Genomic DNA, 249,001 nt, shown 5'->3' with positions numbered 1-249,001 from the left:
TTTCTCCATTACCAAAGCTTTTTCGTCACTCATTTGAAGACTCGCTTTCAACTCTTTTACGTCTTTACTGACCAATTCTAGTATGCCCAATTTGTCATTTATCGACTTCAACAGGTCGCTTTCTACACTTACCATACCCAGTGGTGAAAAGCATATATCATCTGTATCAGTCGATGAGTCGCGTTTCCTTTTGGGGATCGGCCCTCCACGCTTGTCTTCAGTCATGTTTGGGTGTTGCGTGTTGTTGTAATATTTGTCTATATATTTCTCTAGCCTTATGATCTGTTTTGTGTTATTATCTAGATTGAATTATATTAACTGCGAATATATGAAATGCTAATATTTAGTCTAACTTACTGATTTTGAATATTATGTTTTTATCTTGAGGTGTTTTGTACCGCCTTCTATTCAATACGCCATCTTCCATCTTCTTTAATTCAGTTCTTTGTTGAAGCACCTTTGGCAGCGATTACAGCCTTGAGTCTTCTTGGGTATGACGCTACAAGCTTGGCACACCTTTATTTGGGGAGTTTCTCCCATTCTTCTCTGCAGATCCTCAAGCTCTGTCAGGTTGGATGGGGAGCGTCGCTGCACAGCTATTTTCAGGTCTCTCCAGAGATGTTCGTTCGGGTTCAAGTCCAGGCTCTGGCTGGGCCACTCAAGGACATTTAGAGACTTGTCCCGAATCACTCCTGTGTTGTCTTGGCTGTGTGCTTAGGGTCATTGTCCTGTTGGAAGGTGAACCTTTGCCCCAGTCTGAGGTCCTGAGCAGGTTTTCATCAAGGATCTCTATGCACTTTGCTCCGTTCATCTTTCCCTCGATCTTGATTAGTCTCCCAGTCCCTGCCACTGAAAAACATTCTCACAGCATGATGCTGCCACCACCATGCTTCACCGTAGGGATGGTGCCAGGTTTCCTCCAGACGTGACGCTTGGCATTAATTCCAAAGAGTTCAATCTTGGTTTTATCAGACCAGAGAATCTTGTTTCTCATGGTCTGAGAGTCCTTTAGGTGTCTTGGCAAACTTCAAGCGGGCTGTCATGTGCCTTTTACTGAGTAGTGGCTTCCGTCTGGCCACTCTACCATAAAGGCCTGATTGGTGGAGTGCTGCAGAGATGGTTGTCCTCCTGGAAGGTTCTCCCAGCTCCACAGAGGAACTCTGGAGCTCTGTCAGAGTGACCATCGTGTTCTTGGTCATCTCCCTGACCAAGGCCCTTTTTCCCCGATTGCTCGGTTTGGCCCGGGCGGCCAGCTCTAGGAAGGTGGTTCAAACTTCTTCCATTTAAGAATGATAGAGGCCACTGTGTTCTTGGGGACCTTCAATGCTGCAGAAATGTTTTGGTACCCTTCCCCAGATCTGTGCCTCGACACAATCCTGTCTTGGAGCTCTACGGACAATTCCTTCGACCTCATGGCTTGGTCTTTGCTCTGACATGCACTGTCAACTGTGGGACCTTATATAGACAGGTGTGTGCCTTTCCAAATCATGTCCAATCAATTGAATTTACCACAGGTGGACTCCAATCAAGTTGTAGAAACATCTCAAGGATGATGAATGGAAACAGGATGCACCTGAGCTCAATTTCGAGTCTCATAGCAAAGGGTCTGAATACGTAGGTAAATAAGGTATTTCTGTTTTGTATTTTTAGTAAATTTGCAAACATTTCTAGAAACCTGTTTTCACTTTGTCATTATGGGGTATTGTGTGTAGATTGATGAGGGAACATTTTTATTTAATCAATTTTAGAATTAGGCTGTAACGTAACAAAATGTGGGAAAAGGTCAAGGGGTCTGAATACTTTCCGAATGCACTGTATCTGAAAATGTTCATACTTGCTCCTACAACCTTAGACATAAATTACTGCAATTAAAGATAATCCATAGGATTTACAGTGCCTTCAGAAAGTATTCAAACCCCTTGACTTTTTCCACATTTTGTTGTGTTACAGCCTGAATTTAAAATGTATTGAATTGAGATGTTGTGTCACTGGCCTACACACCATACCCTATAATGTCAAAGTGTAAATATGTTTTTAGAAATGTTTACCAATTAATAAAAAATGAAAAGCTGCAATGTCTTGAGTCAATAAGTATTCAACCCCTGCATTATGGCAAGCCTAATTAAGTTCAGGAGTAAAAATGTGCTTAACAAGTCACATAATACGTTGCATGGACTCACTCTGTGTGCAATAATAGTTTTTGACATGATTTTTGAATGGTTACCTCGTCTCTGTACCCCACACATAGAATTATCTGTAAGGTCCCTCAGTCGAGCAGTGAATTTCAAACACAGATTCAACCACAAAGACCAGGGATGTTTTCCAATGCCTCGCAAAGAAGGCTATCTATTGGTAGATGGGTACAAATTTAAAAACGCAGACATTGAATATCCCTTTGAGCATGGTGAAGTTATTCATTACACTTTGGATGGTGTATCAATACACCCAGTCACTACAAAGATACAAGCGTCCTTCCTAACTCAGTTGCCGGAGAGGAAGGCAACCGCTCAGGGATTTCACCATGAGGCCAATGCTGACATTAAAACAGTTACAGAGTTGAATGGCTGTGATAGGAGAAAACTGAGGATGGACAAACAACATTGTAGTTAATCCACAATGCTAACCTAATTGACAGAGTGAAAAGAAGGAAACCTGTACAGAATAAAAATTTCAGAAAACATGCATCCTGTTTGCAACAAGCGACTACAGTAATACTGCAAAAAATGTGTCAAAGCATTTCACTTTTTCTCCTGAATACAAATTGTTATGTTTGGGGCAAATCCAATACAACATATTACTGAGTACCACTTCATATTTTCAAGCATAGTGGTGGCTGCATCATGTTTTGCGTATGCTTGTAATCATTAAGGACTGGGGAGTTTTTCAGGATAAAAAATTAATGGAATGGTGCTAAGCACAGGAACAATTCTAGAGGAAAACCTGGTTCAGTCTGCTTTCTACTAGACATTGGGAGATGAATTCACCTTTCAGCAGGACAATAACCTAAAGCACAAGGCCAGACCTACACTGGAGTTGCTTACTAAGAAGACAGTGAAATAACACTTTTACAGCCTCAAAGGAGAAGATGATCCAACTTTCAGTCCTTTAGGTAGTTGTTTAGCTTTCTAGCACATTCACACATTTGTTTGTAAACAATTAACTGTCAACTGAGTAGTAGCTAGCAAGTAACAAGATATGCCAAATAACAGTCTAAAAACCACTTGAAGGTAAATAAATCCGATCTGACCATTCAGACACAAGTCACATGGCCAGGGATCAGATTTGTATCTGACTTCTTTCTGTCTTTCATTTTCAATACATTTGCAAAAAATGTCAAAAACATGTTTTCACTTTGTCATTATGGGGTATTGTGTGTAGATGGGTGAGAAAAAAAATATATTCAATCCATTTAGAATTCAGGCTGTAACACAACAAAATGTGGAATCAGTCAAGGGGTATGAATACTTTCTGAAGGAACTGTACTACACTCCTGCCAGAATGCATGTAATGCACCCAGAAATGTAATATCTCTGTTGGAGATGCAAAAGAACTAAAAGGGTCCCTATTACATATGCTGTGGTCCTGTGACAAACTGACACCATTTTGGGATAATGTCTGTGCTATCATATCGTTGTGTCTAGGAATTTATATCCATCCATCTCCACCATTATATCTGTTGCGAAATGTAAATATTGGTGACCAATATCAAAGAAAGTTTTGTAACCTAAGTCTAATTGTACTACATGTTTTCCTCAGGCGATACTCCTTCCCCATTCCATTAATTGTTCAGAGTGTCGGTTCAGATTTGAGGCTCTCCACTCACTGTCAGAGGCCACAGTGCATCGGTCTGGAGTGCAATTGTATCACAAGTGATGAGGTCAGGGGCTGGGCTCTCCTAAATATCCTCCTGAAAGCCTGCTGTTTATGTCCTAGACTAGTCTGAAAACATCACTAGCTATCAAATCCTTGCTTCCTCCATCCTTGTTTCTTCAGTTCCTCTCAAAGCACATTGAAGGAGAGGATCTAAGGTCCCTCCCTCGGACCTCCTTCTCCAATGAGCTCTGAGTGGAATTACGAAAACAAGGACAGAGGAAGCAAGGATTTGGCAGAATTTAACATTATCAGATACAACGAATGACATGATTGGTGTCTTTGTCCATTCATACAGTGGGGAAAAAAAGTATTTAGTCAGCCACCAATTGTGCAAGTTCTTCCACTTAAAAAGATGAGAGAGGCCTGTAATTTTCATCATAGGTACACGTCAACTATGACAGACAAATTGAGAATTTTTTTTCCAGAAAGTCACATTGTAGGATTTGTTATGAATTTATTTGCAAATTATGGTGGAAAATAAGTATTTGGTCACCTACAAACAAGCAAGATTTCTGGCTCTCACAGACCTGTAACTTCTTCTTTAAGAGGCTCCTCTGTCCTCCACTCGTTACCTGTATTAATGGCACCTGTTTGAACTTGTTATCAGTATAAAAGACACCTGTCCACAACCTCAAACAGTCACACTCCAAACTCCACTATGGCCAAGACCAAAGAGCTGTCAAAGGACACCAGAAACAAAATTGTAGACCTTCACCAGGCTGGAAAGACTGAATATGCAATAGGTAAGCAGCTTGGTTTGAAGAAATCAACTGTGGGAGCAATTATTAGGAAATGGAAGACATACAAGACCACTAATAACCTCCCTCGATCTGGGGCTCCATGCAACATCTCACCCCGTGTGGTCAAAATGATCACAAGAACGGTGAGCAAAAATCCCAGAACCACACAGGGGGACCTAGTGAATGACCTGCAGAGAGCTGGGACCAAAGTAACAAAGCCTACCATCAGTAACACACTACGCCGCCAGGGACTCAAATCCTGCAGTGCAAGACGTGTCCCCCTGCTTAAGCCAGTACATGTCCAGGCCCGTCTGAAGTTTGCTAGAGTGCATTTGGATGATCCAGAAGAGGATTGGGAGAATGTCATATGGTCAGATGAAACCAAAATATAACTTTTTGGTAAAAACTCAACTCGTCGTGTTTGGAGGACAAAGAATGTTGGGTTGCATCCAAAGAACACCATACCTACTGTGAAGCATGGGGGTGGAAACATGATGCTTTGGGGCTGTTTTTCTGCAAAGGGACCAGGACGACTGATCCGTGTAAAGGAAAGAATGAATGGGGCCATGTATCGTGAGATTTTGAGTGAAAACCTCCTTCCATCAGCAAGGGCATTGAAGATGAAACGTGGCTGGGTCTTTCAGCATGACAATGATCCCAAACACACCGCCCGGGCAACGAAGGAGTGGCTTCGTAAGAAGCATTTCAAGGTCCTGGAGTGGCCTAGCCAGTCTCCAGATCTCAACCCCATAGAAAATCTTTGGAGGGAGTTGAAAGTCCGTGTTGCCCAGCGACAGCCCAAAAACATCACTGCTCTAGAGGAGATCTGCATGGAGGAATGGGCCAAAATACCAGCAACAGTGTGTGAAAACCTTGTGAAGACTTACAGAAAACGTTTGACCTGTGTCATTGCCAACAAAGGGTATATAACAAAGTATTGAGAAACTTTTGTTATTGACCAAATACTTATTTTCCACCATAATTTGCAAATAAATTCATAAAAAATCCTACAATGTGATTTTCTGGAAAAAAAAATCTAATTTTGTCTGTCATAGTTGACGTGTACCTATGATGAAAATTACAGGCCTCTCATATTTTTAAGTGGGAGAACTTGCACAATTGGTGGCTGACTAAATACTTTTTTCCCCCACTGTATATGGACAAATTAATTATATCAAAGACAACAATCACGTGACACCATCCATTCCTATGTGAAGACTCAATAGCGCAGTGAAACCAAATTAAGTCGGTTAAGATGGCGTCTCATGGGGTCATAAAATGTGCAGTTTGAGCTATTCCAGGAAGTGACGTTGCAGGCCTTGAACTTCCGTGGCTTCAATGAGAGGGGGCAATCATTCTCCCCTGGATACCCCTAGGCCTTTTCTCGTTTGGGCAAAAGTCTGTCCTCTCTCCTCCATCCTCTCTCTTTCGTGAAACTGATAAGTGGTTGAGGAGAGTGTCAATTCATTAGTAGGCAAATGGAAGACGGTCTTCCCCTCCTCGACAGCCTCCTTTTGGCGAGGAAGCACAATGTTATCCTACCGCGAAAGAGTTTTGATATCTGCCACACACCCCTTTGAATCAGCTGTTGTATTATCGGAGGAGAATAGCATGCACTTTTGAAAAATTGATATGCTACTTCTCATTTATCTATAAAATGTTTTACTGTTGTTGGATTTTGGAACCGGTTATACACACCAATGATGTGGTTCAAAGCCGGGCAGGACCGGCTTTGGGATTTATCATACCAAAATAACCCACAGACATGGACCTTAATGAAAATCTTAATAGACTTTGCCACCCCAAAGTAGACAAATATGTGAAATTTGGCCCTCTAGCCATGGACTATATGGGCCATTCTAGAGTGGCATCTACTGTCTGAACGTTCCATTTCAGTGGCTGGCAGTTCTCTTGTTTGTTGGCAAGGTCTGTGCTCATAAAGGAGTTATATGGTGTCCTGACACTGGCAGCAACTGAGACAACCTCAAGGTCTCTGCTGGTTTGCAAACCTGCAGTAATAACAGAAGTGCCATGTAAGTACTCTTCATTGTATTGTCATTTCTTACCAGCATCAATATATTTTCTGTATACAACAGCCAAATACAACAGGAAGGAACATGGATAGAATTTAAATAAGGCCCAGTAAGAGTTACGGAAGGTAGTCAATGTGATCATATTTCAGACACCTTGTCTGATATTCTCTCTCTCTCTCTCTCTCTCTCTCTCTCTCTCTCTCTCTCTCTCTCTCTCTCTCTCTCTCTCTCTCTCTCTCTCTCTCTCTCTCTCTCTCTCTCTCTCTCTCTCTCTCTCTCTCTCTCTCTCTCTCTCTCTCTCTCTCTCTCTCTCTCTCTCTCTCTCTCTCTCTCTCTCTCTCTCTCTCTCTCTCTCTCTCTCTCTCTCTCTCTCTCTCTCTCTCTCTCTCTCTCTCTCTCTCTCTCTCTCTCTCTCTCTCTCTCTCTCTCTCTCTCTCTCTCTCTCTCTCTCTCTCTCTCTCTCTCTCTCTCTCTCTCTCTCTCTCTCTCTCTCTCTCTCTCTCTCTCGTGAAATACATAATAAAAATGAACAGTAAACATTACACTCGAAAGTTCCAAAGGAATAGTGACATTTCAAATGTCATTTTTATGTCTATATACACTGTTGTAACAATGTGCAAATAGTTAAAGTACAAAAGGGAAAATAAATAAACATAAATATGGGTTGTATTTACAATGGTGTTTTTCTTGTGGCAACAGGTCACAAATCTTGCTGCTGTGATTTCACACTGTGGTATTTCACCCAATAGATATGTGAATTGTTCAAATATTGGATTTGTTTTCAAATTCTTTGTGGGTCTGTGTAATCTGAGGGAATTAAGTGTCTCTAATATGGTCATACATTTGGCAGGAGGTTAGGAAGTGCAGCTCAGTTTCCACTTCATTTTGTGGGCAGTGTCTGCCTACCGTGGCCTTTCTCAATAGCAAGGCTATGCTCACTGAGTCTGTACATAGTCAAAGCCTTCCTTAATTTTGGGTCAGTCACAGTGGTCAGGTATTCTGCCACTGTGTACTCTCTGTTTAGGACCAAATAGCATTCTAGTTTGCTCTGTTTTTTTTTGTTAATTCTTTCCAATGTGTCAAGGAATTATCTTTTTGTTTTCTCATGATTTGGTTGGGTCTGATTGTGTTGCTGTCCTGAGGCTCTGTGGGGTCTGTTTGTGTTTGTGAACAGAGCCCCAGGACCAGCTTGCTTAGGGGACTCTTCTCCAGGTTAATCTCTCTCTCAGCTCTCTCTCTCTCTGTTACGTCTACTCCCGCTATCCCGCTTCGGCGCTCGATGTCACCAGTCTACTAACCACCGGTCCTGGCAACCCATCTTTACACACACCTGGCAACCATCATTACGTACATTACCTACACATGCATTATTCACAAAGACCACCACACTCCACAATAAGTACTCAATGGACTAGAGGGGACTATTGACCCTGCATACTGACAAGGTGCGTGTGTATGTGTGTGTGTGTTTGACGTGTGTGTGTTTTCTGCCTCCATGCATGCATGCCTATACGGGTGAAGGGTGGAACCATGAATATACATTACGACTGCTAGCAGAGGAACTAAGGGTTTTATGGATGGACAGGGAGACTGAGCAATTCATGTACCCAGTCCTCGTGTCAGGAACCCATGGTAAATCAAAGGTCTGAAGGCCAGCATGCCACTGCATCTTCCACAGGGAGACTGGATCTGCGTCCCAAATGGCACCCTGTTCCCTATATAGTGCACTACATAGCGAATCAGGTGCCATTTGGGACACAGACTGGATATTTATGATCTGTAAATCAACAATAGGCCTACACCAGGGTTCTTCAATTCCGGTCCTGGAGGGCCGAAACACCTCTGTTTTTCATCCTCTCCTTCTAATCAGGGGCTAATTCAGACCTGGGACACCAGGTGAGTGCAATTAACTACCAGGTAGAAATAAAAAACAGAAGTGTTTCGGCCCTCCAGGACCGGAATTGAAGAACCCTGGCCTACACCAATTACTGAATATCTATGAGATCATACTCCCCCCACCACCCACATGTTCATGCCTAAATCTTCCAACATCGAGATGACAGACAGGACTTGTTTGATTAGATGGAGTCTGTGGGCTGTTTGCTCTATCTTTTTATGGTCTCTTTGGCAGAGAACTCACATTTGGAGAAAATTAGGATATATGTAAAAACAATTTAGAGGGCATTTTCACTGAATCTCTACTCATCTTAAGTCTGCCTCTTTTTCACCTAATCAAATTATCTTCTAAGATCCCCCCCCCCAAAAAAAAAGATTGCCCCATTTAAGATGTAATTTAAGGCCCCATATACTGAGGCAAAGGTTAAGGCCAAAGTTGTAAAAACTAATGATCTTGGTCCCTTCACCTTGAGGTCAGTCTAGTTAGCCCGTTAGGATCGTAAATGGAAAACATGGCTGCATTTTCAGCCAATGGATATAGATAGGAAGCTCAATGACAGGTCCTCGGTTGTGAGTGTTTGTTTGTTCTCTGTGGACTGTTATCTCCTAATGAACACGAACAGGTTCCCAATTAGACCTCTCTCGACACCTCAGTGAGTCATAAGCTGTGTCCAAAATGGCACCCTATACACTGAGTGTACAAAACATTAGGAACACCTTTTGCCCCCAGAACATGGACTCTACAAGTTGTCGAAAGCGTTCCACAGGGATACTGGCCCATGTTGACTCCAATGCTTCCCCCAGTTGTGTCAAGTTGACTGGATGTCCTTTGGGTTGTGGACCATTCTTGAGACACACGAAAAACTGTTGGCGTTCTTGACACACTCAAACCGGTGCGCCTGGCAACTACTACCATACCCTGTTCAAAGGCACTTCAATCTTTTGTCTTGCCCATTCACCCTCTGAATGGGCAAGACATGTCTCTATTGTCTCAAGGCTTAAAAATCCTTCTTTAACCTGTCTCCTCCCCTTCATCTACACTGATTGAAGTGGATTTAACAGGTGAGATCAATAAGGGATCATACCTTTCACCTGGATTCACCTGGTCATGGAAAGAGCAGGTGTTCCTAATGTTTTGTACACTCAGTGTATAGGCCACTACATTTGACCAGGGCCCATATTTAGGGAATAAGGTGCCATTTGGTACGCAGCCATACACTCTCCACGAGCATGCACCTTCAAATGTGAAGATGACATTTAATTGGCCCCTTGATATAAAACGTATTATTTTCTGAGGGTGGCGATGACTTGCTAATGACTGGATGGTGAGACTTGTCTCTGTCAAGAGGCCCCAGTGAGACATGATGATGGAGAATGAACGGTAGCCTAATGGCCTAATGAGAGGAGAGCTTTGACGTGACTGGTCACAAATAACATAATGGTGAGATAATAGATATTACAGGTAAAATAGGTCAATATTTTAGGTAAAAGACCTGAAGTAATCAAACCACCAGTAGTTTATAATCATATTTATTTGAGGTCATATTTTTTATGATACATGACTGATAATAACAATAGTCCAATTTAAGATGGTTCCAGAAATATTTTCTGCATGTTTTTCAGTTCATCCAAGCAGTCATTTCTGAAGTGCATCACATATTCTAGGTCTACATGCTTACATTTTAGGAAGATGTCTGCATTTAAAACTCATTAGCTGCTTGATTCCTGTAGATATGCTGTTGCTTGAAGAACATTAGAGACATCTACTGGCCATCAGTTGAATAATGTGAATGGATGGATAAGGTTTGTTTCAGCTTGGGTCTATAACATTTTATGACCTTAGAATTATTAATTAAATAGGCACTGTGCAAAAATCCATACAACACATACAAAAGTAAACTACTTGACACAGCTGAGAAAAACAGTGGCCCAGTGTTATTCTGATGAAGGTTGGCGCATTCATAGTATTGTTAGGTTCATGTTTCAGAGGGGTTATCTTACATAGATCTCTTACAGTCTCAAATCTATAATACAGATTAGATTCTTCTTTGATAATAGATAAGAAATGGGAGGAGCAGAAATAGATAGACTATATACTTTTAAAAAACTTTATTTAGGGAAACTCCAATAGTAGCAGACATTTTACCCCACTTCATTCCCTCTCTGTCTGCACATAATGAGGATTTCAAGTCTTGTCCCAGTTCCATCTGTGACAGCTCCATCAATCTGAAGGGCAGAGATATGGCTGAACTAAGTACCGTCACTCTCCCCTCCACTTGTTGAGGAGACAGGAGATGTGTCCTAAACTGCACCCTATTCCTATGTAGTGCACTTATTTTGACCAGAGCCTATAAGGATCTATATAAGGAATAGGGTGCCATTTGGGACGTAATCGGGTGGAGTTTGTAGGTAATGAACCTTTATGATCCAGTTCATCAGTATGCTGAAGTGAACATTTATTCTGAGGGCCCCGGGCCCCAATCTGAGGGCCTCACTGTCTGGATCAGGATTGGGATGTGTGAGTGAGTGTGTGTGTGCGTGCATGCGATATAGGCTACTGGGCTGATTTACTGAGAGTAGCCCTGCCTTGCCCCACTCAAAGACATTACATTAGCATCGATCCTCCACTCCATCCCACATTAAAATAAAGCAGATTAAGAAAGTAGTAGGCTATAAGGCTAACCTGCCTATTGCCTAATGTATGATTATTTTTGTGATTAAAATAGAATGTCTGGCTTTTAATTTAATTTAATATTCTGAATATTAATTATACGAATTAAAGGTATATTATGATTAATTAATTGGGTCTTGCATTTGAGAGACTAGAACTCGCTCATAGACGTAAAGATTCCTGAAAGAAATACATTAATATCCAATGGCCACATAATTAATGAACACGTGATGCTGCTGAATAAACTACTCATCCCACAATGCTACACAGCTGTGGAGTTATTTTTTCCAACCACGTCGTACACCTACCCGCGGACAAAGTATTTTGATTGGTGTGGCTGCCTCCGGACGGTTGTTGGTAGGAAGGAAGTAGCCTACAGATTCTGACCGCACTCTCAGCTCAATACCGCCGTAGAAATGTGATGGATTAGAAAAATATGTGCCTCGGTTGTCAATATGTTCCCCGGCGTTTTCTATGCGCTCCTGGCGGGGTTTCTCGGGGCTGTCGCATCTTCATCTGCAAAGCTGTCACTTGGAGCCGATTACCTAAAAGGTGTATGTGAAACGGGGCTACGAACATGGGGAGAGCAGCGGAAATTTAGACAACCGGACGAAACTACCGCTTGTGACTGGGTGAGGAATCGCTGCAGTTTAAGTGCCTGAATTATTAACGCGATGGGATTCGGGTGGCTTTGAATAATGTAGATGTCAATGTGTTAGCAAAGCTAACGAGAAGGGAAGTTGTAGTTTTCCAGTGATGAGTTTAGGGGTCCTGATTCCAGCTCTTTCGCTCAGCATCATCAGCATCTCTCTCTGCTGGACAGGCGCATGTTGTGTCGTACACGCGTGATTGAACGACATTGCATTTCGTGCACTAGGTCGCAGTGTTACATCATATATTTTTGTGTTAAAGGAAGATATTTTCTTATATGTAGCCTATCATTTTATTCTAGCGGACGAATGTGATTATGGTTTAACATATGGGCAATTTTCCATTTAATGTTAATACCGTATTGTTAATTAGGCTGCTTGAAATGACCTTCATGACGTTGGGCACGTGGTGACATGATTTTACGGTTGAGTTATCAGCCATATTATTTATTTATATATCGTTAGGTAAATGCATGTTATATATATATCTATCAAGACAAATAACTAAAATAGACCCCAAATCCCAGCTCAACTATTTGCAGCTCAACTATTTGATGTCTCAAGTCCAAAATAACGTTGTTTTCATTCATATTGTTTGTGTGTGTGTTTGTTTCAGCTACACATCCCCCTGAGGCTGCTTTGTGGGGGGCTGCTCTTCACCTGTAATGCTGTGATGTGGACGTTCCTCGCTAAGGCGCTCAGGTACTCTTCCTCCTCCACCCGAACTACTGTGACCACCACAGCTTCCAACTTCGTATCTTCCGTAAGTACATATTTCCCTGTGGAAAATACACTTAAAATTGCTTAGAAATTATGTATAGGCTTAATAGCCTATAAGGGTAACACAGATTTTCCTTTTTAAGTGTTGTCAACAATACAGAGAAGTAAGTGTAATGACTGGTGCACTAAATTGAAATACCTGTATTGTGCCACAGGCCTTTTTGGGGCAACTTATCTTCGGGGAGACCCAGATTGCGTTGTGGTGGGTGGGAATCTCCCTCACATTCTCTGGCCTCCTGGTGCTTCAGAGGGCGGCCCCCCATGACAGAGCCAGGAAGGACAAATGACAACCTGTCGGAAGGCACAACTCATTAACTGATATAGAAAGAAACCAGTAATGTAACCTATAGCCTACTATCTGTGACAAACAATAGCATTTCTCGGGTGAATGGCTGTCGTGGCAAATTTGGAAGGTAAAGCACTGTCAAAACATACCTATGTAAGGAGAATACAGTGATTTATGGTTTGTAACACTTTGACATCATCAGCAATGTGTGCATGACATCGATACTTCACCATGCATACACTCAGCCTCAGATCACAAAAGCTTTATTTTGCTCACATATCCTAAGATGACACGCACTGTAAACTTCCACGCCAACATTGATCATTGCATGTTCAAGGTGATGTGTGAACCAAAGTGATAAGTCACACAAATGCTGCTACTGCTGGACATAAGCAAATACAGCAAACACAGATATTCTCATAGCTTATTACAGTATCATACATGATGTGGCTCAGAGAATACACTTCATGGCCTTGATAGGAACTTCTCCTCGGTTGTATCATGTTTATAGCCTCATATCTTGAGGGCTTGACCCTCACACAGAGTTTTGACATGTTTTGTGGATTCTGAGGTGGATTGGCCTTGCCTGCCTTTATAGCAAATGTCTAACAGAAAGTTCCTAACAAGGTCTAAACCCAAATAAGTCAAACCAAAGTACACAAATATGTTGATCCTGCCTGGTACCCACTGTAACCACAGCAAGTCTCTGTCAATGCAGTGTGAAGTCAAACTGCTAAGTGGCCCAAAAAAATCATACTGACCTTCTCAGCTGCCTGTAAAGTGATACGGTTTAGTTCACTCCAAAATCAAAATTTGTCAGACATTTTCAAACCTCAAAAGTGGTGTAATGTCGAGATGAGACAAACTCCAATGAATGGAAAGGATAGGCACTGTCTAACTTCAAAATGTTTAGACTGTGCCTGTCTTTCCAATTAATTTTGATTTGAGGCACAGAGCTGGATCGACACAGCAGACGGCCTGGACTTCATGACATTAGCCCACGTCTGACCTCAACTTTTAATTTTGGAGTGAACTATCGCTTAGTCCCTTTGGCTGAAGACATTAATTTGACTTAATGGGGTGCCCAAACAACAGTTACTCAAATGTCTGGCCTTTTAATTGAGTGCCACCAGCTTTTTGTTTTTCCAGCTGTAGGCATGTATCATTGAGGGATAAAAATGTACAACCAGTTTGAGGTTAACCTCGGGAGAAGGGAACCATCCAGTAGCACAGTCCCTCCCTCTGCATCTTCCAAGACTTCCAAAAGGTCAAATGTTGCTGTGGGGTTTCTAACCCAACTACTGAAAGTAGTGTTATATTTCTAGCATGTTTGTCCTCCAACAGTGTACTTCCCAGATATTCCTTAACACTGTGATGTGCTATTGTGGAAATGGGCTTTGTGCGTAATACTGACAACAAACGTTACTGTAGACTGGAGTTTGACTTTACAACTTTACTATATGATCACACTTTGCTGTTGTTTTTTTATACATATCATATGCATGCAACAACTAATAGTAGCTACCGGTATTCTGACTGTAGCTATTAGACGATGATATGTCTGGATAATTGAAGAAGAACGCACACTATGAAATCAGCTCTCCTTCCAGTTGCAGTACATTACAGACTGCAGGTGTTGTATGTAATGTAATCTACTTTCCTGGCAATGTGACTATCAATGCTATTGAATTAGGACGGGAGACATTGGTGCTGACATTTCTCCTGTGTTCTCCAGTCAGTCTTACCTGTGAAGCCAATGTCACTGAGGGCAAGAGGAATCAATGCATTAGAATAGTGGTTTCATGAAACTTTTCTTTTATCGTCAGCCCCAGAATGGGACCCATTTGTTTTAACCATTAAACTGTAGATATGGATATTATAAACTGTAGAGATAAGTTTGGGAGGTGCATATGACTGACCTGATAAACTCTGTGTTCCAGATTAGTGCAGCACTGGGTCCCTACAAGAGGGATAAAGAAATGCAATGTATTATAAATAAACATGCATTATTAAGAGTCGTTGAAATGGTTACTTGGACAATCCACCTCCCCATCCTTTGAATATGTTGCTTGGCTCTTAGTAAATTGTGTATGATAAGGGAGGACTTCTCAGAAAATGGCTGTTAGCCAATAGAATTAGATTGTCACACAGACACAGCAGCAGTATGTGCAAAATGTTAGTCATAATTTATTGGACAACAGGGGCAGAGAGAAACAGGTGTTTGGGCATACCTCAATCTCATGAACCACATCTAGTCTAACATAACCTATTTTAAACTAACGTTTGTAAATGTAAAATGTTTTCAATTTGATGGTACACAATGTTGAATAAACCTCTCATCTAGGAAAGTGAACTGTTGTTATTTGTTCATAAATTATTCATTATTCTAAATGACTCATCTAAAATTAAACTACCATCAATGGAAAGATATTCACATACAGGCAGCATTTATAAGATTTCAGTCCAGTAAATTTCTCAGATTAGCTAATAAATTGACTCCGACAAAGGCCAGTGTGCCAGCATACCAAGTAAGGCATACAATAAATTGAAACTGTACAGAGAAAATAGGCCTATGAAAACATAAAGGTCATTCAGGATGCAACACTACACTCCCTATTCCACAGGGACAGTATAGTCTCTACCTGGATACAGTCTTAAAAAGGGATAGTTCACTCAAACTCTCACTTTACCTACTAAAATACATTGCGTGAACAATCCCTTTAATAAGACAAAATGTTGACAGACGGACAACCATTTTTGAAAAAACAATACATTTATTGTAAATAATTTCCATATGAAAGTAATGCATTCATATAAACATTTGAAAGAGATGCACATTGTGAATCATCTATTTACAGCAAGAGTGTGTGTGTGTGTGTTTAAAAAGTGTGTAAATAGAGAGACATATGAGAGAATACCATTCCCTTTGTCAGAGCAGCATAGGAAAGATTTGACAACTTTCCAGCATATCCTTTCTGTGTTAACGAGTAGGACTAGGTCTTAGTGCTTCTGATCAGATTGATAGTAATTAAACAGGTAGACTGAGCAGAATGACGTTGCCACCAGCAGCACCACAGATATTGCGATGAGTGAGATGCCAGACTTCGCTCTCACAGTCAAACACAGTATCTGTGCATGGGTTCGCAACAGTATGGAGTTTAGCCTCTCTCTTCAACGATCTTAGTTGCAGAAATCGACCCACTATGCTGTTTACTTTGTGCATCTATGTCATATAGCTGAGTCTACCTTTAATGTAATGAAAGGGGCTGGGGTGACATGAGCTTTAAGCCAGCCTCTTTCTAAAGGAACCTCATAACCCATTACTTCTGATGTCTCTCCTCAAAGTGACTCAGATTCAGGAACTTCACACTCCAGTACACAGATCTACAAATAATTAATACATGCCTGTGAGGCATTTTGATATTGTACATGATCAGCTGATAAATTAGTTAAAAGGTAAACTGGAATGAGCTGCAAAAGGAATCACCTTTTAAATAAAAAATTAAGAATCTGTCTTGTTGGAAAGCATTCAGTCTGATAAGATAGTCAACTTTAGTCATAGTATTTGATGAGATATGTGATAGTCACTATATAGAGATAATAAGGGTCCATCAGTTCAAGCAGGAGATGGCAGTATTGAGATGTAGGTAGTTTAGAGTGTCCCGCAAAAAAAAAGAAAAGAGACAGTAGTAGATTTGATTGAAGCGTCTTAAACTTTAGTCACCCATTCATTAAAAAAATCAACTGCTTAGAAAAGGTGACTGTCACGATACAAGTCACTAAAAGCAGCATGACACTCATTCAATTTTATTTGATTCTTTATAATATAGCATACAAATCTATAAATGTGGTCCATACACACTTCAAATGGCATCCATGCCTTGCCAATGCACTCCGCATTCTCAATTTAATGAGCAAACTATTTAGTTTGATGAATACATAACCATTGTGTTCATACAGCATGGGTCGGAAACCAGAGAATATGGCAGCAAAAATATTCTACATGAATTAGGCTGTCTCTCAAATGGCACTCTATTCCCTACACAGTACACTACTTTTGACTACAGCCCGTGGGCCTGGTCAAAAGTAGTGCACTATATAGGGAACAGAGCGCCATTTGGGATGCAAGCCATAGTCGTTCTGTTCATTACCAACAGCCCATATTCTGTCTACAGTAAGGCTTGTGAATACACAATTGATTGTGTTATCATTTTCTCACAGACAAAAAGGCATTTTCACTGAAGTATCTGCTTTGAATGAGGCTTGATTGTTTGCAATCGATGCCTAATTGCCCTGAAGCAATCTACACTGTCTCTTAGACTGCTATGTATCTAGGAGACCAGTCTGTGTCTAAGTTTGAACTAGCTAGCATTGTCCACAATGGTGACTTTAAAAAAAGTATACTTCCAGGCAGTATGGTCTTTCAGGCTTCAATGCACATGTTCCACTGGCCTAAATTTCATCACCAGTGTTTGCTCCACAAAGTTTCGCTGTGCCAGATTCATAAACACAATGTCAAGCCGATAGCCTGGTTTTTTGACATGATATTTACAAATTCCATTTAGTGAACACAGGGAATTACCCTTAGGTGCATGCTTCTGTAAAAAAGTAGAAAATATGTACACTACCAGTCGAATCATGTAGTAAACAAAAAAGTGTTAAACAAATTGAGATTCTTCAAATAGCCACCCTTTGCCTTGATGACAGCTTTGCACACTCTTGGCATTCTCTCAACCAGCTTCACCTGGAATGCTTTTCCAACAGTCTTGAAGGAGTTCCCACATATGCTGAGCACTTGTTGGCTTCTTTTCCTTCACTCTGCGGTCTGACTCATCCCAAACCATCTCAATTGGTTTGAGGTCAGGGGATTGTGGAGGCCAGGCCATCTGATGAAGCTCTCCATCACTCTCCTTCTTGGTAAAATCGTCCTTACACAGCCTGGAGGTGTGTTGGATCATTGTCCTGTTGAAAAACAAATGATAGTCCCACTAAGCCCAAACCAGATGGGATGGCGTATTGCTGTATAATGCTGTGGTAGCCATGCTGGTTAAGTGTGCCTTGAATTCTAAATAAATCACAGACAGTGTCACCACCGGTCTAATGTCCATTGCTCTTGTTTCTTGGCCCAAGCAGGTCTCTTCTTATTATTGGTGTCCTTTAGTGGTGGTTTCTTAGCAGCAATTCGACCATGAAGGCCTGATTCACACAGTCCCCTCTGAACAGTTGATGTTGAGATGTGTCTGTTACTTGAACTCTGTGAAGCATTTATTTGGGCTGCAATTTCTGAGGCTGGTAACTCTAATGAACTTATCCTCTGCAGCAGAGGTAACTCTGAGTCTTCCATTCCTGTGGTAGTCCTCATGAGAGCCAGTTTCATCATAGCGCTTGATGGTTTTTGCAACTGCACTTGAAGAAAATTTAAAAAGTATTGACTGAACTTCTTAAAGTGATGATGGACTGTCGTTTTTCTTTGCTTATTTGAGCTGTTCTTGCCATAATACCAAATTGGGCTATCTTCTGTATACCCCCCACCTTGTCACAACACAACTGATTGGCTCAAACGCATTAGGAAGGAAAGAAATTCCACAAATTAACTTTTAAGAAGGCACACCTGTTAATTGAAATGCATTCCAGGTGACTACCTCATTAAGCGGGTTGAGAGAATGCCAATAGTGTGCAAAGCTGTCATAAAGGCAAAGGGTGGCTATTTGAAGAATCTCAAAATAGAAAATATATTTTGATTTGTTTAACACTTTTTTGGTTACTACATGATTCCATATGTGTTATTTCATAGTTTTGATGTCTTCACTATTATTCTACAATGTAGAAAATAGTAAAAATAAAGAAAAATCCTGGAATGAGTAGTTGTGTCCAAACTTATGACTGGTACTGTACATTTGATTGACCAGTTTTCTAGTTATTGGGTGACCAATTGAAAATCTCAGAGGGCATTATGTTAATTTTTCTATAGAAACAGTTGTCACATACACCAGCCAGTAAGACATCATGCCACACAGTGGAACAACAGAACCATCCACCACTGCCACCAGCCAGTTCCACAGTTGGACTTTCAATCCATTGTTGTTCCCAATCTCATCTTCATCCTGTCATGACTTTTGGAGGGGACCCGTCCTGCACATAGACATGACTGACAGCCAGTGAGAGGAAGCAAATACCCTATTCAACTTAAACTTAAGGTTACAGAGTTACAAAAATCCCAACTGCCGTTGTCCATGATGTACTGTCCTATAAGGCAAAGAATCTGCAGCTTGCAGCAAATGATTTGGCTGTTCTAAACCACAAACGTAATGCCTTGTGGGCCGTTAGTACTCCAACAGTGTGGCACTGGCACCAAAGCTATAGCTTACATCATTTAGGCTACATTATAGATAGGCAGAGGTACTGCAACATTGGAAGACAAAATCTGCCTATCGGAACTGATTGGCTTTTCAGTGGACGAAAACAATATGAATTCAGCTCATGCGTTTGCTTTGTTTAGGCCTAGTCCTCAAACAGGAAATGACCAAATACAGGAAATACTTTGGGTTTATGATCATTTCCATTTCTATCCCAAAGGCAAAGCCCAGTTTTTAGCCAGCTCAGATACAGGCTCTGGCCAGGTTACATCAGTAAGTGCTTTCTTCAATGGTAAACATGAGAAAGAAAAGCAGAGAGGCATTTTACAGTTGATGGTTTTGTAGGGCTTGGCAGTGATTGTGAACAGAAGGGAACATAGCTTATATTTCATGCAGATATCCAAATCAGCACCTGGCAAAGAAATAAACTAAAAGATGTGACAAGCATTAAAAACAAGCAGATAAAGATGTTTTCACAAAGAAGAAAAATTACCAAAAACAGAAAAGGAGAAGTGTCAGAAGAGTTCATGCTCAGTGAAGTCAGGCGGCGGGAAGACTATCGCCTGTACGCATCATCAGTCCGCACCCTGAAAGAGGCTGGTAGCATGGGTGCTGGAGCATGGCTTCCCACCTCAGACAACGTACTGGTAATAGTCTGCCTTCCCGTGGTCAGGTGTTGCAAAGGGACTTAGCCAGGCTATAGAGAACGGATGGCCAAATACCACCCTCATGTTCATCCACTTTGTCCTTTTAGCCCATCTTCTCTCCTCCTTTTTCAACTGCTCTATGCCCTGTAGATAAGATCCAACAACAGGCAAAACATCAGCAGGGGCAATAATGATATGTCTCAACATACAGTGGCTTGTGAAAGTATTCACCCCCCTTGGCATTTTTCCTATTTTGTTGCCTTACATCCTGGAATTAAAATGGATTTTGGGGGGATTTGTATCTTTTGATTTACACAACATGCCTTATACTTTGAAGATGCAAAATAATTTTTTTTGTGAAACAAACAAGACATAAGACTAAAAAACTTGAGCGTGCATAAGTATTCACCAATACTTTGTAGAGCCACCTTTTGCAGCAATTACAGCTGCAAGTCTCTTGGGATATGTCTCTATAAACTTGGCACATCTAGCCACTGGGATTTTTGCCCATTCTTCAAGGCAAAACTACTCCAGCTCCTTCAAGTTGGTTGTGTTCCGCTGGTGTACAGCAATCTTTAAGTTGTACCACAGATTCTCAATTGGATTGAGGTCTGGGCTTTGACTAGGCCATTCCAAGACATTTAAGTGTTTCCCCTTAAACCACTCAAGTGTTGCTTTAGCAGTATGCTTAGGGTCATTGTCTTGCTGGAAGGTGAACCTCCGTCCCAGTCTTAAATCTCTGGAAGACTGAAATAGGTTTCCCTCAAGAATTTCCCTGTATTTAGCGCCATCCATCATTCCTTCAATTCTGACCAGTTTCCCAGTCCCTGCCGATGAAAAACATCCTCACAGCATGATGCTGCCACCACCATCCTTCACTGTGGGGATGGTGTTCTCGGGGTGATGAGAGGTGTTGGGTTTGCGCCAGACATAACGTTTTCCTTGATGACCAAAAAGCTAAATTTTAGTCTCATCTGACCAGAGGACCTTCTTCCATATGTTTGGGGAGTCTCCCACATGGCTTTTAGCGAACACCAAACGTGTTTGCTTATTTTTTTCTTTAAGCAATGGCTTTTTTCTGGCCACTCTTCCGTAAAGCCCAGCTCTGTGGAGTGTACGGCTTAAAGTGGTACTATGGACAGATACTCCAATCTCCGCTGTGGAGCTTTGCAGCTCCTTCAGGGTTATCTTTGGTCTCTTTGTTGCCTCTCTGATTAATGCCCTCCTTGCCTGGTCCGTGAGTTTTGGTGGGCGGCGCTCTCTTGGCAGGTTTGTTGTGGTGCCATATTCTTTCAATTTTTTAATAATGGATTTAATGGTGCTCCGTGCGATGTTCAAAGTTTCGGATAATTTTTTATAACCCAACCCTGATCTGTTCTTCTCCACAACTTTGTCCCTGACCTGTTTGGAGAGCTCCTTGGTCTTTATGGTGCCGCTTGCTTGGTGGTGCCCCTTGCTTAGTGGTGTTGCAGACTCTGGGGCCTTTCAGAACAGGTGTATATATACACTGAGATCATGTGACACTTAGATTGCACACAGGTGGACTTTATTTAATTAATGATGTGACTTCTGAAGGTAATTGGTTGCACCAGATCTTATTTAGGGGCTTCATAGCAAAGGGGGTGAATACATATGCACGCACCACTTTTCTGTTATTTATTTTTTAGAATTTTTTGAAACTTCACCAATTTGGACTATTTTGTGTATGTCCATTACATGAAATCCAAATAAAAATCAATTTCAATTACAGGTTGTAATACAACAAAATAGGAAAAACGCCAAGGGAGATAAATACTTTTGCAAGGTACTGTAATCCTGGCTACTTACTGTATATATCTTGGGGACAGTTCTACTAAGACCCTGAATAAAGCTACTGGCAATATTAATCTAAGCACTAAGCAGCAGGGTTGGGGTCAATTCCATTTAAATTCAGGAAGTAAACTGAAATTCTAATTCCAGTTTACTTCCTGAATTGAAATTGACCCCAACCCTGCTAAACAGCGATAGTTAAGAAGGTAAAGAGGAGCATTGAGTGAGGGAGTGAATGGGAGCAAAGGGATGCTGGTGGCGTGTTCAGTTCTCTTACCGTCTCATCGTTACAGATGGAATGGACCTGGGTCCCAAACATCACCAAGGTGAAAATGAGGAAGAGGAGTGCCTCAAAGCAGAGGAGGATGAGGAGGATGACGGTGGCTGGAGGAGAGAATGTACTGCACTCTTGGGAGGGCAGAGGGAGGGAGGAGTAGAGAAGGGAGAGAAAGAGGTTTAAACTGGAGAGCATTGATTGTCTGGAAGCTGAGTACAGGTGTGCTAGATTCCGTCTCATCAGATAAGTATTATCTTAGGCACCAGTTGAAATATTGTATGTATCAGGTAAATTGACCAATTAAGTCATGCTCTAACAAAGAGAGCCAATCAAAGTATGTGAAAGGAGAACAATCAGGCTACTGGAGAGGAAGACAACATGACACTTGAAGAAGTGGAAATAAATAGTTACAAATGGAAACCACAACACCAAATCCATTAAATGTGTTTCTCTGTTGCCGACTTACCACGCAAAGTTAAAAACAGTATGGTGGATTTGGCATAGCATGCTAATACATAGCAGGAACAGCATGGTACTCACTTGTCCAGTCTGACTCAAAGCAGAAGATAAAATGAAAGGCAACCATGACCAGGGCATGGAGGGATATCAGTGCAATGTACATCTGAAGGGAGACAAAGAATACACCTCATCAGGTAACATCGTAGTAACATTACATTAGTTAACCGTGCAGTACTCTTATTTTTAAAATACAACTCTTATTTTGTCAAGATTTTGAATAATGTGATGTATTGGTGAATGTGGGCGAGAGTTTACAGGTTTGTTGCAGGAGATGGATAGTTGAATTAGTCAGCGTTAACTGTAAGGTATGAATGCTGAGACAGTAGCAACATCTCATGTGAGTGAGTGAATGATGGCTTGTAGTGAATGTACGTTTGAGTAATAGAAGCATGTCTGAGTCGCTCGAGACTAAACACTCACTGTGAAAAGGACAAAGAATTTCTGGTTCTTCTCTCCTACGCAGTTGTTTACCCATGGGCAATGGTGGTCCATCTTCTTGATACAGCGTTTACACACACTGCGAGGAGCACGCACACGAGTAGATGACATGAAAGCAGCGTATAGCCACATACAGAAGAGGCCTGGAAATATGGGCCAAACCGTGACCTACACAAGCTGCTCCTTCTGGGTGTATGAAGACCAGCCATAATGCATAGTTAACTATCAGTGAATTCAAACACACACACCAACGCAGCGGAGAGAGAGTGGAGAGAGACTCCACTCCTAGCCACCTCTAGCTGCACGGTACACACTGTCTACGTTCCAAATGGCACTCTATTCCCTATATAGTGCTCTACTGTTGACCAGAGCCCTAAGGGCCCTGGCCAAAAGAGGTGTACTATATAGGGAACAGGGTTCAATTTGGGACAAACACCATGTTGACATTGATGGAGGTGAGAGATGGGAATAACCTGCTGAGCTGGACTGTACTCTCCATCACACAGGGGAGTCACAGAGGAGGTATATTATCTGAGGGAGAGGGTAGCAGACTGACAACTCAACTAGGCCCTGACACATCATCATCAATCATCTGCCCTATGGAGCTGCAAAGGCTGCAATATGCTTAAATAGAGGTGCTCTGATACCATGACATTCTCTGAAGATGTGTGAAGTGTTATAGTATAAATATTATGACACCATCCTGTATGTCACATCAATTGACATTATTTTGATCAAATATAAATACCAAGTGTTGTTATCTACTTTTTCCTAATTCCTACTTCAACTAATCCCCTTTGTTTTTAGCCATTTCCGTCCCTTGAAACTAGGTTCAAAGCGCTTCAAATTCCAGGGAACTCCTTCTTAGCCATCTAGTAAGTACCAGTAGGTATAAGTAATGCAGCAGGGCTGAGGCTAAACAACATTGGCAGGAAAGAACATTTGAAGCAAACAAGTGTAATGGGACAGAGCTCTCTAGACTAGACTGCAGCAGTACCTGTACTGTACCTGCAGTGGTGAGCTCTGTCGGGCTTGATACTGCAGCACTTGGGACATTTGTAGACCACCTGACCGGGCTTTAGCTGCAGGCTCTCGATAAACTCCTTGGTCGCGTTCCCTTTAGGCACCGCACCCTGGGAGAGAGGCACGGGTTAGGACAGGGGCATTAATTAATATCTGAAACCTGTCTGAAAACAATACACAAAGTTTTGAAGGAGTTCTCTACAAGCTGTTTTTCTAGTGAAGGCTGAAAGCTCTGCATTTGACAGTTTCGCCTGAGAGTCCACTCACCGACTCACTGGGTGCGTCTCAATAATATCTCCTGAAGTGTGCACTCGCTCACTACTGCCCACAAATCTAAAAGCATTGGATAGGTGGAGGCATGGGCTAGTGGGAATGTCCACCATATTTTTTAATTACAGTCATTTCCTTTCAAATCAGTGAAGGGAAGTGAACAAGTGAACACTTTTGGGGGAAGGAGAGATAATTGGAACAAAGCTACAGAATCACTGTCACAGACAGACAGTATACAGACAGAGACAGCCAGACTAACCGGGTCTGTGCACATGGCCCGGGCGTGTGAGGCCAGGGCGAGGAAGGCGAGGACACTGAACAGTGCACCGTTGATTAGACTATAGAGCAGGTTCTTGGCGGGCAGCAGCACGACGAAGAGCACCACGAACTCGGCATAGAACACCAGGCACCAGGTGATGACGCCGCATACGATGCCGCAGCAGTCGCGGATGAACCACATGGCGTCGGAGCGAGGGCAGGTTGGGGGAGGGGCGCAGTGCTCAGGCTGCAGGTAGCCGGCTTGCCTCTCGATGTCCCTGCAACGGTGCGCCGGGCTCTTCTTCATTCTAGAACGGCCGCAGCTCTCGCCGCATGCTGCTGGGAGAGAAGGGTTTGGACGGTTAGGGATAGGCTACAGATACAGGTGTGTCAATTAAGTGATGTCTGATGTGCCAATGTTGCATTGCATTTTCTGTGTTGTTGTAATGAGCTGTTGTTGTAGTGTAAATATATGGAGGAAGCCTTGTGAGAAACTACAGGTGTATACATAATTGAGAAGGAAGTGAGGTGTCAATGTTTCATTGTCTGTATAGACAGTATTGTTGGAATGTGGTCTCTTTTCTGTTATTTGTTGGAACGTGGTGTTGTAGACTGAAACAAATGTTTTACTGAAAAGGCTAGACACCTAGTTTATGTGTTGTCTTTTAATCTAAACTTATCTGAACTGTGGTGACGTATCAACTTTGACATACAAATCAATCGTCTGTGCAAACAGACAATAACGGACAAAGGGAGTGAGAGAAGAGACAGTGGGTGAGAGTTTATGAAGTTCCTGTTAGTCTGTTTAAGTATTCTAAAGCAAGTAAAGCAACAGTGTATTCTAAAGTCTTTAAATTCAATTATCCTGGTCAAAATGTCTCTGCGGTCAGTTTTGGCCCACATTCAGTAGAACCAGAATGTCAGGGTAATAAAAATAGCCTATATGTCCAAAAGTATTAAGAAAGAACATTACAAGTTCAAAACAGCTGAGTATTCCTAAAATAAACACACTGCCTTTTGAAATGTATTTATCAATCAAATGTATTCTATAAAGCTCTTTTTACATCAGCAGTTGTCACAAAGTGCTTATACAGATACCAGCCTAGAACCCCAAAGTGCAAGCAATGTAGATGTAGAAGCACAGTGGCTAGGAAAAACTCCCCCCTCTGAAATCTGGCCTATAAGAGGTCAGAATTTCATCCATCCATGTGGCCAATTCACTGGTATTTTCTGTGTAATCTCACTTTTATGATTAGCCATACTAGCTTAATTGAGCTTTAGCCAAATCGTCTTACGGGGAACCCTGATGCATCTGACATATTCCTGCCAAAACCTTTTTTATATAATGTTTGTAAAAGCCCACTATTCGAACATCCCTAACAGCAGCACTGATATAGGCCAGTGTGTAGACAATCAACCTGTGATAAACACATTACTACACACAAATGCACTAGACTACACAGTGCACCCCCTCATCCCCTGGCTGTCTCCCACATACACTACAGTAGCCTGGTTAGTGCCTAGCCCCAGACTCTGGACAGTCTGCCTACACACAACAGGCTTAGTGCCCTCCTGCTGGTTAGTGGGTGAGAAGTTCAGCCTGGCCATGGCTATCACTTTCCCCACTCAGCCCAGGCATTACGATCTGCTGCTGATAGTGCTATGCTAACACATCCAGGCCAGACTAACAGCATCTAGCTAATTCACCAGGTCAGTGTGTCACTCTCTCCCTCTCACACACACCACTACAACACTCCCATCCCGCAAGTTGTGCGTAGCTAATAGTCAGAATGCAAGGATCCCTCTATGGATTTGATAAGCACAGCTGTGGAATGGTTGTGTTAGCCTAGTTAATTATAAAATCCTGATGCATATAATTTGTTTTGTCAAACAGGCAACAATTAAAAGGCCTTTGCTGTCGTCCATAACATGGATTATTCAGTTTGAGGCATTTCAGGTAAAACTTGCTTTAGGCAGAGGAAGTGGAATGCTAATAACGTGTAGGGGCCCTTCTATGTCATTTCAGCAAGCCATGGCACTCACCATCTCAGATTGTTCTGAAATCATTTCTGTAGTTAGAAACAGATAAGATTATCATTCCTGCAACATTATTTTGTTGAAATATAATTTAATCTCTGAGAAATTAAGATAATTGATTGCACCCAAATTGGCCATTTTAATTTATAGGGTTCATATAATATTCAATAAATATAGTACCAGACCTCCGATTTGGACCAAACTTTTTCTAACAATGAGTAAGACAAGAGGAATCCAAAGAAATTGTCAAAAGCCACCCACAGACCCCCCACGGCAATCCCACCACCAACAATGAGGTACCATTGACATTAGGGTTGGGCGATGTCTGGAATGACACATCGTCCCATCGACCTGTCCAAACATCGTTGATATACGATTGTATCACAGATAGAACGAGTTAAAAATATATATATTTTATTGTATCATCCCCCAAAGAAATCTGTGGCAGGGGGAGCGAGGCATTGTGTTGCCTAGCAACGCAGTAAACGACCTATAACGCAGCCTGTGTTGTGCACAAACCACAGATTATACTCTAATCATTACATTTTTCATTTACATTTTAGTAATTTAGCAGACGCTCTTATCCAGAGCGATTTACAGGAGCAATTAGGGTTAAGTGCCTTGCTCAAGGGCACATCGACAGATTTTTCACCTAGTCGGCACGGGGATTAGAACCAGCGACCTTTCGGTTACTGGCACAACGCTCTTAGACTACAATGTGGAAATCATCTTACCAATATTGTATTTTCTTGTGTGCAAATAAATAAATAAATAAATAAATATAAACCAATCATATGGTGATATTTGGTACCGATAACTTTGAATGGTGATTTGGAACCAAACGTTGTAGACCTACAGTGTGATACGAGACCCTTTCAATGATGGTGATGTTGGATAATTTCAACTAAGATCGAGTGCACATGTTCACGGTAGAAGATATCAGTGGTCAGTCTTCTTGCGAGAGCTAAGCAAACAGTCACACTCAGTGCGCAACAGCGGGCCAGCGCAGAACTCACATCCTACCTACTCTAACATGTAATCGGAGCATAGTGACCCACTGGCATTAGTGGAGAGGGAATGAGGGTCGCTTTCCGCTCTGGGCCAACGTCGCCCTCAAATACATCTGCATCCGTGCAAAACGCGTTCTGTCTGAACGTGTTTTCAATATGCCTACAGCAGGCAATACCGTTACCCCACTCCGCAGTCTATTAAAGACAGAAAAGGTGAACATGCTTGTGTTCCTGGCCAGAAACCTTTAGGTAGGTTAATATATAATGAAAAGAAAAATAGTCCGAATGGTTCTTCTATGCACTTTTAATTTGTTTAATTTTCAAAGCCTGTATTCACAGATGCGTCTTATTCTAAATAAATGTAGCCCAGGCTAGAATATTCTCGTGTGCCTTAAACTTATTTGCACTGTTATTTATTTCGTTAATTTCGTACTTATTCTGTTTACTTTATTTATTTTGTAATTTGTAGCCTTTCCAAATGTGGGTTCTTCTTTTTATTGGCAACAATTATTTTTTGTTCCTTCTTATCGAACGCGCTGATGTGGGAGTTTATATAATCCCTATTGCGCAATTCAAGGATATGAAAACACTTCTACAGTAATATAAATATCTGTGTACTGTACATTTTATTGACAGTAGCCTAGTGTAGGCCTATATTATTGTCTGTTTGGTTTGCAATGATTTTCTGGCAGATCACAATGTGTTTTTCCTAAAGCTTTGGTCAGGTGGATGTCAGAAACGTATAAGGTTTGTTTAAACTTCCCATTCAATTATTCTATCTTGCAATTGTTGGTTCTCTCTCTCATTATTACCATATCATGTTTTTATTAAGGCTATTGACAAACATAACTTTCTGAGATAGAACTCTGTTACTGGCCTCCTAGATTCATTGAAAGTTGATCATGAAAGATATGCTTAGACAAACAAGTCACGTTCAAATAAAATGTGGATTGGGGCAACAAGGGAAATTAAGCTTTTAAAACAAGCCAGAAAACAGATTGTCCGCTGCAAAAGGACCATGATCATCCGACATTGGAGCGGTGAGCGAGAGAAATGTTATCTGACATTTTGCGCTGCTTTTAGCACTCTCCGCTCCATCTACATTGTAGGCCTACTCTTGCATTATGTTAATAGTAGGAGAAGTCTACCTACATATTTATTGAAAAAGGCTACGCCAAACAGGAAGAGGTAGGTCATTTGTCGTGTCGCCCGGCTGTGAGCTGCACTGTTATGCGCTGCCCAACTCAAGCAGTGTCAGTCAGGTTCAAATAGGTTAAACTATCTTCTGTAAAAAATATAAATATATAAAAACTATCGTCTGTCACATCAAGATGTTGTTGCCATTGACGATGTCTGTCAAACATAATTGATAGCCGATTATATCGTAATATCGCCCAACCCTAATTGACATGCATTGGATCTTTGCCACAAATGCTAAAAAGTTAGCATTTGAAACAGTGGACAGGTAATAAAAACAAAAAAAATGGGTTGCTGTCATACCATGTCCATAAACTGCTTACAGGGTAAGGAACCTATATGTCATTTTGTAATGGGGGGGGGGTTCTTAAAAAACTAAAAAACACCTAACAGCAGAACCAGCACCATCTAGTGGTCAGAACATGGGAATATCAGGATGTAGGATGGGACATAAACCTAACAACTTCAATGACTAATCTCCCTGAACAGGAGAAAAAACACATCACCAAATTCACTGAGGATACATTACATAGGATGAAGAAACACCTCTCAGAGCCGCAGCTCCATGCTACTTGTCAGACATAGAAAACTGATACTATATACTTGTTGTTGGGGTGGGATTGGCGTGGGGTGTGGGGGTTCCTCATGTCTAACTCATTGTTCTAAAAAAGTTTGGTCCAAATCTGCTGTTAGGTACTATACTTATTGAATATTATATTAATCCTATAAATTAAAAAATGGCCAATCTGGGTGCAATCAATTAGCTTAATTTCTCAGAGATCAAATTATATTACAACAAAATAATGTTGCAGGAATGCTAATCTTACCCGTTTCTAACAACAAAAACTATTTCAGAACAATCAGAGATGGTGGGTGTCGAAATCCTATTTATTGTGCTTTTTGAGGTGGAATGACCCGTAGGTGAATCAATGTTGAGAGATGACTGGGGGTGTCACTCCCATAGAGTGAACAAAGCTAACAGTATCTCTTGTACTACATCATAACTACTGTTTCATCGAAACCAAATAAGTCAGGGACCTCATAGAAACGTTGTCCTATAAACATCTCTTGCTGCTGCTGCTTAACTCCAGTGACACAATCTGTTACCAAGGTCGATGCTACATAATGAATTCACTATAGCTACTATGGCATTTGTACACATAAGCAAAAGCACTGTCAAGAAAAACAATGCGAGGCAAGCGTCGATTAGCTATTATCTGCTAAATCAATGCTCTTTTGTGGTTGACTAGAAGGGAGTGTATAAACTCCTCCTTCACTGAATGACATGCTGCTGTTAACCTGAATGAACTGATTGACTTTAGTATCGTCTTTGTCTTACAGCAGAAACTATTTTTACAAAATTGCCATTCTATTCTGCCGTTCTCAAGACAGCAATAGTTGACAACAGTCACACATTTAGCCTAAGTCTCACAATTCAACTGAGACTCCAGTATTAATAAACATTATGACATATAACGTCTAATAGATATGACACTAACGACTTCAATGGATCAATGAAACATTACAAAAGACTGGGGTGTGAGCACTATACTGTATGAGCGCTATACCGCTGAATGGGGCATCAGTTTAATACATTATTTATGGGGATGCAGGACGCCCTGCTGCTTGGATGCCTCCAACAGTCATTAATAAGACTGAGGAATGGCAGACCCAGAGGAAGAGAGCACAGGAGAATGGGAGTGAAAGATGGGAGTGGAGGAGAGATGTGGCTCAATAGGATGAAATAGCAGTTAATTAACAAGGCTGATGTAATTTACGTTTATAACCTCAGCTGGAATGCCTATGGTCTTATCTAATAGTCTAGATTTAATGTGGTAAGCTTTTGCTATGTTGATCACAATGATCAGTCTTGTCCTTAGTCAGTTTAATTGTTAAAATGTTGTATTTTGATTAAGCATAAACAGCAAATGGTTGTATCAAGAACCTTGTATAAAGGATTCAGTATGGAATTCCCACAGCAGAAAAGTACCCTGGCTCACTAGAAATCCTAAAGATCATCAATAGCTACTTTTCTGCAGCTTAAGAGATGCAACCCTAGCCCAAAGGCCGGCAGATGGCAATATTGATCTGGTATTGATGGTACTGCAACCCTATCTATTCGTTTTGAGATTTCCTAACAAGAAATTCCACTGGCTGTAATAGTAAAATGACCAAAATGGAATAACATTTGTAAATTGACCTATGTCAAGTCACAATCATTGTTATTGAGCTAGAATAGCAAAGTAACATGGTTCATTAGCTAGCTATACTAATGAAAATAATCTAGATTCTGTCAGATTTAGAATCTAATGCTAGCTAGCTAGGTAGTAGGCAGGCACCAGGCTACTATACTCTAGTGTATGTGGGAGACAGCCACGGGATGGGGGAGGGCACTGTGTAGTCTACGCTAGTGCATTTATGTGTATAGTTAGCTAGGTAGCTCCAAGGATTAGCATGGTTTCACATATTTGGTGGATTGGTTTAGCTAGTTAGCTAATTTGGTTAACTAGATATGTAACGTTAGAAACAACCATGATGATTTGAACTCACCCCTTTCCTGGTCGAGGAGTCCTCTTTTTTAATGTCTGGCACGCTAACGTTAGCTAGGTAACGTTACACCATTCACAACAGCTAGTCGTAGATTATTGTAGATAATTAGCTAGATCACGTTAGATAATTAGTTATGCTTGCTAGCGTGGGGTTAGTTAGCAGTACACCCCTTGATGTGTCTCACGATTCACGCTTGACGTGTTGAGTACATCGTTAAACTACAAAACCACTTGGTTTCGATGTTTCCGGTTATTCATATGGAAATGACAATACGTGCAGACCTACTGGTTGGGTGCGTGCCCTTTTCCCTCTATACTTAATCTAGAAAGCTCTTTGACAAGCAAGGAACAAATTGAGGAAAAACCAGGAAGTGCCCTGCCTTCCATGCGCAAGATTTATGTGCGCTCAAGGGTTGGCGTTCCAAACACCTGAGGTTGCCCTATAGTTATCAGTATCTTTGTTGCCTCTGCATGCAGATCTAGGAACATATTTCCCTACCAATTCCCTAAAAACCGACCTAGGATATCAGTGTAGCTAATAGTTTAAAGGCCGACAGATGGCGATATGAGTCGTTTCATCTTACCGTCCAAAGCAAATGCATGCAGCTGGCTATATAGTGTATACATATCCCCCAGTGGACTGGCTTATACATCAAACATTCTCCATTCAGGCTGCAAATGCATCGATTTCCTCCTTAACTCGATTTAATGGCGAGAAGGCAGGAAAAAAACGTCGAAAATATGCATACTTTCTTTATGAAACACCTTTTCCACCACCATGCTAATGCTACTTCCTGATGATGTGCCCTGCATTCAGACATGGTAAACAACAGACTGCTGTAACCTGATTGGCTGAATGCAATACACAACATCCATGGGTGTATTCATTGTAGAAACCGTTTACGTTTAAGAACCAAACAGACGCAAACTGAAAGAAATGGGGCTGGACATACCTGAATTTGTCCAATAGAAACTCTTGTTTGCGTTTTCCATTTGAAGTAAACCTTTTGCAACAGAATCAGCTTAATGATTACACCCCAGGACTAGCATTCCTAGGCATTAGCCGCTCTAGCATGGTTGTGGAAAGGGGTGTTTTATAAAGAAAGTACCATATTTTCCCTGCCTTCTCGCCATTAAATCGAGTTGAGGAGGAAATCGACGCCTTTGCAGCCTGAATGGAGAATGTTTTATGTATGAACCAGTCCATGGGGGATAGGAGTGTATAGCTAGCTGCATGAATTCCATTTGGACGGTAAGAAATGAAACTACTCAATATCGCCATCTGCCGGCCTTTGGGCTATGTAGCTAAATTAATTTAAACTCCTACCGCACTATAAAGTAGTCCTTTGCAAAATCTCCTTCGCTCACCTTTGAGAAATAGCAATTGCTATTTTGTTGATAAAAATATGTCCAAATTAAAACATAGCAGTAGTCGAAGAAAAATCTACCTTCAAATTGTCTGAGTTTCAATGCGTAAGAAGCTAAATAATTTACATAATGTTATATGAAGGCTATAAAGTAAAAATTCTAACTGTCCAAAAATGTGTGCAGTAGAATTGAATGGTAGATGATTTGTAAACTGATCCAGCAACAATTTAGATAGGTTCAGCCACTGAGGTATAATGAGAAGCAGCTTCTTCTTCTTCTTCTTCTTCTTCAGTGGGGTTTATCAGCAGTTGGCATCCAACATTATGGTGCATTATCGCCACCTACCGTACTGGAATGTGGGCCAGAGACAGGGAGAAACTAAATCCTACCTGCCAACCCCGTTTCTCTTAAAAAAGATAACAACATATTTTACACTATATCTAATGACGTTCTGCTCAATATACTCTTTAAACTAATTTCCTGTATCCCCTTCTCCCTCATACTAAATCTCATCCTCTCTCTTTCCCTCTGATACTGCCCACACTGTAGCAATACAAGCTCCACAGTCTCTATTTCCTGACAATACTCCTACTTTCCCGATGGATGCTTTCCTATCACGTTTAATGTCTTATTCAACTGGCTGTGTCCCACCCTTAATCTTGTAAAAATAGCCTCCTCTCTTCTGTCCCTTCCTGCCGTCCTCCCCTCCCCGACTTTCCTCTGTACCTGAAATAAATGCCTTCCCTTATTATTTATATTCCACTGCTCCTGCCATCTCTGCACCATCACTGTATATATCAGTATTTTTGCCTCTGCCTTGCTCATTGACACTTCAACATCCACATCCCCACTACTAAGTGCTTGTTTAGCCTGTTCATTTACTGCCTCGTTCCCCTCCACCCCCACATGGGCTGGGACCCAAGTAAATCGTATCTGAATATCCATCTGTTTAATCCTGCCATGGGTTTGTAGCACCTCATTAAGCAGGTCGTGTCTGCTTCGTGAGCTAAAGGACTGGAGACTCATTAACACTGCACTTGAGTCAGAGCAAATAACTATTCTGTCTGGCTTAACTTCCTCCACCCACTGCAAGGCCAACAGTATGGCCATCAGCTCCGCCGTATATACAGCCAGATGATCTGTAATACGTTTCCTGACTTCCACCCCACACTCCTGCACTACAAATGCTAACCCAGTACATAATAAGAAGCTGATATATACATTTTTGTATCTATGCCTTTTTGCCGCTCTTTGATGACGTGGATAGCGGAAAAACACACGTGGTATTTCAGTGTTGATGCATCATGGCTACTGTATAAGTCAGTGAGGCTGAAAAGGTGTATATTTTGCATGGTTTTTTGTTGATTGGTGAGTTCATTGTTGCTTCTGGTCGAGGACAGTATTATTCTAATATGAGGGACTTTGGAGGTAGTGTTATAACAAGTAATCTATGATGAATCACCCTCTTCATGTCCCCTCCTAGCTCTGCCAATGCCACACCAGAGTTTGAGGATCTGGGTGGTGATGAGCTGGGCATGGAGTTGAGCAACACCCTGTACACAAAGTGTTCAACAACAGATACAGTGTGGACCTGAAATGCCTTTGCATCAGCCCTGGGGAACACTGCTGGGTGCTCTATGTGGACGTGCTGATGAGTGACTGACACGGCAACGGGGCCTCAAAGTAGAGGTCTTCACAGGTCCAAAAAGTTGGACCCATTCCGAAATGGATCCGTGCTTTTCCACCCGAGAACATAAATCCGAATGGACCCGAGAACAGTAAGTCACATTTTGAAAAGGCCCGTGGAAAAAATAGACCCAAACAGACCTGTGCCAGTTCAGATCTGAGAGACCGTTCAGATCTGAGAGTAGAAAGAGAGAGAGAAAGAAACCTCAGACGGGTTGCTGCAGCGCCATCAATAAACAAGCGATATTGGCAAAATGATCCACAGTTACATGACCTTTAAACTGCTCCTGAGTGGCGCAGCGGTCTAAGGCACTGCATCTCAGTGCTTGAGGCGTCACTACAGACTCCCTGGTTCAATTCCAGGCTGTATCACAACCGGCTGTGATTGGGAGTCCCATAGGGCGGTGCACAATTGGCCTAGCGTCGTCCGGGTTTGGCCGGTGTAGGCCGTCATTATAAATAAGAATGTGTTCATAACTGACTTGCCTAGTTAAATAAAGGTAAAATAAAAATTACAAATTACAAAAAAAATACGTTGTGTTTCGATGTGCAGCATATTAACAACTTTATAGCCTATTGTTTTATTGGTTTTTACTTTCCTAAAAAAATAATTGTCCACCTCAGGGTTCAGATGTTAGAGATTTGAGCGCTAAATGCATTAGGGCATTGCATGCATGCATATAAGCCTATAGGCCTAGGCGTCTACTGTATGATATTGATTTAAAAAAAAGGAATATAAAGGAAGAGAAGTTTAGGCCTAGCCCTAGAGAGGCGGATGGAAAGATAGAGATATGCCGGCGCCATGTTCCCGACATGCATTCTTTATCCTTGTCAGATAGGCTACTACTGTTATACAGATGTAGGCCTACAGAAGGAGGCAAATTCGTTAATTTTCTATCCGAATATTTTTAAACTAAAGATAAGCATTATGTTGTTAGATTAAAAGAGTAACTCTGGTAGGCCTAAAACATTGTTCTTCGCCTCAAGCTCAACTGTCGAAGTCAGTTGGAGCTCCGGTGCGCTCTGCCTTCATAGGCCTGCAGTAGCTAAGCCATACCACACCAAACCTTCACAAAAGTTTCTTAACTTTATTAGGGTAATATCAAAAATAAGTCAAGTCATTGCTCATTGTTTAAGGGGGAAATACAAACAGGTTATTATATTGCGACATTAAATTACGTTTTGCATCTCGCCCTCTGGTTTGACCTTTTCATGGTTTGAGTGCGAGTAGCCCTATAGCAGGCCTACCGGTAATTATATTACACGATATATACAAAAGTATGAGGACACCCCTTCAAATGAGTGGATTCGGCTATTTCAGCCACACATAAATACAATGCTCCAAAAAATAAAGGGAACACTAAAATAACACATCCTAGATCTGAATGAATGAAATAATCTTATTAAATACTTTTTTCTTTACATAGTTGAATGTGCTGACAACAAAATCACGCAAAAATTATCAATGGAAATCAAATGTATTAACCCATGGAGGTCTGGATTTGGAGTCACCCTCAAAATTAAAGTGGAAAACCATACTACAGGCTGATCCAACTTTGATGTAATGTCCTTAAAACAAGTCAAAATGAGGCTCAGTAGTGTGTGTGGCCTCCACGTGCCTGTATGACCTCCCTACAACGCCTGGGCATGCTCCTGATAAGGTGGCGGATGGTCTCCTGAGGGATCTCCTCCCAGACCTGGACTAAAGCATCCGCCAACTCCTGGACAGTCTGTGGTGCAACGTGGCGTTGGTGGATGGAGCGAGACATGATGTCCCAGATGTGCTCAATTGGATTCAGGTCTGGGGAACGGGCGGGCCAGTCCATAGCATCAATGCCTTCCTCTTGCAGGAACTGCTGACACACTCCAGCCACATGAGGTCTAGCATTGTCTTGCATTAGGAGGAACCCAGGGCCAACCACACCAGCATATGGTCTCACAAGGGGTCTGAGGATCTCATCTCGGTACCTAATGGCAGTCAGGCTACCACTGGCGAGCACATGGAGGGCTGTGCGGCCCCCCAAAGAAATGCCACCCCGCACCATGACTGACCCACCGCCAAACTGGTCATGCTGGAGGATGTTGCAGGCAGCAGAACGTTCTCCACGGCGTCTCCAGACTCTGTCACGTCTGTCACATGTGCTCGGTGTGAATCTGCTTTCATCTGTGAAGAGCACAAGGCGCCAGTGGCGAATTTGCCAATCTTGGTGTTCTTTGGCAAATGCCAAACGTCCTGCACAGTGTTGGGCTGTAAGCACAACCCCCACCTGTGGACGTCGGGCCCTCATACCACCCTCATGGAGTCTGTTTCTGACCGTTTGAGCAGACACATGCACATTTGTGGCCTGCTGGAGGTCATTTTGCAGGGCTCTGGCAGTGCTCCTCCTGCTCCTCCTTGCACAAAGGCGGAGGTAGCAGTCCTGCTGCTGGGTTGTTGCCCTCCTACGGCCTCCTCCACGTCTCCTGATGTACTGGCCTGTCCCCTGGTAGCGCCCATGCTCTGGACACTACGCTGACAGACACAGCAAACCTTCTTGCCACAGCTCGCATTGATGTGCCATCCTGGATGAACTGCACTACCTGAGCCACTTGTGTGGGTTGTAGACTCCGTCTCATGCTACCACTAGAGTGAAAGCACCGCCAGCATTCAAAAGTGACCAAAACATCAGCCAGGAAGCATAGGAACTGAGAAGTGGTCTGTGGTCACCACCTGCAAAACCAGTCCTTTATTGGGGGTGTCTTGCTAATTGCCTATAATTTCCACCTGTTGTCTATTCCATTTGCACAACAGCATGTGACATTTATTGTCAATCAGTGTTGCTTCCTAAGTGGACAGTTTGATTTCACAGAAGTGTGATTGACTTGGAGTTACATTGTGTTGTTTAAGTGTTCCCTTTATTTTTTTGAGCAGTGTACTTTGTTGAGAGAAAATGTACTTGCTACGATTGTGATATGTTGTTTTCTTTCCTAGCTATCTTAAGATGTGTGCACTATTTGTAAGTAGCTCTGGATAAGTAGCATCTGCTAAATTACTCAAATGTAAAATGTTTACACTAATACACTCCTATTTCAACATCCTGAACACTTCATAATGATCAATGTTGCCTTGTTTGCCAAACTGTCAGTAGATTAGACTGTTATAATCTTATATCTGTCATGAGCACTCTCTCTCCCTGGTAGCAACATTAATTGCATTCAATTATCTTCCACTCTGCTCACCTCCCTCTCTCTACTCAGCCTAACTAGCTCCACCTGCCCTGCTCTGCTCTTGTTACCTGGCCAGCTGCACTGCATTTCCCACTCACCATCCTCACCTTGCCTCACTCTGTTCTAATTACTCTGCCAGCTGAACTGCATTTCCCCACTACCTCTCCCAGTATATCAAGCCCTGGTTTTCAGCCAAGCCCTGTCAGATCGTCTTCAAACCCGGACCAGTAACCTGCCTGTCTGCGCTCTGACTCCTGTTTGTGATACCGATCCTTTCTTGACTGCCTCCTTGTTCTACTGCCCCGTCTATCCCAACCTGCCTTCTGGACCTCGACTACTCTCCGATCTTCAGCCCCTCCGGTCTCCGACCACCAGATGAGCGTGCCCAGACGTTTCACCACCCTCAGCCCGATACGCCGCTCCATCACTGGGGAACACACACTAAGCACTTGGACTGGACACCCCCGGACATTTGGTGACCCCGGAGCACAGGTACCCACAGGAGGACCCTGAAAGACCCCTGACACCCCTGGGACTCCTCTTCCCGCCTGTAACCTTGAATAAAGAACTCTGAATTTGAACTTGCGCTCTTGGGTCCTCTTCTGTTCGTGACAGAACGATCTGACCATCATGGACCCAGCGCACTCCCCTGACCACGATGGAGGAAGAGCCAGAGAGGACTGCCCTACAGCGACTGGAACGCTCTGAGGGGAGACATAAATCGGATGGCTGGCGACATCGCTTCCCTTCTCCAGCTATTCAACCAGCAGCAACAACAGTTCCAACTGCAGCAACAACAGCTAGCCCAAGCCCTGCAACTACTCTCAAGCCCGGCTACTCCACCTGCACCCCCCTGGTCCTTTTGTTCCTGTACCACCGATACTCCTTCATCCCTCCGCTGGAGGTCCCAATGCTGCAGGCCCCGGCAGTGCTGCCACCAGATCCCCACGCTCCTGAACCAAGGATTGGGAACCCGGAGCGTTTTGATGGCAACCAGAAGCAAGTAAGACCATTCTTGAGCAGCTGCCGAATCCAGTTTGCACTACAGCCCAGGACTTTCTCAACAGAGGGAGCCAAGGTGGGGTATGTCATCACACATCTCACCGGTCGAGGCTCGGTTGTGGGGAACAGCGGATTCGACCGGCAAACCCCAGCCTGTGCCTCCTTCAGTGCCTTTGAGGAGGGAGATGTTAAGGTCTTTGACCTAGGCTCGCCAACAGCCGAGCGTCACAAGCTCTGCTCACCATCCGTCAGGGCAATCGGACAGTGGCAGACTTCTCCATTGACTTTCGTACCCTGGCCAGTCAAAGCTCGTTTAACCCAGAGGCACTGGTGCAAGCCTTCCTCCATAGCCTGGCGGACTATATCAAGGACAGAGCTTGTTTCCCATGACCCGCCCTCAACGCTTGATGCCGCCATTGACCTTGCCGTTCGCATTGACCGCCGTATACAGACCCGGAGGAGGGAGAAGGGCCGTCTCAGTCAACCTGCCATCCGTGCTCGGTCGATACCGCTTCTGTCCAGCCCCTGCCTGTCAAGTCCCATAGCCAACTCAATCAGCCTGAGCCCATGGAGTTGGCCGTGCCTCTCTGACTCCCGAGGAGCGTCGGCGCCGTCTAGCTCCAACCTTTGCCTCTACTGTGGTGGCGAGAATCACCGTGTCGCTACTTGTCCGGCAAAAGCCGCAGCTCACCAGGTGTAGGGGAGATCCGGGTGAGCTCAACAAGCCTTCAGTCTCCCTCCATCCGAAAGACCCTGCTTCATCTCCGCCTTCAGCTTTCTGACAAGACTCATACATTGGCCGCCCCTTGTGGATTCCGGAGCGAAGCAAACATCATGGACCCTGAGCTTGCACAGCAACTGGCGTGAACCATCATCAACTGACACAACCCATTCCTGCACGAGCCCTGGATGGGCATCATCTTGGCACTGTCACTCATATCTCCGCCCCTGTGACAATCCTGCTGTCAGGAAACCACCAGGAGTCCATCCAGTTTCACCTCCTACACTCACCTGGCCAACCACTCATTCTTGGATACCCGTGGCTCCGTCAGCACAACCCCACATCGACTGGGAGACAGGAACAGTCCGTGAGTGGGAAGGAGTTGTCACCAGACCTGTTTAGGGGGCCACCCTGCCCGTTCACCGGGAAGGATCTGCAGCTACCTCCGACATATCCAATGTTCCGGCCTGTTACCACAGCCTGAAAGAGGTGTTCAACAAATCAAGGCGACATCTCTACCCCCACACAGACCCTATGACTGCGCGATTGATCTCCTGCCTGGCACAGCACCTCCCAAGGGTCGTCTGTATTCACTGTCAGCCCCGGAAAGAAAGGCCATGGAGGACTACATTAATGACTCTCTTGCCTCCGGGATAATTGGACCGTCGTCTTCCCCCGCAGGAGCGGGATTCTTCTTTAATCGGCAAGAAGGACGGTTCTCTTCGTCCATGCATAGATTACCGGGGGTCTGAAACGACATCACGGTTAAGAATCGCTACCCACTGCCCTTACTTTCGTCTGCCTTCGAACTGCTGCAGGGAGCCACTGTATTCACTAAGCTGGACCTTCGCAATGCCTACCATCTGGTGCGGATGAGGGAGGGAGGCGAATGGAAGACAGCGTTCAACACACCAACCGGCCACTATGAATATCTCGTCATGCCCTTCGGCCTCACCAATGCCCCAGCAGTTTTTCAAGCCCCTAGTGAATGATATCCTCAGGGACATGCTAAATACGTTCGTATTTGTGTACCTTGACGATATTTTAATATTCTCAAAGACTCTGTCAGAACACACGCACTCACGTCCGGTTGGTCCTGCGCCGCCTGCTGGAGAACTCTCTTTTCGTGAAGGCAGAGAAGTGCGAGTTCCATGCCAAGACCCGTTTCATTCCTGGGGTATGTGGTGACCGAGGGCAGCATTCAGATGGATCTCACGAAGGTGTCGGCTGTCACTTCCTGGCCAGTTCCTGAGTCTCGGAAGAAGTTGCAACAGTTCCTGGGCTTTGCCAACTTTTATAGGAGATTCATCAGAAACTATAGCACAGTGGCTGCACCCCTCACGGCGCTAACCAGCACTAAACAACCGTACCAATGGACATCAGCTGCTGATAAGGCCTTCAATATCCTCAAGACATGTTTCACTTCTGCTCCCATCCTCCAGATGCCAGATGCAGCAAGGCAGTTTGTGGTGGAGGTAGATGCTTCGGACGTGGGAGTGGGTGCAGTGCTTTCTCAAAGAGCAGCTGAGGATGGCAAGATGCACCCCTGTGCCTTCTACTCCCGTCGGCTAACCCCTGCCGAATGCAACTACGACATTGGGAACCGCGAGCTGTTGGCTGTCAAGCTCGCCCTTGAAGAATGGCGGCACTGGTTAGAGGGGTCAAAGGAACCATTCGTAGTGTGGACAGACCACAAGAACCTGGAGTTATCCAAACAGCCAGGAGGCTGAACTCCCGTCAACAGCGGTGGTCTCTGTTCTTTACTGGCGCTTCAATTTCACGCTCTCCACCGCCCGGGATCTCGCAACATCAAACCTGATGCTCTTTCCCGGATGTTTCAGAAGGACGAGACCACCGCCATGACAGCTCCCATTCTTCCCAGCCACTTGGTCGTAGCGGCCCTCACCTGGGAGATCGAGAAGCAGGTCATGGAGGCTCTTGGGACCAGCCAGGTCCAAGCACCAGCGCCCCCAACCGTCTGTTTGTTCCAGCAAATCTCAGGTCACCTGTGATTCAGTGGGGCACGAATCCCGTCTGGCCTGTCATCCCGGCATCACTCGCACCCTTCATCTGGTCCGCCAGCGGGTTCTGGTGGCGGGGGATGAGACGGGATGTCCGAGGAATTCATCCGAGCTTGTCCCACTTGTAACGAAACAAGACTCCCAACCAGCCTCCTGCTGGGTTGCTGCAACCCCTACTCATACCCAAGAGGCCCTGGTCCCACGTTTCACTGGACTTTGTTACGGCCTTCCGCCCTCTGACGGACACACAGTCATCCTTACCATTGTTGACCGCTTTAGTAAGATGACCCTACTTCGTGCCCCTTCCCAAACTACCCTCTGCTAAAGAGACCTCCCAGGTGGTCCTGGAACATGTGTTTCGTATCCATGGCCTACCCCAGGATATAGTGTCAGACCGGGGCCCGCAATTCTCAGCAACCTTTTGGAAGGAGTTCTGTCATCTCCTTGGGGCCACCGCACAGCCTATACGTCTGGATTCCACCCGCAGTCAAGCGGCCAGACTGAACGCATGAACCAGGAGCTGGAGAAGGCACTGAGGTGTGTGGCTTCCCAAAATCCCCGGGCCTGGGCTCAACACCTGCTCTGGGTGGAATATGCCCATAATTCACTCACCAGTTCCTCCACCGGGCTCTCCCCCTTTCAGTGTGTCTACGGGTATCAACCTCCACTGTTTGCCAGCCAGAGGCGGATGCCACCTGTCCGTCTGCTCTTGCGTATGCCCGCCGCTGCCGCCTCGCACTGGGCCCAGGCTCGCACTGTGCTCTGAAGTCTGGAACCAGCTGCGCCGTCGGTGCCAACCCGACGGAGGACCCCAGCACCTACTTACCGGGTTGGTCAGAAGGTCTGGCTGTCTGCCGGGATCTGCCGCTGCGGGTTGTATCGAAGCTGGCCCCTCGCTTCATTGGTCCTTTTCCTGTGCAGAAAGTCATCAGTCCAACGGCGGTCCGGCTTCAGTTGCCCGCTTCCATGCGGGTCCACCCCACCTTCCACGTCTCCAAGGTCAAGCCGGTCCATGAAAGTCCCCTGGTCCCTGCAGCTCCGGCGCCACCTCCTCGCCTCGTAGATGGCGGTCCTGTCTTCACCGTCGGCGGCTGCTCCGCTCTAGGCGAAGGGGTAGGGGTCTCCAGTACCTCGTTGATTGGGAGGGATATGGTCCAGAGGAGAGGACCTGGATCCGGCCAGGAGGATAGTGGACCGGACCCTTATCACTGACTTCCACCGACTACATCCTGATCAGCCTGCAATCCGTAGGGGGCCGTCCAAGAGGGGTTCCTAGCCGTCCGGCCCGCCCTGCTCCTGTCTCAGTGCCTGTCCTGTCTCCCGACCAGTGACCCTCCAGCTCCTTCTGAGGATGAGGAGATTCACTCGGACCGCTCGGAGGAGTTCTGACCCGCCGCCTGCTCCCCTCCACCCTCCCGGCATGATGTTGTTCTTGGGACTTCTGGGGCCGTCCCTTGGAGGGGGTCCTGTCATGAGCACTCTCTCTCCCTGGTAGCAACATTAATTGCATTCAATTATCTTCCACTCTGCTCACCTCCCTCTCTCTACTCAGCCTAACTAGCTCCACCTGCCCTGCTCTGCTCTTGTTACCTGGCCAGCTGCACTGCATTTCCCACTCACCATCCTCACCTTGCCTCACTCTGTTCTAATTACTCTGCCAGCTGAACTGCATTTCCCCACTACCTCTCCCAGTATATCAAGCCCTGGTTTTCAGCCAAGCCCTGTCAGATCGTCTTCAAACCCCGGACCAGTAACCTGCCTGTCTGCGCTCTGACTCCTGTTTGTGATACCGATCCTTTCTTGACTGCCTCCTTGTTCTACTGCCCGTCTATCCCAACCTGCCTTCTGGACCTCGACTACTCTCCGATCTTCAGCCCCTCCGGTCTCCGACCACCAGATGAGCGTGCCCAGACGTTTCACCACCCTCAGCCCCGATACGCCGCTCCATCACTGGGGAACACACACACTAAGCACTTGGACTGGACACCCCCGGACATTTGGTGACCCCCGGAGCACAGGTACCCACAGGAGGACCCTGAAAGACCCCTGACACCCCTGGGACTCCTCTTCCCGCCTGTAACCTTGAATAAAGAACTCTGAATTTGAACTTGCGCTCTTGGGTCCTCTTCTGTTCGTGACAATATCCTTCTGTATGCTGCCACAGTATCTGCTGTGGTTTGACATTATGATTGGCTAGGCAAAGGTCACTCTTTTCCAGGTATACAGTGAAGGAAAAAAGTATTTGATCCCCTGCTGATTTTGTAGGTTTGCCCACTGACAAAGACATGATCAGTCTATAATTTTAATGGTAGGTTTATTTGAACAGTGAGAGACAGAATAACAACAAAAAAATCCAGAAAAACGCATGTAAAAAATGTTATAAATTGATTTGATTTTAATGAGGGAAATAAGTATTTGACCCCTCTGTAAAAGATGACTTAGTACTTGGTGGCAAAACCCTTGTTGGCAATCACAGAGGTCAGACGTTTCTTGTAGTTGGCCACCAGGTTTGCACACATCTCAGGAGGGATTTTGTTTCACTCCTCTTTGCAGATCTTCTCCAAGTCATTAAGGTTTCGAGGCTGACGTTTGGCAACTCGAACCTTAAGCTCCCTCCACAGATTTTCTATGGGATTAAGGTCTGGAGACTGGCTAGGCCACTCCAGGACCTAAATGTGCTCCTTCTTGAGCCACTCCTTTGTTGCCTTGGCCGTGTGTTTTGGGTCATTGTCATGCTGGAATACCCATCCACGACCCATTTTCAATGCCCTGGCTGAGGGAAGGAGGTTCTCACCCAAGATTTGACGGTACATGGCCCCGTCCATCGTCCCTTTGATGCAGTGAAGTTGTCCTGTCCCCTTAGCAGAAAAAACACCCCCAAAGCAGAATGTTTCCACCTCCATGTTTGACGGTGGGGATGGTGTTCTTGGGGTCATAGGCAGCATTCCTCCTCCTCCAAACACGGCGAGTTGAGTTGATGCCAAAGAGCTCGATTTTGGTCTCATCTGACCACAACACTTTCACCCAGTTCTCCTCTGAATCATTCAGATGTTCATTGGCAAACTTCAGACGGGCCTGTATATGTGCTTTCTTGAGCAGGGGGACCTTGCGGGCGCTGCAGGATTTCAGTCCTTCACGGCGTAGTGTGTTACCAATTGTTTTCTTGGTGACTATGGACCCAGCTGCCTTGAGATCATTGACAAGATCCTCCCGTGTAGTTCTGGGCTGATTCTTCACCGTTCTCATGATCATTGCAGCTCCATGAGGTGAGATCTTGCATGGAGCCCCAGGCTGAGGGAGATTGACAGTTCTTTTGTGTTTCTTCCATTTGCGAATAATCGTACCAACTGTTTTCACCTTCTCACCAAGCTGCTTGGCGATGGTCTTGTAGCCCATTCCAGCCTTGTGTAGGTCTACAATCTTGTCCCTGACATCCTTGGAGAACTCTTTGGTCTTGGCCATGGTGGAGAGTTTGGAATCTGATTGATTGATTGCTTCTGTGGACAGGTGTCTTTTATACAGGTAACAAGCTGAGATTAGGAGCACTCCCTTTAAGAGTGTGCTCCTAATCTCAGCTCGTTACCTGTATAAAAGACACCTGGGAGCCAGAAATCTTTCTGATTGAGAGGGGGCCAAATACTTATTTCCCTCATTAAAATGCAAATCAATTTATAACATTTTTGACATGCGTTTTTCTGGATTTTTGTTGTTGTTATTCTGTCTCTCACTGTTCAAATAAACCTACCATTACAATTATAGACTGATCATTTCTTTGTCAGTGGGCAAATGTACAAAATCAGCAGGGGATCAAATACTTTTTTCCCTCACTGTAGGTCTTCACGGTCCAACAGACCTGAAATTCCGAGATCCGACCCGGGACCTGTCCTAAATTCAGACTTTTGTCTCGGATCTGGGTCGGGTCTGATATACAATACCAGTCAAAAGTTTGGACACACCTACTCATTCAAGGGTTTTTCTTGATTATTATTATTTTTTTACATTGTAGCTCAGTTGGTAGAGCATGGCGCTTGCAACGCCAGGGTTGTGGGTTCGTTTCCCACGGGGGGCCAGTATGAAAATGTATGCACTCACTCACTGTACGTCGCTCTGGATAAGAGCGTCTGCTAAATGACTAAAATGTAAAATGTAACATCAGAACTATGAAATAACACATATGGAATCATGTAGTAAACAAAAAGTATTAAACAAATCAAAATATATTTTATATTTGAGATTCTTCAAATAGCCACCCTTTGCCTTGATGACAGCTTTGGACACTCTTGGCATTCTCTCAACCAGCTTCACCCGGAATGATTTTCCAACAGTCTTGAAGGAGTTCCCACATATGCTGACCACTTGTTGGCTGCTTTTCCTTCACTCTGCAGTCCAAATCATCCCAAACCATCTCAGTTGGGTTGAGGTCAGTGGATTGTGGAGGCCAGGTCATCTGATGCAGCACTCCAACACTCTCCTTCTTGGTAAAATAGCCCTTACAGCCAGGAGGTGTGTTGGGTCATTGCCTGTTGAAAAACAAATGATAGTCCCACTAAGCCCAAACCAGATGGGATGGCGTATCGCTGTAGAATGCTGTGGTAGCCATGCTGGTTAAGTGTGCCTTGAATTCTAAATAAATCACTGACAGTGTCACCAGCAAAGCACCCCCACACCACAAAGACACGGCGGTTGGAACCCAAAATCTCCAATTTGGACTCCAGACCAAAGGACAAATTTCCACCAGTCTAATGTCCATTGCTTGTGTTTCTTGGCCCAAGCAGGTCTCTTTTTCTTATTGGTGTCCTTTAGTAGTGGTTTCTTTGCAGCAATCGACCATGAAGGCTGTGTTGAGATGTGTCTGTTACTTGAACTCTGTGAAGCATTTATTTGGGCTGCAATTTCTGAGGCTGGTAACTCTAATGAACTTATCCTCTGCAGCAGAGGTAACTCTGGGTCTTCCATTCCTGTGGTGGTCCTCATGAGAGCCAGTTTCATCATAGCGCTTGATGGTTCTTGAAATGTTCCGTATTGACTGACCTTCATGTCTTAAAGTAATGATGGACTGTCGTTTCTCTTTGCTTATTTGAGCTGTTCTTGCCATAATATGGACTTGGTCTTTTACCAAATAGGGCTATCTTCTGTATACCCCGCCTACCTTGTCACAAGACAACTGATTGGCTCAAACACATTAAGAAGGAAATAAATTCCACAAATTAACTTTTAACAAGGCACACCTGTTAATTGAAATGCATTCCAGGTGACTACCTCATGAAGCTGGTTGAGAGAATGCCAAGAGTGTGCAAAGCTGTCATCAAGGCAAAGGGTGGCTATTTGAAGAATCTCAAATATAAAATATATTTTGATTTGTTTAACACTTTTTTGGTTACTACAGTCGTGGTCAAAAGTTTTGAGAATGACACAAATACAAATTTTCACAAAGTCTGCTGCCTCAGTTTTGATGATGTCAATTTGCATATACTCCAGAATGTCATGAAGTGTGATCAGATGAATTGCAAAGTCCCTCTTTGCCATGAAAATGAACTTAATCCCCAAAAACATTTCCACTGCATTTCAGCCCTGCCACAAAAGGACCAGCTGCCATCATGTCAGTGATTCTCTCGTTAACACAGGTGAGAGTGTTGACAAGGACAAGGCTGGAGATCACTCTGTCATGCTGATTGAGTTAGAATAACAGACTGGAAGCTTTAAAAGGAGGGTGGTGCTTGAAATCATTGTTATTCCTCCGTTAACCATGGTTACCTGCAAGGAAACACGTGCCGTCATCATTGCTTTGCGCAAAAAGGGCTTCACAGGCAAGGATATTGCTGCTAGTAAGATTGCACCTAAATCAACCATTTATCGGATCATCAAGAACTTCAAGGAGAGAGGTTCAATTGTTGTGAAAAAGGCGTCAGGGCGCCCAAGAAAGTCCAGCAAGCGCCAGGACTGTCTTCTAAAGTTGATTCAGCTGCGGGATCGGGGCTCCACCTGTGCAAAGCTTGCTCAGGAATGGCAGCAGGCAGATGTGAGTGCATCTGCACGCACAGTGAGGCGAAGACTTTTGGAGGATGGCCTGGTGTCAAGAAGGGCAGCAAAGAAGCCACTTCTCTCCAGGAAAAACATCAGGGACAGACTGATATTCTGCAAAAGGTACAGGGATTGGACTGATGAGGACTGGGGTAAAGTCATTTTCTCTGATGAATCCCCTTTCCGATTGTTTGGGGCATCCGGAAAACACCTTGTCCGGAGAAGACAAGGTGAGCGCTACCATCAGTCCTGTGTCATGCCAACAGTAAAGCATCCTGAGACCATTCATGTGTAGGGTTGCTTCTCAGCCAAGGGAGTGGGCTCACTCACATTTCTGCCTAAGAACACAGCCATGAATAAAGAATGGTACCAACACATCCTCAGAGAGCAACTTCTCCCAACCATTCAAGAACAGTTTGGTGACGAACAATGCCTTTTCCAGCATGATGGAGCACCTTGCCATAAGGCAAAAGTGATAACTAAGTGGCTCGGGGAACAAAACATTGACATTTTGGGTCCATGGCCAGGAAACTCCCCAGACCTTAATCCCATTGAAAACTTGTGGTCGATCCTCAAGAGGCGGGTGGACAAACAAAAACCCACAAATTCTGACACTCCAAGCATTGATTATGCAAGAATGGGCTGCCATCAGTCAGGATGTGGTCCAGAAGTTAATTGATAACATGCCAGGGCGGATTGCAGAGGTCTTGAACAAGAAGGGTCAACACTGCAAATATTGACTTTGCATAAACTCAATGTAATTGTCAATAAAAGCCTTTGACACTTATGGAATGCTTGTAATTATACTTCAGTATACCATAGTAACATCTGACAAAAATATCTCATAACACTGAAGCAGCGAACTTTGTGAAGACCAATACTTGTGTCATTCTCAAAACTTTTGACCACGACTGTACATGATTCCATATGTGTTATTTCATAGTTTTGATGTCTTCACTATTATTCTACAATGTAGAAAATAGTAAAAATAAAGAAAAACCCTGGAATGAGTAGGTGTGTCCAAACCTTTGACTGGTACTGTACACTGAACAAAAATATAAACGCAACATGTAAAGTGTTGGTCCCATGTTTCATGAGCTGAAATAAAATATCCCCAACATTTTCCATATGCCCAAAAAGCTTATTTCTCTAACATTTTGTGCACAAAGTTGTTTACATCCTGTTAGTGAGCATTTTTCCTTTGCCAAGATGATCCATCCATCTGACATGTGTGGCATATCAAGAAGATGATTAAACAGCATTATCATTACACAGGTGCACTTTGTGCTGGGGACAATAAAAGGCCACAGATGTCTCAAGTTTTGAGGGAGCGTGCAATTGGCGTGCTGGACTGCTAGAATGTCCACCAAAGCTGTTGCCAGATAATTAAATGTTCATTTCTCTACCATAAGCCGGCTCCGACGTTGTTTTAGAGAATTTGGCAGTACGTCCAACCGGCCTCACAACCCCAGACGTGTGTCGTCGTGTGGGTGAGCGGTCTGCTGATGTCAACGTTGTGAACAGATTGCCCCATGGTGGCGGTGGGGTTATGGTATGGGCAGGCATAAGCTACAGACAACGAACACAATTGCATTTTATCAATGTTAATTTGAATGCACAGAGATACTGTGATGAGATCCTGAGGCCCTTTGTCGTGCCATTCATCCGCCGCTATCACCTCATGTTTCAGCATGATAATTCACGGCCCCATATCACAATTCCTGGAAGATAAAAATGTCCCCGTTCTTCCATGGCCTGCATACTCACCAGACATGTCACCCATTGAGCATGTTTGGGATGCTCTGGATCGACGTGTACGACAGCGCGTTCCAGTTCCCGCCAATATCCAGCAACTTCGCACAGCCATTGAAGAGGCATGGGACAACATTCCACAGGCCACAATCAACAGCCTGATCAACTCTATGCGAAGGAGATATGTCGTGCTGCATGAGGTACACAGTGGTCACACCAGATACTGATTGGTTTTCTGATCCACGCCCCTACCTTTTAATTTAAGGAATCTGTGACCAACAGATGCATATCTGTATTCCCAGTCATGTGAAATCCATAGATTAGGGCCTAATTTATTTATTTAAATTAACTGATTTCCTTATATGAACTGTAACTCAGTAAAATCTTTGAAATTGTTGCATGGTGCATTTATATTTTTTTTGTTCAGTATAATTGCCACGGGTCTCGGGCATGTGCAATTCAAATTGATTTACCGACTGGATCCATCCTCTGTTAATTTAATGTGTAAGGTGATGAGAACTGCGTGAACTCGTTATCTGTGTCAGCCAATTGCAACTCAATAAAACGTTTAGCTGAAACTGGTTCCAGCTGCTCACCTCACGTACGCCTGCTGCTGAGGAGAGAGCGAGTAAAAGGAACCTTGGCCTAGGCTACTGTTGATTGTGAAGATACAGTGAGGGAAAAAACTATATGATCCCCTGCTGATTTTCTATGTTTGCCCACTGACAAAGACATGATCAGTCTATAATTTTAATGGTAGGTTTATTTGAACAGTGAGAGACAGTATAACAACAAAAAAATCCAGAAAAACACATGTCAAAAATGTTATAAATTGATTTGCATTTTAATGAGGGAAATAAGTATTTGACCCCTCTGCAAAACATGACTTAGTACTTGGTGGCAAAACCCTTGTTGGCAATCACAGAGGTCAGACGTTTCTTGTAGTTGGCCACCAAGTTTGCACACATCTCAGGAGGGATTTTGTTCCACTCCTCTTTGCAGATCTTCTCCAAGTCATTAAGGTTTCGAGGCTGACATTTGGCAACTCGAACCTTCAGCTCCCTCCACAGATTTTCTATGAGATTAAGGTCTGGAGACTGGCTAGGCCACTCCAGGACCTTAATGTGCTTCTTCTTGAGCCACTCCTTTGTTGCCTTGGCCGTGTGTTTTGGGTCATTGTCATGCTGGGCTGATTCCTCATCGTTCTCATGATTATTGCAACTCCACAAGGTGAGATCTTGCATGGAGCCCCAGGCCGAGGGAGATTGACAGTTCTTTTGTGTTTCTTTCATTTGTGAATAATCGCACCAACTGTTGTCACCTTCTCACCAAGCTGCTTGGCGACGGTCTTGTAGCCCATTCCAGCCTTGTGTAGGTCTACAATCTTGTCCCTGGCATCCTCAGAGAGCTCTTTGGTCTTGGCCATGGTGGAGAGTTTGGAATCTGATTGATTGATTGCTTCTGTGGACAGGTGTCTTTTATACAGGTAACAAGCTGAGATTAGGTGCACTCCCTTTAAGAGTGTGCTCCTAATCTCAGCTCGTTACCTGTATAAAAGACACCTGGGATCCAGAAAATATTTCTGATTGAGAGGGGGTCAAATACTTATTTCCCTCATTAAAATGCTAATCAATTTATAACATTTTTGACATGGGTTTTTCTGGATTTGTTTGTTGTTATTCTGTCTCTCACTGTTCAAATAAACCTACCATTAAAATTATAGACTGAACATTTATTTGTCAGTGGGCAAACGTACAAAATCAGCAGGGGATCAAATACTTTTTTCCCTCACTGTATACGCCTTTTTCACTGAAGTAAAATGAAAGTTACAGGAGAACGTGTGAAAAGAAGCCGACAAGGGGAATGTCCTCCGTGGGGACAAGTTTTAAAATTGTAGTGGACAAAGATGAGAAGAACGTTGGCACGGCCAAATGGACTGTGTGCAGCTCGCTATTCAGGAATGATGCCATTTATTCCAATTTGTTTATTTTTATTAGTATTATTGTATATCAGTTAGGGCTGACCCCAATTAGTCGACTGGTTGATTGTTTGGTAGTTAGGCTGTTGGTCGACCAGTTCTTTAAATATGCAGTGTTTTGTCATTTTGTTGAGACGTGTGGGCTAAATTAAGTTCAAACTCTCATTTTTAAATGTGTTTATTTTTATGTTATTATTATTTTTTACCCTTTTTTCTCCCCAAGTTCGTCATATCCAATTGGTAGTTACAATCTTGTCCCATCGCTGCAACTCCCATACGGACTCGGGAGAGGCGAAGATCGAGAGCCGTGCGTCCTCTGAAACACAACCCTGCCAAGCCGCACTGCTTCTTCACACAATGCACGCTTAACCCGGAAGCCAGCCGCACCAATGTGTCGGAGGAAACGCCGTACACCTGGCGACCGTGTCAGCATGCATGCGCCCAGCCCGCCACAGGAGTCGCTAGAGCGCGATGGGACAAGGACAACCCGGCCAGCCAAACCCTCCCCTAACCCGGACGACGCTGGGCCAATTGTGCATCGCCTCATGGGTCTCCCGGTCGCGGCCGGCTGCGACACGGCCCGGTATCAAACCAGGATCTGTAGTAACGCAGCTAGCACTGCGATGCAGTGCCTTAGACCGCTGCACCACTCGGGGGGGCCCTCATTTTTCATTTTGTGCACCGTATTTAGTTTAAGATAAGTTAAAAGTAGGCCTGTTAAATATAATTTGCCTATTGTTGTCATTTGTTGGGTAGGCCTACGATGGTAACTCTCCTTTGTTGGTAATTGCTGCAATATAGGCCTAGCCTGTTCAAAACTTTTGTGAAGGTTTAAACCAGTTCTTTAAATATGCAACAAGTGTTTTGTTTCATTCTGTTGAGACATTTTCTTTGGCCAAATTAAGTTCTGTAATATTGTGCTTGCTGCAATATACACTACATGACCAAAAGTACATGATCGTCGAACATCTCATTCCAAAATCACGGGCATTAATATGGAGTTGGTCCCCCCTTTGCTGCTATAATAGCCTCCACTCTTCTGGGAAGGCTTTCCGCTAGACGTTGGAACATTGCTGCGGGGACTTCCATTCAGCCACAAGAGCATTAGTGAGGTCGGGCACTGATATTGGGTGATTAGGCCTGACTCGCAGTCTGCGTTCCAATTCATCCCAAAGGTGTTCGATGGGGTTGAGGTCAGGACTCTGTTCTTCCACATCGATATCAACAAACCATTTCTGTATGGACCTCGCTTTGTGCACGGGGGCATTGTCATGCTGAAACAGGAAAGCGCCTTCCCCAAACTGTTGCCAAAAAGTTGGAAGCACAGAATCGCCTAGAATGTCATTGTATGCTGTAGCATTAAGATTTCCCTTCACTGAAACTAAGGGGCCTAGTCCAAATCATGAAAAACAGCCCCAGACCATTATTCCTCCTCCACCAAACGTTACAGTTGGCACTATGCATTCGGGCAGGTAGTGTTCTCCTGGCATCCGCCAAACCCAGATTCGTCCATCGGACTGCCAGATGGTGAAGCGTGATTCATCACTCCAGAGAATGCGTTTCCACTGCTCCAGAGTCCAATAGCGGCGAGCTTTACACCACTCCAGCTGACGCTTGGCATTGCGCATGGTGATCTTAGGCATGTGTGTGATCTTAGGCATGTGTGCGGCTGCTCGGCCATGGAAATCCATTTCATGAAGCTCCCGACGAACAGTTATTGTGCTGACGTTGCTTCCAGAGGCAGTTTGGAACTCGGCAGTGAGTGTTGCAATCGAGGACAGACGATTTTTACTTGCTTCAGCATTCAGCGGTCCTGTTCTGTGTGGCCCACCACTTCGCTGCTGAGCCATTGTTGCTCCTAGACGTTTCCACTTCACAATAACAGCACTTACAGTTGACCGGGGCAGCTTTAGCAGGGCAGAAATGTGACGAACTGACTTGTTGGAAAGGTGGCATCCTATGACAGTGCCACGTTGAAAGTCACTGAGTTCTTAAGTAAGGCCATTCTACTGCCAATGTTTGTCTATTGAGATTGCATGGCTGTGTGCTCGATTTTATACACCTGTCAGCAATGGGTGTGGCTGAAATAGCGAATCCACTAATTTGAAGGGGTGTCCATATACTTCTGTATATATAGTGTATGTGACATCATTACTTTTTGTTTTGTTTCTCAGCTCTTGCAATGTGATGGAAATGTGTTTGATGCCATCTCTGTTGCCATTAAAGTATTCAATACAAAGTAAGGTGCTAAGCTTCAGTTACCACTTTGCTAATTACATTTCATTGAATAGATTAGCCAGCATCCTGGTTGCTGGCAAATTTATTCAGGGGAAAACGGATGCTGTGATTTCATAAACTCTATCCTGCAGAACTCAAACAATAGACCATCCACTCCTGAGTCAGTCAAACAATCTCTTCACCTTCTCTCTCTCCCAACAGAATGTCTAAAGTGCACATCTCTGAGGATGAGGAAGAAGGGAAGGAGATAGAGCTGTCAGATGACCCAATGCGACTCAATGTGGAGAACATTCCCTGCATCGTGACCTTGTGCAAGGTGGGTTCGGTCATTATGTATGAAAAAAAAATGTATGCACTCACTAACTGTAAGTCGCTCTGGATAAGAGCGTCTGCTAAATGACTGAAATGAAATGTCATTGGCTTGGCAACACCTGCTGTGATGGTATTATTAGCTTAACAAATCAGATATTTTACTTGAGTAAATTAGTTTATTTTAGACAAAGGATAGTAAGCTGGATGATTTTGTCCACATTGAAGTTATTTATATGTTTGTCCTTGTCTCACCCCAGGTGGACGCCACACTGCAGGAGAAGGCGTGTTCAGTGGCCAGCCTGATCATCTCTGTCACACACAAGGGGACGGTCACCTGCGTCAGGAAGGTGGGAGGAGGCAGCCTGGACATAGAGAGCATCTTTGAGATGACAGAGGTGAGATGGGACGCCTGCACTCCTCTTCATACCATCTGTCTTCTCTCACCCCAACAAATGTATTAGCGTTAAATGTTCAGTTGTATCAAAGTTTAACCTTATCAGCATATCACAAAGTTGTTTACACAATTACACCCTTTGGGGGAATTTTGTGCAGAGGAAATTCATGAAGGGTGTGAGAATGTACAGTTTATTTTGTTTATGTAAATGCATTGCATTGCAATGTATGTGTATCCAGGTGCTGTATACTGGAGAATGCCACACACACACACACACACACACACACACACAGTCTTGTACAACTAACCTTGTGGGGACAAACAAATCAGTCCCATTCAAAATCTTATTTTCCCTACCCCTAACCCTAACACGTACCTTAACCTTAACCCAAAAACCTAATCCTAACCCTAAAACTAACCCTAGCTCCTAACTCTAAACCTAATTCTAACCCTAACACTAATTCTACCCTTAACCCTAAATCCCCTAGAAGTAGCATTTGACCTTGTGGGGACCAACAAAATGTCCCCAGTTGGTCAAATTTGAGTTTGTTAGCTATTTTTGTGGGGACTTCTGGTCCCCACAAGTATAGATACACACACACACACACATATTTTGATGCTCTGTTGTATATCTCGATAGACAGGGAAATGGGTAGGGAAAGCCCTCCACGCCCCCGTCATGGAGCTTCTGCAGAAGGAGGAGAGTCTGGGAAAGAAGAGACAGAAAGTGGGCCTTCTTGGTTAGCAACACTGTTTTTGTCAATGTTTACTTTTCTAATATAGCTTTTTTTATTTGTACAGTCTGTTTTTCCTTGTCTGTTGTAGAAGTATGACATTTATATTTCTTCATTTAGGTTTATGCAACAGTGTTAAATGTGTCTGTCTTCCTTACACTTCAAAGCAGGGAAATTCTGAATCACCAATAGAAATTACGTGTATGAGTATTTTGATGAAAGGTTAATGGTGTTTACTTGAATGCTGAACTAAGGTGGAGGTGGCAGGTGGCAAACATGTTTTTACCACTATTGAAGTTACAAAAAATGACCAAATTCAAAAATGTGTAACTTGAGCAGTGTGTTCTTGCTATTCAAATGGCTCCAATAAAAACTAAGCCTCTTGCTTTTGTCTTCCAGGTTGGCCAGGATTTCACCAAGGTTCAGCATTAAGTGAAGTTAATACCAAAGAGTACTTATACTGTATATCTCTAAAACTTAATATCTATGAATATCCTTTCTGTAATTGAGTAGATACTCTGATGGCAGTAGCCGCTGTGTCCTATTGTTCTTGCCACGTGTCAGTGTCAACAGAGGAGCATAAAGTGCACAACCGAAAGAGCAGATGTGAGACAGGACCATTTCCACTGCCTAAGAACCTGGCCTGGGGCATATGCTCCACTCTGCCAGAGAGGAGACAGGTCCAAAGAAACACGTCTGTTTACTACTTCACTCAAATTAGAAACACTACACCCTATTGTTCTCTTTTAAAGTACAGGGTGGGACCACTGGGAAGTCCAGACATCAGACAAGGATGTCACAGTGCATGCGATGTCTGGGACTGGGAGAGTATAAGGTTCTGAGGTTGGACAGCTCCAGCTCCAGGCAGCAGTTTTCGATTACACCGTTTTTTCCTTTTGTGGAAGAGAGAGAGGAGATAAATTGCCAGGCTCCACATTGAAGCAGTCATTCAACAACAGATCTAACCATGGAGTTCAGAAGAACCTGTTTGGTTTTTGGAATACTCCTCCTGGTGAATTGCTCATTCCAGCAGGCTTTCCCTATGAAGAAAACAGTTAAAAAAGGTAGGTGGTGGGTTGCCTCACTCTCTATAATGGTCAGAATATATTATTTACGCCCAATGTTGAAATTGCTTTTAATCAATCATTTTGAATCTGAGAGAAATTACATTTTTGTTACAAACAGCTCTCATTGTTCAGAGGATTAACTGTATTTTGAGTCAAATGTGATTTTATGAGTCTTGCCAGAACATTGCCTGCAATACACATCAATAATTTAAAGCAACACATCTGGCATTGCCATCTTACTGGAGCAGGAGCCTAGTGCTCAAACTTTCTGTAATCTTTAATTGAGTCCATCCTGTTTTCCCCCCGTTTCTGTTCTGTGGTGCTCCAGATGAAGGCAAAGATGCAGCCATAGAGAAGCTGCAGAAGCAGATCAATGACATTGTTCAGGATCTAAATATTATGAAGGAGCAACAGGCTTTGCAGTCAGGTAAGATTCTTTGGACATAAATAACAGTATCTGTTTCTGTTCGAACACTTCTAAAGGCACTCTGACACTACAATTTTCTCTTGGCTCCTCAGTTTGTTTGAAAGGTGTCAAGGTTCATGGCAAGTGTTTCCTGGCTGAGCCTCTGAAGAAAAGCTACCACACAGCCTTTGACGACTGCATTGCCCTGGGAGGTGTACTCAGTACCCCCTTGTCCAAGGACCAGAACGACCAACTCAGCGACTACATCCACCTGAGCATCGGCCCAGACGAGCAGATCTGGCTGGGCATCAGCGACATGGTGACTGAGGGCAACTGGATGGACCAGGCGGGCAACAGCATCCTCTACAAGAACTGGGATTCTGAATCCAGATCCCCAAAGACAGATCGTTCCAAGAACTGTGCCATCCTCTCAGAGGCCACTGGTGGGAAATGGTTGGACAAGAACTGTCGTGAGGAGAAGGCCTCTGTCTGCGAGTTCAACATAGTCTGAGGCATGCCATTTGTTAGCTGCATTTCCCATGCTTTAATTATATTTTATGTTCGCTACCATGCATTCTTTTCTACAATGTACGCTTTGGTTTTAAATTCAACCCCTGAAAATGTATATTTTTGACCTTTTGGAACAAGTTACTGACACTTTTCTAGAGCTGATACCCAGACAAAAATGTTGGAGAATTCTTTGTATAACATGGTGGTTTCGTGGACACAGATTAAGGATTATCTAGGACTATGATTAATCGGTGTCCAGCGAAACGTCCCAATGACAATAACACATTTTCATGTGAATTTGCACATCATTTTGTACAAGTATGAGATCCTTACGTTACCATCTAGAGCTATGGTAGTTAATCTGATGCTTTCCTATCTAATTTACAACAATTATTTCAGAGAGCTAGCCTTTGAATACTTGTTTGTTTTATCACAAAATGTCTAGCCTGATATTAACTGAACAAATATGAATCTCAATAAAGTTATGAAATTATAATGGTTGTTTGTCTAAGAAAATGTAAAGACAATGAAAACCCAACAACTACACATTACTGAACAAAGAAAACGTCTTAGGAATACACGTTCATTGAATATGTATCAAATCTTAATATTGTAGCGGGAAATGTGATTCTGATATACAGTAAACATTTTTCAACCTTCAGAGGAGATGATACAAAATTGTAAACACAAAAGTTTATTACCGCAAGAGGATTGTCATAATCTGATGACCCTTGGCGTCTTGCTAAAGGTTTGGTTGTTTCCCGTAAAAGTTCCTCATGGTAACTACACCAAAACCTTCCAAACAATCATCCTGTCTTCCGTGGTTGAAGTTCCTGTGGTTACAACAAACTACAAGCCAGGACTTAAAGGTCACAGGTTTTAGCCAAAGGATGAAAGAATGTCACTTTTCCCATCACAACAAGGAGGAAACAATTTGTATTTTCTTTGCTAGTCTTTTTAGATGCCTTTTGAAGCAATATTGTTTTGGAATGATTCCCTTATCTATCCTAGATACAGTATTATTCACAATATCACACTGTACATAGACCACTCAAAATGTCTAAGGAATTTATTTAAAAAATTGGCAGAGTAAAAGTTCAGTAATGTCTAAAAATACAGATTTACAGAGAAAAACCTTTGACACAAGGCATAAACAATTCTAAAAATTCTAAAAGTAACCCAAGGTTACTCATTAGGTACAAAACAAGCAACCCTGCTCATAAACCCATAGCACACGAGTGGTCCAGGGCAACATTCAATATATTAAATACATACTAGCATATAAAACAAATATAAAATACTATCAAGAAATATACACAAAACCAAGTAGATCAGTATTGTAAAAACAAAAGAACAGCACCATGTGCTGTTTCAGAAATGACTTTCTAGGAGCTTGGAGGAAACGTAGACACAGAGGCTCCAATGAAAGGTAGTAATAGTAATTTGTCTGATGGTCTTGTGCAGTAGGCACAACACCACTAATACAGACTCCCTGAATGTTATGCAAAGGCACATTTCCGCCCCATTTCTACACTGCAGTGAACCTGAAACACTTGGAGCTATATGAAATGAGTAACAGTAGTCCATCTCACAGTACCGCCTCAGGCTAAATGGATTCCTCCCCCTCCGAGTCGATGGTCTCTGGATCTAGGATTTGGTTGGCACCCGACAGTCTAATCGTATTTATATCCCCAGTGCTCTTGAACGTGTACAGCTCATTGTCCACCATCCTGCGGTCCATGAAGCCCATGCTGTCCTGGCGGTCAATGGGCGTGCGAGGTCTCGATGGGATGAAGGTTTCCGACGGGTCCAGGAAAGATCTGTACATGTCCTTCTCAGGCACCAGTTCAGGCTCATGGTCTGCAGCAGTCTCTGTGATCTCTGGCACTCCGTCCTGGAGTGCCATGAATGTCCTGTAGGTGTCGACCGGCTGTCCTTGGAAGTGGTCCTGGATGGTGCCCACATAGCTGGGCTCGCGCAGCAGGTGGCTGTACACCATGGTGTCTTCGATGGAGGCGTAGACGTGAGACTCGTTGTCCGACCGGGATTTGGGGAACACACTGTCGCCTGGGATGAAAATATTCCCTTTCCCTATGTAGATGGAAGCCTCATTGACCATCTTTCTTTTCTTCTTCCTGTAAAGCACGAAAGAGGAATACAAATGGTTTTGAGTCAAGCAGACATCAAACTACAGGGGGGGGGGGACAGCCAAGTCATACAATGACCTCAACATCAAAGCTATATATATTGTTTTGGTGAGGCAGGTGTTCACCTTAGCACCAAGCAGACGACTGTCAGCACAATGATCATAAGGAGCAGCACTGCTCCCACAGCCCCCAGGATGCCGCTCATGAGCAGCTCTACAGAGACACACACGAGCAGGAGAGAATTGTGATTAGAATGGGTAAGAATGAATGAGACATATTACACTGCTCAAAAAAATAAAGGGAACACTAAAATAACACATCCTAGATCTGAATGAATGAAATAATCTTATTAAATACTTTTTTCTTTACATAGTTGAATGTGCTGACAACAAAATCACACAAAAATTATCAATGGAAATCAAATTTATCAACCCATGGAGGTCTGGATTTGGAGTCACCCTCAAAATTAAAGTGGAAAACCACACTACAGGCTGATCCAACTTTGATGTAATGTCCTTAAAACAAGTCAAAATGAGGCTCAGTAGTGTGGGTGGCCTCCGCGTGCCTGTATGACCTCCCTACAACGCCTAGGCATTCTCCTGATGAGGTGGCGGATGGTCTCCTGAGGGATCTCCTCCCAGACCTGGACTAAAGCATCCGCCAACTCCTGGACAGTCTGTGGTGCAACGTGGCGTTGGTGGATGGAGCGAGACATGATGTCCCAGATGTGCTCAATTGGATTCAGGTCTGGGGAACGGGCGGGCCAGTCCATAGCATCAACGCCTTCCTCTTGCAGGAACTGCTGACACACTCCAGCCACATGAGGTCTAGCATTGTCTTGCATTAGGAGGAACCCAGGGCCAACCGCACCAGCATATGGTCTCACAAGGGGTCTGAGGATTTCATCTCGGTACCTAATGGCAGTCAGGCTACCTCTGGCGAGCACATGGAGGGCTGTGCGGCCCCCCAAAGAAATGCCACCCCACACCATGACTGACCCACTGCCAAACCGGTCATGCTGGAGGATGTTGCAGGCAGCAGAACATTCTCCACGGCGTCTCCAGACTCTGTCACATGTGCTCAGTGTGAACCTGCTTTCATCTGTGAAGAGCACAGGGCGCCAGTGGCGAATTTGCCAATCTTGGTGTTCTTTGGCAAATGCCAAACGTCCTGCATGGTGTTGGGCTGTAAGCACAACCCCCACCTGTGGACGTCGGGCCCTCATACCACCCTCATGGAGTCTGTTTCTGACCGTTTGAGCAGACACATGCACATTTGTGGCCTGCTGGAGGTCATTTTGCAGGGCTCTGGCAGTGCTCCTCCTGCTCCTCCTTGCACAAAGGCGGAGGTAGCAGTCCTGCTGCTGGGTTGTTGCCCTCCTACGGCCTCCTCCACGTCTCCTGATGTACTGGCCTGTCTCCTGGTAGCGCCTCCATGCTCTGGACACTACGCTGACAGACACAGCAAACCTTCTTGCCACAGCTCGCATTGATGTGCCATCCTGGATGAGCTGCACTACCTGAGCCACTTGTGTGGGTTGTAGACTCCGTCTCATGCTACCACTAGAGTGAAAGCACTGCCAGCATTCAAAAGTGACCAAAACATCAGCCAGGAAGCATAGGAACTGAGAAGTGGTCTGTGGTCACCACCTGCAAAACCAGTCCTTTATTGGGGGGGTGTCTTGCTAATTGCCTATAATTTCCACCTGTTGTCTATTCCATTTGCACAACAGCATGTGAAATGTATTGTCAATCAGTGTTGCTTCCTAAGTGGACAGTTTGATTTCACAGAAGTGTGATTGACTTGGAGTTACATTGTGTTGTTTAAGTGTTCCCTTTATTTATTTTTAGCAGTGTAGCTGCAAGTAGCAATGAAACGAGGTGCTGGCTTATGAGCAGGCTGAAAGGCAGTTGCATAGAAGCATTATACACCCTCCCTTGTAACAATGTAACAATTCAAAAACACTTTATATACAATTTTCAAGTTGATAGAGCGAAGAGAGGTGGATTTCTTAGGGTTTAATTGAGGACGTAAATCATTTTTAGGACATAAATTATTATCTCATCTTTGACGTATTGCTTCGCTTTTCTCAAATGTACTAGACAGTAATAAATGCTAAGAATGAATTGCATGCAGTTTCATTTAAATTTTGTTTTATTTATTTATTTGATATATATAATATCAACACCTGCTTTGGCACGAAGAGAAGTTGAGTTATTAGGGTTTGATTGAGAGCGCAATATACATTTTATCGAAAGTTGTGATTTTCTCTTCCATCTCGACATATCGCTGAGCTTTTTTCACACTTAGTAGAGGGATGAACATATATTCTGAGTTGAGTCAAGCTTCGCTGGCAGCATCCCTAAATACTGTTGATGATTACGTATCCCTAATAAGTGCACTAAGTGTATTGATGTCATTTAAGTTATAGACATCCAGTTACAAAAAAACGATTCTTGTTTTCTTTTCCCCTCAAATTTAAGATCTCTTAAGAGTTATTGAAATAACCAAAAAGGTCTTGAGAGAGAATTATGCAGATATCTTAGCACAAACATATTCAGTCAACTCTATAACAACATTACAAACAGGTCCTTACTGCTAGTCTTCTGCAGGGTGACCTTGCTGAGCACACTGAAGTGTCCGTCCTCCGGCATACAGTTGGACATGTTGAGATAGAAGCTCTCAGGGACCATCAGCTTGTCCTCTGACTCCTTATCCTCCCTGCGACTCAATATCTCCTCTGGAGAGCCCAGGGTCTGCACCTTGATGAAGGTGTGCCCCTGGCCACACTTGGGCTGGCTGATGTTGGTCAACAGCAGGTCGGCCTGGAGGTGGCCCGGCAGATTGATGATCCAGGACACGGTGGAGTACGGCTTCATGCCGCTGGGCCAGTTTGGGGTGGCCAGGAGGGCAGGGGAACCCATTCTGGGCTGGACTGTATATATGATGCTGTCTGAGAGACAAAGTAAGTGATGAGGAACAATAATTTTAAATACAGTTTGAACAGAGAGGTTGAAGAGAGTGAGAATGCAATTTTCCATTGAATCCATTTTTAAAACAAATCCCCTTGCCATTGCTGTATGTCAATGCCCTCTTGTGGATGTTTCACAATAAATCATAAAAAGGTAAGTGAAGAGAGTATTAAAGTAACTGTCCAGTGTTTCCAGACTGCTATGAAATATGACCTATAATTAACTACAAAATTAGTTATAGTTTTCCGTACAATTTTGTTTCATTAAGTATGTTAAAAAGCAGCTTTTCTGTGTTGGAATGGTGGGGGCGTACCCAAAAACAGAATAGTGTGGGCGTATACCTGTCATAAAAAATATTCATTCGAAATAGACCGCTGATTGGTCAGCTCATCCTCCTCAGGCATATGACATCATACTTTATGAGGAAATAGAAAGCATTTTTACAACTGTCTGTTTGAGATACAAGTTTGATACAAGTTTTTGAAGTGAATTTATGCTTTGGCCACCAATAGAGGTACAGGACGAGTCAACAATATTATTTGGGTATGACTTAACAGAACTTTTAAAAGTGAGATTTTCACTGGACAGTTACTTTAAAAGATTTAAAACATGCAAAGCCAGTTAGCATACCTGAGATTTTTTCACTGAAGGACACATTGAGGAAAGGCCCTTGAATCAGGCTAAGGTCCTTGGCTGTGGCAGTGACAGAGACGTTGGAGTGCACTTGGACTTTGCGAATGCTGCCTTCGGAGCAGAAGTAGCCAATGGAGGACCCATCACCCTCTGCTACGTGAAGGGAGACACTGCCATTGCACTCCTGTCCTGGCAGGGACTGCCTGAGGTTTCCTGTGGGGGACAGTAAATCCACGGTGCCATATACTGGGATAATGAGGTGCCAGGTGAAGCTTTGGAGTAGCGTAGGGAGGCACGTCGGCATTTTAGGGACCGTGAGGAGAGTCCCACTCACGGAGCACGAGTCTAAACTCTGGCATCCTGGAATAGATCCACAGAGGCTTGACATATTATAATGGGTTTACATACATTAATATTCTTAGTCCATCACATCTTTAGATTTGGATAATGCACAAACACCATTTGTTCTAGCTTTGTCACAAATATACTCTAACAAGAAGCTTAAGTTAGAATGGCATAGATACTGTCATAGTAGTTTCTATGTTTCGGAGGCAATACATGCAAGGCTACTGTATGCATTGTTACAGTACCTATGGTTTTTCTGGCTGTCAGACGCAGGTCTTCACTTGGACAGTCCAGGAAAGAAAGTCTGGCTTTGGTCCCTGAGGGAACTGTGATCTTCTCCTGGATCACAGAGTTCTTCCTCATCTCACAGTAGGGGTCAGATCCCCTCTTCTCAATGTGGAGGACTGGCCCTTCCTCCTCTGATGGATTTACAGTGCAGACAACTGATCAGGGAATACAAGACAGACAGGCACCATCATCTTCTGAGAAGTAGGTAACCGATCACCACTCAATTCATTTGAATGCATGAATGATCAGGCAAATTTTAGGCCACAAGAAGTTTCTTCAAAGTTTATAATGGAAATATTAGTATTATATTGGTTTGGAAAAGTCTAAGGTTGGTTTAACAGATTGCATGCAAAGAATAAAGAAGCATCTTTGGATCTTACTTGTGATTAATACAACACAAATCATGTCATATAACAATTTATGATTGCCAATAGTCTTTGTACCTGGATGGCCGCTCCTCATCACAGAGACCCTAAAGTTGAGGGACAGGCCCGGTTTGGTCCTATCTGTCTCACAGTTAAACAGGGTCATGGTGAAGCTGCCCTGCCTGTGTGTTGGCTGGGTGTCCACCAGGGTCTTCTGAATGCCCACCTTCCCGTGCGCCTTGTGGTACATCACCATCACTTCCTTCTTCCGGCAAAAAGACTCTGTGTGATTCAGGAAGTTAACCGTGTAGTTATGCATGCCGGGCACTGTGAAGTCCCACCTCATCAGGTCGTCATCAGGGAAACCTCTAGGGTAGTTGGCTGAGAAGAAGTCTGTATCTGACACCCCTCGAGGTAGGTTGGCTTTTACCACAGCCAGCACTGGAAGGAAAGGGGTTAAATTAGGTATAATGACATGAGTAATTATGTCAAGGGAGAGCTACTGAATACATATAAGCTAATAGAGACGAACTCAGTGACCTCAACAGGCATTCATTTTTTATGGCTCCTCCAACAGCTGCCAGACACTCACTTTTAATCTCCGGTCCGACGGTGACCTTGAAGTCCAGTGGCTCCAGCTTTCTGTCCCCAGGGACCTGCAGGGACACCCGGCCCTTGTACAACACCTGGACCGTGGTGATGGTGCCATCTGGGCAAAAAATGCCGATGGTGGTGGGCCCGGTGCGCTGGTATGTGATGATGGTGTAGGTATGCTCGTCAGGACAGGTTTCAGAGGGTGGGATCTGTCTCATTCCTGGCGATGGGAAGTCCAGCTGGAAGGCCAGGCCAGGTGGAACCTTCAGGTCCCAGGTGAAGGATCTGTTGAAGTCTGGGAATAGGGAGGACTCCGCCTGGACGATGTTCCCGGTGCAGGCGATCTCTGTGCAATCTGGAGGAGGAAAAACATTGTATTAGTGAAGCTAACTAATAAGCAGCTTTTGCACTTTCGAGACTCTCTCATTGGGTCCATTGCGCCAGGCAAGCTCAAATGCCACTAGAAAACAGGTCAGGTCAGGGCCCTGTTGAGGCCAGGAAAATGGGTCTGAGGCGTCTTACCAATCTCCCTGTTGATCTGCACACTGAAGACATCTTGTGGCTGTGGGCAAGTGAACTTCACAGAGGTGTTGCGGGCGGTTCTCAGGACAAGTTCTTTGGGGTTGCAGGTAGGCCCCTCCCCAACACACACACTGCACTCTTTGGCCTTGGTGTCTCTGCTGATGGTGACGATAGTGTCTGGCTCTGGGGTCACGGAGATCATCCGGCTCTCTGAAGACAATTAGAAACGTAAGCACTCTAATTTATAGTTCTGATTTCAACAAAATATAATTCACTGTACATACACTGCTCACATTAGTTTGAGCCATGAACAGAAGAGTTTAAAGGGCTTACGTTTCTTTATTGGTTTGGCAGTGGCCGTGAATACAGAGGAATCCACCTCTCGGCCTTTTTGAACTTGCAAAGACACCGTGGCTTGGCTCGGTATATGTAGGTGAGCCACGAGGCCATTCCTGCAGTATGTCTGAGTTTTGACCTCTCCTTCAGTGCTGGTCCTGGTTACAGTGTACTGGTAGCCATCTTGACACAACTCTGATTCAGTCATCTCCTTCAGCCTGTCACCAGGGAAGTCCAAACTCAAAACGGTCTTCTCCGGCACACTTAGGCCCCAGACGAGGGTTCTAATGAACTCTGAGAAGAGGGAAGGCTGAGCTGCACCTGCGGCAGGGCTGCAGGTGTCATTGGTGCATTCTGGGTAAAATAAAAATCACATAACAGGTAAGACGAGAAGAAACCTAAACAAAACCTGCTTAACGGTTCACCCTTAGGGCCAGATCTGAAAGGTGGCCTTAGCTGTTTTTATGCAGTATCTTTGTTGACACAACTACCACCCCAGCATGCCAAATTCTGAACGTATTTTTGACTGTGTAAATACGGCAATACTGGTTTGATCGAATTGAGCTGGCAGTCTAAAAGGAAACCCAACACTACAAAGTTTCTCTAGAATCACCAATTTTCCTGTGGATCAGGATGACGAAAGCACTTTGTGGTGGTTCAGTGCAGTTGAAGAGCAAGGTGACGTCCTCATCGGGGACCAGGGTAAGAGATGAGTGACAGGCCGTCTGGGTGTCATTCTCAGCGCCACTGACCGTGCACACGGAACACTGTTCCAATGGAAGGAACAGTGAGGATGACACAGTCACCGTAGCATCTTTGTCAGGGCGGACGGTCATGCGCAGACATTCTGGTGAAAATAACAAAGAAATGGTTATTTTTAATATTTTGCAAAGAGTCCAAACTGAAAAGGCTAGTTCACTACTATGTCATTGTATTGAGGAGTAAAACTGTTGTTTGAGTCAATGAACAGGCTAAGAGTTTTGAGCTGAAGGTAACAAAAATATATTATGAGACAAAAAGATTATAAAACAGTGACATAGCAGTTAAGTTTCACTGAACGTTGGGAGCAGGCTAGAACCTATTTGCATGTCTGGACTCGAGGCTGCACCGGTTATTGCACAAATACACATCCTTACAGAACACTACGCTACATGTTCCTTCATAGGAAAATATGAATGGAGGTTCTGGGCAATTCCACATTAACTTGTGAAATATACGTCTATGATAGGTTCAGATTTGGTCCAGTCCGGTCCATCTGTGGATGTTAACATCAAGGCCAGGAAGGGACTGACCAAATTTCAACTACTTTTCAACATCCATGGATGTTCGGTGCTCAGTGGTTGAGGATGCTGGTTACAATAAATGCAAAGAGAGGGGGCTCATGGGTAGGTGTCAGTAAGAGCCGGGAGAGGGGACATTGAGAGCGAGAGAGAGAGGCAGAGATAGAAAGAGTGCCTGGTTAGGTATTTTACGTATCAGCTAACCACATCATATGTTATAGCAATCTGTCAGTCGATGACACAACATCTGAGCAGGGGAACGAGACCAATAAGTAGGACAGAGCCAGCTGTTCCCTCTCTCACGTGAGCATGCCAGATATTGGTCGCGTTCCCCCGCTATACTCAGACGTTGCATGCATCAAGACGTTGCATGACACAGTCGATGACGTAGGCACGCAACCATTGGTTGATGCATGCAACATCTGAGCAGGGGAACGCGACCAATGGTAAACGGCTTGAGTCAATCATCTTAAATGTATCCACCATCCTTGGTGTGTCTAAGCCGTTTGCGCCTCCCAAAAATTGGAATGGGCATGTTCAAACAGAGGCAGAGATACGAAACCAAAAGCCAATAATTTTCACTGGTGCCCACGTGGAGTAGTCATTTCAACAAAATTATTATAATATTTTTTAAAATCCTAAATATCAATTTTCTAAAATATAGCATGCTAGCAATGCTAGCACTGTAAATTAGCTTACTCTGGATAATTTGCGCTTCTGAGAAGGGATGGAAGGGGTGGTTGTTTAAGAAAACATTTAGCAACTGGCAATCAGCGCTCCACTCATACCTACTTTTCCCAATATGAACTTTCCCAGGCTCTCGAGAACAATGTGAGCGAGACATGGGGTGCATTCAGTTCGCTTGAACGTTTGCGGAATGGTTTATACTGAACACGTTACCCCAAAACATTATTGTACGCTCTTGAACAGACAAAGGTACGTTTGCTCAGTTCTGTGGGTGTGCCTTGAAGCAATGAGTGACGTATTTAAAGGGCAGCGGTGCATTTAGACCCACAACCCAACCCCTCTCCATTTTTCCAACTGGTCTTTCAGTACAGTGCCGTTTCCGTTTAATTGAACGTTCCACTACGTTTTTTCATACTGAATGCAGGCCTGGAAGCCGAGGCTACCAACAGAGTGAATGTGAAAATGGATTCAAAATGTTCGCCCTCTGCTGGTGATTTACAGGATGTGCAATGATACAAGTAAACAGAGGGCTGTGATTGGTTACATTGCCTACTATGCCAATTTCTCTGTATAAAATGGGCCAAAACTTTAAAACTATACATGTTAAACAATATATTGAAAAGTAACCAAATAAAAAAATATTTTCATGTTTATATTTTTCAATATTCATAAATTAAATGTAAGAAAATTGTTATTGAAATCAAAATACTACTCATATTACAGAGCAAGCGGTAATATTTTTGTCCAGGCCACTTATGTCTATTTTAGACAGTGGTGGAAAAAAGTGCCCATGTGTCATACTTGAGTAAAGGTAAAGACACCTTAATAGAAAAGGACTCAAGTAAAAGTGAAAGTCGCCCAGTACATTCCTACTTGAGTAAAAGTCTAAAAGTATTTGGTTTTAAATATACTTAAGTATCAAAAGTAAATGTAATTGCTAAAATATAATTAAGTATCAAAAGTAGAAGTAAAAGTATAAATAATTTCAAACTCTTTATATTAAGCAAACCATATGGCACCATTGTCTTTGTTTTTTAAATTTACTGATAGCCAGGGGCACGCTCCAACACTCAGACATCATTTATAAATTAAGCATGTGTTTAGTGAGTCCGCCAGATCAGAGGCAGTAGGGATGACCAGGGATGTTCTCTTGATAAGTGTGTGAATTAGACAATTCTCATGTCCTGCTAAGCATTCAAAATGTAACAAGTACTTTTGGGTGTCAGGGAAAATGTATGGAGTAAAAAGTACATAATTGTATTTAGGAAGGTAGTGAAGTAAAAGTAAAAGTTGTCAAAAATATAAATAGTAAAGTAAAGTCCAGATAACCAAAAAAACGACTTCATCTTCAATGCCTGGATAGGTATTTTTGAAACGGCAAGAGTCACCCTCTGAATGGCACACATACACAAGCCATGTCTCAATTGTGTCAAGGCTTAAAAATCCTTCTTTAACCTGTCTCCTCCCCTTCATCTACACTGATTGAAATGGATTTAACAAGACAAAATATTTAAGTGCCTTTGAACGGGGTATGGTAGTAGGTGTCAGGCACACCAGTTTGTGCCAAGAACTGGAATGCTGCCGGCTTTTTCACGGTCAACAGTTTGTGTAACAAGAATGGTCCACCACCCAAAAGGACATCCAGCCAACTTAACACAGCTGTGGGAAGCATTGGAGTGAATATGGGCCAGCATCCCTGTGGAATGCTTTCGACACCTTGTAGAGTCAATGCCCCGACAAATTGAGGCTGGGGTGCAACTCAATATTAGGAAGGTGTCCTTAATGTTTTGTACAGTCAGTATGTTTGATGTATTTATGCAGGGCTCATCTGAAAAAGAGACCCTAGTCTCAGTATGACTTTCCAGTCAAAATAAAAGGTTTAATAATAATAATAATAATAATTATTATTATTATTATTATTATTATTATTATTATTATTATTATTATAAGGTAGGCGTGCTTTCGTTTGTTTCCTGCCGTTTCAAATGAAGGGTGTTGCGCTAGTCTGTTGCGCTTGTTGCAGTAAAACTATGTGCGGTTATTATGAGCAAGACAACATCGAATGTTGGCTTCAACTTGGTTTTCATAAAACAAAGTGTTCCATTACAAAGGGAACCCAGTTTTTGGTTGCTTTTTCGTTTTAAAACATGGTACAGTAACCCCCCAATAACCCTTCAACATCTCAAATGGCGAGACTGACAATCTACCACATGAACAGACTTCATTAGTGTGCTTGAGTCGGAAGCATTCTGTCTATTTAGTCAGGCAATGCTCACATTATTCTGACATATTGTAGGATGTCAATGCATAATGTGATTGGGTAGGCCTATAAAAAAATATAATTATTCTTAGTGGTAATGCATACTTTTTTGGCATACATTTTTTGGGGCAGTTTTCTTTCTATAGGCTATTACAACAATTCAATGTAAAATGTAAGTCCTTGAAAATTATAATTAAGTGCTTGAAAAAGTCCTTGAATTTGACTTGCAAATGTCTGCATGAACCCTGTATAGGTTACTTGCTCAGCCCGCAAATGAAAGATAAAATCACCCGCTATTGAAATTATGCTTTCCTGTCAGATCTTGACCCAGGCCAGTTTTATATTTATTTATTCGGGGCAGTAGTTCAGTTGGCACTGGCCCGGTGTGCCACTGGCAAATTTACCTGAATGTTGAGCCCTGCTGTAGGGCCTATGTCTACCACTTTGTGTAGACGTTAGCGATGTCTATGATACCCTAACCGTTTTTGGGTAGATGGAAAGGCAAATCTACCTGGCAGAATCATGATTATTTGCATCAGTGGCCATTTGTTTTGAATACTCCATCACAAGTGTGCTACAGAAACACCTCTAGCCAAACAACATTTTGGCTGGTACACATCTGAATTAAAGGGTAACTACACTAACAAATAAAATAATCAGATTTTACCCAGACCTCATAAATGGTCCCCTGATGTTGTTTAAGCGTTGTTGTGGAGTTAGAACATCCAATTTTGTTGTTTGTCTATCATTAAAAAGTGTGATTTTGAGAGCGAAAACCTGAAAATAACTGGGGGAAATCGCAGTCCTCCTGCCCGTTTTTATTTTTATTTTGCAGTGGTATCGTTTTGGTATGTAAGAACACAAGGACATGCTAATTTAAAAGATGGCTAGTCATTATTAGCCTGGTTCTGTATGGAATGCAGGTACATTATGAGACACAGGCCAGGTCATGTGCTGGTGCCACTAACTGAAAAAGTTAGTAGCACCAGTGCCACCAGTGGAAAAAGGTAGTGTAGAACCCTGTATCCATAATTATGCAATTCTGTATAGTACAGATCAGGGACCCATTATGTCATTCTGTTATCAGGTGTTAATCCACTTCACTTACTGTAGTTCAATAACCAAGATATTTTTTTTTTTAACTCAGTGTGTAATATAGCTGACACCCCATTCTTTCTGCCGACATCTTTTTATGTTAATTCAGAGTAGATTGAAGAGTTGGTCACATAAAAAAAAACTGAGGGAGATTTTATCGTCATTCTGTTATGAAACTTTACATCTGCACTGTTCTTCAAGTAAATGTGTTTTTGTAAAATGTTCAGTCGAAATTGTTTAAACTGTAGTCCTTGTGCATAGAGTTGTATGGTTTCCTTAACTTTGCAATCAATGCTTTTTGTTTGGCATACATTTTAAGGTGAAAATCTGAGTCTCTGCGTTATTCTGTCCACCTACAGATGAAACATTATGGAGTCTTAAAGGAGGCCTGGGTGAGGCTAAATGTCACAAATGTTCCAACTTATTTATTAATTATTTCTCAATTATGCTTTAAGATACAGATGTCAAATATATGTCAACAATCCTTCCACCAAAGGACCATTCTATGGATTAAATGTTGTGAAAATCCCCAAAATCATGGTCTTTTTTTGTTCTAAATGGCCTCAGACTGTGAGAACATGACTGTAAATAAGAGGTGTGTCAGGAACAATGACTCTCAGTGTGCATCCTAAATGGCACCCTATTCCCTATATAGTGCACTACTTTTGACCAGAGCCTTATGGGCCCTGGTCAAAAGCAGTGCACTACAATGTAAATAGGGTGCCATTTGGAACACAACTTCAGTCAAAGCTATAATAATGACAAAGTTTGTGATGTTTACTTGCCCTAATAAAATGTGTGAAACTCATTATCAATGCAGCTACTTCAGTGAAAGGGTGTCATTTAAAAAATAGGATGCTGTATTGTTAACCTATGGCTAAAACAGTCCACCCTACACTCCAAAATCCATGGACCCCTGCTCAATGGTAAAACATGTTCCTCATAATGATTAGGCATGGTTACTGAAAATCTTACTTAGGCTGATATGCCCTAGAATTTCCTTTTGGAACAGATTGTTGTTAATCATTAATGAAGCAAAGACATTATTTAATTTGATATTTTGTGCCTCCTAAACCGCCATAAACATGTATTTTAAAACTAAACATAGAGGGTAAAAGACATGGCAGACAGAGGCCAGGGTTATACTCAGCTGAGGGTATGTTGTTGCTACCGTTTGTACTCCAGATAATGTGATATAACCAAAGATTTTTGGTGTCCATTACTGGACGTTACAGGTTTGCCCATACAAACTGCCACCATAGATTCTTCAACTAACCTTGTATTGACGATACTCTCTTCGTTCTCGATTCTGGAAAACAGTTACCTTATGTCTGAGTACAGTTAAAAACAACAGTGAAAACTCAGAAAGATATTAAATCCATGTTTTGTATCGATACAGTTACATAGCAGGATTTATTTTTAACGATATATCGTATTGACAATATCGCAATATTATTTTTGCGCTAGTTTGCTGTAGCAGGATCAAAACTCAAGTATTTTTCCTTCATAGCTTGTTCTCCATCTTCTTTTTAATAGGGAGCCAATTTGTTTTCAGCACTTTTATTTCCATGTCTGATCAAAACTTGTTTTCTCATGGCTCTCTATTGTCCCTTTGCAGCAGCCATATGGTGAGTAATATGTTTGGAACATGGAATCACAAAAGAAATCACAGTATTGAATCGCAATACATATAGAATCATGAGAACCGCAATAAATATCGTATTGGCACCTAAGTATCGGAATCATATCGTGAGGTCCCTGGCAATTCCAAGCCCTACCTCTTGTATGTGTGTGGATCTTTGTTTTGGTCGCACTGTGTGACACGGTGTCATCTACTTCTATGCGTGGCCGAGTCGCATAGAAACAACTAGTTCCTGCAAAGATGCTAGGAAATGCTAGATGTGCGGCAGCTAAAACGACAAGGAACCTCCTAGCGCGGTACAAAACATGGATTTACTATCTTTCTGAATTTTCTCTGGTGTTTGTAGAACCACCTGCAACTGGACACAGGCATTTATAAGACAACAGTTTTCAAGAATCGAGAATGAAGAGAGTATCGCCAATACCAGGTTAGTTGAAAAATCTATGCCGACATTTTGTATAGGCAAACCTGTAATGTCTAGTAATCGACACCAAAAATCTTTGGTTATATCACATTATCTGGCATACAAACTGTAGCAAGGTTTGTTGCTGAGCATGTTGGTTATTTTAGGCCTCATTTCACAGTGTCAACTCAATCAACATGAGATCTGACACAAGTTGGAGAAAGATGTCTGACTATTTCAGTACAAATTGAGCCTTCTTTGTGTTCTATTGAAATTAACTTCAGTATAAGCAGGCTGTTTTCAGCTTTTCACTTCTCAGTTTTCCATCTGTCCTACCTGTCTAAATGTAATGTGGGCAAAATGTCATACAAGCCTGTCTGACCATAGTGCAGCTGTAAGCAAGCAGGTCGGTTCTGCTGGCTAACCCATTTGTAAACTATTTCCAATTGCAGTGGATCAAGAATATGCAGAATGCTGTTACAGATTACATGAAATAATGTCAATCATTTCTCACTTTTTTAGCAAATATATCAAACTAAAAACTAGTAACCACTTTAGTATATAATTATTCAGTTTATCGACATATTTTGCAACATTGAGAATATGGAAAGGCCACACTCAGTACATAATTTGCAACTGATAGTTAATTTGCTAAATTTGAAAGGTTGTTTTGAATGTTCTCTCACCCGACATGTTGAGGAGCAGAGTCACAATTCCCAGGAGCAGCATGTCCCCTAATAAAACAAAAATATGTGCCTAAATGTTTCCGATAAATGTTATCAAAACACCGATATTTGCATTAAGTAAAATCCGAGGTTAAAACATTTTCGATGGCGGTGACAGAGCAGTAACTTCCTGATTTACACTACCTGTTTCACGCAGAGGGCGTGTACGCTCCCATTAACCGGTAACCTGTTGAAACTTGACGGAAGATTGTAGTTGACAGGCTGGTCTCATAGACTAGACGTAACATAATAAACGAAAATCCAGGACACACAAATTAGTATGACACAGTATGTTGAGTTTGGTATGGTTACATAAAACAGAAGGTTACTTAAGCCAAAACGAAAGCAGGGTGGTTGGTCAGGTGTATAACGTGAACACATAGCAACATTTTGACATTTACATTTTAGTAATTTAGCAGACACTCTTATCCAAAGCGACTTATAGTAGTGAGTGCATACATTTTCATACTTTTTTCCCGTACTGGTCCCCCCATGTGTGTTCCAAGCTCATCATGGACAACATTAGCATTTTAGCTAATTAGCAACTCTGCATCTACTTAATAATGTTAAGCTACTTTTCAACCAGTGGAGGCTGCTGAGGGGAGGACGGCTCATAATAATGGAAGGGCATCAAACCATGTGTTTGATGTATTTGATACCATTCCACGTATTCCACTCCAGCAATTACCACAGCCCGTTCTCCCCAATTAAGATGCCACCAACCTCCTGTATTTGCAAATACTTAGCATGTGCATACACAAAAATGTATGCACGCATGACTGTAAGTCGCTTTGGATAAAAGCGTCTGCTAAATGGCATATTATTATATTATTATGTTAGTTAACCCTTCCCGTAACCCTAACCCTTTAACCTGACCCTAACCTTAACCCCTAGTCTAGCTAACGTTCAACACCTAGCTAACGTTAGCCACAACAAATTGGAATTCATAACATATTATACATATTGCAAATTTGTAACATATTGTACAAATTGTCATTCGTAACATATCATACGAAATGGATGATGGACATCCACAAATTAATACATACAATACCAAACATAACATATCGTACTACACTGAACAAAAATATAAACGCAACATGTAAAGTGTTGGTCCCATGTTTCATGAGCTGAAATAAAAGATCCCTACATTTTCCATTTGCACAAAAAGCTTATTTCTCTCAAATTTTGTGCACACATTTGTTTACATTCCTGTTGGTGAGCATTTCTCCTTTGCCAAGATAATCCATCCACCTGACAGGTGTGGCATATCAAGAAGCTGATTAAACAGCATGGTGTTTATACAGGTGCGCCTTGTGCTGGGGACAATAAAAGACCACTCTAAAATGTGCAGTTTTGTCACACAACACAATGCCACAGATGTCTCAAGTTTTGAGGGAGCATGCAATTGACATGCTGACTGCAGGAATGTCCATCAGAACTGTTGCCAGAAAATTTAATGTTAATTTCTCGACCATAAGCCGCTTCCCACGTTATTTTAGAGAATTTGGCAGTACATCCAACCGGCTTTACAACCGCAGACCACGTGTATGGTGTCGTGTGGGCGAGCGGTTTGCTGATGTCAACATTGTGAACAGAGCGCCCCGTGGTGTCGGTGGGGTTATGGTATGGGCAGGCATAAGCTACGGACAATGAACACAATTCCATTTTATCGATGGCAATTTGAATGCACAGAGATACCGTGATGAGATCCTGAGGCCCATTGTCGTGTCGTTCATCCGCCACCATCACCTCATGTTTCAGCATGATAATGCAAGGACCCATGTCGCAAGGATCTGTGTACACAATTCCTGGAAGCTGAAAATGTCCCAGTTCTTTCATGGCCTGCATACTCACCAGACATGTCACCCATTGAGCATGTTTGGGATGCTCTGGATCGACGTGTACGACAGCGTGTTCCAGTTCCTGCAAATATCCAATAACTTCACACAGCCATTGAAGAGGAGTAGGCAACGTTCCACAGGCCACAATCACCAGCCTGATCAACTCTATGCGAAGGGGATGTGTCACGTTGCATGTGTCAAATGGTGGTCACACCAGATACTGACTGGTTTTCTGATCCACGCCCCTACCTTTTAAAAAAATGATCTATATTCTCAGTCATGTGAAAAATCCATAGATTAGAGCCTAATTTGAAATTATTGCATGTTGTGTTTATATTTTTGTTCAGTATAATTTGAGTGTTCCAGAATTTAGTTTACTATGTAAATCCAGGTTGTTGTTGAAGCCTTGAGCTGATACGTCAAATCTTATCTGACGTGACACCCCTCTCTCTGTTTCGGCTTTATTGATGCCCTACATTAATTAGAATATTTCCTTAATTGTGACAAGACTGCATTTTATAAGAGTGCAGCATTATTTGGGCAACCATTGTGCATCCCTCCTTGTGTGTTGTGTTGATTTATTGCAGAGTGCACCCACTAGGTACACACTGGTTGACATACGACATTCAAGCTTTGGTGAAACCAGTTTGACAGCAGGTAGCGTGGTTGTTTTCATGTTGTTTATGTTTTTAGAGAATGCCTGTGTCAGAAGATAACAACGAAGGATTTCCCTACTGAGGAAGTAGAAGTTCTAAACCATGTATGGTGGAAGTTATCAGAGACAGCATTGCAAAGCTTTGCTCCTATCATCACAAAATGTTACTACTGTATTATCTTACTCTAGTAAGTTTGTGTGGCTGTGTCAGTTTAAATGATATTCTGGAGCATTACGGTAATAATGAGAAGATAGGAACCCTAGGAAGACCACATGAGGGCAGCAACACACAACTAATGGTCACTGATTAAAGTAACTGCCCAGTGTTTCCAGATTTATATTAAATATGACCTATAATTACTTACAATATGAGTGAAATCGTTTTCCTTCCAAAAAAGTGTAATTAAGAATGTTAAAAAGCAGCTTTTCTGTGTTGGAATGGTGTGTGCGTATACCGGTCATTAAAAATATTAATGCGAGTAGACTGCTGTTTGGCCAGCTCATCTTCCTCTAGACTGCTGATTGGCCAGATCATCATTATTACATTATACTCTATGAGGAAATAGCAAGCATTTTTTTATTGGTCTGTTTGAGATCAAGTTTGAGGTCAAGTTTTTTTCTCAAATGTATGCTTTGGCCACAAATACAAGTATAGGTCGAGTCAACAACACTGTTTGGGTATGAGTTAACAGAATATTAACTTTTAAAAGTGAGATTTTCACTGAAAAGTTACTTTAAATGAGAAGGCTATCAATACTTCACATTTATTAAAGCATGAAACACACCAAGAATCTCACTCCCGATAGACTGCCGATAGGTACTTATCACAGTGGGAGGCTGTTCCTTCTCTTGCTAGAACAAAAGCGGTACCTGCTGCGTGCGGAGTGCCGACCCGGTAGCGATGAACCTACCGATTGGGGACAAGAACTGTGACTAGCTTTACTCTCCGGAGCAGGGCGCCGTTGAAAGGAGTGATAACTGGAGTGGCGTTACGTGTTGAGGACGGCCAACTGAAGTTGTGTGACACCCGTCGTTTGGTGCGACACAGACCCGGTGGAGAACGTGGTGAAACAGAGAAGACACTGTCTGTACTACTGAGTTTTGATGCAGCGTTTTTACCAGATAAAGTCAAGTTAGGATGTGTCAGTTATCCTGTGAGAGCTTTTGTCCTGAACCCATTACGGTGTTTTAGGTGTCAAGCTTATGGTCATGTGGCAGCAGTGTGTAGGAGGGAGATTCCTATATGTGAGAAGTGTGCAGGAGGACATGAGACCAAGGAATGTGTAGTATCGGTGGAAAAAGTTGTGTGTGTTAACTGTAGGGGTGCCCATGGTGCTGGAGATCAGAGGTGTCCGGTGAGAGAAAGGCATCAGAGTAGTGCAGAAGGTGTCGTATGCTGAGACAGTGAAGAGAGTAGTAGAGGAAGATGGGTCCAGGGTGAAGGATCCTAAGACGATCCCTGTGAGTAGGCTGAGGTCAATAGAGAGTGATAGGAATAACGTGCTTCAGTTCAGTTTTTTTTTTTTTGGTGTTCATGGCCATGGTTGTCAACTGTATCGCAGGAATAGAATGTAAATCACAGAGGATAGATGTTGTGGTGGTAGCTGCAGAGAAGTACTTGGGTGTACGAGATTTTACTGCAGAAGAGTTACAAAGTGTTTTGAACGATAGTGTTCTCTCCTCCCAGGCTGCTGGCCTGGTGTAGGATCTGATAGGGCCAAAGTAGTGGAATAGTGATGAGGTTTTAATGGGTGTAGGGTTAGTTAGTAGGGAAATGTTTCCCCATACTACAGAATAGTAGGCTGATACACAGCCAATACAGTAGGTTGCGGCATGCACCTATAACATTTGTTTGCGGACTGCCATATTACCAAAGAAGAATGCATCAACGGATGAGCCAGTCACACTTCATATGCAATATAGGATATGGGATGGTAGATAGCTAAGTGCACAGACGCAATGCACACAACACTAATTACTTCCTCCAAGCTAGCTATCCACTGTGTAGCTAGTATTGTCATTGTAATTAAATCACAATGGATTAGCTAGTTTCCATGAAACAGCTGCCTGTGTTAGCTGCCGAGTTAGTGCAGTGTCCTTATGTTGTGCTAGCTAGCGAATATGCTAACATTAGCTAGCTAGCTAAACATTTGGCTATGGGCTGACACTGGTGGGATTATGGAGACTGAATTAAAGTGTTGCTTCTTCATCTTGCTAGGTAGTTATGTAGCTGTGGCCATCTGGCTAGTTTCAACAAAGATTTGTATAACTAACTCAAGATAGACCAGAGGCTGTCATTTCCAATGGGATCAAATTAATCATAGTGGGCAGAGCCAAGCACGAGCTAGCAAGATCTTATTGGCGTGTTCTAGCATGTATTTGCATATTTCCGTTAGGGAACGCCTATGTGAAGTGCGAGGGTGCATTAACTCAATTCGCCCTTGCACTCCTAAAGAACGCAATTTTTAGAAACTTTGGCAAAGGGTAAAGTCTACAAAACTTAGTCTCTCTGTTCGTAACATATTCTAGTTTTGGAAACATAAAACTGTATTTAGATCAAATGTTTCGTCGATGAGAAAATGTGCATAATATCGGCCAAAATCCATCTCGCTCCATCTTCTCCCACTGCCGGCCACTGGGCTTTCTCTCGTCACCATATTTGGTAGTGAGTGGAAACGCCAACCGGATGCTTCACTTATATACATCCGGTGAAATATCTTGCTCATTGTTCCATCTGGTTGTGGTATCAACAAGGGTTTTCTACAAAACAGCAACATTAGTGCAAATGGCTTGGAATCTAGACCATAAGCAATACGCACGGATAAGCATTGCCAAACAACGCTACTGCCACCTTCAGGTTTAGAGTATTTTAACAAGGCTGAGTGGCTGACGACTTCCAAGCAAGGTCTTTGCAGTGCGAATACAAAGAAGATTGAAAGCCAACACTGTTCAGAGCCTCTGACATCCGTGAGTCGAGGACATTTCTGGTTACGACAACGAATCATATCACCGTCTGCAACCAAGAAGTAACCAAGAATTGCACTCGCCAACCAATCCGAGACGCCAGTGCAACCAAGAAGTAAGAAGACGCCTTCGTCCAATGACTCTTATGTGTAACGTAATGGAACTGAGAGTCACGATCAACGGCTATCTCAGGAGAAGCAAAGAGTTGTAATACAAACTAAATATACAGTGAGCTCCAAAAGTATTGGGATAGTGAAATGTTTGGTTGTTGCTTTGGCTCTGTACTGGATTTGAAATGATACAATGACTATGAGGTTAAAGTGCAGACTGTCAGCTTTAATTTGAGGGTATTTTCATACATATCGGGCGAACCGTTTAGAAATTACAGTACTTTTTGTACATAGTCCCCCCATTTTATAGGACCAAAAGTATTGGGACAAATTAACTTATGTGTATTAAAGTAGTCAAAAGTTTAGTATTTGGTCCCAAATTCCTAGCATGCAATGATTGAATCAAGCTTGTGACTCTACAAATTTGTTGGATGCATTTGCTGTTTGTTTTGGTTGTGTTTCAGATTATTTTGTGCCCAATAGAAATGACTAAATAATGTATTTGTCATTTTGGAGTCACTTGTTGTAAATAAGAATAGAATATGTTTCTAAACACTTATAAATTAATGTGGATGCTACCAGCATGACGGATAGTCCTGATGAATTGTGAATAATGATGAGTGAGAAAGTTAGACACACAAATATCATACCCCCAAGACATGCTAACCTCTCACCATTACAATAACAGGGGAAGTTATCTTTTTTTTTTTTTTTTTTTGGGGGTGGGGGACACATACGGGCTATGTTGAGAGGTAGCTTGCAAATATGCATTTCATTGCACTGTTTACACCCCGCTGTATCCCGTGTATATGACAAATAAAATGTGATTTGATTGAATCTGATTCGATTTGTGACAGTAAGGAGGCTTGCCATTTCAAGAGTCATAGTTCTAAAAGAGAGTACACCAGGGCTATATCTCCGGATAAATTGGGCCAGGAGGGCTGTACTGTTCCGAGGTGGCAACCCAGCAACAATGCACACTTGTTGGGTCAACACAAGATGCAGTTCAGCCTTTACAGGAAGCAGACTTTCAAGTGGGTGGTTGAAAAGGCTCTGTGGTATGCTGGGTATTTGGTGGCATCAATGAAGAGTGACGCAAAAAAAACATGCTGCCCATCAGATGACTTTCAAGGAGTACCTGGAGGTCCCACCCCAGCATCCAGTCCACACCTATACCCGCATCAGTCCTCCGCTCCTGTACGGGCTACTCCACCATCAGCTGGGCCTCAGTCCGTGGCCTTGACTCCTGTGCCCGGCTGGACCTCTGTCCGTGCCCTAGACACCCGTGCCCGGCTGGGCCTCTGTCCGTGCTCTCGACACCCATGCCCGGCACCTCCACACCTGTGCCCGGCTGGGCCTCTGTTCATGATCTCCATGATCTCCACACCTATGCTCAGCTGTCCCTCAGTCAGCGCCGTCCTCTGCTCCTTATGGGCTGGGCATTCTGATGGAGCCAGCGACCAGTTGCTCTCCATTTTCAGTTAATTATATATAATTGTAATTATTTGTGTTCAATTGTTTGTCCCCCTGTGGTGTTTATTTAACTGTATATACAGCATCATACTCAACAGTATTCTCCCCTTCCTCTTAATTCACTGAGCACAAAAGCCCTTAGCTGAATGGCGCAGTCGATAGAGCATGAGACTTCATCTCAGGGTCGTTGGTTCGAGCCCCACGATGCATGCTAAATTTTTTCGATCAAATACAGTTTAACTTTCCACTTACAAAGACTGATTTAAAAATTATAATATAGACCTAAACAAATCTAGTTGAACAAGGCCCAGTTTCCCAAAACCATCGTAGTTGTGATGAACTTAGCCTGAAGATTATTTTGGGAAACGGGCCCAGACTGGTACCCAGGCTAACAATATCACTTCAACAATGGGAATTCATCATTATACTTTGCTCCAAGACTTTGCTGTTTTCTTGCACTGATAATCAACACCTAACCTACCATGCCATGTCCTTATCATATCCCTCTCTCCATATTTCTATACTTTACAGTACCAGTCAAAAGTTTAGACACACCTACTCATTCAAGGGTTTTTCTTATATATTTATTCAAAGAGAACAAATCATAATTGTTATGCTGGGAAGTAGATGGTAGACGTTAATTCTTCCCTGTTCTCAATGTTTCTCCACTGAACAAAGAGACAGGATGCAGTTTATAGCCTCAAGCCTAGCATGTGGCTGACCAATTATAATTCCTTACAATAAAATTGGGCCACTGGCCAAACCCCCAAGTATCCTGTTTCAGGCTCAATGTATCTATTCTAAACAGATGTTGAACTGAAAAACAACTATTTTCATTGATTGTTAAATCCCTCTTGACCACTAGTCCTCTTGACCCCTAGTCCTCTTGACCACTAGTCCTCTTGACCTCTAGTTCTCTTTGTTGTGTATATGTATCTTCAAATATTCTTACAATGTCTTCACTATTATTCTACAATGTAGAAAATAGTAAAAATAAAGAAAAACCCTTGAATGAGTAGGTGTTTCCAAACTTTTGACTGGTAGTGCACATACAGTGCATTCGGAAAGTATTCAGACCCCTTGACTTTTTCCACATTTTGTTACGTTACAGCCTTATTCTAAAATGGATTAAATTGTTTTTTCCCCCTCAACAATCTACACACAATACCCTTTACTCAGTACTTTGTTGAAGCACCTTTGGCAGCGATTACAGCCTCGAGTCTTCTTGGGTATAACGCTACAAGCTTGGCACACTTGTATTTGGGGGGTTTCTCCCATTCTTCTCTTCAGATCCTCTCAAGCTCTGTCAGGTTGGATTGGGAGCGTCGCTGCACAGCTATTTTCAGGTCTCTCCAGAGATGTTCGTTTGGGTTCAAGTCCGGGCTCTGGCTGGGCCACTCAAGGACATTCAGAGACTTGTCCCGAAGCCACTCCTGCGTTGTCTTGGCTGTGTGCTTAGGGTCGTTGTCCTGTTGGAAGGTGAACCTTCGCCCCAGTCTGAGGTCCTGAGCACTCTGGTGCAGGTTATCAAGGATCTCTCTCTGTACTTAACGTAACAAAATGTGGAAAAAGGGAAGGGGTCTGAATACTTTCTGAATGTAGATTCTGTACCATGGTCTGGAGCCTTGCGGGACAGCTCTGTTCTCAAGTCTGTGGTTGTGGATCTGGGGCTTCTGGCTCTTTTTACTGTCCAGCATAGCGTATTGGCCTGGGCTACTGTCAAGCAGGCCTGCCGGTCTGTCCTGGGGGTACTGAACCGGGCCATGTACTGCTCCACCACTTCTCTGGCTCTCCAGGTAACACAGACACACACACTTATACAATCTTATGGTCTTAAAAAATTGGCAATTATGAGAGACAATTTTACATTTGAACACCTCTTTCGCTGTCTTACGTCACTGTCTTGTGTTGTCCCTGTTCTAGATATTGATGCATTACTGTCAGCCTGTGACGGAGGCTCCCTGTCTGTGGTCAGTACATAATGACCCATGGAATACCTGGTTCACCCTGCTCTGTTTCACCCTGCACTTCCTCTGCTGGTCCATCATCTGCAGTATACAGCTGATCTTTGACTATCCTGAACTACTGGGCATCAAACAGGTAAAGAAAACCCATGCAGATGTAACATGTGTTTGCGATCAAATAAAATAAAATAAAATAGTATTTGTCACATGCGCTGAATAAAACAGGTGTAGACCTTACAGAGAAATGCTTACTTACAAGCTCTTAACCAACAATGCAGTTTTAAAAAAATAAGTGTTAAGTAAAAAATAGAAAAATAAGAAATATAGAAAAATAACAAATAATTAAAGAGCAGCAGTAAAATAACAGTAGCGAGGCTATATACAGGGGTCACAGGTTAGTCAAGGTAATTTAGGTAATATGTACATGTGGGTAGAGGTAAAGTGACTATGCATAGATAATAAACAGAGTAGCAGCAGCGTAAAAAGAGGGGGTGGGGACAATGCAAATAGTCTGGGTAGCCATTTGATTAGCTGTTCAGGAGTCTTATGGCTTGTGGGTAGAAGCTGTTAAGAAGCCTTTTGGACCTAGACTTGGCTCTCCAGTATTGCTTGCCGTGCGGTAGCAGAGAGAACAGTCTATGACTAGGTAATTATCAGAGGACCACTAGTTTGAGGCCAGTAAGGGGACAGGGACAGTGATACTGTTCACAATGACACTTTTACATTTAAATTTTATTTAACCTTTATTTAACTAGGCAAGTCATTTAAGAACAAATTCTTATTTACAATGACGGCCTACACCGGCCAAACCCGGACGACGCTGGGCCAATTGTGCGCCGCCCTATGGGACTCCCAATCACGGCCGGTTGTGATACAGCCTGGAAGCGAACCAGGGGGTCTGTAGTGACGCCTCAAGCACTGAGATGCAGTGTCTTAGACCGCTGCGCCACTCTGGAGCCCAAACCAACACTGGTTACATCAAATAATTTTCATACATCACATTTTACCCTTTCCCACGCTCTTGTAAAATTCAAAATACTACTGTATTAGGCCTACAATTTAATCATCTACATGAATTCTTTCTCTTTGATGGGGCCCGTGTAGCTCAGTTGGTAGAGCATAGCGCTTGCAACGCCAGGGTTGTGGGTTCGTTTCCCACGGGGGGCCAGTATGAAAATGTATGCACTCACTAACTGTAAGTCGCTCTGGATAAGAGCGTCTGCTAAATGACTAAAATGTAAATGTAATGCCAAAGCTGGAATTACCCTGATTAAATGATTCATTCGTCAGCAATAGAATGATTGAGAATATCCTTCTGATGAAATATAACTGTTTAATATCTGCTATAAGTCCTTTCTCCCGGTCTCCCGCCATCCTCTCTCTTCCATCCCTCCATCTCTCTCAGGTTTATTATGAGTGCCTTGGTTTGAGAGACCCTCTGGCTCTCAAGTCCCCCTGGGCTCAGCGTCTCTTCGCCCACCTGCATCACCCCGTGTGTGTGGAGCTGGCTGTGGTTCCTCCCTGCCCTGCCCTTGGACAGGCTGCTGCTGGCGGGGAGTCTGTCGGCCTACCTGTCCCTGGCTCACTCCTTAGATACGCAGGACTGTGCCTACCTCAGTGTCCAGCTGCACAGCAAACTGCGTCTCTTCTCTCTGCCACAGGGGGGCGCGGCTCAGGACAATAACAACCACAAGCAAGAGTGAATTGAAGTCATAGATGTTAGAGGGAGTTGAAGTCATGGCTCGTCGGTCAAAGCCAATGGGGAAATCAATGTGGTTTTTGTCTAAACGTCGAAAATAAGTTATGTGGTAAACACAAGCTTAGGAGATCTTATATGGCCTCCTGTGGCTCAGTTGGTAGAGCATGGCGCTTGCAACGCCAGGGTTGTGGGTTCGATTCCCACGGGGGGCCAGTATGAAAAATGTATGCACTCACTAACTGTAAGTCGCTCTGGATAAGAGCGTCTGCTAAAATGTAAATATGTTTTGTACTAGGAGATCATTTTCATCAGCTAATATCACTTTTTGTGAATTTTTGAAGCATTTATGTAATCAAAACAAGCATATAAAGCACATGAAGGCCAAATTACAATTCCAAATTCTCCTCATTGAAAAGCATTGGAAGAGAGTTGGAATTTCATTGTACTCCCTGAATTTCAATGGAATTGACTTCAACCCTGATTATCTCATAAAACAAAATGTATAAGATCTCCTAGGCCTGTGTTAACCTGACCCTATTTTCGGCATTTATCCCAAAAAACCATTATTTCCCAATTAATTTCCCCCATAGGAATGGCTGAATGAACCAGAGGTAACTCATGTCCGGTTTTTAGGACTACAAGCTGGGGAGCTCTATTACTACACACACATGAATGGGATTGGATGGGAAGTTTGTGTGGCTGCATACAGCAATTGACAAAAGTAGACGCTGCAGTTGTTTGTTAACTTCACTTGGTAGGGGTAACACTGTGTTGATTTTAGAAAATGATCAGATTCAGAACATCTGTAAATATGCCACCAAGCATTTAGGCATAGCTTTTAACATCAATGTATTTGTGAGTGTGATTACTTAGAATGTTTTTTTATAAGGTATTCATTGTTTCATTATTTTATATTGGTCTAATTACAGTATTTTAGAAAAAAAAACGTTTGCTTATCATGGGTAATTTAAGATCTTATATAGGCGATACTACCTTGGAGCAAACTGCATGTGATGCCATATTTCAATTAGTTTGGTACCACAACAGAAGTTAATTGTTACACTGGAACAAATGATAAGCAACTACAACAACATGTCAACAACATGTCAATAAATGCAAGCAGTAATGCATTTTTTTCTATTGTCATTTTTGGTCATTTCTTTTTTTTAGAGTTTTTTAGACTTATCATTGATGTAGCCTAGGCTATTCTCTTATGCATAATTCCTAAACTGTCTGATCTGGGCTAGCTACTGTAGGTGAGCCTGCAGACTAGGTTGCATAACATACTGATTGATTGTCCTGAGCATGTATCCTAGTGTAGGCCACTTGGACGTTATCCTTTACGATTAATTCCACCGGGGACGACGGGTTGAAGCTTTTCACATCACCACGGGTAACTCGCATCACCTCAGCATCAAGTTCTGGCTGCGGTGACCCCCTTCTCTCCTTTCCTCTCTCTCTTCCAATTAGCGGGACGGAGGGATGAGCTCTGGGTGACCGGCAGACGGGAGTCTTCTTTAAACGCCTTTTCTTAGGTCGGCCAATATGGTGTGTGCCACTAACTCCCCTGACAGAATTTAATGTAATTAGCGGATTACAGTTGTCGGACAGTACTGCAGCAGGGGAATAGTTACTACCAATGGAGGTGTTTTAAGTTTACATGCTGTGATTCACTGCGAGGTCATCGTTAAATAACGGAGCTATATAACATTATTAATCCTGACTTTTTGACATCGATTAATCAATTACATCCGAAAGCTTTAGATAGAGAACGATATTCGAGTTGGTGGCTCGAGCGCATTACGCAAGACCGGAGGCGCACAGTCGCCTTTCATTCAGAAGACGACAACTCTCAAACCGACACAGAGGGGGATATAAAGCATTACTGCGGAATACCAAGGATTTGGTAGGTTTGGAAAACGATTTTTGAACATCCTTTGAATGCAGGCTTAAAACAAGGAGTGCGAAATTGTGGGGAACGTTTAGAGTGCAAACGTATAGCAATGTGCAGAGGCATACTGTGCATGTTAATCTAAATGACAACACAAAACAATATGGATCAATTTCAGTGTCAACAGAAATTGTGTTTGAATTACATCATTTTGAATTAGTATAATTAGGATATTGAATTAAATATTTTTGAATTTGTAATGCACAAATTGAATAATTTAATTCATAAATTAAACTTGTAGGCATATTTCATGATTTGAAACTGAATTGAGTGAATATTGCGTTCAGTTTTCAAATTCAAATTCAATTAAAATGAATATTTATATATTCAGTTTCAATATGGTAGATATTGCATTCATTGTCTGTGTATCAAGTCTACAAACTATCATTTCAAGTTGATAAAATTTTCATATATTCAACTTCTCAGATGCATCCATATTCAGTTTTCAAATTCAGTTCTCTAAATTCAGATTCAAAACCAGAGACAACATACTGGTACTTTGCCAGCCAGGAAAGGTAGAGGAGAACAGAGAATCAAACACTCACTGTGGTCAACAGAAGCTTCTGGCGGTTTCTGAAGCCAATGTGGCATGTTTAATTTATTTTCTTCCTATGAATTTGGCTCTAGCATTTTAACCCCATTCCTGAAAGCTAAGACTCTCTGGAACATGGATGTGCCTTCTGTTTCCCTCTATGATGATCACAGGCCATGTTAGAAGGGAGTGTCACAAAAAAATTAAAATTGGCCCACATAAGAATATAGTTGAATAGCCCTGTCATAGCCCTTCTAAGGACAGCCGTTCCATTCCCTATTTAATTCAACGATTCAATTTGTGCAAAATTATGGAATTCAAATACAATTTCTGTTGGCACTGAAATCGCTCCATAAAACTATCCGTCAATGGTATGTTAACTTTTTATGATTAGGGAAAGTAACCATCAGGGGAGGACGAAGCCTGTGTAAAATGTAATCCAGTAAATAGGCTACGTGGTTGAGTTACATAGCCTCTATACATGATGTCATAGAAATGTACAAAGTAGGCCAATTAGTAGGCTACATTTCAATAAATAAATAAATATTCGGATTTGAAAGCAAAGTGAGTCACAAGGAATATGCTATACAAATTAAAATCACAACATATGTTTATTATATTTTTAGGAACATCTTGCTGTGTCCTTTTTGACAGACCTGTTGCCAGAGCATCAAACGAGAGCAAGATTAGGAATCTTGCCAAAAGCAAAAGCTCTTCTCTGTTATGTCTGTCTCCTCTTTACCGGAATGGAAACAACTCCTGCTGGAGCGAAAGAGGAGGGAGGAGGAGGAGCGAGAGAAGGGAGAAAAAGAGGAGGAGGCCAAACTCGCCAGCATGCCTGCCTGGAAGCGAGGGATCATCCAGAGGAGGAGAATGAAACAGGAGAGTTTCGGGGACAAGGAGAGAGAGAGCCCCCTCCAAGTCAAGGAGGGAAGGTCCCCTTCTGATACTGTGAGTGACCCAGACAGCGCTACACTGGTGCAGCTGGAAGGTGAACCACCACTCAGCCCAGACATTGCAGGGCCGTTGGATGAAGAGGCTAAACCGCAGAGTCAGGTGTTAAGAGAGACCATCACCCCTGTCCAACAAAACCCATTCATTCGCACACATGGCGGATGGAGAAGGGGAAGAGAAGCAGAGAGGGCTGGGGAGATGGGCCATGAGAAAGGGAATGAGCAGGAAATAGAAGTAGGGAGAGGGAGGGAAAAGGAGAAAGAAAGAGGCCACATCAAAGGTCATGACGGGGAGTCTGGGAGGGGAAGAGATACAGAATTAAAAATAGAGCGATACAGGGACAGGAGTGGGGGCAGAGAAAGGGATAGAAGTGCCGGGAGAGAGACGAGCCGGGATACTGTGAGAGACAGGGAAAGGGAATGCCCGAGAGGGAGAAAGGAGGAGGAGAGGGAGGAGGTAGACTCAGATACTCCAAGCCCCAAGTTCCCCCATCCACTAGTCCCAGGCCTTCGCACCATCAGAGCAGACAACATCATCATTATTGAACAGGACAGAAAGGGAAGTGATGAAAGGAGGGGTAGAAGGAGAGAGTGGCAGAGGGAGGTGATGGAAGAGGAGCAGGAAAAGAGAGATGTAAAGATGGACCTCAAGGAGTTTCTATCTGGTGGAGGGAGTGTCACGGAGATCCGAGCATCAGAAGTATTGATCATTAAACCCTTAGCTGGCACTGAGGACTGCAGAAGTGGAGGTCTAAAGGGGACAGGCAGGGAAGGAGATGGCGAAAGAAGGAGAGAAGCAAAGTGCAATAAAGATGGAAGAAAGGACTGTGAGAGGGGGCTGGAGAGAGAGGTGGCGTGGCAGATGATGAAAGATAAAGAGAGGGAGAACTTGAGGGAGAAATACCGACCACTGACACAAGCAGCTTCAGAAAAAGAGGATAGGAGATGTGGTGACACAGATGACAGTATCCACAATGAGAGAAGAGTTAGGGTGAGTGAGCTGCTGAGTAAATTTGGGGAACATACAAAGAAATTCAGGGAACATCCAAAGCCCCCGTCCCGGTCTAAAAGCTCAGATTGTTTCAGCCGGCCTGGCAGGGACAGAGAAAAGTTTGGTCTGGACGAGGACGATGATGGAGACTGGAGAGGGGAGGAGAAACATGCAGGATTCAGGGGTGTGGCCAAGCGGTCATTCAGCTTCTCTGACCAGGTGATATGCACCAAGGAGAATGGCATGCAGGATGAGGGGAACAATGATAGGAAGAAGGTGGAGAGGACATATTCAGATAGGAGGGTGGCACCTAGGGGAGATGTAGTGGAGGGGGAATGGTCAGAGAGGGGAGGCAAGCAGGGGGGCTGGACCCGGCTTTCAGATAAAGAGCGGGTGGGGAAGCATAGAGAGGGATGCATAAAAGCAGACAGGGAGGTAGAGGGGCAGCCTGAGAGACAGCCTGCTTTGGAAAGTAACACAGGGAAAGAGACTGACCATGGGGTCGAGATAGAATTAGAATATAGTAACAAGGGGACAGAGGAACTAACAAAGAATATTTATGGGGAGGCAGGGTTTACAATGGCCTCAGTTAAAAACACAGAGGCCTCATTTGCGCGAAGAGTGCCCATCAAACATGATGGGCGAGAGAGAGCAGTGGAAAGAGAGGTAAAGCGAATGAGAGAAGAAAGCGAGAGAGGGATGGAGAGGGCGAGGAGCACAGAGAGAGAGGTGGTGGGTGGAAGACAGGCAAAACCTCAAGTGAGGGAGAGATGGGGGTCAGACTTTAGAAGAGGATCAGACGCAAGGGACGTAAAGAGGATGTCAGAAGTAAGGGACTGCACAATTTCAGTTGAAACAACTCAACAAAACTGTGTGATCACCCTCTCTGTAGACAGAGCCAGTCCTCCTCAGCCAGTCCTCCATCACAGACATGTGTCAGCATTTACAGAGTGCTCAACCACCTTGCTCAACACTGTGGGGCATAGAGGAACAGATTGGCATGGTGGTCAAGGAGCGCCGGGGCCCCATTCAACCCAGTCAGCACTGTCACAGCACACAGGGGACCTTATCAATAAGATAGGGAGAGTCGGAGAGACAGCAAATGAACTTGACAATCACAAAGGGACCCAAACATTGACTCAGGATAGCAAAGGCGTGATGAGGGAGGACAGAGAGACTGTGAGAGGGAGCAAAGCTTATAGGGTGCCAGGTGAGGTAAGCAAGGAGAGCACACACCCACCTGGCGCACACGTGCACGGTCATGTTTACCCCGGAAAGTCAGTTCAAGAAGTAACCCCTAAGTCTCCTAAGTCTCCAAAGCACGTTGCCTCAGTTGAAATCCCTCCAACACCACTTGAGATACACATACCCAGGACAGTGTTCTACGGTGTGGGGGTGGCATTAGAGAAGAAAAGGCCAAGCCTCCAAAGCGAAGACAACCAGAGCTGCGAAGGAGAGGGAGGGAAAGGTGTTGAGAGGAGGGATAGTTGGAGGATCGGCAAGCCTTTGTCTCGCATCGAATCCCTGCGAGAGAAAATCCGCCAGAGAGAGAAGGAGAGGCTGAGGAACATGGAGGGAGCGGCAGCAACGGGGGATGATGGCGATACGACTGAGGGAATGAACAAGGCTGGGACTAGAAGGGTTAGAAGAGCTTCAAGTTCAGATAGGTGTGAGGAAGCAGAGAGGGGGAACGAAATGGAGCGAGAGAGACAGAGACAGGAAGGCTCTGCACCACAGACAACATCCACTCAGTTTGACGTCACACAGGAAGTGAGCGTGTCGAAAGCCGACCCTGAGCTTCCTGTTCCTCTCTCGTTCTTGCAATCTGTCAAAGGAGAGGAAGAAACCAGGGGGATCTCCATCGCAGCCTCCGAAGTAACCTCGTTCAGCTCTCACACGATCGAGAGAGAGGAAGATCCAACAAAACATGTAGTAGATGAGTTACGGTGTGACAGGGGTCAGCAGAGAAAACAGGACACCAGAGGCAGAGGAGGAGAAGAAGGCGAGGATAAACTCTCGGAGGAAGAGGACAGGCTGCTTTATCTGCCTCCTTCACACTCTCCCTCGCCCTCAGACTCTCTCTCCCCTGCTCTTGCTGAGATGAGCCGGATCTATAACTTGAAAACAGTGGGGTCCAGGACGACGATGTGCATGAGTGAGAGGACCGTGGATAGGCCTATACCATCACACACACCCAAGGTACAGTCACACATATCAGCAGAACAACAGGAGCCAAGCAGTCCAGAGAGATCAGTTGGGAGGCTGACACAGAAGCAGCTGTGGGGTGGTGGTGGGGCATCTGGGAATAAGGCCTCTTCAAGTGATGAGAAGTCCAGACTTCAAACTGTACAGCATCAGGTGGAACAGCTTCAGTTGCGAGATCAACAGGAAGTACAGAGACTATCACACGACAACAACGCAGCACAGTCGTCTTTTAGTAAAAAAACGATTTTGAAAGATAAAGAGTCTAAAGCTCAGCAAAGCCCCAGGATATCACACAACCAGCCTAATAAGGAACCTCAGCAGATGCATCCGAGGCAGAAGGATCAGCAAACACCCCTAAGTCCCAGAAAAACTCAGTCTAATCCGCAACTGCACTCTGAAAGGCCTCCTCAACCCAATCAGCCCCGATCCATTACCATCAACTCCAGATCTCTCCTGACCCCCTCTCCTGAGAACTCATTACACCCAGACCAGGGAGTCCCACCCACCCCATCACCCTCCCCATCCCAGTCCCCCTCTGTCTCTCCCTCCTCATCCCCTTCTCTGACCCATCGCACCATCAGAAGCTCCTCTGGAGGCCAGCAGGTCAAGAGGGGCACCACCATCACCATCACCCCCAGGAAGCCTGTTGGAGGGGCAGCCGTGGAATCGGTTTCAGTATCCTCAGGACCCCCGGCCAAGATGTCTGCCCAGGCCCAGATGCCTGTCCTTACCGAGGTAGTAGAGAGAGGCAAGAAGAGGTACCCCACTACAGAGGAGATCGAAGTGATCGGCGGGTATCAGAACCTAGACAAGTCCTGCCTGGTCAAGACTCCCAAAGGGACTCCCAAAGGGGTGAGTGTAGTGGGGTGATATGCCTGTTGGCATATTGCAGCCTATGCACTGCGAATTGTATTGATAATGTATCACATCTTGTAGTGAGGATAATGGATCCCTTCCCCTAAGGTTGGGTTTAATAAAGACCCAATTGGTAAAACAAAACAAAAACACAAATCACAGAAAACTGCTTCAATAGACTATCAGTATGTTATGGGATAAGATCGATGATAGTGTTTTGAGTATTCACACTCGTACTGTGACTATCAGAAAACTTCAACTCTTCCCCGCCTGCCTCCATTTGAACCTTTTTATCACCTCCAGTCCCCAGAATGCCCGCCCATCGCTAGCATTAGAACATCCTGTTTGATTGCACTGAGTATGAACACATAAACTGAGCTAAGCCTGTTAAAGCCTTATCAAGCACGACATGATTCTCAGGTGTAAAGTAGCCTACTAGTAGCGTTGACTGTGTGGTGTCGTTTATTAATAAACTAATTATAAACCCTTTATAAATCATTTGTTAGGGTAACCGTAATGTATAGCATTACCAGTCAATTACAAATGAGCCTTCATGTAACACTTGAGGCCAGGAGGAGTGGAGAGGAAACCACAATGACAGAGCCAGTCAGCCAGAGCCACCCCTCCTCCTCCCTATCTCTTTCTGTCTGTCTGACTGGAGTTTTTGCAGAGAGGAGCTATGTGGGTTGTGAATCAATCGTCACTTCTTTCTGTTTCATATAGAAAGACAAGTTATCCCACAATAGATTAATTGTTACCCCCCCCAGTTGGAGCCATAGCCTGTTAGAGGTTGCTTCCGAAATGGCACCCTATCCCCTACAAGGTGCACTACTTTTGAGCAGAGCCCTATGGGCCCTGGCCAAAAGTAGTGCACTACATAGGGGATAGGGTACCATTTCAGACACAGACAGTCTTTTGGAGTACTGTAATTAGGACACCTCCATAACAAAGTGGCTCATCAGAGCAGAACTAAAGACCAGGCTGGCAGTCTCCCCACACGAATGGAGTGTTAGAATGGGATGAGTCTGGTGTAATCTGTTTATATAGTGAGGTAGACTAGAATATGCATATTTAGAGCAATTACGGTATACAGTATACACAGAGTATACAAAACATTAAGAACACCTGTTCTTTCCATGACATAGACTGACCAGGTGAATCCAGGTGAAAGCTATGATCCTTTATTGATATCACTTGTTAAATCCACTTCAAATCAGTGTAAATGAAGGGTAGGAGACAGGTTAAAGAAGGATTTTTAAGCCTTGAGACAATTGAGACATGGATTGTGTATGTGTGCCATTTAGGGAATGGGAAAGACAACATAGTTAAGTGCCTTTGAACAGGGTATGGTAGTAAGTGCTGGGCGCACCGGTTTGTGTCAAGAACTGCAACACTGCTGGGTTTTTCACGCCCAAAGGACTTCCAGCCAACTTGACACAACTGCATTGGATTCAATATGGGCCTCTGTAGCTCAATTGGTAGAGCATGGCGCTTGTAACGCCAGGGTAGTGGGTTCGATCCCCGGGATCACCCATACGTAAAAATGTATGCACACATGACTGTAAGTCGCTTTGGATAAAAGCGTCTGCTAAATGGCATATTATTATCCCTGTGGAATGCTTTCGACACCTTGTAGAGTCCATGCCCCGACAAATGAAGGCTGTTCTGAGGGCAAAAGGGGTGGTTCCTAATGTTTGGTATAGTCAGTGTATATCTATTGTTAAATACATAAACCTTTATGGTTAATGTACTGTACTTTACTCAGACAGCATGACTTTTAATATAAAGCACTTTGCTATTGTATAGGCATTTAGCCTATCAGCATATTTGTTCCTCTTGTTTTCTGTCCACTCCCGAGTGGCGCAGTGGTCTAAGGCACTGCATCGCTGTGCCACTAGAGATCCTGGTTCAAATCCAGGCTCTGTCGCAGCCGGCCACGACCGGGAGACCCATGGGGCAGCGCACAATGGCCGGAGTGCAAAAGTATAATGTATGCACTCACTAACTGTAAGTTGCTCTGGATAAGAGCGTCTGCTAAATGACAAAAATGTAAATGTCCATGATGCTACACAGGTCACACCATTGCATTGCAGGTTACTTCCTCTGACAGATCCTGTCTTTCAATGAGTCTGCCCTTGTTGCCTTTCCAACAAGTCTTCCTTTGTATTTTCCTGTTTCTGCTAAGTTTGTTTTGCTGCATTGGATTTTTGGCAAACACTTTTGACCACGTTGACCTCTTGGCATATGACAGCAACATTTGCCAATGTCATCCTTCCAAGTCTTATCCAAACTTGAAAATCTAGGCTAAGAAATTAATGATAGACCTGTTAATTTAGCCATGGCACTATAGTTGAGGAAGCTCTCGCCATGTTTATTGTATAGTTTTCACAACATTGACTATTGATACTGTCCTACTGTAACCTCATTTCCAATTTATAATTTTGCAAATGGGGTCATCAGGCCCAAATTTGGTGCGACTGAGGAGGAACAGTCTCTCATTTGTCAGTGAAACAAGAGGGTGGGATTAAAGAGAAGTGGAATGAGGAGACACTCAACAACCTTGTCACTCCCTAGCTGAGACACTGCATGTTCGAGTCCCAAATGGCATCCTATTGTCACGGTTTACTAAGCCAGAACCCAGAAGCAGACCAGGACAAGGTAAGTTGAAACAAAGGTGAGTGTTTATTTAATAGATCCACGAGTGAGGCTGAATAATCCAGGGAACAGAGCGGGTGGCGTGGATGGGTTGTTGAGGGTGCAGTGGTAGGTCCAGTAATGGCTCGGCAGCCGCCGACCATCAGGCAGAGGTTGGGTGAAGGTTCCGGGTGAGTGACTGCAGATAGAACAAAACGGAGGTAAGTATACAGCAAGTCAAAAAGGTGCAAAACAACAAAACTAACGCTAGAAGTTCCAAGGCTGATACACGGACAAACATACTGTTCATGGCTAACGATCCGGCAGGGAATGGATGTCAGGTCAGAGCTTATGAAGGTGATGATCAGGGCCAGGTGTGCAGATTGCTGATGGAATGCAGGTGTGGAAATCAGGAGAGCTCCCGCCTAGCAACGTAGCCCGGCAACCAGGCAGGGAGCGTTCCAGAACCCTCGGGAAACTGGAGATCCCGAGCAGAAAAACTAATACACAGACGGAACCGACTCAGACTGCCGGAATCGTTACAGTACCCCCCTCCGACGAACGCCACCGGGCGGACTCCCGAACGCCAGGATGGAGGCGGTAGAAGTCACGAATGAGGTCAGCATCTAGGATCTGTCGCCGCGGAATCCAACTCCTCTCTTCAGGACCATACCCCTCCCAGTCCACGAGATACTGGAAACCCCGGCCCCGCCGTCTGGAATCCATGATGCGTCGCACCGTGTAGGCAGGACCACCTCCGATCATCCGAGGAGGAGGAGGAGGAGGCGGAGGGGGCAACAGAGGACTGAGGAAAACAGGCTTGAGGCAGGAGACATGAAAGGTGGGATGGACTCTGAGCGTCCTCGGTAGTTTGAGTCGAACTGCCACCGGATTGATCACCTTCTCCACCACAAACGGACCAATGAACTTCGGTAACAACTTCCTAGACTCAGTCCGTAAAGGAAGATCCCGTGTGGCCAACCAGACCCTATCTCCGATGGTATAGGTGGGAGCGGGGATCCGGCGACGATTCGCCTGGAGCTGATACCGGTCCGAAACTCTAAGGAGTGCCTTTCTGGCCCGATGCCAGGTCCGGTGGCAACGACGAATATGGGCCTGAACAGAGGGCACTGAGAGCTCCTTCTCCTGAGAAGGGAACAAGGGAGGTTGGTAGCCATACAGGCACTGGAAGGGAGACATCCCAGTGGCAGATGTAGGGAGAGTATTGTGGGCATACTCAACCCAAGGCAACTGAGAGACCCAGGAGGTGGGGTTGGAAGAGACAAGGCAGCGTAGCGTGGATTCCATCTTCTGGTTGGCTCTCTCCGCCTGACCATTAGATTGGGGGTGAAAACCAGATGTGAGACTGACTGTAGCTCCAATGGCCAAACAGAAGGACTTCCAGACAGCAGAGGTAAACTGAGGGCCACGGTCGGAAACGATATCACTGGGCAAACCGTGGACCCTGAAAACCTCCCTAACCAGGATCTCGGACGTCTCCGAGGCAGAGGGAAGCTTGGCAATTGGCACAAAGTGGGCGAACTTGCTGAATCTGTCCACGATAGTCAGAACGACCGTGTTCCCCTCAGAAGCGGGCAACCCAGTGACAAAGTCCAGGGCCAGATGCGACCATGGTCGCCGGGGAATAGGAAGGGGGTGAAGTAGTCCAGAGCTGGGCCGATTGGTACTCTTATTCTGCGCACACACTGGACAGGCAGCAACAAAACCCCGAGTATCCTCGGCCATGGCAGGCCACCAAAAACGTCTGCGAAGAAACGCCATCGTCCGAGCCACGCCAGGGTGACAAGCCATCTTGCTGGCGTGGGACCATTTGAGGACAGCAGGACGAACCGACTCAGGCACAAACAACCGACCGGGTGGACCGTTACCGGGACCGGGCTGCGTCCGAAGGGCCGCCATCACCTCCTCCTCAATCTTCCACATAACTGCTCCCACGACGCAGTTCCGGGGGAGAATTGTCTCGGTCTTGGACCCACTCTCTTCCGTCTTGGAGAACATCCGGGACAAGGCGTCCGCCTTGCCGTTCTTAGATCCAGGTCGGAACGTCAGGGAAAAAATTGAATCGTCCGAAAAACAACGCCCACCTGGCCTGACGGGAGTTGAGACGTCTAGCCGATTGCACGTAAGCAAGATTCTTGTGGTCAGTCCAGACAATAAACGGTTGCTCCGCCCCCTCCAACCAGTGGCGCCACTCCTCCAAGGCAAGTTTCACCGCGAGAAGCTCCCGGTTACCCACATCGTAGTTCCTCTCCGCAGGCGAAAGGCGACGAGTAGTAGGCGCAGGGATGGAGTTTACTGTCCGTGGAGCATCGCTGCGACAGGATGGCGCCAACTCCCCACATCAGACGCGTCCACTTTAACGACGAACTGACGGGCCGTGTCCGGTTGAGAGAGAATCGGTGCGTTGGTGAATCGCCTCTTCAAATCCAGAAACGCTCGATCCGCCTCCGGATTCCACTTGAAGGTCCTGATACTGGAAGTCAAGGCAGTTAACGGAGCGGCCACACGGCTGTAATCCCGGATGAATCTGCGGTAGAAATTCGCAAACCCCAAAAATCTCTGGAGCTGCAATCTCATACCGGGCTGGGCCCATTCCAGAACCGCTCTAACCTTCTCCTGGTCCATCCTAATCTCTCCCCTGGAGATGATGTACCCGAGAAAGGATGTCGTGTGGGCGTGGAACTCGCACTTCTCGGCCTTCACGAACAGGCGATTCTCCAACAATCGCTGCAGAACCTGCCGGACATGCTGGACGTGGTCGGAAGGTTCCTTCGAGAAGATCAGAATGTCATCCAGGTAAACAAACACAAAGAGACCGATCATATCTCTCAGGACGTCGTTCACCATACTCTGGAATACCGCTGGAGCATTGGTCAGTCCAAACGGCATCACCTGATACTCGAAGTGACCCATCGGTGTATTGAAACCCGTCAACCACTCGTCCCCCTCTCTGATCCGGACCATGTGATACGCATTGCGTAGGTCTAGCTTGGTGAACACCGTAGCACCCTGTAAGGAGTCGAAGGCAGAACTCATCAAGGGCAGGGGATACTTGTTCTTGACCGTGATGTCATTCAACCCCCGATAATCAATACACGGTCGAAGAGAGCCATCCTTCTTACCCACAAAGAAGAATCCTGCCCCCAGGGGTGATGACGAGGGACCGAACGAGACCAGCAGCTAGGGACTCCTTGATGTAGGTCTCCAAAGCCTCACGTTCAGGTCGGGAGATACTGTATAACCTTCCCTTGGGGTAGACAGCTCCAGGGAACAGGTTGATGGCACAATCATATGGTCGGTGGGGAGGGAGTGACAGAGCCTTCTGCTTACTGAACACTTCCCCCAAATCGTGATATGTCTCGGGAACCAGGGACAAATCTGGGGTTTAGCCTCAATCACCTGACTGGGAACCGAATGGGGACAGGCAGTCTTGAGACAGTTAGCATGACAATCAAGGCTCCAACTCGTTACCTTGCCCGTCACCCAATCGAACGTGGGATTGTGTTCCTTCAGCCAGGGGTATCCAAGGACCAGAGGAACATGGGAAGACGGCAGAATGAAGAATGAAATCATCTCAGAATGATTCCCCGACAACAGCATCTTAACCGGTTCAGTCCTCATCGTGATACGTGCCAGACTACTGCCGTCCAGAGTGGTAGCTTCAATGGCTTCCGGCAATTGCTCCTTGGAAAGCCCCAGCTGTTCCACCAACTCGGCATCAAGAAAGCTTCCATCGGCACCTGAATCGATAAAAGCGTTAATCGCTAAGCTCTGATTCCTGTTCATAAGGGTAGCCGGGAAACGGGGTCTGACAGAGGTATTGAGAGGTCGAAACTGGCTCGCTAAAAGTCCTCCCAACTTTAGCGAGCCGCGCAGTTTGACGACCGCCGGGAACAAGTGGCGAGGTAATGTCCCGAACCACCACAGTAGAGGCAACAGTTAGTCCTACGTCTGTGTTGGCGCTCCTCCTTGGTTAACCCGTGCCGCCCCCACTTGCATGGGTTCAGAATCGGGAGACAGGACCTCTCCACTAATCCTGTGTGGTGGACGATGATCGACGTATTCTGGTCCAATCCCTGACCCGACTGGAACCTGAGAAGCTGATCGGTTGGGACGGGACCCATTGCTTCTCCCTCCTTCGGCTCTCGGACTCGATTATCCACCCGAATAGACAAGGCTACCAAGCTGTCCAGGTCACTAGGCTCCGGATAGGAGATCAACTCATCCTTGAGCTGCTCCGACAGACCCTGGTAAAAGGCCGCTTGCAGAGACTCCTCATTCCACCCACTCTCCACAGCCAACGTCTTGAACTCGATCATGAAGTCGGCCACGCTGCGAGTTCCTTGGCGAAGCGAAAACAGGCGCCTAGCTGCGTCCCTCCCTCGGACGGAATGGTCGAAGAGCTTCCTCATCTCGGCCGTGAACCCCTGGTATGAAGCCATGCAGGGATCCTGTCGTTCCCAAACGGCTGAAGCCCACTCCAGCGCTCGACCACGCAGCAACTCAATCACAAAGGCTATCCTAGCCTTGTCTGTGGCATAAGAGTAGGGCTGTAGATCGAACACTAACCCACACTGCATAAGGAAGGAACGGCATCTTCCCAGCTCCCCCTCATATTTATCCGGCGTCGGAACCTTGGGCTCACGGAAGGACACGGCTCCAGAAGCGGCAGGCGAGATGGGTGAAACCGGTAGTGGATCCTCCACCGGAAACTTGCGCTGGTTCTGGACCTCCGTCAGACCGGTAGAAAGGTTCCGAACTGACAACGCGATCTCCTGTAGTACCGTGCTATGATGGCCCAACATCTTCTCCTGATGGGTAATGGCATGGCGAACAGAGTCCAGGTCCGCTGGGTTCATTACTGGCCGGATCGTTCTGTCACGGTTTACTAAGCCAGAACCCAGAAGCAGACCAGGACAAGGTAAGTTGAAACAAAGGTGAGTGTTTATTTAATAGATCCACGAGTGAGGCTGAATAATCCAGGGAACAGAGCGGGTGGCGTGGATGGGTTGTTGAGGGTGCAGTGGTAGGTCCAGTAATGGCTCGGCAGCCGCCGACCATCAGGCAGAGGTTGGGTGAAGGTTCCGGGTGAGTGACTGCAGATAGAACAAAACGGAGGTAAGTATACAGCAAGTCAAAAAGGTGCAAAACAACAAAACTAACGCTAGAAGTTCCAAGGCTGATACACGGACAAACATACTGTTCATGGCTAACGATCCGGCAGGGAATGGATGTCAGGTCAGAGCTTATGAAGGTGATGATCAGGGCCAGGTGTGCAGATTGCTGATGGAATGCAGGTGTGGAAATCAGGAGAGCTCCCGCCTAGCAACGTAGCCCGGCAACCAGGCAGGGAGCGTTCCAGAACCCTCGGGAAACTGGAGATCCCGAGCAGAAAAACTAATACACAGACGGAACCGACTCAGACTGCCGGAATCGTTACACCTATTCCCTACTTAGTGACCAGAGCCATATGGGCCCTGGTCAAAAGTAGTGCACTATACAGAGAAAAGGGTGACATTTTGGACGCATCACTGGATATAGTAATACTAAATGCTGCAGTAGCTGTTTTCAAAGTACACTGAACAAAAATATAAACGCAACATGTAAAGTGTTGGTCCCACGTTTCATGAGCTGAAATGAAAGATCCAAGACACTTTCCATACGCACAAAAAGCATATTTCTCTAAAATGTTGTGCACAAATTTGTTTTCATCCCTGTTAGTGGGCAATGATCCTTTGCCAAGATAATCCATCCACCTGACGAATGTAGCATATCAACAAGCTGATTAAACAGCATGATCACTACACAGGTTCACCTTGTGCTGGGGACAATGAAAGGCCACTCTAAAATGTGCAGTTGTCACTCAACACAATGCCATAGATGTCTCAAGCTTTGAGGAAGCGTGCCATTGGCATGCTGACTGCAGGAATGTCCATCAATCAATCAATCAATTTTTATTTATAAAGGCCTTTTTACATCAGCAGATGTCACAAAGTGCTATACAGAAACCCAGCCTAAAACCCCAAACAGCAAGCAATGCAGATGTAGAAGCAGAGCTGTTGCCAGAGAATTTAATGTTAATTTCTCTACCATAAGCCTCTTCCAACGTCATTTTAGAGAATTTGGCAGGACATACAACCGGAATCACAACCGCAGACCACGTGTATGGCGTTGTGTTGGCGAGCAGTTTGCTTATGTCCAACGTTGTGAACAGAGTGCCCCATGGTGGCTGTGCGTTATGGTATGGGCAGGCATAAACTACAGACAACGAACACAATTGCAATTTATCGACTGCAATTTGAATGCACAAACATACCATGAGGAGATCCTGAGGCCCATGGTGAGGCCCATTTTTTAAAGGAATCTGTGACCAACAGATTCATATCTGTATTCCCAGTCATGTGAAATCCATAGATTAGGGCCTAATTTATTTATTTCAATTGACTGATTTCCTCATATGAACTGTAACTTAGTAAAATCAATTAAATTGTTGCATGTTGCATTTATATTTTTGTTCAGTATATTTCTACCGTTTTGTTTCATAGCTGGTAAATTAATCACACAAAGTCAAAGAACAACGAATCCTATATAGCCTATTCCATCTCGCGCTGCAGCACTGCCTGGCTGAGTGAAATATTCATTTTTAGAAGTGCTGCGCACAGGCATAAAAGTTGGTCTAATTTACTTGAAACTGAAGTGCGACTTTGTCCTTGTTTCTTGGCTATTTACATTGTTTTGTTCACAAGCTAGGTTGTTTTTCTATGTTTGAGTTTCAACTGCTACGGAAGACAATACAACACGAGAACAAACATGACTCGAGTCGTGTTACCACGGTAACCTCTTGCCCTTGAAGGGGCAGGTGAACATTTTTGTCTCATCTGTGATATTTTGGTTAAAAGAATCAGGTCACAAAATAATTAATTAAACAATATACCACATTACTTCTTACTAGTAATACATTTGTTTTAGAAACATAACTAAGCATGCTCATCTGTTTATTTGTATTTTTTTGGTGTAATTTTAGCAGGGAAAAAATATTTTGTTTGGTAAAAAATCTGAGTGGCTGGTAGATTTTTTAATCTACCTGCCACAGTGGCTGGTGGACCAAAACATTTTTTTTTTGCCCTGGACCAAATATTTAGCAAGAGGTCATAATTTCATGGAGTCAGTGAAGGAAGAATCAACATGGAAAAAGTGTTAAGCAAATTCAAAAAAACTGATTTTCACAAAGTCAAATGAATTTATGTTCTAAGTTTCATGATGCTTGTATCTAAACCAAAATTGATAGTTTTAAGATTGTTTTATACGTCAGTTGGGGTCTCTATAAGCTACAAAATGAGGTCCTAAACCTAGCATGAAAGTGCATCCTAGCTGGGTGGGCTAATATACAGTAGTCAAAATGCTTGCCTTGGGATAGGTTGAGCCAGTGGCCACCATACCCCATACAAATGATGATTACATTTTGTCCGTTTTTTGCATTGTATGCATATGAACTCAATATGTTTATTGTGACAGAGCAGACATCATCATGCCCCATGTATACAAACGTAAAACAAGCAGGGGTCCAATTTGTAAGTCGCTCTGGATAAGAGCGTCTGCTAAATGATGTAAATGTAAATGTGTAGCACCCCTTGAGGTTCTTGAGAGAGCAGCAAAGGAAGTGAGAGAAGGGAAGAAGTCCATTCGAGCAGCAGCAAGGGAAGAAAAATTAGACTGAATGACACTGAAGAGGTACATTGTCCCAGACAACTGGTCAAGAAATGGAAGGGTAAGTGATATTGAACAGAAAGATCTATATCTGATATACAATATACCACACCCCAATTCCATGAATTAAACTTTGACCTACCAGCACCATCACCCACTTACCCCAAGGCTGCTCAACTTACCCTGACTCAGGCTCAATTTACCCCATAAATTGTGCCAAGAGACCACTTTCTTTGGACAAGCTATGTTTTCAAAACTGTTATGTTTACATGAATCCTGATTATTTCCAGGGATACACAACATCCTGAAATATATGTAGATATATTTTTTTATAAAGATTATTATATTTCCCTTGATGTAGTGATGCTGAATGCAAAAAATGGCTCAACATACCCCACTCTCCCCTAAAGACATTTTGGTTTTGAATGAATATATGATGCAGTGTTGTTTATTAAACGACTATGATGTAGGATGTGGATTATGACATAGTATCATTCTCTGTTTTATGCACACAATAGGTCAATAAGGGAATTTTTGTCCATTCTTTTGCAGGACTATAAACGAGAATAGGAAGATTATGTGCCTCGTCAAGACTACATTTCATGATAATCAGTGCTGCAACTGAATGGACAGATACTCCGACGATCTTCCAAATACATCCAAACCTAATTGGATGCATTATTCACCTAAATTAATCTCACCCACTCAGTCTACACTAATTGAGTAATGAGAAAACCCCCAAGAATCGTTTGCTTTGTGTCAGTTCGGGACCAAATCGTGTAATGTACTCCTAGCCGTTAAGCACAGCTCTCCTTTACTATAGTTGTCCTGCTGTAACCCTTTCGTATCCTATTGGTGCTTCCTGGCCACCTGTTGCTCACGTTGCTGAGACTGTTGGACATCAGCTCCACCGAGCAGCTGCATCATCTCACAGAGGGGGGTGATTTACGCTCTCCTCGTCATCCTTGTTCAGATCTTCTGTCTCCCCCCTCCTCAATCCCTAGGCTCCGTTGTCATACAGTATCTCTTCCTCTCAAACTAGACCAAGGTACCATTCTCATACAGTGGCTGCCCCACATCCTGTGTAAGACATTTTTACGAGTATTTGTAAAGGTTCCGATGTGACTGTGGTGATTAGCGATTGACACAGTGCACCTCCTTTCTTCCTCTCTCTCTCTCTCTCTGGTTCTCTCTCTCCTCCATGTTCTCCCCTGCTGTGTTAGCCTGGGTTAATCAGTTCAGTCAGGGATTAACCTCCTGGGCCTGAGCTTGATTCGTCCAACCTCTCTCACACTAGGTTATTATCAGGAGTGTGTGGTCAGTCAGTCTGTGGTGAATATAAATTGTACAACAGTAGATGTACTACACTGACCTGTAATATAATGTACTATAACGACTTTTAATATAATGTACGACACAGACTTCCCTGGGGCCAGGTTTTCCTACTATTGGGTGCAGGCAGAAATGTTGTTTACACCAAAATCAAATCTGTGCTAAGTAAACTAACTGTAGGTTACACACATTTTTGTCAGGAAGGGTCTGACTCAGTACAACCTAATCATGCCGTTTTAATGGGTGCCTCCCTTTCATACGAAATAAGGGCAACACTGGGAAAGTACAGGTTATTTTTAGTTATTAATTGTTCTTGAAACATGTCCATCCTGATTAAGTAACACTGCAATGTGGTCAGGCTGTCTGTAAGGGTGAGTCTCTATTGGGTGCGCTGTACTAAGCCTCTCTCCTGTGTCTGTCTTTTTCCACCCCCTCCAGGTGAAGGTGTGTTTCGACGAGACCCAGCTGGAGCAGGTGTGTGAATACCCATCAGAGACCTCCATGCTGGCCTTTACCCCCTACCCCATACCTGGTCAGGAGAAAGGGAAGGAGGACGAGGTGCAGGAGGAAGAGGAGGAGGAGCGAGGAGTGTTTGGGTCTGGGAGCAGCAGGAACGTGGGAGCAGCGGCTGGCCTGAGGGAGCTGAGAGTAGGTCAGTATATGTCACTCCCTTCCAACTAGCTGAATACCTGCATACACAGGGTGTATTCATTAGTGCAATCCGTGGCAAAAACATTCTACAATGGAAAACGTTTTGCAACAAAACCAAGCGTTTCTTATTGGACAAGTTCAGGTTAGTCCCTCTCTGTTTTCGTCCATTTGCATCCGTTTGGTTCCTAGTGAATACACCCCTCAGTTAGTCATGAAATGTGGTTGTCCAATCCATACCTGTGTCTGAATTGTGTCTCATAACTCTTCTTCCTCTCTCTATTTTACAGATGAGTCTTGCCATCGGTAGACGTCAGCTCGCCAAATTGCACAAGTGATGTGTTTAATATTTGATTTTATATAGCAATATGATTTTTGTTTTCCTGTATTTTGTTTCTTTAAAATTATAGAATTAATGTTGGTAATCTTTTTTGATGTTCAATGTTTTATTTTAAATAGGGTCAAGGACTTTTGGTTTAGAATAAAAAATTATGGTTTTATGGAGTTTATGAGTTGAATGGTGGCGCTTGTAGCGGAGCATGACTGGCATTTTTTATGTATTTTTACTTCTCTATTTCAAGGTAAAAGTGAACAATAAACTTTACAACAGCACTGTAACGATTCAGGCTGCATTCCCTCTAGTGCACTACTTTTGACCAGAGTGCTATGGGCCCTGGTCAAAAGTAGTGCACTCTAAAGGGATTAGGATGTCATTTTGGACACATCCTCAGATATGCTTATATTATCTGGTCTCTGTGCCTGCTGGATTTTCTCATACAGATTATATAAATATCAGGTCATCTACAACTGCAAGATGTATTTTGAATCTTGTAAACACCCCTCAAGTGCCTTCAGAAAGTATTCATACACCTTGACTTATTCCACATTTTGTTGTGCTAAAGCCTGAATTCAAAATTGATTAAACAGATTTTATTTCTCACCCATCTACACACAATACCCCATAATAACAAAGTGAAACATTTACATAAGTATTCACACCCCTGAGTCAATACATCCAGCTCTGTCAAGTTGGTTGTTAATCATTGCTAGAAAGCCATTTTCAAGTCCTGCCATAGATTTAACCCTATTTAAGTCAAAACTGTAACTCGGCCACTCAGGAACATTCAATGTCATCAATGTGGTCCTCTGTAGCTCAGCTGGTAGAGCACGGCGCTTGTAACGCCAAGGTAGTGGGTTCGATCCCCGGGACCACCCATACACCAAAAATGTATGCACGCATGACTGTAAGTCGCTTTGGATAAAAGCGTCTGCTAAATGGCATATTATTATTATTATTTTATCTTGGTAAGCAACTCCAGTGTATATTTGGCCTTGTGTTTTAGGTTATTGATTCAGAGGGGTTGGGTACAACTGACTAGGTATCCCCTTTCCCTTATTGTCCTGCTGAAAGGTTAATTTGTCTCCCAGTGTCTGTTGGAAAGCAGAATGAACCTGATTTTCCTGATTTTGCCTGTGCTTAGCTCTATTCTGTTTATTTTTATCCTAAAAAATACTCCTTAGTCCTTGCCAATGACAAGCATACCCATAACATGATGCCACCACCACCATGCTTGAAAATATGAAGAGTGGTACTCAGTGATGTGTTGTGCCTTATTGCAAACAGGATGTTTTGGGATATCTTTATTCTCTATAGGCTTCCTTCTTTTCACTCTGTCATTTAGGTGAGCATTGTGGAGTAACTACAATGTTGTTGATCCATCCTCAGTTTCATCCTATCACAGACATTCAACTCTGTAACTGTTTTAAAGTCACCATTGGTCTCATGGTGAAATTCTTGAGAGGTTTCCTTTCTCTCCGGAAGGAAGGACGCCTGAGTTAGGAAGGACACCTGTATCTTTGTAGTGACTGGGTGTATTGATACACCATCCAAAGTGTAAATAATAATTTAACCATGCTCAAAGGGATATTCAATGTCAGCTTCTTTTTTTTTTACCGATCTACCAATAGGTGCTCTTCTTTGGGAGGCATTGGAAAAGCTCCCTGTTCTTTGTGGTTGAATCTGAGTTTGGAATTCACTGCTCGACTGAGTGTTCTTACAGATAATTGTATGTGTGGGGTACAGAGAAGAGGTAGTCATTCAAAAATCATGTTAAACACTATTATTGCACACAGAGTGAGTACATGTGACTTGTTAAGCACATTTTTACTCCTGAACTTATTTAGGCTTGTCATAACAAAGGGGTTGAATACGTATTGACTCAAGACATTTCAGCTTTTCATTTTTAATTAAATTGTAAAAATGTCTACAAACATATTCCAATTTGACATTATGGGGTATTTTGTATAGGCCAGTGACACAATATCTCAATTTAATCTATTTTAAATTCAGGTTGTAACACAACAAAATGTGGAAAAAGTCAATGGGTGTGAATACTTTCTGAAGGCACAGTAGTTTCTGGCAAACCATGGCTATATGTAACATCATGACAATTCACTTTTGTTAAATTACTGTTTCTGTTTGAACCACAAATGGATTTAAGCTAGCCTTATTGCATATTATTGAAAACCCTGACGATACATTATGGAATGATCACCAATACAAGTTTTTATTTTTGCCCACTAGTGGAATTAATGTGGTAGGATGAAAAAGAGTAGTCTATGTACTGTATCTATAGTACTTTGACTGCATAGTTTATAATGTAAAAGGTATTATGTTTGTGTCTCTGGTGTTATTATGTGAGACTACAGCACATGGGTGATGTGGGTAAAAAAAAAAAAAAAATAGTATCCATAGAATGGTCCTTTGGAGTATGGATTGTTGACATATATTTGACATTTGTATATAAAAGCATAATTGATCAACGTTGGCATGTTTATGACATTTTGGCCTTACCCAGGTCTCCTTTAAGACTCCATAATGTTTTATCTGTAGGTGCTACAAAGAGAACATTGGTGTCATATGAAGCTTTACAGCTTGCTTTGTAATATGAGTAGTATTGTTTCCAATAACAATATTTTTGAATATTTAAGAAAATATACAAAATTAGATTTAGCTAAATGTTTAATATATTAATATACTCTATGAACATATCAAAGTTCCAGAGTGGGATCTCTGCTACTTTTAGAGTTATGATCCAATTTGTAAGCATTAACAACTGAGTGAATGTGAAGATTTATTCAAAATGGTCCCCCTCTGCTGGTGATTTGCAGGATGTACAATATATTAAATAATTTGCTAAATTAAAATTGTATATTTCAATATTCATAAATTAATGTAAGAAAATTGTTATTGAAATCAAAATGCAACTCATGTTTCAGAGCAAGCGGTAAAGTTTAATATTACACCCATTTTTGCTTTATGCCACCTACATATGAAACATTATGGAGTCTTAAAGGAGGCCTGGGTAAGTCCAAAATGTAATAAATATGCCAACTTTGATTAATTACTTCTCAGTTATGCTTTTAGATACAAATGTCAAACATATGTCAACAACACTTCCTCCAAAGGACCATTCTATGGATTAAATGTTGTGAAAATCCCCAAAATCATGGTATATTTTTGTCCTAGTTTCATGAGGTATCACCCACATCCCAAATAAGGGCACAAATGTTATCATGGCTCCATGGGATGCTGTAATCCCAACTTTAGGTGCTATTTTTTATGTGAAAGAATCTATATGAAGAATATCATATATATGAAATATCTGATTTATGCTCCCAATTTTGATACTTTGTTTTACTCTTTCTGTTTTCTATTGTGGTTGAAGAAGCTGGCTTCATGAGAGAAAAACATCTAATAAATTATTTGAAATTAAAAGTGTCATGATGGGTTGTGTAGATCTTACTATTTATACATTTATGTTTCAATGATATTTAGTGAGTATGAGATATTATTATATGTCATGGTGTGACACCTTGTGGACAAACCTGGCTGCACTGCTGCAATAATTTTCAGTTACAGAGCAGAGGTTAAAGTGTTGCTGTCCAGACCAATTATGTATATAAACCCATGATTACTGATGCTATGTATTGGCCAATGAGAGGCTTTGAAGTCATCAGTCAGTCATATAGAGCCCCATAGTGTAGGTGTCATAATACCCATAAAACCTAGCAGTCAAACAGGGAAATAGTTTTTCCACCATTAATCTTTCCCATAGGGAATTTTAGAAACCCTTAAAATAAGGGCTGTGTTTCGTGTAGGCTTACCCTGGCGTGACATTTTGATAACCATGCAAATCTCTCTCAGTCAAGGTGACTTTTATCAATATATTCGGCTCTATTTACTCTCAGATTTGAAAATGCTTAGCATTTAGCATCAAAGTAGACATCATGCAAGACTACAAATCCCTGCAAGCTCCTGCATGTAATCTCTAGCTGACACCTTTGCTAATAGGTATTGTGTCAATTTAAAACTTGCACAAGACAATTCACAGAATTGTCAATTTAAAGAAATGTTGCCAGTTTATTCATTCATTTAGCTAACATTAGTTAATCCAGAGATTCTTACCTTTGCCTCGATTCGGCAGTCTCGTTCAGTTCACCATGACATTTGTAGTTCTTTATGATAGCCACATTAGCAGTTAGCATTTCATTTTGGGGGTAAATACAGGCAAATATATTGATAAGTCACCTTGTCCTAGAGATTTACACAGTTATCAAAACGTCACGCCAGGGTAAACTTACTATTAATGTTAAATCATAGTTTTCACCCCATCCAGCTGGGGGCGGCAATACACCGTAGTTGGATGTAGTCTGCCCTAAAACCCCACCGAAGAAGAAGAAGTGAGACTTGAGGAGCGCCAAAGATATTGTAAGTAAACCAAGATAGACAACTGCCTATCGTTTCCAATGGGAACAAATGAGTGATAGTGGGCAGAACAAGCTGGAGGTGGGCAGAGCCAAGTACGAGCTAGCGAGATCCTATTGGCGTGTTCTAGCATATATTTGTCCGTAAGGGAACGCCTACTCTGAAGTGTGCGCGTGCAATAACTAAATTCGCATTTGTGCACCTTCTAAACAACGCGATAAAAAAAAGGGTAAAGTCTACTAATCTTAGTCCACTCTTTTCATAACAGATTTTGGTTTTGGGAACAGAAAACTGTATTGAAATCAAATGTTTCATCGATGAGAAAGTTTGCAGAATGTCGGCTAAAATCCATCTCGTTCCATCTTCTCCCACTGCCCGCCATCGGGCTTCCTCTGGAAACGCCAAGCGGATGCTTCACATTTATACATCCAGTGAAATATCTGTATCATGGTTCTATCTGTGGGAGCTCTTAGGGTTACGGAAACGTTGGACACGTGTCGATTTAGCTGTGTTGCCTTTGCTACAGAGATTCATCTGAACTCTTTGCGAAAGTCCTAAGATTGCTCACCACTGCTCTATAGGGACCGTGACGACTATCGTTTGCCGTTTTCTGCCATGTCAAAGCCCGTCAAAGTTTCCAAACCTGGAACGATAACTTTTTACCAGTTGGACAATAACAAAGTATTTGACACTCAAAAACTAATGCAAGGGCTCGAAGAAAACTCACCTGGTATTTGTCGTTAGCAAGTTAGATAGCTAGCTAGCTGGCTGGCTACATTTTAGCAGGTTATCTACTAGTTTAAACTAGCTATTTTTTCCCCAAACACTTCCTCGGTCATTTGTTCAAGAAAGTTCGCGCCTTTGATCCGGTAAAGGAGTGGCTCGTGAGTTGAGATGATTTTGAGAAAAATAACTGCGAGATCATGCAGAACTTGGCTGTCTCGGGTGAGTGGTAAGCTATCTGAATAGCTAAACCATTTTAAATTGTAATACTGTTGCATTTCAAAGTTGTTTTGGTATGGGGAACCTCCCCATACATACTTACAAACTTCCTATTTAGGTATGTTCTGGCTGGTCACGTTTTGATTGGCACATCACTCCAACGCCCCTATTTTCCTGCATCCTACCAGAAATACTTTAAACTGTCCAGATGTCCATGGAATACGACCTATAATTAATTACAAAATGAGTGAAATAGTTTTCCTTCCCCAAAAAATTAATTAATGCTGTGTTCATAACCAAGTGGGAAGGTGGTATTTACCACATACGACTGGGAAAAGTCCACATGAACGCTCTTCTCCCACATGCTGACGTCTGACGTCATCTACCAAGGAAATTACTTTTCGGCAGTTAAAAGCAACAAAACATTATTTATAAAAAGCAACCCTAATTTGTTTACAAGCATGATAGCTGTACTTTTAGTTTCTCAACTAGTTCAAAGCATGTGAATGCATCCAACTGGTATTTACCACTTTACACTTGCTTATGAATGCAGCATAGGTATTTTAAAAAACAGCTTTTCTGTGTTGGAATGGTGTGGGCCTATACCAGTCATAAAAAATATTAGACCACTGATGACATCATCCTCTATGAGGAAATGGCAAGCATTTTTGAGGTGGGGTTTTTGAAGTGTTTTTTTTCTTCCTCCAATTTATACTTTGGCCACTGATATGAGTATAGAATGAGTCAATAACATTATTTGGGTAGGTGTTATTTGGGTATAAGTTAGCAGAATATGATTTTCACTGACTGGACACTCAATTACTTTAAGAAATGAGGAGATGGGAAAAACAATGAGGGGATTCCATGAAACTGTCCAGGTGACCAAGGTGGGCAGACTTTGCACAGGCTGCCTCCTGGGCGTGAGTCGAGTGCCCCGTTCTGGCTGACGTAGGTTAAGCATGTAAAGTAATGAGTAGGATTTTTGTGTTTTCAAATCAAATGTATTTGTTACATACAGTTTACAGCAGGTATAAAAGAAAGGTGCAGTGAAATACTTGTGTGCTAGCTCCCTCAACATTGCTGTACAATAATCAATATCAAAAATAAGAGTAGGGCTGTCCCCGACAAATCTTGGTCGACCTAAAATATTCGAAATTTTAAAACGTGTATTTTTCCATATAGACACACCCTATGTGTTTTAATAAATTCAACTATATATGCATTGAGCTTGTCTGGTGCTTTAATCACAGTCTGATGAAAGACACAAATGACTCAAGAGGGAGCCAGAGATCAAGATAACCAGAAGAAAAAAACCTTAATGTTACTCTGCTGAAGTTGCCGGTAATAGACTACACAAGGAGTCGGCAAACTTTCTCATGTGGAATGCCAATTTATCTTACAATTTCTACCGATCTGCATGCCAGTTATGGTTTTCATATGCACATTTTCATGGAACAGTTTCATTTCATTTATAATAATGTCTTCGTATCTCAAACTCATTGTCTTGTGGTTAATCAAAATTCTATCCAAATGAAAATGATACAAACCTAAAAAGTAACTTCCATTGCCAACTATATACAAATTTTGCAGCCTGCAGGTAGAAAATATCCTGATTAAAAATAAATATCCTATAAATCACTTTGGCTACGCATGGCCTGTCTGCAACGAACTTGAAACATTGTATCAACTATTAACTTGGGTATGGCCAGAAGCTGGTGCTAGCAAACTTGCAACATTGTATAAAATATTCTGGGCCCTGCGTTTCCTGCGCCAGTGAGCTTGGGAAAGACAGCTATAGGCTATTTGCTCAAGGGATAAGAAGTAATCAGGTAGGCCTATTTTATAGCGTTTCCACTGGATCAGAGCATGACATTTTTCCCTTTCACGCTGAGTGGTTATCGAAAGGGAGAGAGCTGGAAAGACAATGACAGGAGCGCTCCATGTAGCATCCCCAGCTGAATGATGGTCAACTCTCAAACTAATGGTTCATGAAAGTTTGTGGTACCATTTCCATAAACATACCGTAAGAGCTGATGGCGAAACAAACCAAAAATGCTCTTACAATATGAACAATACAGTCCACAAACAAATACACTTTTACAGAACTTTACATTTGCGTGCTTCATACATCAAATGCATCAATATGCATGAGAATTTCTACCCAAATAGTTGATTACATGCTAACAGCTTGCTAATGTGGCGCAAGATGAACTAATATTAGCCAGCACAAACAGTGGAACTAGGCTATAGCTAACAACGTCATATTGCTAGCAGACTTCAGAACATCAATTACAATACAAATATCCGTTCAGTACACGTTCAAAATAATTAGAAAGATTTCTGAAACAAGACCAATATTGAAAGACAGTAAATACCTTGTTCTCTTTCTAGCTATGTGCTAAGTTTGACATTGTTTCTTGGACGCTTGAACAACCTTAACAAAAGTTATTTTCCTTTTTTCTCTCGCGCCCGTTTCCCATATAGGCCTACCATTTTGCGCGTGAAACGGAGAAGGCAAAAAAATGACTGACTAAATTGACAACTCGTAAATAGAATTAAATAAACCTAAATCTGTTTCTCACAAGTGTAGCATAGGTTGTGCGCTCTGCAAACAACGTGTCTACTCCTTCAATGAGAACGGTAAAAGACTGGAATAATAATATATTGAATGCATTAACAGACATTACCGTAACCAAACAAACATTGTAGATTAGACATTTATAGGAATTAACGGTAAATGTACTACTGGTGATATATGTAATGGGGAATTGATAGATTCAAATAGATTGTTAGTGTCTATCTAAGCGAATAGAATCCACAGATTGCGAGTTGAAGATAAATACTTTTACTAAGAGTATTAGTAATTGACTGACCATGTCTCTCCAGATCTCCCAACAATGCTATTTCTAGGGTCAATTTTAGATTAATGTTATGCGTTTACAGCCATTCCTGAACCTGAGACCATAAACAGGCTCTCTGAGGGCAATAACAGAACAAATGGTCTATTGATTCTGTATCCTCACAACAAAATCTGCAGAGCTGCGATGGTTGTATGCCCCAAATATTCAACATTTTGTTGGTGGCAAGAATTCTGTACAATGAGTTTAGCTGAAAAGCACAAATTCTTGCGTCGTTTTACTCAGCTGTGCCATGGAGTCGCTACATCAAAAATCTCTTCCCAGCTATTTTGCAATCTGTATGGCACAGCTGTCAACATCCTGGTCCTCAAATGAAACTGCTATACTTTCCTATTTATGCTATTTTTGTTCCTCCGCCAGTTTTGATCCTTTATATTGGGCAGACAGACTAGTTCCCTGCCACCTGCTGCCTCCATTTTTGGGGTGATGCTGTAATCAATTGGTTGTAATCTTGGATTGAGCGGACCTTCCCATACAATTCCAATAGCTCCATGAAAGACAACTGTACCATTCCAATTTACAATATAATTTAAAAACAAAATACCCCTTTCAAACACATTTTCCATAAATACAGGTTTTTTATCAACCAGCACATTTGAGTTCAACCATAATATTTGTTCTATCTTTTCTGGGGGATGAAATTGTAACCAGCTCTGCAATGCTTGTTTGAAAAAGAGAAATACTTTGAACAAGATTTCATTTTCAATTAATCGAAAATGAGACATGGCAATCTGCACAAAGGCAAAAATGTCATTTTTAAACAATGGATGAGCTTTTCTTAGTAATCTACTTGAGAACCATTTTGGGTTAAAGTAAAACTTTTGTATAAGTGAAGCTTTTAGAGAGGGGTATAGTGCTTTTATATTTAATAATCTCAACCCACCCAGTTCATATTTATTATACAGATACAGTGGGGGGGAAAGTATTTAGTCAGCCACCAATTGTGCAAATTCTCCCACTTAAAAAGATGAGAGAGGCCTGTAATTTTCATCATAGGTACACGTCAACTATGACAGACAAAATGATACTTTTTTTCCCAGAAAATAACATTGTAGGATTTCTTATGAATTTATTTGCAAATTATGGTGGAAAATAAGTATTTTGTCAATAACAAAAGTTTCTCAATACTTTGTTATATACCCTTTGTTGGCAATGACACAGGTCAAACGTTTTCTGTAAGTCTTCACAAGGTTTTCACACACTGTTGCTGGTATTTTGGCCCATTCCTCCATGCAGATCTCCTCTAGAGCAGTGATGTTTTGGGGCTGTCGCTGGGCAACACGGACTTTCAACTCCCTCCAAAGATTTTATAATAATAATAATAATATGCCATTTAGCAGACGCTTTTATCCAAAGCGACTTACAGTTATGCGTGCATACATTTTTGTGTATGGGTGGTCCCGGGGATCGAACCCACTACCTTGGCGTTACAAGCGCCGTGCTCTACCAGTTGAGCTACAGAGGACCACATTTCTATGGGGTTGAGATCTGGAGACTGGCTAGGCCACTCCAGGACCTTGAAATGCTTCTTACGAAGCCACTCCTTCGTTGCCCGGGCGGTGTGTTCATTGTCATGCTGAAAGACCCAGCCACGTTTCATCTTCAATGCCCTTGCTGATGGAAGGAGGTTTTCACTCAAAATCTCACGATACATGGCCCCATTCATTCTTTCCTTTACACGGATCAGTCGTCCTGGTTCCTTTGCAGAAAAACAGCCCCAAAGCATGATGTTTCCACCCCCATGCTTCACAGTAGGTATGGTGTTCTTTGGATGCAACTCAGCATTCTTTGTCCTCCAAACACGACGAGTTGAGTTTTTACCAAAAAGTTCTATTTTGGTTTCATATGACATTCTCCCAATCCTCTTCTGGATCATCCAAATGCACTCTAGCAAACTTCAGATGGGCCTGGACATGTACTGGCTTAAGCAGGGGGACACGTCTGGCACTGCAGGATTTGAGTCCCTGACGGTGTAGTGTGTTACTTTGGTCCCAGCTCTCTGCAGGTCATTCACTAGGTCCCCCTGTGTGGTTCTGGGATTTTTGCTCACCGTTCTTGTGATCATTTTGACCCCACGGGGTGAGATCTTGCGTGGAGCCCTAGATCGAGGGAGATTATCAGTGGTCTTGTATGTCTTCCATTTCCTAATAATTGCTCCCACAGTTGATTTCTTCAAACCAAGCTGCTTACCTATTGCAGATTCAGTCTTCCCAGCCTGGTGCAGGTCTACAATTTTGTTTCTGGTGTCCTTTGACAGCTCTTTGGTCTTGGCCATAGTGGAGTTTGGAGTGTGACTGTTTGAGGTTGTGGACAGGTGTCTTTTATACTGATAACAAGTTCAAACAGGTGCCATTAATACAGGTAACGAGTGGAGGACAGAGGAGCCTCTTAAAGAAGAAGTTACAGGTCTGTGAGAGCCAGAAATCTTGCTTGTTTGTAGGTGACCAAATACTTATTTTCCACCATAATTTGCAAATAAATTCATAATAAATCCTACAATGTGATTTTCTGGATTTTTTTTATTCTCAATTTGTCTGTCATAGTTGACGTGTACCTATGATGAGAATTACAGGCCTCTCTCATCTTTTTAAGTGGGAGAACTTGCACAATTGGTGGCTGACTAAATACTTTTTTCCCCCACTGTGTGTGTGTATATATATATGAGCTCTCCACAATGAATTTCAATAGAAAACTAGTAAAAATAGACAAGATCCTGCAACCATGGAGAGATGAATACCTGTCTATTTATGGAAAATTACATTGATTAACTCCTTAGTCATATCTCAGTTTACTCACTTATGGCGCTACCTACTCCTAATGATTTGTTTTTTCAAATCATATGAACAAAAAATATTTCGCTTTATCTGGGATGCTAAACCAGACAAGATAAAGCGTGCCTACAGTGGGGGAAAAAAGTATTTAGTCAGCCACCAATTGTGCAAGTTCTCCCACTTAAAAAGATGAGAGAGGCCAGTAATTTTCATCATAGGTACACGTCAACTATGACAGACAAAATGAGAAAAGAAAATCCAGAAAATCACATTGTAGGATTTTTAATGAATTTATTAGCAAATTTTGGTGGAAAATAAGTATTTGGTCAATAACAAAAGTCCCTCAATACTTTGTTATATACCCTTTGTTGGCAATGACACAGGTCAAACATTTTCTGTAAGTCTTCACAAGGTTTTCACATACTGTTGCTGGTATTTTGGCCCATTCCTCCATGCAGATCTCCTCTAGAGAAGTGATGTTTTGGGGCTGTCGCTGGGCAACACGGACTTTCAACTCCCTCCAAAGATTTTCTATGGGGTTGAGATCTGGAGACTGGCTAGGCCACTCCAGGACCTTGAAATGCTTCTTACGAAGCCACTCCTTCGTTGCCCGGGCGGTGTGTTTGGGATCATTGTCATGCTGAAAGACCCAGCCACATTTCATATTCAATGCCCTTGCTGATGGAAGGAGGTTTTCACTCAAAATCTCACGATACATGGCCCCATTCATTCTTTCCTTTACAGGGATCAGTCGTCCTGGTCCCTTTGCAGAAAAACAGCCCCAAAGCATGATGTTTCCACCCCCATGCTTCACAGTAGGTATGGTGTTCTTTGGATGCAACTCAGCATTCTTTGTCCGCCAAACACGACGAGTTGAGTTTTTACCAAAAAGTTATATTTTGGTTTCATCTGACCATATGACATTCTCCCAATCCTCTTCTGGATCATCCAAATGCACTCTAGCAAACTTCAGACGGGCCTGGACATGTACTGGCTTAAGCAGGGGGACACGTCTGGCACTGAAGGATTTGAGTCCCTGGCGGCGTAGTGTGTTACTGATGGTAGGCTTTGTTACTTTGGTCCCAGCTCTCTGCAGGTCATTCACTAGGTCCCCCCGTGTGGTTCTGGGATTTTTGCTCACCGTTCTTGTGATCATTTTGACCCCACGGGGTGAGGTCTTGCGTGGAGCCCCAGATCGAGGGAGATTATCAGTGGTCTTGTATGTCTTCCATTTCCTAATAATTGCTCCCACAGTTGATTTCTTCAAACCAAGCTGCTTACCTATTGCAGATTCAGTCTTCCCAGCCTGGTGCAGGTCTACAATTTTGTTTCTGGTGTCCTTTGACAGCTCTTTGGTCTTGGCCATAGTGGAGTTTGGAGTGTGACTGTTTGAGGTTGTGGACAGGTGTCTTTTATACTGATAACAAGTTCAAACAGGTGCCATTAATTCAGGTAACGAGTGGAGGACAGAGGAGCCTCTTAAAGAAGAAGTTACAGGTCTGTGAGAGCCAGAAATCTTGCTTGTTTGTAGGTGACCAAATACTTATTTTCCACCATAATTTGCAAATAAATTCATAAAAAATCCTACAATGTGATTTTCTGGATTTTTTTTTCTTAATTTGTCTGTCATAGTTGACGTGTACCTATGATGAAAATTACAGGCCTCTCTCATCTTTTTAAATGGGAGAACTTGCACAATTGGTGGCTGACTAAATACTTTTTTTCCCCACTGTATATATATATATATATATATAGTGATATGAATACCAAATATGTCTACTTCCCCGTCAGCCCATTTTATAGGTAAACTGCAGGGTAATGTAAAAAAAATTGTTTTAAAGATCCAATGCATAATATGGTACACTTACTGTAATTAGGTTTTAGAAATAGAAAAAATCCAGGCATTTTATATATGAAAACCAGTCTTTCTTTATCAAAGGCCTTTTCAAAATCTGATATGAATACCAGGCCTGGCTTCTTAGATGTTTCATGTTCTATTATTTCTAGTAGTTGTCGTATATTATCTCCAATGTATCGTCCAAGTAAAAAACCTGTCTGATCAGGATGAACAATACCTAGTAAAACCTTTTTTAATTCTGAGTGCTATGCATTGCTAGTATTTTTGCATTACAACATTGAAGTGTAAGTGGCCTCCAGATTCTCGTTTTAATAATAGTGAAATCAGACCTTCGTGCTGAGTACCTGACAGATGACAATTTCTATAGGAGTAGTTAAAACAAGCTAAAAATGGAGCTCTGAGTATATAAAAAAATAAAATATAACTTGGAGCACAGGGATGATGGACAAGTTTCCCTCTAGTAATTACCAGTTGGAGGAGCGTTCAAGTGGATATTTCAGTCGTATGCTGGTAATTACGAGATATTGTGACTTGTGAATGCGGCATTAGTCGAGAAACCTGCCTATTTCCCTCGAAAGGACGTAGTGTCACGATTTCAAAGATATACGATATATCTCAACATTGTTTATCTGGACATACATGTAGGTTGTGTCTGCATCCAGCCAGGAGCGATGCTTCTCCTCCTCGGTGCCCGCCCAGCCGGTGCCCCCGCTGGCCCAGACTCTGCAGGGGTACCTCCGAGCCCTGGAGCCCTTGATACCTGAAGAAGAGCTGGTCCACACCCGCAAGAATATCCAAAAGTTTTGCGGAGAGGGGGGACTCGGTCCGCAACTTCAAGAGGGACTGGAGAGACGAGCTAGACACTCAAACAATTGGGTATGCAAACAATGTGGGAAATTGTGCACAATTTGTAACCATCGTAAATAGACTGAGATAAAAAAATATCATTGGGGTGTTGGATTTTGGATGACACCTTATATTACACACAGACAATGCATGGTGCTAATTTGAGGTTCACTCTTAATGGCTCAAAGTGTCTTTCCACAGCTGCTCTCCTTTCTGGACTGTACTGCATGATTGATAGTAGTTTTGCTGTTGTCCTTTCCCCTGTCCTCTACTGTAGTTATCTGACTGGTGGGTGCAGTGGGCATACCTGGAGAGCAGACAGCCCCTGCCCGTGCATTCTAACCCGGCCATCTCCCTGCCCAAGCGGGACTTCTCAGACTGGAGGGGCCAGCTTGTGTGAGTGCCAGTCAGCAGCATACTGGCATAGCTGTAGGCACTGTGCCTGTGAGATACTAGAGAGGAGCAGGCTGGTTTGCTGACTGTACACAGACAGTCACCAGTGTTGACATGATCTGGATGGATGATGTTGTACACACACAGAGCATTTGCACCTGTGGATTTGCTGAGTAGAGTCAGAAAAACCTAGTCTGGTCCAACTACCGACAGATGTTTTTTTTTAAATATATTTTTGTTTTATTGTCCCACACACCGAATAGGTGCAGTGTTGTTTTACAGGGTCAGCCTTTTACAGGGTCAGCCATAGTAGTACGGCACCCCTGGAGCAAATTATGGTTAAGTGCCTTGCTCAAGGGCACATCGACAGATTTTTCACCTTGTCGGCTCGGGTATACAGTGCATTTGGAAAGTATTCAGACCCCTTTACTTCTTCCACATTTTGTTACGTTACAGCCTTATTCTAAAATGGATTAAATAAGGGCCTTGGTCAGGGAGGTGACCAAGAACCTGATGGTCACTCTGACAGAGCTCCAGAGTTCCTCTGTGGAGATGGGAGAACCATCCAGAAGGACAACCATCTCTGCAGCACTCTTCCAATCAGGCCTTTATGGTAGAGTGGCCAGACGGAAACTACTCCTCAGTAAAAGGCACATGACAGTCCGCTTGGAGTTTGCCAAAAGGCACCTAAAGGACTCTGATCATGGGAAACCGGATTCTCTGGTTTGATGAAACGTGGTGGCAGCATCATGGTGTGGGATTGTTTTTCAGCGGCAGGGACTGGGAGACTAGTCAGGATCGAGGGAAAGATGAACGGAGCAAAGTACAGAGAGATCCTTGATGAAAACCTGCTCCAGAGCGCTCTGGACCTCCAACTGGGGCAAAAGTTCACCTTCCAACAGGACAAAGACCCTAAGCACACAGCCAAGATAGCGCAGGATTGGCGTCGGGACAAGTCTCTGAATGTCCTTGAATGGCCCAGCCAGAGCCCGGACTTGAACCTGATCGAACATCTCTGGAGAGATCTGAAAATAGCTGTGCAGCGACGCTCCCCATCCAACCTGACCGAGCTTAAGGATCTGCAGAGAAGAATGGGAGAAACTCCCCAAATACAGGTGTGCCAAGCTTGTAGCGTCATACCAAAGAAGACTTGAGGCTGTAATCGCTGCCAACGGTGCTTCAATAAAGTACTGAGTAAAGGATCTGAATACTTATATAAATGTGATATTTCATGGGTTTTTTATTTGATAAATGTGCAATAAAAATCTAAAAACCTGTTTTTGCTTTGTAATTATGTGGTATTGTGTGTAGATTGATGAGGGGAAAAAACGATTTAATCCATTTTAGAATAAGGCTGTAAAGTAACAAAATGTGGAAAAAGTCAACGGGTCTGAATACTTTCCGAATGCACTGGATGTTATTTCATAGATCTGTATCCTATCTATAGCTGTAGGAAATGTGAGGAACTTTGAACAGTCCCACCCCATTTTATGATAATGCACAAAGTAGTATGTTACAATGTAAAGTTTGATTTGCATTGAACAAGCAGTACTCTGACTGGGCCATTCTCTAACATATTTTGTGTCGACCCAGGTTTGCGTCCAAGCTGATTGCTGCAGCACTCGATTTCAAAAATGTAGTAGACAAGTAAGTGCCATTTCAAGGTTATACTGTACATGTACGCCATCTTAGCCCTGAAGCAGTAATATTAGCTAAAAGGTGAACCATATCAATATTTGTATCCTATGTTGTAGACACTCCCTCTCTCAGCTATTTTAGGGCTTTAACCTTTTACCTCTGTGTTGGCCTGTGTGCTTTGGTTTAAATACCCAGTCTAAATTTATTACGGCATACTGTCAGTAACGGTATTCTCTCTCTCTCACTCTCTCTCTCACTCACTCAGTGGCCGTCTGCCAGTGGAGTACATGCGGGGCCAGCCACTCTGTATGGAGCTCTTTCCCCTCCTCTTCTCATCCTGTCGGATCCCAGGCCGCAAACACGACACTATCACCCATCACAGCCGTGCCCGCCACATCACAGTGGTGAGGAACTACCAGGTGAGCTTGACCCACAGTATGCATCACTGACTATATGGCTGTTGTCAGAAGAGGATTTAATGTGTTTTCGTCAAGGTGAGAGCGACTACACCGAACAAAGGGGACAGCTCCAATTAATCCCATATTACAGACTAGACTAATGAACCTTGCAATGATACCCAACATTAATGATACCCAATCAAATATATTTTATAAAGCCCTTTTTACAACAGCAGTTGTCAAAGTGCATTACAGATACCCAGCCTCAAACCCCAAAGAGCAAACAATGCAAGCACACAAGCAAAATGGCTAGGAAAAACTCCCTAGAAGGCAGGAACCTAGGAAGAAACCTAAAGAGGAACCAGGCTCCAAGGGGTGGCCAGTCCTCTTTGGCTGTGCTGGGTGGAGATTTAAGAGTACATTAACGTTTGAAGGTAATTCAAGACGTTGAAACATTCATAAATGACCAGCAGGGCAGAGCTTTTTCTGCATGGAAAAAGCCCTAAGGGTTTTTTGGGGCAGCCGAAGTCCAAACTAAAAATATATAGTAATTGGGACTGCTAGGAATCGTCAAGCCAGGTAGTCCTGAGTCATGGCCCTAGGGCTCAGGTCCTCCGGGAGGGGAGACATCGAGAGAGGGGAATTAGTGAGAGCATGCCTAAGACAGGGTTTCCGTTAGGAAAATGTGGCACTGGACATTTGACCGGCAGCATTTTAATTTACTGGACATTTAAGAAATTGACCGGACCCATATGCATTGGGTGCGTAACCTGGTGCTCAGAATGAGAAATCATATTTATATTATGGTAATTCAGACGAGTAATGAACAGCAAAATCACTAGCCTGTCAATCTACTATCCCCTGTAGTAGAACATTTTACCTATTCTATTGGTCAGCTTGTCGTTGTGTGTGAGAAAGAAATAGCCTATTCTAAACAGACTTGATGAGACAGTTTTGGGAAGATGGATCTCAAATTCATACAACCAGTACATCAACAAAAACTTTAAAAAGCAATGAGGCTGATGCGACAGATCAGAACGTTTATCTTAAAATGTTCATCAACTATTATTTCTTCACATTATAAGTGTAGCAATGCGCACATGGTAGTAGGCTAAGCGTGAATGTTTGTTCCATAATGCAATTAGCGGGAAAACACTGTTGTCAAAAGTGTACCGCACATGCAAGCAGGTTTCATGTGACATAGATGAAAATGTCCGTTAGACATTTAGAAAGGGAGATCTAAAGATGAAACAACTAGCATGGTTTGCTAATATTACTATTTTGCCTTTGGCCATTGGACAATGAATGAAAGTTGATTTGAAAATCAATAGAACATGACAGAAATGGGCTACTGTTTTAAATGGCATGTGGAAGTCTTTATAAAATAATAGCCTCCATGTTTCTATGGTCAGATGTTGGCTGGGGGGTGGGTCGGGAGACACTGTGACCCTATCCAAAGTTACCCCTGGACGGGGCAAACCAGGCAGGATATGATCCCACCCACTTTGCCAAAGCACAGCCCCCACACCACTTAAGGAATATCAACAGACCACTCACTTACTACCCTGAAGTCAAAGGCCGAGTATAGTCCACGAAGATCTCCCCCACTGCACGAGCCCGAGAAATAATGTGATGGAATTATTTGGTTTTCGTCAAGATTCTAGCAGCTGTATTCTGCACTAACTGAAGTTTATTTAGGCCTAGTGCCATATCCGGGTAGCCGGAAAGTAGGGCATTGCAGTAATCTAATCTTTAAGTGACAAAAGCATGGATTAGCTTTTCCGTATCTCAATTCAATTCACAATTCAATTCTCTATTCTGTCCCACCCAGTTCTTTCAGATGGACGTGTACAACAGTGATGGCTCTCGGATGACAGAGAGCCAGATCCACGCCCAGCTCCTGCGAATCAGGGCTGAGTCGTGGAAGACGGACAAGGAGCCCATGGGCATCCTGACCAGCGAGCACCGCCAGACCTGGGGCCAGGCCTACAGCCGCCTGCTCAAAGGTAGACATGATAGACACAGCATTATACTATACATACCCAGAGTATGAGACGTCCAGGGTGTGTGATGCAGAGGACGACACTGTTTTCAAATGCATGTTGCTAGCAATGTTCCCTCTAAGCTGCGTGCGTGCACAGGTGTGCAGTAGCCCTGAGACTGCCGTGCAGCTCCCTGTAACTGCCGCGCAGAGCACAGAAGAAATATCAGCCCACGGAGAGAAGCACAAGATTGAACTTCACTCAACTTTCTAGAGTTTTCCCTGTTAGTTAACACTATCAACGTTTCCCTTTACTGTGGCTATTGTGATCGAATCAACACAATATTAGCCACTTTCAATGCAATATACCGAAACAAAACGAACTATGCAAGATATTTTGCTGTATGCAGAACGCTTCGGAGTAGGATTATATTGCGCACAACTCAGTCCTTACTCTACAGAGACCGGTGGCCATAACCAATCAGAGTTGCAGTAGGCCTATATGCAAATAGACAAATGCCATATATGGATTTGTGCCATTTACTTTGAACTGGAGTGTTTGTTTACAGCTGTGTTCGTGAGTAGATGCGCTTGTTTTGAGATCAAAGCAAGAGCTGCATGTAGCCACGTGTGCACATTTTGTTCATATCCTTTGCTAGTTAGTGAGTTATTAGCCCAGTTCTAGATCATTTGTAGTCAGCAATAGGGGGGTGATTGCTTCCTACAAGAGCACAAAACGTGTAAAGTTTTAGAAATCTTCGAAAAGCGGGTCAGGTAAAGAGCTTTTTTTGGTCTTAAAGGGGCAGTGAATAAGCTTAGTAGCCAATAGGCAGAGGGTAGCATAATTTGTCTGATTCTCTGTAATAATGGTATGGGAATAATAATAAATTGTATTTTGTAAAGTGGTTTCTTGCATCAAACAACACAACAGCATTTTCAGTCACCTTGTCTGAAGGACAAGTGGATGAACAGGTTAATGTCAAACCCTGCATGTTTTTTCAAAAGTCTCATGGAATGTAAGCCTACATTGAACACCACACATTGGCTGATACTGTAGGCTGAATGATAGAACAGCTATTTCCATGTTAAAATGTTATGGGATGCATTTTCTCCATTGTTTTTTATGGTAGGCCGCTCTGGTAGGCCTACATTATGATCAAATAGCCACAGTAGCCTACTTTGCCACTGTTAAAACTGGAACTAAAAGTGGGTACAGCCTGTGTTCAAAGTAATGTTTCACAACACTCAAGTTTGCGCTCAGCAGACCTGAAATTTGCTCAGTGCCTATTTGTTTTTAAAGTCTGAATTTATTTTTATTGTTACCTTCAGTAAGGAGTGCTTCGCCTCTTAACCTTTCCCTCTTTTCCTTACCCAGATAAATTGAACAAGGAGTCAGTGCAAGCGATTGAGAAGGGACTTTTCACCTTGTGTCTGGACTCTCCAGTCATGAGGGTGTCAGATGATAAGTATGAGCCATTATATTTTTTCTGTCATCCTGTATGTTACTATTTTAAAAATGTAATGCAAGTTGCTGTACAGTATGAATACTTTTTGCTCAGTTATATTTGACACACCAGGGACTTGAGCACTTAATTGAATGCTGCTGACTGATGTGTTTTGGATTATTAGATGAATTAGTCATGAAATTCTGTGTTACTTTGACTGACAGGTACTCCAGTCGCATGGCAGCTCAAATCCTGCACGGTGGCGGGACACACTCGAACAGCGGCAATCGTTGGTTTGACAAAACACTGCAGGTGAGTGGAGGCAGTAGAATTAACCAAATGACCCAACCAATCATAGATCACGTTTCACACATGTACTTGATGAAAAGTGTCTTGTAAGCCCATATGGGCTGGGCACCAAATGCTGTATAACACTGAAATAAAATAAATAAATAAACAAAAAAGATAATGGACTGAGCAACAGTTGTTGGTAAACTAATTAGTTACCTTTCTCTTGCACTATTCCTTCCTCTCTCGTAGTTTGTGGTGGGTGAGGATGGCTCATGGGGGCTTCTGTATGAGCAGGCCACGGCTGAAGGTCCACCAATAGCTACTCTTCTGGATCACATTCTACAATACTGGTGAGATAAGACATGGGAGGGTCTTATCTACTTTTGCTGCATTACTTGCTCAATTACATACAGTATGAATACAGTATTCATCTCAGTTTGTCAAGATTGCAAAATACTTGTAGTTGAGGTTTATTGGAATTAAAATAATGAGTCAGACAATAAAAAACACACAATGCCAATTAACATTTACCCTCGCTCTTCTCTCTGCAGTAAGAAACCGGACCCAAAGAAAACCCCTTTGATCCCACTTCGGATGCCCAAGAAGCTTTACTTCAACATTGACCGTGAGATTAAGAGAGATATCGAGCATGCCAAGCAAAACCTTGATATGTGAGTTTGCATACCATATGCATGTATTATTATGCATTATTTCATCACTCCTGTGTTATTACATATCATATAGGCTTTATTTGATGTAAATAGGTGACTCATTTCAGGAAACTAGGCATATGTCGCGCGTCACTACTTCACAGGAGAGGCATTTGAACGTAACATTTTTGTTTTTTATCTAAGTGATTTTTGGGGGGGCAGAAATGCCTTCTGGAACGTGTGAACTTTCATGTGCCTTAGTAACAAACTTGTATGCCATCTTTAAATACGAATAAAATTGTTAAATTACGAGCCTAGTTGGTTTAGCCACAGAAAAAGACAGGAACCTTCCAGCTAGCAATGATTGGCTGAGGTAATGGATGGGCTGGACATGCCGAGAGATTAGTTTGGATTGGTCTGCCATGTAGCGCGCTTCTGTCTATAACGTGAGCTGCTCAGTATGTGTAGGTAATCCTTTCTAATGCAGCTTTTTTGAAAGATATCACGGAAGAACTGCAAAAGTTTTGCTAATGCTCTCCACTTTCTGGAGGACCGTGTTTTGAAATCCGGTTAAATGTCCAGTGGAAGCAGAGCTAAGGAGACAAATAGAGAACACGCAGAAGGCTGTTGTATAACACACATGTCTCCGGATTACATCTTCAAACTAAGGGCATCCGTGACAGAGAGGGAGAGCGTTCATCCATGTATATGGGTAAGAGAGTCTAGCTAGCTACATTTTCAGATATTATACGTTTCTAATTTAGTCAGTCGTTTTAAAGTGTACTGTTAGCTAGCTAGCTGACGTTAGCTGGCTGGCTCGCTAGCTAGCTAACATTACGTGTATGATCTGTGTAGTAATACTATTTGTATCAGAGCCATTTGCATTGCTAGTTATAGCCTAATGTTAGCTAGCTAGCATTGAACCTACTTGGTTAGCTTTAGCTACCTGCAGATTCATGCAAGGTAGTAACGTTATGAATTGGGATTATGGTTCATTGTTTAGCTAGCTAGCTACATGTTTAAACAAAAGACTCCACTATGCAAGTAACCATTTCACTATACCGTTTACACCTTCTGTATCCTGTGCATGTGACAAATAAACTTTCATTTTACCATGTGAAGAACATGACCTGGCCCCAAAGTCAAATTAGGATATAATGAGACAGTGTCTAAAATCCTCTAATTTTTGTAATGAGCTCGCCATTAACTTGTAAATAATGATCTTGTTGTATTCATTATTACAGGAAAATAAACTCACAAATTAGCTAAAGTTAAGACGTTGTCAGCTATATGATAGTCATTATTTGAACTGGCTAGCCAGCTAACTTAACGTTAGCTAGCTAGCTAATGAGCTAGAAACTAATCTAAACATTGTTTAGAAAGTTGCTTATAGTTGCCTGGCTTGCAAGATTTACATATACTAAATTCATTTTTAAACGGATGGGTTTATTGGGTTTAAAATACACCAGTTATGCTATTTTGGACCACCAGGCTGCAGTCATTTTTGTGGTTGTACTTTTTCATAACGACAATAAGTTTGATGCCGGACGACAATAGAATGTTCATGATGTCACTGCGACAACTGTCTACAGACATGGCGATAGACGTAGTATAAACCAGCCTTTAGTCTTGAAATCTTTGGTTGTTTAGTACACTGCCATACTCACTCTGTTTAGCACATGGCCTCACATGAATCCTTAGAGATGGGGCTAAGGCTTAACAGGGTGTGAACGATGCTGAATGGGTGTAGACAAAGAAGAGCTCTCCAGTAGATGTACCAAAACATTCAAGTGGGGTTACAAGTTTATCAACTTTCAAAGCAGAATTACTTTCCCATTGTTCCCCAACTGTAGTGTAGGATATACAATTTTCTAGCGCTGAGTCTCTACTTTTATCAAATATAAAATTCTAATTTTGCTACATAGGATTGAGACGGTCGTTTACATATGTGATTGTTTATTAACCTCTAAAAGTCTAAGCCTAAGGGGGTGTTATACTAAGCTAACATATGGAATTGTTTTAAGATGGTCATACCATGGATCATTTAGCTATTTTGTTTAGAATTTTAGGACCCCTGTAGGTATAAGAAATATATATTTACAAATGATTTGATAAAATATTTAATTTGGCCATAAAAACGCATTGAATAACACATTCATATATGGCTATATACAGACAGTCAAAAAATAAATCCTAATGAATAAGGTTTTGAAGTGTCTGTCCTATATCTAGGAGATATAAGAAAGCTCAGGAAATATATATTTTTGGACATATTTAACCCCTTTTTTTTGTTGGCACAAAACGACCTCCATACTTCCGTTCATTTTTTTCAAACCAGTCCCTAATTACCTTCTGACGAGTCCTGAGACACTTGTGGGGTTCGTAGAGCAAACGGAGAACACCTTCGTGAGTCTCTCATCTTTACATATTAGTTAGTAGGCCAAACCGTTTTCGTGAAGACCGATTTTCGGGATGTCTCCTGGTCTGAGAAACAGCTCAGTAGCTCTGCCACTTTCCACCGCAGATGCGTAAGGGCGACATAGTGGGACGCAGCGCATGCAAACATATTTTTTTTTATCTATAGCTAAAACAGACAGATTTTGATGGGGATTTTTTTTATGTTTATGAGATTAATGCACAGGTGCGTCAAACTCTTAGGGATTTTAACATGGTCCGCATACTGACTGGTTCAACACCACAGACAGCAGTACTAACACTGTGAGTGCATAAGTGTAGTTGGTGATACTACAATGATAAGGAAACACTCAGCCTCTGTGTAGTCGATGTTTGCTTTGCAAAGAACTTCAACACGGCTCTGAGCTTAAATGAAAGTGACATGGACCAAAGCAAATGGAGGAGTGTAAACACGATTAGCTGCCCTCAGTGTTGATGTAACCATGACAGAACACGGTCAGCAGCATAAGAAGGCTTTGGTGCCTCCTGACCTCCTCATTCTATTTTAAGTAATTGTTTGTGATCTGAGCTGGCTGTGTTATCCTGGATTCAGAACATGTGCTGCCATCCTGTGGCTAAACGGACAACTGTCGATACATTTCTATCCCAATGGAGTGAAGAGTCATCTTTATCATTTTAATTCAACAACTAACCTGGGCCCGTATTCATAAAGTGTCTCAGAGCAAGAGAGTTGATCTTGGATCAGTTCCATTCATTATAATCTACAAGGCAAAAACTGATCCTAGATCAGCACTCCTACTCTGATGCCTTATTAATGGAGTATGAATTTGTCATTCGAATTTTGTCATACTTTCCCTCCAGACTGATCAATGACCTGGATATCCGCTGCTTCAACTTCCAGAGGTTTGGGAAGGAGTTTCCCAAACAGCACAACCTGAGTCCCAACTCCTTCATCCAGGTGGCACTGCAGCTGGCCTACTACAAGTGAGCTCATAGGAATCACTTACAAAGGGCATTCAGCCTCAAACTAGGATACCGTATACAATAATAAGGAAATTATGTGTGCAGTTGATGTTGTTTTCACACTGGTACTGATTTTCATAGACATGCTAGTAAATTTTCACACAAGAAGCATTATATTCTCATGGTTAATAAATGAGACGATAAATGTTCTTGCAGCCAAAATTGTGGAATCAAATCAAGACTTTTCTATAAATGAGTTGTGATTAACAACAATCACTGTGTCCAAATTCAATACCTGGGTTGCGTTCAGTACAACAGAATGGTTTGCAACGTTGAATTCAACTGAAACGGTACTGTACTGAACGACCAGTTGAAAAACATTGTGATTATGGTGGCCCAGAGGGCAGTTACCATACAAATGGTGTGCTGCACGAGTTTTGCGATTTCAGATGTTCACACCCATGTTGATAAGGCCAAACCCACCAAACGGGAGCAAGCATACTTTAAAGGTTATTGATGAACGGTGCACACTGTTTTGGGGAAACGTGTCGTTCAGTTCAAAACGTCACGCAAAACAGCAAATGTTAAAGCAAACTGAACGCACCCCTTTTCTCCTTCTCTCCATCAGAGTTCACAATGAGGTCTGTGCCTGCTGTGACATTGCCTCCCAGAGGATGTTTCGAGGGGGGCGCACAGACTACATCCGCTCTCCCACCAATCAAATGCTCAAGTTTGTGCTTACCTTTGATGACCCCTCTATCTCGGTGAGAATCATACTTAGGGCTTGACATTAACCTTTTTAGCCACTTGTCCTTCAGACAAGTAGGACTGGTCTTTTACTTGTCCGAAAGCTCAAGTCACTTGTCGTCAACATTTTTTCCAACATTATATGATGCAAGGAACCGCTTTACAAAATAAAATACATTATTATTACCATAGAGAATCAGACAAAAGTGTAGCCTACCCTCTGTCTATTGGCTTCTTTGCATAGTCAAGCCTGTCTCAAAATACAACACTAACCCTTTAAGGCTCCCCTGGAGGATGGTTGGGCACCGTTAGTAGCCTGTAAAATATTGCAACATAATTACAACCAAATACTTTGTCTTTATAAAATAATTCCCTCATTCAATGAATTAGGGATCAAATGACTAAGGTAGGTTACTTCAAAGCAAGTTAACGAACTAAGACATGTTTATCTATAACCTTGTAAGGCTAAAATATTCCAAAGATTTATTGACAGCATGTGAGTTATTTGTCATTTTGGCTATATGAAGAATATTTGTAACGTTGTCACAGTGTTGATTAGAGGGGAATCACAGCTTTTCAACAGTGTCAGGTTTATTTCTCAAGTCCCAATATTGAGCACTTGAGAGATGGTTTTACAACAGGATTATTGGTTTATTAACGCACCCGTTCATCAATTGCGTGCCGGTGAAAGGTTTTTTTTTAGGACATGACAATACATGCTAATAGCTGAAAAGGTAGCTACTGAGAACTATCCATGCAACACAATATTTTTGAATTGGCTATCTAGTTAGCCTGTTATCTACCATTATTATGCTGCTATGTCTCTCTCTTCGGGCCCACTCGCACTGGCATACGCAGGCGACCAAGCCATGGCTTTTCCAGGATTTTCATGACTGTACAAACCCTGTTTGCTGACCATAAATTAGCTATAACTGGGTAAATAACTCACAAACTAGCAAAGAATATCAACAAATGTGTACTGACAATGATCTCAAAAGCGCATCTCGCGACCGCAGCTGATTGGAAAAAAGTGTTTGTTTGAAGTAACTTTGTTGTTGTAATATCCCAAATGGACACGGCGGTTTCACAAATTCTTAAGGATTCTAGCTTTAGTGGGTGCTTGATAAGCCGAAGGCACAACACAATCTCTTGTTTTGTGAGTGGCTGAGAAAAACAACTACTTGCAGTTATTAACAAAGCCAACAATACATGGCAGCTTTATAAGTTGACATTATTGATGCGTCTTGATGCTCTATTTGTGTGTTGCAGAGAGAAGTAAAGGTGGAATTACTCAGAGAGGCCATAGAGACCTACGTCGCTCTTACTGATCAGGTAACTACACCCAATGCTTCTGCTGCCATCCCCTCAGAAATGTGTCACTTTTCTGTCATCTAACTACCTGTGACCTTTCTAAATCAGGCGCTCAAAGGACAAGCCATCGACCGCCACCTGCTGGGCTTGAAGCTTCAGGCCATCGAAGAGGGACTGAGCGTGCCCAGACTGTTCATGGACACTGCTTATGGGCTGGCCACCCACTGGAAACTCAGGACAGGACAGGTAAAGTACAACTCCAGTGGAAGTTGACAGTATTGCAACATTCATTCCAATGACAGGAAATAATTATGTAATCTAAAGGTGAGTGTCAGATAATGCAATATTGTATTGGGTCTGTGACCCTCTATTTAGTTTAGTATGATATTTTTGTGCTCAATTGTAACTTATCAAAGTCAACACAGTGCCATCGATATAGCCAGATAAGTCAGTAATGTAATACAGTGCCTTCGGAAAGTATTCAGACACCTTGACGTTTTCCACAATTAGTTAGGTTATAGCCTTATAGCAAAAACAGGTTTTTTGAAATGTTTGCTAATTTATTAAAAAATACAAAAAACATATCACATTTACATAATTATTTAGACCCTTTACTCAGTACTTTGTTGAAGCAACTTTGGCAGCGATTACAGCCTCAAGTTGATGCTACGAGCTTGGCACACCTGTATTTGGGGAGTTTCTCCCATTCTTCTCTGCAGATCCTCTCAAGCTCTGTCAGGTTGGATGTGGAGCGTTGCTGCACAGCTATTTTCAGGTCTCTCCAGAGATTTTAGATCGGGTTCAAGTCCGGGCTCTGGCTGGACCACTCAAGGACATTCAGATACTTGTCCCGAAGCCACTCGTGCGTTGTCTAAGCTGTGCTTAGGGTCGTTGTCCTGTTGGAAGGTGAACCTTCGCCCCAGTCTGGGGTCCTGACCGCACTGGAGTAGGTTTTCATCAAGGATCTCTCTGTACTTTGCTCAGTTCATCTTTCCCTCGATCCTGACTAGTCTCCCAGTCCCTGCCGCTGAAGAACAATCCCACAGCATGATGCTGCCACCACGTTTTGGGTCATTGTCCTGTTGAAAAACAAATGATAGTCCCACTAAGCGCAAACCAGATGGGATGGCGTATCGCTGCATAATGCTGTGGTAGCCATGCTGGTTAAGTGTGCCTTGAATTCTAAATATATCACAGACAGTGTCACCAACAAAGCACCCCCACACCAACTTGTCCATGCTTCACGGTGGAAACCACACATGCGGAGATCATCCGTTCACCTACTCTGCGTCTCACAAAGAAACAGCAGTTGGAACCAAAAATCTCACATTGTGACTCATCAGACCAAAGGATAGATTTCCACTGGTCTAATGTCCATTGCTCGTGTTTCTTGGCTCAGTCAAGTCTGTTCTTCTTATTGGTGTCCTTTAGTAGTGGTTTCTTTGCAGAAAATCAACCTGGAAGGCCTGATTCACGGAGTCTCCTCTGAACAGTTGCTGTTGAGTTGTGTCTGTTACTTGAACTCTGTGAATCATTTATTTGGGCTGCAATCTGAGGTGCAGTTAACTCCAATGAACTTATTCTCTGCAGCAGAGGTAACTCTGGATCTTCCTTTCCTGTGGTGGTCCTCATGAGAGCCAGTTTCAGCATAGCGCTTGATGGTTTCTGTGACTGCACTTGAAGAAACTTTAAAAGTTCTTGAAATGTTCCAGATTTACTGACCTTCATGTCTTAAAGTAATGATGGACTGTCGTTTCTCTTTGCTTATTTGAGCTGTTCTTGCTATAATATGGACTTGGTCTTTTACCAAATTGGGCTATCTTCTGTATACCCCCCTACCTTGTCACAACACAACTGATTGGCTCAAACGCATTAAGAAGGAAAGAAATTCCACAAATTAACTTTTAACAAGGCACACCTGTTAATTGAAATGCATTCCAGGTGACTACCTCATGAAGCTGGTTGAGAGAATGCCAAGAGTGTGCAAAGCTGTCATCAAGGCAAAGGGTGGCTATTTGAAGAATCTCAAATATAAAATATATTTTGATTTAACATTTTTTTTGGTTACTACATGATTCCACATGTTATTTCATAGTTTTGATGTCTTCACTACTATTATACAATGTAGAAAATAGTAAAAATAAAGAAAAACCCTGGAATGAGTAGTTGTGACCAAACGTTTTACTGGTACTGTATGTATATACTGTGTGTGTGTGTGTGTAATATATATAGAGATATATCGACACCTGGTTCTATGTTACAAAGCATCATGATGCAAATGATGTTTCCTCACAAAGGAGATACTGGTTCAGTCCTTTCTAAGTATGACAAGAAGGCCTCCCAATTAGTGTAAAATAGGTATTTTTTTCCCTTTTAGTGTGTGCTTGATTTTATTTTCTAGTTTAATGAAGTACATTATATCTTGTATCCATGTAGTGTGTGATGGAGCACGACAGTTCTACAGTCAAATTAACCATCTGGCCAGCAGGGTGACAAATGCAACAACAGACTTTGCTTTGCTTAACCTTGTCAAGGATGGAATTAAGCCAAAGAGGGCCACTAGGGGGCAGGGTCGATAATCATCCCAGAAACATCTGACAGAGTATGAAATATATGTAACCAGTATGGTTTGATCATGGGACACGACCAGAACATGTGCAGTAAAGTGGCTGTTCCGCCCTAGCAGCAATAATCATTGCATCTAAGTCTATACTTGGTCCAGTCCATACGATCTACTAGTTTAAATTGAATGAGATTGTCTCGCACAGATATTGATAGTGTATTCTTGACAGAATTTGCCGCCATTCCTCATCTGACCGTGTACAATCAAGGTCTTGTTCCCATTGTGTTTTGATTTTCACAGTGGGTGCAGAATGCATAGTGCAAGTAATGGAATAGATGGAAGCAGTCTTAGCTTTATGATTGAGCCCTTGTACCATAATAGTGTCCACAGTGCTGGAGTAGGGCTGAGTTATAAAGCTGCTAAACATTTTGCTTGCAAAATTCCAGATCTGCAAAAAAATATATATTTATTTATTTATTTATACACTCAGCAAAAAAGATAATTCGTAAAAATCCAAATAACTTCACATATCTTCATTGTAAAGGTTTTAATCACCATAAACAATTAATGAACATGCACCTGTGGAACTGTCGTTAAGACACTAACAGCTTACAGACGGTAGGCAATTAAGGTCACAGAAAACTTAGGACACTAAAGAGGCCTTTCTACTGACTCTGAAAAACACCAAAAGAAAGATGCCCAGGGTCCCTGCTCATCTGCGTGAACGTGCCTTAGGCGTGCTGCAAGGAGGCATGAGGACTGCAGATATATCCAGGGCAATAAATTGCAATGTCCGTACTGTGAGACGCCTAAGACAGCGCTACAGGGAGACAGGACGGACAGCTGATCGTCCTCGCAGCGGCAGACCACGTGTAACAGCACCTGCACAGGATCGGTACATCCGAACATCACACCTGCGGGACAGGTACAGGATGGCAACAACAACTGCCCGAGTTACACCTGCAAGACAGAAATATCCGTGTTCTGCCATGGCCAGCGACGTGCCCGGATCTCAATCCCATTGAGCACGTCTGGGACCTGTTGAATCGGAGGTTGAGGGGCTAGGGCCATTCCCCCCCAGAAATGTCCGGGAACTTGCAGGTTCCTTGGTGGAAGAGTGGGGTAACATCTCACAGCAAGAACTGGCAAATATGGTGCAGTCTATGAGGAGGAGATGCACTGCAGTACTTAATGCAGCTGGTGACCACACCAGATACCACCTAACTTTTTATTTTGACCCCTCCTTTGTTCAGGGACACATTATTCCCTTTCTGTTAGTCACGTCTGTGGAACTTATTCAGTTTATGTCTCAGTTGTTGAATCTTGTTATGTTCATACAAATATTTACGCATATTTAGTTTGCTGAAAATAAATGCAGTCGACAGTGAGAGGACGTTTCTTTTTTGCTGAGTTTATTTTAAAGGCTTTCCTAATGTTTGGCAATTACATTTTATATTTGGTTAACACCTATCGTCTTGTGGTCTACCATGTTCAGATCATTTGCAAGACACACATTTAGGAAACGATTGTGCAAACCAATTTAAAGTAAATAGTTTGATCAGTAAATCTGCAAACCACATCGGTAAAACTGTAAAAAATGCATTTATTTTGCGACATGTATGTGAAAGTAACTTTATACCCTTCCTTCTCTTCTCCCAAACTTCGAAACGACATTAAACCCCTTACACTAGGTGCCTGCAAACACGGACAGTGTGATGTGTTTCGGACCTCTCGTTCCCGACGGATACGCTGTGTGCTACAACCCCCAGTCTGACCATGTCCACTTCTCCATAACAGCCTTCAACTGCTGTGAGGAAACCCACGCTGAGACACTGGCCGCCACACTGCACAGCACCCTCTGCCAGCTCCAGGAGCTACTGCAGCCTACTGAATAGTGTTGGGCTGTCTGACACCAGGAGTGTGTGTATTCATTAGGCAACAAATATAAGAAAACTGACAAACAGGGAGGGATTACTAGGTCTTGTCCAATAAGAAACGCTCATGTTTGTTTTCAGTTGCTAAACACTTTTTTCAGTTGTGTGCCCTAATGAATAGGATCCAGGACTGATATGAAAAACATCAGAGTCTGAGGTGCTAATGCTTTGATAAAAGGAATATGTGGCCTTTGTTCAAAGTGCTAGCATTAGCTTAATTTGCTGCTAGGTTTAAGTTACTGTTTGTACTCCAGGGCAATTGAATACTATTGTTAGAACAGTTTTGTGTCCCTACTTTTTAAGGGGAATCTAAAGCCATAGCAGACTACTTTATAAGCTAAGTTTGTCTGGCTAGAGGTTTGTAATGCTTTATTGACAGGCCAGGAGATTGATTTTACTGTATGTTATCTAATATCATCTGTGTTTTATATGCAATTTGGCATTTTGTTTGCTGCAGTGCTTTGGCAGTCAATGAGTGTCAGTCAACCGTCCAATCTGTCCATTACTTTTTCATTTCGTGGGCAGATTCTTGAAAAAGGACTAAATGTTAACAAACCATGCCTATCTGCATGAAGCGTAAACTTTAGCTGGCACTCTGAGTATTGTTGTTGAGCTCCCCCTGCTTGCACCACTGGATGCACATCAGTTCTGTGTTTCTCCCTGTGCTTTTGTAATGCAATTCCTTTTATTAACATTGAAATTAATGTAATTCTGTTATTTTGTTCAGCAGAGCTCTATTCTTTATGCCCCAGCTTTTCCAGTTTTGTTAGTAAACTCGGCCCTAATTTATGTGCTCTCTGTCACCTGACGCTGCATGGCAAATTGTCCAGGGACACAAGGAAAGCACAAAGGACAATAACCAAGGACTAGTCAGCCCTTCCCCCTCTGAGGGGACAAAAGGTAAATCTCTGTTGCAGTGTTCAGAGGACTGACTATTGAATGTGTGATAGATACCAAACATGGATACTATAGTGTTATTCTATTTGAAACTTGTTCACTGAGGATAACTGATACTATCTATACTGAACAAAACTATAAATGCAACATGTAAAGTGTTGGTCCCATGAGCTGAAATAAAAGATCACAGACATTTTCCATATGCACAAAAAGCTTATTTCTCTCAAATTGTTGGCACAAATTTGATTACATCCCTATTGTGGTCCTCTGTAGCTCAGCTGGTAGAGCACGGCGCTTGTAACGCCAAGGTAGTGGGTTCGATCCCCGGGACCACCCATACACAAAAATTTATGCACGCATGACTGTAAGTCGCTTTGGATAAAAGTGTCTGCTAAATGGCATATTATTATTATTATTATTAGTGAGCATTTCTCCTTTGCCAAGATAATCCATCCACCTGACAGGTGTGGCCTATCAAGAAGCTGATTAAACAACATGATCATTACACAGGTGCACCTTGTGCTGGAGACAATAAAAGGCCACTAACGTGCAGTTTTGTCACACAACACAATGCCACAGATGTCTCAAGCTTTGAGGGAGCATGCAATTGGTATGCTGACTGCAGGACTGTCCATCAGAGCTGTTGCCAGAGAATGTAAAGTTCATTTCTCTACCATAAGCCGCCTCAAATGTTGTTTTGGCAGTGCGTCCAACCGGCCTCACAACCGCAAACTACGCGTAACCTCGCCAGCCCAGGACGTCCACATCCGGCTTCTTCACCTGCAGGATCGTCTGAGACCAGCCACCCAGACTGCTGATGAAACTTGTATTTCTGTCTGTAATAAATCCCTTTTGTGGGGGAAAAACTCATTCTGATTGGCAGGTCCTGGCTCCCAAGTGGGTGGGCCTACGCCCTCCCAGGACCACCCATGGGTGCACTCCTGCCCAGTCATGTGATATCCATAGATTAGGGCCTAATTAATTAATCCAATTGATTGATTTCCTTATATGAACTGTAACTCAGTTAAATCGTTAATTGTTGTGTTTATATTTCTGTTCAGTATATAAAAAATATGCTTTGTTAATGTCAGTATTGCCTTGTAACTTAAGCTTTATGCCTTGTATGTGAATTCATTCATTTTACAAAGTAATTAAATACACTTGTATTTAGAATTCCATTCTCAGACATTTCTTGATTAACTATCACTGTAACTCAACTATAGTGTTCTTGCATATTGCTAGTCATAATTCATTTAGTGGGCTATTTTGCTTAGTCTTATGAGTCGCATGTGGGTTAAATAAAATATACATAAATGATCATTATTACCCCACTACAGTAAAGGAAATTTTAAATGGAAATACTGTGTGAGAATGTGATTTTGTGGGTGAGCAAAATAGTAACTGAGCGACACATTCAATAGTTGTATTTTGGTATGATGACCAGGCCTTGGCGACATCCGGAACAATTCAGCAGATCTTGACTTGAATTATCATTTGAGTATGTCCTGACTGAGCTACAAACTTGTTTACAATGGATTTATTGTATGTTGACGTCCTAAGTGTGTTATTTTGGGAAAAGGTGCATGCTGTATTTGTCTGTGTAGGTGGTATTTTTCTGTCTAGGATAGTTGGGGCCACGGTTGGGGCATGCGGCTCCTTTGAGATGCTATCGAAACCGGAAATGACTTAATGTGTGGTCTTACGTTTTGATCAAGAACCGGAACAAACAAAACCCCAAGCAAATATCAAGTGGTGTTGTCTAAACACCAGTCAAATGCAGAATGTGCATGCAGACATTATGCAAGGGTGTTGATTTAATTTTAAAGGGTTTATGAAAGGGAACGAGAGTAACGAGTAGCAGATGAGATGGCAATTGTATGTAGGACCTATTTATTTCTAACATTGTCAAAAAGCAACAAGATTTTAACCTGATTCGGTGTTGGGCGGATTGTGTACAGTGTACGATATTTTAGTATTCGTTGGTTTTTACCGCGATTTAATGTTTTGTTAGAATAACTATGAAAGGGCCCTCTTCTGCTGTCTTTAGCCGGAGGAAGAGCGGGGCGACAAGGTTGTTGTGGACACTGTTTGGTGCCTGCCTTGTTGCTGCGGTCATCGGGTACAAACCAGTGGTCATAGTCCATGGGTTGTTCGACAGCTCCGGGCAATTTGTGGAGTTGCTTCGCTTCATCAATCAGGTGAGTGCATGAAAATATACCAACACAGGCTACAACAAATATCACTCAAGAAAGATTGGATATGGGTGATAATAAACGCCTGTTAGGCTATGTAACAATGGAACAGATATGGCAGGCTAAATTATATAGAATGTAACATGTCTAAGACCCACATCAGTATCTTAAACTATAACTTGTTTGTATTAGGGTTTCCATTGTGCTGCTGTAACCTGGGCCCGCGCTTAAGTTTACTCATCAAACATGGCTGTGGTCTGCTTGAATAGCACGAGACCATGTTTTTTTTAAATAAGAACTTCGGTCGCTACAATGTTTCCAATCTCGCTGGGACTGTTACATAAGTGTCACATTGTTCTTCTATGAAGGCTATGTTTTAATGAAATCATCAACGTTTGTCGCCAGTCATATCAGCTGAGCTCTTAATGAATACTACTGAAATAGGCTGTTGATTGTTGCCAGATTCTTGGCATAATATTGCCTTTGTTACCCTTTGCCTTGGTGTGTGCACAAGAAAACAATCATAAGGAATATAGCTGTGAGCAGCAATAAACGGGGTTCACAGGATGACAGAAAGGACAAGATTAACTGGATAAAGCAAGCACTATCCTGTAGGAACTATCTTCCTTTATGTGCAATCAGTGAAAGCATTACCATGTTTCTCTCAACTCAAGGATGACGAAAGTGAAGTTTAGTCTAGCGCTGTTTGAATGCAGCAGGTAATCAATTCTTAGTCATTGTCAGTGGTGATTTTAGCATGTAAATCTTGGTGGGGCAAAACCAAACAAAAAAGTGTGATGCATGCCAGCAAAGCCACAACACTAAACAATACATTAATTGCACAATAACGGTGATAAACCATGCCCACAAACTGTTAGGGCCTACATAAAGCTGTCCCAACATCTTACCACTGCTACACCTGGCTGTCAGCGGAGCCTTGTCTGGCAGTGAAACAGTTCATTCAGCCTCATTTACTTACTTAAAAAAACAAAAAACATAGCTGATATGGCTGAGTTGCTGAAACAAATGTGGTTTCTACTGACAATTGAGATGTACAAACTATGGCATAAGGGGACGACAAGCGGATAAGAGGCAGTCCGTAATTTCGATTAAGACATTAATGAGCGAGCTAGGACGGACATAGTCAATAGCTATTTGTTTAGCACTTTTTAAATATACAGCGACAGAATTCAGAACATGGGCCATTTTTACAGTATTCTCCCTGTACACCAAGTCAGAACCGTAGGATAAATAAAGGGGCCATATAAGCAGACAATGAAAGCTCTTACAATATTCAATGATTACATTTCTCTAAAACAGGTTAAAGGCTACATGTGCACCACCAAGTCCGAACTGTAGGTGAAATTAAGAGGGGTAAATAGACCAAATTATTAGGGTGAGGCGCATGGGCTACTAACATCTTACTACACAACATACACTTAGTATTACTTTCTTAGCTACAGTATACGTACAGTGAGGGAAAAAAGTATTTGATCCCCTGCTGATTTTGTACGTTTGCCCACTGAGAAAGAAATGATCCGTCTATAATTTTAATGGTAGGTTTATTTGAACAGTGCGAGACAGAATAACAACAACAAAATCCTGAAAAACGCATGTCACAAATGTTATAAATTGATTTGCATTTTAATGAGGGAAATAAGTATTTGACCCCCTCTCAATCAGAAAGATTTCTGGCTCCCAGGTGTCTTTTATACAGGTAACGAGCTGAGATTAGGAGCACACTCTTAAATGGAGTGCTCCTAATCTCAGCTTGTTACCTGTATAACAGACACCTGTCCACAGAAGCAATCAATCAATCAGATTCTAAACTCTCCACCATGGCCAAGACCAAAGAGCTCTCCAAGGATGTCAGGGACAAGATTGTAGACCTACACAAGGCTGCAATGGGCTACAAGACCATCGCCAAACAGCTTGGTGAGAAGGTGACAACAGTTGGTGCGATTATTCGCAAATGGAAGAAACACAAAAGAACTGTCAATCTCCCTCGGCCTGGGGCTCCATGCAAGATCTCACCTCGTGGAGTTGCTATGATCACGAGAACGGTGAGGAATCAGCCCAGAACTACACGGGAGGATCTTGTCAATGATCTCAAGGCAGCTGGGACCATAGTCACCAAGAAAACAATTGGTAACACACCGCCGTGAAGGACTGAAATCCTGCAGCGCCCGCCAAGGTCCCCCTGCTCAAGAAAGCACATATACAGGCCCGTCTGAAGTTTGCCAATGAACATCTGAATGATTCAGAGGAGAACTGGGTGAAAGTGTTGTGGTCAGATGAGACCAAAATTGAGCTCTTTGGCATCAACTCAACTCGCCGTGTTTGGAGGAGGAGGAATGCTGCCTATGACCCCAAGAACACCATCCCCACCGTCAAACATGGAGGTGGAAACATTATGCTTTGGGGGTGTTTTTCTGCTAAGGGGACAGGACAACTTCACCGCATCAAAGGGACGATGGACGGGGCCATGTACCGTCAAATCTTGGGTGAGAACCTCCTTCCCTCAGCCAGGGCATTGAAAATGGGTCGTGGATGGGGTATTCCAGCATGACAATGACCCAAAACACACGGCCAAGGCAACAAAGGAGTGACTCAAGAAGAAGCACATTAAGGTCCTAGAGTGGCCTAGCCAGTCTCCAGACCTTAATCCCATAGAAAATCTGTGGAGGGAGCTGAAGGTTCGAGTTGCCAAACATCACCCTCGAAACCTTAATGACTTGGAGAAGATCTGCAAAGAGGAGTGGGACAAAATCCCTCCTGAGATGTGTGCAAACTTGGTGGCCAACTACAAGAAACGTCTGACCTCTGTGATTGCCAACAAGGGTTTTGCCACCAAGTACTAAGTCATGTTTTGCAGAGGGGTCAAATACTTATTTCCCTCATTAAAATGCAAATCAATTTATAAAATTTTTGACATTCTGTCTCTCACTGTTCAAATAAACCTACCATTAAAATTATAGACTGATCATGTCTTTGTCAGTGGGCAAACGTACAAAATCAGCAGGGGATCAAATACTTTTTTCCCTCACGGTATCTCCCTGGAATATTACATCATCAATACATTTTTGGACTCACCTTGTGCTGTGCTCACTTGATCAGGAAGGTGGTGCGGCGGTCCTTCATGGGCAAATTTTGTCATCAAAGAAAGAGAAAGAGGCTTTACAATTCCGATTTGGATGACCGTTCAAAATGTATTTTCCCAATCGGAGCTCGTTTATTCGACTTCCCAGTTAACTTGACTTCAGTGAGTTCAAGACTTCGCAGTTCAGAGTTAACAATTGTTTTGATCACAGCACAAATCATGCTTCATTGACCGCATGGCCAATGTTGAATGTTTATCATTTTAAACTTGGAAAAGAGCCCCTTAATCACAGATTTGGGACCACACAGCCACTCCACTGAATATTAGGCTAGTGATTGCTTTGCAATGCTTGCAGTTAGCCACTGTCACCGATTCCTTCCAAACCACTCATTGTTGAATTTGCGATTCCCAACTTGTTGTGTAATGTTATATTATATATTTATATTTTAGTCATTTAGCAGACGCTCTTATCCAGAGCGACTTACAGTTAGTGAGTGCATACATTTTCATACTGGCCCCCCGTGGGAAACGAACCCACAACCCTGGCGTTGCAAGCGCCATGCTCTACCAACTGAGCTACACGGGGCCATGTTTATGTCCAATGGCTGATGAGCACCGATACGTTTTATCTGTAATTTCTCTTCATTATTTATTTTCATATGACAAGGATTAAAAAAGCATTTGCCAGTAGATTGTCGACTTGATTAATGATGATGACTGCTAGCTAAGATTTTGAAAGTATGATGTTGACATGATCAGTCCAATCAAAGCTACTGTACGTATAACGTGATTTGATGTCATTTTATCTGTGGCCAATGGCCTTTAGCCTTCTTGGATGGGCACTTCTAATGTAACTCTATGGCAGCACCAGAGCATGTGAGCGGAGTGGAGCGGGAGCGAGCGTGGGGCGCGAGCGGGCGGATTTTGGACGGAGCGCAGTGCGGCATTTTTAAAAGGACGGAGCGTCGCCCTATGTCCCGCTCCAATTTCGCTCGCTCACACCACGAGTCTTAAGCATGCTCAAGCCTTACCCAGAATCCATCTGTTTAATTTAATTTGTGTCGTCCATGAATTTGTATTTTATAGAGCGAGAGGAGCAGCAGCAGCAAGAAGAGAAAAGGGTTGAGGAATTCAAAAGTTTCTTCACTGCATGCAAAGGCCCAACCATAACAAGGGAGAGAAGCATTAAAAAAAAAATGATTTTCATGGACTATGAACCGCTGAGTAAAGGAGAACGCGAAGGGATGCAACACTTCGCCAGCACAGCTCATCCGGGCTACACCCCCCCGCCCCCCATGCTACAACACCGTACGGGACACGCTCATGCCACATGCCCTGGAAGAGATGGAAGCCAAACTGCAAGACCTACTGCAAAATGGTGATGGGTTCGTTCTGTCAGCGGACATTTGGACCAGTAGAAGAGGACACAGCTTCCTTGGCATCGTGGCCAGTTTCATTGATGGGACGTTCCGGGGGCACACAGTTTTGTTGGGCTGTGAGCACATACAGGGGCACCATACCGCAGATCGTATTTACCAAAAGTATGAAAGTGTACTTAAATATTGGAACGTGCAACGACGTGTGATTCGGGTCGTCACTGACACAGCAACATGATCAAGGCGTTTAACCTCCTCCCTGGCACTGAAGAGGAGGCGGAGGGTGAAGTGACTGCGGATTCCAGCAGCAGCGCAGAACATGAAGAGGAGGATGAGGGACCACCTGCGCCCTCGCAAGTCCATGTGGAAGTGATAACCTCTAATGTAGAAACTATGATAAATCAGTACTTTACTTTGTCAAATTTACATCTGAGATGCCCCATTCACATGCTTCAGCTGGCGATCAAAGATGCCTTTAACGAGCACGACAACATTAATAGGCTGTTAGTGAAAGTCGGGCACCTGGTGAAAAGTGTACGCAAGAGCACAGAGGAAACCGACCAATTAGGTGTCCGCCCCACAAATGCCTGCGCCATTCGATGGAGCAGCCAGCTGCGGATGATTCAGTCGTTCATCCACCAGTTGTTCCAAAAAGACCTGTTATGGCAAAACAAACTCAAGTCTAATGTTGCTAACATCACCCTGAATCAAGTACGGCAGCTGACGCACCTTGTCAGTGTGCTGACACCACTGGCAGACCTCGCAGACAAAATGCAGAAGGAGCTGCGGAACCTGGGGATGATCCTCCCTGCTGTCACAGAAATCAAATCCCTGCTCACCGATGACACTCACGCTGCACTTTCAATGGGCATCGCTGCTTTTGCAGAAACATTGGCAAACAACGTGTCAATTCGCTATGGAATATACTATACTGATTAACATCTCATTTTAGCATCAGTGTTAGATCCCCGTTTCAAGACAGAATGGATAATCCAAGATGAGTCTGTATGCAACAAATTCGGGGAGATAAAGTAGGCTGTGGTTTAAGCTAAAAGTGAAATACATGCAGATTTTGTTCCTTTTTTGGAGCGAGCGGGGGGCGATTTGAGTGGAGCGCGATGCAAACTGCGTTGAGCGCTGAGCGATAATGAGCGGACTGGCCTGATGTGGCTTTGAGCAGTAACGGGTGGCCGGCAGACATGAGCGTTCACAAAAAAGCATAAAAAAAGAGACATGTTATGTGGCTTTATTACTCGATGAATAGATTTTTTTTTTACATTGTTTGCAAACTGATATGTGACATGTATTAATGCCAAAATAACATGCAAAACAGGCTTTCTTTTGCTAAAAGTGGAGGGCTCCAAACAGGTGCCTTGAATGACGGGTCGCCACTGGTCATTGTATTGAGTTTATATACCAATACTGGGGTCCATTTGACTAATGATTTATGTTAAGTTTTGTAAAATATTTTTAATGGTATATTGCGGTCATATTTGAATTCTGGGACTTTATTTTGTTAAACTCATTAGAGATGAATTTGCTAAAGGTGCAATATGCAGAAATCGCTCTGCCATTTCCTGGTTGCTAAAATTCTAATAGTTCGCCTAATTTCAGTTTCTGACAAAACAAGCAATGTATGTATAGTGTAGAGAATCATTGTACCATCTAAACCGCTGTGAAATATCTGGTCAATAACAAAAAATATAGTATTTTCAGCTATTTGAAGCTGGTGTACAAACCTGAAAGTAAAAGACGCAAAAACGAAACTTAAACGGGAAGCACTGAAAGGGCGCACATAGAACAGATCTACCGCTTCTTATACTTGCTTTCAATGAGTGACAGATCTATAACTCACATTTAGATGTGAAGTTCGCCCAAAAAGTTAAATATTTAACCTTTTGGGCGAAGTCTACGTACCAAATATGGTTTGAATATGATTTGTGGTTTTAGAATTGTTCTCTTAACAGTTTTGTTCTTGACTCCTTGTGCATCCCTTGGAGCGTGTAGGTATGTGTGTTATGGTGTGAATTTGGTAAGATTTAGGAATTGTATTGATTGAAATAAACTAAACTACAGGTAAGTGCGTACATCATTAGTTAAGGCAATTTGAATTCTTAACAGTTTTTCAAGCCAATTTGTCTAGCGGCAACAAGGTGAAAATAAGACATTATGGTTAAATTCTTATAGGATGTGAATATATTGTCCCACTGGTGGCAATGACATCTATAGTGTACCTTCGGGCTCTGATCAGTCCCTAAACCCAAACGAGGGCATTGCGTTCATCCACCTCTGGCCTGCTGGCTCCCCTTCCTCTGCGGAAGCATAGTTCCCGCTCAGCCCAGTCAAAACTGTTCGCTGCTCTGGCACCCCAATGGTGGAACAAGCTCCCTCACGACGCCAGGACAGCGGAGTCACTCACCACCTTCCGGAGACATTTGAAACCCCACCTCTTTAAGGAATACCTGGGATAGGATAAAGTAATCCTTCTACACCCCCCAAAATTGTAAAGTGGTTATCCCACTGGCTATAGGGTGAACGCACCAATTGGTGAGTCGCTCTGGATAAGAGCGTCTGCTAAATGACTAAAATGTAAAATGTAAAATCAACTGGTCTGGTGCAGTCATCTAAGGTTGCAGCGACTTTATATTCACACAGCTTCTAATTTAAATACCACATTTCATGGCCCCATGTCCATCGCTTCAGTTCTTATAACCCTGGTGTGATGTGGTATAGCATGGCCGACTTTGAATGTAGCTAAATAATAAATAATAATAATATGCCATTTAGCAGACGCTTTTATCCAAAGCGACTTACAGTCATGTGTGCATAATTTTTTTAACGTATGGGTGGTCCCGGGGATCGAACCCACTACCCTGGCGTTACAAGTGCCATGCTCTACCAATTGAGCTACAGAGCTAGTAATCATTCTGTCATTATAGGTGAATTCATTGAGTTTATATACCAAATCTGGAGTCAATCTGACTTATGGTTCATGAGAAGAAGATTCTGAAACTATTTTTAGCATTAGCATATGTGCTAACGTGCATCTATAAGTACAATGCGGCCATAGTTTAATAAAATAAAAAATCTAAAACAGACTGATGTATTTAGACTCATTACAACATCTGGAGTAAATCTGATATATGTATCATGAGGAGAAGATTATTTTGAGCATTAGTGTTACATATGCAAAGAATTAGTTGATGATAGTTCCCTTGTTTTTTGAGATATCAATACCAAATTCAGTGTGGTTCATCCTAGGGACGTCCATGATAGCGATGACCAGTTTCAAGTTGATAGGCCACTGTTGAGGGATTTACAGTGGTTTAAATGGACAAGTGAAATCTGATTTGAGTTGTCAATAACTCTTTTGACCAATCCCTTAGCTCTGTACCATGGGCCTACATTCCACATTTGGTGCTATGGTTCATGAGAAGAAGATTTTTAATATATTTTTAGTATATGTGCTAATATGCATCTAGTGTGGCCATCTTTAAATGTATCAACGTTATTTTCTCAAACTCTTTAGGGACTATTGTGATGAGTCCGAAGAACATATTTGGAGTGAATCTGACTTTTAGTCCTTGAGAAGACAATTTTTTGGATTATTTTAAGCATTAGCGTTACATAGTCCAAATGAATTGAAGTTATTTTTTAAGATCTCAATGCCAAACGTAACATGGTTAATCATAATAATAACTTTTTAGGGTCATCAAAGACAAGTTGATAGGCCATTGTGGAGTGGATTTAAATGGACACATAAAATCGGAATTGCTGATTTATCAATCACTCAGCCATCTCTTAACCAATCCCTTAGCTTTTCTCAAACTAAGTTAAGAGATGTACCATGGGGCCTATATATTGGCCATATACCATACCCCTTGTGCCTTATTGCTTAAATCATAGCAGTCAAACAAGTTAAATCGACATCCATTGATGGAAAATGATCTGGCGAGTTTAATAAGTGCGAATTATCTTTTCTCGCCACATTCAAATTATTTTTATTACGTCATATCATAGCTTGCAGTAATCATTATTTTGAGGAAACCCGAATTTTACTATGAAAGTTACTATGATATTCATTCTTAATTGGACCGATAACGTTATGGAAAAAGGGTTTATTGTATAGATATAGCAACTCCTCTCTTGCTGTGAAAAAAAGTGGGCTAGTTTTGGGTTTTGAGTGGTCATTGGGCTAGAAATCTGAGCTTGACCTGGCAACCCTGCACACACTACATCATACACACATGCTCAAAGAAGTCAGCTCAGACAGATCCAGCTCAGCTCCTGAGCCCCATCAGTATCAGATATTAATTTAGAATGGAAAATGAATGTGTTCATGCAACAATTGTTAGTGCATCAAACAAAATCACATTGATTAGTTCCACTAATCGAATCATTTCAAACTAAAAGTATTGTGTCAGAGCCCATATATCAAGATGCGTATCGAATCGTGCTTGTAAGGAGAGATGCACATCCCTAGTTATTTGACCATGTAAAAAAAAAAAGTGGATTCTTTGTGAACCCCTAATGATGAGACCACAGAAAATAAAGTACTTGAAACTAGTTTGTCATCATTCAGTTTTATAGATATCTAAATAACTTAAATGCCAAAGAGGGTATTACTGTAAGGGACAGAATTTAATGTAACCTGATTGCAATGCACACCGGATGGCAGGTGTGAGAATTAACTAGGTATCACAGGGACATTTTGATACAAGTGTGGTCTAGAATTCTGCTAGAAAGGCACACATCATACAAAATCTGATTTGAAGTCTCACTCTCACACACACCCATACTCAAATGAAGTGCACCCACTACTTCCAAACTGCCTTGCGATCAATATTTAAAACAACCTTAAAAGGGGAATTCAACCCTGGGGGAATCAAATTGCCCAGGAGGAAGGCAGGTCTGGACTTGAAACACCCTATGACGGCTTCCGGAGAATTGATGGGAGGGGGCGAGATCTACAAATAAATGTAGTCCTGCTTTATGGCATTTCGCGAAGGCTATGTTATACTGATTGCACTATACATTTTTGTGCATGTAGATATGGTTGTCCTTGTTCGAAAGAGCCATTGGATGTCTTTCAGCAATTTTCCTATCGGCTTATTCATTGCTAAATATACAAGCAGACAATTTTTTTCCAATCTCTGAAAGACTACAACTTGTGTTGGGCGGTGCTTCGTGCTCTGGCCCCCGTCCCTCCCCCAAGGCAGGCTTTTTTTTAAAGGAAGCTGACACTAACACAATCCTTTGGGCAAAAGCAATGGCTTCAAGTGATTCCTCTCATCAACACGAATTCTAAGATGGATAATTTTTTGATGTTCTATTAGTTACATGGTGACATTCAACCATACATGTTTCAACCAGAATATAGCGAAAAGGATTCGAAACAGAGTTGGATTAGTGCCGTTAGAATCTCACAGCTGATGCCAGCACCAAGAGGGCAGATGATACGGTGCCTAGCTAAGTAAGTTATTTTTCCAGCAAGCCACCTAGCTAACTTTAGTTTATCTACTGAAACCCATATTATGTGTTGTTGGCTAACGTACTACTGAGATCTATTGTATCTCGATTGTAAAACCTATTTTCTTTTTAGTAGTAGATATGGCTACAACCAGCCACCTAAAGCTAGGTTTACTAGCAAACGTTAGCACATGACTGGAGTTGGCTAGCTATACTGAACAAAAATATAAATGCAACAAAGATTTTACTGAGTTACAGTTCATAAAAGGAAATCAGTCAATTGAAAAATTCATTAGGCCCTAATCTATGGATTTCACATGACTGGGAATACATATATGCATCTGTTGGTCATTTACATTTACGTCATTTAGCAGACGCTCTTATCCAGAGCGACTTACAAATTGGTGCATTCACCTTATAGCCAGTGGGATAACCACTTTACAATATTTTTAAAAATTTTTTGTGGGGTAACGGGGGGTAGAAGGATTACTTTATCCTATCCCAGGTATTCCTTAAAGAGGTGGGGTTTCAAGTGTCTCCGGAAGGTGGTGAGTGACTCCGCTGTCCTGGCGTCGTGAGGGAGCTTGTTCCACCTTTGGGGTGCCAGAGCAGCGAACAGTTTTGACTGGGCTGAGCAGGAACTGTGCTTCCGCAGAGGTAGTGGGGCCAGCAGGCCAGAGGTGGATGAACGCAATGCCCTCGTTTGGGTGTAGGGACTGATCAGAGCCTGAAGGTACGGAGGTGCCGTTCCCCTCACAGCTCCGTAGGCAAGCACCATGGTCTTGTAGCAGATGCGAGCTTCAACTGGAAGCCAGTGGAGTGTGCGGAGGAGCGGGGTGACGTGAGAGAACTTGGGAAGGTTGAACACCAGACGGGCTGCGGCATTCTGGATGAGTTGTAGGGGTTTAATGGCACAGGCAGGGAGCCCAGCCAACAGCGAGTTGCAGTAATCCAGACGGGAGATGACAAGTGCCTGGATTAGGACATGTGCCGCTTCCTGTGTAAGGCAGGGTCGTACTCTCCAAATGTTGTAGAGCATGAACCTACAGGATTGGGTCACCGCCTTGATGTTAGCGGAGAATGACAGGGTGTTGTCCAGGGTCACGCCAAGGCTCTTCGCACTCTGGGAGGAGGACACAATGGAGTTGTCAACCGTGATGGCGAGATCATGGAACGGGCAGTCCTTCCCCGGGAGGAAAAGCAGCTCCGTCTTGCCGAGGTACAGCTTGAGGTGGTGATCCGTCATCCACACTGATATGTTTGCCAGACATGCAGAGATGCGATTCGCCACCTGGTTATCAGAAGTGTCGTCTGCGTAGCAATGATAGGAGAGACCATGTGAGGATATGACAGAGCCAAGTGACTTGGTGTATAGAGAGAATAGGAGAGGACCTAGAACTGAGCCCTGGGGGACACCAGTGGTGAGAGCATGTGGTGCGGAGACAGATTCTCGCCACACCACCTGGTAGGAGCGACCTGTGAGGTAGGACACAATCCAAGAGTGAGCCGCGCCGGAGATGCCCAACTCGGAGAGGGTGGAGAGGAGGATCTGATGGTTCACAGTATCAAAGGCAGCAGATAGGTCTAGAAGGATGAGAGCAGAGGAGAGAGAGTTAGCTTTAGCAGTGCGGAGAGCCTCTGTGACACAGAGAAGAGCAGTCTCAGTTGAATGACCAGTCTTGAAACCTGACTGGTTTGGATCAAGAAGGTCATTCTGAGAGAGATAGCAAGAGAGTTGGCTAAAGACGGCACGCTCAAGAGTTTTGGAGAGAAAAGAAAGAAGGGATACTGGTCTGTAGTCGTTGACATCAGAGGGATCGAGTGTTGTTTTTTTGAGAAGGGGTGCAACTCTCGTTCTCTTGAAGACGGAAGGGACATAGCCAGCGGTCAAGGATGAGTTGATGAGCGAGGTGAGGTAAGGGAGAAGGTCACCGGAGATGGTCTGGAGAAGAGAGGAGGGGATAGGGTCAAGCGGGCAGGTTGTTGGGTGGCCGGCCGTCACAAGTTGCAAGATTTCATCTGGAAAGAGAGGGGAGAAAGAAGTAAAAGCATAGGGTAGGGAAGTGTGAGCAGGACCAGCAGTGTCATTTGACTTAACAAACGAGGATCGGATGTCGTCAACCTTCTTTTCAAAATGGTTGACGAAGTCATCCACAGAGGGGGGAGGGGGGAGGATTCAGCAGGGAGGAGAAGGTGGCAAAGAGCTTCCTAGGGTTAGAGGCTGATGCTTGGAATTTAGAGTGGTAGAAAGTGGCTTTAACAGCGGAAACAGAGGATGAAAATGTAGAGAGGAGGGAGTGAAAAGATGCCAGGTCCGCAGGGAGTCTAGTTTTCCTCCATTTCCGCTCGGCTTCCCGGAGCCCTGTTCTGTGAGCTCGCAATGAGTCGTCAAGCCACGGAGCAGGAGGGGAGGACCGAGCCGGCCGGGAGGATAGGGGACATAGAGAGTCAAAGGATGCAGAAAGGGAGGAGAGGAGGGTTGAGGAGGCAGAATCAGGAGATTGGAGGGAGAAGGATTGAGCAGAGGGAAGAGATGATAGGATGGAAGAGGAGGGAGTAGCGGGAGAGAGAGAGCGAAGGTTGCGACGGCGCATTACCATCTGAGTAGGGGCAGAGTGAGTAGTGTTGGAGGAGAGCGAGAGAGAAAAGGATACAAAGTAGTGGTCGGAGACATGGAGGGGAGTTGCAGTGAGTAAAGATGAGGTCAAGCGTATTGCCTGCCTTGTGAGTAGGGGGAGAGGGTGAGGTAAAAAGAGGAGAGGAGTGGAAAGGAGGAGGCAGAGAGAAATGAGTCAAATGTAGACGTAGGGAGGTTGAAATCCCCCAGAACTGTGAGGGGTGAGCCATCCTCAAGAAAGGAACTTATCAAAGCGTCAAGCTCATTGATGAACTCTCCAAGGGAACCTGGAGGGCGATAAATGACAAGGATGTTAAGCTTGAATGGGCTAGTGACTGTGACAGCATGGAATTCAAATGAGGAGATAGACAGATGGGTCAGGGGAAAAAGAGAGAATGTCCACTTGGGAGAGATGAGGATTCCTGTGCCACCACCCCGCTGACCAGATGCTCTCGGGGTATGCGAGAACACATGGTCAGACGAGGAGAGAGCAGTAGGAGTAGCAATGTTTTCAGTGGTAATCCATGTTTCCGTCAGCGCCAAGAAGTTGAGGGACTGGAGGGTAGCATAGGCTGAGATGAACTCTGCCTTGTTGGCTGCAGAACGGCAGTTCCAGAGTTTGCCGGAGACCTGGAACTCCACGTGGGTGGTGCGTGCAGGGACCACCAGGTTAGAGAGGCAGCAGCCACGCGGTGTGAGGCGTTTTGTATAGCCTGTGCGGAGAGGAGAGAACAGGGATAGATAGAGGCATAGTTGACAGGCTACAGAAAATGGCTACAATAATGCAAAGGAGATCGGAATGAAATGAACTAAACATCTGGGAAAGCGAGAGAGCGGGGCCTCCCTCACTTACGTTTCACTGAAACACCCAAATATAACTCTCCCAACTTCCACCTCAGAAACTATAATTGCTGTAAACTACAGCGGTTCAATGTTTTCTAGGAATAGACTAATTTAGTTTATTCAGCTAGCTAACTTGGTACAGTATTCTTCTGTGAAAACCGTCCAGGGCACCTAGTCATATGACGCCACAGCCAACTAGCATGCCGGACTCCAACAACACGGTTTAGCACCAATACTCGGCCACAACAAACCACCAGTGTGTCAACACGCCAAGCAGATCATTCGTGTCCGTGTCTAACGTTGTGGGTTAGTCCCGACAGCTTGAGCGAGTCCATCGTCAACTTATTCAGCCAGTTAGCTAGCTAGAATAGTTAGCATACTAGCTAGCCATTGCTTTCTGCCAACGAAGAAACCCCTCCTCCCCCTGCACGAACACACAGAGAGAGCCAAGCTAACGTTAACTAGTCACCAATGTCCCGAATTCCCTTGAACGATTCTGGCTACCAGTATGTAAAAACAAAACACAAATGTAGGTTATAACTTACCCCTAGCAGCTACTGTTAGCTAGCCAAGTGCAAAGCTAGCCACTGAATTGACTCAGCCAGTTCGTGTCTGTTCGCTAGGTCGTTCCAGCTATTGTTTAGTAGCTATCCAGGTAGCAACAAGCTAGCTAAATTTCAAGCACAGTAGCCACTTACTACCTAACGTTAACGCTTCAGACAATGAGGTTAGAAAAACAGCTGAAATGGTAGGCATTATTGTATGTAATTATTGTAGGCAGCTAGCTGGCGTAATTACAGGTACTCTCAGGCATGAAACAACTATCCACAATACAATACTAACCTACAATAATTACATACAACAACCCACGATAACTACCTACAATACTACCTAGAATACTTAACTACAATCTAAATACATAGTTTAAGCTTTACTCGACAAAGCCCAAACTATGTATATAAGCCATATAAGCCAAGCTTACCTCCCGCCAGAGAGAGACACAACCTCACCCAACGACGACCACACCAAGACCTCCCTACGTCTATGAAATACGGGTGCAAATTTTCAGCCTGCTAGGGGTGCAGTTTTCCTGTTTTTGTTCCTTCCCTGGCATATAATTGATTAGTATATTACGATTGATTAAAATTGGTGTTATTGATTGCTCAGACAGTACACACAGCTAGTTCTACAGGTCTTAGTCCCAGTCCTTTGTGATCTCTCTCTTAAGGTCACAGATACCTTAATAAAAAGGTAGGGGCGTGAATCAGAAAACCAGTCAGTATCTGGTGCGACCATTTGCCTCATGCAGTGCGACATCTCCTTTGCATAGAGTTGATCAGGCTGTTGATTTAGGAATGCTGTCCCACTCCTCTTAAATGGCTGTACGAAGTTGCTGGATATTGGCTGGAACACGCTGTCGTACACGTCGCTCCAGAGCATCCCAAACATGCTCAATGGGTGACATGTCTGGTGAGTATGCAGGCCATGGAAGACCTGGAAAATGTTCAGCTTCTAGGAATTGTGTACAGATCCTTGCGACATGGGGCCGTGCATTATCATGCTAAAACATTAGTTGATGGCCGCGGATGAATGGCATGACAATGGGCCTCAGGATCTCGTCATGGTATCTCTGTGCATTTGAATTGCCATCGATAAAATGCAACTGTGTTCGTTGTCCGTAGCTTATGCCTGCCCCCACTGCCACCATGGGGTACTCAGCAAACCGCTCACCCACACAACGCCATACATGTGGTCTGCGGTTGAGGCCGGTTGGACGTACTGCCAAATTTTCTAAAACTGATCTGATATGTGATCTGTGGTATTGTTGTGTGACAAAACTGCACATTTTAGTTTCCTTTTATTGTCCCCAGCACAAGGTGCACCTGTGCAATGATCATGCTGTTTTAATTAGCTTATTGATATGCCACACCTGTCAGGTGGATGGATTATCTTAGCAAAGGAGAAATGCTCACTAACAAGGATGTAAAGAAATAAGAGAGAAATAAGCTTTGAGCAGAAGGAACATTTCAGGGATCTTTTATTTCAGCTCATGAAACATGGTACAAACACTTTACATGGTGCGTTTTATATTTTTGTTCAGTGTAGTTAGCAGGCGCCAGGCTAACTTTAACTTGTTAGCAAACATGTAACATCAGCAACTGTAAATAATTTTACTAGCTAGCTATCTTCACATAATTACCAAGGGATGACATTGATTATGAACGTGGATGCATTTCAATCCCACGGAATTATAGGCATGACGCAAAATAGGATTCCAAACGGTCGTAAATAACAAGTACTGTATATCCAGCAAGCTAGCTAGCTAAGTTCACTAGCAAGCAGTGAGAAGAAACTATAATACAACAATTTGCTGTTGTAAATCTATAAAACTGAAGCTGGTTTTCCTAGAAAGATATTTCCCTAAGCATGCATGATAGACATGGCTGTAGGTAGATACTGTCTGCCTACCTACCAAGGTACATTTGTACGGTCTAGTCACTGTGCAAAGGTTGAGGGTTATGCCATATTTCTTTCTATTATTGGGCTAGATATTGTTGTAAATGTAATCTCTGTGCCTGTGCACATGTTTGCAACTAGTCTACCCTAATGTTGATGTTATGCTGGCACAGTTCAACTCTCGTTCAAACTGTACAATAGAGTATAATATATATTTTTGTCTTACAGACAATATCGTGTGGTGCTTCTTCCTGGAGTGGATTCTAGATGGAGAGAAACAGAATTAATTTGACTGCGTGTGTCATTGTAACAGAACTGTATCCCTCTCGAGGGATTAGACATTATGCTGGATTTCAAGCAGACTCATGAGGAGCTGAATGGCAGTTTGAACATGACAACACTCCTCCCACAGCTTTACAAGTGTTCCCTGAACTTTACTACACTGATCATACTGTATGTTTCTTTGTGAATGGCAATTTCATCATAACCACCAGTTCTCTTAGCTAGAGATTGTTACACCAGATAATGTCATTTAACTAAAGATTTTTGGTATCCATTACTGGGAGAGTTACAGGATAGGTACTGTTTTGTGTAGCACAGAGCATTTTTGACCAACCTTAGCGATGATGCCTTTGTCCACGATTCGGGGAAACAGGAGTCTCATAAAATGTCCTTGTCCAGTTGCAGGGGGTCAGTTTGAATTTAGAAAATGCTCGTTATTAAAGTAAATACTTATTTGCTCCATGAAGTAATCCAACGATGTGTATGCCGCCATCTTGTGTATTTCAAGTCTTCTCTCATTGATTGAGACAGGTCTCTGTCATCATGACATGCAGCACCTTGGGGTGGACACCCACCTGTCTCGATCAATGAAAGAAGACTTGAAATAGACGAGATGTCATCAAAAATCTTTGGGTAAATCACATTATCGGGTGTAATAATCTGTAGCTACTGTTCTCTGCACTTGTGTGTGTCTACACCTGAGACACACTACACTGTTCAAATTATTATTATTTTTGTTACTTTTACCATAACATTCTTGCTGAATACCCAGTTGTCTTGAGTTGGCATTAAATAGTGGACACTCCCCTGTATTTTAGACAAATAAACATATCTGAATGTCTAGCATCTGTTTGACGCTATAGAACCCTGTACATCTCATATAAATATATTCTGTGTAGCCATAAAGGCAGGCAAATTTCGAAGATTGATAGAAAATATCCATGTTTATTTTATGGTGGTTCTACATCAGGGCTCTCCAACCCTGTTCCTGGTGAGCTACCTTCCAAATGGTCTTGTCCTGTCTGCAGTGAACGGCCAGCTGGATAAGACTGCCGAAAGTGGTGGAGGGCTTCTTAACCACCAACTGTTTGGTCCTCTTGCAGAAGATTTTCTGGTACTGCACGTCTCCTGGAAAGACATGGTTGTGTTGTTAACATTTTACACTTTTGGTGGAAGGGACGTAGGGCAACACGCCTTTGTTGGTAAAGGTGTCAACCGAATTGGAGCGGCTAGCGTATTGTTTATTGACAATGAGGGACATTGGGAGCTGCTTTTGAGAGGAAAGATCAGTCAACAATGTGAAGCCTAAGTGTTGTTGTCCATTAGTTTACTCCAATTAGGAGAGGTGGTAGGGTTAGGGGAAAATATATATTTAAAAGGTGTGTAGGGGATGGCTGCCGTTTTATGGGCTCTTAACCAACCGTGCTATTTTGTTAGTTTTTTCGCATTGTAACTTATTTTGTACATAATGTTGCTGCTACCGTCTCTTATGATCGAAAAGAGCTTCTGGACATCAAAACAGCGATTACTCACCTTGAACTGGATTAATAATTTTTATTTAATGAGTCGGGCGAGAGGGATTTGCTCCAGACACCCGACAGGGCCCTCATCCCCGTCATTTGCAGTAGAAAGAGAAGGAGATATCGCGGAAGGAGATCGGGGTGCCTGGTAAGGAGCCGGCGACGAGTGGCTAATCTGCCTTTGCCATCCTTACTATTGGCCAATGTACAATCACTTGAAAATAAAGTACTAGCACATATATCCTACCAACGGAACATTAAAAACTGTAATATCTTATGTTTCACCGAGTCGTGGCTGAACGATGACATGAATAACATACAGCTGGCGGGTTATACACTGTATCGGCAGGATAGAACAGCAGCCTCTGGTAAGACAAGGGGTGGCGGTCGATGTATATTTGTAAACAACAGCTGGTGCATGATATCTAAGGAAGTCTCTAGGTTTTGCTCACCTGAGGTAGAGTATATCATGATAAGCTATAGACCACACTATCTACCAAGAGAGTTTTCATCTATATTCTTCGTAGCTGTCTATTTACCACCACAAACCGATGCTGGCACTAAGACCGCACTCAATGAACTGTATACGGCCATAAGCAAACAGGAAAACGCTCATCCAGAGGCAGCGCTCCTAGTGTCCGGGGACTTTTAATGGAGGGAAACTTAAATTCGTTTTACCTCATTTCGACCAGCATGTTAAATGTGCAACCAGAGGGGAAAAAACTCTAGACCACATTTACTCAACACACAGAGACGCGTACAAAGCTCGCCCTCCATTTGGAAAATCTGACCATAATTATATCCTCCTGATTCCTGCTTACAAGCAAAAAGCACCAGTGACTCGGTCAATAAAAAAATAAGTGGTCAGGTGAAGCAGATGCTAAGCTACAGGACTGTTTTGCTAGCACAGACTGGAATATGTTCTGGGATTCTTCCGATGGCATTGAGGAGTACACCACATCAGTCACTGGCTTCATCAATAAGTGCATTGATGACATCGTCCCCACAGTGACTGTACGTACATACCCCAACCAGAAGCCATGGATTACAGGCAACATCCGCACTGAGCTAAAGGGTAGAGCTGCCGCTTTCAAGGAGCGGGACACTAACCCGGAAGCTTACAAGAAATCCTGCTGTGCCCTCTGACGAACCATCAAACAAGTAAAGCGTCAATACAGGACTAAGATCTAATCATACTACACCGGTTCCGACGCTCGTCGGATGTGGCAGGGCTTGCAAACTATTAGACTACAAAGGGAAGCACAGCCGCGAGCTGCCCAGTGACACAAGCCTACCAGACGAGCTAAATTACTTATTTGCTCGCTTCGAGTCAAGTAACACTGAAACATGCATGAGAGCATCAGCTGTTACGGACGACTGTGTGATCACGCTCTCCGTAGCCGATGTGAGTAAGACCTTTAAACAGGTCAAAATTCACAAGGCCGCAGGGCCAGACAGATTACCAGGACGTGTACTCCGAGTATGCGCTGACCAACTGGCAAGTGTCTTCACTGACATTTTCAACCTCTCCCTGTCTGAGTTTGTAATACCAACATGTTTCAAGCAGACCACCATAGTCAATGTGCCCAAGAACACTAAGGTAACCTGCCTAAATGACTACCGACCGGTAGCACTCACGTCTGTAGCCATGAAGTGTTTGAAAGGCTGGTCATGGCTCACATCAACACCATTATCCCAGAAACCCTAGGCCCACTCCAATTTGCATACCGACCCAACAGATCCACAGATGATGCAATCTCTATTGCGCTCCACACTGCCCTTTCACACCTTGACAAAAGGAACACCTAAGTGAGAATGCTATTCATTGACTACAGCTCAGCGTTCAACACCATAGTGCCCTCAAAGCTCATCACTAAGCTAAAGACCCTGGGAATAAACACCTCCCTCTGCAACTGGATCCTGGACTTCCTGACGAGCCGCCCCCAGGTGGTAAGGGTAGGTAACAACACATCAGCCACGCTGATCCTCAACACGGGGCCCCTCAGGTGTGTGTGCTCAGTCCCCTCCTGTACTCCCTGTTCACCCATGACTCCATGGCCAGGCACGACTCCAACACCATCATTAAGTTTGCCGATGACACAACCGTGGTAGGCCTGATCACCGACAACGATGAGACAGCCTATAGGGAGGAGGTCAGAGACCTGGCCGTGTGGTGCCAGGACAACAACCTCTCCCGCAACGTGATCAAGACAAAGGAGATGATTGTGGACTACAGGAAAAAGAAGAGGACCGAGCACGCCCCCCTTCTATCGACAGGGCTGTAGTGGAGCAGGTTGAGAGCTTCAAGTTCCTTGGTGTCCAGATCACCAACAAACTAACATGGTCCAAGCACACCAAGACAGTCGTGAAGAGGGCACGACAAAACCTATTCCCCCTAAGGAGACTGAAAAGAGTTGGCATGTGTCCTCAGATCCTCAAAAGGTTCTACAGCTGCACCATCGGGAGCATCCTGACTGGTTGCATCACTGCCTGGTACGGCAACTGCTCGGCCTCCGACCGCAAGGCACTACAGAGGGTAGTGTGTACGGCCCAGTACATCACTGGGGCCAAGCCACCCTAGTCATAGACTGTTCTCTCTGCTACTGCACGGCAAGCGGTACCGGAGGGCCAAGTCTAGGTCCAAGAGGCTTCTAAACAGCTTCTACCCCCAAGCCTTAAGACTCCTGAACATCTTATAAAAATGGCAACCCAGACTATTTGCATTTTTCAGCAGGGCACTGTGGAATAACTCCAGATAACCTGAGTTTTACAAAGAGAAAATGTAAAAATAGATGAGGGGTAGACTAAATTGATTACATGGTCTGTCTGGAAGGTACCTCTAACCCCATAACATAAACCATACAAACACTACCCAATTCATGTTTATGCCATGCTTACTGTAAATTGAGCAAATGTACCTTCACCTTGTGCAGAGCTTGGGTTGGAAGCACATGTTGGTACCATCTACAACAAAATATACAACAATACACAGTTTAACCACCACACTAATTGTATTGAGCTCTATTAGACTGGCTAACTTAGCACGCCTAATATGGACATTTCAAAATTGGCAGCTTGCGTCACTAAATTGGCAGCAAGATTGCTAGCCAGCTGAGACTGGCTGAGAACCAACTAACCAACCATAGACGATTTATACACATTCATCATTGCTACCAACACACAATCAGAGTGAGTTAGCTATATCGACAATTCAATTTTTAGTAACAGTGTTTTCCAGACAAGGGTAGAATAGATGACTACCAGATTGAGCTACTCTTATGGCACAAAACAAACATGTTTACTCTGCTGAAGGTATCTACCAGTCTAGCAGTGACTACCATGGCATAGGCGAAATTGATTGACAGGACCAAAAAAGTTTGTTTAATTAGCACAGAACACCACACAGTTCTGAGATTGTTGTGTGTTGTTCGACGTACACAATGCCACCATCCACGTTTGTGGGCATGCCCAATCTACTTCAGCGGGCGGTATCTGCATTCGCTGTGAATGCCGGACTTTGTGGTTGACTATGAGCAGACGAATACACAGGAAGTCGAAACTACCAGTGAAATGAAAATGTGCTAGTTCTAGCTTGTGGTTTGGATAATTGTGATGTTTATGACGAACATAATGTTGTTAATATAGTAATGGTTGAAATTCCCCTTTAATCGCCTCCCATTGATTTGTAATGCCTTACAAAGGATACGGCTATGCGATAACAAGACAAGCTGAGGCATTTCAAGCAATATTATAGTATCCCTGTTTGGCAGGGATCATCAACTAGATTCAGCCGCAGGCCGTTTCTTTTTGTCTTTTTTTTTCTTGAGCAGATGTTCAGGGGCCCGGAACATAATGGGCACGTTTGACATTGCCGCAGACTTTAAAGGCGAGATTGACTAATCTACAAATCATCTTCCATAATAAATTACTACTCAATATTGTTTGTAGATCACTGGTCGGTCACAATTGACCCATGATTCAAATCAAATTTTATTTTCCACATGCGCCGAATACAACAGGTGTAGACCTTACAGTGAAATGCTTACTTACAAGCCCTTAACCAACAATGCAGTTTTAAGAAAAGGGGAAAAAAAGTGTTAAGTAAAAAATAGATAAGTTTTTTTTTTTTTTTTAAAGCAAATAATTAAAGAGCAGCAGTAAAATAAAATAACAGTAGGGAGGCTATATACAAAGGGTTCTAAATGATATGGAATCCAAAAAGGTGCTATCTAGTGATTATTTGGCTGTCCCCATAGGAGAACCCTTTGAAGAACCCCTTTTGGTTCCAGGTAGAACCCTTTTGGATTCCATATAGAACCCTTTCCACAGAGGGTTATACATGGAGCCCAAAAGAGTTCTACCTGGAACCAAAAATGGTTCTACATGGAACCAAAAAGGGTTCTCCTAGTACACAAAAAACTGGGACCACTTTTGGCTCGTGAGCACCACTTTCAAAACTACTGGCTGAAATTATACAAAAGTTAGTGCATGTTTTAAGTTTTTGCATAAGAAATTCTGATGTCAGTTGAAGAGACATTTATTTGACATATATTGACTAATTTGTCATCTTCTCTGACATTGCTAGCTTTATATAAGGTTTATTTGGAAGGCTAGCTTTGTTATAGTCATTGATCCTATTCAATTAGGATTCATATTCTAATTATATGCTTATAGTGCTCTAATCTGTCCCATCCTTTTCTTCTGACAGTCTCACCCAGGAACCAATGTGTCAGTCATCGACCTGTTTGACCGCAGCTCCAGCTTACAGCCACTATGGAAACAAGTGGAGGGCTTCAAGGAAGCCATCTATCCCATCATGCAAAATGCTGCAGATGGAGTCCACTTCATCTGCTACTCTCAAGGTGTGTGTGTGCGACTGTGTTATGCTGAATCTCATGAATGTCATTTACAGAACAAATGTGTGGAGGAGTGTTTTTTTTAAATACAGCTTTATATTCACCCTCGTTCTGTTACAGGTGGACTGATTTGTAGAGGGATCCTGTCCACTCTCCCTAATCACAATGTCCACTCCTTCATCTCTCTGTCCTCGCCTCAGGCTGGACAGTATGGAGGTATGCGTTCATTATAAGCCATCAACTTGATCTTTGTGCTCAACATCCAATGTGATTGTTTGAAACATGGTACATTGATGTTTTGTGCTAATGTGTGCTGAGGCCTGAATTAAACTGAAACTCAAATGTTCTATTGTTTCTGTTCAGACACAGACTACCTAAAGTACCTCTTCCCCCAGTTCATGAAGTCCAATCTGTTCCATTTCTGCTACACCGTAGTAGGCCAGAGGATATCCATCTGCAACTACTGGAAAGGTGAGTGTGTTTAGGACATAGGTTTCTCAAGGAGTCACTGTGGATATATTGAGGATCTGTGATCGTAGTGAAAAGTTGTTGTTGTTGTTGTTTGACTAAACTGTTTGTTTTCTCTTACAGACCCCCATCACACGGACATGTACGTGAACGGCAGTGATTATCTGGCTTTATTGAACAGTGAGAGGCCAAATCCCAATTCAACAGGTCAGCAACATTTACATTTACGTCATTTAGCAGACGCTCTTATCCAGAGCGACTTACAAATTGGTGCATTCACCTTATGATAGCCAGTGGGACAACCACTTTACAACATATCAATTTATTTTTTATTTTTTTTATTTTTTGGGGGGGTGGGGTAGGGGGAGGGTAGAATGATTACTTTTATCCTATCCCAGGTATTCCTTAAAGAGGTGGGGTTTCAAGTGTCTCCGGAAGGTGGTGAGTGACTCCGCTGTCCTGGCGTCGTGAGGGAGCTTGTTCCACCATTGGGGTGCCAGAGCAGCGAACAGTTTTGACTGGGCTGAGCGGGAACTGTGCTTCCGCAGAGGTAGGGGGGCCAGCAGGCCAGAGGTGGATGAACGCAATGCCCTCGTTTGGGTGTAGGGACTGATCAGAGCCTGAAGGTACGGAGGTGCCGTTCCCCTCACAGCTCCGTAGGCAAGCACCATGGTCTTGTAGCAGATGCAGGCTTCAACTGGAAGCCAGTGGAGTGTGCGGAGGAGCGGGGTGACATGAGAGAACTTGGGAAGGTTGAACACCAGACAGGCTGCAGCGTTCTGGATGAGTTGTAGGGGTTTAATGGCACAGGCAGGGAGCCCAGCCAACAGTGAGTTGCAGTAATCCAGACGGGAGATGACAAGTGCCTGGATTAGGACATGTGCCGCTTCCTGTGTAAGGTAGGGTCGTACTCTGCGAATGTTGTAGAGCGTGAACCTACAGGATTGGTTCACCGCTTTGATGTTAGCGGAGAACGACAGGGTGTTGTCCAGGGTCATGCCAAGGTTCTTTGCACTCTGGGAGGAGGACACAACGGAGTTGTCAACCGTGATGGCGAGATCATGGAGCGGGCAGTCCTTCCCCGGGAGGAAGAGCAGCTCCGTCTTGCCGAGGTTCAGCTTGAGGTGGTGATCCGTCATCCACACTGATATGTCTGCCAGACATGCAGAGATGCGATTCGCCACCTGGTTATCAGAAGTGTCGTCTGCGTAGCAATGATAGGAGAGACCATGTGAGGATATGACAGAGCCAAGTGACTTGGTGTATAGAGAGAATAGGAGAGGACCTAGAACTGAGCCCTGGGGGACACCAGTGGTGAGAGCATGTGGTGCGGAGACAGATTCTCGCCACACCACCTGGTAGGAGCGACCTGTGAGGTAGGACACAATCCAAGAGTGAGCCGCGCCGGAGATGCCCAACTCGGAGAGGGTGGAGAGGAGGATCTGATGGTTCACAGTATCAAAGGCAGCAGATAGGTCTAGAAGGATGAGAGCAGAGGAGAGAGAGTTAGCTTTAGCAGTGCGGAGAGCCTCCGTGACACAGAGAAGAGCAGTCTCAGTTGAATGACCAGTCTTGAAACCTGACTGGTTTGGATCAAGAAGGTCATTCTGAGAGAGATAGCAAAAGAGTTGGCTAAAGCAACGCCGCTTTAGTGAATCTTGTCGGTCCACATTGCTGTGGGTTTTATAGTCATCCACTATTTCAGAGAAGGGTTAGTCTATCTACTCTATTGCTGCTGAGTCAGTGTTGTCATGTGTTGTATTACTCTGCATTTTATAGGAACCTTTTAGTCATTGTACATTATTGTTGTTATGTGCATTTTGTTATCTTGTCAGTAATTACAATGATATTATGTAGTTAGAAATCATATCCTTTCTCATTCAAACAGTGTGGAAGAAGAACTTCTTACGTATCAAGAAGCTGGTCTTAATCGGGGGGCCAGACGACGGAGTCATCACACCCTGGCAGTCCAGGTGACTAGTTCATCCTTCCTCTTTCCTAGAGAGTGGAATATTCTTTGTAATCTACACTGAGTATACAAAACATTAAGAACATCTGCTCTTTCCATGACATAGACTGACCAGGGGAAAGTTATGATCTCTTATTGATGTCACTTTTTAAATCCACTTCAATAAGTGTAGATGAAGGGGAGGAGACAGGTTAAATAAGGATTTTTAAGCCTTGAGACAATTGAGACATGGATTGTGTATGTGTGCCATTCAGAGGGTGAATGGGCAAGACAAAATATGTAAGTGCCTTTGAACAGGGTATGGTAGAAGGTGCCAGGCGCATCGGTTTGTGTCAAGAACTGCAACGCTGCTGGGTTTTTCACGCTCAACAGTTTTCCGTGTGTATCAAGAATGGTCCACCAGCCAAAGGACATCCATCCAACTTCACACAACTGTAGGAAGCATTGGAGTCAACATGGTCCAGCATCCCTGCGGAACGCTTTCAACACCTTGTGTGTTAGGTGTTCATAATGTTTGGTATACTCAGTGTATATTCTGGTAAAGCATTGATTCCATTCTATCTGCTTGATAAGGTATGTTTGATCTTAAATGGACTTATATTCTCTCTCCACGTTAATGTATGAGGCATTGTGTTCCTAGAGAGATGATATGTCTGTGTGTCTCTTATTCATTCAAGGTCATCCATTCACTGTTTCCCTCTTCTTCTGTTTTTACTCTTTAGTCAGTTTGGATTTTACAATGACAACGAGACTGTTGTTGAGATAAAGGACCAGGATGTAAGTATTATTTTAGACCATGGTTTTGCATCATTATTATGACACAAGATTCCATCTTGATGCTAGATATATCAAGATGCTAGATGTTATCTTCTCATAATGATTCCTTATATTCGTCTCCTTCTTTCCCAGCTATATTTGAGAGATGTGTTTGGCCTGAAGACCCTAAACGCTCGCGGGGACCTGTTCCTGTGCTCCATGGCTGGAGTAGAGCACGTCAAGTGGCACTCCAATGACACGGTGTTCAACACCTGCATTGAGAAGTGGCTCATCTAGAGCTGACTACACCAAACAGCATTACAAGAACAGATCGTCATATTTCATACAATCTTTACAGTGAAACACACACACACAGTTTTACCGCTGCAGTGTGATTCACACAGTGGAAATATGAGTAACTCTGTCTGCACTACATTGTGAACTACTCCTTATGTTCTTACATTTCTGTGAGAATGATTCAAAACATACCGTCATCATTACACTTCAAACCCACATGTACATACTGTTACATGTGTATCCATGTGTCTGTGTTTTACCCACACATACCTAAGAAAGAACCACACAACAGTGCCTGACTGAGTGACGTTCTGTTCATTTTCAGACCTACTGCCCAGTTCATCTCATTGCTATAGTGACTTTTACCATTGGTTTTAGCTGGTAACAAATGTCTTGTCTTTTTAACCTGTAATGTAAACACTGTTGCTGGTCATTGCTGTTGCTAAGCTACCCGGCAGACTGCTGCAGTAGAAATCATGCCTTACGTTTTTAGAATGTTAGCCATGTGTGTCTCAGTGTTCCATTTATATGTTTCCAAACCGAAGTGTTATGACACACTGCCTACAGGGATGGTGCTAAAAAGGTGGAGTGGAAGAAAAAAGGGAGGAGATACTGGAGATCAAAAATGATAATATGAGGAAGGAGGGTTTAGGAATGGATGGAAAGGGAGAAAAGTAAAGAGTGGTATTTACCTGTCCACCTGAACATAATGTATGTGACATACCTGTACCTCTCGTTGCATTTAGATATCTCAGGCTTTTGATCAAACCTATGTCTGTTTTTGTCAGAAAGGGAATGGTTTCTTTTTAACTCAACTGTTTGTTATACTGTTATAGGTGTTTTTATTATGGTTGTATGAAAAAGGGGATTGCCTGTGGGACTACAGTATAGTGAAAGTACTCGAAGTTATGTGAATTCAAATAGCAAGCATTGCACAAAGATTAAAAATGTAACTAGAAATGAGACTGTCAGGTATGAGGGATTGTTATATCTTGTACAAATATTTGTAAAGTTGTTGACATTGCAGTATTATGTGTGTGTCTTCTTGGTTTATGTTCTGCTTCTAAGGGATTTCTAAAGTATTTTTATCCTCTCATACAGGAGTAATAAACGCCTAGTACACTAATTTGGTGGGGGAAACAATTTTTTATATACATTTTTTTAATTGTGATTTATCAGGGGGCACCTCTACTTCCTATGGCTATGGATGTAAATGAAATAGATTTTTTTTCAATAACTTATTCAAAATAATATTGAAATGTAGCACCTTTTTAAATACACTGAACGAAAATATAAACGTAACATGCAACAATTTCACAGATTTTACTGAGTTACAGGTCATATAAGGAAATCAGTCAATTGAAATAAATTCATTAGGCCCTAATCTATGGATTTCACATGACTGGGAATACAGATATGTATCTGTTGGTCACAGATACCTTTTTTTTTTAAAGGTACGGGCGTGGATCAGAAAACCAGTCAGTATCTGGTGTGACCGGAAGTTATGAATGTAACTATGGTTCTACGACTACCTGGAAGACCGTCGGTACGGTTGAAAGTATGGATTATATCCCTTGCGCTCCGCGCAGATCGAGTAATAATAACAACAAAGTCACGCCAGTGACGTGACAGCGTGGGAGAACGTGCCCCCGCGGTTCATATAAAACCGTACGTCAGACCACGCACGAATTCTCGCCCAAAAGATTGAGTGACAGGAAAGTACTGACGGTCTTCCAGGTATTCGTAGAACTATAGTTACATTCGTAACTTCCGTTCTACTTCATACCTTTCAGACCATCAGTACGGTTGAAAGTATGGATGACCCATACCAACAAGGTCATGAGGAATAGCACTACTAACCTCTGATTAATGCACCAGTGCCACTGGAAGAATGGCAGAGCCCATGGTGTGGCTGGATGCGAGGTTGACCTTGTAAAATCTTGAGAACGTGCAGGGCGATGACCAGGTAGCAGCTGCGCATATCTCATTCAGGGGGACGTCTTTCAGCGCAACCCAGGATGTGGCGACACTTCTGGTCTAGTGACATATCACACCTTCTGGGACAGGGAGCCCTAGGCCTGAGTGATGATGTCCACAACCCAGTATGAAAGCCTCTGCTTGGACAATGCAAGGCCTTTTGACTTCCCACCGAGCTGGTCTGACTTCCTGTAATACTATGAGGTTTTCATATAGCGTTTGAGGGAATGGACTGGAAGCAGGTGATTTGCTCGCTCCTCCTCCGCACTCACATATTGCGCTGATGAAATAGCTAAGAGGAAAGCCGTTTTCAGAGAACCATTTTATGTCCGGCTCCTCCGTATGCTCGAAAGGAGGTTTTGTCCGATAATAGCAGGATCGCAGCCGATCAGTAGAGGGTCTGGCTTTTCAGAGGCCACACCTATAGCTGTAGTTGGTCTGGGCTGGGATGCCATATCCTGCCTTCCAACTGTGAAAGCAGGTCCTGTCTGTGAGGGAGCTGCCATGGCTCTCCCTCCAGAAGACTTGGGAGGGTTGGAAAGAAGGGTCTCGCTGGCCATCTGGGGGCTACAAACAGCAGCCTATGCTGAGGCTGAGAGACCCTGTGCAGCATTGCTAAGATCAGGTAGGTGGGGGGATACAGTAGGCCTTCTGGCGATGCGTGGGCTAAGGCGTCCATGCCCAGGGGGCTCTTGGACTCTGCCAGAGAGAAACAGAGGGAGCAGTGGGATGTTTGCTCTGAGGCGAACAGGTCCACATGTGCTGTTCCAAACCGCTGCCATATCATCTTCACTACTTGTGGGTGAAGTCTCCATTCCCCCGGGGGTGGTTTCTGTTGCGACAAGAAGTCTTCCACCTCGTTCACCTTGCCTGGGAGATGAATGACTCGTAGGGAGGCCAGATGTGGTAGGGCCCATATCAAGAGTTGTTGGGCCACATGTAGGGTCCCTACAGACCTCGTTCCCCCTTGATGGTTAATGTGGAACACTGTCGATGTATTGTCTGATCGTATCGGGACATGTTTGTGTTTGAGAACCGGCAGAAAGTGATTCAGGGCTAGGAAACTGTCTGAAGTTCTAGCACGTTGATGTGCTCTTTCCTCCAGTGGGGGCACCACTCTCCTCATACAGACCTGTGTTGCCACACTGCTCCCCAGCCTGTTAGCGAAGCGTCGGTCGTTACTACCTCCCGCCTTGCCGGAATTGATCAGAGAGGGACACCTGTAGTCAGGTAGGCTCTATTCCTCCACGGCCGCAGAGTAGAGTAGCACGCACTTGTCACCCATATTTTGGTGTTTCTGTCCCGCTTGGGGTCCAAGCGGAGGTCGTTGAACCACCCTTGTAGAGGCCTTAAAGACAGCAGGCCTAATGGTGTCACCGCAGAGGCCACCGCAAGCATGCCCATCAGTTGTTGGAATGTTTGTACCTTCACCAATGCATTCAACAGAAATTATTGCAGAAGAAGAAGAATGCTGTCCACGCGCTGAGGTGTTATACATGCCCTCATAGTGCGGGAGTTCAGAGCCATGCCAATAAAGGTGACCTTTTGGCTTGGTGTGAAGTTGCTCTTCTCTTTGTTCACGGTAAGACCCAGTGCGGTGACGTGGTTCAGTGTCAGTGCTGTTCCCTCGGGCCGCACACTCGCAAGACGGGGCGCAGATGAGCCAGTCGTCGAGGTAAGGAAGGATCTTGATCCCTTGTAGGTGGAGGGAGCTCAGGGCTGCACTCACGCATCTTGTGAAGACGCGAGGAGCCAGGGAGAGACTGAAGGGTAATACCGCAAACTGGTATGCCTGGCCCTGGAAGGTGAACCGCAGAAAACGCCTGTGTTCCGGTAACACAGTAACGTGAAAGTAAGCATCCTTTAAGTCCAGGGACGTGAACCATTCCCCTGCGGCTACGGTCTGGAGAACGTCGACCGTCTGCAACATGTGAAAGGGGAGAACTTTTAGGAATACATTGAACCGTTTTAAATCCAGAACTGGACAGAAACTTCCGTCTTTCTTCGGAACCAGGAAATAGGTTGAGTTAAAGCCATCTTGCTGTTCTCATGCTTTTACTCTTGTGATCGCACCCTTCCCCGGGAGAGATGTAATCTCCTGGTTGAGGGCGCAAGCTGTCAAGGGTTCTGTGACTGAAGGTATTCTGATCCCTGAGAATGGTGGGGGCCGGAGTACAGTGGCCAACACACACACTAGCTGGTGGGCTAAGTCAGCACAAGACAAGGAAGCCCGATATCCTCTGATAAAAAGGATAGGTAGGGGAGAGCTGTCACACAGCCTTGGAGGGCGAATTTTGCACTCTGATCCACAGGTCACAGGCTGTTGGTGACATACTGACAGTACACACAACTCACACAGAGTTTAGCTTACCCTACCGGGACCTGAGAAGATGCAATCCGAAAAACGGGAGCAGCAGAGCAGTCAACTTGTGTGATATGGCTAAGCTAACTTTGCGAGAAGAAATAAGAGACTGTACGTCAGACCACGCACTGTTTTATATGAACTGCGGGGGCACGTCCTCCCACGCTGTCATGTCACCGGCGTGACTTTGTTGTTATTATTACTCGATCTGCACGGAGCGCGAGGGATGTAATCCATACTTTCAACCGTACTGACGGTCTGAAAGGTATGAGGTAGAACACCATTTGCCTCATGCAGCGCGACACATCTCCTTCACATAAAGTAGATCAGGCTGTTGATTGTGGCCTGTGGAATGTTATCCCGCTCCTCTTCAAGGGCTGTGCAAAGTTGCTGGATATTGGCGGGAACTGGAACATGCTATCGTACACGTCGATTCAGACCTGCCCATACCATAACCCCACCGCCACCACGGGGCACTCTGTTCACAACATTGACATCAGCAAACCACTTGCCCACACGATGCCATACAGTTGAAACCGGGATTCATTCGTGAAGAGCACACTTCTCCAGCATGCCAGTGGCCATCGAAGGTGAGCATTTGCCCACTGAAGTCGGTTACGAAGCCGAACTACAGTCAGGTGAAGACCCAGGGGAGGACGACAAACACAGAGATGAGCTTCCCTGAGACGGTTTCTGACAGTTTGTGCAGAAATTATTCGGTTGTGCAAACTCACAGTTTCATCAGGTGTCCGGGTGGCTAGTCTCAGACTATCCCGCAGCTGAAAAAGCTGGCTGTGGAGGACCTGGGCTGGCGTGGTTACACGTGGTCTGCGGTTGTGAGGCCGGTTTGGACGTACTGCCAAATTCTCTAACATGACCTTGGAGGCGTGGTAGAGAAATGAACATTACATTCTCTGGCAACAGCTTTGGTGGACATTCCTGCAGTCAGGATGCCAATTGCAAGCTCCCTCAAAACTTGAGACATATGTGGCATTGGATTGTGTGACAAAACTGCACATTTTAGAGTGGCCTTTTATTGTCCCCAGCACAAGGTACACCTGTGTAATGATCGTGCTGTTTAATCAGCTTCTTGATATGCCACACCTGTCAGGTGGATGGATTATCTTGGCAAAGGAGAAATGCTCACTAACAGGGATGTAAATAAATTTGTGCACAACATTTGAGATAAACTTTTTGTGCATATGGAACATTTATGGAATCTTTTATTTCAGCTCATGAAACATAGGACCAACACTTTACATGTTGCGTTTATACTTTTGTTCACTGTACAATCCTTGCTCCATCCAAATTCAGTAGGTGTTATTTTCATAGAAAAATATGTGGATCACCACATCAATAACTTGAATACAACATGAGGGTTTCTGTAAAACATATCAGAGAAATGATGTAGTCCAATTTCAGTTTTAATTACATTTACAGATTTCATGTAACTATCGGAGATGAGATTTCTGCCATGGAACTAAATTTCCATAAAATCCGTGCAAGCCGGATACTTCCGCCTAATTTCCGCTTCGCTGGATATGTGCATGAGGCAACCTGACCAGGCCCTTTTCCGTCTCTAAGAAGTGTGGTACAGAACGGCAGACACAAGTGAGTAATTTTTTAAAACTATTTTCAAGGCCAAAATTGCATAAAAGTGCACAATGTCAAACCATCGTAAGTGTAACATTACTCGTTTGCCTTTGAGTCAAAAGAAGATCACAATTTCTAGTCCAAAGTCGTTTTTAAAGCATCTGAATGTTTACTCCGTGCTCAAATAATTTCAGCCGGGGCAGATTGTTAGCGCGATGCTAGCACATGTGCAACATGGCTAACTAGCTAGCTACACGTTTAGCGTCCTCGCGGGATCACTCTGCACATTATGTTGGTTTACAAGATGTTAAGTTTGCTGTTAAACACCTTATTTTAAATAGATATTGTAGTTATGTTTTTACTCACAATTTGACATGGGCTGGTCAAATTGTAACGTTACTGTAGCTAACTAGCGACCGCTAGTTGGTAGACTTGAGCTGATGTTAGGCTTTTGGGCCTAGTGTGTAGGCGCGTTCACATTGACTTTGTATTTTTATCCCTACTAGTTCATTAGACACGTTGTAGTTATTTACACATGTAATTATGCTTTCCATGTGTAGCCTAACCCACTTTGCCAACATCACTAGCAAACGTTAACCGGTATAATATCTAACGTTAGCTACCTATTCGTGTGTTGCCAGCAGTGGCAGAAATTCCTTCCTAGTGTTGGTGGTTGTCGTGAAGCCTTTTCATTTCCTCATGTATTCAACTAATTAGTTGATCGTGAAGTGGTAACGTCATTGATTAATGTGGGATCTGAGATCAGACATTGTGCATGTGGTACCTTGAATCTCATAATGAAATGATAAGTGTTACCTGACCAAATATTCTGTTTCTCTCCAGTGACTTCAGAGTCGTGGGAGACTGCCCCAGCAGTGGCTGAAACGCCAGAAATCAAGCTCTTTGGGAAATGGAGCACAGATGATGTTCAGATCAATGACATCTCCCTGCAGGTAAGCCATTTCAATGTTCGACTGAGAACCCTTCTTGATACCCTATGCCCTAAAATGCAATTTGTCATTTGTGTAAGCGAGGCTAGAGTCACGCCTTTACAGCCCTCATTGTCCTGGTGTGCTAGAGTGCTCGCATAGTAAACTTCTTTGCATATTCATTGGCTGTAGTCTCTTGTGGCCCAGTCAATCACCAGCTCAGAAACATGAAAATGTATGTATTCCCATTTAACCTGGACATTCAAACCTAAATTACTGGGAAGGGAGCTAGTATTGATTATTTTTCCTTCAACTCAGGATTACATTGCCGTGAAGGAGAAGTATGCTAAGTACCTGCCACACTCTGGAGGCCGTTATGCCGCCAAGCGTTTCCGCAAGGCCCAGTGCCCCATTGTGGAGCGTCTCACCAACTCCATGATGATGCACGGCCGCAACAACGGCAAGAAGCTGATGACCTGTCGCATCGTTAAGCATGCCTTCGAGATCATCCACCTGCTGACTGGGGAGGTACGTACCATCGCTGTGGGGCGGCAGGTAGCTTAATGGTTAAGAGCGTTGTGCCAGTAACCGAAAGGTCGTTGGTTCTAATCCCCGAGCCGACTAGGTGAAACATCTGTCGATGTGCCCTTGAGCAAGGCACTTAACCCTAATTGCTCCTGTAAGTCGCTCTGTATAAGAGCATCTGCTAAATGACTAAATTATTTATTTAAATGATTACCTTATTCAACAGTTTTTTGCATCCCAAATGGAATCCTGTTCCCTTTATAGTGCACTACTATGGTCCTTGGTCAAAATAGGGTGCCATTTGGAACTTTTACTTTGCCTCAAACTCCATGCCTGTCAGCCTCCCGCCACTATGCCGGTCTGTTTTTGTGACTGAGTATAATCCAGTGGAGGCTCAGATAGACCCAGCTCTAGGAAGCAGGGCTGCCTAAACAAATGGGCAACTCTGTGCCGAAAGGCCTGGAACACACACCACATGGAACTTTTAATGCTTTAAGTCCATGCCTACTCTCCTGTTACTGTTATCACTCCAGTTTTAGTTCAGTCAGCAGGACGTCCTGAGTGTCTTTCCCTGTGATATTTGTACTCCTGAATATGGTTTACAGTACGGTTGTGGTGGTTGACCTTGTCTCTCCTCTGCCTTGCCCTCTCAGAACCCCCTGCAGGTGTTGGTCAATGCCATTATCAACAGCGGACCCCGTGAGGACTCCACCCGTATTGGTCGTGCTGGTACCGTGAGGAGGCAGGCTGTGGACGTGTCCCCTCTGCGTAGAGTCAACCAGGTAACGTGAACTGCCTGCACATTATGCTCTCCAACGCAGTACCTGTGCATGCTGCCACTTGGTTCACTGCCAAAAATCTAGGCTAAATCACAAGTGAAGTAACAGGAATATTAGACTTGTCATTTTTTTTGTGTAAGCGAGGCTAGAGTCACGCCTTTACAAACTCATTGTCCTGGTGTGCTAGAGTGCTCGTAGAGTAAACATCTTTGCCTATTCATTGGCTATAGTCTCTTGTGGCCCAGCCAATCACCAGCTCAGATACAGAACCTCCATTTTTGACTTGTGATTTGTGTAGATTCACAACAGTTTATTTCTATTCAGTGTTGTGCATATCTGCCTCCACTAATGTCTTGCCACCTGTCTCTCAGGCAATCTGGCTGCTGTGCACTGGAGCAAGAGAAGCTGCTTTCAGGAACATCAAGACCATTGCGGAGTGCCTCGCTGATGAGCTGATCAACGCTGCCAAGGTGAGACTTTGTTTAATGTGTAGTCTCAAATGATATTTCAGTACTGAACAGATTTGGTTCCAAACCAGTCTGCAGTTTTCATCAGATTTTTGTAGTGTGCTGTTATATGTTAGGGGGGGGGAACATAAAAAAAAAAAGTTATCGGTGTCAATTTATTTGGTTTTGATCAGTATTGAATGTTTTGTCTCTGTCAGGGTTCTTCTAACTCCTACGCCATCAAGAAGAAGGATGAGTTGGAGAGAGTCGCCAAGTCCAACCGTTAAAGTTTGCTTTCTAGAAAAAAAAACGAGGAAATAAATTTGAAAACGTCATTTTTGTTTTAAGTTTAATGTGTTATGGTGTTTAGTAAAATGCACACTTATAAAGGCCTTAATTCATGACTAGGTTGAGGAATGAGTCAAATGTTTAAAATTATTTTATTTGAGAATCTACTAAATACAAAGTTCTAAACATCACATACAAAAGCTACACTAAAATATGTAAATGAATGCAGCGTCTTAGATGCATACTACAGATTTGGATTCTAATGGGAAGTAGGTCAATGTCAGTGCTTTATCACCAATGAGGACTTCGCAAAAAAAGTACAAAACCCAAGTACTGAGATTCAAACAATGCCAGTTTGTTCAGAGTTGCTATATTTAAATTTTTGTCATTTAGCAGACGCTCTTATCCAGAGTGACTTAGTGAGTGCATACATTTTTCATACTATATCATGGTCTGGAGGTGTTGAGCAATATAGTCTACAACCCTCAGTGATGTGTTTGAGACATTATGAACGACTGTCAGTGTTTCAATCCATAAATCTTTCCAATTTGGTCCTTGGTTAATCCACAGGAACTACAAACAATGCAAGGGTAATGATGGAAATTGTTGAAGGGGACTTTTGAACTCGTTCCTTCCCGGGGCAATTAATTTCACAGTCGGATCTCAACCACCAGGACATTCTTTAAATGTTTACAATTCCACATTGGTCATTATGTCCTATGACAAAACATAACAGCCTACATTCATACCTAGCGCCAGAATTTTTTTTACTGGGGGGGGGTCTGGATTTTCAACACACAGACCCTCAATCTGCATTTTAGTAGATTTCACCTGTACTAATTAAACAAACTTGAATTTATAATCCCCTTTACAATAAAGCCTTGCATGCCAGAGTTGTGGGTTCGATTCCCACGGAGGGCCAGTATGAAGAAGGAAAAAAAGTATGCACTCACTAACTGTAAAGTAGCTCTGGATAAGAGTCTGCTAAAATGACGTAAATGTAAATGCCTCTATCACATTTGCATAGTGGCCTCCGCCTACAGTTGAGCGTAGGTGTTTTTAGGATTTGTCCACAGAATCCAGAAAAAAATGGGCCTTTCATAAACTCATTTCCTGCTATTCTATGTCATTTAGACTACATGAATGGAGTCAGTACAATCATTATTTGTTATACCACACATGACTGAAATTAGTGGTTACTCTGACACCGACAAACTGACAACAACCTCATGGTGAATGCAACCAAGACAGTGTTAGGAGGAAATATGGGCTAAAAAACAGTTGTTCGCGAGAGGTACTAGGGATTCGCTTTCCGCGGAACGGTGGGCTGTTAAGCTCCCGCCTATGCCTCTGGATTGGTGGATACATCTAATTATTTAAATATTCGATGAGTGGTGTTGACGTCAACCGCCTATATTCAATGGAAATGAACGCTATGCTAGCCTCGTGCATAGTCTGTCTCGAATTTCAATAGAGACAACTCCGATAGTTTTTTTTCTCAAAGTTGCCGGGAAGTGACATGCAACACAGTTATATCAGTACATTCGTAACAACTTGAGCATTACCAAACTTCTATCAAATAAGCCTCACGTACCAATTAATTTTATCTTGAATAAATTCGATCCTTTGCCATCCATACAAATACTCCTCACTTGGCAGTCTGATTTTGGAATGAGTAAAACTTCTCGCTCCGCCTCTCCCTTTATGTTCGCAAAATATTGAGTTTTAAAAAGGTAGATTTTAGACATATTCGTCGTCTTTTTCAGCACGAGGCATTTGCTTTCCAAACTACCTTTTCCTGTGATTGTATTTAGAAATGTGCAAAAGGTCGATAAAACCATAGACATAGAATCCATACAACGGACGTGCCGATTCAAGTCAGGAGTGGCAGCCATTGCAAGTTTACCTGTCAATTTTAGACGTGGCACGTCCCTTCTATGGATTATATTTATATGGCCGCAACAACAGCCTACTTTGAGGATGGATGAGTCTATTTAAATACAAGTTGTTATATAGGGACATAAAATGGCCGCATACATCACACCTACATTTCAAATCTAGAGCCTAATAATGTTCCTCAAGCCACACCGCACTCTTTCCACAGTAGGGGGTGCAGTTGTGCAGAATATGCACATTGAACCCTCTATTCCTGGTTAGTGCTATCTGGGATCCTTGGGATGTCCCTACCCTAAACACTGACCTTAACCCCTTACCTTAGCCGTTTTAAATTTCAACTTCAGAGTTGGGATGTCCCAAGGATCCCATTAAGACTTCCCCTTTAGCCCCATTCCCAACAGTTGGCGATGTCCTTGATATGTTCACATTTGTATTTACATATAGTCAATGAAGGTCTATGTGTGTACTATTGGAGAAGGGCAGGGCATTCAGAAGTATGGCTTCCTATTGATAAGTAGGCAGAATGAAGACAGAGACCCTCCAAGCTTGGAGGCCTCGCTGCACGCTGTAGGGAGGAGGGTGTATTCCGTCAGCTTCTGGAAGGCCTGGGGGGGCAGGAATAGAGAGATCATAACATTTTATTTAACCACAAAGACCAGGGAGGTTTTCCAATGCATTGCAAAGAAGGGCACCTATTGGTAGATGGGTAAAAAAAAGTGGACATTGAATATCCCTTTGAGCATGGTGAAGTTATTAATTACACTTTGGATGATGTATCAATACACCAGTCACTACAAAGATACAGGCATCCTTCCTAACTCAGTTACCAGAGAGGAAGGAAGCCGCTCAGGGATTTCGCCATAAGGCCAATAGTGACTTTAAAACAGTTACAGAGTTGAATGGCTGTGATAGGAGAAAACTGAGGCTGGATCAACAACATTGTAGTTACTCCACAATACTAACCCAAATTACAGTGTGAAAAGAAGGAAGCCTGTACAGAAGAAAAATATTCCAAAACATGCATCCTGTTTGCAATAAGGCACTCAAGTAAAACTGCAAAAAATGTGGCAAAGAAATGAACTTTAGGTCCTGGATACAGAGCGTTATGTTTGGGGAAAATCCAACACTTCACTGAGTACCACTCTTCATATTTTCATGCATGGTGGTGTCTACATCATGTATTGGGTATGCTTATCATCGGCAAGGACTAGGGAGTTTTTTAAGTATAAAAATAAACTGAATAGAGCTAAGCACAGGCAAAATCCTAGAGGAAAACCTGGTTCAGTCTGCTTTCTAAAAGACACAGAGACAAAATCATCTTTCAGCAGGACAATAACCTAAAACACAAGGCCATATACATTTGAAGTCGGAAATTTACATACACTTAGGATGGAGTCATTAAAACTCGTTTTTCAACCACTCCACAAATTTCTTGTTAACAAACTATAGTTTTGGCAAGTCGGTTAGGACATCTACTTTGTGCATGACAAGTAATTTTATAATAAATAAACAATTGTTTACAGACAGATTATTTCACTTATAATTCACTGTATCACAATTCCAGTGGGTCAGAAGTTTACATACACTAAGTTGACTGTGCCTTTAAACAGCTTGGAAAATTCCAGAAAATGATGTCATGGCTTTAGAAGCTTCTGATAGGCTAATTTACATAATTTGAGTCAATTGGAGGTGTACCTGTGGATATATTTCAAGGCCTACCTTCAAACTCAGTGCCTCTTTGCTTGACATCATGAAAAAATCAAAAGAAATCAGCCAAGGCCTCATAAACAGAATTGTAGACCTCCACAAGTCTGGTTCAACATTGGGAGCAATTTCCAAACGCCTGAAGGTACCACGTTCATCTGTACAAACAATAGTACGCAAGTATAAACACCATGGTACCACGTAGCCGTCATTCTGATCAGGAAGGAGACGCATTCTGTCTCCTAGAGATGAACATACTTTGGTGTGAAAAGTGCAAATTAGTCCCAGAACAACAGCAAAGGACCTTGTGAAGATGCTGGAGGAAACAGGTACAAAAGTATCTATATCCACAGTAAAACTAGTCCTATATCGACATAACCTGAAAGGCCGCTCAGCAAGGAAGAAGCCACTGCTCCAAAACCGCCATAAAAAAGCCAGACTACGGTTTGCAACTGCACATGGGGACAAAGATCGTACTTTTTGGAGAAATGTTCTGATGAAACAAAAATATAACTGTTTGGCCATAATGACCATCGTTATGTTTGGAGGAAAAAGGGGAAGGCTTGCAAGCCGAAGAACACCATCCCAACCGTGAAGCACGGGGGTGGCAGCATCATGCTGTGGGGGTGCTTTGCTGCAGGAGGGACTGGTGCACTTCACAAAATAGATGGCATAATGAGGAAGGAAAATTATGTGGATATATTGAAGCAACATCTCAAGACATCAGTCAGGAAGTTAAAGCTTGGTCGCAAAAGCCCTGACCTCAATTCTATAGAACATTTGTGGGCAGAACTGAAAAAGCGTGTGCGAGCAAGGAGGCCTACAAACCTGACTCAGTTACACCAGCTCTGTCAGGAGGAATGGGCCAAAATTCACCCAACTTATTGTGGGAAGCTTGTGGAAGGCTACCCGAAACGTTTGACCCAAGTTAAACAATTTAAAGGCAATGCTACCAAATACTAATTGAGAGTATGTAAACTTCTGACCCACTGGGAATGTGATGAAAGAAATAAAAGCTTAAATAAATCATTCTCTCTACTATTATTCTGACATTTCACATTCTTAAAATAAATTGGTGATCCTAACTGACCTAGAACAGGGAATATTTACTAGGATTAAATGTCAGGAATTGTGAAAAACTGAGTTGAAATGTAAGGTGTATGTAAACTTCCGACTTCAACTGTAGTTGCTTACCAAGATTACATAGAATGTTCCTGAGTGGCCTAGTTACAGTTTTGCCTTAAATTGGCTTGAAAAACTATAGCAAGACTTAAATGGCTGTCTAGCAATAATCAACAACCAACTTGACAGAGCTTGAATTAAAAAAAAAAAAGAATAATGTGCAAATATTGTACAATCCAGGTGTGCAAATCTCTTAGAGATTTACCCAGAAAGCCTCACAGTTGTATTCGCTGCCAAAGGTGATTCTAACATGTATTGACTCAGGGGTGTGAATACTTACGTTAATTGATTATTTCTGTATTTCATTTTCAATAAATGTGCAAAAATCTCTATAAACATGTTTTCACTTTGTCATTATGGGGTAGTGTGTGTAGATGGGTGAGAGAAAAAAATGCTATTTAATCAATTTTAAATTCAGGCTGTAACAACAAAATGTGGAATAAATCAAGGGGTACGAATACTTTCTGAAGGCAATGTATATGCCAAAGACACAATACGGTGGATATAAAAAAGAACTGCTTAGTAAAGCAACCTAAAGACCACTGTTCACTCACAGGGACACTGTCGGGACACTCCTCAGTGGGCGGGTGAAGCAGGTAGTCCCCTTTGGAGGGGCCCCTGATGTAGACACAGTTAGCTGCTGCGCCCTCAGGGACCGTGAGCACTTTGTAGTGGTGTTCAGTCAGCTGCTCCATCATCTACACACACACACAGAGGCAGGGCTAACAAGATTTGCATGACAGCAGCAGCCAGAGTCTGTTCACATTAGAGTAGCCCACACAGGGAGAAACTGAAATGTGCATGAGCCAATCATCTCCGGATGGGGACCAAATGGAGCACACACACTAGGGTAATGTGGGCTAATGGGGCTCTAAACAACAGCATGAGAGTTTAAAACAGCCCAATAAAGCTTGATTTATCATTTACTTTATTCATCTGAGCACAGTGACATAAATACTGGGCTAGAGACAGTCTTTTGAGGTGATCACTTTGCATGTCTGAATGGCAGTTTGTTGTGGCAAGCAGAATGTGGTCTGCACATGGATAGAGAGCTACATTATATTCATTCACAGTCTTTCTCTCGGACACACACAAACACACACACTCACCCGGAGGGTCTTCTTGGCCCCATCACTGTTGCTGATGATGATAGTATCAGGACCTCCCATAGAGCAGATGTTCTTTAGACGAGCACCCCCACACACTGGCACTGTGGACACAGCAAAGTCCTAAAACGAGGACAGAGATGGTAAGAACATTAAGTGACCTATATAATATTGTACACAGGGACCGAAAGAAAATGATTTATCTTTTAATTACTTTTTTGTTTTTAATATGGTCATGTACTTGGACATCAAGTAAGTAATCAGATAGATTAGATAATAAATTGTGTAAATATTGCATGTAAAAGGAAAGCAGACAGACGCAGGCACAAACAGCCCTACACACAATGGTGTAGATTGCATGCCACACCCTGAGTGATATTGAATTATCAAATCCAACAGCTTATGGTATTAACTACCGTTATAAGTCCATTAAAATTCAATTAAATAAACAGAACTGACTGCGAAAACATAATGTCTAGTTTATGGGAGCATGGTAGAGAAGTAAGAAGTATGCATTTACATTGTACATTCATACTCTCCCCTCTCTCTTTCTACCCTCACACAAGTGAACTCACGTGCACAGATATACACACAACTGCCAAAAATGCACTTAGCAAGAGAAAGCCATCAATACCTAATGGCACTACTGTGGACCATGTCAAATCTCAGGGGACTTCCTGGTGTGATCACCACCATCCCTGACCAATGGGACATAGCTTACTCCTCCATCATTTGTCTTTGAGCCTTAAATCTCATAATACAATAGGACAATGGCCACCTGCTCATCCCTGCTGCAACACATGGGCTCTTTCCCAATTTGTCTTTCCTTGATTCCTTACGTCCTCTTTGCTTGCCTCCTTCTCAGAACACATTGGAGGAGAAGGTCGGAGGGGAGGGACTTTGGGTCTTGTCCTCTCATGTGGTTTGAGAAAGGAATAAAACTATACTTACTCTGAAAGTGTCGGCCAGAACCTCAGCTCCTCTGTGGTTGGTGTGGGAGGAGATGCCCACAAAGAACTCCCTGCCAGTGAAGAGCACGTCACTGCCCTCCAGCGTGGCTCCTGCGGAGCCCCCCTCCTCTTCCCCCATCTCCACCACTGTCAGGTTGAGCTCCAACATCACCCTTCTCACCGCTTCAGCCTTAGGGAGATAGGAGAAAGGGACAGGGAGGGAGGGAAAAGGGGAGAGATAGTTGATTTTCCAGGTCAAACTGACTCTACTGCAACATTAATCTATAATTAAAACATAAATAACAGCAAAATAAATCAATAATTACATTTACATTTACATTTTAGTTGTAGACAGAACTACAACACGTTTAGCGGAATGATTCACAACACACACAAATGTCCTTCATTTAGTGTAAAAAAATTATGCGATAAAGAGAATAAATATTTTTCTCAGTTATTGTGGTCAATGTTTACCTCACTGCGTCTCTGCTGTTTGAAAGGTCTGGTGATGAGTGCCGTGTCTCCCTGTATCACCGCTACATCCTCTATCCTCCAGCTCTCTGGTAGCTCTGGGTCTGCAGGGATCTCTATGAGCTGCAGCCCCACCTTCTGTCTCAGCGCCCCTGTCAGCACCCCAAACTGACGCTGTGCTTTGGCCAGGTCCGTCGTGGTTTCCCCGTTTTCAACCTTGTCGGTTTTCTCGTTATCAACCTTCCCAAAGGTCTCTGGGATGACTCGCACCACGGCGTGGGTGAAGCGGCCGTACGGCAACACGCTCGCCATGATGTGTGTGTGCGTAGTGTATGTGTGAAGGTGTGGGAGTACCCTGGCTATGGGCTAGTAAAAGTGTGTGTGTGCGCCACGAGATGGGAGTGGGAGGGAGTGGGTGAGAGTTCTTGTCAGAGTGTATTCCCAACTGTTTGAGAAGCTGTGAGGTGTGATGGCAAGACCAACTGGACACTAAAGGGATGTAATGGAGAGAAACAGTAACTCTATGGGGAGTATGTCACCCAGGCAGGAAAACACACAGGAGAAAGTCTTCATCCCTGTTCTTCCACTTCAGTGATCAGCCACTCCAAAGTTCCAGGGAGGTAAATATGGGGAGTTTCTGTCTGATTGGTGTCTGAAAGAAAGGAGGAAGACAGATTCTTTGGGGCTTTTGATGTAAATGCTCAGTAAACATGCTCAGTGACTCATTAGATGAACGTTCCTGTGATCAATTGTCTCTGCTCTACTGCATACATCTCGGTCTCTTCAACTGTAGGACATACAGTAGGCTAACCATTCTGTCTGGACCATAACATATTTTCCTCAGAGAGACAAATGTCTGTTTTGTGGTGGTACTGGAGTTGGACAAAGATGGCATGAAAGAAAAACAGGGTAATCTGAAGTGTCCAGTGTCCACCACTATATAGCCCCCATATGCTATTGAATAGGCCTACTTGATTTAAATGATTGAGACCAACTAAATAAAAACAATGATTCAATAGTTAGTCATGTAGATAGTGACACTATACTTATTTCAAGTTGAACTGTGAACCAGAATTAATACAGACAAGGGCTGCATTGTTCAAGGGCAGATTATTTGAGCACAACATCCTACAATGGCCTTGCAATGGCAAATCTATCTGCTCGTTGGCTACAGTTTAGAGACAATCACTGCTTTATTATCATCCTTTAGTGAATCCCAGCGGCAATATTCTCTTTGCATGAACGACTCTCCCTGCTATGCACATCACGTTTCCCAAACCAGAATGTGGAGCAAATTCAGGTTGACCCCTCTAACATTTTGACGCAACAAGTGTCGCGGGATTGTCAATATGTGCCCCTATATGTTCACATGCTGCCTACATTTGGTGTTTTCTGGATCATTAAGAGAAAAAAATAACATTTGATAGCAGGGTGATAATAACCATTCACGGCAGAATTTGAGTAACTATCAGACAATAAACAAAAAGTGATGTCTCTCAGTATTGATTTTAGGAATGTAGCCTACCTAAACCTAGATTTAGGAATATTGCTCTTACTAATTTATTTCAATGCCTTTTTATCATCCCATGCCAGCCATCTGCAGAGTAACAAATTAAACGAAAAGCATCTGAAATATTTGCCTGTAAGAGCTCATCACGCCCAGTGCAATGTCAATATTCCAAAATATAAATGGAGATGTAAGCCTACCTCATTATTGCTTTTACAGTTGTTCAAATTCTGTTATTTCCCCTGGCAGTGTCTTCCCGGTCATCGTATCCCGTTTTTATTTCCTCTTCTATATTCCCCTCTCCCCGTCTCACCGGTTGCCCTGTTCACCCTGTCATCCCCAATTTGCCCTCCCCATCCCCCACCAGTCTGTCCTGTCCAATCCGGATTCCCCCTCTCCGCTCAACGACAAAAGTAGACAGTAGGTTATATTAATGATAGATTTGCTTCTTACCTTGTATGAAAAGTGTAGATCGAATAGAATTCATCCACCAGAGTTCAACTCGCAAATTATTCTGACTTCTGTCTCTTTAATAAAGTAGGCCTAGGTTTAACAGCTAATCTCTTTATAAAAGGTTTCCCAAACCCGTTGAAATGTTCCTTCTAACGTAATCTCTTTCTATGCAGCATTCTTAGTAACAAAGATTGATTTAAAGTGGTTTCCAAGTGTGCCCCCCCACCCCGGAGAGATTATTGGTTTCATATTTTCCCCCTGATCCATTGGGTTCATATTTTCCCCCTGATCCATTGTTTCCAAGTGTGCCGCCCCCCTCCCCCCTCGCCAAAGTTGTATCCGCCCATTCTACATATAAACGTCAACAGTTATATCAATTCGCAATGCTATTTTCTTCTCGTGCGCTCATCCGAGTAAATTCTACATGGCCACATTATTCATTTCCAACCTTTTTTTTTACAGACGCAATACGTTTGTCTATTCAATTGTTTATCTTTGTGTGTGTGTGTGTGTGTGTGTGTGTGTGTGTATGTTGTTGGGGTCTAGTCTTTGTCTGCGAAAAATAATCCCATTTTTTCTGCAATATGGGTAATGAAACTGTGCAATGGGTCCAAGAGAAAGAGATATGATGGAGTCACATAACATAGTTTGTCAAAGTGTCTGTTTGTCTTGGAGAATTAACAACAGGTTTCTAATTTATTATCAATGCTGGTGGTTTATCACACTTCAGAGGTTCGGCCTGCAATTGTTGAGCATTACTCAGTCTCACATTTGAGATAATCATCTCTGAATAAATGGTTAACATACACAAACAGACCCACTAATGACAGATGGTGTGTGACCTGCAGACAGGGCAGTGCAATGTTCCCGTCTAGCGACTGGCATATGTTACTGCAGTCAAAAATATAAAAACAGTCCACTGCAGATTTGATTCATTTCATGTAGTTAGAGAGAGAGAGATGGGGAGAGAGACACAACAGACACACACACACACACACATGATTAACGAAGAACACCATCTGTCAGCCCAACTCCAGCCCACACAAAACATCCCACTGAAATACAGTGGAGGACATGTATTCTACACACCAGCACCAGCATAGGCCAACTAGCTAATCCTCCCTTCCCCATAGCAAAACAAGCAGTTCTTATTGGACAAGTTAATGTAGTTCCTCCCTGTTTCACTCTGTTTTCTTCCATTCTGTGCGCTATGAACATGACCCTTGCCTATCTAATGGGTTTCAGGAAGGCTGGCTGTATGTGGTGTGCTTAATGACTGGTAAACTGTTTATCCGGTCTGATCCCACCCCAATCACAAGGACCCTGTCACTTGACTATCCTCCCTGCCCACCTCACGGCACTCTTTAGGGAGTTATGGATAATGCAGTTACTTTCTCTGCCTGCCTCCTACTTACTCTTTCTCTTTCTTAGTCATTCTCTGTCCGTCTGTCTGTTTGTCTGTCTCCCTCCCTTTCTCTCTTTATTATCTCATGCATAAGCTGAATGCATAAATTGAATGCATAAGCTTTTCAGCAATAAATACTAATGTATAAAATGGATAATGTTAGGGGCGGCAGGTAGCTTAGTGGGTAAGAGCGTTGTGCCAGTAACCGAAAGGTCGCTGGTTCTAATCCCTGAGCCGACTAGGTGAAAAATCTGTCGATGTGCCCTTAAGCAAGGCACTTAACCCTAATTGCTGATGTAAGTCGCTCTGGATAAGAGTGTCTGCTAAATGACTAAAATGTAAATGTTGTAGGTTACACATACAGTGCATCCCCTCCACTGTGTCATCTGTGGGTGTAGCTTTCATTTTGGACATGATGTGTAACTTGCCTTGCTATTTTTGAGTCAGTACAATATAAATCACATTTAGTTGTTTTCTTAAAAGTAAGGCCCTCTGTGTAAATCCCAGTTTTAGACAGATTTAGACATATTAAACTGTAGGTATGTTAGTTTAAGCATTACATGGTTACCATCCAAATTACATTTGGAGAGTTTTGGGTGGGAACCTTTGCTCCCAATGTGTCTGGTTGGTCAGAAAGAAAGAGCACCAGAGATAGATGGGGAGGTAGATTGAGGGAACTTACAACTGACCATCTGAGGACAATACAAATGACATATGGACACATTGCATTATCAGAGAGAGAAATAATACAGTAAGAAAAAACAGAGCGTGTGGTTGACTGGGAGAGAATGATTGAGAGTTGGATGGATTGGATGCTGACTTGGAAGGAAAGTAAATTCAATTTGGGTTTGAATGGGACACGCAACCTATTAACTGCTAGTGGAGTTGGGAGAAGAGAGAGGCTGAAGGTATCAGGCAGGGACGTTTACCAAAACGAGAGAAGAGCTTCTAATATTTTCTAAAGTGCCCAAGAATCAACTTCTACGACTTCTAAGATGTCTCCTCTACAACTGTTCCTTCTTTTCCTGTGCTGTCTTCCTTTGGCAGGTATGTAAGAAAAGGATGGAGATGAGAAAGTTTGAGGAAAAGAGATAAGCTTTATAATGCCTAGGAATACTCAATTCACTATGTTTAACAAGGACAACTCTCTTTTTAGATTCGACCCATATCTCAATAGCAGGAGAAATGCATTGAGATAATAATGCTACATTATCTAGTTAGTCAACCCGGTCTCAGAGCATTTCGTATTATTCTGTATGTAAGCCCACTCCAATTAGTATGATATGTTCCCTTTGGTATGGTTACGTAAGCCAGATGGTTACTTAAGGTCAGGGTGGATGGGTGGGCTTATAACGCAAATGTCTAGCAACCCAAAGGTTGCGAGTTTGAATCTCCTCACAGAAGATTTTAGCAACTTTTCAACTACTTACTACTATTTAGCTACTTTGCAAATACTTAGCATGTTAGCTAACCCTTCCCATAACCTTAACCCTTTTAGATAACCCTTCCCCTAACCTTAACCCTTTAACCTAACTCCTAAACTTAACCCTAACCTTAACCCTAACCCCTAGCCTAGCTAACGTTAGCAAGCTAACTAACGTTAGCCACCTAGCTAGAATTCGTAACAAATCATACGTTTTGCAAATTCGTAACATATTGTACATTTTGCAAATTGGTAACATATTGTACTTTTGGCAAATTCATAACATATAATATGAATTGTAATTCGTAGCATATCATACGAAATGGGTGATGGACATCTACAAATTAATACATAACATACGAAACGTAACATATCATACTACATTTTGTGTTTTACCCCCATTAGTATGATGTACATCTTATATTTAATACATAATCTTATTGTATGTTGGTCCCTTTCTTTATTAGCCCCTCTGTGCTGTTACACATGTGTGTTTCCTGCCATCTCTCCCATGGACTGCCTCAAGTTCCCTCAGGAGTGTCCTGACGGACAGCGCTGCCTAGCTAGCACTGCAGTGGGGACGCGAGGTGAGTGCAGGCTGTGCCTTTGTGAGTGTATGCGTGTGTGCGTGCATGCATGCGTGGGTGCATGCGTGTGTTTGTCTATGTGTGTGGGCATTGGGGACAGTATTGGGTTTCCGGTGGAGGTGGCATGACATAAACTTAAGAGAATATACAATAATGTTTCATGATTGTGAATCGGATTGAATAACAAACTTGAGTGGCACTGCAATTGTGTAACGTTAACTGAAGTTGAAGAGTGTGGGAGATGTTTTATGGGCCACTGTGCCAGCCTTGCCTTCCTACTGGATATTCACTACATAATGTGAGACAAAAGACTAGCTGAAAAGACCAAATGTCACCACAATTCTCTCACCAAGCCGGTTGTTAGCTCTCTAATGCCTGTGATGCCATCAAATGATCTCTAAAAATAGCCAAGCGCTAAATGAGTGGGACACAGGATTCTGTGTGCCTCTGAGGATAAGAGGAAAGGGACTGCTCTGAAAAGTATTTATGCCACATAATTCAATTGAGGTCAGTAATTTGCAGTGATTTAATGTATTGTGTTAACACCTTTCTAAATGCAGAGCTGGTGTGGTCTATCCACTGACTTTTGGTGGGCCAATTGTATGTCTCTTAGTGTGACAGTAATACATCACAATGTCTGTCAGTCTAGCAATTACACTATCATCTCCTCTTGTCTCTATTTCAGCCAGTGCACTGACAAATAGGCCTCGACTTACTGAAGTGAAATATACTGTACTGTATGGATACAACTCTGATATGACCCTTTTCCCCATCTGTAGGCTCCCTGCGTCTGCTCCTGTATGAGAAGAGCTGTGCCATTCCCTCTCAATGTGGTCTATCTGGGGAGAAACATGCTGCAGGCCTGAACTTCACCTACCAAAACGACTGCTGTGACACGGACCTGTGCAACGGGGCTATGGCCCATGCTGCCCCCATCTGGAGGGGAGGTGCACTGTGCATCCTGCTTATTTTCTCTCTCATACTGGGCTGATATACTCATTTATTGCATTTTATATGTACATTCATGATCATACAGTAACATGCACAACCTATACTGCAATGGGGTGAATCCCAATTCAGTATAGAGATACACAGTGTGACACACTGACAGTGCCTTGTTTACATGTAGGCTTAGAACTCACATTCAATATATGCACACGCACGCCCACACACACACGGCACGGAAACACCAACAGATGTATCCTAAAAATGAGTGCACAGTCACAGAGTCGCCTGAGGGTAGAAATGAGTAATGTGTCTGTTGAGACATATCACACAGTTTTAATGAAAATGAAACTAGTGTGCGAAACATAATCCACATGTAGATCAAATCCACTGCATTAATGTATCAGAACTTTTGTTTAAATTATGTTTAACATGGCTTTCTAACATTTCTACTTTTCTATGGTGCTATATTAAGCATAACTTTGTTGAAAAAGGATTGGCAGCAATTCATAAACAAACAAGTAAAGAAACAGTAACCAATTGTGTTTTTATTTTGACCTTATTGGAATTAAGAAATGACTGTCTTTTCAGGATGATTAAAACCTACAAAAGAAATAAAATACATTTCAGTCTCATACTAAGTTTGATTGTCATCATCAATAGAGATCTAATGAAATGTAATTGACTCAATGTCCACAACATAATCTACGTTAAGTGCAACAGCCTTCGAATAAAATTGAAGGTGAAGTAAAGAGCTGACATATGTGGAGGAAAGAATGCATCAAAAGTAGGAAGAAAATAAACAACAAAAATGAAGATGGGTCTTCAAAGAATTAGGATGGGTTTGAGGAGGAGGGGATAAAGATGGAAAATAGATATGTATGAAATGGAGAAGAAGTAAAGGAGGAGGATAATACATTAAAGAATAATTAAAGAGGAATGTAAAAAGTCCCTGAAGTCATCACTAATCTTACAGTAAAAGGAAGTAAAAAATAACTGTTGCAAGCTTCAATAAAGGAAAATAACAGAATACAACAGGCAACATTGAAATGAAGACTTGGTCCCTTTTGACAAATAGTAATGACAGCAGGACTATAGACAATTGTCCGGTAAAAGTTGGTCCATAGAAACCAAATAACATCAATAACAAATAATTCAGTCATGTAAAAATAATAATGGGTTTAATTAATAATTTTCTTATCTATCAGCTGTGGAGGACATGTATGGGTTTTAAACTACAGACTCATCCCACGGGTTGAGGATGCGACTGTATAAAATAGTTGACATAACAATGCCAACTCAGATGCTAAATATGTTGCAAATGACATCTTCATGTTTGTACTATTCAATATCGTGAATTGCACTTAGTGATAGTCTTACAAAACCTTACCCTGGAAGACATACAAAATATCTAGGTTCTGTTTGCACAAAGCTGTTGTAAGCTGATCCACTTAAATCATTACCATGAGACTGAACCATCTATCAGTCAGTCTGAGGGCTCTATTCAATCTATATCGCTGTGTTACAGACTGCGCAATAGAAATTCAAAGGTACATTGCCTTTACATTACATTTCAATCACGCTGTACCGCTGAACTTCCGCGATATGGATTGAATAGAGCCCAAACAAATATTTCCAGTTCTTTCCCAGGTGACTGAATTTCAAGTCAATGTAAAATGGATGACTTCTTCAAAGTCACTACACACTACAAAGCACTAGTGCTGAGCAATTAGCCAACATTTCGTTTTTTTCCCGCTTATTAAACAACTAATTGACCAAAGTCGGTTCAATTACTTGAATTCCATTTAGTTCGTTTTTTGTGAGCCCAGCGCGTCGTTTCTCTAAAGACAAATCAAATCATTCAGGAAAGAAATCATGTCAAGAACTATGTGGGACGCTGGGCTGAAGGGAGTTGTAGTTTTCATTAAGCAAATTTTCAACCTAGTTCAGCGCAGAAACGTCGTAATTCATTACAATGACCACAATACATTGCGCCAGTTTTTCCCCGGCTCAGACGGATCAGAGATGAAGAGGCGAAGCGAGAAGTTTTACTCTCGCCAAAATCTGTCCAAAATAAACCGCATGCAATGTGCTTATTTTGGTACGACCACGACGAGAGGGACAGAGACAGTTCGTGAAAGTATGCCTTATCTACTTTGAAGAATTAGTAAAATGATTTCGTCAGAAAGCTCTGCAGCATACAGTATGGGGCGGACATAATACAGTATGGAGCGGACATAATGTTAGATGACCTGGCTTGCTGATTGCTACTGCCTGAGCAGAGATGAGATTATTACTTTAAAGAATGAAAAAATAATAAAGTAATCAAATAAAAACTAAGTAATATACACAACTGAAATATTTTATTATTTCATAGTAATTTCAGATTTTTCTGTTGATGTCTATCCAATGTGGATCTGATCAGAGACAATGGAATATTTTCAATGTTTTGGAAATTCAATATTGACTATTTTAGGCTAAAAAAGCTCTAAAACATTGTAACGTAATTATTTCATAATGCATTTCATATTAAAAAAAATAATCAAAACCATGATAATTTTTTATTAAGCGAACCGAAACCGAACCGACCTAAAAAAGCACTAATCGCTCAGCACTACAAAGCACAGGACGGTAGTAGGTTCAAAGGTGTTGTTGATTTAAATAACTTAAACAACACCTAGCGCCATAAACCTGAAGTAAAACCTTTCATTTGGCTCACTAAAGGTTCAAACTCTTCTCTTTTTTCAAGTTTGATTGAGTCTTCCATTGTCAATAACCATATGAAAGAGTACAAATACACAATCCTGTAGCATTCTCTCCTTGAAGATTTCAGTTATCTATGCAATGTGCATCTCTATTTTTCATGAATGTGACGTTTATGCTTTAGTCATGTGAAGAGCTGTGTGCATGTCTGCATTACATTCTGTAGTTTTCCCTCAGATTTACAGTGAAACGTGACTGAACCGTCTTGGTGCCTCAAGGCCATACAGAGTAAAGTACTTCTTTAATAACCTAAAGTTCCCACAAAGCAGCAACAATAGCCACATTACTTCGTCTGGAATAACTCAACTGTCCTGCATTATGAGCCTCTCGCAGTTTTTTTTATAGTATAAAAAATATCCTTCACTTTGAATGGGGGAATGGAGGTCAATTACTAATAGCAAAAGAGACTTACAATGGGGGGATATAAACTTGATGAACCCTTCACAGCGCTACAAGGCGGAGAAAGGGGAAGCCGCGGTCTGTTGAAATAATTTCCTGTGTCGGTAACTGTACAGTGCTGAGAAACAACTCCGTATAGTGTGCCCCAATGTACTACTACTGGCCCAAGACCTGCTTTCCTATTCCCTGAACCTAACTTCTGACCATTTAGCACATATAAACAACTGATTCAAACTGACCATGTTAAAGGCGGTTTGCCCTGAACAATATATCAACTTTGTAATAATATATCTGTAATAATGTATAATTATAGACATGCCTATAACAGACCTCTCTCTTTCAGCTGCAGGTAGCAGTTAAACTGGTCTAAGTATGTGTGTCTGTGTGTAATCACAACAGAACAGCAGTTTCTTTAAGGCTTGGCCAAGAGATAGAAACTAATAGCTGGTAATGTGGCAATGTATGGAGTGCAGAATTAATCATAGTGACTGAACACCTTTAGTTGGATGCTACCATATGTAACCTACTGCCTGTGTATAGAACCTTAACTGTGTGTAACTGCCTGAATATACGGTATTAAGAGTGGATATGGCATGTGACAAAAAGGGAACCATACACTATAAGTCTCAGAGAGTTTCACAAACTCTTAAATGGCCAATTAAATATTTCCAACTTGATCTTACAGTAATATTGATTTCCTGTTCTAAAGCAAGGCTGTTGAATAATATGTGTGTCTGAGCGCATTAGTGTGTGTGTGTATGTGCGTAGGTGGGTGTGTAGGATGTCTGTACAGGTATGTGTGTAGGTGTGTATTCACTGGTGTGTGTGACTGATGGAATCCCCTTCTCCTCCTACTTAAGTGCTTTAGCCACGGCTGAGTAGGCGATGTGTATCTCTGTGTCGTTGGGGCAGGTAGAGGAGAACTCCTCACGGGCGTACGCAGCGTCCAGGTACCGCCACAGGTTGGAGAGAGACTTAGGGATGGAGAAAGTACGATACTTCAGACACACCACCTGAGGATTGGACAGGGAGAGAGAAAAAAAGAGAATGAACGGAGAGATAGATGTAATTTCCCCCATTGCACATCATCCTGTAACATTATTTTTATTCATACTGTATATCTCTACATGCATAGTTCTAATGTAGATTATAGTGTTCATAGTGTAGTCTGTAAATTCTGCGTCTATATACACATTGTCATGCTGAAACAGGAAAGGGCCTTTCCCAAACTGTTGCCACAAAGTTGGAAGCACAGAATCGTCTAGAATGTCATTGTATGCTGTAGCGTTAAGATTGCCCTTCACTGGAACTAAAGGGCCTCGCCCAAACCATGAAAAACAGCCCCAGACCATTATTTCTCCTCCACCAAACTTTACAGTTGGCACTATGCATTGGGGCAGGTAGCATTCTCCTGGCATCCGCCAAACCCAGATTCGTCCGTCGGACTGCCAGATGGTGAAGCGTGATTCATCCTTCCAGAGAATGCACTTCCACTTCTCCAGAGCCCAATGGTGGCAAGCTTTACACCACTCCAGCCGACGCTTGGCATTGCGCATGGTGATGGTAGGCTTGTGTGCGGCTGCTCAGCCATGGAAACCCTTTTCATGAAGCTCCCAACGAACAGTTCTTGTACTGACGTTGCTTCCAGAGGCAGTTTGGAACTCGGTAGTGAGTGTTGCAACCGAGGACAGACGATTTTTATGTGCTATGCGCTTCAGCACTTGGCAGTCCCGTTCTGTGAGCTTGTGTGGCCTACCACTTCGCGGCTGAGCCGTTGTTGCACCTAGACGTTTCCACTTCAGAATAACAGCACTTACAGTTGACCGGGGCAGCTTTAGCATGGCAGAAATTTGACGAACTGATTTATTGGAAAGGTGGCATCCTATGACGGTGCCATGTTGAAAGTCACTGAGCTCTTCAGTAAGGCCATTCTCCTGCCAATGTTTGTCTATGGAGATTGCATGGCTGTGTGCTCGATTTTATACACCTGTCAGCAACGGGTGTGACTGAAATAGCCGAATCCACTAATTTGAAGGGGTGTCCACATACCTTTGTATATATAGTGTATTGTATCCATATAGTTTGTTTATTGTGCCTGTCTGTATATTCTGTTTATTGTGGCAGCACCATTTCACAGAGTCAAATTCCTGAACATGCAAATGTATGCAAATGTCTTTGGTGGGTGTCTTTGGTGAATAACCAAAATAAAAGTATGATACAAAAAAGTAAAGACAAGATAGGTAACAGTTATAGCCAATAAATGTTTACAGTCCAAAAAAGAATTATCAAAAGATCCCATTGGATCTGCCTAAACACTTTTATAAATATGCTCTTGTGTTCTTACTTTGCAGTTTGCACTGAAGTTAATACTGTACATGTGGGAGCATTTAGCTCACAAGTGGTCCACCAACCCCAATTAATACTGATTTGATTATGGACTTCACACTAGGCCACAAGCAGGGCTTAAAACAAAGGATTACCTTGACAATGTTCAGCTTCGGCAGCAAGTTGCAGTCGGCCAGAGTGAGGTCCTGCCCATCCAGGAAGGGGCGGGAGGAAGAAGTGACATCATCAGCACTATTCTCGTCAATCTCCTCAGGAAGTGGGGAGCCGAGGTAGTCATCTAGCTTCTTCAGGGCCTTGAGCAGGCCTTTCTCTAGGTCTGACGACACGGAGAACACACAAAGTACAACACATTGATTAAGCCTGACACGTACATAAACAAACTGTAGTATGAGCATAGCTAAAGCTCCTCACTAGTATCATGCAAGTAAAGCCTTCATAGAGCTCCCTGTAATTATACTGAAACAAACCTCTGAAAGAAGGAATTGAATGTGCTGCACCATGAAACAATGCACAATACAAAGGAAATATGACATAACACCCATAGAAATAGAATTACTTGAATTATTTGAACAAAAACATAATTGAGGACTTGAGGCACAGTTGTAAATTGTTGAGTTAAAGAGTAATTTAAAATGTCCTTTTTGACTCATTGCGTGTGACAAATGCATATCTTAGTGTGTACTTTTCACTGTACTTCTGAAAGTGCTGCTAAAAATACAAGACAACAGGCAACCAGTTTGGGAAGAGACGCAAAGCTCAGAGCATAATACCATTAACAAAGACACTCCCTGCTGCTCTGGAATACAGAGACAGATTGTGGGAGTTCTTGCAGGTGCTTGTTAACATGCAATAGTGTTTTTGTACATGACTGGTCGGGCTCAGTTCATTCTGATTTGTCATTGTCACTCACTGTCATTGAGCTGGGGGTTTGAATTCTTGATGTAGGCCGAGAACTTAGAGAACACGTCCAGGCCGGCTGTGTTAGACTCAGGGTTCCTGGAAGCCATGCGGGGGTATCTGTGAAGGGGGTGGAGGACGCATTACAAATTTGGCATCTAGCAGACCTGAGTGTCTTTCAGTCAGAAAGATATCATGGGAGAAAGCATATTGTCTTCAGAGAGGAACATAAGAAGTAATGTTAAATACATAAAGTATCAATAGCCTACATGCAAGTACAGTACATAACCTATCAACATACTCTACAGAGGCAAACAACAGATAAAAATGATTCTACAAAGGAAGCTAAGCTTCTCCTACAGTAAATTGAATTAAATTGCCAAAATTATATAATTACTTCTGTCTATACAGAAATAAATAAAATCATTCAAAATATGCTAGTACACCTGAAAGCATGATTTGGCCCCAGATCATCACTAGCTTCTAAAAAAATAAGCTGTGGATTGTTTTAAATCACAAGCGCATAGCCTACAGTCGGAAGGCCCGCAATTTGGGCAGCGCGCGCATTTAAATACCAAATAGATGATTGTTGAGTTGTGACTGTGAAAAACAGCTAAAATAGGCTCAGGCATATCGCAATATTTCAAAATACAATTGCGGGATAACATAGAAAAGAGAAGACAATGAAAATACTCTAATCTATCTTTTAGTTATCAAAATTCTCAATTTGAGCAAACAGTAGCCTATCTTATTGGCACCAGAAGAGAGCATCGTCCTTATCCCCGGTGAGTGCGCACATTCACTCTTTATCATTGGGTCAGTGCAACTTAAAAGTTTGTTTTTGGACAATAATTTCCTCCTCCAGGTTAGATGGACTTCATATTGTATAATGTCTGTCTCCCCTTTTCATAGGCCTAGATTAGATAGTTGCAGACAAGGTCATTTTTATTGATCTGTTTGTCAGTGTCAGCAGTAGCCTATAGGCCTTTATGTAATGTTTGTCTTATTCAAAAATATTATGTTAATTTCTCCAGTCATATAAAGTTTAGTAGAATTGAAATGAAATGGGTTTATAAAAGGCCACATTTTTTTCCAGTGCAAAGAAAGGAGAAGAAACGTATCTGATATAGCCTATAGCCTAGCCCTACTCTACGCCACAACACGCTCAGCCATGCATTGAAGGGTATTTTTAGCGAACAGTGATTGATTTATATTATTAGCCTAAATTATGACTATCCAATCTACTCAGAATAGTAGGCTATCTTACATAAGTCTGGAAATGCGATGATAGGTGCATGGAATGCTTTATTATAAAGGTGCATTTTTATGGTGAAAATGAGCTTCCCCAAACATGAAATTCACGCCCCGCCTATGAACATAGACCTGGAAGGATATGAAACTTTGCTTGATGCAAGTAGCAGCATAAATGTCTGATGGTATGATCAGAGGATGGAATAAGGATATAATGATGGAAGGAGTGATTACTTTGGAGGGGACAGGTTCTCCTCCAGGAACTCTTCTATCTTGTTGGTGTCGGTTTTCACCTCCGTCCCATACAGCAGGAAGGGGGGCTGAGCACCAGGGGCCAGGTCCTTAAGGATGTCTGGTTTCCTATCAAGAGAGAGAAAAATGACAGAGGGAAAAAGGGAAACAATGACAGCATGAGAGGGAGTGAGAAGTATCTTAGGCATGTGCAAATGTAATATAAATGTATATGTAATATAAATACAGATTGATAGGCATTAGACAGACCTCTTCATGTCCACGGTGGTGACGTTGAACGTGACTCCTTTAAGCCACAGCACCATGAAGAGGCGCTGGGAGAATGGACAGTTGCCAATGCTCTGGCCATCACTGCCTGCCTAGAATAGGATAGAAGGCCACATATTATGGTCATTCATCCAAACAAGAAGATCATATACTACCCAAGAGAGATAGGGGAAGTCAAAGACGGATCCCATGGTTATGGATGAATTCAAAACATAAATATGGGCAACACTATAACCTAGCCTACATAAGGAAATCATTTAAAATTGCACATAGCCTGTAAGGTAAGTGAGAATGGAATTGACAATAATGTGTGTAGTTGAAATGTTTTCATAGGAGGAAATGAACTGTTTTATGTTACAGAAGAAGGTCGCAGTTCCGGAGCGACCCACTAGGTGTCATCCTCCGGCAACCTTAGGCACCTCCTCACTCAAAGTCGGGACTAATTATCTATTGGTGTCACCTGTGGCTATCTGATTCACCTGCGTATTTATGCCCTCACTTCCCTGTGTTCCCTTGCTCAGTTTTCTCTGCTATTTCCTTAATGTCAAGCAGTACGTATCAGTGTCGGATCATGTGACGGAGTTACAGGTACTCGAGAAGTGTTCTCCCTGTGTCATTGTGTTTTTCCAGTCAGAGTTAGTATTTCGTATTGTTTGTTGTCAGCCTGTTTTTTGGAGACCTATGTGCTCCTCATTTGTTTTCGTGTATAGTCTGTTGTTTTGTATCCTGGTTTTTGGACCACCAGTAAAGATCCTTGTTTCACCATCCTCGCCTACTGTTTATCCTGCAGCGCACCTGGGTCACACCTCACACCAACCCTTACAGTTTTAGTCAACTATACAATGCAATGTGTGACAGAGCAGGGCTATGGGTCTCTTGAAATTTGAATGTGGGGAAATGGACAGGAAGTCCGCATTTTAATCTGCTACCACAAGGACATCTTTCATACCTGAAGAAAGAAACGGTTCTAAGCCTAGATATTCCCACAGATAAATCATTATAAGGTAGTAAAGGACCATGAGAGTAGGAAAAAAAGGTACACTCTTTATATTGGACCATGTTTTCCTCTGAATGACCACACCCCTGGGCTGCTCTGGCCAGTTTATTAAATATATAACTGAACAAAAAATATAAAACGCAAGAATCTGGTGTGTCCACCACTCGCCTCATGCAGTGCGACACATCTCCTTCGCATAGAGTTGATCAGGCTGCTGATTGTGGCCTGTGGAATGTTGTCCCACTCCTCTTAAATGGCTGTGCGAAGTTGCTGGATATTGGTGGGAACTGGAACACGCTATCGTACACATCGATCCAGAGCATCCCAAACATGCTCAATGGGTGGCATGTCTGGTGAGTATGCAGGCCATGGAAGACCTGGGACATTTTCAGCTTCCAGGAATTGTGTACAGATCCTTGCGACATAGGGCTGTGCATTATCATGCTGAAACATGAAATGATGGCGGTGGACGAATGGCACAACAATGGGCCTCAGGATCTTGCCATTGATAAAATGCAATTGTGTTCATTGTCTGTAGCTTATGCCTGCCCATACCATAACCCTACCGCCATCATGGGGGAACTCTGTTCACAACTTTGACATCAGCAAACCGCTCGCCCATCTGCCCGGTACAGTTGAAGCCGGATTCATCTGTGAAGAGCACACTTCTCCAGTGTGCCAGTGGCCATTAAAGGTGAGCATTTGCCCACTGTTGTCGTTTCTGACAGTTTGTGCAGAAATTCGGTTGTGGAAACCCCCAGTTTCATCAACTGTCCGGGTGGCTGGTCTCAGATGATCCCGCAGGTGAAGAAGCTGGATGTGGAGGTCCTGGGCTGGCGTGGTTACTCGTGGTCTGCGGTTGTGAGGCCGGTTGGACGTACTGCCAAATTATTGGAGGCGGCTTATGGTAGAGAAATTAACATTCAATTATCTGGCAACAGCTCTGGTAGACAGTCCTGCAGTCAGCATGCCAATTGCTTGCTCCCTCAAAACTTGAGACATCGGTGACATTGTGTAGTGTGACAAAACTGCACATTTTAGAGTGGCCTTTTATTGTCCCCAGCACAACATGCACGTGTGTAATGATCATGCTGTTTAATCAGCTTCTTGATATGCCAGAACTATCAGGTGGATGGATTATCTTGGCAAAGGAGAAATGCTTACTAACAGGGATGTAAACAAATTTGTGCACAACATTTGAGAGAAATTAGCTTTTTGTGAGTATGGAAAATGTCAGGGATTTTTGATGTTAGCTCAAGAAACATGGGACCAACACTTTACATGTTGCGTTTATATTTTTGTTCAGTATAGATTAAGGAGCCTATATGACATATGTATTATTTTAATGTGCATTTAATAAGATTCTAAAATGTTCTGGCCATTCAACTGATGAGCCAAATTGGGTACAGCAATAGGCATAGCTACTATGTTAATAAAATAGCGTAATGTATTACTACTATCTTATTAATACTATGAAAGCCATTAGGCATGCCTTCTCTAGGCATTCAGTCTTCAAACAAATGGTGAGAGGGACCAGTGGCAACAGTTTACTTTTCTCACTGATAAGTTATCTTGTTGCAGAAATGCGTGGGTATAATGATGTTTTAGTCAAATAGATTACATTGTACCACATAATTACATTTAGGTAGCGTAAAGTAATGACGCATTGTTTACAAAGTAACTTGTCCAAGATATGATTATGCATGTCACAGAATGGATTTAATGATGTTGCTTACCTTCACAAAAAGTTCAACTTCAGGTTGATTTTCGTCACTCATCTTTTTGTTTCAAGTGTTGTCGCTAAACTGGAAGACCTAAAGGTGACAGGACAGTTTAGTTTTTGGAGGGGTAACAACTGTCAATGTGCAGTCTTGTACTAACTTTCAGATATTAGGCTAATTTCAATGATAAACAGAAACCGATGTCGACCAAGGGCTTGGCCGCCCTATCTGCTGTAGTCAGTCAGATAAATTATGTAGTTTATATAAACTAATACAAACAAGCATCAGAAAATAAGGTCTTACTGTAAACCGTTATGACTTAATAACAACCTTTCACGCGAGTTTGGTGAGTAACAATGTAGTCTAAATTGTAACAAATGTTTCCTTTCCTTACCTCGCTCACGTCCTGTGTGGAACTTGCAGTAAACGCCTTTTCAGTTTCCCCTCCCTCACTACACACTCATTCCTCCATTTCCTGGAAAGTTCACGTACAAGTGACGTTTAGAACTTCGTTGTACCCTGACCAAGCGCCCCGAGTGAATAGTGGTGATAAGAAAGAAAGACACCGATTGTGTACGTGAGAGAGATGGGGACAAGAGGGGGGATAAGAGGGGAAGGTGTGGTGATAGTTATGCTGACAATTAGCCTATGTGGTCATCTATATAAATTGGGTTTAATCAAAATGGGAAGGTGTGGAAATCAAAAATAAGCCTACTGTAGCTAGCCTGGCCTACACAACGTGGAAGGAATTGCACATGTACCAAATTGTAATACAGTAGCCTACTGTACATGAAGACAGCAGATATTTAAATGTAGGTTGTCAGCTCATTGAGTCAGGCACTCATGCTTCAGTAATAAGCTTATGTAACAGACCTGTGACAGTGTGTGACACTTAATCAGGTGTTCTGGTGTATTCAATTTCTGAAATGTGTCATTATGTACTTAGACAATGATATAAATAGAAAAGTATATATTTGACTAATTCAATTTCCTGGAATATTGTGATATCATGTGTGTTTATGAATGTTTATACGCTCAGCACCAGAGGGGGATAAAACACAAGCTACATAGCTATAATTTTAAAAAAGTATTACATCATGTGTACATAATATTACATTCCTCTGGGGAAATACTGTAGGTGCAAACTGTGTTTAAATATTGCCTATGAGATCAATGAGATGTGCTTATATACAGTACCAGTCAAAAGTTTGGACACACCTACTCATTCCAGGGTTTTTCTTAATTTTTTACTATTTTCTAAATTGCAGAATAATAGTGAAGACATCAAAACTATGAAATAACACATATGGAATAATGTAGTAACCAAAAAAGTGTTAAACAAATAAAAATATATGCTATATTTGAGATTCTTCAAATAGCCACCCTTTGCCTTGATGACAGCTTTGCACACTCTTGGCATTCTCTCAACCAGCTTCACCTGGAATGCTTTTCCAACAGTCTTGAAGGAGTTCCCACATATGCTGAGCACTTGTTGGCTGCTTTTCCTTCACTCTGCGGTGCGACTCATCCCAAACCATCTCAATTGGGTTGAGGTCAGGGGATTGTGGAGGCCAGGTCATCTGATGCAGTGCTCCATCACTCTGCTTCTTGGTCAAATAGCCCTTACACAGCCTGGAGGTGTGTTGGGTCATTGTCCTGTTGAAAAACAAATGATATTCCCACTAAACCCAAACCAGATGGGATTGTGTATTGCTGCAGAATGCTGTGGTAGCCATGCCGGTTAAGTGTGCCTTGAATTCTAAATAAATCATAGACAGTGTCACCAGCAAAGCACCCCCACACCATAACACCTCCTCCTCCATTCTTTACGGTGGAAAATACAAATGCGGAGATCATCCGTTCACCCACACGGCGTCTCACAAAGCCACGGCGGTTGGAACCCAAAATCTCCAATTTGGACTTCAGACCAAAGGACAAATTTCCACCGGTCTAATGTCCATTGCTCGTGTTTCTTGGCCAAAGCAAGTCTCTTTGGTGGTCTTTAGTACTGATTTCATTGCGGCAATTCGAAGAATCTCCAAATATAAAATATATTTTGATTGGTTTAACACTTTTTTGGTTACTACATGATTCCATATGTGTTATTTCATAATTTTGATGTCTTCACTATTATTCCACAATGTAAGAAATTGTAAAAATAAAGAAAAACCCTTGAATGAGTAGGCGTGTCCAAACTTTTGACTGGTAGTGTATATTGAAGTGCTTATATTGAAGTATTTGTATGTGGGTGTTTGGTGTGTCAGAACAGAACCCCACTGAATCCACTAACCCACCAGTCACCTGAATTAAGTACTTGTTTCTGGACATTTGACAGCATCGGGCCTAGTCGTAGATTCACCAATGTGCTTTCGTCTCTCTGATGCACTTGATGGCGCTATTGGTTTGAAAGTGAGTTGCAGACAACCGGGGTGGAGAAAGATTCCACCAGCCTGTCTGCCAGTTCAGTTTGGCTGCCAAAGATGCTAATGGGGTCAGGGTGCAGACATAACCTGTTACACTAAAGTTATGGGACTTACGCAATACACACCCACTCTCCTACAGTACAAGACACACTAATGTAGGCTAATGTGAATAGACACCCAAATGATGCAAACTGACATTAGCTTGAGTTGATGTCCACACACCGGCCCAACCCTTACCCTAGCCATAGCCCAACCCTAACCCTAGATGTTTCATAAGAAAGTCTTTCATTTCTTATGTTACCATTTCTTATGTTTGACAGATTGGCAGCCTCCTAACTAAAGCAGTATTTGTACAACTTATTATCACATAAACATCCATTATTGTTTCAGCATTTTTAGGCTGCTTTATTTGACCAAACAGTGCATTCTCAATGAAATTTCTGAAAAAAAGACGTGTAGAGGACACTATTGTGTCACCAACGAAAAACAGCACCTTTTATTTCCGTTTTGTGACATGATTTGATGTATTTATTATTCAGAATAATATTACAGCATTGGTATGTGTGTTCTGTAGAGTAGTGTAAAGGCACTTCAAGTTGTTGCAGATCATAGTTGCAAGTACTATTCAGTTGATAAATGTTATTAAAGTAGATCAGGAGTTACAATGTAGGCATTTTTTTCTGAGCTCAGGGTGCCAAACCTAGTTAATAGAGGATGGAGACAAAGTAGTCTCAAACCTGTTAAAACAATGTGAACAGAAGTGAAAAGGGTTTAAACAGTGTGAACAGAAGTGTAACATGTTTAGACAGTACTGTGAACAGAAGTCATTTTACATTGACATTTGTGTCATTTAGCAGAGGCTTTTATCCACACTGTTTGAAAAAAAGAGTTTCCAGTTTCATTCCCCCAGGCAAGCAGGGTGACGCTAAGGGCTACAGTCACATAGACCTGGACGGAGCTGGCGCTGTTACACAGGTCTGTCTGGCAGCATGAGAAGCTGCTGGTGACACCAGCACCCAATATGGTTGCAGTGATGGTCTTGCCACACAGGTCTGTGTCCAGACAGCCACGGGTGTGGCGTTTCAGAAACCCTGTGGCATTGAATTCTAGATGGAATTAGATTTTGGATACGATTTTTCAGTGATTGGTTCATTATGACATTGATGTTATATAAGCTAATTCATGCTTGCGGGAAATAAACATGTCCCAGAGATTCCCACACTGCACTGCTTACAGGTCAGGGACTGGACTGTGGAACATGGAGGAGTGGCAAGAGAAGTTGATGAATCATGTGCAGTGCAACACAATACAATACAATACAAACAATTATATAATAGATAGGGAGGAGCACCTGACTGAACATGTGCTTGTCCCTTATCACGAGTGGTATCAGGTGGAAGAATGCAAGAAGACAGAATGACATCATACCTATAACTCACTCAGCAGTTCATGATAAAAAGCTGAAACGTACATGTTTAGACATTCACAATAAGTATAGGTATTAGGTATATACATTAAGATGAATGGTCTACTGTATTGTATTCTGTGTAAATGTATATTGTACACACAGTGCAGCCCTGAAACTAGAGGAGTGTTCACTGGCTTCTCTCATCTACAAACTTTCCAATTACATGTGGTTCAGTTATTACAGTGGAATTAATATAATGTAATTAGTGAATGTAATGCCACCACAGGAGACTCAATTTGTCATGTCAGAATGGCATAGTTACCCATGGGATATATGTATAATTATTTCTGGAAATCAGACTAAAACAATAGAAAGCACTCTCAGGTTCTTGAAACTTCGTTGTTGTGTACAGAATAGGTAACATGCACCCCATGGATGTCTACCATCATATTTACCAAGTGGGTCATACGTAGGGGAGTGTACCATCATCCCATATAAACAATTTATAGCTTCAGAAAATAAAAGCACCTAGTACAGAATTTGCGATAAACCCTAACTAATCAAATCACAACCTTTTACTGTACCCATCTTTGAATATTGCCATAGGGACAGATTATTCTGATAGGACTTGCCCACTGCTATGAAGACCACCAGGACAGTTAGCCCAATGAAATATTAGTCTTCATCTTCTTGTAGGAGGGTAGGGTGTGTTGTTTTCAATAGTCTGACACCTAATCCCTAATGAATGAGTCTATTTTTTTTTTTTTTTTTTTTTTTTTCGGGGGGATGGATCAGCTTAATATTGCAGATAGATTGTATCTTCTATCAATGTAATTGTCTGCATCACTTCCAATCCCCCATGTTTTTTATTTTTTATATATATATTCCCCTTTATTACTTTTCAACCCCACCATCCTTTCCCTACTTGGAGTAAATTAGTGAACAACAACGCCCAGGCCTCTACTTCCGGTCTATACTTACTATCTACACCTTATGGACAGAGTTAATTTTACAATAATTCTATATCTATATATATATATATATATATATATATATATATTTATTTATTTATTTTTTTTGCTCCTGAACTTCTTCTACTCTCAACCTCTCCGATCATTTTCATGATGTCCATCCGGTTTGCTTCTAAATGCCATATCTTTCTAACTGTGCTCTTTTCCAAAAGCTCCCAACATACAACCTATATACTTATTATGGACACAGTATGCTTACATTATTAGCTATCTTTGTTATTATTTGTTGTTATTTGTTATTAGTCCCATCCTTCAACTCTATTCAATACCTCCCATCTATCTCTTAACACCATCCATATAGGATTTCTATTTGCCATATATATTTCAACCATACTGTGATGTTTTACAAAAGTTCTGAACCTTTCTATTCTCATTGCTTCTACAGATTGTGAATTAAAAATAAACATTTTTGCTAAAAGTATTATTATATTATTGATTGATTGACTATGACTTTTCAGATCACCCAGTAATGCTATCTGCAAGGTTAGTTCCAGGTAAATATTGCAATCCTTTAGCCATTCCTGGACCTGTGTCCAAAAACAAGCTACAAAATGGACAGAACCAAAACAAATGATCTAATGATTCTATCTCTTCACAGCAAAATCTGCAGAGCTGGGAAGATTGTATCCCCCATATAAATAACATTCTATTGGTAGCAAGAATTTTATATAATAATTTAAATTGAAAGATTCTAATTTTTGAATCCGGTGTCGTTTTGCGTGTCAGTTCATAAACACTATGCCATGGGATCGTACGTCAAAGATCTCTTCCCAACTATTTTGCAATCTATATGGGACTGCTGTCAATCCTTTGGTCCTTAAGTGAAACTGATATACTTTTTTATTTATCACAGTTTTCCTTAACCAATTATGTTCTTTAATGCAAGGCCGACAGACAAGTTCCTTACTTTCTCCCCCTTCAACTTTCCTCTTCCACTTTTGCGGTAAGGCTGCAATTATTTGGTTGTAATTTTGGGTAGAGCAGACATTTCCATATGTTTTTGTTAGCTGCATGTGCGACATAACTCCACCAGTCCTACCGATGATATCATTTACGAAGATTATACCTTTTTTAAACATTCTGTCAAAAAATAAAGGTTTTTTGTCAATTAGTATATTTGAATTTAACCACAATATTTGTTGCATTATTTGTTCTGTCGTTTCTGGAGGATTAAATTGAAATTGCAACCAACTTTCTATGGCTTGTTTTAGAAATAGTGACATTTGGGAGATTATTTCCCTTTTCAAATAACTGAAAGTGAGAGGTTGTAATCTGAATAAAGGGAAAAAGGCCTTTCTTGAACAGTGGGTGAGACAATCTTACTAATTTGCTTGAGAACCAGTTCGGATTTAAGTATAACTTTTGGATGACTGAAGATTTTAGTGATAGGTCTAATGCTTTAATATTTAATAATTTCTGTCCTCCGAATTCATATTCATTATATAAATATGCTCTTTTAATTTTGTCTGGCTTGCCGTTCCAAATAAAATTGAATATTTTTTTCTCATATAATTTAAAAAACTGTTTGCTAGGCGTAGGCAAGACCATAAGCAAATAGGTAAACTGGGATAATACTAAAGAGTTAATCAGGGTGATTTTTCCACAAATTGACAGGTATTTTCCTTTCCATGGTAGTAAGATCTTATCTATTTTTGCTAACTTTCTATTAAAATTTATTGAAGTGAGATCATTTATTTCCTTTGGGATATGTATTCCGAGTATATCCACATCACCATCAGACCATTTTATTGGTAAACTACATGGTAATGTAAAAATTGTATTTTTTAGTGATCCAATACGTAATATAGTACATTTGTCATAATTTGGTTTTAATCCAGAGAGGTTAGAAAATGTATCTAGATCCTCTATGAGGCTGTGGAGGGATTCTAGTTGTGGATCTAAAAGAAAACATGAATCATCTGCGTACAATGACACCTTTGTTTTTAAGCCCTGTATTTCTAATCCTCTGATATTATTATTGGATCTGATTTTAATAGCTAACATCTCGATGGCCACAATAAATAGATATGCCGATAGTGGACAACCTTGTTTCACTCCTCTTGACAGTTTGAAACTTTCTGAGAAATAGCCATTATTTACTATTTTACACCTAGGGTTACTATACATGATTTTGACCCATTTTATAAGAGATTCTCCAAAATTGAAATGCTCCAGGCATTTATATATAAATTCCAGTCGAACTTTATCAAATGCCTTTTTCGAAGTCTGCTATGAATAGCAGGCCTGGTTTCCCATATTTTCCATAGTGTTCTATTGTTTCCAATACTTGCCTTATATTATCTCCAATGTATCTTCCATGTAAAAAACCTGTCTGATTAGAATGAATAATATCCGACAATACCCTTTTTAATTCTATGCGCTATACATTTTGCTAGGATTTTTGCATCACAACACTGAAGTGTAAGGGGCCTCCAATTTTGTAAATGGACTGGATCTTTATATTTTCCACTTGTATCCTGTTTCAGTAATAATGAGATCAGACCTTCTTCTTGAGTGTCAGATAATCTACCATTTACATAGGAGTGGTTAAAACATGCTAATAACGGTCCTCTTAGTATATCAAAAAAGGTTTGGTATACCTCGATTGGTATGCCATCCAACCCTGGAGTTTTCCCGGACTTAAAGTCTTTAATTGCATCCAGAAGTTCCTCCTCTGTAATGAATGAGTCTTGCTCAAAAAGTGCTCACTCTATAGAAAATGGTGAGGAAAGATTACTAATCAAATGAATGGGGAAAATTCCAGTTTCCTGCTAAGGGGCGGTGCAGATGGAGACTATAATTTTTATTTAACTAGGCAAGTCAGTTAAGAACAAATTCTTATTTACAATTACGGCCTACACCGGCCAAACCCGGACGACGCCGGGTCAATTGTGCGCCGCCCTATGGGACTCCCAATCACGGCCAGTTGTGATACAGCCTGGAATCGAACCAGGGGGTCTGTAGTGACGCCTCAAGCACTGAGATGCAGTGCCTTAGACCGCTGCACCACTCGGGAGACCATATATGAAGTATAGAATAAGGTATAGCAGGTTCTATCATCTTCCATGAGGGTGCTAAGAGGACGTTTGTCAGAAAAGAAGAGTCCAGAATGCAGACAGTATCTATCATTTGCGTCACATTGGAATGCTCAGTCAAAATGTTAATTTAATTTAACATCTTAATTTTATTATTTGTTCAACCATTTCACACACACACAGACATAATGTAGTGTCTCGTAGTAGTAAATATTTTTTTAAGTGTAGTATGTAGTATATTTATTTATTGTACATAGAATACATAGAAAGGTTATATTTATAAAAAAGTACAGAGTGTAACATACTCAATAACTCACTAGATATTAAGATAAATGATAATGACGTGGTTGAGAAGAAGTTATGCCATTAAAAAGTGCTAAGTCACTGATATGTTCCCAATATAAATACAGTGACATTGTATAGCTGTTCATGGGTCATTCTTGGGCTCGGGTAATATTTCAGTCCCTCTGACTTTTTATATTATATTTAAAGTATTGGGTCACCAAAATGAAATTTAAAAAGTTTTGTATATAAATTGAAATGTCCAATTTAATGAATTGAAATGAATATAGCATTAATTTAAACTTTATTATTAAAAAATCTATTTTTTTTTACTGACACTAAGAATCGTGTCATGTCCCCCAGGCATTTCACTTAATTTTTACTTGGGAAATTAATATTAAAATGTTCACATAATTAATCAATGTTGCCATTAATGCATACAGTGCCTTGCAAAAGTATTCATCCCCCTTGGCGTTTTTCCTATTTTGTTGCATTACAACCTGTAATTTAAATGGATTTTTATTTGGATTTCATGTAATGGACATACACAAAATAGTCCAAATTGGTGAAGTGAAATGAAAAAAATTATGCAAATGCAAATAGTCCAGGTAGCCATGATTAGCTGTTCAGAAGTCTTACGGCTTGGGGGTAGAAGCTGATAAGAAGCCTTTTGGACCTAGACTTGGCGCTCCGGTACCGCTTGCTGTGCGGTAGCAGAGAGAACAGTCTATGACTAGGGTGGCTGGAGTCTTTGACAATTCTTAGGGCCTTCCTCTGACACCGCCTGGTATAGAGGTCCTGGGTGACAGGATGCTTGGCCCCAGTGATGTACTGGGCCGGACGCACTACCCTCTGTAGTGCCTTGCGGTCGGAGGCCGAGCAGTTCCCATACCAGGCGGTGATGCAACCAGTCAGGATGCTCTCGATGGTGCAGCTGTATAACTTTTTGAAGATCTGAGGACCCATGCCAAATCTTTTCAGTCTCCTGAAGGGGAATAGGCTTTGTCGTGCCCTCTTCACGACTGTCTTGGTGTGTTTGGACCATGATAGTTTGTTGGTGATGTGGACACCAAGTAACTTGAAGCTCTCAACCTGTTCCACTACAGCACCGTCGATGAGATTGGGGGCGTGCTCAGTCCTCTTTTTTTTCCCTGTAGTCCACAATCATCTCATTTGTCTTGATCATGTTGAGGGAGAGGTTGTTATCCTGGCACCACACAGCCAGGTCTCTGACCTCCTCCCTATAGGCTGTCTCATCGTTGTCAGTGATCAGGCCTACCACTGTTGTGTCGTCGGCAAACTTACTGATGGTGTTGGAGTCGTGCCTGGCCATGCAGTCATGGGTGAACAGGGAGTACAGGAGGGGACTGAGCACGCACCCCTGAGGGGCCCCAATGTTGAGGATCAGCGTGGCAGATGTGTTGTTACCTACCCTTACCTTGAGAGAGAGTGTCAGAGATGGAAAATATATGTTGAAGCAGGAAAAAATAAAAATATCAGTGATTTAAGTGAGAGAGACCAGCGTCAGAAGCGTAAACAGTGGAGAAAAGCATACAAAAGAAGCAAGGAGAGGAAAGGAGCACTGAGTTTCTTGACAACTCCTCCACAAAGTCCAGATCATGTTCCAGAGCAGTCTCCACAGCCAGGATCTTCAAGGTCAGGGCCATGTGCAAAAATCATTGGGCAAGCAAAGGAGGCTAAAGGACAAATACAAAAAGAGACTCCAACGATTAAAGAAATACTCAGATTCTCCCCCGGTCTAAAGTGAATGAGCTGACAGCGAAATGCCCTGTAAACTCCAGAATCAGGAAAACCTTGTTGTACCATGAAGCACTCATTGCAGACATCAAAAGCAAATATCTCAAGACCAGAAAAGAAAAGGAGAGACAAATCATTTCAAAAGTGATTACAGGGAAGATTGTCAGAAAATACACTGCTCAAAAAAATAAAGGGAACACTTAAACAACACAATGTAACTCCAAGTCAATCACACTTCTGTGAAATCAAACTGTCCACTTAGGAAGCAACACTGATTGACAATACATTTCACATGCTGTTGTGCAAATGGAATAGACAACAGGTGGAAATTATAGGCAATTAGCAAGACACCCCCAATAAAGGACTGGTTTTGCAGGTGGTGACCACAGACCACTTCTCAGTTCCTATGCTTCCTGGCTGATGTTTTGGTCACTTTTGAATGCTGGCGGTGCTTTCACTCTAGTGGTAGCATGAGACGGAGTCTACAACCCACACAAGTGGCTCAGGTAGTGCAGCTCATCCAGGATGGCACATCAATGCGAGCTGTGGCAAGAAGATTTGCTGTGTCTGTCAGTGTAGTGTCCAGAGCATGGAGGCGCTACCAGGAGACAGGCCAGTACATCAGGAGACGTGGAGGAGGCCGTAGGAGGGCAACAACCCAGCAGCAGGACTGCTACCTCCGCCTTTGTGCAAGGAGGAGCAGGGGAGCACTGCCAGAGCCCTGCAAAATGACCTCCAGCAGGCCACAAATGTGCATGTGTCTGCTCAAACGGTCAGAAACAGACTCCATGAGGGTGGTATGAGGGCCCGACGTCCACAGGTGGGGGTTATGCTTACAGCCCAACACCGTGCAGGACGTTTGGCATTTGCCAGAGAACACCAAGATTGGCAAATTCGCCACTGGCGCCCTGTGCTCTTCACAGATGAAAGCAGGTTCACACTGAGCACGTGACAGACGTGACAGAGTCTGGAGACGCCGTGGAGAACGTTCTGCTGCCTGCAACATCCTCCAGCATGACCGGTTTGGCGGTGGGTCAGTCATGGTGTGGGGTGGCATTTCTTTTGGGGGGCCGCACAGCCCTCCATGTGCTTGCCAGAGGTAGCCTGACTGCCATTAGGTACCGAGATGAGATCCTTAGACCCCTTGTGAGACCATATGCTGGTGCGGTTGGCCCTGGGTTCCTCCTAATGCAAGACAATGCTAGACCTCATGTGGCTGGAGTGTGTCAGCAGTTCCTGCAAGAGGAAGGCATTGATGCTATGGACTGGCCCCGCCTGCTCCCAGACCTGAATCCAATTGAGCACATCTGGGACATCATGTCTCGCTCCATCCACCAACGCCACATTGCACCACAGACTTTCCAGAAGTTGGCGGATGCTTTAGTCCAGGTCTGGGAGGAGATCCCTCAGGAGACCATCCGCCACCTCATCAGGAGCATGCCCAGGCGTTGTAGGGAGGTCATACAGGCACGTGGAGGCCACACACACTACTGAGCCTCATTTTGACTTGTTTTAAGGACATTACATCAAAGTTGGATCAGCCTGTAGTGTGGTTTTCTTTTTTTTTTTTTTTTTTTTGTCATTTAGCAGACGCTCTTATCCAGAGCGACTTACAGGAGCAATTAGGGTTAAGTGCCTTGCTTAAGGGCACATCGACAGATTTTTCACCTAGTCGGCTCGGGGATTAGAACCAGCGACCTTTCGGTTACTGGCACAACGCTCTTACCCACTGAGCTACCTTTCCACTTTAATTTTGAGGGTGACTCCAAATCCAGACCTCCATGGGTTGATACATCAATGCTTTACAAAGCCCTCCGTGAGACAAACACGTCAGTGAAGCTGTTCTTTGTGAAGAGTGCCGATGTTAAACGTGCGATGGAAATGATGCCAAGCCCGATAAAAGCGGTGCCCTCCACAAGTGAAATGTATGCATTGTGTAGGACCAAACAGATTTTTCTGGCCTTCTCGAGACGACATCCACTAGTATCAGTTTGATGAAGTCCTTGAGATGATTCCACCCCCACAGCGTGTGACATCCCGCCACGTAGAGGTTGAGAGAGATGTGTGGGCTAGACTCTCAGGAAGAAAACCATGAATTGATGAATATAGTGCCCTTGAGAAGAAGGATAGTCACTAGTGATGTAGTTAAAGCTGTTCTAGCATTCTAAATGCCCTTGGAAAATGTTCCTACAGTTTGATGACACGTTGAACTTTTCTGATGAAACCTGTTGAATGTTATTAATTACCCTAATGCCTGATGTGCTTTTATTTGTTTCAATATTTACTGCAGTTTGGTTAATAAAACCCATATTATTCTAAATATATCTAATGTCCTTATTACATGGTTGCATACAATGAAATGCAATGTTTTGGGCAAATCTTGGAGGGAGTTTATATGGAAACCGATGTGTCTCTTCAACCCCGTTACAGTATTCAACCCTGTCACCCTAGTCTCAACCCCGTCACATGACAATATTTGTTAAATAAAATGGCAAAGATTAATAAATATGAATTTAATGTTTTCTGAGCTCAGTCTGAAATGTTAAGGACAATCCCAAGAACATTTGATTTATGTTAAAATTCTGAATTAAAAGCATTTTTTTTATTTACATGATGAGCCCGCTGACCCATAATGTGTCTATTTCAGGGGTTAATATGGCAAAATTCTGAGATTTTACATACATTGTATATGTATATTAATTTAATTGGTTTGGGGGACACATGAGCATTAGGTAAATGTTGATTTTATAACAAGTATCTTTTATAATCATTACCGCAGCCCGAGAATGACCCTCATACCGATGTTATTTAGCCTACGCCCTAGAGGTAAAACCAGTTTGAGTTGGTACTTGGAACTAAAGCTTAGTGAAACTAGCCTGAATAAACATTGCAGTCTTTACCAGAATAAAACCGGATTCTGTACCAATTATTAAGTTCTGCTTTTCTGATGTATCAAATACTTATGTCATGCAATAAAATGCAAATTAATTACTTACAAATCATACAATGTGATTTTCTGGATTTTTGTCTCTCACAGTTGAAGTGTACCTATGATAGAAATTACAGACCTCTACATGCTTTGTAAGTAGGAAAACCTGCAAAATCGGCAGTGTATCAAATACTTGTTCTCCCCACTGTATATAAAAAACATTAAAAATAATAATAAAAAAAAAAACAATTATATATATATATATATATATATATATATATAACACATTAAAATTAAAAATATACTCTAGAAATAAATGTTTTAGAAAATTAACAAAAATAATTATGAAAATAAAATAAATAAATAAATTGTAAAGTGGTTGTCCCACTGGCTATCATAAGGTAAATGCACCAATTTGTAAGTCGCTCTGGATAAAAGCGTCTGCTAAATGACGTAAATGTAAATGTAATTCACCCGGGAGTTACGCAAGGTGTTCGACACCTCTCAGGTGGTGTCAGGGCACGAGGCCGGGATGCGGCTCACGGCTTGTCGGCAGGGTGACCGTTCGGTGGCGGACTACTCCGTGGAGTTCCGGACCCGGGCTAGAGAGGCAGGATGGGAGGAGGCCGCCCTGGTCGTCCTGTACGCGCAGGGGCTATCGGAGGGGATGAAGGACGAACTCTCCTTCAGGGAGCTGCCTGAGCAACTGGACGGCCTCGTCGACCTCTCGATGCGGGTGGACAATCGGCGTCGTGAGAGGGCGTATGAGAGAGGTATAACGCAAGGCTGGCCTCTGCATCTCCCTATCAGCCCAGAGGCTTTCCGCCGATTCAGGGAGGAGATGCCTCAGGAGGAGACTATGCAGCTGGATGCGGCGTGCTTGTCCTGGATGGAGTGGCAGAGGTGTCTGCCCCAGGGACGTTGCCGGTACTGCGGCCACGCAGGTCACCACGGCGACTCATGCCCGGAGATGCCGGGAAAATGGGAGGGCTCACTGGTATCGGGAGGGGTGCTAGGGAGCCGGAAACGAAACCCCAACTCCAAGACCCCCAGACTTTTCTCCCCGTCAGGGTTCAGTGGGCCCGCGCTGCGCGTAGGGCGCATGCACTGGTGGATTCTGGGGCTGCGAGAAACCTGATGGACGCGGGGCTGGCCCAAGGGTGGAGCGTTCCGTTACTCTCTCTCTCCGAGCCGGATCCAGTCATGGGCCTGGACGGCCGGCCGATGGGGTCGGGCTGCATCACCCGGCGCACTGTCCCCGTGCATGTCCGGGTGGCGGGGGGGCTATGGGAGCATATCCAGTTTTTCATTGTGGACTCTCCGGAGTGTCCCCTCGTCCTCGGGTACCACTGGCTGGTCGCCCACAATCCCCGGATAGACTGGTCCACGGGGCGGCTCATCCGGAAGGGAGGCTCCGCCTCCGTCCTGATCCGGTTGCCACCGACCACTCATCAGCCCAAACCACCGTCCCAGACCACCTACCAATCCTCACCTCTTACCCAGGAGTATTGGGATCTGGGGGAGGGGTTTAGTAAGAAGCGTGCCAAGGGCCTACCTCCTCACAGGCCTTATGACTGCACTAGCGATCTACTGCCGGGCGCCATGCCCACACGAGGGCGATGGCTTTCCTTGTCTCGGCCGGAGACGCTGCCCATGAGGGATGACCCCATTGTCCCCCAACGCCCTGATGGCTGCCCCAGTTTCGTAGGGAATTGATAGGCTGGTCAGAGCAGCGCTGCGGTGGGAGCCCGATCCGGACGGAGGTCCATTGGGTAGGATGTACGTACCCAAGGCTGCGCGCTCGCGACTGCTTCAGTGGGCACACGCGTCTGACCTCACCAGCCATCCGGGGGCGCTAGGACGTTGGAGTTCCTGCGTAGGAGGTTCTGGTGGCCATCTGCTGAGGGGGATACGCGCGCCTTCGTGGCTGCTTGCTCAGTGTTCGCACGCACAAAGAGCTCACGTCAGCCCAACGCCAGGGCTGCTCAGACCCCTGCCTATCCCCAAGCGCCCCTATTCCCCGAGCAAGAGAAGAAGGCTGCGGTCCCGTCGGGCCATTCAGAGTGGTCCGGCGAGTCAACCCAGTGACCTACCGCCTGCAACTTCCGCTCACCATCCCACATTCCATGTGTCCCTCCTCTAGCCTACCGCCACCTGTCCCCTGGCTCCCCCTCCTCGTCCTGTTCCCCGCTGCGCCTCGTCAGAGGGCAGCCGGCTTTTACGGTGGACCGGATCCTGGACTGCCGGCGGGTGGGGAGCGGTCTCCTATTTCTGGTGGACTGGGAGGGTTTGGGGACGGTGGAGCGGACCGGGGTGCCCAGGAGGGACATTCTGGACCTAGGGCTGATACAGCATTCCATCGCATCCACTAGGAGGCACCGAGGTGAACGGCTAGGGACGGGGGGGACTGTTTGTCAGCCTGTTTTTTGGAGACCTATGTGCTCCTCATTTGTTTTCGTGTATAGTCTGTTGTTTTGTATCCTGGTTTTTGGACCACCAGTAAAGATCCTTGTTTCACCATCCTTGCCTACTGTTTATCCTGCAGCGCACCTGGGTCACACCTCACACCAACCCTTACACTCAATTAATGGCTAGGGCTGTTAACTGCAGTGTTGTAGGCTCATTTGAATAACCGCTCAAACATCCTGTTTTGAATGCTTCATGCCAAAATAACTGCATACAGCCTAGGCCTGATTACGCAACCATTTAGATCAGTTATGGGTCTATTCGACAGTTTACAAGGTCCAGAAAGGTACATTAGCAGGCTACTCATATGGTGTATTTTGATCACACCATCGCACGCTCTCTTTCTCTCCTTTCAAACTCACAGCCAGGTCTTTCGGTTTCTGTATTTTACATTCAGCAAGTAAGAGCAAGCTGAAATCTCTCCTCAATAGGCTAGTAGTAGAAAATAAAATGCTTGAAATAAGTGTATGACAATCTATTGTAGGCCTAGCTTTTCCTGGGACTCCAAGATCTAAAGAGGAATTATTAGGAATAATACTGCAGTGAATAGCCTTGTAAAAAAAGGCTGTCCTGTTCCTCTCCTCTCTACCTAACATCCCCTCACAGTGCTTCAGTTTCCCTTAAGTCCCGTTAGTTTGGCTGCTCACCCATCATAGCCCTGCCATTCCCAACCAATCAGAGCGCTTGGAAATGCGTATCTGGACACTGCACCAACCCACTCAGGTCAGTGTTATTGTCGTCCGAAGGGAGAAGATGCATGTTTCTGAGGACTTTTTATTGTCGACAGTAACACAAATGTCTGAATGTTGTGCCTGCATTGAAAAGTAAGTTGCAGGAGGGTTTTATTGGGGTTTTTACATGCTGTGTAATAATAGGTAATTACCACTAATTACTTAATGTTACTTTGATAAGTTTCAGTCAGCTACTGTATGGCTGTTACTATTCTTAAAGTTAGAGTTGCCAATACTGGTTTGCGTATTGTTTATGGTATGTAGTATTATTCCGTATTGCCATAAGTGTTATTATTGCATTGGTTCCACAAGTACTTTTGCAGAAGGGGTTAATTGTTGTATTGGTAAACATAGTCTTTGCATGCACACGCTACCATAGCGTTTTCCTTTGTGTCCTTTATTAAGGTGTTTTATTGTGCTACTATGGGCAAGCTTCTAGAGTCATCTCAGTTCTTGGAGCTTGCTTATGCACAGAGTAATTTACCACCCTGTGGCGCCAGGGCAGATCTGATAAGATCTCAGCCTGGCAGATTCTGACACAAGGCAGGAGAGAAAGGGTGCCATAAATCTTGACCCTTTGTCAATCCAAGTAATTTGTTTCTCTCTCTCCAAGAGGTGAATGTTTAAGTTTATGTTTATATTGATGCTGTGTTTAATGGCCTTTATATACATGTAAGTGTATTAATGTACCTATATGTACTTTAGATTGCATAGTTATAACCCTTAACTAATATTGTTTACATGTGTGCATATCTTTGTTTTATAGAACCACAACAATAAGATTACAAGTCATTCGGATTACCACAATCGTATAAACATCTTCAAATGGAAAAAGCTATGTCTGCATGTGTGTGTGCGTGGTGGTGACTATCAAGAGTACAGTTGTTTCCATGCCCCAGGATGCAGACGAGTTATCCTGCATCCCTTAGACATATCGAGCTGCTGTCACCACCCACCTCAGCCCACACCAACATCATGTTCTAACCGGACAGCACTATAGAGGGCAGAACAAAAACAATAAGTTGTAAGTATATAGCAGGTGAGGGCATTCATAGCCAACCGCTCAGACGAGTGAGGGCATACCAGCCAGCTGTTTTACGTGGTCCTTCTAGATGGATTTAGCGACCAATAGTTTTACAAGCCTATAGGCCTACCCAATGAATTTACACAGTGATTTTTTGTATTTTTATCAGTTTATGAAATGACAGGCAGCCTAGGATAAACACATTGCTAGAAAAACTCCCAGGCATACAGATAGTCCAGCCATCCACATGGACTGTTGTCCTCCCCATTCGGTAGCAGCACCCCTTCCGACACCAGATTTTTAATACATTCAGATGCTAGAGTTTCCGACTTGGAATTCCAAGTTGTATGACCGTTCAAAACTATTTTTGCCAGTCAGTGCTCGTTTTTTTCAGAGTTCCCAGTTGTGTTGAACGCACTGAAGTCAGAAATCTGAGATTTCTGAGTTCAGAGTTCCCAGTTGTTTTGAATGCAGCAATAAACCACATATTTTTTTTACCACTGTTCTTGTCGCGCTCTAGTCCCCTACGTCATCAAGCGCTATTTGATTCGCCATATACTCTACACGGCCACATTCTGGATATGCCAAGCATATCCCTCCGGGTAACAATTGTGTGAATTCTGAACGCTCCCTTAGTAATTTTTTTATTTGATTATACTATATTTATAAAGCATATGTCATTTCAAGCCTCAGTCATACAGTTTTGTTGAATAGGAAATACATCATATGAAATATTTCATATTTTCATATTTTTGTCATATGTGTACTTGAGCTTGTGTCCTCAAAAGTGACTACACCTCGGCAATTTATAACTATCTTGGAGTATGCAGCATTACTAGTTACTAGCATCTGGTGTTTATGGCCCTCTCATGATAAATAATTACTTTGGGGGATTACCTAGATTACATTTTAGATTGGGGGGGCATAGCCCAGTGCACAACTAGTATTGCTTTAGAGCCCTATAAAACAAGGTAGATTGGTCCTACTACTGTTCAAATGTACAAAAATATAGCCATACACATCAACAACCAACAACCATCGCTTTATATAATAACAGAAAGATATGCATAAGAGAAAGATATGTTCCCCACTAAGAAGTGTAACCGAAATGCAGCCATAGCTGCCGTAGGCCTACACATAATTTACGCCTACCAACAAGCACAGATCAACTGACAGGATGAGCACCACTAGTTTATCAAAAATTCTTACAGGCTTCATAGCTTAAACTTCAATAATTAGAACTATAGGCTACATTTATGTCGAATTTGTGACACTACGCAATGAGCATAAACAAGCCGCCACTTCTCCAGGTGCGCAATATTTTCTGCTGATGTGACATTTCCTACATGGCAGTACCTAAGGGAGTTAACTCTATTTATAATAATCGGACCTCTCTAAAATGAAAATAAATGGCCCTCCCTTTAGCAAAATATATTTGACCTAAACCCTCCCTGAACGGTTGAAAAAGTGACCCTCCCCTATACCCAAAATAATAATTAAAACATAAAGTGGACGGCAGAGAACATCCTTACCGTTTACCCTCACTTCTTCGACAGACCAGAGCCATAGATATGCCATTTTAGAAACTGTTCTTCTTCCTCTAAGGGACAGATCGACATTTACTGGGGGGGACGGGTGTTCCAAAATAGGGGAGGGTTGTCAAATGTAAAAAAAAAAAAAATGCTTTGGGGAGAGTTGTGTGGTTTTTTATTGGGCACAGGGGAGGGTAGTGTGTTTTTTCCCTGTTTTACATACACTACTCTTCTTGTATTTTCCCTATAAACAATGGCTTGACTTACTTTTGAGATTACCCTAATAAAGTTTAGAAACATTTGTGAAGGTTTGGTATGGTGTGGCTGTTATCAAGCTTTAGCTATTGCAGGCCTATAATATGAAGGCAATGCGGCCCGACGCTCACTGTCACGCCCTGACATAGAGATCTCTAGTTGGTTTGGTCAGGGTGTGAATATCTATGTGTATATCTAGTATGTGTATTTCTATGTTGGCCGGGTGTGGTTCCCAATCAGAGGCAGCTGTCGATCGTTGTCTCTGATTGGGGATCATACTTAGGCAGCCATTTTGCCTACCTTTAGTTGTGGGATCTTGTTTCTGGTTTGTCTTTGATTATGCCTGCACATCATGGTTCACCAGCAGCCCAAAACATCAAAAGAATAAGCTACCAGCTAAACAATCTTGTAAGAATTGTAATTTAACTCCCCCCTCATACTCATCTCGAGGTTGAGCATTTTTTCATCTCCATCTATGTAATGTGTCTGTATCTATGTAATTGTATACAGTGGCTTGCGAAAGTATTCACCCCCCTTGGCATTTATCCTATTTTGTTGCCTTATAACCTGGAATTAAAATGGATTTTTGGGGGGTTTGTATCATTTGATTTACACAACATGCCTACCACTTTGAAGATGCTAAATATTTTTTATTCTGAAACAAACAAGAAATATGACCCAAAAAAAGTAAAACTTGAACGTGCATAACTATTCACCCCCCCAAAGGCAATACTTTGTAGAGCCACCTTTTGCAGCAATTACAGCTGCAAGTCTCTTGGGGTATGTCTCTATAAGCTTCTTGCCCATTCTTCAAGGCAAAACTGCTCCAGCTCCTTCAAGTTGGATGGGTTCCGCTGGTGTACAGCAATCTTTAAGTCATACCACAGATTCTCAATTGGATTGAGGTCTGGGCTTTGACAAGGCTTTTAAATGTTTCCCCTTAAACCACTCAGGTGTTGCTTTAGCAGTATGCTTAGGGTCATTGTCCTGCTGGAAGGTGAACCTCCGTCCCACTCTCAAATCTCTGGAAGACTGAAACAGGTTTCCCTCAAGAATTTCCCTGTATTTAGCGCATTCCTTCAATTCTGACCAGTTTCCCAGTCCCTGTCGATGAAAAACATCCCCACAGCATGATGCTGCCACCACCATGCTTCACTGTGGGGATGGTGTTCTCGGGGTGATGAGAGGTGTTGGGTTTGCGCCAGACATAGCGTTTTCCTTGATGGCCAAAAAGCTCAATTTTAGTCTCATCTGACCAGAGTACCTTCTTCGATATTTTTGGGGAGTCTCCCACATGCCTTTTGGCGAACACCAAACGTGTTTGCTTATTCTTTTCTTTAAGCAATGGCTTTTTTTCTGGCCACTCTTCTGTAAAGCCCAGCTCTGTGGAGTGTATGGCTTAAAGTGGTCCTATGGACTCCAATCTCTGCTGTGGAGCTTTGCAGCTCCTTCAGGGTTATCTTTCGTCTCTTTGTTGCCTCTCTGATTAATGCCCTCCTTGCCTGGTCCGTGAGTTTTGGTGGGCGGCCCTCTCTTGGCAGGTTTGTTGTGGTGCCATATTCTTTCAATTTTTTAATAATGTATTTAATGGTGCTCCGTGTGATGTTCAAAGTTTCTGATATTTTTTTGTAACCCAACCCTGACCTGTACTTCTCCACAACTTTGTTCCTGACCTGTTTGGATAGCTCCTTGGTCTTTATGGTGCCACTTGCTTGGTGGTGCCTCTTAATTAGTAGTGTTGCAGACTCTGGGGCCTTTCAGAACCGGTGTATATATACTGAGATCATGTGTCAGATCATGTGACACTTAGTTGCACACAGGTGGACTTTATTTAACTAATTATGTGACTTCTGAAGGTAGTAATTGGTTGCACCAGATCTTATTTAGGGGCTTCATAGCAAACAGGGTGAATACATATGCACACACCACTTTCACTTATTTCTTTTTTAGAATTTTTAGATTTTTTTTTTTTTTTTAATTTCACTTCACCAATTTGGACTATTTTGTGTATGTCCATTACATGAAATCCAAATAAAAATCAATTTAAATTACAGGTTGTAATGCAACAAAATAGGAAAAATGCCAAGAGGGATGAATACTTTTGCAAGGCACTGTAACTGTCCTACAACAGCACTGTATGTATTGATGTAAGAAAATAGGGACCACAATGGAAATAAGTCCCCGACTTTAATGTGCAATCCCGGTCACTTTAAAATATCTATGTGTATATACAGTGGGGAAAAAAAGTATTTAGTCAGCCACCAATTGTGCAAGTTCTCCCACTTAAAAAGATGCGAGAGGCCTGTAATTTTCATCATAGGTACACGTCAACTATGACAGACAAAATGAGAAAAAAAATTCCAGAAAATCACATTGTAGGATTTTTAATGAATTGATTTGCAAATTATGGTGGAAAATAAGTATTTGGTCAATAACAAAAGTTTCTCAATACTTTGTTATATACCCTTTGTTGGCAATGACACAGGTCAAACGTTTTCTGTAAGTCTTCACAAGGTTTTCACACACTATTGCTGGTATTTTGGCCCATTCCTCCATGCAGATCTCCTCTAGAGCAGTGATGTTTTGGGGCTGTCGCTGGGCAACACAGACTTTCAACTCCCTCCAAAGATTTTCTATGGGGTTGAGATCTGGAGACTGGCTAGGCCACTCCAGGACCTTGAAATGCTTCTTACGAAGCCACTCCTTCGTTGCCCGGGCGGTGTGTTTGGGATCATTGTCATGCTGAAAGACCCAGCCATGCTTCATCTTCAATGCCCTTGCTGATGGAAGGAGGTTTTCACTCAAAATCTCACGATACATGGCCCCATTCATTCTTTCCTTTACACGGATCAGTCGTCCTGGTCCCTTTGCAGAAAAACAGCCCCAAAGCATGATGTTTCCACCCCCATGCTTCACAGTAGGTATGGTGTTCTTTGGATGCAACTCAGCATTCTTTGTCCTCCAAACACGACGAGTTGAGTTTTTGCCAAAAAGTTATATTTTGGTTTCATCTGACCATATGATATTCTCCCAATCCTCTTCTGGATCATCCAAATGCACTCTAGCAAACTTCAGACGGGCCTGGACATGTACTGGCTTAAGCAGGGGGACATGTCTGCACTGCTGGATTTGAGTCCCTGGCGGCGTAGTGTGTTACTGATGGTAGGCTTTGTTACTTTGGTCCCAGCTCTCTGCAGGTCATTCACTAGGTCCCCCCGTGTGGCTCTGGGATTTTTGCTCACCGTTCTATATATACTTTGTTTATTGAATTTTCAGTACCAGCATTTAGTAAATAATTGCACTTGAAAGTTATTTGGTATGAATATGGAACAACAATTTGAAGACAACGATACAGCAAAACATGGAGAGACAGACATGAAAGAAAAAATAGACATTAAGTACATAAATAAGATAAAACACAAAAAAAAAAAAAAAAAAAAAAAAGGAAGAATATCTGTTTTGATCCAGTTGTTATAGGTCAGCTAGCACAGTTATTACCGTCCTTAACATCCGAGATGTCGTATATGCACATACCAGGCTTCTTACATCACCAATATATAAATATGCATCACTCTGGAACTGCAGGGAAATGTATTCTTTTGACATAAGAAAAGAAGGGAGCCCACTTTGCATAAAATTTGTCTACAGACCCATTGAGTGTCTGTTTTATTTTCTCCAACTTTATGCAATTCAAAATAGATTTAATCCAAAGAGCATGAGAAGGGGCTGCAGAGGATTTCCATCTAAGTAAAATTAATCGTCTCGCTAACAACGTGACAAAGGCAATTACATCCTTATTCATTTTGGTCAATTGTATTGTGGGTAAGGAAACTCCAAATAATGCAATGAGAGGGTCTGGCTCGATCTGTGTGCCGCTTAATTCTGAGAGTGTGTTAAAGATGTCTTTCCAGAAACCAACCAGAGATGGGCAGCACCAAAACATGTGCACATGATTAGCAGGGGACTGGTTACATCGAACACAATTAGGGTTCACATCCTTGTAAATTTTTGATAGTCTTGCTTTGGTCCAGTGGGCCCTATGAATGAGTTTGCATTGGATGAGGCCGTGTCGAGCGCAAATAGAAGAGCTATGTACCCTTTTGAGTGCCTCTTCCCATAGTTCATCAGATATTTCCTCACCCAGTTCCTCCTCCCAAGAGGATTTGATATTGTTTAATGAGATGGCTTGTAGTGAGCAAATTTGACTATAGATTATTGACATTGTGCCTTTCTGATTAGGAAGAGGGGTGAGAAATGTGTCGAACTGTGTTCCACTAGAAAGGTTGGGGAATCCTGGATCTATGCTGCGGATGTAACTCCGGACTTGTAAGAATCTAAAAAAATGATGTCTGGGGAGACCAAATTTAGCTGATAGTTGTTGAAACGTACTAAATGTATTGTTAGTATACAGATCTCTGAATCTTTTAATACCGAGATTAGACCATGTTGAGAAAGCACCATCAATCATAGATGGGGGAAAAGCTGGGTTTGAGGCTACCGGAGCCAAGGAAGAGGTTGTTTGAAACCCAAAGTGGCGCCTAAATTGATTCCAGATCTTCAATGTTGTTTTGACACATGTATTGTTGGTGAAGGAGGAGTAAGGGCCTGTAATAGAGGAGTGAGCGAGGGAAGACAGTGATGCCGGTGTAGACGAGGCAGCCTCCATCTCCAGCCAAGTTGGGGGGTGGGAATATTACTCTGCTCTGCAACCAGTACTGAATGATCCTAAGGTTAGCGGCCCAATAATAGAATCTGAAATCTGGTAGAGCTAGACCGCCGTCTGGTTTGGGCCTCTGCAAGAGCTGTTTCGCATCCTAGGAGGCTTTTGTCCCATATAAAGGGTAGAATTAGGCCGTCGATCTTTTTGAAAAATGTATTGGGTAGAAATATTGGAAGGCACTGATAGAGGTATAAGAATTTAGGGAGAGTATTCATTTTAATAGAGTTAATTCTAGCAACTAAGGAGAGGTGTAGCAAAGACCACCGTTCCAAATCGTCCTTAGTACGGGTTAAGAGAGGAGCAAAGTTGGCTTGAAAAAGGTTTTCAAACCTAATTGTGACATGTACCCCGAGATAAATAAAACTGCTGTGTGCTATTTTAAATGGCAAGTTATGTAAAGGGGATTTTTTTGCAGCCATGTTAAGTGGCATCAATTCACTTTTACTGAGATTTAGTTTATACCCTGATATGTGACCGAAGGATGCGAAAGTGGCAAGGGCAGCAGGGACAGAGACAGAAAGATTGGATGTGTATATTAATAAATCATCTGCATATAAAGACAGTTTGTGTTCGTGCCCGTATCTGACTATGCCTTTGATGAGGGGGTTGGAGCGAAGTGCTATTGCAAGTGGCTCTATGGCGAGGGCAAACAGTAAGGGACTTAAAGGGCAACCCTGACGTGTCGATCTTTGCAGAGGGAAGCGATCTGATTGAGTGTTATTAGTCCTGACAGAGGCTTGGGGGATGAGTACAGAAGTTTTATCCAGGTCATGAATTTGGAGCCAAAGCCAAATTTATTTAGAGTGTAAAAGGTATTTCCATTCCACCCGATCAAACGCTTTCTCCGCGTCCAGGGATATAATGGCTTCAGAGGTATTGTTGACAGAAGGATTGTATATAATATTAAATAATCTTCGGAGATTGAAGAATGAGTGTCTATTTTTATAAATCCTGTTTGATCCGGAGAGATAATTGATGGGAGGACTGTTTCTAGTCGCGTTGCCAGAATTTTGGCTAGAATTTTATAGTCCACATTTAGCAGGCTAATTGGACGGTATGATGCACAGTCAAGAGGGTCTTTGTTTTTTTAAGAATAACACAAATGGTTGCTTGAGTGAGAGTATGTGGGAGAGCACCATTTACAAATGCATCATTGTACATTTCAATTAGAATAGGGGCTATTTTGGTGATAAACTTTTTATAAAACTCTGTCGGGTAGCCATCAGGCCCTGGGCTTCTCCCAGATTGAAGGGATTTGACAGCGTTAGACAGTTCTTCAACAGTGATCGGCTGCTCTAATTTTTTTACCAAATCCCGGCCGACCGAAGGCACAGATAGTGAGTGGAAGAAATTATCCAATTCCAGTGTATCCGCTTTACTTTCAGAGGTATATAGAGACTGGTAAAATCTCTTGAACTCCTCATTGATCCCCCAGGATCTAATGATATCCCAGATGATGTACGAATTTTTGTAATCTGAGATGATGATGATTGTTGACGTAACTTGTGAGCTAATAATTTACTGGCTTTCTCTCCTTGTTCATAGTAAGTGCTCCTAGACTTGACAAGCATTTCAGTAACCTGGTCTGTTAATAGTGTGTCAAATTCTGCTTGCAGAGTTAAACGTTCCTTATAAATATCTGGGGATGGTGAAACGGCATAAATGTCATCTAATTGGGCAATACAGCGTGTTAGCATAGATAACCTATTCCTTTTCAATTTGTTCTCATGTGCGGTGTAGGAGATAATTTCACCTCTGATATAAGCTTTCAAAGTTTCCCAGAGAGTAGACGCAGAGATGTTTGGGGTTCTATTTGTAATCATGAAAAAGTCGATTTGACTCAAAACAAAGTTGACAAAGTGTTCATTACTGAGCAGTTGGGTTTTTAGTCGCCAAGGCGGTCGCTGATTGTCAACATTTTGAAAAGCTACTTCCATAGTAACAGGGGCGTGGTCAGATACAACAATTGGGTTATATGAACATGAAGTTATGGAGTGGAGGAGCCGGTCATCAACAAGGAAGTAGTCTATGCGCGTAAAAGTGTGGTGGACCGATGAGAAAAAAGAGTATGCTTTCCCAGCTGGATTAACCATTCTCCAAGGATCTGAGACTGCGAATTCAGACATAAAGGTTCGAACAACTCTAGCTGAGGTTGATAGGGTGGTAGGTTTAGTGGAGGATCGATCCAATTGTGGGTCTAACCAACAGTTAAAGTCACCTCCTAAAATCAACATATGGGTGGACATATCTGGGAGTGTAGAGAAAACCGATTTGAAAAAATCACCGTTGTCCCAATTAGGAGCATAGATATTAACAAGAAGAACCTTTGTATTGAGCAGCCTACCACTGACAATTATATATCTACCATGGGGATCTGCGATCACCTTAGAACATGTAAAAGGTACCGATCTGTGAAGTAAAATAGCCACCCCTCTCGCCTTACTCTGAAATGAGGAATGGAACACCTGACCCACCCATCTGCACCTAAGACTTGAGTGTTGTGATACCTTCAGATGAGTTTCTTGGAGAAAGATGATGTGAGCTTTCAAATGATGAAGATGGTGTAGTACCTTACTACGTTTAACTGGGTTATTTATGCCCCTGCAGTTCCAAGTAAGAAAATTAAAGCCATTCCCTCCAGCAGTATGGGCTACACTAGGCTGAGTCATATCTTAAGAGAGAGAGAGGATGTGTAAAGGACAAGGTACAATGTAAACTGAAGATCTTAGTTGAACCTAAAAGCGCAAATGTAAAAAACAAAGACAAACGAAGAGGCACAAAAAACATATACAAACTATATACATGAACAAACCCTTCCCTCACACCCGCCCTTGCCGAAGCATCTCCCCAAATGAGATGCAAGCAAAACCCTAAATACGAAGAAAGTTTAGAGCTAAGCATGATAACTCTTACTCTGTGCTACCTAAGATTAGTGACCATTTAACTAGAGTAAGCCAAACATGAATAGAATGGTCCCCAATAGAGTCTAAGGAAAACTATCCTCGATTAAGAGAGGTTTAACCTCGACGCAGATGGTAAATAATCAGGCTGAAACAGCCATGCAGACCCCCAGATATTGGCATTAGAGGCGGCAAACCTGGGCTGGAAATAAAAAGATAAAGAAGAGAATGACATTCATATGTCGATGAACCCAGCAGAGATGGCTTCGTTAGTCACCCATTCGGCCTGCTAACTAGCCTGCTAGGAAGACCAGCTAGCCAACCATTTGTTACAAACCATGCGGTACAACAGCCGCTTTCACGTTCTTGTTGATGAAATCTGCCGCTATAGCCGGGTCCTCGAATCTGTGCATGGAACCGTCCGGTAAAGTCAGTCTCAAAACCGCAGGGTAGATGAGGCCGAACTTCACGCCCGGGCAGGTGTGTAGTTGGCGTTTCACAGCTCCAAAGCTAGCCCGCCTCTTAGCCACAGCTGTTGTGTAGTCCGCAAATATCGAGACTCTTTTACCCTTATGTAGAAGAGGGGATGCTTCTCCCGATCTTCTCAGTATGTCGTTATGGACGTGAAAGAAATGCACCCTGATGACAAATGGTCGTGGGGTTCTCCATCCCTGGGTCGGCTACGCAGAGTGCGGTGAGCCCGGTCTAGCAATGGCTTCTCCTCTAGCCCGAGCAGCTCCTGAAGTAGCTGGGCCATGTACTCCGTGGGTCTTGGGCCCTCCACTCCCTCCGGTATTCCCAGTAGACGAATGTTGTTCCTCCGCATTCTACTTTCCATATCTTCGCATCTATTATCGAGGAATGCCACCCTAGTTGTCAATGAGCCGACGCTAGCCTCTAGCTCGCTAATGCGAGTGCCGTGGTCTGTAGCCCCTCGCTCCAAATCCGATAAAGTCACCCCATGTGCGTCGAGCTTATTCTGTATACTCTCGATAGATTTTTTAAGCTCGTCTTTGATCGTTGATATCTCTGACCTGAGGTTGGTAGAGAGACAGTCAATTTTTCCGAAAATGTCGGCTTTGAGGGTGCCTATCACGGATTGTAGCATCTCCACAGTCAGTGTTTCCGTGGGGCCGGCATTGGTAGCGTTCGGTGGCGGGGGTGAGTCGGGGAGAAGTTGCAGGCTTGTTGCGGCCTGCTCTTGCAGACTCTGTTTTTGGTCGGGTTGATGTCATTACGAATTTAAATTTATTAAACTTGAACTGAGTTGTTTATGGGTCTCTTCAGACGCCTGGGCAAACAGAAATGTATGCAGTTTTGCAAAGTTAAATATATAAATTTGGTCACTAACTCAGGAGCGATAGGGAGACGCGTGCTACATCCTTGGCTTCCAACAGCGCCCCCATTTGCTCACCGTTCTTGTGATCATTTGACCCCACGGGGTGAGATCTTGCGTGGAGCCCCAGATCGAGGGAGATTATCAGTGGTCTTGTATGTCTTCCATTTCCTAATAATTGCTCCCACAGTTGATTTCTTCAAACCAAGCTGCTTACCTATTGCAGATTCAGTCTTCCCAGCCTGGTGCAGGTCTACAATTTTGTTTCTGGTGTCCTTTGACAGCTCTTTGGTCTTGGCCATAGTGGAGTTTGGAGTGTGACTGTTTGAGGTTGTGGACAGGTGTCTTTTATACTGATAACAAGTTCAAACAGGTGCCATTAATACAGGTAACGAGTGGAGGACAGAGGAGCCTCTTAAAGAAGAAGTTACAGGTCTGTGAGAGCCAGAAATCTTGCTTGTTTGTAGGTGACCAAATACTTATTTTCCACCATAATTTGCAAATAAATTCATTAAAAATCCTACAATGTGATTTTCTGGATTTTTTTTTCTCAATTTGTCTGTCATAGTTGACGTGTACCTATGATGAAAATTACAGGCCTCTCTCATCTTTTTAAGTGGGAGAACTTGCACAATTGGTGGCTGACTAAATACTTATTTTCCCCACTGTATGTATTTTTTTAACTGACTAATAAAATCAATCAATCAATAAATCCAACCTGTGCGGTGGCCAATTGATGAATGGAAAGAGACATCTGTTACAAAACACCAAAAAGTTTAATGACATACTGTACCTTCGATACTGGGTAAGCAGGAACAGGCCGGGCCGGGCTGGCAACAAGCACCACTGGCTTGGTGCGAGGAGCAGGAACAGGCCGGGCCGGGCTGGCGACGTGCACCAATGGCTTGGTGCAAGGAGCAGGAACAGGCCGGGCCGGGCTGGCGACGCGCACCACTGGCTTGGTGCGAGGAGCAGGAACGGGCCGGACCGGACTGTGAAGGCGGACTGGAGGTCTGGAGCGGAGAGCTGGCACAACCCGTCCTGGCTGGCTGCCCACTTTCGCACTACACGTGCGGGGCGCTGGCACAGGACGCACTGGGCTATGCACGCGCACTGGTGATACAGTTCGTAGAACTGGCGCAGGATATGCGGGACCGAGGGGGCGTACTGGAGACCAGGAGCGTTGAGCCGGCACACCCCGTCCTGGCTGGATGCCCATCTTCGCACGGCACATGTGTGGTGCAAGCACAGGACGTACAGGACTGTGCCGGCGCACTGGCGACACAGTACGTAGCTCCGCATAACACAGAGCCTGCCCAGTCATACGCTTCCTCGTGTGAGTACGGGGAGTTGGCTCTGCTCTGACACTAGGCTCCGCCAACCTCCTCGACCGGCCTCCTCCGTGTTGCCGTTGCTCCTCTCCTGCCTGGGCATTTACCTTAGCCCATGGTCCTCTCCCAGCAAATATCTCTTCCCATGACCACAAATTGCCCACCTGTGACATGGCTACTCGCTCCGCCTGGGCACGCTGCTTGGTCCTCGTTTGGTGGGATCTTCTGTCAGTTCGTTGAATGACGGGTCAGACCAAGGCACAGTGTGAAATGCGTACATGTTTATTAAACTAAATAAACACACGACAAAACAATAACCCAACGATACGTGAAGTCCTAAGGTAACACACAACAAACCTTACACGGAACAAGATCCCACAACTAGACAGTGCCAATAGGCTGCCTAAGTATGGTCCCCAATCAGAGACAACGAGCGACAGCTGCCTCTGATTGGGAACCACACCGGCCAACATAGAACTAAACATACTAGATCCCACATAGAAAATACTACATAACAAAGAATATACACACCCTGACTCAACATATACATACTCGATCGGGTTCATGTCTGGGCTCTGGCTCTCTTGTCCCGAAGCCCCTCCTGCGTTGTCTTGGCTGTGTGCTTACTGTTGGAAGATGAACCTTCGCCCCAGTCTTAGTTCCTGAGCGCTCTGGAGCAGGTTTTCATCAAGGATCTCTCTGTACTTTGCTCCGTTCATCTTTCCCTCGATCCTGACTGGTGTCCCAGTCCCTGCCGCTGAAAACATCCCCACAGCATGATACTGCCACCACCATGCTTCACCGTAGGGTTGGTATTGGCCAGGTGATGAGCGGTGCCTAGTTTCCTCCAGACGTGACGCTTGGCATTCAGGCCAAAGAGTTCAATTTTGGTTTCATTAGACCAGAGAATCTTGTTTCTCATGGTCTGAGAGTCCTTTAGGTGCCTTTTGGAAAACTCCATGCGAGCTGTCATGTGCCTTTTACTGAAGAGTGGCTTCCGTCTAGCCACTGTACCATAAAGGCCTGATTGGTGGAGTGCTGCAGAGATGCTTGTCTTTCTGGAAGGTTCTCCCATCTCCACAGAGGAACTCCGGAGCTCTCTTAGAGTGACCATTGGTTTCTTGGTCACCTCCCTGACCAAGGCCCTTCTCCCCCGATTGCTCAGTTTGGCCGGGTGCCCAGCTCTAGATAGAGTCTTGGTGGTTAGAAACTCCTTCCATTTAAAAATAATGGAGGCCACTGTGTTCTTGGAGACCTTCAATGCTGCAGACATTTTTTGGTAACCTTCCCCAGATCTGTGCCTCGACACAATCCTGTCTCGGAGCTCTACGGACAATTCCTTCAACCTCATGGCTTGGTCTTTGCTCTGACATGCACTGTCAACTGTGGGACCTTAAATAGACAGGTGTGTGCCTTTCCAAATCATGTACAATCAATTGAATTTACCACAGGTGGACTCCAATCAAGTTGTAGAAACATCTCAAGTATGATCAATGGAAGCAGGATGCACCTGAGCTCAATTTTGAGTCTCATAGCAAAGGGTCTGAATACTTATGTAAATGAGGTATTTCTGTTTAAAAATATATATAAATTAGCAAAATAATCTAAAAACCTGTTTTCGCTTTGTCATTATGGGGTATTGTGTGTAGATTGATGAGGAAAATGTTTTATTTAATACATTTTAGAATAAGGCTGTAATGTAACAAAATGTGGAAAGAGTCAAGGGGTCTGAATACTTTCCGAATGCACTGTATATACTGTATTCTAGTCAAGGCCATCCTATTCAACTATTGCTGTACATATACTATTCAATCCCACATATTCTTCAGATATACTACATATTCTATCCACATACTGTCCATAAAGTCTATACACATATACAGTACCAGTCAAAAGTTTGGACACACCCACTCATTCCAGGCTTTTTCTTTATTTTTACTATTTTCTACATTGTAGAATAATAGTGAAGACTTAATAACACATATGGAATCATGTAGTAACCAAAAAAGTTGTCACGGATCCCCCCGGTACTGCTGCTCATTCCATTCACCAGTTCCTGAGGTGTATGTCACCGGCCTTCTAGGCGTCACAGACCTGGTTCATTACCACCAACCCCGGACTGTCTTGTCTCATTACGCACACCTGGTTCCCATTCCCCCTGATTAGTATGTGTATATATGTGCCCTCTGTTCCCCATTGTCCTTGTCGATTATTGTCCCATGTCCATTGGTCTCGTGAGTACCGTGTATTGTGCTCTTGTTATTACGGGTCTCGTCCCGTGTATTGTTTAGAGGTTCACACCTCACTCTTTTGTTTGGGTTACATCCCTGTGATTTATATAGTTGAAGTCGGAAGTTTACATACACCTTAGCCAAATACATTTACATTCAGTTTTTCACAATTCCTGACATTTAACCCTAGTAAAAATTCCCTGTCTTAGGTCAGTTAGGATCACCACTTTTTTAAGAATGTGAAATGTCAGAATAATAGTAGAGAGAATGATTTATTTCAGCTTTTATTTCTTTCATCACATTCCCAATGGGTCAGAAGTTTATATACACTCAATTAGTATTTGGTAGCATTGCCTTTAAATTGTTTAACTTGGGTCAAACGTTTCGGGTAGCCTTCCACAAGCTTCCCACACTAAGTTGGGTGAATTTTGGCCCATTCCTCCTGACAGAGCTGGTGTAACTGAGTCAGGTTTGTAGGCCTCCTTGCTCGCACACGCTTTTTCAGTTCTGCCCACAAATGTTCTATAGGATTGAGGTCAGGGCTTTGTGATGGCCACTCCAATACCTTGACTTTGTTGTCCTTAATTAGATGTCCTAACCGACTTGCCAAAACTATAGTTTGTTAACAAGACATTTGTGGAGTGGTTGAAAAACGAGTTTTAATGACTCCAACCTAAGTGTATGTAAACTTCCGACAGTAAACTTCCGACAGTTGAAGTCAGAAGTTTACATACACTTAAGTTGGAGTCATTAAAACTCGTTTTTCAACCACTCCACACATTTCTTGTTAACAAACTATAGTTTTGGCAAGTCGGTTAGGACATCTACTTTGTGCATGACACAAGTAATTTTTCCAACAATTGTTTACGGACAGATTATTTCACTTATAATTCACTGTATCACAATTCCAGTGGGTCAGAAGTTTACATAAACTAAGTTGACTGTGCCTTTAAACAGCTTGGAAAATTCCAGAAAATGATGTCATGGCTTTAGAAGCTTCTGATAGGCTAATTGACATAATTTGAGTCAATTGGAGGTGTACCTGTGGATATATTTCAAGGCCTACCTTCAAACTCAGTATCTCTTTGCTTGACATCATGGGACAATGAAAAGAAATCAGCCAAGACCTCAGAAAAAAAAGTTGTAGACCTCCACAAGTCTGGTTCATCCTTGGGAGCAATTTCCAAACGCCTGAAGGTACCACGTTCATCTGTACAAACAATAGTACGCAAGTATAAACACCATGGGACCATGCAGCCGTCATACCGCTCAGGAAGGAGATGTGTTCTGTCTCTTAGAGATGAACGTACTTTGGTGCGAAAAGTGCAAATCAATCCCAGCAAAGGACCTTGTGAAGATGCTGGAGGAAACAGGTACAAAAGCATCTATATTCACAGTAAAACGAGTCCTATATCGACATAACCTGAAAGGTAAACAATTTAAAGGTAATGCTACCAAATAGTAATTGAGTGTATGTAATCTTCTGACCCACTGGGAATGTGATGAAAGAAATAAAAGCTGAAATAAATCATTCTCTCTACTATTATTCTGTCATTTCACATTCTTAAGATAAAGTGGTGTCAAGGAATTGTGAAAAACTGAGTTTAAATGTATTTGGCTAAGGTGTATGTAAACTTCCGACTTCAACTGTACGTGTTAGTTTTGGGCTTCGTCCCCGTATTTTTTTCATAAAGTACCTTGTGTTGGGTGGAGTAAATAAAACCCCTAATACGTATTCCTGCGCCTGTCTTCTAATCATTACACAACATGACAGAATAATCGACCCTATAAAATGGAGACTGCGGGAAAGTATGAAAAAGAAAATGTATGCACTCACTAACTGTAAAGTCGCTCTGGATAAGAGCGTCTGCTAAATGACTAAAATGTAAATGTAATGAAAGGCCGAGCTGGCGACCATCATCGTAGAGACAGTCCAGAATCACGAGGACTGTTTCTCCAGACTCAGCAGAGCCATGGACAGCATGCTGGCAACCATCCTGCAGTTGGATGGGAAAGTTCAGCCCTTCAGTCTCGAGCAACGGTTCCTGCACCATCCCCCCCACCACCACTACCTGCCTCCGTCCCAACTGAGCCAGTCCATGGAATACCCCTGTCCCTCCCAGAGTGCTTTGATGGCGCGCCAGCGAGATGCAAGGGTTTCCTTCTGCAATTCGACCTGTACCTTGCTCGCTACGCCGAGGCTGTCTCCAGGAGAGACCGCATTGCCACAGTCATCTCGGCACTGACCCTACGGGCCCTGGACTGGGGTGCCGCGGTCTGGGAAATGGGCGGACCCGAGGTCGAGTCCTACGAGCGCTTCACCTTCCTCTTCTGCTCGGTGTTTGATCATCCTGTGGAGGGCGGAGATGGGGGTGAGCGTCTACTCCGACTATGCCAGGGATCTAGGACCATCGCGGGGACTGTGCCATTGACCTGCTGTCTGACGCAGTCCTCCCGAGAGGACACGTCTATCCCCTCTCCTACGCGGAGACCGAGGCCATGGAGACCTACGTACAGGAGAGCCTCCAGCTCGAATGAACAAATTGTCTGTCGGCATTTATAAAATTGCACAGGCATTTCATATTTCCATCAGCCTGTTCGTGACTTCTTTCATGCGTCAGGTAATTCATCTGCATGAAATGGTTGGATGGAAACGGGGTTATTGTCTGAAATAAATGTACATTTACATTTACATTTTAGTCATTTAGCAGACGCTCTTACCCAGAGCAACTTACAGTTAGTGAGTGCATACATTTTCATACTGGCCCCCCATGGGAAACGAACCCACAACCCTGGCGTTGCAAGCGCCATGCTCTACCAACTGACATTTCAGCTTTTCATTTTTTATTAATTTGTAAAAATGTCTAAAAACATAATTCCACTTCGACATTATGGGGTGTTGTGTGACGGCCACTGACCAAAAATCTCAATTGAATCCATTTTAAATTCAGGCTGTAATGCACTAACATTTCTTCAAATAGCCACCCTTTGCCTTTATGACAGCTTTGCACACTCTTGGCATTCTCTCAACCAGCTTCAACTGGAATGCTTTTCCAACAGTCTTGAAGGAGTTCCTACATATGCTGAACACTTGTTGGCTGCTTTTCCTTCACTCTGCCGTCTGACTTAACCCAAACCATCTCAATTGGGTTGAGGTCGGGGGATTGTGGAGGCCAGGTCATCTGATGCAGCACTCCATCACTCTGCTTCTTGGTAAAATAGCCCTTACACAGCCTGGAGGTGTGTTGGGTCATTGTCCTGTTGAAAAACAAATGACAGTCCCACTAAGCCCAAACCAGATGGGATGGCGTATCACTGCAGAATGCTGTGTTAGCCATGCTGGTTAAGTGTGCCTTGAATTCTAAATAAATCACAGACAGCGTCACCAGCAAAGCACCCCCACAACATAACACCTCCTCCTCCATGCTTTACGGTGGGAACTACACATGCGAAGATCATCTGTTCACCCACACCGCGTCTCAAAAAGACACGGCGGTTGGAACCAAAAATCTCAAATTTGGACTCCAGACCAAAGGACACATTTCCATCGGTCTAATGTCCATTGCTCGTGTTTCTTGGCCCAAGCAGGTCTCTTCTTCTTATTGGTGTCCTTTAGTAGTGGTTTCTTTGCAGCAATTCGACCATGAAGGCCGGATTCACACAGTCCCCTCTGAACAGTTGATGTTGAGATGTGTCTGTGACTTGAACTCTGTGAAGCATTTATTTTGGCTGCAATTTCTGAGGCTGGTAACTCTAATGAATTTATCCTCTGCAGCAGAGGTAACTCTGGGTCTTCTATTCCTGTGTCGGTCCTCATGAGAGCCAGTTTCATCATAGCGCTTGATGGTTTTTGCGAATGCACTTGAAGAAACTTTCAAGGTTCTTAAACTTTTCCAGATTGACTGACCTTCATGTCTTAAAGTAATGATAGACTGTCGTTTCTCTTTGCTTATTTTAGCTGTTCTTGCCATAATATGGACTTGGTCTTTTACCAAATAGGGCTATCTTCTGTATACCCCCCATACCTTGTCACAATACAACTGATTGGCTCAAACACATTAAGAAGGAAAGAAATTCCACAAATTAACTTTTAAGAAGGCACACCTGTTAATTGAAATGCATTCCCGGTGACTACCTCATGAAGCTGATTGAGAGAATGCCAAGAGTGTGCAAAGCTGTCATCAAAGCAAAGAGTGGCTGTTTGAAGAATCTCAAATATTAACTATATTTTGATTTGTTTAACACTTTTTTGGTTACTACATGATTCCATATGTGTAATTTCATAGTTTTGATGTCTTCACTATTATTCTACAATGTAAAAAATAGTACAAATAAAGAACAACCCTAGAATGAGTAAGTGTGTCCAAACATTTGACTGGTAGTGTATATTTGATTTTAAAAATGTATTCTTCAGATCTCCATTCTCCACATTCTTTGTCATGACCTCAAACAAATATTGAGTCAAAAACTGTTGTGGACTTTTTGGGGCATTTTATCTAACTCACAGAAAAAGTACCCTGTGAAACGTTTTTGGAACAATCACTAATTTCTCCTATGAAAAATAATTCTAACCACCTTCATACCATGTTATGGATAACTTGCCAGGCGGGAATAAAACCAATTTACCCACAACAAAGAGTCCCACCAGGAGGAGCAGGAGCAGGAGGAGGAGGAGAAGATGAAGAAGAGTGAGACAATCACGGTGTGTGTGTGTAGTGATAATAATAATAATAATAATAATAATAATACCTTTCATTTGTATAGTGCTTTTCATTACATAAATAATTAAAAGCTCTAAAATGAGCATGCTTTTGTGGCACAGTCGATGCTGTGCAGGGCTTCAGGTCAGAAGGTTGAGGGTTTGCCGACCACCGCGGGCTCACCTTCCCTGCCTTTTTCATTACACTTCACCTTTTTACTAATATAATGACTTCAATAGATCATAGATGACAGAACTACAATGTCCAGAACAGAGGATCAAGTTCTCAAGTTATTCTGTATATTTTTCCAAACTCACAGCCATTGCTTACGCCAAATAAACATATAATAATCACAAAATATATGTATCTCACTGTCTGGACGTTATGGATCTAATTTATTTCTCTGTCACACATGCACACACCAGACCTGGGTTCAAATACTATTTAGGGTATTTCAATGACTTTGAAGTAAGTATTTTGATATTTTTTCTTTGAAAATACAAGTATTTTGTAAATAGTAGGCTATTTATAGGAAGTTATTTGCAAATACTTTCAAATACTTTAAATAGAAGTAGTTGATTTCAGAGACATTATTTAAAAATACTAAAATACAAAGAAAATAAGTATTTTATTAACAAATACTGAAAAGGTATTTGAAACCAGTTCTGGCACTAGCAGCTTCACTGGAAGAGCCAGTAAGTAACCCCCCCCCCATGGTAGAAACTCCCCATCCCCCTACAAAGACACACACACACACACACACACACATACAAAGGGTTATCATTACGGTTTTGGAAATACAAACCAGTGAGAGCGATTCTCATTGGCAGCAACAGTACAATGCAAATAAAACGATATAGTACTGTACGGTATTTCTCTTGTGCACACCTTTACATCAGGAATCTTTATTGTCATAATATTCACACACGTATTTATCAAGCCACTGCATAGCTCAACCTATGAGAATAACAATTAAAGACTATTTAGAACTGTAAGTAAAGCAGTGGTTTCTAAAATTTGAAGCAGAAAGGTTGTTGGATGACAATGAAGTAGTTAGCACTAGCCAAAATAAACACAAGCATAATGCACATGCACGCATGCCCGCCTCCCCGGTGCCCGCCAAAACCAATTCAAAAACTGGTAAAAACATTATGTCAAAACATGATTTGTCATATCAGCCCTTTACTTTTCCATAACATGCCTCTGTAGTCCAGAAGTCACGTACACCGCACGTATACTGGCACAGAGACATCATACCAAGATGGTGGTTGTTGTTGCCAGGTAGCAAACAGGCACATGCCACTGTAGTCATAATCTTGACCATCTCCTGACTGTGACACATAGCTAAGAAATTTGAAGTGTTCACCTAGCTGGGTGTTTCAAAGCTTGACATTCTTTATTGTAACATCCGGTGTCACACAAACCTGCCTTGTTTCCCTGTTGTGTATTAGTAGAGCATCCTATTATGTTTGTTTTGTCTTCATAGTAAAATATCCTTCTGTGACCAGTGTAAAATACACAATGCTTGAATGTTACCATTTAGGCCTATAAGCTTAATATTTTTGATAAACAACCTGGAGTGGATCCCTAGCATTCTTGTAAACCACTCTTACTGCGAAGTTGCACAGTGTATACTCTATGGTATAATTTTAGCTCAGTGTCACCTCAGTGTGACTATCTCCTGATATGGTAGGAAATTCTAAGGTGATAGTCAGTCAGTGGGCTTGTAGTTGCTGTGCGGCGACATACCTAGGATATATTTGAATATTTGAATGACAGAAGATTTCAGTGACACCCAGATACTGTAAACCAGAAACCCCCTCCCTCTTTTCCCTCCCTCATTCCTTCCCCTCATCCCCACTCCCCTCCCATTCCCCCACCTGCTCCCTCCTCAAACACTTCCTATACTTTGCTTCTCATTCCAAACTTTCACAGTTCACACCTGGATTGCTTCACACTCTACTCTTACCTTTCAGAGGATGACAGAAGACCAGTTGAACCCTCCTCCCTTCGCCTCCTCCCTTTGCCCCCCATCCCAACCCAACTCTGACAGTATAAAATCCCAGGTCTAGGACCCATGCTTTACCACTCTGTTGACACTGCCAACTTTAAGTACACTAGACTTTTGGAACGGATTCTTTCTGGGATCCAAACTCAATTCATCACTTTCGTCAAAATGAACAAAATCATTTTTGGAATCCTTGCAGTTGTTGCATCTTTTATGCTGGGTGAGTCTAATCGATAATCAATGCCACTCACTCACAAACAAAACTGAGGATGCAGTTTGCTTGGACAGTATTTGATTTCAGTGGTTATCATTTTAGGTCAGGGTCAATTTAGCTAAAGGTTTGTTAATCCAACAATTCCTCCTCCATAGGTTTCATCATGTGAGTTAAAGTGTTAATGCTATTCAGTTTAAAGGGATAGTTCACTTTTATTTTCGACTTATCCATGGTTGTCGTTTCATCCATAAAGTTTGTATTGAATTCGTTGGCTGGTAATATAGCAATGTCCAGCATCTCCAGGCAAAACATTTTTAAGCATGTAGCGATGCTAGTGTAAAAGGTAAGCATCGGCTAGTGGTGCATTCAACAGCATGGAGAGAGCAGGGGAGTGGGTTTGGAATGTAGAAGGTAGAAGGTAGAGACCACTTTCCCCATACTTTTGCTTGCAACCGCTAGGTGATTTTTCAAGAAAGTCTGAGATTACTACAAAACACTTGTAGAGACCAACAGAGAATAATGGAGACTAAAGAGATTAGTTTTTAAATGATGAGAGAGGGATTTGTATGATCAATGCCATGTCTATGTTGTAATGGCATGGCATTTCAGTGATTTTCTTCTTTCATTGTATAGCACACCAAACAAGGGTGTGGTCTGTGGTCTTCAGATGTCTATGGCCACACATCAAAACTGAGTGTGGCCTTCAGTTCAACCACAGCAGGATTTGGTGATGACTATTGCTTTGGTGTTGGCATAGAATTCACATAATGTACAATAACAGAATATAACATAATAGAGTGAAGTAATGAATGTGTGCTCTCTCTCTCTCTCTCTCTCTCTCTCTCTCTCTCTCTCTCTCTCTCTCTCTCTCTCTCTCTCTCTCTCTCTCTCTCTCTCTCTCTCTCTCTCTCTCTCTCTCTACCCCCAACGATGAATGACTTAGTGACAAAACAATGGTCAGCCATTGTCTGTGAAGCCATGTGATCTAATTGTCTAACCCCACCCAACTTTTTTTGTTTCAGCCGAGTCCGCCTCAAAGTTTAGTCTTACATCCCTGACATGTAACAAATGTAGTGTGGGCTTGCTGGGTGTTTGCATGAACGCTGCTGATGAGGTCTGCATAACCAACAAAAGTAGCTGCTTCACTGGAAGAGCCAGTGAGTACCCTTCCCCTCCTCAACCACCCCCCCACCTGAATGACCTACTTGGAAGAAACTACCCACCCCTGTACACAGATATACAGATGTGCACACACACACACACACACACACACACAAAGCATCATGTTCACTATCATTCTAACCCTCCTATCCTCTCTCTCTCTCTCTCTTTATCTCTCTCTCTCTCTAGCCTTCCCCTCTCTCACTACTTTCGTAGGCTTCAACACCCAAGGCTGTCTGGAGAGCATTATGTGCAACACCACCACCAACGCCACCCTCCTGGGCGCCACTTACACCTCCGTCAAGACCTGCTGCGACTCCAACAAGTGCAACCCAGTCACGATTAGCGGCGCAACCTCTGCCAAGCTCTCTGTCACCACAGCTCTTGGCGTCGCCCTGGTGGCCTCCGTGTGGAGCATGCTGTACTAGAACTACTAGAGAAGGGTTTCCCAAACTCGGGCCTCGGGACCCCAAGTGGTGCATGTTTTGGTTTTTGCTTTAGCACTACACAGCTGATTCAAATAATCAACTAATAATCAAGCTTTGATCATTTGAATCAGCTGTGTAGTGTTAGGGCAAAAACCAAAACGTGCACACCTTGGGGTCCCGAGGACCGAGTTTGGGAAACGCTGAGCTAGAGAAAGTAGGAGACCAATTCTGATTCTGAAAAACTAGAAGACTGTCCCGGTTTGTTTTATTTACACTGCATGTCTAAACCATCTTGACTCATGTGTTGATGCTGTTGGATTCTAGCATGAAATATATACTTATTCATGTTAATATACTATAACTACTTTACATGTATAATGTTATTGTTAAATCTCATGGATCCTATGGAGAGGGCCAAAGGGTAACAGTCTGGTTTCAGCCACTGATAAGGTTGGATAGCTGTGGATTAGGGAGGGGTGAGGAATGTGGGCCGAGGTCAGGTCAGATGAAGTGACAAGGAACAGTTCTATTACACACACCACCTAAGTTCCTGCCTAGCAACAGATATGTATTGGCTGTCTAGATGTGCAAGGAGGAGTTTCTGCCTAATAGGAGGGTATAAATACTTGTGCTGGTGGAAACATGTCTTTGTCTTTTCAGCTGTTTGACCCAGTGGGGGAATAAACTTGGACCTTTACTAGTTGTCTGTGAGTTTTATTCTGTTTGTTCAGAACCTAACAGTTGGCGTTGTCGACAGGGTTCACCACGATTTACAGTCGAACTAAAGAGTCTGAATCAGTGAAACAGGAGCCGGCACCAAAACCAAGGTAGACACAGTTCCTACACCTGTTACCACTCATTCTGACATCTTGGGTAGATGAGAGTCGTAGGCTGAAACAATTATAGGATACGGACCTAGAAAGCCTGAGTTTATTCAGTAGTTCCATTGTGATACCACCTGTCATAAATCTATGGTGTAGGGTTGGTTCCGTAAGGATAGGTCCCGAGATCCATAGGTAAATCTATGGTGTAGGTTTGGTTCCGTAAGGATAGGTCCCGAGATCCATAGGAAAATCTATGGTGTAGGGTAGGTTCCGTTAGGATAGGTCCCTAGATCCATAGCTAACTACAGTGTAGGGTAGGTTCCGTGTAGGATAGGTCCCTAGTGGGGTTGTTCACCTGCGAGATCCGTAAGTGGGACGAAAGTCCCAGCCGTGGTGTCCGTGAGGCAGTAGAGTGTGTGTGTAGTGATAAATTGTCATGCTTGTGTACTAGTACGAAAGGTTGTCGAGAAGTAGTCCATGTAGAAGGACAAAGGAAGGAAGTGCATACAGTGGAGAATAGGAGATATCTGAGAATATCTGTACTTAAAGATGAAACATTGTCAGTGAGTGGGAATGTGGATGGTGATAAAAGGCTGCCTACAAGTTCTGGAGGAGAGCCTCATCCATGGTTAGAAAAGCAAAAAGATATTCAAACGTTGTTTGAACATGATTTGAGTGTATTAGCAGTAGCAATAAGGAGAGAGGTTGGTTTATGCCCTATTGGGCCGGGGAACTGTGACAAGAACACAGTGGCCTCCATCATTCTTAAATGGAGGAAGTTTGAAACCACCAAGACTCTACCTAGAGCTGGCCACCCGGTCAAACTGAGCAATCAGGGAAGAAGGGCCTTGGTCAGGGAGGTGACCAAGAACCCAATGGTCACTCTGACAGTGCTCTAGAGTACCTCTGTGGAGATGGGAGAACCTTCCAGAAGGACAACCATCTCTGCAGCACTCCACCAATCAGGCCTTTATGGTAGAGTGGCCAGACGGAAGCCACTCCTCAGTAAAAGGCCGCTTGGAGTTGGCCAAAAGGCACCTAAAAGACTCTCAGACCATGAGAAACAAGATTCTCTGGTCTGATGAAACCAAGATTGAAATCTTTACCCTGAATGCCAAGCGTCATGTCTGGAGGAAACCTGGCACCATCTCTACGGTGAAGCATGGTGGTGGCAGCATCATGGTGTGGGGATGTTATTCAGCGGCATGGACTGGGAGACTAGTCAGGATCGAGGCAAAGATGAACAGAGCAAAGTACAGAGAGATCCTTGATGAAAACCTGCTCCAGAGCGCTCAGGACCTCAGACTAGGGCGAAGGTTCACCTTCCAACAGGACAACGACCCTAAGCACACAGCCAAGAGAACGCAGGAGTGGCTTCGGGACAAGTCGCTGAATGTCCTTGAGTGGCCCAGCCAGAGCCCAGATTTGAATCAGATTGAGAGACCTGAAAACAGCTGTGCAGCAACGCTCCCCATCCAACCTGACAAGCTTGAGAGGATCTGCAGAGAAGAATGAGAGAAACTCCCCAAATACAGGTGTGTCAAGCTTGTAGCGTCATACCTAAGAAGATTCGAGGCTGTAATCACTGCCAAAGGTGCTTCAACAAAGTACTGAGTAAAGGGTCAGAATATTTATGCAAATGTAATATTTCAGTTTTTTATTTTGTATAAATGTGTAAAAATGTCTAAAACCTGTTTTTGCTTTGTCATTATGGGGTATTGTGTGTAGATTGATGAGGGGGAAAACAATTTAATCAATTTTAGAATAAGGCTGTAACGTAACAAAATGTGGAAAAAGTCCTGGGGTATGAATACTTTCCGAATGCACTGTATATCGATGTGTGCCCGATGCCGCCCGCCATCTCTGATTCTCCTCCGGGTGTGCAATATCAAGTGCGCCTATAGGCTATTTAGTGCGGTCTCAATTAAATGATCCATAGCCTATAGGCTATAGTCGACGAAGTCCATGCTCGGAGAATCACAGAGTAAAGTTACATTGCTAAGATAGCTGCTGGGATGGTGTAAATAAAACTAGGCTGCATTACACATGGCAATGGATATTCTTACCCTGAGTTCTGGCTTGCTCTGCTCTTGCTGATCAAAACTTTTTTGTGTGTGCTGCCTAACCAATGCTGTGCTGTGTAGGCCTACAGTTGCAGTTCAGGAGGAGAGTCAAAGGCTTCTTCTGAAAATATTTTTATATTAGGCCTAGTCCAAAAAATTCAATATTTTGCGGGCGGACTAGCCTGTAGCCTATGTTCTGTTCAGTTTGAGAAGGAAAGCGCGAAGATGAGAAAGAGGACTACTATAATTGATTTTAATAAAAACAATATGTTTCTTGCCCATGGTGTATTTTTCAGAGTTATTGACCTCACAATAATCCAGATTCGTGTAACTGACATTGTGATGCTGAAACTTGAAGCAGCAGGCGTGGCATAATCAATCGGAAATGGACAACTCATGGTGCTGAAAGTAGGCAAATACGAGTAGGCATAATTCATTTCAACCATCTTCATTTTAATTAGACCTTACAATCAACAAGAGGGCTTCGTGTTGGAGCCTATTTCTTCCTATTTAAGAAATAAGAGGTAGGCCTACCTGTTAGTCAGACGCAATTAGGCTATAGGCCGCTATATCCATAGATTTGTCGGTCAATACCTCCACCCACCATGCACTCTTTAAATTTTATTTTTATTTATTTTTATTTATTTCACCTTTATTTAACCAGGTAAGCCAGTTGAGAACAAGTTCTCATTTACAACTGCGACCTGGCCAAGATAAAGCAAAGCAGTGCGATAAAAACAACAACACAGAGTTACATATGGGGTAAAAAAACATAAAGTCAAAAAAAATTATACAACAGAAAATATATATACAGTGTGTGCAAATGTAGCAAGTTATGGAGGTAAGGCAATAAATAGGCTATAGTGCAAAATAATTACAATTAGTATTAACACTGGAATGCTAGATGTGCAAGAGATTATGTGCAAATAGAGATACTGGGGTGCAAAAGAGCAAAATAAATAACAATATAGGGATGAGGTAGTTGGGTGGGCTAATTTCAGATGGGCTGTGTACAGGTGCAGTGATCGGTAAGGTGCTCTGACAACTGATGCTTAAAGTTAGTGAGGGAGATAAGAGTCTCCAGTTTCAGAGATTTTTGCAATTCGTTCCAGTCATTGGCAGCAGAGAACTGGAAGGAATGGCGGCCAAAGGAGGTGTTGGCTTTGGGGATGACCAGTGAGATATACCTGCTGGAGCGCAGACTACGGGGTGGGTGCTGCTATGGTGACCAATGAGCTAAGATAAGGCGGGGATTTGCCTAGCAGTGATTTATAGATGGCCTGGAGCCAGTGGGTTTGACGACGAACATGTAGTGAGGACCAGCCAACAAGAGCGTACAGGTCACAGTGGTGGGTAGTGTATGGGGCTTTGGAGACAAAACGGATGGCACTGTGATAGACTACATCCAATGACATCGCAGAAGTCAAGGATCGGTAGGATAGTCAGTTTTACGAGGGCATGTTTGGCAGCATGAGTGAAGGAGGCTTTGTTGCGAAATAGGAAGCCGATTCTAGATTTAACTTTGGATTGGAGATTCTTAATGTGAGTCTGGAAGGAGAGTTTACAGTCTAACCAGACACCTAGGTATTTGTAGTTGTCCACATACTCTAGGTCAGACCCGTCGAGAGTAGTGATTCTAGTCGGGTGGGCGGGTGCCAGCAGCGTTCGATTGAAGAGCATGCATTTAGTTTTACTAGTGTTTAAGAGCAGTTGGAGGCTACTGAAGGAGTGTTGTATGGCATTGAAGCTCGTTTGGAGGTTTGTTAACACAGTGTCCAATGAAGGGCCAGATGTATACAAAATGGTGTCGTCTGCGTAGAGGTGGATCTGAGAGTCACCAGCAGCAAGAGCGACATCATTGATATACACGGAGAAAAGAGTCGGCCCAAGAATTGAACCCTGCGGCACCCCCATAGAGACTGCCATAGGTCCAGACAACAGGCCCTCCGATTTGACACATTGAACTCTATCTAAGAACTAGTTGGTGAACCAGGCGAGGCAGTCATTTGAGAAACCAAGGCTATTTAGTCTGCCAATAAGAATGCAGTGGTTGACAGAGTCGAAAGCCTTGACCAGGTCGATGAAGACGGCTGCACAGTACTGTCTATTATCGATCGCGGTTATAATATCGTTTAGGACCTTGAGCGTGGCTGAAGTGCACCCATGACCAGCTCGGAAACCGGATTGCATAGCGGAGAAGGTACGGTGGGATTCGAAATGGTCGGTGATCTGTTTGTTAACTTTTCAAATACTTTCGAAAGGCAGGGCAGGATGGATATAGGTCTGTAACAGTTTGGATCTAGAGTGTCACCCCCTTTGAAGAGTGATGACCGTGGCAGCTTTCCAATCTCTGGGGATCTCAGACGTTACGAAAGAGAGGTTGAACAGGCTAGTAATAGGGGTTGTGACAATTTCGGCGGCTAGTTTTAGAAAGAAAGGGTCCAGATTGTCTAGCCCAGCTGATTTGTAGGGGTCCAGATTTTGCAGCTCTTTCAGAACATCAGCTGTCTGAATTTGTGTGAAGGAGAAGCGGGGGGGGCATGGGCAAGTTGCAGCCGAGAGGGCAGAGTTGGTGGCCGGGGTAGTGGTAGCCAGGTGGAAAGCATGGCCAGCCGTGGCAAAATGCTTGTTGAAATTCTCGATTATTGTAGATTTATCGGTGGTGATAGTGTTTCCTAGCCTCAGTGCAGTGGGCAGCTGGGAGGAAGTGCTCTTATTCTCCATGGACTTTACAGTGTCCCAAAACTTTTTGGAGTTAGTGCTACAGGATGCAAATTTCTGTTTGAAAAAAGTTAGCCTTTGCTTTCCTGACTGCTTGTGTACATTGGTTCCTAACTTCCCTGAAAAGTTGCATATCGCGGGGGCTATTTGATGCTAATGCAGTACGCCACAGGATGTTTTTGTGCTGGTCAAGGGCAGTCAAGTCTGAGGAGAACCAGGGGCTATATCTGTTCTTAGTTCTGTTTAAGATTGAGAGGAAATTACTTTTAAAGAACAACCAGGCATCCTCTACTGACGGAATGAGATCTATATCCATCCAAGATACCTGGGCCAGGTCAATTAGGAAGGCCTGCTCGCTAAAGTGTTTTAGGGAGCATTTGACAGTGATTAGGGGTGGTCGTTTGACCGGGGACCCGTTACGGACGCAGGCAATAAGGCAGTGATCGCTGAGATCCTGGTTGAAGACAGCGGAGGTGTATTTAGAGGGTAAGTTAGTCAGGATGATATCAATGAGGGTACCCATGTTTACGGATTTAGGGTTGTACCTGGTAGGTTCGTTGATAATTTGTGTGAGATTGAGGGCATCTAGTTTGGATTGTAGGATGGCCGGGGTGTTAAGCATATCCCAATTTAGGTCACCAAGCAGTACGAACTCTGAGGATAAATGGGGGGCAATCAATTCACATATGGTGTCCAGGGCACAGCTGGGGGCTGAGGGGGGTCTGTAGCAAGCGGCAATAGTGAGAGACTTATTTCTGGAAAGGTGGATTTTTAAAGTAGGAGCTCAAACTGTTTGGGCACAGACCTGGATAGTATGATAGAGCTCTGCAGGCTATCTCTACAGTAGATTGCAACTCCACCCCCTTTGGCAGTTCTATCTAGACGGAAAATGTTATAGTTGGGGATGGAAATTTCAGAATTTTTGGTGGCCTTCCTAAGCCAGGATTCAGACACTGCTAGAACATCAGGGTTGGCGGAGTGTGCTAACGCAGTGAATAACTCAAACTTAGGAAGTAGACTTCTGATATTAACATGCAAGAAACCAAGGCTTTTGCGATTACAGACGTCAACAAATGATAGCGCCTGGGGAGTAGGAGTGATACTGAGGGCTGCAGGGCCTGGGTTAGCCTCTACATCACCAGAGGAACAGAGGAGGACTAGAATAAGGACACGGCTAAAGGCTTTAAGAACTGGTCTTCTAGTGCGTTGGGTACATAGAATAAAGGGGGCAGATTTCCGGGCGTTGTAGAAAAGATTCAGGGCATTATGTACAGACAAGGATATGGAAGGATATGAGTAAAGTGGAGGTAAACCTAAGCGTTGGGTAACAATGAAAGAGATAGCATCACTGGAGGCACCAATTGAGTCGGTCTCCGCGTGTATGGGGTGTGGAACAAAGGAGCTATCTAAGGCAGGTTTAGCTGGGATGGGGGATCTACAGTGAAATAGTACTATTAGAAATAACCGAAACAACAATAAGCTAACCATATTGACATGGGAGAGAGGCATAAAGCAATCACAGGTGTAATTTGAGAGAGCTAAGACAACAGCTGGTAATGACGACACAGTTTGGGCTGAGGCTTAACATAAACAGGATGCGGTACCGTAAAAAGGAACAGTCCAGCATGCATCAGCTGTATAGCTGAGTTATCATAAGGTCCGGTGAACAGCAATAGGATAGTTCGGAGGTAGTTCGGGGGCTGCTAAAGCACTAGCGAGCAAGAGGCCACGGCTAGCGTGTGCTAGTGGGCCGGGGCTAGCAGATGGAATCTTCGTGTTCGACGTCGTTACGGGAAGCCTGTTGTAACCACATCAGACGATTTCGTCGGCAGACCAGCCGTGTAGGATCGGCGGGGCTCTGTGTCAACACTAGGTGGTCCCGTCCGGTTGACAGAGAGGTAGATAGCCGGGAGATGGGCCTAGCTCAGGATGATTAGCCAAACCACAACGTCCATTTTGTTGCAGCTAGCTGGTAGCGATGAATCCGGAGTTAAAGGTCCAGTGATTCAGTGATTCCGGCAGAAAAACTGATATGTTCTGGGTCGATAACGCGCTGTGCAGACAGTGCAGACTGGCCGAATAATAGTCCAGGCTAGAGCTGGCTGGTAGGTGGTGCAGGACACGGACAATGGTGAAAAACCGTTAACGGTAGCTGATAGCAAGTAGCTAGTTAGCTGGCTACTCCCGTCCGGTAGACCGAGAGGTAGATAGCCGGGATATGGGCCTGGCTCTAGGCTAGCTCGAGGCTAACTGGTGCTTGCATCGGGGCAGTGGTGATTAGCCAAACAGCAACATCCATTCGGTTGTGGCTAGCTAGTTGCGATCCGGTGATTAATGTCCAGTGATTAAATTATTCCGGCAGAAAATCCAATGTTCTGGGTGAAATACAGCTAACTGTGGCTAATAGCAAGTAGCTAGTTAGCTGGCTAGCTAGTTTCAACTGGAGATTCTAGATAAAGGTAAGTCAATAATAGAATCCGTTCCACATTGAGTGAGGCGGGTTGCAGGAAAGTATATTTTGTAGAAGGATGAAAAGTCTGATAGGGAAATATGTACGAAAAATACAAAAAAAAGGGTATTTACAGGCTTTTTACAGACACATGACAAAAACAGGACTGCACTACTACGCCATCTTGGATTTAGCCTACCTCCGTGTCAATGAAGGGCTGTGAAGTTAATACCAGGACTCAAATTGAGGGGGTATGAGAGGGTATGACATAGGCCTACCTTTTATTAAAGAAAATGGCAAAAAGCACAGGCCTACCCTTGTTAGTTTAAGATTAAAAAAATAAATAAAACGGATCCGATTTATATAAAGTGATCTATAACAGCGCTTTGGTCCGGGATGATTTATGCTACAAACAAACTGTAAAATACCCGCGAAAGATTCCGATGCATATGGGGATATCATTGTTTCGTTTCTTTGACATTCAGAGGCTGAGCTACAACCTTCTATAGCCGAGGAGACAACACATTTACTTTGCTTGGGAAGTAATCTAATTCTGTCACTATTCATTGATTAAGCTATTCATTTTCTGTACAATAGATGTTTAAACCCAGACAGCTTTTAGGGAATCACTTGTGACCTTCTCCACAGAAGAAGAGTAGCCATCAGTTCAAGCTTACATTTTTCTGTGTCGGTAGGCCTCTGTCTGGGGAGGAAAGGTAGGCCTAACTTCTGAAAGTACAATGCTCAGATTCCTAATGACGTCTCAGATTTAATTATTTGCAAACAGGGACAGTTTCGTTGCAAACAAGACACTGATTTGACATTGGAGAAATACGATAAGATGAACACATAGGGATATCTCTCTGTCCATTCTTAGCCTGTAATTTCGGTAATTTGCGTGGTATTAGAAAATATTCTGCTAATATGTAAAATGTATTTTTTTTCTCAGACATGCAAATACAATGATAGATTCATGCAATGCTTTTACTATAAAGGAGATCTTTCCACCCCTACTCTTGTCAATGGTGGTCTGTGAACCCACAACCTCCTGGCCCACAGCTATCTGCACTATAAAAATTCCAGTGTTGCCATATAATGCTTACAGGACAAAGATGTCACGGTTCCCTAAGACAGAACCCAGAAGCAGACCAGGACAAGGAGAGTTGAACGAAGGTGAGTGTTTATTTACATATTCAAAAGGTGCAGAATAATCCAGGAGACGGAGCGGGTGGCGGAGATGAGTAGGTGGAGGCGAAGTGGCAGATTAAATGATGGCACGGCAGGGGTTGGGTGAAGGTTCCGGGAGAATGATGTTAATGGCTAACGATCCGGCAGGGAATGGATGTTAGGCCAGAGCCTAAGAAGGGTGATGATCAGGACCAGGTGTGCAGATTGCTGATGGGATGCAGGTGCGGAAATCAAGAGAGCTCCCCGGAGCCGTTCCAGAACCCTCGGGAAACTGGAGATCACGAACAGAAAAAAACTAGTCCACAGACAGGACCCGACTCAGACTGCCGGGATCGTTACAGTACCCCCCTCCGACCGAACGCCACCGGGCGGACTCCCGGAGCGCCAGGATGGAGGCGGTAGAAGTCACGGATGAGGTCAGCATCTAGGATCTGTCGCCGCGGAATCCAACTCCTCTCTTCAGGACCATACCCCTCCCAGTCCACGAGATACTGGAAACCCCGGCCCCGCCGTCTGGAATCCATGATGCGTCGCACCGTGTAGGCAGGACCACCTCCGATCATCCGAGGAGGAGGAGGAGGAGGCGGAGGAGGCAACAGAGGACTGAGGAAAACAGGCTTGAGGCAGGAGACATGAAAGGTGGGATGGACTCTGAGCGTCCTCGGGAGTTTGAGTCGAACTGCCACCGGATTGATCACCTTCTCCACCACAAACGGACCAATGAACTTCGGTAACAACTTCCTAGACTCAGTCCGTAAAGGAAGATCCCGTGGCCAACCAGACCCATCTCCGATGGTGTAGGTGGGAGCGGGGATCCGGCGACGATTCGCCTGGAGCTGATACCGGTCCGAAACTCTAAGGAGTGCCTTTCTGGCCCGATGCCAGGTCCGGTGGCAACGACGAATATGGGCCTGAACAGAAGGCACTGAGAGCTCCTTCTCCTGAGAAGGGAACAAGGGAGGTTGGTAGCCATACAGGCACTGGAAGGGAGACATCCCAGTGGCAGATGTAGGGAGAGTATTGTGGGCATACTCAACCCAAGGCAACTGAGAGACCCAGGAGGTGGGGTTGGAAGAGGCCAGGCAGCGTAGCGTGGATTCCATCTTCTGGTTGGCTCTCTCCGCCTGACCATTAGATTGGGGGTGAAAACCAGATGTGAGACTGACTGTAGCTCCAATGGCCAAACAGAAGGACTTCCAGACAGCAGAGGTAAACTGAGGGCCACGGTCGGAAACGATATCACTGGGCAACCCGTGGACCCTGAAAACCTCCCTAACCAGGATCTCGGACGTCTCCGAGGCAGAGGGAAGCTTGGCAATTGGCACAAAGTGGGCGAACTTGCTGAATCTGTCCACGATAGTCAGAACGACCGTGTTCCCCTCAGAAGCGGGCAACCCAGTGACAAAGTCCAGGGCCAGATGCGACCATGGTCGCCGGGGAATAGGAAGGGGGTGAAGTAGTCCAGAGCTGGGCCGATTGGTACTCTTATTCTGCGCACACACTGGACAGGCAGCAACATAACCCCGAGTATCCTCGGCCATGGCAGGCCACCAAAAACGTCTGCGAAGAAACGCCATCGTCCGAGCCACGCCAGGGTGACAAGCCATCTTGCTGGCGTGGGACCATTTGAGGACCGCAGGACGAACCAACTCAGGCACAAACAACCGACCGGGTGGACCGTTACCGGGACCGGGCTGCGTCCGAAGAGCCGCCATCACCTCCTCCTCAATCTTCCACCTAACAGCTCCCACGACGCAGTTCCGGGGAAGAATTGTCTCGGTCTTGGACCCACTCTCCTCCGTCTTGGAGAACATCCGAGACAAGGCGTCCGCCTTGCCGTTCTTAGATCCAGGTCGGAACGTCAGGGAAAAAATTGAATCGTCCGAAAAACAACGACCACCTGGCCTGACGGGAGTTGAGACGTCTAGCCGATTGCACGTAAGCAAGATTCTTGTGGTCAGTCCAGACAATAAACGGCTGCTCCGCCCCCCTCCAACCAGTGGCGCCACTCCTCCAAGGCAAGTTTCACCGCGAGAAGCTCCCGGTTACCCACATCGTAATTCCTCTCCGCAGGCGAAAGGCGACGAGAGTAGTAGGCGCAGGGATGGAGTTTACTGTCCGTGGAGCATCGCTGCGACAGGATGGCGCCAACTCCCACATCGGACGCGTCCACTTCAACGCACGAACTGACGGGCCGTGTCCGGTTGAGAGAGAATCGGTGCGTTGGTGAATCGCCTCTTCAAATCCAGAAACGCTCGATCCGCCTCCGGATTCCACTTGAAGCTCCTGATACTGGAAGTCAAGGCCGTTAACGGAGCGGCCACACGGCTGTAATCCCGGATGAATCTGCGGTAGAAATTCGCAAACCCCAAAAATCTCTGGAGCTGCAATCTCGTACCGGGCTGGGCCCATTCCAGAACCGCTCTAACCCTCTCCTGGTCCATCCTAATCTCTCCCCCTGGAGATGATGTACCCGAGAAAGGATGTCGTGTGGGCGTGAAACTCGCACTTCTCGGCCTTCACGAACAGGCGATTCTCCAACAATCGCTGCAGAACCTGCCGGACATGCTGGACGTGGTCGGAAGGTTCCTTCGAGAAGATCAGAATGTCATCCAGGTAAACAAACACAAAGAGACCGATCATATCTCTCAGGACGTCGTTCACCATACTCTGGAATACCGCTGGAGCATTGGTCAGTCCAAACGGCATCACCTGATACCGAAGTGACCCATCGGTGTATTGAAACCCGTCAACCACTCGTCTCCCTCTCTGATCCGGACCATGTGATACGCATTGCGTAGGTCTAGCTTGGTGAACACCGTAGCACCCTGTAAGGAGTCGAAGGCAGAACTCATCAAGGGCAGGGGATACTTGTTCTTGACCGTGATGTCATTCAACCCCCGATAATCAATACACGGTCGAAGAGAGCCATC

At 43.2% G+C, this 249,001-nt stretch overlaps 11 protein-coding genes, 3 non-coding genes and 2 pseudogenes across 19 annotated transcripts; 12 read left to right on the top strand and 4 right to left on the bottom strand.

The window, feature by feature from the left end:
* Nucleotides 1-10,123: 10,123 nt before the first annotated feature.
* Nucleotides 10,124-15,277, top strand: LOC121571450 (transmembrane protein 42). Its single transcript, XM_041882909.1, has 3 exons — nucleotides 10,124-11,845; nucleotides 12,480-12,626; nucleotides 12,799-15,277. Exons 1-3 carry the CDS (start codon nucleotides 11,669-11,671, stop codon nucleotides 12,928-12,930), a joined length of 456 nt encoding a protein of 151 aa, XP_041738843.1. The 5' UTR covers nucleotides 10,124-11,668; the 3' UTR covers nucleotides 12,931-15,277.
* A 3,485-nt stretch (nucleotides 15,278-18,762) lies between these two features.
* LOC121571449 (palmitoyltransferase ZDHHC3-like) lies at nucleotides 18,763-31,792 on the bottom strand. 2 transcript variants are annotated; one of them, XM_041882908.2, is made up of 7 exons: nucleotides 31,321-31,792; nucleotides 24,528-24,865; nucleotides 23,984-24,108; nucleotides 22,958-23,054; nucleotides 22,559-22,640; nucleotides 22,019-22,149; nucleotides 18,763-20,076 (listed from the first exon to the last, which is right to left on the bottom strand). In XM_041882908.2, the coding sequence occupies exons 2-7, from the start codon at nucleotides 24,831-24,833 to the stop codon at nucleotides 19,918-19,920; spliced, it is 900 nt and encodes a 299-aa protein (XP_041738842.1). In that variant the 5' UTR covers nucleotides 24,834-24,865; nucleotides 31,321-31,792; the 3' UTR covers nucleotides 18,763-19,917. The 2 variants fall into 2 exon arrangements, with proteins under 2 accessions (XP_041738842.1, XP_041738841.1); XM_041882907.2 differs by having other exon boundaries at nucleotides 24,528-24,862.
* A 2,364-nt stretch (nucleotides 31,793-34,156) lies between these two features.
* LOC121572479 lies at nucleotides 34,157-54,764 on the top strand (annotated as a pseudogene).
* A 264-nt stretch (nucleotides 54,765-55,028) lies between these two features.
* Nucleotides 55,029-57,205, top strand: LOC121572771 (tetranectin). Its single transcript, XM_041884802.2, has 3 exons — nucleotides 55,029-55,817; nucleotides 56,149-56,247; nucleotides 56,340-57,205. Exons 1-3 carry the CDS (start codon nucleotides 55,721-55,723, stop codon nucleotides 56,735-56,737), a joined length of 594 nt encoding a protein of 197 aa, XP_041740736.1. The 5' UTR covers nucleotides 55,029-55,720; the 3' UTR covers nucleotides 56,738-57,205.
* Nucleotides 57,206-57,455: 250 nt separating this feature from the next.
* Nucleotides 57,456-73,248, bottom strand: LOC121571451 (CUB domain-containing protein 1-like). 2 transcript variants are annotated; one of them, XM_041882912.1, is made up of 12 exons: nucleotides 73,175-73,248; nucleotides 72,992-73,039; nucleotides 65,552-65,785; nucleotides 64,936-65,292; nucleotides 64,603-64,812; nucleotides 64,079-64,435; nucleotides 63,565-63,927; nucleotides 63,079-63,276; nucleotides 62,486-62,848; nucleotides 61,480-61,836; nucleotides 59,009-59,096; nucleotides 57,456-58,871 (listed from the first exon to the last, which is right to left on the bottom strand). In XM_041882912.1, exons 2-12 carry the CDS (start codon nucleotides 73,032-73,034, stop codon nucleotides 58,343-58,345), a joined length of 3,099 nt encoding a protein of 1,032 aa, XP_041738846.1. In that variant the 5' UTR covers nucleotides 73,035-73,039; nucleotides 73,175-73,248; the 3' UTR covers nucleotides 57,456-58,342. The 2 variants fall into 2 exon arrangements, with proteins under 2 accessions (XP_041738846.1, XP_041738845.1); XM_041882911.1 differs by lacking the exon at nucleotides 73,175-73,248 and having other exon boundaries at nucleotides 72,992-73,157.
* Nucleotides 73,249-81,673: 8,425 nt separating this feature from the next.
* LOC121572772 lies at nucleotides 81,674-83,905 on the top strand (annotated as a pseudogene).
* Nucleotides 83,906-85,361: 1,456 nt separating this feature from the next.
* LOC123491446 (nipped-B-like protein B) lies at nucleotides 85,362-88,683 on the top strand. Its single transcript, XM_045222234.1, has 3 exons — nucleotides 85,362-85,645; nucleotides 86,877-88,559; nucleotides 88,678-88,683. Exons 2-3 carry the CDS (start codon nucleotides 86,946-86,948, stop codon nucleotides 88,681-88,683), a joined length of 1,620 nt encoding a protein of 539 aa, XP_045078169.1. The 5' UTR covers nucleotides 85,362-85,645; nucleotides 86,877-86,945.
* Nucleotides 88,550-104,482, top strand: LOC121571452. The gene is made up of 3 exons (XM_041882913.2): nucleotides 88,550-91,223; nucleotides 103,359-103,572; nucleotides 103,859-104,482. The coding sequence occupies exons 1-3, from the start codon at nucleotides 88,746-88,748 to the stop codon at nucleotides 103,876-103,878; spliced, it is 2,712 nt and encodes a 903-aa protein (XP_041738847.2). The 5' UTR covers nucleotides 88,550-88,745; the 3' UTR covers nucleotides 103,879-104,482.
* A 4,296-nt stretch (nucleotides 104,483-108,778) lies between these two features.
* On the top strand, nucleotides 108,779-135,490 carry cratb (carnitine O-acetyltransferase b). The gene is made up of 15 exons (XM_041882914.2): nucleotides 108,779-109,281; nucleotides 117,471-117,701; nucleotides 117,949-118,067; nucleotides 119,658-119,711; nucleotides 119,968-120,121; nucleotides 121,932-122,106; nucleotides 123,457-123,547; nucleotides 123,751-123,838; nucleotides 124,067-124,167; nucleotides 124,369-124,488; nucleotides 127,744-127,866; nucleotides 128,474-128,609; nucleotides 129,862-129,924; nucleotides 130,012-130,149; nucleotides 134,158-135,490. The coding sequence occupies exons 1-15, from the start codon at nucleotides 109,231-109,233 to the stop codon at nucleotides 134,359-134,361; spliced, it is 1,848 nt and encodes a 615-aa protein (XP_041738848.1). The 5' UTR covers nucleotides 108,779-109,230; the 3' UTR covers nucleotides 134,362-135,490.
* Nucleotides 135,491-136,998: 1,508 nt separating this feature from the next.
* LOC121571454 (lysosomal thioesterase PPT2-A-like) lies at nucleotides 136,999-164,625 on the top strand. 2 transcript variants are annotated; one of them, XM_041882916.2, is made up of 9 exons: nucleotides 136,999-137,172; nucleotides 137,345-137,495; nucleotides 159,862-160,015; nucleotides 160,130-160,225; nucleotides 160,373-160,480; nucleotides 160,601-160,684; nucleotides 162,366-162,450; nucleotides 163,169-163,223; nucleotides 163,356-164,625. In XM_041882916.2, exons 1-9 carry the CDS (start codon nucleotides 137,159-137,161, stop codon nucleotides 163,497-163,499), a joined length of 891 nt encoding a protein of 296 aa, XP_041738850.1. In that variant the 5' UTR covers nucleotides 136,999-137,158; the 3' UTR covers nucleotides 163,500-164,625. The 2 variants fall into 2 exon arrangements, with proteins under 2 accessions (XP_041738850.1, XP_041738849.1); XM_041882915.2 differs by having other exon boundaries at nucleotides 136,999-137,495.
* Nucleotides 164,626-169,345: 4,720 nt separating this feature from the next.
* LOC121571456 (40S ribosomal protein S5) lies at nucleotides 169,346-172,445 on the top strand. Its single transcript, XM_041882920.2, has 6 exons — nucleotides 169,346-169,449; nucleotides 170,275-170,384; nucleotides 170,679-170,888; nucleotides 171,539-171,667; nucleotides 172,036-172,134; nucleotides 172,329-172,445. Coding segments are annotated over exons 1-6 (618 nt in total). The 5' UTR covers nucleotides 169,346-169,448; the 3' UTR covers nucleotides 172,398-172,445.
* LOC121573083 lies at nucleotides 170,460-170,591 on the top strand. The gene has a single exon (XR_006001962.1). It is a non-coding gene; the product is annotated as a small nucleolar RNA SNORA3/SNORA45 family (small nucleolar RNA).
* LOC121573141 lies at nucleotides 171,229-171,355 on the top strand. Its single transcript, XR_006002005.1, has one exon. It is a non-coding gene; the product is annotated as a small nucleolar RNA SNORA65 (small nucleolar RNA).
* Nucleotides 171,803-171,933, top strand: LOC121573084. Its single transcript, XR_006001963.1, has one exon. It is a non-coding gene; the product is annotated as a small nucleolar RNA SNORA3/SNORA45 family (small nucleolar RNA).
* An 86-nt stretch (nucleotides 172,446-172,531) lies between the features above and the next one.
* On the bottom strand, nucleotides 172,532-181,969 carry LOC121571455 (N(G),N(G)-dimethylarginine dimethylaminohydrolase 2-like). 2 transcript variants are annotated; one of them, XM_041882918.2, is made up of 6 exons: nucleotides 181,668-181,969; nucleotides 179,711-180,359; nucleotides 179,238-179,426; nucleotides 178,290-178,409; nucleotides 177,735-177,878; nucleotides 172,532-174,899 (listed from the first exon to the last, which is right to left on the bottom strand). In XM_041882918.2, the coding sequence occupies exons 2-6, from the start codon at nucleotides 180,017-180,019 to the stop codon at nucleotides 174,783-174,785; spliced, it is 879 nt and encodes a 292-aa protein (XP_041738852.1). In that variant the 5' UTR covers nucleotides 180,020-180,359; nucleotides 181,668-181,969; the 3' UTR covers nucleotides 172,532-174,782. The 2 variants fall into 2 exon arrangements, with proteins under 2 accessions (XP_041738852.1, XP_041738851.1); XM_041882917.1 differs by lacking the exon at nucleotides 181,668-181,969 and adding an exon at nucleotides 181,415-181,552.
* Nucleotides 181,970-186,316: 4,347 nt separating this feature from the next.
* LOC121571457 (chloride intracellular channel protein 1) lies at nucleotides 186,317-197,421 on the bottom strand. 2 transcript variants are annotated; one of them, XM_041882921.1, is made up of 7 exons: nucleotides 197,315-197,421; nucleotides 196,936-197,013; nucleotides 194,185-194,294; nucleotides 193,918-194,043; nucleotides 192,446-192,552; nucleotides 191,670-191,851; nucleotides 186,317-190,202 (listed from the first exon to the last, which is right to left on the bottom strand). In XM_041882921.1, exons 2-7 carry the CDS (start codon nucleotides 196,975-196,977, stop codon nucleotides 190,041-190,043), a joined length of 729 nt encoding a protein of 242 aa, XP_041738855.1. In that variant the 5' UTR covers nucleotides 196,978-197,013; nucleotides 197,315-197,421; the 3' UTR covers nucleotides 186,317-190,040. The 2 variants fall into 2 exon arrangements, with proteins under 2 accessions (XP_041738855.1, XP_041738856.1); XM_041882922.1 differs by lacking the exon at nucleotides 197,315-197,421 and adding an exon at nucleotides 197,224-197,291.
* Between the last annotated feature and the right edge of the window lie 51,580 nt (nucleotides 197,422-249,001).

This window comes from Coregonus clupeaformis, chromosome 8 (assembly GCF_020615455.1).
Source record: "Coregonus clupeaformis isolate EN_2021a chromosome 8, ASM2061545v1, whole genome shotgun sequence".
In the NCBI taxonomy this organism is placed as follows: domain Eukaryota; kingdom Metazoa; phylum Chordata; class Actinopteri; order Salmoniformes; family Salmonidae; genus Coregonus; species Coregonus clupeaformis.
The sequence above is the reverse complement of the archived record's forward strand: the minus strand, read 5'-3'. Positions and strand labels throughout refer to the sequence as shown.

Bases quoted from the DNA above. Each gene is read 5' to 3' on its own strand.
- LOC121571450 (XM_041882909.1), top strand. From the start codon at position 11,669: ATGTTCCCCGGCGTTTTCTATGCGCTCCTGGCGGGGTTTCTCGGGGCT. The intron at 11,846-12,479 runs GTGAGGAATCGC...TGTTTGTTTCAG, and splicing joins AAACTACCGCTTGTGACTGG to CTACACATCCCCCTGAGGCT. The intron at 12,627-12,798 runs GTAAGTACATAT...ATTGTGCCACAG, and splicing joins CTTCCAACTTCGTATCTTCC to GCCTTTTTGGGGCAACTTAT.
- LOC121571449 (XM_041882908.2), bottom strand. From the start codon at position 24,833: ATGAAGAAGAGCCCGGCGCACCGTTGCAGGGACATCGAGAGGCAAGCC. The intron at 22,641-22,957 runs GTGAGTGTTTAG...GTCTCCCTTCAG, and splicing joins AATTCTTTGTCCTTTTCACA to ATGTACATTGCACTGATATC. The intron at 22,150-22,558 runs GTGAGTACCATG...TGCCCTCCCAAG, and splicing joins CTTTGAGTCAGACTGGACAA to AGTGCAGTACATTCTCTCCT.
- LOC121572771 (XM_041884802.2), top strand. From the start codon at position 55,721: ATGGAGTTCAGAAGAACCTGTTTGGTTTTTGGAATACTCCTCCTGGTG. The intron at 55,818-56,148 runs GTAGGTGGTGGG...GTGGTGCTCCAG, and splicing joins GAAGAAAACAGTTAAAAAAG to ATGAAGGCAAAGATGCAGCC. The intron at 56,248-56,339 runs GTAAGATTCTTT...TTGGCTCCTCAG, and splicing joins GCAACAGGCTTTGCAGTCAG to TTTGTTTGAAAGGTGTCAAG.
- LOC121571451 (XM_041882912.1), bottom strand. From the start codon at position 73,034: ATGCTGCTCCTGGGAATTGTGACTCTGCTCCTCAACATGTCGG. The intron at 65,786-72,991 runs GTGAGAGAACAT...TATTTTCACCAG, and splicing joins TCTGCTCCTCAACATGTCGG to AATGTCTGCGCATGACCGTC. The intron at 64,813-64,935 runs GTAAGCCCTTTA...AATTGTCTTCAG, and splicing joins TGCCAAACCAATAAAGAAAC to AGAGCCGGATGATCTCCGTG.
- LOC123491446 (XM_045222234.1), top strand. From the start codon at position 86,946: ATGTCTGTCTCCTCTTTACCGGAATGGAAACAACTCCTGCTGGAGCGA.
- LOC121571452 (XM_041882913.2), top strand. From the start codon at position 88,746: ATGGCCTCAGTTAAAAACACAGAGGCCTCATTTGCGCGAAGAGTGCCC. The intron at 91,224-103,358 runs GTGAGTGTAGTG...CACCCCCTCCAG, and splicing joins CCAAAGGGACTCCCAAAGGG to GTGAAGGTGTGTTTCGACGA. The intron at 103,573-103,858 runs GTCAGTATATGT...TCTATTTTACAG, and splicing joins CCTGAGGGAGCTGAGAGTAG to ATGAGTCTTGCCATCGGTAG.
- cratb (XM_041882914.2), top strand. From the start codon at position 109,231: ATGATTTTGAGAAAAATAACTGCGAGATCATGCAGAACTTGGCTGTCT. The intron at 124,489-127,743 runs GTGAGTTTGCAT...CTTTCCCTCCAG, and splicing joins GCCAAGCAAAACCTTGATAT to ACTGATCAATGACCTGGATA. The intron at 130,150-134,157 runs GTAAAGTACAAC...CCCTTACACTAG, and splicing joins GGAAACTCAGGACAGGACAG to GTGCCTGCAAACACGGACAG.
- LOC121571454 (XM_041882915.2), top strand. From the start codon at position 137,316: ATGAAAGGGCCCTCTTCTGCTGTCTTTAGCCGGAGGAAGAGCGGGGCG. The intron at 160,016-160,129 runs GTGTGTGTGTGC...GTTCTGTTACAG, and splicing joins CTTCATCTGCTACTCTCAAG to GTGGACTGATTTGTAGAGGG. The intron at 160,685-162,365 runs GTCAGCAACATT...TCATTCAAACAG, and splicing joins GCCAAATCCCAATTCAACAG to TGTGGAAGAAGAACTTCTTA.
- LOC121571456 (XM_041882920.2), top strand. The intron at 170,385-170,678 runs GTAAGCCATTTC...CCTTCAACTCAG, and splicing joins TCAATGACATCTCCCTGCAG to GATTACATTGCCGTGAAGGA. The intron at 172,135-172,328 runs GTGAGACTTTGT...TGTCTCTGTCAG, and splicing joins AGCTGATCAACGCTGCCAAG to GGTTCTTCTAACTCCTACGC.
- LOC121571455 (XM_041882918.2), bottom strand. From the start codon at position 180,019: ATGGCGAGCGTGTTGCCGTACGGCCGCTTCACCCACGCCGTGGTGCGA. The intron at 177,879-178,289 runs GTGAGTGTGTGT...GTGTGTGTGTAG, and splicing joins GGGCCAAGAAGACCCTCCGG to ATGATGGAGCAGCTGACTGA. The intron at 174,900-177,734 runs GTGAGTGAACAG...CTGCCCCCCCAG, and splicing joins AGTGTCCCGACAGTGTCCCT to GCCTTCCAGAAGCTGACGGA.
- LOC121571457 (XM_041882921.1), bottom strand. From the start codon at position 196,977: ATGAGTGACGAAAATCAACCTGAAGTTGAACTTTTTGTGAAG. The intron at 194,044-194,184 runs GTCTGTCTAATG...CTCTCTTGATAG, and splicing joins ACCACCGTGGACATGAAGAG to GAAACCAGACATCCTTAAGG. The intron at 190,203-191,669 runs GTAATCCTTTGT...TCCAATCCTCAG, and splicing joins CGAAGCTGAACATTGTCAAG to GTGGTGTGTCTGAAGTATCG.